Raw genomic sequence first — 288358 nt, forward strand, 5'->3', positions numbered from 1 at the left:
TCTTTTTTTCCCCTAAATTAGCTAGATCAAATATCCAAAAGCTATTATTGTTACACCAGATAATGATTTTTGAAAAAACTAAAGTCTCCTTAAGATTATAGCAATTCAGTATTTGGAATGGGTTTGAACCAGATAGTTTCTACTAAGTTAGCCCTGGTTTTAAACCTGTCAGACTGTCTTCAGTTATATTACTGGGTCTGCTACACAAACATGAGTAAAATTCTAAAACGCTTTTGGCAATGGAAGGGGTAGGGATCACAGAATCAAACACCAATATCCTGTTTACTAATATCTGTTCTAATTCAATGTAATAAAATGAAAAGGAGGATTGCTTTTAGTTGGATTATTTGGGATAGAGTGACATAAATATCTTTACAATCTACCTGGGTAATTCAGAACAGAACTTCTACATGCAGCATGTACTAACTCCAGACCACAGTGTCTGATGTGCAAGTTGTACACTTAAGAAAAAAATTCTAATTCATTTCATTTTTCAGCCTCCCTTGTCTGGGGCAGGAGCTAGTCAGTTTGGACTCCCTCCCTTTTCCAGGGTTGTATCTATGTTCCAGGGGGCATTAGAGAGGTACCTAGGTACAGGCATCTCTGCTAAGACATCCATCATCTCATCTGGTCTTCAGTCATTGGCCCACATGGGATAAGAATCATCATTTCTTTATGGTCTCATCTGCTTACACAAAACACACAGTCATCCTTTCTCTTCCTGAGACCCCCAAACTGGGGGGCTCAGAATGGAGGTGGAGGTACTGCGCTTCTCTCTGGGACACCACGGCCATCTCTGCTCAACTTGCTTCCTCCCATTCATCCTGTCTCCTTCCCCACCCAAATGAATCATTTTCCAGACTGTAGCAAAGCAGAGGTCAACTGTCTTATGACGTTCCTCCCATTCATTTTGTCCTTACACGGAGTCCTCACTGTTGCTCAAACACTGGGTTTCTCAACTTCAGTGATGGGTTTCTCAACTTCGGCACTATTGACCTTTGGGGCTGGATATTTTGTTGTGTAGGAGGCGGTGCTATTCTCTGCAGGGTGTTTAGCAGCATCCCTAGCCTCTGCTCACCAGATGCCAGTAGCAGCATCAGTTGTGAAAATTGAAAATTATCTCCAGACCTTCTCAAATGGCTCTGGTACATTTGCCCTCGGTAGAGAACTATTCCTTTAAGGGTATAAGTTTTTGGAAACCAAAGCCATTAAGATTCCCTGGAGACAATGAACAGTGAAGAGGAGAGCTGGCAGAAGGGGTGGCCAAAGGAGACGTGCGAAAGTGGGAGTTTATATTTGAAATTATTCATACACCCCCTACTTGACCTGAAGAAAAAGGAGACAGAAATGTCAGGATAGCTACACATAAACATTCTATACTAAACTTAGACAGGCAAGTGTTAGAAGAGTTACACCAGATAATGATTTTGTATTTTTTATGAAGTTATTGTTCTCTCCTTATCAGCACTGCCCTGACTTTTCTAAACGAAACTTCACGTCATTAATGCAAATAAAATAGATTTCGGAAGCATGGACATAGAAGTTGTACATGATTAGTTGTTCAAAATTGCATTCTTCTAAAATATAGGAATTTCTTTTAATATACATTAATCAGAGAATGTTATATAGAACATCATCATGACCTCTTACTAAATAGAAAAGTCCCACTAGGTATAGACACGTATGTGTAGCATTCACTATGCCATACTTCTTGAGGAAGAATAGCAAAAGTACTAAATTGTAAAGAATTCAGTTTCTGAGACATTTGAGTTTCTGAACTTAAGGGAAAGGAAGTCACTTACCTTGTATTTCCTCATGAGTAATCTATGACAGGCCAAATAGGAATGTCAGTCTGTTGACAGAACAAGAATAATGAGTATACATTTATGGCCTTTGTCAATAGCCCAGGAGATCACTTGCCCTGTTGACCAAGACCAAGTATTTCCTCCAAAAGATGAATCTTGAAAAAAAAGGTTTCCAGATGCAGTTCATATCCAGGTGTTGTGTTGGCCTTTTTGACACCTTTTCAATCACCCTTCCTCAGACAAAGGAAATCTGCAAACCTTCTAAGATCAACAAGCTTCCTTTCTTCTAGGCGATGTTTAGTAAGCAATGGACTGATAGATGCGTTCATTCTAGTGGTCAGTAGAGAGTTTGGGAAATGGTGGAGTGGTTATTTAGGACGTTTGCTACTGAACACTTAAGACCCTCTCCCACTTGTAGTTTGATCACATAAGGAAAGAACCTAAACCATTTGATGTTGATCATATTTCTTCCATTTGAGGAAAGTTTCAGTGTACTGGCATACAGTTATCTTAATGTGACAATTGTTTTACTTGGAAATTGTTTTTCTCAAATACAGTACTGATGTTCATCCTCCAAATATGAAAATTTGAATCTATGCGTTATTCTGTGTATGACAGCTGGTTCTCTAACACTAACCAAAGTGTTTCATATGTTTTCTGGTTTTATTTTAGTTTATTAATTCTCAAAATCTATACTCATATTTTTTCTTGAGTAAATAGGAATATTTGAATTGAAAGTTAACTGAATTGTCAATAGGAAATACATACAAGAAAAAATGTATCTTATTAGTAAACACGAAAAAATATTCAATTCATTAGTAAACAATGAAATGCAAATTTGAACAAAAACAATATGTAATTTTACTTATCAAATTGGCAGCAATAAAACATTTTAGAATACTTAATACTGGACATAGAGTATTGCTAGTGGGAAGGAGAAATGTTACAGCTTCTTTGGAAAATAATGACAATATGTAGGAAGGGAAATTTCCAAGCCTGAGACAAGTAATTCTAAATCTGGGAATCTATCCAGAGAAAATCATCTTAAATATAGAGAAAGTTTTACCTACAAAGGTCCTCACTGTCATACTATTTAGAATAGGGGAGAAAGGGGGAAACAAAGTGTTTGACAATAAAGGAAATTTAAGTAAATTGTGATAAATCTCCTCTATGAATATGTATGTGGACATTAAACCTGCTAATGGATTATTTGAAATAATGGAAAACACTTATAATATTTAGGAAAGGAGCACTGTAAAAATTATACATATATAAGTTATGCATCAAAATTATATAAATGTGGTGCTTAGAAAAAAGGCAAATATAGCAAAGTGCTTGTATTTTTACAGTGATGCTATAGGTAAAAACTTAAATTTTAGTCAAATTTTCAAAATTTTCCAAAAGTTCTATACTTATATTTTATTCTTTTGTATTTAGAACAAAAATATTTATTTTTAAAGTGTATAACATACATTTTTAAATGATTATTCTGCAATACTAATCTTTACATTTATAGTTCTTTTTTGTTCTGTTTATTATTTTCTTGAAGTCACATTGGTTTATGTGGATAGTTCTTGAACTAATTACTATGTTTTTTCTTTCAAATGAAAAACTTCAGAATCACAACATCAAAAAAATGAAAAAAATGACTCTAACTTAAATCCTAGTCAGTAGCTTTTCAGTCAGTCCACCTTCAACTGTCTTTGGTAAAATGGATCATCCTTAAAAGAATGATTAACTTATGTCTCACAGCTTGTTCCAATCCTTATATGTTATTAGTCAATTTTATTCCTAGGACTTCATATATATAATCTTCTCTGTTAGAGTCATGTGCTATTCTCTAAAACTATCAACAAACTAATTTTTGGTTATGGCTTGTCTTTCTTTCCTTATTTGCCTCCTAGTATAATACCTCTATGCTAGCTTGAATTTTAAGAAGCTTCCTCTGTTTAGTATACAGAAAATTGTCACACCTGTGGCCCTTCCTTCTCTGCTCTTCTAATGTCCTAAGTATACTGGGTAATTGGCGTGAGGGCTAACAGGCCCCATGTTATTCCTGCTGTCTTCAGCCATCAATAATGTCAGGATTCTTGAACAATGGAGCAATTTCTAGGTCTTGTGGTATGTGTGTATTTGTGTGTTTGTTGAGATATCTGGGGGAAAGTGGAAAATACAAAAAAAATGGTTGAACTTCAAAAATCTTAAAGAGTACTTAAGTGGTTTTCAATTCGTTGTGCTGAACTATCTATATTTCTAACCTGTTAAGAATGCAAATTCTCAGTCCCCTCCACAGACCTACTGAATCAGAAACTGTGCTTTTGTTCAAGCTTACCAGGAGATTCGATGCACGCTAAAATTTGAGAACCACTGCTTAAGAAGAGGCCCAAAGAAAACATCAAAGGAATATCCAAACTAATTTTGTAAACTACATTTGGAATAGGGTTGAGGCTAGCCAATGCACTTTTTGAAATGATGATTATTATTAATGAAGCCTAGCTGGTCTTTCTCTTTTACCTCATAAGTAGTTTCGAAGCCCTTGTGAACTCTGTGTTTCCCTTTTCCTCACTTTTAAAGCTGGTCTCTTGTGGTTAGATTCGGGGGGCCATGGTGTTGGGATGTGCTGGGGCAGCAGAAGTCCTTGGATTTCTTTTCCACATGACCTGCTGAGGACAGTATTCATGACAGTAACTGTGTGCTATTATTCCCTGTACTTCATGCTTAAAACACTTCAACCTGTGACAAACCAGGCTTATGTGTTCCTTTGAACAACATCTGTAGCAGGTGTGTAGCTTCTGCATGAACTCCTACAAATAAAAAAATACAAAAACTTTTATCCCCTCCCCCCACAGTTCAGCCTCACAAAAGCGTTTCCCACGTAAGAGTATAAATCTCTGTACAGATTTATTTGCTGCCTGTTTGCAGCTGTATCCAGGTTCTCCTTTGATCAGCATTCTGGGAATGTCCAGGGAAAGAACCTGTAATTGTTATTCTGGATCTGTAAAATAGCATGCCTTCCAGTCACTCTGTGTCTTCATTTCCATGTTTCAGAATCCACTATCATTTTCCCAAATTCTAAACTTACTCAAACTCTTTCATGCCTGGGCACTGCTCCCAATGAATTATTTATTATGCTTTCCTCATATAGTTTTTGCAGGATATTTTCTTATCTTTACCCATTTGTCTTGTTCTGGCAGCCAGGAGGCTGATAGATAAGAAAGGTAATATGATTTAGAGGATGGCGAAGGGCTTTCTTGCAAAATGTCTCCTTGACTAGGCATGATACGAGGCCTGAGTTTTCATTGGTCTGTCAAATTTCCCAGGCCTGATCTGTCTCCCACACTCCTGCCCCATATTTCTAACTCCTCGCTTGGTGTCATTGAGCCTTCCAGTGTGTTCTCTAACTCTTGAACAATGCTTCTCAAACTTTACTGTGCATCATAATCACCTGGTAAGCTTTTTAGAAAACAGACTACTGAGGCCCGACCTGACATTCTGATTCCGTAGGCCTGGAGTAGGGCTAGAGAATTGATTACTTCTAACAAGCTCACGGATAATGCTGATGCTGCAGGTTTGAAGACAACACTTTGAGATCCTTCATTTACTCAATTGTTTTGTAATTTACCTTTAATTGTTATATGTGAGGCAGACATTATTGATGTCTTAGCCACCCAACAGCCATTTCCCTTTTTCCTTAATAACACAAACTAACTGTATCTAGGAACTCACCCCAAAGCTTCTTGCGTCAGGAAAACCTGCCTTCAATTGCAGTGCTAGGATCAGAATTTTAATAAGTTTAAGATAATTAAGTTAATAAATTGAAATTCATAGTGATTTCATTTCCTTGTGAATGACTTAGTATGAGACACGAATAGGGCTGGCGGGCTTCTGAGAAAGGTTCCTTATGTCTCAAAAAGATACATGTGGAAGACATAAACCCTTTTTCTGGCTCTGGACTAGCCGAGTGTGATTGTAAGAGTGCTACATTCAGCTCGTGACCATCAAGAGAGCTTGTCAAATGCTGAGCACAGCAGAATGGAAAAAAGAAAATAATTAGGTTCTTAAAATGTTGGTGACCAACAAATTAACCAACCTGGAGCCACCTCGCCTCAAGACTTCTTATTATGTGAGATTTCTGTTTCTTGCAGCTAAAAGTATATTGATTGATGTTATCTATCTATCTATCTATCTATCCATCTACCCTCTACTTACCTATCTTTAACTTGTCTCGACAATTAGATGATATGTGTTAATAAATATGTGGTGATCAGAAAATTTAGTTACAGCACTGTTAGAATATAGCTATGTTACCTGGAAAGGTTAGCTTACCACCCATCATCATCAGATCAAGAAATAATCACATTTTCTTCTATCATGCAGAGATTTGGAAGGAATAGAATATGGGAAAGTTAGGTCTGATGGGATGTGCATAGAGGACAAAATTTCAGAATCTATTCAAGAGGGCAGGCGTAAGAAGGGCACCAGAATGGGCACCCTGGATTCCTGTTACACAGCAGGAAGGAACCAGAAGTCTCTGTTTTCAAAATATCGTTTCTGGTGTCCCTTCATGTACTCTCATACCTCAGTAATTCTTTCTCCACTGTGCATCCGGTGTGATTAAAAAATAATGTGATCAAGCCATTCTCATTAAAACTCTTTAAAGACTTCCCATTTTTCTTTTTCTTTTCTTTTTTATTTTTTTATTTTTGGGTGAAGAAGACTTGCCCTGAGCTAGCATCCATTGCCAATCTTCCTCTTTTTTTTGTTTGAGGAAGTTTAGCCCTGAGCTAACGTTCACGCTAATCTTCCTCTACTTTGTACATGGGATGACTCCACAGGATGGCCAATGAGTAGAGCAGATCTGAGCCTGGAATCTGAACCTGCAAACCTGGGCTGCTGAAGTGGAGCAAGCGGAACTTTAACCACTTGGCCACGGGGCCAGCCCCCACTTTTTCTTTTTTGAAAAAATTTTATGGTGGTGGTTAAGTTCACGTGCTCTGCTTCAGCGGCCCAGGGTTTCACTGGTTCAGATCCTGGGTGTGGACCACCACTTCTCAAGCCACGCTGAGGCAGCACCCCACATAGCACAACTAGAAGGACCTACAACCAAAATATACAACTATGTACTGGGGGGCTTTGGGGAGAAGAAGAAGAAAAAAAAGATTGGCAACAGATGTTAGCTCAGGGCCGATCTTTAAAAGAAAAAATTTATTGTGGTAAGAACACAACATGAAACCTACTCTGTGAATAGATTCTTAAGTGTAAAATACAGTATTGTTATCTATGTATGGCACAATGTCGTACAGCAGATCTCTAGAATTTATTCATCTTGCATTACTGAAACTTCGTACCCATTGAACAACAACTTCTCATTCCCCCTCCCTCCAGTCCTTAGCAACCGCTATTCTGCTTTCTACTCCCGTATGTTTAACTATTTTAGATTCCTCCTATAAGTGGAATCACACAGCATTGGCCCTTTGAAGAATGGCTTATTTCAGTTAGCATGATGTCCTCAAAGTTTATCTGTGATGCTGCATATTTCAGGATTTCCTTCTTTTATAAGGCTGAATATTCCATTGTGTGTATATATATATATGTACACATACACATAGATGTATATATATACACCACATTTTATTTATCCATGCAGCCAAAGATGGACATTTAGGTGGTTTCTGTATCTTGGCTATTGTGAATAGTGCTGCAATGAACGTGAGAGAGCTAATGTCTCTTCAAGATCCTTATTTCAATTCTTTTGATAAACACACAGAAATGGAATTGCTGGATCATACCGTAGTTCTACTTTTAATTTTTTGAGGAAACTTGTAGTGTTTTCCATAGCAGCTGCACTATTTTGCATCCCCACTGATAGGGTACAAAGGTACCAATTTCTATACATCCCTGCCAATACTTGTTGTCTTTTGTTTTTTGGTATTAGCCATCCTACCAGGTGTGAGGTGATATCTCATTGTGGTTTTGATTTGCATTTCCCCGATGATTAGTGACATTGAGAATCTTTTCCTATACCTGTTGGTTATCGTATCTTCTTTGGAGAAATGTCTATTCCAAGTCCTTAGTCTACTTATTAATTGAGTTATTAGATTTTTTTACTATTGAGTGGTAGGAGTTCCTTATATATTTTGGAAATTAACCCCTTATCAGGCATATGCTTTCCAAATATTTCCTTTGATTGGTAGGTCGTAAACCCTTCTCATTTTTCTAAAGATAAACATTCCAAATCCTTACGTTGACCAACAAGGCCCTGTCTGAGCTGGTTCCCACCTGTCTCTCAGCCTTATCTACCATCACTCCCCCATCCCTTGTTCTTTCTGTTCTAGTCCCAAAGGCCTGCTTTTGATTCTGTATTCCTGCCGTGTGCTTCCTTCCTCACAAACCTTTGCATACAGCACTTCCTCTTCCTAAAAAGCATCTCCCACATCTTTGCAACTTCACCCTTTCCCTTTCATCTTTCATAATTCAACTTAAATGTCACTCCCATACAGAACCCTTTCTGTAGACTAAATCTTGTTCTATTCTTAAACATTCTTTTAATACCATAATGTCTTTTGTGGTACTTATCACAATTTTAGTTATATAATTAAATGCGCAATTAATTATTTAGTGTCTGTCTCCTAAATTACCAGGTGAGCCCTTGAGGGTAAGAACACGTCTGTTTGCTACCATACCCCTAGCACCAGATGCTAACCATGGGTTAAATCATCTTTTTTTACTGCGGGCAACTTCTCTAATGACTGCCAGTATTTTCTCCCACTCTTCCTTCATCAAATATTCAATAAATAATAGTGAACCTGATTTTGCACATGACCTTTCCCGTCAGGCATGAATTTTCCTGCTTCACAGATGAGAAAATGAGGCCCAAAGAAGTTATCCCACCTGTTGGTGTTTAAAATCAGCAAGCCTGACTCCTACTCCCTGGCTTCTCCATGGACTAGTCACCTCCAGAACAGCATTACTCAGCCTGCTCAGAGGGAGCACACTCATGCTTAAGCAGACTACAGCTTTCTCTCATCCTCTGCACCAGAATTCTCTGCAGCTTACACTTGCCTGAATCACTCCTGGAAAGCAGCTAAGAACACATTGTGTGAAATATACCAACCCACCCAGGAATGTCCTTTCATCATTCCAGGCACAAAGGGTCAATGGAATGTTCTAGGAGTATCTTTGAAAGGGAAGAGAGAATTCAAGGCAGAAAATTGCTCCCCAGTCACTACCCTACTATTTGCTTGTAGACTATCTGTCATGTGCTTGAGTATAAAGACCTGGAAAACCTTGACAGCGAACAAAAGATTTTCAGTTCCTTCTGAGAGTAATTCAAGAGATACATTAATGCAGTCATGGAAATTAGGATCTCTGCTGTGGCCTTAAATCTCTGAAAGTAGCATTTGAACACCCAAAGGTTTCATACCTTGTACCAGGGCCATAGAAAAGACTTGCAGAATCATTGCTGGTATTTGTCTAAAAGATAAGGGACTTCTGAGAAGCTCCTATAGAGCTGTGGACTTGTCTCTTCCTCTTCTTTTTCCTCCTAACACTCCTCTGACAATAGCTCAGGAGTGGGATTCTTCAACACTGGGCACTGTTGGCTGCTTGAAATTTACAGGCTTTTGTTTTCATACAGGCAAGCAGGTTAGACCTGATTGAGGAAGTATAAAGGTGGGGAAATGGCAAGGGACCAAATTTAAGAGGGATAACTGGCCAGTTTAGAGGCTGTTGGAGTGTTTGGAAAATCGGTATTAAAAGTTTGGCATCAAAGTTATATGCTTCTCTTTATCAGTAAATAACTGTTGTTGAGTATCTGCTCTGAGTTCACTTTGTGATAGGAGCAGCCAGGAAATTTAAAAGAACAGTAAGAGAGTAGGAAGGCAGAGTAGAAAGAACAAAGGTCTTAGAGCCAGAAGAATGGATATAGCTTCGGATCTTCCGCTTACTGGACCAACTTCCTTTGGGCCTGTATTTTGTTTGCAAAGCACGAATAGCCTTAGCAACTTCGTAAGGCTGTGGTAAGACTTGGGGAAGAAAAATGTGTCAAAAAAAACCCTAGTTTAGCATTTTGTTAACTTTCATTTAACAAATATTTTTGAAGGCCCATAATATACATTAATAAACTTACCAGACAAAATTCAAATACTCATGGTAGATCCCTACTTATCCTTCAAGGTTCAAATCAACTATGACCTCTTCTAGTTATGATATTTCTTTAAATAAATCTTTTCCTCAATTAAATCTCAAATGCCTTTGCTATCTTGTGTTATTTTACACATTTGTTAACATATCCATATTCCATCTTAAACTGTGAGTTCCTCAAAGACAGAGACTGTACCTCATTCACCTTTCTGCTCCCATGATGCCCAGCGCAGCACCTGATATAAGATGTTTTCATTGGATGATAGACTGGATGGATATATGAAAAGATGAATGGGCATCAGGTATGGGACAGCCTGGGCTCTGAGGGGGAAATCAGCATGAACATAAGAAGGCTGACGGCACTGGAAAAGAAGATGGGTTTTGACTTGCTGGGGGAAGTAACGTGAACAAACTTTAGTTTGTGAGGTCCCATGGTGGGAGCCTGGAGGACTACATCATGGAATTTGGACACAATTTTGTAAAGTGTCAGAGTCTGTTAAGTCCTTTAGAAGAAACATGATATGATCAGACTATTATCCAGACAAGAAAAAAAGTTTATAACTGGAGAATTCTGACCATAATCAATGTCTTGCTGCACAGTTAGTAGAAAGTTCTCTGGAGTTAAAGAAGGTCTTGCCGTCTTGGGAGTTTCCTTCTGCTGATCTGGTGACATGACGTCATCAGAACACAACAGTACGTCTATTCAGAAACAAGGTCAATAATGAAAATCAATTATACAGGCAAAGGCTTGTTGAACAACAGTTTTATCAGAAGAGTTCAATGAAGGCTTCTTTAAAAATGTTCACCTGGGGGCCGACCTGGTGGTGTGGCAGTCAAGTTCGTGTGTTCCACTTTGGCAGCTTGGGGTTCGCTGGTTTGGATCCAGGGTGCTGACCTATGCATCACTTGTCAAGCCATGCTGTGGTAGACTTTATTTGTGGTAGGTCCCACATATAAAAATAGAGGAAGATGGGCACAGATGTTAGCGCAGGGCCAGTCTTCCTCAGCGAAAAAGAGGAGGATTGGTGGCAGATGTTAGCTAAGGGCTAATCTTCCTCAAAAAAAAAAAAGAGAGAGAGAAAAATAAATAAAAACGCTAGCCTGAATTTTTTTCAATCAGTTTCTTTTTTCAGTTTTCACTTGCAATAAGAATATTTTCTTGGGGCTGGTTCTGTGGCTGAGTGGTTAAGTTCATGCGCTCCGCTGCGGCGGCCCAGGGTTCACATCCTGGGCGCAGATATGGCACCGCTCGTCAGGCCATGTTGAGGCACCGTCCCACATCCCACAACTAGAAGGACCTGCAACTAAGATATACAACTATGTACAGGGGGTTTGGGAAGGTAAAGCAGAAAAAAAAAAAAAGAATATTTTCTTGAGCAAGAAATGACAAAAAGCATCTTTGGTATGGTTCTCCTTTAATGCCGTGTTTATTCCTTAGAGATAAATATGTGCAGAAGAAAAATATGACCTGAACAATGCTAATCCAAATGCTAAAGGGTATTTTATTACCAAAATTTTATTTAATATTTGCTTTTGTAATCCTAAAGCATTTACAGGAACTCAGAGATCAATGAAGTTTCCAAAATTAACCAACATTTCAAGAAATAATTTCAACAGCGAGATAATTTAATTTCCTGAATCCTTTGTCACAGCCACAGTCTTTCCAAGGTTGAGTAGAAATTCCTACCTTCCTTGATTTGAAGAATCTGAGTCCTCCAACAGTATATCAGATGTTTTTAGTTTACATTATACAAGTGTTCCTGGAAAATTTCAAGTTGAGCATTTTTAAGGGAATCCTTTAAAACATAAGGAGGAGCTTCAAATAAAATCACCAATAAATTCCTTATGATATGAACAAGCCTTTACATCACGTGTTTTACAGGATCGATATTTTTTGTGTCAGATTTTCATAAAGAGGGATGTAAATGGTGACAAGACTAGGCTTTTTTTTTCTTGATATTGAAAACAAGGTTACAAGATATTGTTCTCAAGTACCATATGTCTTCCTTTCAATTGTTAAGAACCATTTCTAAAGCTCTAACACAAGAGCAGATGAGCCACACTGGCTGGATTTGGGGATAATTGGATTTTCTTTTCTCTTCACAAAAATTATGCATGCCTGGAAAGAACGGCAAGAATAAACTTCAACCGATGCCTACTAATTACCATCAGCTAGTGCCTGGCTTTTGAAATCTGATTTAAAAAAAAAAAAAAATGAAATAAAACCGCAGGCTTGGCTGATAGAAAACTGTACAATGTTTAAGCAATGATGGGGGAAGCCCAATCTTAAGCAGGCTAGACTTTGGACCAAACCCAATTGATGTTTCTCATCCTTGTTTATTTTGTTACTTGACATGATTCAACTCATTAAGGATTTCAAAGGTCCAAGGGAAAGTATTTCTACTTTGCCAAGGAATCCTTAGTTGGAATTCCATTATCTCCCATGATCCGAGACAGGGATTTCCTCCTACTCAGTTCTGAGTAATTATGTGTAAGCAAACCCTTGGTGTTCTCGCAGAGTGACTGTACTGAGTTGATGGTTCACCGTGAATCATTCATGCGGCAGGCATCTTCAATGAGAGGGTAAGAAGGGATGACATTGATTTGCAGTGTTTAGATGAAGTATGGCTTTTTCGTTTGTTTCATTTGCTTCATCAGAGTTGATGCTTATCCCTATAAACCACGCCCTCTTCTAAAATGAGCACAGAAAAACGAGAGAGAACAAGCATATTCAATCAGTCCTTCCTGCTGTATTGAGTCTAATTTAAATGATGCCTTAGGAAATATTGCTTGCTCCCTTCCGAAATTGGGAATTAGAGCGCTCTCTCTCTTTCTCTCTCCCCTTCCTTTCTCCCTACTCTCCTATTCCCCCAACAGTAAAACAAAATGGATATAACCTAGGAAGTAGCACCTATTTTTTAATTCTGCATTTTGTACTTCAAATTATCAAAGCTTTCCTCTTTTTTGGGGGGTGGAGGCGAAATAGACTTCTCTAAGACTATGATAAATAAAAGTGCCCTTGCCAGAATAATTCCACGAACCACATATTCACAACTGACATACAACTTTAGGAGGGTTGGCATCTGAAGTCTATGGATCCCCCAACATGACTCCTCACTCCCTCCTTCCCACACCCGAGGACATCAGGTTAGACCCCTGCTCTAAACGTCCCAGGAGCATATCCTACCAGGATTTGAAGGTAATGGGACCTGAGGCCATTTTTTCCCCTTAATTTGTTGATAACATATCCTGCCTGGGAGTATTACAGGGTTCAAGAGAGACCAGCTCAAAGGAGAAGCTGCTAGGGTTCACGATTCTGGGCCATATTGATTCTTTCTGTTAGTGCCATCCAGTGGATTCTGACTCCTAGCGATCTGTGTACAGCAGAGCGGAACGCTACCTGGTCTTTTCAAGCCAGCCTCTCACCTTCCAACACTGTATCAGACAATGCTCCAATGTTACTCATAGGGTTTTTGTGGCCAATCTTTTTGGAAGCGGGTGATCAAGTTCTTGTTCCTAATCTGTCTTAGTCTGGAAGCTGTGCTGAAACCTATCCACCATGGGTGACCTTGCTGGTATTTGAAATTACTGGTGGCATAGCTTTCAGCATCACAGCAACACACAGCCACCACAGTATAACAACTGACAGACTGGCAGTGTGGTTCCCTGACTGGGAAAGAAACCTGGGCTGTGGTGGTGAGATCGCCGAATCTTGACCACCAGACTACCAGGGCTGGTTTGATCCTGATTCTTACATGACTCTAAAAGCTTTTTAAGAACTTCAAAGATAAAATAACAACACATCACAGCGATGGCCCTGGCAAGTCCTTGGTCTTTTTTATAACAGTTTTATTGAGATATAGTTCACATACCATACCATTTATCCATTTAAAGCGTTCAACTTAATGCTATTCAGAGCTGTGGAACCATCACCACAATTAATTTTCGAAAACTTTCATCATCCCAAAAAGAAACCCTTATCCATTAGCAGTCACTTCTCATTTCCTCCCAACCTCTTCCCCCTCTAGGCCATCGCTAGTCGACTTTTTGTCTCTATGAATTTGCCTACTCCAAATGAGACCTCACCTGGGATTTGCCCACTGTGTCACCCTTATATAGGCCTGTTGCCTCAGATGAAATGACCATAAAACTACACATTTGAATTAAACAGTTCATCATTTGATTGCCTAATGGGAGTGAAGCATTATGTTAGGCATGCAGAAGTTTCAAAGTTGAGTTTTCAACCTAGAGATGGGAATTATTCTAAAAAGAAGTGATAAATGCCATGGAACTGATACAAAGTGTTATGGCATTTCAAGGTGTTCCACCCAGCCTTGCTCTCTAAAGCCGGCAGGCCCTATCCCCACCTCTGAAAGCCAATGCTCACCAGGAATCACCCCAGATGTGGGTTCCCAATCATGGGCAACATCCTGAACCATTCACTGGAATCCCAAACAGTTCTGATTTCCTCAGATTCTGATCCCTGGAATTCTGTTTCCTTCATAGTCTCACAATATTCTTTTGGATCTTGGGACAGAGATGAAGAGTTGCTTCCTGCTTCCTGCTTCCTGCTTCCTGCTTCCTTCACTGCTTCCTGGTCATGCTGTCTTCTTTTTGTTCCTCTATCATGTCAAATTCTTTTTCAGCTGGGTGCCTTTGCATATGCTGTTCCCCCTATTTACTCTTCTCTGACTCTGATGATTTCCTAAGTTTCAACCAACAATCCTTCAAGTCTAGGCTTAAAATGGCACTTCCTAGTCAGACTAGGCCAGACTAGGCCAGACGCAGCCTTTAGGAAAACCTTATACTTATCTTTTATCTTTCTTACCATAGTTGTAATTTGAATTATTTCTATGATTGTTTGTTAAATATCTATTCCCCCTACTAAATCATGATGCCAGTAACTATATAATTTCACAATTGTATGTCTATAACCTAGAAGAGTACCTGGACCAGATTAAATTCTAATATTTATCTGTGAATAAGCCAAGGATAGGAATATGATCAGAACTCAGTTATATATATATATTAGAATAATACATCAGGATTAGAAGCAGACCATTCCCTAACCACAAAAGAAGTTTTCAACATGCTATTCTGAAATTATCTATTTGTTTCTATTTCCACCATTGGATAGCAAGTTTCTCAAGGGCAGGAATGTGTGTACTAAAATGGCTGGCACATGGTAGCCACTTATTTATTGCAATATACATAGCAGTTTGTGTCTCAAGAAGGTATATTGGCCCTTTGTCTTAATTTATTTGATCTCTAAATTCTCTGTCGTCTGTTGTTTTCACAGTTGATAGTACTCAGGCCGATTGACTTGAAGCCCACCTGTAGGCTGGTGACTAACAGACTGGAACTCTGTCCCTCGTTTCACCCCTCAGCACCTCTGAAAACATCTCAAATTTAAGAGAATTAATGGTTGTGTCTTGCCTCTATCCTTCCAAAGCTGTTGGCTTCATTTCAGAAAATGGTATCACCATCCCTCTAAGTGCTCAAAATAAAATCCTTGACACCTACCTTTCCACCTGTCCCGTGTCTAAACTACAAGTAAGCTCTTAGAAAAACGTACCTAGGATCCATTTAATTCGTTTTCTGTACTTTAAAAATATACTGCGGTCCATTTCATTCATTTTATCCTCACTGTCATTGCTCTCATCACAGCCTCATCACCCTTTATTACTCCGATCGCTTCGGCACTGCCTTCTCTGCGCTGTCTGTAGAGCCTGTAAGCCATTTTCACGCAGAGAACGGGTGATCTAAAATGGCGTGGTAGATCATCTCATTCCCCTGACTAAAACGCTTAAAGAGTTCCCATTGGATTCTGAAAAGAAAAATCCAAACTTTTTCTCATAGCTCACAATATTTTAGAGGATCTCCCCTCCCCATTTGTCTCAAGTCTCATCTAGAACCCTCTCTCATCATCTATTACGTTCCAGGTCTTTGTTCTAGCCTTCAAATACATTCAACTCCTTTTCTCCTTAAGGCTTTTGGTGTTGTTTACTCTTCCTGGGCTGATTTTTTCTTAGCCTCCTCAAAAGTAGATATAGCTCATATTTCTTGTGTTAATTTAAACGATTTCTTCTCAGAAAGACCTATCCTGAAAGTAGCCTCTGGTTACTTTCAAACTTATTAGCATATTTATTTGATTCATTTATCACTATCTGAAATTATCTTATTGTTTTCTCGTTTTTGACCATCCCCCTTATGAGATTGTCAGCTTCTTGAAGCAATGAATCTTGTTTTGTTTTCATTATTCGTACCTTAGCACTCAGAACAGGACGTGCACCTTAGCGAATAGTTGTTGAATGAATAAATGAATGGAAAATGAGCATTTGTGGGAGTAGGCTGAACTGAATGGGAGAAGCAATGACAGAGGAAAACGTAATAGCCCATCTTGGAAAAGAAATTGGTAAGGGAAAAAACCAAACAACAAAGGGTAAAAATGGAATAAGATGATTCTAGATGCTAAGTTTTAATAGGTTTGGGTCATGTGCCCCTTTGTGAATGTTACAATATTATTTGACATATAATTTAGGATATTCCCTGACACGTTGAATCTCATCTAGGATCCTCTCAGGAGGGGTCATGGACAGTGGAGAAAGGATTTCTAGAGGTTAATCAGTGACAGCCTTATCTTCCCAGTGAGCATTTCATTTTGAAGGTCAACTTCCATCTAACATTGCCACTTCAACCGTTATATCAAATTCCTCTTTTAGTAGGGCAAAAGTGGGAGTACATAGCTGGTATTGTTTTAACCTAGCAGAATTTTAGTTAGGCAAAGCTCTGCGGGACAAAATACGAAGCAAAAGAATTGCCCCAAGAATCTGTTTCTTGCAGTGGAGTTCCTCCAGACACAGTTGACTTCATCAGGTCTCACCTTAATCTTAATTAAAGCATCATTATTAAAATTTCTCAGGATCCACATTGTACTCATAGCTTCCAGAGAGAAGTAAATTATCGTCAACCTTTGTGTAGATACAGGGACTTTAAAACAGATTCACGGGTCAAGTATAATTTTTTCCATTGGATTAGTCCAAAGGATAAGGAAATGTGTGTCTTTAGAGCAACTCCTCTTGTGCTCTTCAAATATCCAGTGTGTTGAAGCCACTGGAGGCCATTGAACCTCCTACCTGCTAGATTATGCTGGAATAGTGTCACATTTTACTAGCACTCCCTAGAAAACTTTACTTGACTGTACTGCCTCGCTTTCATGGGACGGTGTCCAGGATAAGCAGGGAAACATTTTCCCCCCTATTTTATCTGAGTTTGTTCAAGGAACTGGAATCATCATGTCCTGAGCTACATGCCATGTGCAAGGCCTCCGACCAGCACACAGAAAATTCTAAGGAATCGTTATTCAGTGACTCTTGCCATCTGCAAGCCTGTGGAATTCAGGTGCCCACAGGAAGGAGTGGAGAGGGTTTTGCAGCCTGACAGTATCAGCTGTCTCACCACAAGAACCTTCTGTTTTGGCTGAAGTTGTTCTATCAGACTCAAGCTGCTCTTTATGGCTAAATGTGAGTTTAACGCGTCTGCTTTACATTCTTTAAATGTTTCTCTCATTCATAGGCTTCTCTTCTTATATCCAATGGCTTGATTTCTTTGTATTCATGTCCGTTTTTCAAGAGGAGGTAGGATGGTTGGACACTGGAGAACATAAACTCTTGAAGTTTAAATTCAGGGAGTCATGAAATTAATGATAATAAAGAGAACCACAGACACTGAGAGTGCAGCAGAGAAAATCAAACAAATAGGATCAATGCTATAAGGATGTGGGAGGCAACTTAAGAACAGTATGAGTATGGAGTGGTCAGTAATAGTAACAGAAATTTTTTGGTGAATCAGGCAAAGGTTTTCATGATTATTCCTTTCTCATATTTGTGAGGTGTGGTTTGCTTTAAGCAATAGGAGGGTGGCAAAGGACTTAGTGGAGAGGAAAACAGTTTTAAAATTTCTCTCAGAACCCAGCCCACTGGAATATGAAAGCAGCCTCAGTAAGTAAGATAGACTTGCATGCCTCCAGTTACAGAGGTGTAGGAAAAGAAATGACTTCGGTTACTGGAAACTAGTATTTGCATTGGACGACGTTATTATTTGAATTGGACAGCAGAGGGAAAGGTGCATCTTAACTTTATCAAACACATTACAGATGTAATTTTTAATTCATCCACTCAGGGCCATTTTGTTTGTGGATACAGGATGATTGTTGATATTTTTAGACACATTTAAAAAATTACCTTTAAGCTCGTTAAGTATTCTAAGAATATTTTTAAGCTCCTTAAGAATTCCAAGAATAATTTGTTTGCAAGTCAGAGACTACACCTGCTATATTTTATTGTTGATTATTTTTAAAAAGCAGTCTAAGTATTTGCTATGGAAGTGTGCCTTCCTATTATTTCTCTGTGTACATAAAAGAAGCAGAGATACCCGTTTAATAAAGTAGTTTTCCCCTCACAGAGAGTAAAACAGGCTGGGCTGTGCCCATCTAACACACAAGGTAGTTTGACCTTTAAGGTTACATTCTCTGGGATGTAAAAATTATTCAGTTTAGGTGACTTGAATGGTGATTTCTGAAAGTTATTTCTCAAAGGTAAATGAATCATCAGCCTCCACATAAACAAGCTGAGCATTCAAGGGGCTGCTTTTCTAAGTTCTTCTTGCCTTCCATTTTTACCAGCCAGATTGAGAGGGAGTCGTGCTCCCTGCTCACCACCAGGGACGGCTGACTCTTCCTTCCGCAGCTCGTTAACTTGCAGGAAGCGGTCACGGTTCACTCTCAGGCGCATCACGCTTCAATCCCGGGTAGGAGGGTGCGCTCGAGGTTTGAGCGTGGGGGTGGGAATGGAGGCGTTTCCGTTCTATTTTGGTTTCTCCTACTGACTGGCTGCTCAGCTGTTCATGAGTCACCTTAACCTCAAAATCTGTCATTAAAACAGAAATAATGGTACCTATTTTCTGTGCCTTATATGAATTGCATGAAGATGTTATTCATATTTCTGAAACACGTGAGAATTAGTCAAAGTTAGATGGAAGGAAAGGTCCAATGTAATTGTTCTTAAGTCGTGATAAATATGCTTTTATCAGTTAGATTGTGAGAATTCTCTGTAATGAAGAGTTAAGAATATGAAGAGATCTTAATAAGGATTAAATTTGAAAAATATTTATTTTTCAAACTGGGATCAGGAATATAAATGGTTTAAAAATATATGCCATTAGAACTTATTTATTTAAAGTTTCATTTAATAGAATTTTATTGAGCATCCTGGCACTGAATTAGACATGACACAGAACCTCTCCTAAAGAAGACCACATACCAGAAATAAGACAGTAAATGATTCTGGGTGACACCATATATAAGTTCGGTGGTATCTGGGAAATTTTCACTTTAATATCATCTATGCTAGTGGTTCTTAGAGCAGCATTTTGGTTTTTTTTTCCCCCTGCTTTTTCTCCCCAAATCCCCCCAGTACATAGTTGTATATTCTAGTTGTGGGTCCTTCTAGTTGTGGCATGTAGTATGCCGCCTCAACGTGTCCTGATGAGTGGGTGCCACGTCTGCGACCAGGACCCAAACCAGCGAAACCCTGGGCCCCTATGCAGAGCACGTGAACTTAACCACTTGGCCATGGGGTGGGCCCCAGAGCAGTGTTTAGGAGCTTCAGAGAGAAAGAATTCACCTTAAAAGGAAAAAAAGTTTCCCTTTATCTTAAATTTGCTTTTCTACAGTGTGACTTACCTTACTTGATTGTTCTTTTCCTACATTTGTGAGTTTAATGTTTATTTTATTTTTTATTCACTCGTGTTTAGAAATAAAAATATTTGAAAACATGAGTTTGTCTCTGGACAGCATTTTGTGCACAGCGCATATTTTGTTTTTACTATTTAGTGCTGTCCATATTCTGTAATAAATGCTCTATAATTATAGCTTTTATTAGGTGATCATATTAAACTTTTTCAGTGATAATCAGCCAATGCTTTAATTTTTGCTCTCCACATCCAGCTAGATTACAGAAGCAGATTCGTTTGCATAGCTGTTTCTTCGTCATAAAGTCCAAGTTCCTCATATAGATTGTTGAATACTTGACCTCTGAACCAGGAAGAGTATTTTACAGGTGTTCCATTTAATTCTTCCTGGTCCACCCACACACAGGCTTCTACCATATTAAACAGTCTTTACAACAGGCTCCTACAAACAGAATTCTGCCAAACTGAACAATCTTTATGACAGGCTGCTACAGTGAAAACAAAAAGAAATAGAACCAAATAAATATCAACCCGTCATTCTCTCATCCAAAGTCCAAGGGAAGATACTCTCAGAAATTGACCTTCTTCTCTGTGGGGTGGATGGGAGAATTCTGAATGTAATATTATTGGCCTCTCTTGGACCAGAGCTCGGTTATGTGGTCTCCCCTATTTCCTGTCCTGAGGAGAGATGAAAGAATAGCGTTGAGTCTCCATACAGCAGCATCCAAACACTGCAGCTGGAATCCCAAACTCTTAGCCTTAGTCTTTGGGCTGGGTTCAGACCTTTTATCATGTTCTCCTGCTCCTCCCACGTGGGGCTGGCTCATGGCTGCTCCCTCTCCCCTAACCTTGTCACATGAGATGTGGGGCTTCTCTCTTAGTGCTTTATTTTCTCCACCAAAGATCTACTTAGAGAGAAGTGAGATTCTAAATATTGCCACAACTGTTTTACCTCTTTTAGGAGAAATAAAATCAATAAATTGAATTGTTCTTCTAGCTAGATCTTGCTGACCAATATATAAAGTTATTTTTGATTCTTGTTATATTTTAAGCCAAAACATACCTGCCATCTGAACCCTGAACACTCAGTAGGATGTTTCCCTTTCTTCTGCGCAGGGAAAAATTTCATAATAATATTTTATGTAAAATCCTCCTATACAAGGGGACATTTTCTCTTTCTTTCTCATTCCCCAAATTAGGATAATGAAAAACTTTTAGAAATCCATACAAGAATATGTTTGAAATTAGATTTCTCAAAAATTACATAATTCCCTACATACTAATTCATGAGGTTGTGCATACTCATTTTAGCACTCTTTTTTCCACTCTACAGCTTCTGTGTTCCCATTATACAAAATGACCCTTACTAAAGTACCAGCATTGCTTCCTAATCCCTCATTCCTCGACTCTCCAATTAAATCTCATCAATAGGCTCAGCCGAATTCTAGATGTTGGGAACTTAAAAGAGCACTATTTTAGTACTTTAGATTAATCAACATCAAATTAACGTTGCTTAACCTTGTTCTGACCTAGCTAGGCTTCTGACCTGTCCACATGACCAAATGCCCACCTTTGTCACCAACAGCTGAATATCATACATATTGACCTATCCCTGAGTATTTACTTGATAACCTACTCATCCTTTCCATTATCTTCCTTTCTCTTCATTTCTCTTGTCCGTTCTCTTCTGTATTGGTTCTATCCACTACCTCTTCGTTAGATCAATGGTAGTTTCCCCCATCTACCTGGACTTCCTAAAGGCACCTGTCATCCTGCCCAAGTCTCAGTCTCTCACCTGCCTCCGTTTTCTCCATTATCAGGTTTTCACTGACTTTTTCCTGAGACATCACCTGTTACCTCCTTTGGGGTCTTCCTTATGTTGATGATCTGTCTGAGGGGTCATCTACCACCTGCCACCACACTATTTTAGTATTAGGGATGTTGGAAACTGTTCAGAATATTTATCAAATATTTTTAGCTATAATCCTAACTTTTAAGTACTACTTCTGAGAATCCATAAGCAGCAAATGCCAAACTACAGGGGAAAAAGTAAGTACACAAGGATGCCCAGTGTTACTGTTTCTAAGAGGAAAATAATGAGAAAATACCAGCAACAAAAGAATGTTTAAATAAAAAATAATAAAGCATCTGATGGACCTTAACGCAAACATTATAATTATGTCTTTAAAGACAGAGTGCTGTAATAATATGGAAACATCTTTATACTAAATTAAATTATCTAAATTAAATAAATAAATTTAACTTAGTGGTAAATTTTTTAAAAAACAGGATTTACTCTATAGAGTGTGATAATAACTAAGGATTTTTTGTTTGTCTGTTTTTAACTTATGTATAGAAGCCGAGACTGGATAGAAAAGAAGTAATATAAATGTGGGTGGTTGACTATCTGTCACACTGACAGCCTTCTTTTAATTTTTCTGCATCTTCTAAATTTTCCCTAATGGTTAGTGTGACAGGCAGCCTCTAAGATGGCCTCCGATGCTCCCCAACTCTTGGAGTACACACCTCTCTATAATCCCCTGTTCCTGAATATGGGCTGGACTTGCTTCTAACCAATAGAATACAGTCTAGATGACTGGATGTCACTTTCATAATTAGATTACAAAAGACTGTGACTTCTGTCTTGCTAGCAAACTTTCTCTATCACCTTCTTGATTTTCATGCTTTGATGAACAAGCTATCATGTGGGAGAAGCCCACCTGGCCAGGAACTGTGGGCAGCCTCCAGTCAACAGCCAGTGAGGAACAGGGGGCCTGAGGCCAATAACCTGTGAAAAAACAAATGCTACCACAACTATTGATCGAGCTTCGAAATGGATCCCTCCTCAGTCAAGTCTTCAGATGAGACTGCAGACCCTGAGCTGATACTTTGTTGGATCCTTTGTAGAGGACATGTAACAGAGGACCCAGCTGTATGTTCTAGTTGTGAGCGCCTCAGGTGGTTCTATGTGGGATGTTGAGTCAGCACGGCCTGACCAGTGGTGCCATGTCCACGCCTAGGATCCAAACCAGTGAAACCCCGGGCTGTTGAAGTGGAGGATGTGAACTTAACTACTTGTCCACAGGGCTGGCTCCTAAATGTGTGTTGTTTTAAGCTGCTAAGTTTTGGAGTAATTTGTTACACAGCATTAATTAACTAGCACATGAAGGTATTATTTCTATAACATGGCAACAAAGTTTTAAAAAGGACTTTCAAATTAAAAAAATTTGAAATGCTAACAGACTTTGTGAAAGTCTCTTGTACAATTACCCTTAGAAAATGACCCCTTGCCCTGGACAAGAGGAAAAGGAAAAGATTGCGGGTGTCATCACTGCACAGCACAGAATACTTGCATAAGCTCGCAGGAGTAAGGGATCATTGCGGATACTTCCGCATTTGGGTTTTTATCCTTCTGCTCTTCCAGAAGACTGAGTGATCTGGAAGGTAGAGCTCTCATGCTGGAATTAGAAACCTGTCTACAGGGGTAGTCCCCTTAAGTATATTTGTGAGAGATCTTCACTTTCCTGTAAGAGTCTGCCCCCTAAGAAAGGAAGAAAACGAAATACTGTGACACCAATGGTGTCTTTTCTCCATCCCCTAAGAGGTGATGGAATTAAAGGGCTCTAATGCTGACCATGTGATATTATCTGAGGAGCTGTGAAGAGAAGCCTGTCAGAGGGGAGTGGTGACTTTCCAGCCTCCACCTGTGGGGACTCACCTGTTAGTGCTCACCTGAGGATAGGCTTCAGGAACTGTGCACTGTGGTAGGTGGAACAAGGAAACCTTCATCCTTGACCACTGAATCCTTTAATCAGCCTTACTAGAAGGAAAGGAGCAACTATAGTTTGGGGAAGGGGTAAGAAATTGCATCCATGTGAGCTGTCTGTATGGCTTTGTATGTCAGAATTTTCCAAAGCTAGTCATTTTGAGTTTTTAAACTGTATGTGTATATACTTATGTATTTGGGTCAGGCAGGGGCTCAAGGATGAGGGAGGAAACTCAGATAAGTGGCTGAGTGGACCTAGACAAGGAAAGGGCGAGGGGGCTTTTGTCCCTTGTGTATTAATTCTCTTCCTTCTTTCTTCCACCTCTGCCCACCCCCCATATAAATTTCTCCATTCAGCCGAGCATTGACCCCTTCCTGGAGCTGTGTCCACCTCAATATCTGTTTCCACTATTCCTGTTCCTAGAGGAGAACCCAGCCTCATTCATACCATCATTTGAGCAATTCTAGGAACACAACCACATGGACCTTCTAGTAGAAGGGAAACAACAAATATAGCTCTTTCTAGAGACAGGATTTGCCTTCTGGAGACACAGTTTGTTCTAATATACAAGACAGATGGGAAATACACACTATTAGTGCCTGCCTGAGTCACCGACATTTAGATGTTTTCTTTCAACAGTTGTCACACTTTGGGAAAAACACATCACCACGCAGGAGTGTATGAAGGACGAACAGTCACAGATTAATAATCAGACACTCTCAGAGCCCAGTCATGAATTAAACCCAAAAGTCAGAGATACAATCTCATTACTACAAATACTTGCTTATAAAAGATGTCTGTTAATTTATTTTTTCCCCATCGGCTTTGTATTAGTAAGCTCAGGCTGCCATAGCAAAATACCATAGGCTGGGGAGTTTAAACAACAGATATTTATATTCTCACAGTTCTGGAGGCTGGAAGTTTGAGATCAGAGTGCCAGTGTGGCTGGTTTCTGTTGAGAGCGCTCTTCCTGGCCACATTTTTATTGTGTCCTCAACGTGGTGGAGAGAGAGATAGGCGGGGAGAGTGGGGGAAGCAAGCTCTCTGGTGTCTCTTCTTATAAAGGCGGTAATCCCATCATGAAGTGCCATCCTCATGATCTCACGGAACCCTAATTACCTCCCAAAGGCCTCATCTCCAAATGCCATCATATTAGGGGTTAGGGCTACAACATGTGAATTTTGGGAGAACACAAACATTCAGTCGCTAGCAGGCTTATTGTCCCATACGTATTTTTTCCACACCGAGTTTTAACTACATATTTTCTAGAGAGCAAAGTTCCAGCTATTCTTTGTAGAGTATCTTCTATGCATCACAAAATTTTACCATTTAAAGAATGATTTCTGGTAATTGTGATTATCTTCAAACTTTTAGCTGATCGGAACTTGGAACCCAAACCAATGTAACTTGTATTAGCATTACGTCTTTAAAATAATGTCTTTTAAAAATAATACTGATAAAAAATGCTGCAATGCAGGCATGGATCACATATGGTTTTAAGTGTAATAAAATGTATTTTGCACATAGCAACATCGAACTGTGATGCTACACTCACTTCCAAATCTCAGTTACCTTATATACAAAAACTTACGCTGAGTGGCCTGAAATAAGGTCATTATACCCTGAAGCTTTCACAACCTTCTCCTTTTCTTTCTAACAAGTGCTCACTATTATGGGAAGAATGCCTGCCTTTTCTTTGCAGCTTTGCAGAGTTTTAAGGAAACAGGGTTTTTAATCACACTCTTCTTTTCTTGCTTGCACTTCTGACTTCTCTAAGTTGGCAACAGAATTTTAAGTTCATCTCGGAGATAGCATCACTCTTTAACCTTGGACAGTTTAAAAGTCTCTCCCAGGGCATTTCTGGGCATTTGATTGCTTCATTCCTTTATTCTCATGTCAAGGCTAAGTGGACTTGAGCCAACAAACAAAATTAGAGCAGAGCCTTTACTCCATTTCCAGATCAGCTAAACCAATTAATACAATTTAATTAAAACTTATTTTCTTTCCTTTCTGCAGAAGGGGCTCAGAGTGCAGCTATTGCAACGGGGTTTTCAATATGTCATTCCAGCTTCATTTAACCCTTACAGGGACATTTTCAGAGAGAGACTCTACAGGCATGTGGTACAACACAATGACCTCACTTTTAATTTCTCGTGTGGTACCATGGCAAATTATCTTTTTAAATTGTATATTTCCTTAATCTGGAAGGGAGAAAGTTGATTTAATTCTTACTTTTTCCCTTGGGATTGAGTGCTTCAGTAATACTCATGCCTACAATGAATTATCCATATTTGGCAGGTCTGAACCAATTCATTTGAACAAACGTAAAGTACACCTGCTACAGTGGGAAATGTCCTCTAATCACATCCCGGAATGTGTTTTGACCTTGAATAGGAGTAAAAATTCACGACAGTAATCACCTCCACTTTTCCCCCTGTAATATTTACCTAAGCATTCCTATAAGTTATACATATTGGCAAAATAAACTGATTCATTGGAGTACAAGAAAAATCTAGCAAGAGCTTCTCTCTTCACTTGGATCCCCACATTTCTAGTGGGGTTTCTAGGGGTCCTCTTGGTATTTAGCCTGTTGTGGGGACAGAGTTCAAGTTCCTTTCTCAAAAGTACACTGTTATAACTTACCTTATTGCTTTCTCTTCCACTCATCTTTACCCTTCCCTAGTCCATGAAATCTTTATTGAGACTAGGGCAGAAAGAGTTGTTTTGACTTTGCATTGGTTAGAACGAGTTTGACTGCAAGTAACAGAAACTCCAACAGAGGTTCAAATAATTAAGTGGCTTGTTTTGCTCAGGTAGAAGTCTGGAGGGGAATAGATCAGGTTGATTCAGTAGCCAAGGGCACCATATGGGCCCAGGGTTTCCTTTTCTCTTTTCTGCCAAACTTAATAGATGGCCTTCAACCTGGTAGATACAGGGCCATTCTAGAGACTCCACACATCCATGTCTATGTTCCAAGAGGGGCAAGGGAAAGGGTAAAAGAGAAAAGCCTTATGCCAGTAGAGTCTGTCTTACTTTTAAAGATTTTTCTGGAAGCCCCATCGGTGATTTCTGTATAACTCTTTTGGGCTTCAGCTAAGTACAGAGGAATCTGGGGGGATGAGTATTTTATCTTAACACAGTGGTTCACCCAAATAAAAGTGAGGATTTTACAGTAAAAAAGAAGATAAAAATATACATTTGGTGGGTAACTAGTTAAATCTGCCAAAGCCTATCCCTTTGGCTACCCAACATCCATATACACGTTTATTGTAGTCTTCTCCCTCTTAGGGAGTATTGTAAAAGGTGTGGAGACATCTTTACTTGTCAAGATGACTGGGGAGAGGGAGTGCATGCAAGTGGTGTTTTGTGTCTAGGAGCTAGTGATGTTAATTGTCCTATAGCATGTGGAATATTCCTGAATAATAAAACATTATCTCACCTGGAATCCTAGTATTGACTCCCACTGGGAAACACTGTCAAACATAGGAATGGTACCTCCTGAAAGGGGATGATATTCTAAATTCGTAACCATTCGTCGTCCAGGTCAAATAAAGAATTTCTGGGACTGTGTAACTCTGCCAGATACAGTGTCTCATTATCCAGTCGTCTAACTGTCCACTTGCCAAACATTGAATATACAATGGAGGAGTATGAACCGTATTGGCTGAAACAAAAATTCATGTGTGGAAAAAAGTGAAGTCAGTGGTTTGTGGCATATATCGGATCCTGCTGATAGAAATAACTGCAACTCTCCATTGACTAAGCTGGTCGCCCCAGTTTGAGTGCCTGGGGAGATCTCTCTGGTCTGTTATCCCCTACCGCCACATTGAGCAGTGGGGAAGAGCACGTCTTCATGGTCACACTTGCTTTTAGTGCAGTTCAGAGTCCAAGGATTGCTTTGGAGGTTAAATAGTCACAAGCAGATGTTATCCTCTCTTGGGATGTTTGTTTGTTTAGACAATGTAGGTCCTCAGTAGGCTTTCAGGCTACTTGCTTCAACCAAATCTCTGAGTAACTGTAGCCAAAGATCCTGTGTGGACATAGTTTTAAGCATTAAACCTTTTTTCTACTGGCTTCTGTGACCTAACCATTTTTCTCAACTCCTACTTGTCAAAGCCTTGAGGTAATTACAAACAACCTCGGATGGGTATACAAACGTTTAGAGTAAAATTTTTTCCAATAATCGCTCCCTCTATTTGGCAGAGGACTTTTGTAGAAGGGATGTGGGAAAGGCCCAAGGTACCAATCTAAAACTGCCCCTTCTAAACTGTCCTCTGTTTAAGACAGAGAAGAATTTAGCTTGTTCAACTTTCCAAGACTCCATGAGAGTCTTACTCAACTTGGTTTCCAGGTCATTTGCAGGAAGCGTTTCTGTCAGCCAAGTTACTTTGTTAATCCATTTCTGCTTGCAGACTGTCTAATTGTAGTCTGAGCTCATTTATCTCTTGTAGGACTTGGCTCAAAAAGGAAAGAAGAAAGAACAGATCCCACCATTCCAACTGTTCCCACCATTTTCCCTAACACAACAGCCTTGGTTTGTACACGGTCAATGTGCAATGTAGTAGCAGTTGAACAAAATGTTTTGTTACAATCTTTTTGTGTGTGTGTGTGAGGAAGATTAGCCCTGAGCTAACATTTGCTGCCAATCCTCCTCTTTTTGCTGAGGAAGACTGGCCCTGAGCCAACATCTGTGCCCATCTTCCTCTACTTTATATGTGGGACGCCTGCCACAACATGGCCTGACAAGCACTGCACAAGTCCGCATCTGGGATCCAAACTGGCAAACCCTGGGCTGCCAAAGCAGAACGTGCGAACTTAACCACTGTGCCACCAGGCTGGCCCCTGTTACAATCATCTTGTAATAATTTTTATAGAAACTTCAAGAAAGTAATTCAGTCTTTCCTCCTACAGTGTTGATCAAAAAAATTTTTTTTATTATTCTCTCTTTAGAAAAATTTATTTCAGCTGCATAACCTGATATCAGTAATATCATTTGAATGTTTAAGTTTGTGTCAGTTTTGGAAACTGTCAAATTTCCGCCACGTAAGCACTGTAGGATTAGAGGACATTTTAAGTTTTCTTGTGTAGTGACTCGTTTAATTGGAGACACACATTAAGTGATAGGCTGTGAATGTCGTCACGTCGTTACTCCGGGTGAACTGGCACAGTAGGCAGTAGGAGTGTGCCTACAGCAGGACAGCTAGCAATGACTTCACTGTACACAGAAGTGACCGCAAACCGTAATACCATATCCCCAAGTTGTCCAACCCCCAAAATGCTACTGCTGCCCAGGAGAGGAGTGAAGGGGAAGTGCTTGGAGCTTGACAGAGGATGTTGGAATGAGAAAGGGCAGCCAAATGGGATTGAAATGTCTTACTTTTTCAAATTTTAGAAACCTTATGAGTATGGTGCATAGTTTGCAGTCATGACCAGGTACAGTTCAGTTATGCTAGCTGTCCTCCTGCAGGACCGCTCCTACTGCCTAGTGTGCTGGTTCACCCAGAGTAATAGCATCAGGACTTCCATGGTGTATCACCAAGTAAAACCAATCAGAAGGTCATACCTCTCGATTGTTCTGCAATCACTTTGCTTCTGACAGTCTAAATAAAGGAGGGTGAACAACTTGCACTCTTATGTACGTCTCATAAAATATCTTCATAAATTTGCTATTCTAGCTAAATTAGATGTTTGATTTTTAATTTTTTAAATTCTTTTTCTTTTCTTAAATTTTTATTTTCTTTATTATAGATGTAAGAGTAAACAAAAGGTAAACACCATGTCGGAGTAACACACGGAAGCAATCAGGAAAATACAAAGCTTAACAAACTAGCTGAACCTCAGGGTAGAGAAAGCTCTGTTACACCCAGAAGACAAGCCTTGGGGGAAGTTAATACTTCTTCAACAGTTGTACTAAGAACATTAAAAATACTTTTGCCAAGGGAGGGTATCAACATTTTAATCTACCTTACACTGATAAAAAGAAAAACACACAGCAGGGAGGAGGCAGGGCCAGGTTTTCATGGAGCCACAGACGGTAGAAACAAAATGTCCTTTGTTTGGAGAATATTGCACCTGCATTAAATTTACTGCTGACATCTCTTCATAGAAATTTGATTTTTCTCCCATTCCCCCACCTTTGATTGTTTTCAACACTGAAGAATGTGAGGTATGCCAGTTGTCCTCCTTGTCCTTGCGACATTTCTGTCTTCAGCTGTGAAGGGGAACAGAGCTTCCTCACCCCTGGCCATCAGCACGTCATCTCAGCAATGCACCTGCACCCGTAACACGACACTGCAATGTGCAGAGCTTCATACTTCTGTGACAGACACAAGAGATCAATTTCCTGCCTATCAGGCCTTGGAGTTGGGGCCCTGTTCTAACAAGGAAGGTCTCTTTCAAATAATCCTAACTACTAAGGGCACCTCAAATTCAGACGCAGAGCCTTTAAGGAGCTGTGAGATCAAGGCCATAAAGGCAGGCAGCATGGCCACAGGCACAGTGGTCATGGGGATTTTTCTGAGGGGAGGGGTATCTATAATCTCAATATCTGCATAGTGAGTTGACTCTGACATTTTATATGTTTTCTGAATATTCCACGTAGTTGCTGAAGGAGAGAAAGAGAGTGTGATGGATAGCACAATATGAATTTTGCTCAGAAATGATTTTACCCAGGAAAGCATTGTATATTATAGATTAGGTCAGCTTTGTTACGTAGTTCAGCTTTAGTCGTAGTGTAACAGAAAGTCCTGGCTTTCTGTAGCCAGTACAAAGGCAGAGTTTCTCGCATCTCCGAACCTTGTGCTTACCTCTGTGATTGCACCTGCAATTCTTCATGGCAGCCATTTGCTTAGCTATCATCTCGTCTCCAATCTGTCCTAGGACAGAGCTGGGATGTATTCCCTGGTTCCCAGTGCCTAAGTCCGCATCTCCATCTTGGCAAATCCCTACTAAACATTTATCTTTTAATGAATTAATAGATTGCCATTCAGATTAGTCACCTCCTAGGGGATCCTGGAGCTACAATCATACTTCTTGTTGAAACTATGTCAGTTTGGCTCTGACTTCGAACTCAGAAATTTATCTTGAATTGGGAAAGAAGAAAGAGGAGAAGGAGAGGAAGGAGCAGAAGAAGATGAAGCGCGTTATCTTACAGTCAGGAGACCTGGGTTCCAAACACGCTCTAACACATTGTGTGAGTTTGAGAGCTGATTTAATACCTGAGCATGATTCTCCTTACCGTAACATAGAAGATACTAATAGAAGCTGGGAGATTAAATGAGAATATGAATATAAAATGCTTAGAAGCACTTGCTCTAGAGAAAGAATTCAATAAAAACTAACAGTTAGTACTAGAAGAGCAAGAAAAAATTTTGGCTTCAGTTTTTCAAAGATGTTATCTGCATACCATAATTTAAAAGAAAATTCCAAAAAGGCAGAGGCACAATTAGGAAGCCTTAAATTAGAAAACATGCCTTAGGTCACCTGCTCCTCCTCTCTATTCAGAAATCAGCAGGCAGAGTCTGGTTTCTACACTATTATTTGCTTTAGGAATACCTACAAACCTCTCTCTGTAACTGCAAATGTGCCAGAGGTTGATTTATTTTTGGCAAAAGGGAAGAATTAAAATGGAAGTCTTTTAGATGTCCTCTCTCACACTGAGACTACACTGCTCATTCTTTAGTTTACCATTTAACCTTTTACATGAGAGTACTCAGATAATTTTAAGCATCATCCATGTACTTTGCGATAATCCTACAGTTTACAGTGGGCTGAAAAGATCAGATCTCTGTACATTCCATGACCATTTCCAAGTTGCCACCAAACTGTGAGATGCAAACCAGCTCATAAATAAGCTTCTCCATTATGAAAATTTCAATCTTTCTTCTATTTATCCCAGATTTTCTTGCTTAAGTGGAAGTCAGGAAAGAGAAACTAATACTTAATCCTAAAATTTTGTTTATTCTTATGCAACTTTTAGTCCTTATAAGTTTTACCTTAGCATGTCCCATTGCATTAGTCTATGAGGTCACTCTTCAATGTTCATATCACGGTGGTTGAGCCTGATCACACAGAGTCTTGGAAGTTCAGTCTTTTACCAGGTTTCCTCTTTTCTAATTCGCAAATGTTTCTGGCTTGGGAAGCCCAGAAGGCATGGGAAGGCATGGTCCCCATATCTGCCCTAATTGTTGACCACCTCAGTCAGATTTCTTTCCACTGTGGATTCAGGACCTTCCTCCTGCCATCTTGAGCATGGCTTCCCTCAATCTGTTGCTCCTCTCCCCTCTCCCAGCTCATCTCGACTTGGGGCACAGACCTTTTGCTCAAACCACCAGAATGATAGCTGAGACCTGACCATCACTTTTTAAAGTCTTAAGGATAACAAGAGGTCTTTAAACTGGTCATCAGATTTGGCTTTTCTCAGAGTCCACTGGCCTTGTCAGTCCACCAGCCATGTCTGTCCACTGGAACCATCTGTTGGACACTGCTGTCTAGATGTGGTCCTGCCACCATGTTGTAGAGATGGACTTATCCCCTATACCTCTGCCAATGGTAGTGCCTTGAACAAGTCTCCTTTCAACGTGCCAAGTACTCTGCTGAGGGTCATCTATTCCTCAACCCTGAAGGAAGAAAGGGGCATTTCTGCCTCCTACCAGTCCAGAGTCTGCCTACCATATCACTATTTTCTCTCAGATGAGAAATATTCTCTGACATATTTTACAGTGAAGCTATCCAACCCTCTCAAGGGAAGGGCATCCTTGGGAGCATCATCTTGCCTTTGAACTCTTTAAAACACAATTGCCTGTGATGCATATATTTTGAGTGTATCACACGTTATTCAAGTTCAACAGTTCAGTTTAGTTCAGTTTAACTCCCAGCCCCCACTAGCATGGGGGAAAGAGCTCGGTTCTATATCCTTCTACAGTCTGAGACTGATCTCAGTCTATTTGTCTCCTCTACACCAAGACTTAGACAAGAACAAAAGTACAAAACTTTCAAGAATAAGCAACTCGCTTCAGAGCCAGTGTATTGTAAATTCGTTTTTAGAAAAGATACATTTTCCTAAAAGAAATGATCTCCCAAGATTCAGCTTTGTCCACTTAGAAGACAGCTTTTCATAGGAATCAGAGTTATTTGATATTTGCAGCCACATTGTCATAAATCTACTCATTCCAGAATAAAGTTGTGTGTTACATTTCTGTAACGAAAAGATCCATGCAAATTTCTTTTCTAAAGTAAAGTAGTTTACTCCCAAAAGTTAATGTAAGAATCTACCTCTATAGAAACAAAACAAGAGAGAAACATTGTTTCACCTTTAAAATGAGGGGGTTTTTTTGTTTCTAGTGTGAAACAGAATGAAGGAAACCTGATAAAAATGAGGTCAATAGGCCAAAAGGATGAGCCCTCACACACTACTACTCAATGTCAATTACAGACCCCAACGAAGAATGGTCAATAACTACCCCAGCAGGAGGAAGATTTCTTACTTGCCCAGCAACTCAGCCAACAAGAAACCATCACCACCCTGAACTCTCCCTTTCCACCAGTGGATTTTCATTCAAAACAACCCCTACCAACCTCCTTCTTTTTCTCTGTAAAGTAACATTCCTCTCCTTTGCTTGCTGGACTTGTATGACTTTTGCTATCGCTTGCTTGTCCCAAATTGCAATTCCTCTGCATTCCTGAATAAACCCATTTTGCTGGTAAAATAACTGCCTGCTTTATTTGTTTAGATCAACACTAGCTATGTGTAAATCTCAAACATTTTAGGTGCTTTGTTTCAGCCAAAATACATGCACAACTGCATAACTGGATATTGTGTTAGCATCATTTTTGAGCTATTAATTTTGATTTTTCTTTGTATTCTCCAAAGTAGCAAGGCTCTTTGCATTCTTTACCTCTTTGATTCTTGCAGAGCAGAAGTACTTGGAAAGAAAGTTCAACCTCACATATTATTTCAGGTGTCTGGGAGGAGAAAGACAGACATATATCTTTGACAAGGAAAAATATAAACGGGAGAGATTTTTCCTTAGAGATATTGGTGGGTCCCCAGAGCAGTGGCAATCCTCATACCACCTCCACACAAGGCACCAGAAAAGTGAAAGCCATCAGAGGGAGTAACTTCTCCCAAGTACAGCAGCTCCCTGCTTCACCAGAGATGCCCAGGATTCAAGCAGAGGCCAGTGTGGCAGGGCCACCAAACCTGAAGGGAACCCTTGAGCTGGGAGAGCACATAACTCCAAGGTAACCAATGTGGACAAGTGACTGATGTGGCTGGCCCCTCGCCTGGGAGCTCTGTAGCACCCCGGGGCCTTTGCAGATTTATGTACATTTAAAGGATAAAAGGAAATGGAATTTTTCTCTACATCTCAGATTGTGAACTAAAATTCATGTTTCCTTTTGAAAAAGGTTTTTGTAGAACCCCCATTTCACAGTTGAAGAAACTGAGATCCAGAGTAAGATTCATTAATCTGTAATCTAATTTCTCACCGACAGGAGGTGACAGAGCTAGGGTTTGCATCCAGATCTGCTTAACTTCAAACCTATGCCCTTTCTGCCCGGACTTCCCGTGGATGTGCTTGGGGACAGGGTTGGAGCTCCAGCACCTAGCTCTGCGTTGACATCAGCTTCAAAAGAATCTTTTCAGACACCATAACCCCTCACATGAGGGAAACAATAGAAAGAATAAACAAATGGGACTTCATCAGACTAAAGAGCTTCTTCAAGGCGAGGGAAAACAGGATTGAACCAAAAAAACAGCCCACTAATTGGGGAAAAATATTCACAAGTTATTTATCCGACAAAGGGTTAATCTCCATAATATTCAAAGAACTCACATGACTCAACAATAAAAAATCAAACAACCCAATTACAAAATGGGCCGGGGACATGAACAGACATTTCTCCAAAGAAGATATACGGATGGCCAATAGACACATGAAAAGATGCTCATCATCACTAATCATCAGGGAAATGCAAATCAAAACTACACTAAGATATCACCTTACACCTGTTAGAATGGCAAAAATATCCAAAACCAAGAGTGACAAATGTTGGAGAGGCTGTGGAGAAAAGGGAACCCTCATACACTGTTGGTGGGAAAGCAAACTGGTGCAGCCACTATGGAAAACAGTATGGAGATTCCTCAAAAAGTTAAGAATAGAAATACCTTATGACCCAGCCATCCCACTACTGGGTATCTATCCTAAGAACCTGAAATCAGCAATTCCAAAAGTTCCATGCACTCCTATGTTCATCGCAGCATTATTCACCACAGCCAAGTCATGGAACCAACCTAAGTGCCCAGCAACTGATGATTGGATAAAGAAGATGTGGTGTATATATACAATGGAATACTACTCAGCCATAAGAAAGGACAAAGTCGTCCCATTCACAACAACATGGATGGACCTTGAGGGTATTATGTTGAGTGAAATAAGCCAGACAGAGAAAGAAGAACTCTGTATGACTCCACTCATAGGTGGTAGTTAACATATGGACAGAGAGAACTGATTGGTGGTTGCCAGGGGAAAGGGGGTGGGGGAAGGGCACTAGGGGTGAAGTGGTGTACCTACAACATGGCTAATAATGATGTACAATTGCAATTTCACAAGGATGTTAACTTTCATAACCTTAATAAAAAAAAAAAAAAAACCTATGCCCTTTCAACCAAACCACTCTGGCTTCCAGGTAGATCAAACACTGGGGACGAGAGTAACCATCCAGTGGAGAAAACTGGCAAACGCCAACGGTACCAAATGATCAAAGTAACACCACAGCATATCAACATCATGAACCCCTTGATATAATGTACTAGGAAGGATGCAACATAATGTTTTTTAATATTTTTGCCCAAAATGCATAACCTTTGTCCAAAAATGAGAACTCGTCAGACAAACCCAGTTCGAAGGACATTTTGTAAAATAAATGATCACTATTTCCAAATGAGAAGGTCATGAAAAACAAGGAAAGACTAAGAAACTACTGCAGACAGAAAGAGACTAAGGAGAAACACCAGCTACATGCAGTGGGAGATTCTGGATTGGATCTTGGAACAGAAAAAAGATGATAATTTCCTCCCCGTACCGCTTCCCTGTAGAGGAATTCTCTAATGGCCGCAAATAGGTCCTAAGGAACAGAGAAATATAGTTGTGACCAGAGGTGAGTCTGGAGAAAGTCCTTTGCCTTGTACTCAGAATTTCTCATTTAGTTTTATTGCTTTGATCTACACAAAGACCATTTGGGGTGGGAGAGTTAGCCAGTCTTGGGAGAGTGGGTGTTGCCTTTTTTTATCTAGCTGCAGTGCTAACTAAGTTAGGAGAGCTGATCTCATTCTGTAGTTATTCCTTAGCAGCTAGTTCCATGAAGAGTGCAGGCATAGTCCATTTTCTACGCACATTTACATAAGCATTGATTAACATTTTCTTCCCCTCAGTCTCTATTTTCTTTTGAGAAAGATTAGCCCTGAGCTAACATCTGCTGCCAGTCCTCCTTTTTTTTGCTGAGGAAGACTGGCCTTGAGCTAACATCCATGCCCATCTTCCTCTACTTTATATGTGGGACTCTTGCCACAGCATGGCTTGATGAGCAGTACATAGGTCCACACCCGGGATCTGAGCCGGCAAACCCCAGGCTGCTGAAGCAGAACGTGCAAACTTAACCACTGCGCCACCTGGCTGGCCCCCTTCAGTCTCTATTTTTTAAATTAGGCCCAAGAATTTAGAAAATTGCTCATGGAAGGAGCATTTAGGCACTTATGAAACTTAAAGCAATCTGTCTTTCATCAACAAAATCCCAGCTGAGATTGCCACAGTGGGATTTCTGGGCTAAATGGAAGCATCCTTATTTTATGTGTAGATGTATGAACGTACCTGGTATGGATGACATGTTTCTTTCATCCTCTTGAAAATGAACCACATATCTCAAAATAGTCTCTTCTTCTCTAATCATTTTCCCAAGCCACAGGGCTTTATTTAGTCAACGCACAGTTGCGTCCTGCTTATTATGTGCAAGGTACGATTTGAAGTGCTTTATAAATAAGAACTCAATTTCTCATTGTTACTGCCATAGGTGGTGGGTGCTGTTACCATCACACCCAGTTTTGTAGATGAAGCATAAAGCAATGAGGACCACAGTGATAAATGACAGAGCTGGATGTGAACCCATGGAGTTGGGCTCCAGGATTCACATTCTCAAACACTATGCTGTGTCGCCTCTATTCTCCCCTTAATGCCGCTATTTAAGCCTCCACATACCTCTATTTTAGGCTGGACCCACACAGTTACAATTATCGTACGCTCCCTGAGAACAGAATTTCTGGTTTATTCCTCTGTGTGTTCACCATATTTGGCATCATGCTTAACAAACAGAAAGCACTCAATAAATAGGTTTGCCTAAATGAACGAAACCAGGTTAATAAGAGGAGGTATAAGTGATTCTTAGACCTTCAGATCTGTCATTAAACAGGAGTGCATTATCCAACAATTATATTGTCTACAATGCATTTCATGTGCATTTTCATCACACTGGGATGAATTTATATATTTATCCCATTTCTATTCTTCTGTATGTTTAAGCGCTCGTATTTTACTGCTCTCTAAGAAGACTCATAGTAAGTCTTACAACTCAAATTTGATTCCAAGACAAAGGTTAATTGGCAAAGATTGCACAAGCATTAAATATTGTACATGAATCTGAAGGTCAGTTGGCATTTCTGAATCAGATAGCTTTTATCATAATGAAATTTTAAAAGAAATGACATCCCGCACAGTAACTAATGGTTTTTAGCCCTATTGGGAAATCATTTCTTTAACACTAGTAGGTTAATCGAGATTGATTTCTGTGAACTCTAAATTCCTAAGTACGCAATCTAATTGAGGGCATTGTTGAGTAAATGCCTATGTCATAGGCACTGAAAATACCTCACTTGCCAGTGTATCATAGACATCTGAAAATGTATGGGATTCAGCTAATATTGTTCATTTTATTCATTCTTTTTTTGGCTAACTTTTTATAGCGATGACAAATTTTAAGATAAAAAAATCATGCTTTAATCACTGAACTGCATACATTCAATTTTAAAACACTCCTCTTAACAAATAGAAAAGTTTAAAAGAGTTTTACTTTTCCCTGGGTAAGAGCGCAATTTTGTGAGAAATTCACAGCTATAATCTTGATTTCTCAAGTTTATTGACTTGAGTTCTTAATCAAGAAGAATACAGCCATTTCCTCTTCTGAAAGCAAGATACGCAGACATACAAAAATATATATGAATATATATATCTGAAATGCTTCCCATATTTCAAAAATATTTCCTCTAAAAATCCTTAGTTACAAATGTTCTGTTTTAAATCTTTTCTGAAAATGAATTTATTTAAAATATGAATCATTTTATACTGCAGGTTTGTGTATATAATATTTCTTGTCAAAAATGAAATGAATTTTTTTTTTTTTACAAAAGCCAAACTCAGAAACTCTGAAAAAAATAAACATAGGAAAAGACAGAAAGACAATTTCAATATTGTTTTAATAAAAGCATTCTTCTCTTATTAAAATTTTGGGATGGATTTAAGATGCGTAAAACACAAATCCGGGGTATTGTAACTGGGCCAGCATGCAATCTGGGGACCTGAGATAACTGCAGAGCTTGAGCCTCCGTCTGTTACAATGATGTTATCCGAATCTGTAAGTGTAGCTATGAGTCTGGCTTGTAAGCTGTCTGCATCCGACCAAGAAAAGGCTAATCTGTATTTCACTTCTCATTTTTAAATATATGTGGGGGGATTAGTGGCAGCACAGAATATACCAGATGAAACAGTATATTGTAGGAAAATAATTTTGTTATTTTGTCTTTTTCTTCGGCTAGGGGATAACCCCATCCGGGACGGAGGTTCTGACAGCCAGCCAAGGCAGATAAGATAGTGCTGAGTGAAGCTGCATAGTGAGACACTGAAAGCGGCAGTAACGGGCTGGAGGCCTGAGGATACACTGAGAAGTTAGCAGCCATATGTTTGACAACTGAAGTCCTCTAGGATAAAGATGACTTCTTACATGGCAATTGACAACTGAAAATGCACACCTTAAGGAAAAATCAGATACTTGTTTTCCTGTTATCTAACCCTGGGGTTTCCTGTTTCCAGGTTTGAGGCAAACTTGTGCCATGCCCAAGAGAAAGCTCAGCTCCTAATCATCTTATGTTCACTTTCAGTGACTTCCCCAAAGATGACAGACTGGGGATAGGGCTCATTTATGGAATAACAGACTGAAAGTGGTCTTAGAAATCATGAAATCAATCTCTCCTCCTTGTTTTTGAAATAAAGAAAAACTGAGGCCCAGAGCGGTTAAGTGAGTCCTCCAAGGCACATAGTCCTTTAAGGTCTAGTTCATACCAAAACCAGAGGGGAAGTCCCAAACTCCCAGTATAATCCTTTTTTTTTTTTTTTTTTTTGGTGAGGAAGATTGGCCTCAATCTGATGTCCATTGCCAATCATCTTCTTTTTGTTTGAGGAAGATTGACATTGAGCTAACATCTGTGTCAATCTTCCTTTATTTTGTATGTGGGGTGCCACCACAGCGCAGCTTGATGAGCGGTGTGCAGGTCCATGCCCAGAATCTGAAAATGCAAACCCCATGCCACAAAAGCAGAGCACGTGAATTTAATCACTAGATCACCAGGCAGGCCCCAGCTAACTCCTGGTATAATCTTTTACTATGCACACAGTAAAGTGATTGCTATAAAATTATCACAAAGGCAAGAAGAATGTTATTCATATATGAGGAAATGATCAAACAAGTTGAGTTGACCCCTCCAGCCACCTCCTCTTTTCAATAATAGTTATGTTATTAATATTTTCTCAGTGTTTGGCATTAGAATCCAGTCACTGTTTCTGTTAAATCACAGGCTATACCCTCTCACTTGAATAATTGAGTAAACTGAAGCTTCAGAAGGATGAATGACTTGCTCAAAGGCATGCACTTAGTGACAATCAGACACCAGGTAGCTGAATTCTCATCTGCGACTTTCTCCCTAAACACTGCATTTTGCTCAGAGCCTTCCTCTTAGACCGAAGAAATGCTGGCCTTCAGAGTTACGCAGGAAGGGATGACTGGACGTTGATGCTCTGACGTTCAGGGTCAGAATTGTGAGTATCTCTTTCTCTGCTAAGGTAGCTACCAGCGCTTCAAAAGTTTGGGAGAAGACAAACTCACGGAACCCCTTCCAGAGCTGGGGTTTTATCACTGTTGACAAGGCATTATTTAGGACGCTGCCTGGTGCCAGGGTGTTTTGCCAAAAGGCCATGTTGTCACACTGCACGAAGCCCAAAGGAAGTCCCTGTGCTTGCTGAATTTTAGGATAGGAGACAGTCTGTGTAAGGGGAATAAAATGGGATGAGCTTTCATCAAAGATCAAAATGCAAGGACTTGTTTATTCAAATATCCTCTGAACAAGAATCCATAAGCTCATTTCTCTGGTTTAAAGCAAAAACTACATTGGAACGTCTTTCAACCCAGTGCCAAAATTTGACATGAAATGGAAGAGTGAGTGCAGTAACTGCAGTAGAACGTGAGGAGTCACACAGGCATGTCACAACTACTCCACGCGCATGCTACTCTTGCAGAGGAGGGAGATAAAGGGACTTGGTTGCTATGCAGATTGGTGAACACAAATGAATTGGTCCACAAGAAGTTCAGGTTCCTGGATCAGAAGATTTCAGCCCTCCAAGAGCTGAAATAATAATACATGATGGGCCATACTAATCCATTATGGTTCTGGGGTCTGGATACTTTGTGGACATGGAATGTGGTGTCATAAACCCTGACAGTTTGCAGGATTCTGTCTCAAGTCAGTGCTTTAGGACATCTTGCCACCATTTACGTTGGCATGCACTGTTCTGTCTGAGACATTTGATGTCTGATTGATCAAATTCAGACCCTATAATCTGAATTCGAGCCAAGCCATAATCAAATCATAAAATTTCCAAAGCTGCCACCATCTTGGAAATGTCAAGTGTGGGATGGGGGAGCAGGAAATGACTATACAGGGAATAAATAGAGCCCGTTTTAATGACTTTTGCATGTGATCTTTATGTGAGGCTGTCAATCCATTAGATATAGTTTAAACATCTTGATTAACATTTCATTACCCTATATGACTGCTGGAAAAAAAATTTGCGTCTTCATGCACCATGCATACCAAAATATCCTAAACTCCTTTGAGTTTTAAGGTGCTAAATATAATACTCTCAGGTCATTTAGACAGCGTCTCAAGTCAGCTTGATATTAGGCATAAAAAATAAACCTAAGAAAACGGGATGTTTTCATATGCTCAGATATTAGGACCTGCTAGAAGCATGGCCTGCCTTGGCAGTCATTGTCAGACCTCCCCGGTGTCTGAGGAATCGTACACTCCTTTTTAAATCCTTTCGGAAATTGCCAGTTTGATAGAATAACATTGCAGGAAACCACTCAAATTGAACATATTTGTTGTTTTATGTTCTGCCAGGCAAATGTCAGAACAATGCCAGGAGACCAGAGAGGGTCAGAATTGGAGGAAGCAGGGGGAGGTGAAAGGAGGGAACTAGGAGCATAAAAGACAATAAGAATAGAATAAAAAGTTATTTTAATGGGAAATTTTAAACACATAAAACATACTCTTGCTTTTGAGAGTTAAAAGCAAAATAGATGGCATCTTCTCGATTGTCTTGTGGTCGGCAGCATGACGTCCAATCTGAGAATTTTTGTCGTAGAACTTAAATATTGTGGTCAACAGTTTTCTGGTAAATCTCTATTCACTGGTCAATATATTGCCAACAATAAAACTAAATTGAAGGCTTAGTTGGAGAACTCACTAATGGAGCCTTATTCTTCCAGTTTTATTCCATTTATCTTGAATATGAATCTCCTTTATTACTGGGACATTTTTTTTTCACTCAGCGTTTTTCAGTTACACAGCATGTCACATAAATCATTTTAATTAATTAGGAACAACGATTTGGCATAATCATTTCTTCAATCTCCTATTTGAAGTCCCAGTGAAACATTTTTTTCCTAAGTCTGACAGTAAGTACCAGTAACTTACTGGTAGTGATTCTGCATAGTCCTGCAAGGAATTTATTTTTCCAGAAAGATCAGCATAGGGAAAGGCTGTATGAACGACCGTGTCAGCTTTGCCTTTTTTTTTTAAGTGGCTGACTCATGAAGTAGGAACTTGATTCTCTCTCCCTGGCTTTGGATGGTTTCCTAATGAGCAGAAGGACTGCCTTATTTATTTATTTACTAACCGATGTGGATTCAAACCCTTGATAGCCCTTTAACACCTTAGTGACTGTGGCTATATTAGCATTGCAGGCACACCGTGTTGGTCTGGTTACCAGGAAAAACTTTTTGCCTCATCTCCATTCAAGCATTGAACCCAGGGCCAAACATATGCTCTGTATTTTTGCCAGATTATCATTACATTTTAGCACACTGAACAAATTTGATACTGATTAAAACTGAATGTTACTTGAAAGTAAATAAATTGACTTTATTTTCCACATCAGTTAAAAAAAAACAACCTGTAGCTTCCTTTCTAAAATATCTAAATACATTTGTTTTGGCAGCAGGCAAATAGGGAAAACTACCTCTTATTTCCAAATATATAACAACCCACCCAGTAAATTTTGTAAAAATCAGAATTTGGATTAACTAGTTAGTCTTTGGACAATAATAATGTTTGATCTTAGATACGCACTCATTTAATGGCTCTAAAATTGGGGATTTTCTTGTGATGTGCATGCCAAAATATTTTGTATGCTCTAAGGATAGCTACTGGAGGTTTGATGGTGGGTATTGTTTTTACTTACCAGGTACAAATGGATTGTAAAGGAGTTGAAATGAGTTGTCCACTGTCAAAAAGTTATATCAACAAGGAGCCAGCCCCATGGCTGAGTAGTTAAGTTCGTGCACTTCACTTCAGCGGCCCAGGGTTTTGCCAGTTCGAATCATGGGCAGGGACATGGCACCGCTCATCAAGCCATGCTGAGGCAGCATCCCACGTGCCACAACTAGAAGGACCCACAACTAAAAATATGCAACTATGTACCGGAGGGCTTTGGGAGAAAATGGAAAAATAAAATGTTTAAAAAAAAAAAAGTTGCATCAATGAAATTAAACACCTAGAACTTCTTGCCAAAGCATTGCTAACTAAACACACGCTTGTGATCTCATTTTTTCTGCACTGATATGATTGCTTTGCCAAAGTAGCAAAAGAATAAGAGAATCATTTTGCTTTCCCAGGCCTTCAGAAGGGAGTAAAGTACTAATCACACAGCTTCTATAAAGAGTCAATCCAGTCTTCCTGGTAGGCAGAGTAGGTGCTCAAATATGTTGTGTGATTTGGGAGAGAAAAACTTTCTCCTTGTTATATATCCCTGAGCTGCTTTTATTAACGTTAGACAGCTTCAACCAAGGGTGAACGCTCTTCATGCCATTTTTCCTATTACTCCTCAGTGCACATCAACTAATAGAGTGCTCCAGTCCCCCACCCAGTTTGCCTTGGTCTGCTTTTATTTGTCCTCAGCTCTCAGTTTAGATGCTCCTTCCTCACAAGGTCTTTCCTAATGCCCCAGCTGTGACCATCAGCAAAGAAGGAATTTTGTATTTTTAAATAGTTGGAAAAAATAAACATTTCATGAAGTATGAGAAGTATAAGAAATTCAAAGTTCACTGTCCATAAATAAAGTCTTAATGGAACATGCCATTTGCTTACACGTTGTCTAAGGCCACTTTTACTACGTAATGGCAGAGTCGAACAGTTGTGATATTCTGTGTGGCACCTAAGCCTAAAATATTTACTATCTGGCCCTTTAAAAAAGGAAAATTTTGCCAACCCCTGCCCTAGACTCTTTAATCAAGTAAAACAATGCCCTTAAGTGCCCACAGCACTGTGATGGCTAAATGTGTGTCTTCTCCACTGGTATTTAAGATTCATGGGGCAGTCTTATCTTGCTCAGTGTGAAATCGCCAGCACCTACAAGAGAATGCCAGAGTGTACTGTCAGTGCTCAATAATGAGATGTCAAATTATTAACCCTTCCTAAGAATGCTTTCTTTTATGATTAATTTTATAAATGACATGATTCATACTGAGTTGCTCCTTTATCAGTCACTTAAAAATTACTTTGCAAGTAGCTCTGTTCCTGGTTAAATAAAAAAAAAAAAACAAATGAACCACGGATAAGAAGGCAGGCTGTGATTAAGAAAGAGTCATTACCATGAGTGGATCTATTTTATTTCTCATCAATGATCAAGTAAAACAGGATTAATATGAGGTATAGGAATTTTTTTTCGTTTATTCCAATCACCCTTATTTGAAAATTAAAGGAAGAACTATAATTTAGCGTTAAAATTTACTTCTGGCTATCTGGGAATGTCTTTAAATAAAAATATTGTTTCAGTCCTTAATAACCATGGAGACTGCAACTTTTCTGGATTCATGAGATTGTTATTAAGACACACACAAGGGAAGATGCATGCAGTCTGTAACGAAGTTGTAGGGATGGTTAAGTGGCCACAAATGATGAAACCTACAGGTGATGGATATTAACTGTATTAGTTTGCTAGAACTGCCATGACAAAGTTACACAGGCCAGATGGCTTGAACAACAGAAATATACTTTCTCACAGTTCTGGAGACTCGAAATCTGAGATCAAGGTGTTGGCAGGGTCGATTTCTTCTGAGGCCTCTCTCCTTGCCTTGTAGATGACCATCTCCCTGCGTCTTCTCATGGTCTTCCCTCTGTGCATGTCTGTGTCCTAGTCCCCTCTTCTTATAAGGACACTGGTAATATTGGATTAGGGCCCACCCCAAAGACATTTAATCTTCATTACCACTTTAATGACCCTATCTCCAAATACAGTGACATTCTGATATACTAGGTGTTAGGACTTCAATGTTTGAATCTGACGGGGAACACAATTCAGCCCATAACACCAACCAAAACGTTCAAGAAGATATCCAACCACAGATTTTTAAGGCCCAAAAAAGAACACACAGTAAGCCATGCCCAAATTCCACCATTTGTGATAGCAACCTCTCTAGTAAAGAAGAAATATGTCTTAGATGTCTATGTAAAATACAAATCTCTTTTCACTAATGCAAGTTCATGGTTTTTGTCATATTTGTCCTCTTGGCTTGAATAATTGATTCTCCGATAAGTGGCATCCTAGTAAATGTAATGATATCTTAACAGCATGAACAATATCATATTTCCAAGTATCTAAGCAACTTTAGTGCCACAATGAGACATTTTGGTTCAGTTTATTCTCTCATTTATTTATCATAACATATTTAAATGAGATGGTTATGTGCGGTCTCTTTAGGGTGGTGATAGACAGATATTTTTTGAATATCTATGCTGGGACCTCATCCCTATTGGCATTAGCCCTTTGCAGTGTAGGTATTTTTTCTAGAGGGTGACTTCTGTCCTTTTCTCTCTGTTCTTCAGTCCCTGCCTGGGGACTGAGTCAAAATCAGACCCAAGCCCCTGAGCCTGAATACTGTAGCTTATAGTTTGTAGTTTGGGTGTATACTAACTCAAAACATTCTGAACAACTTTTGACTTAGCAGAATTGCTGCCATAAAGTTTACATTGATATCTAGAAGATAACCTTCCTGTTGAAGTTATTTTAAAAGAATAGCATAACTAAATTTCAAACTTGTGTCTCAATATTTTGCCCTCTCAAAACCTTGAAATTTTAAAGGTTTCGTCTGCTCACTTTCTTCCTCAAAACAAAACAAAAAAATGTATATTTTTTCTTTCTCTTTCAATCTCTTGTCTCAGTTAGAGACCCTGAAATAGTTTGTAGGGAGAGAAATTCTGAAATATAGATATTTCAGCTGCCTGTAAGATGGATATAATTTTAACTATACTTAGAAACTACCCACCCATGTGTCCGGGATCCAATTATCTTTTTCCTCCTTCATTCCTGTCCTCTTGTTCCTCATTCGTCTTTTAAGCAAGTTGTTTTTTTAAGAACCCATGTTTCTTATTTCAGACAATCATTATTTCATTTAGTGATTCTAATATGTAATTAAAATGCATGAAGAGGGCTGGCCCAGTGGCACAGCGGTTAAGTGTGCACGTTCCACTGCAGCGGCCTGGGGTTCGCTGGTTCGGATCCCGGGTACGGACATGGCACCGTTTGGCAAGCCATGCTGTGGCAGGCGTCCCACATAAAGTAGAGGAAGATGGGCACAGATGTTAGCTCAGGGCCAGTCTTCCTCAGCAAAAAGAGGAGAATTGGCAGCAGATGTTAGCTCAGGGCTAATCTCCCTCAAAAAAAAAAAAATAAAATAAAATACATGAAGAGAAAAATCAAAACCCTCACATGCATAGGTGGGATAAAGACCAATATTAGAATATTGGAAATTAACCGGAGTGAAGGGTTGGGGGTGGGGCTTGAACTCTGTAATTTCTATGTATTTTTAAATAAGAGAGACCCGACTCAAATATGCCAAAATATGATAGTTAAATTGAAGTGCCTCTTATAGTCTGCACTTTTCTCTAGATTTGAGTTCTTTAGGGCACGAGAGTTGAGTTGTGCTCTCCATTCTCTCTCCTTGACTTTGGGCCATTGCTAAAATCTCTCCATCCGTGTCAGTGACTAGAGCACCATTCAGTGTTGCTGCTGGACTGAATGAGTGGTCAGTCTGTTTGAGCTTTCCTGTGAGTTGTACTTTTTTTTCTTCTGGTCATCAATCATTCTGCCAATGATAACATTTTGTGTTTTAAATAGAGAGTGATGATTTTACCGGGAGGGACACCGTGGTGCTGGTGAAGGCGGATGAGGCGATTATGTCTCACAGAGTCAGGAGTCGCCACCAATAGTTATCTTCAGTTCTTAGGGTGAATCATGAAGGTTTTCTAATATTGACTCAAGAATAATCCCGCTTTGTTACACAATATTTGAGGTGGAAACTGTTAGCATGAAATTCGTTCCACAACAAACATTTCTCCCTCCAGTACCTACAGAAGCCCTTCCTTTGTGGCCTTAAATGGAGCCTTCCTTGCAGTCTGGTTCTTTGACATGCCACTCTTAACGGCCCTCCATGCCCTTCCTTCTCCTCTGACTGTTATGACTGTTCTTGCCTTCATATATGGTTGCAATATGATAGTAACTTATGGCCAGCACAAATAAAAGTCTGTGAATGGGATGCCAATGATTAGACAAGGAGAGGTATAGACTTTTTTTAAATAAATTAAACATTTTGTTGATTAGTAGTGGACCAAGTCTCCAGGCTTTACAACTTGGACTTGGCACGCTAAACTAACTGGCTGATATGTTTAGAGTTATAGCAAATATCTTTTATTATTATTTTTAATCTGGGGTAGATGGTAGGGACCCGTAAATATTTGTTAATTGATAGAATCAATTTCCCAAATGTATGTGTTCCTTCTTAAACAATTACCAATATTTACTTTGTTAACTTTGTGTCAAATATACTTCATCTTAGTATATTAATGTGTTTTATATATAAAATTTACTTTAAAATTTCCAAAGTTTCAAATAAGATTAAGACAGGAGTACTATTAGCAGACATAATCTAAAAATAGAATTTAAAATTTTGTTTGTGAATAAGTTTAAGTTATATAAATGCCATGTTAAGTGTTAGAAATCAATGAGTGATAAGGTGGTATAATTTATTTATCTGGAAGTTTCAATTATTATTCAGATGGTAATTCTAAAAGAAATGTATCTTTTTACTGGGAAATCGGAAGATAAAATATGAAGAAACTGTGTGCTTTTAAACAGTTTTTACAAAAAAGCATAAAATTAAAAAAACCTAACATACAGATTTCATGATTACATTTTAAAATATTGACTCACCTGGGGTTAAATCTTATTTTCTCTGAATCAGTCCCCTGGATATTCTGACATTAGAAATTGTAGCAAAGACTTCAAATTGTTTTGCTTTTAATGGATAGGAATTTGGAAACTGAAATAAAAGCTTTTCTTCAAAGCCCTTGAAGCATGAAGCTATAATAAATTCAATCTTACTTACAGGATGCTCTCTCAATGCTGATTTATAGGAAGTTACATTCACTCAGTTTATAAAATTATGATTTTAATGAGTTTGAGTTTTCCCAAGGACTTTTCAAAATCCATGTCCTTTTGGATGGAAAACTTGTCATGTGATTGGTATTTCACTTATGTGGTTTCTTAATGTTCTTAATAGTATGAGTGATTGACACACTGCTGTCCTACTTGTGATGTATTGCCCCCTCCAAGTAATGTTCCTACCTCAGGTATGCGAGATAGCTCATGTTTTCATATCTCATGTATCAAAAACATACTACTCAATGAACCAAAGTAAGGTCACCTTTATTTTGGTTTTTCCATTGCATTTTAAAATTATGAAATGCTGGAGCCAGCCCTGATGGCCTAGTGGTTAAAGTTTTGGCACTCTCACCAGTATGGCAGCCTGGGTTCATTTCCCGGTCTCAGAACCACGCCACCTGTATGTCAATTGCTGTGCTGTGGTAGAAGCTCACATAGGAAGAACTAGAAGGACTTGCAACCAGCATATACAACCATGCACTGGGGCTTTGGAGAGAAAAGAAAAAACAGAAGAAGATTGGCAACAGACGTTAGCTTAGGGCAAATCTTTCCCTGAAAAAAAAAAAGAAATACTAGGAAAAAATTAATTCTAGAAGTAAATATAACAAATACTTGTAAACTCAGCACTTAGTTTTAATAAATATTAGCATTTAAAAATATTTGCTTCAAACTCTGTTTCTGAATTTTCATGTTTGTTTTTGTGTTTTACTATGTATATATCTAAAAGCAATGTATTATACTTTCACAAGTTTTAAAATTTTATATAGATTCACACTATATGTATCTTACTGTGATCTGATTTTTTAAAAATGTCCATTTGATAGATATAGGGCTAGTTCATTTATTTCCATTTTGTAATATTACATTTATACATGAAGCACAAATTATTTAATGTATTTCTCTGCTTGTGGACATTTAGGTAATTTGTAATTTTGTGATTAAATCAATACAACACTGATTTGTACCTGTGTGCTTTGCACTTGTCAGGTTTTTTTTAAGGGGTTGCAGTGGCGGGTTCTGTTCCTAGAAGTGGAATTTGGGAAATACGTATATGCTGTCCCCTTCCTTCCAAAGTAATTGTAACAATTTCCATTCCAAGCAGCAGCCTTTGAAAATTATCGTTTCCAAATATTCTTGACAACATTTGATTCTGGCAGACTTAACATTTTGCCAATTTGAAGACTGGTATCCTTATATTGTTTTCATACACGTTAGCCTGATTACTTATAACTTTGAGAATATATATATATATATATACACACATTTATAGTGTCATCCAAGTTTTTATTTATCTAAATTATACCTATTCAAAACTTCATTCATTTTATGTTTCTTGTGAATGTTTTATATACTCCTTATATATTCAATATACAAATCCTTCGTCGTTTTTACACTTGCAATTATTTTTTTCACATTATTATTTTTTACTTCACTGGTAGTTTATTTTGCTCTTCAAAATATTTTTATTTCTATGCTATCAAAGTTATCAATATTTCCCTTAATCTTTGTTCTTTTGTAAGTTTTGTGTCTAAAAATCTTTCCCTGGGGGCTGACCTAGTTGCATAGTGGTTAAGTTCACGTGCTCTGCTTCGGCAGCCTGGGGTTCCTGGGCTTGGATCCTGGGCAAGGACGTAAACACTGCTCATCAAGCCATGCTGTGGTGGCATCCCACATATAAAATAGAGAAAGATTGGCACAGATGTTAGCTCAGGGCCAATCTTCTTCACCAAAAAAATAAAATAAAACAAAAAATCTTTCCCTGACCCAGTGTCATATTGTTATTATCCTATATTTTCTTTTAAAAGATTTAAAGTTTAGATTTTCACATTCATAAGTTAAATTGAGTTGGAACCAATTTTTTAATAATGTGTGAAGTAGTGTTTTAATTTATATTTTTCCACATAGAAACATATTGTCCCAGCACCATTTATTTAAAAGTTCCCAATGAGTATTAATGCTATGTCTGCCATATACCACGTCACCTATATGCCTGTCTGTATGGATCTGCTTCTGAGTCTTCAAAGGGTACTACCATCAGACTGTCAGCTTAGGTTCCTGATATGTCTGGGAATTAATAATTATTTTCAGATTGTTGACTTGTGGCTGGATTGCTTGGCACTGACTTCTTCAGGTGTTTCTCAGTTCCAGCTTGTTCTGTTTCTGGTTTATTTTTGTCCACTTTATTTTTGAGCTCAGTTAAATTTACTTCATTTTATTCTTTCATATTTTTGTTCATTAGCATGAATCAGAAATCTTATATTACTGCTAGAACCCAAATTATGATCACTTGAGGCTGACCCCAGATGAGTACTGTCATATATTAACCCCTGCTTGTTCTGTAAGAACATCTAAATAATGCACAGAAATGATCTTCCACCCAGCCCCCTTGTCTTACTTCTACACATTCCTCTTGTGGCATTCGTGCTTTGTTAGACATGCTGTTCTCTGCTAATGACTGCCATGGTCCTCACCACTCTCTGGGAGAAAGGACAAAACACACTGTGCTCTGTTTACTGAGCATGCTCAGTTTCTCACCGCACTGCCAAGACTAATCGGTCATGGTTAGTGATAATTCACTGAAGTTTCCAAGAGAAGGAAAGAGACCTTCACAAGTCTGTGATCATGACTTGGGGTTTCTTTTCAGGCCACTTCCCTGCCTCACTCTGGGTTTAACTCTGTGAGGGGAGGGCTGTCTTATTCTCCACCACAGAAGTGGTCAGCTTATCTCCATGCCAGGGAGTCCAAGACAGGAGCTCTGACTGCCGGAAAGAGGAGAGATTTGCAGTCTCAGGTTTGCCCCTTTAGTGCTATCTTCCTGCTCCTTAGCTGACTTTCCTCCGGGATGATTGGTCTTCGGTAATCCACTGCACTTGAAATTGTATATTTCCTATTGCTGGTGTAACAAATGACCACGAATCTAGTGTTTAAAACAACACAGATGTATTATGTTACAGTTCTGGAGGTCAGAAGTCCAAAAGTGGGTTTCAATGGGCTAAAATCAAGGTTTCATAGGGCTGCATTCCGTCTGGAGACTCTAGCAAAGAATCCATTTCCTTGCATTTTTTCAGCTTCTAGAAGCCACTTGCATCTCTTGGCTTTCAGTACCTTCCTCCATCTCCAGATTCAGCAATGGAGTCTTTCTGACACTCCTCCATTGGCACATCTCCTTCTTTGGTTTTTCTGCCTCTCTCCTCTACATTTAAAGGACCCCTGTGATTTCATTGGCTCTGCCCTGACAATCCAGAATAATTTCCTTGTTTTAAGGTCAGCCAATTAGCAACCTTAATGCCCCTCTGCCACGTGACATAACGTATCCATAGTTTCTGGGGATTCAGGCCTGGACGTGTTTGGGAGCCATTATTCTGCCTACCATAGAGACAAACCCTGCTATATGCCCAGGATTATCATGCCTTAAAAAGCCATCAGAATATAACAGTTTAGTATCAGTTCATTCACCAAATGCTATGTTATTTATCTTAAATATCTTTACATGTGAGACATCCCTTGCTCTGTTCAGGGTGGGCTGAATAAACTGCAGTCTACCTGCTATAGAATGTGGCCATAAGATGAAGGGAACTTCCGGTCATTATGTCTTTCAGATTTCAGAGTCTCCTCACCTATTGCCTGCAGGCAGCTGCTTGGTCAAGGGAACATCCTGTACACGCCTCCTGAGAGCAAGACACAACATACAGGTAAAAGCAATCTAGACCCACTTTTAGGAAGTAACTGTGTCTCTATCAGAAATAAGTTTTGCAGAGACTTAGAATTCCTAACAACACACCCAATTTAGGACTCTAAACTGAAGGACCAGCCATTATCTTGGTAGTATTTATGTTTGAGTTAATTACTTGCATCCAGCTCTTCCCTAAAGACATGAGTGCTTACTTGCTCTTTCTCTCTCTTTTCAAAGATAGATATTCTAAATTGTCCGTTTTACATGTTATTTCTTTTTATTTTTTACAGAACAATAGGAAAATCTGTTCCAGACTTAAATTTGTCTCCATTTTACTTTATTTTTTTTAAGATTGGCACCTGAGCTAACAACTGTTGCCAATCAATTTTTTTTTCCTTTCTGCTTTTTCTCCCCAAATCCCCCCAGTACATAGTTGTATATTTTAGTCTTGGGTCCTTCTAGTTGTGGCATGTGGGATGCCACCTCAGTGTGGCCTGAGGAGTGGTGCCATGTCCACGCCCAGGATCCAAACCAGCGAAACCCCCAGGGGCCGGCCTCTAAGTCTCCATTTTAGAAGACAGAAAACAACTTGCAACATTTAATGACGGTGTTTTGTGTTTAAAAATTATTGAAGTCTTTTTTACAGCGTACTCAATACATATCATACTCTCACTACCCATAGCTTTGATGTTTATATGTGATAGATTTTTCCAAGACTTCCTGAATTTTAAAATATTTGCTTTTTTGTCCAACTGTTTCCAGACTTTAGGCTCTGAAAATGTCGTCCACTTCTATCCTACCTTACATTTCTTTACCTTAAATATTACTAAAAATAACTTGCCAATGGGTTGACACAATTTTTGTCTTCCATCTCCTCTAAGCCCCTCTAATCTTTTCTGAAGTTTATGTAAGTTTCTCTCACATCATACAATGTTTCTCTCTCATTTTCAGCTTCTACTCAAGCAAATGCATTTCATTCATTTAATGCATTTTTTTTCCCTTAATGCCCAGCCCAAGCTATTACCTTTTGTCATATTAAAACCAATATTGGGAATACACACCAAGAATATATTTGATCTATTTGCTTTTCTCTTTTTTTCCTCCCACATATTATAAATTATAAAGAACAGTTTACCTTGTCTGAAAATATAAATCCCATGGGGACAAGAATGGCATCTTTTTTACATTCTGTAACCTTCAGACAATCGTGTATAGAAAATGTTGAAGTGCTCAATTAACAAATGAATCAAAGCACTACCATTTCTTTCTTAAATGTCACATATTTTTACCCAGCTAAAAATATTTTTCTGTGGTCTTGGCATTTCACATGTGACATGGCATCTGCTCTAAAAGCAACAATAGAGTTATAACAGACCTCTCAACTGCTATTTTCGGTAAACTATTTTGTCATCGTAAAATCTTTTGTTAAAATGCAAGAAAAGGTAATTATTCTTTTTTTCTTAACACTTTTGTGAATAAAAATGCAGTGTACTTATAATAGAAAAATTATCATTGAACTGTCTAATGAGGTTGAAGCAAAGGCATTTTAGTAATGTGTTAATCCTCTTGAGACCACTTTATACTTTTTTCACCCAGGTTATTTCTGCCTCAATAACTTAAACATTGCTGTTCTGACCATAATCTGTCCCTCAGGCTTTTCTTCTAAGGGGGACAAATACATAATCACTTCCTTTCCTGTTTAAATAGAAACTTGGCACTGCAGATGTATGTGAATAACAGATGACCTAAACTGCCACTGGGAAGCCTGGCATGATGGAATCAGACCTAGGAACAGGCAGTGACATTTGCCCAGAGAATTTACTAGATTAAAACCCAGGCCCCCCAAGTATTTCAGTCACAGATCATCACGGATCATCAAATTAAATAAAAATCAAACAATTAAAAGTGATCAACTTCATTTGTATATGATACCAGATAAATGCCTGGATTACTTTTCCTTCCATAAAATTAATGAGTTGGTTAATTAATTAGTTAGTTGTTTGCCAAACTGTAGGAACAGAATACAATTGATCTCAGAATTATGATTATAGAGATAAGAAAAGTGAAGAGGAAATAAATTGAAGTAATTAAACAGATAATTATCTGCAGAAAAGCAATCAGTTTCATACCTGAATCCTGAGGATGTGTCAATATCAATGTAGTTTGCCAAAGAAGTTCTCGGTTTATAGTTTACAAAATTATCATACTTGCTCTAATTTTTCTCTTTTTAAACAGCAAAACTAAAAATGAGGATCATTTTATAATAATCCATTTAATAATTTATAATAATCCATTTTAATAATAATTAAATCATTTTTAATAATTATTGATCCTCATTTTCTACATTTCAAAATTATAAAATCTTTCCTTTGATTTATGTGTAAGTTGCCTTCCTGAAGTGTTACACACACGAGCATGGGTATTTCTATTGTAACATTTTCTGGGTTTATTTCCTCTTTAAAATCCATGCAAATAGTTTACTCTACTCCATAATTTAGCTATATTTATGCTTCTATGAAAATACTGTTTTTCCCTCAAACTTTGAGTAAAATTGATTCTCAAGGAGCGTGCTCCTGGTTTACGCTGTGACCTTGCCTTCCACCTTCGCACAACCTAGGGCAGGTTTCTCAACTGGGCTCTTTCTCAGCAGAGCCCTCAACAAATGAGCCTGCTCTCTCACCCTAGGGGTCAGAGGACCAGGGCAATCAGCCTAAGTTTGACTGGCTTTGGAAAATGGAGCCAGACAGATGAGGAAGCTGCAGTTGGTTTTCTATTTAAAGGTTTGCTGCTTCCCTTTGGGATATCTAACAGATAATTAAAATGATCATTTATACACAAAACAAATTCTTGATTTACCTATCCTTTCAAAGATCTCCTCCTCTCCTGGATTTCTATAGCTGAGTCAGCAGAACCGCTCAAACAGGGTCTCTCTCTTCCCCTGACATCCACATCCAAGCCATCTGCAGATACCACATCCTGCATCTATCCACTTCTCTCCATTCCCCCTGTTACCACCTAATCCAGCAACCTGAAATACCCTTCCTCCCTCACTTTGCTCAGGTCCCTTCTCACATGTGGAGTCTCCCTCAGAGACGCTTCCCTGACCATCCTTTCTGGAGTAGCACCCCCACTCATCCTCTTCTATCTCCTTGCTTTTATTTCATGTTCTTGATAATAAACACCTTCCTAATTCATCTCATGGTTTCCACATTTGCCACCTTACAAAACATGGTCTTCTTAGCTTCCAGAGTGATCTTCCACTAAATAAAGAACAAAATCCCAAACTCTTGTTGTGGCCGTTACTGAGCTGGCTCTTTATCCTGGTTTTGATTTGCTGCTTTCTCAGAGATGTCTTCCTTAAGTCTTCCCTAAGAGCAGTGTCCCTAAGACACCCGTCTGTCTCTGCCCCAAGTTACAGTGTAAAACTTCACCATGCTTTATTTTCATTATAGCTCAAATCCTAATCTAAATACCTGGCATTTTGTTTTGTTTCATTATTTAATTTTGTAGTTTTTGGCTCTTCAAAGGGAATAAAAGCCTTGTTTGTCTCATTCAACACTGCAAATCCATTGCCTAGTACAGTATCTGGCTGGCAATAAGTGTTTAATAAATATCTGTTGAATAAATGTATGAACAATTTGACCATAATTCTAGGAAGCAGGTAGAGAATGTCCTTTAAAAGTGGTTCAGGAACACTACAAGACTCAACCATAAGAGTAGAAAACAAAGCAGAAAAATGGCTTATTACATTTTTTTTCACCTTGAAAATAGAGGAGTGGATTAAAAAACCACTAAACTCTGTTCGAGATTTATGCTCTAATCTCATGATATTAAAAATATATAAAGTACTTACATTCAAAGACTACCACATATGTAGGTTTTTCTTTTAAATGTTGGCAATTAGCCTTGTGTGAGACTCATAACCCATGTTACAGATGAGGAAACTGAGGCTCAGAGATTTGCCAAGGATACATAGCCAGTTGCAGAGCTGAAAACTGAACCAAACTCTTCTAAAAGCTATGTTCTTTCTATGACATCATACACTAACAAGATTTTGATTCCTGTAGCCATGAGAGACTCAGGATTGCTTTGGGCCACAGCTTCTTGCACAAGAAAGAGTGAAAACTCGCCTTGTTTTATAGGGTGGTACCGGTTCAATCAAGATGATGTGCCTGCTGCCCACAGGGTGTGTTTGCTCACCCAACAGGCACGATGGATACAGAACGTCTTTGAAATCCATAAAACACCACATAGAATATGATTACTTTCAAAATAATCAGGGTAAGTTAAAATTAAAAGTTCTATATTATCATCTAACTTAAAGCTGTAATTGAATTTATCGTAAAATCTAGAATAAGTGCAGATGTAACCAAACATTTTTATTTTAATGAATCAACTTATGGTATATGCATACAAAGGCGTTTTGGCCTTACAGAGGCTGTGGGTATCATAACTGCCATAACTCCACCACTGTATTCTGGGGTTGAATGGGAAGCACTAACCTTGGAGAGGTTTTTGGGTGACTTTGAAATATTTCTTGCTTAGGAATGTTTAGAATCCTTTTATAGCATTCTTTTTTTTTTTTTTTAAAGATTTTATTTTTTCCTTTTTCTCCCCAAAGCCCCCCGGTACATAGTTGTATATTCTTCATTGTGGGTCCTTCTACTTGTGGTATGTGGGACGCTACCTCAGCATGGTTTGATGAGCAGTGCCATGTCCGCGCCCAGGATTCGAACCAACGAAACACTGGGCCGCCTGCAGCGGAGCGCGCAAACTTAACCACTCAGCCACGGGGCCAGCCCCCCTTTTATAGCATTCTTAATAAGTTTGGTGGATATTATGATACTCCATTAATGTTACTTGACTCCCACAATAGCAACAGGGTATGCACTCTAGAATTTCACTTCATTCTTTGTGAAGAGGTACACAAAAATATACTGAGTCAGGGCCGGCCCGGTGGTGCAGCAGTTAAGTTTGCACGTTCTGCTTCTCAGCGGCATGGGGTTCATAGGTTTGAATCCTGGGTGCAGACATGGCACCACTTGGCAAAACCCATGCTGTCGTAGGCATCCCACATATAAAGTAGAGGAAGATGGGCACGAATGTTAGCTCAGGGCTGGTCTTCCTCAGCAAAAAGAGGAGGATTGGCAGATGTTAGCTTAGGGCTAATCTTCTTCTTCAAAAAAAAGAAGATATATACTCGGTCAGCAGTAAGGACATTGATCTCCATTAGTAATTTTATGTAAAGCCTTTAACTATAAAAGCAAGTGACATAATTATAGCACCATTTCTTGAGCACTTGGTATATGCCAGATATTTACATACACTATTGCCAACATTCCTACCAGCCATGCAAGATAGATATTTCTAAATGTTAAATGATTTGATTGAGGCCAAACAGCTAGCAAAATTGGAGAACTATAATTTTAACTCTGTCCTTTCTGATTCCAAAGTCCTACTTTTTCTCCCATTCCACATAATCTCATTCATCATTCATAATGCCTATCATATAGCAGTTACTATTTGAGGTATTGAATAAAATAAAGTCACCATTTTTATGGGGCTTATAGTTTAGCTGAGCAGAAAGGACATATGCCAATATATCACATAACATAATATAACATAACATTAGTATAATATTAGATATGTAGTTATATCGGCTATAAAATAAAAATAAAACAGGGGAATGAGCCAGGAAAGAGTGTTTGGCAATCACATCAGAGAATGTCATGAGGCTGGACTGTTTAGGACTTTGTTGGCCATAAGAAGGGTTCTGGATTTATCTATCAAAAGTTTCCTTTAAAAATAGGAACTAAGGGCCTGCCTTGTGGTGTAATGGTTAAGGTGAGTGCTCTGCTTAGGCAGCCTGGGGTTTGCAGCAGAGATCCAGGGCGCAGACCTACACACCACTGATCAAGACATGCTGTGACAGCATCCCACATGCAAAATAGAGGAAGATTGGCAACAGATGTTACCTCAGGGCCAAACTTCCTCACCAAAAAAAGAAAGAAAGAAACTAATAGACCACATAATCCAGGTAGAGTTATACAGACATCTCCAATAATATATTCTACTTTTGACAGAATTAATTAAATCATTAATTTACATATTCTTTCAGGAATAGTTTACAGAGAACATTCTACATATCAAACATGGAGTTGGTGCTGAGATTAAAAAGATGGCCAAGACATAATTCCTTCCCTCAAGAGGAAGGCAGAAAGGGAAACAGAGAAACTCATTCATAAATTTTATTTGAAACATGAAATTCATTCAAAAACGTTTAATGAGATCCTTGTATGCCCAGAATCCAACCACAGTGTGAGATACTGAAAATACATGAGAAGGTATGACCTCTCGAGAGGGGAGTCTGGAGAGAGCTACAGAGCTGTCTTCAGAGGAGACATATCATATTGCTCCTGAAGGGTGAGTGAGAGTTCACCACACAAAGACTAGAAAGATGGTCTAAGTCGAGAAGACGGCAAATAGGAATGCAGGGAATTGGTATGTTCGAGAACAGTGAGAAGACCCAGTTGCTGGAACGCAGGGTGTAAGAGAGGCAGGGGCAGGAGATAGAATAATGGGTGAGCCTCGACTCTGACAGATAAAGGTATTTAAAGCGTGGATTCAGTTGGTAGACTGTGATAAGGGACACGTTTAGTCTCCTTCTCTGTTGTTTTCATGAAGAACTTCCACTGTCCTCTCACCCCACCCCTTTCACACTTCTCTCCAGAAGAGGAAGACAAGCTCAAGGGAAGATGAATTTGGGGAGGGAACTGAACCTGAGAAGTTCAGACACACTGCTCCTCCACGGGAAACTCACAGAAGCACACTCCATCTGCTCCTGCTTCTTGGTCCCCGGGTCTGAAATCCTGTCTAATTCGGGGGTGAAGCTTTAGAAAGACTATTTGCCATGGATCTAAAGTCACATCCCTCAATCAGCTTTATCGCTAGTAAAGGTGACATTTCCATGCCCTGCAGTCTGTCTGACTTCCATACTTTCTCAATTGGTTTCTGATTTGGAAGAAGTGCAAATTTACTTATTGGCTTTCCTAAAACTCCAGCACACCTGTGGAAGGCAGAATCATGGTCCCTGTCCTACTCACCTGAACCTATGAATATGTTACCTCATGTGGCAAACGGCACTTTGCAGATGTGATTAAGGTTAAGGACCTTGAGATGGGGAGATTATCCTAGATTACTCCAGTCTAATCACATGAGTCCTTAAAAGCTGAAAGTCCTTCCAGCTGGGTCAGAGAGAGACGCGAGGATGGCAAGAACGATCAGAGAGATGCAGCATGAGACAGATCTGACCAGTCATTGCTGGCTTTGGAGATGCAGGAAAGGAGCCACAAACCGAAAAATGTGGGCAGCTTCTAGATGCTGAGAACAAAATCCCGGCCAACAGCCAGCGAGGAAATGAGGACTTTGGTCCTACAACCACACAGAACTGAATTCTGCCAACAATTCAATTGAGCAGGAAATCAGCTCTCCCCTAGAGTCTAAAGGAAGGAACATAGCTCAGCTAACACCTTGATTTTATCCCAGTGAGACCAGCGTCAGACTTCTGACCTACAAAACTGTAAGGGAATCGTTTGCATTTTTTAACCCACTCAGTTTGTGGTAATTTGTTATGGCGGCCGTAGAAAACTAATACAACATCACAAGGAGCCAATAGAGGGTTCTTTTGTTTGTTTGTTGTTTTTAAATTGAGATATAATTGGAATATAACATTGTGTAGGCTTGAACTGTACAATGTGTTGGTTTGATACATTTATATATTGCAGTATGATTGCAGTAGCTGACTCCTACATCGTGTCACAGAATTATCATTTCTTCTATTTTTTTTTTGAGGAAGATTAGCCCTGAGTTAACATCTGCTGCCAATCCTCCTCTTTTTGCTGAGGAAGATTAGCCCTGAGCTAACATCCATGCCCATCTTCCTCCACTGTGTATGTGGGACACCTACCACAGCATGGCTTGCCAAACAGTGCCATGTCTGCACCCGGGATTTGAACCAGCGAACTCTGGGCCACCAAAGCAGAATGTGTGCACTTAACTGCTGTGCCACCAGGCCGGCCCAGAATTATCATTTCTTGTTTGTGCTGATAACAATTAAGATCTGGTCTCTTAAGGAGCCAGTGGAGGTTTTAACACAAAAGTGATGACATGCTCAGATGGGAATGGCAATTCCGATGGCCAGCAGAGTCTAAGTTTGAAAACATTTGTAAGAGACCATTGGCAGCATTTGGTGATGGGATGCAGGGCAGTGAAGGAGAAAGGGTATTTCAACTTGGGAATTGGACGGATGTCCACACCATTAACCAAGATTGAGATGCCAGAAAGAGAAATGAGTTTGCAAGAAGAAATCATGAACTCAGCATTGATTTATTAAGATTGAGGTATATAAGGCCTCTAGGACATTCGGACAACAAATTTACAAGTTGTTGCAAACAAGTACCCAAAGCCGAGACAGTGAATGCCTTGGGAGTGGATAAGACGACGCAAAGTGAGAAACATTTTAAACTGTACTGATTTGGACCACGAAAAAATTATTTTAAACAATTTATGTATTTTTTTCACTACTAAACCGATCATCTACAAACATATGTAAAGAAAATACGGCCAAACTCAACTGTGGAAATATACAGATGACTTTCTACAGGTAACTTGAGAAGCCTGTTCAGTTTCAGGCCATATCCTGGACATGGCCTGACGTTTTTATTTTTTATCAGCATTGTAGTTTTAGCCCTTTAAATCATCTGTAAGAAGTTGAAAACTGTTCACAGAATTCCACAGATAATCCCCCCGTGCGCCACTCCCAGAATCACACACCTGACGCCGTTTTTGAATCACACAAGTGTTGAATCAAACCGTTGTCCACATTTGACGATTATCGTGTTTCGGCTTTTCCCTTATGCATTGCTACTGAGGAAAATATTAGTAAGTAATTCCCTCGTAGCTTAAAGGGTATTGTCCACAAGATTGCAGTTTAACCCTCACCTTCCCCTTTAAATTCCATTGTTCTTAGAAAGTGTGTTTGGATAACAGTTTTTTCTAAACTTAAAGTTGGAAATTATATTTATTTGATCTCTGTGAGGCCTATCTTAGCTTCATATAACCAAAAACACCAACATAAGTCTTATCTCTGAGTTTCACCATAGGGAATTATATTGAGGGCTAAATAACCAGCAGTTCTCAGGCAGAACCAGCACTTCAGATTGGTCAGATCATTTCTTTCACATAGTTGAACTTGTGTAAATGACCCAAGGCATAAACCTTCTTAAAAACAGATGAAATTTTTTTCTTTTTTTTTTAATTGAGGTATAATTGACACACAACATTTTGTTAGTTTCAAGTATACAACATAGTGATTCGATGTTTGTATATATTGTGAAATGATCACTACAATCAGTCTAGTTAACGTCAGTCACCGTACACAGTTAACAAAATTATTTTTCTTGTGATGAGGACTGTTTAGATCTACTCTCTTAGCAATTTTCAAATATGCAGTATAGTATTATTAACTATAGTCACTATGCTGTACATTCCAGCCCAGTAACTTACTTAGTTCATAACTGGAATTTTGTACCTTTTGACCCCCTTCACCCACTTCTCCCACCCCCTACCTCAAAAAACAGATGACATTTTGAAAAGTTTTTTTAAGCTTTTTATTTTTAAATAATTATAGACTCCAGGAAGTTGCAAAAATAGTATAGATAAGTCCCCTGTGCTCACCACTTAGCTTTCCCTAATGGTAACATCTTACATAACCATAATACATTTTGCAAAACCAAACAATTGACATCGACACAATACGATTAACTAGACTACAGGCTTTACTCAGATTTCAGAGGTTTTTGAATGTGCTCTTTTTGGACGGGGGGACATATGTGTCAATATAGTTGTACGAATTTTATTACATGTGTAGACTCACATGAGCCCCACCTTATTCAAGATACAGAACTCATCACAAAAGATCTCCCTTGTGGCACCCTTTATAGTTTCATCTCCTCCTTCACCAACACTTGGCAACCATTGATCTGTTCTCCATTCCCATAGTTTTGTCATTTCAAGAATGTTGTATATGTGGAATCATACAGTATGTCACATTTTGATGATGGCTTTTTTTATTCAATAATTACCTTGAGATTCATTCATGTTTCTGCATATAACAATAGTTTGTTCCTTTTTATTGCTGAATAGTATTCCATGGTGTGGATTACCACAGTGTGTTTATCCTTCACTCATTGAAGAACATTTGGGTTGTTTCCAGTTTTGGGCTTTGATAATTAAAACCACAGTAAGCCTTATCTATCAGTTTTTGGATGAGCATAATTTTTTATTTCTCTAGAATAAAAGTCCAGGAGTATGATTCTTGGGTCATATGGTAAGTGTATGTTTAATTTTATAAGTAACTGCCAAACTTCCAGAGTGGCTGTACCATTTCATTCCTATCAGCAATTTATGAGAGATCCAGTTTCTCCACATCCTTGCCAGCATCTGGTACTGTCAGTATTTTTTTATTTTTAGTCATTCTAATGGGTGTGTAGTAAAAAACAGATGGATTGTTAATGGTGCTTTTGGAACTCTATATAGACACTCTCTAAAGTGAACACAATTTCCTATTCCCGTATATGAACATAGTGCTTTAGTTAAGAGGTAAAAAGACAGGAGGCTGGATCTCAGCCCTCCATTTTCAAGTGAAAATGAGCACAAAAGCATTGGAAATGTAAGACCATCATCAAACACAAAAGCCTGGTTATTTATAACAGACTCCATTTTGGAATCCTTGTGGCCAGTTTCAGGGGAGAGCAGAATAGAAGTCATGGTTTGCTATCTGCCTTGATCTGATTATCAGTTTTCAAACAATAAGGAACCCTTAGAAGCCTTTTCCAAAGAGTTCAGCACGCTTGCACTAGAGAATGGTAAGATCTAGGGTGTCTTCTTGGTCCAAAAACTCATGGTTACCTTATTTACCAAGAGAAACAAAAATAGCCATTAAAAATGAAGTTAAATACCACCAGTTTTCTCTACTAAATGATGTTTAACTACATTATTGAAAAGTTAAAGGTCATGGATTTTTAGATATGCTGTCACTTTTAATCACATATATGTGTCATTTCTTTTGTCTATCTACAAAATTAATTAATGAACACTTTAGTTACTTAGAACATTACAGCCTGTAGAAATCTTTCCACTTGCAAATGATTATAGCAAATTCCCCAGTGTCTATTCTAAGAACCTGTAGTTCCACAGAATGTTAACAAGCCAAAGAAGAGTTCCATGACCAAAAAATGTTAAATAGCTTCTTTACAGCCAATCTTCTCAAAGTCAGTGTTAAACGGCTGAATGGATGTACAATATAAAACTCCAAGGGATCAACGGAATATGGAGAAATTACCTAAAACTTATTTGTCCAGAGAACCCTTTATTACACTGAACAGCTCAAAGACTATGTTAGAAAATCCGGGATGATATTGATTGAAAATGTGATTAATGCATAAATTATTTCCATATCTCTTAAATTGCTGTTGGAGAGGAAGCCATTAGAGATGCTTTTATTCTTATATGTTTTTTGGATGGTCAACCCCTAAAGAAGTCTAGCTCAGACTAGATGGTTCACATCTTTTATGATTCAATAATTATTCATTGATGTTGAGAAATATTGTTTATGAAAGCCATAATAAGAAAGGAAACAGTGCTATGTGATTTTTAGCTATTTTGTGGCAATTTTAAGGCAGGTCAAAGTTCTCAATGTTGTGCCTTTGAAAGAAGCAAACTTCTAGAAGAGAAAAGGCAGAAAAGCAGGAGTCAAAAGAGCCATGTTGGTGCTGGCCTCGTGGCCGAGTGGTTAAGTTCGCGTGCATCCGCTGCAGGCGGCCCAGTGTTTTGTTGGTTCAAATCCTGGGCGCGGACATGGCACTGCTCATCAAACCACGCTGAGGCAGAGTCCAACATGCCACAACTAGAAGGACCCACAACGAAGAATATACAACTATGTACTGGGGGGCTTTGGGGAGAAAAAGGAAAAAAATAAAATCTTTTAAAAAAAAAAGAAAGAAAAAAAAAAAGAGCCATGATGATGGATTCCTGGATACTTTACTCTTTACACACATCATAATTAAGAGAATAAAAAATTTAATCACAAAGTTGCACTCAAAAGCTCAAATGAGATAATGATTTAAGGAAAATATTAGAGATTTAAAATTATTATTAGCACACATAAAAATATCAACACTGGAAAATAGAAGCTTCATTTTATTAAAGGAGCATTAAAAAAAAAGAAAGAAAAAAAATCTGTGCTATTTCTTCCTCTATGCTCTTGAGTGGAAATTTCGAACTTGTAAGCAGTAATCCTGGGGAATCCTATCTCTCCCTAACAAACCATGTAGAATTACACAGGACTGTTGAAGTCCTTGGAGCAGTAGGGACTTTTGTAAGTCAAGATAAAAATATTGGTCTTTAAGAGGTCTAAAAGCCTCAATGAGAGTATAAATATAAATTTCACCTTCTTGTGTCAGATTATACAATATAGTGGAAAGAGCACGGGCTTTGGATCTATAAAGACCAGAGTTTGGGTAATTTGAACTTATTATGCCTTAGTTTACTCATCTATAAAATGGGTATAATAATATCTAGCCAAGAGGAAGTTTAGAAGATTAAATGATATAATAAAATAAATGCTATTAATGTAATGCCTAGACAATAGAGGGTATACAAAAAATGTTTGTTTCTTTTCTCTTTCTTCACGTGAGAGAATGGCTATTAAGCAATTGTCTGGATAATCATGACAGTGTATGTTTTCTCATTTGATAGAACCATCAGTCATATGAGTGGCCATAAGTTTGGTTGTCTATTCTAAAGTGTTGTACCAGAGGGGAAGGCGGGAGAGAAGAGGGTGAAAGGGGTCATAGGGTTCATGTGTACAGTGACGGACGGTAATTAGTCTTTGGGTGGTGAACATGATGTCGTCTATACCTAAATCAAAATATAATGATGTACACTTGAAATTTACATAATGTTATAAACCACTATTACCTTAATAAAACAAATAATAAAATGTTGTAATTTAAATATTATACCACAGCAGAGTTGAAGTAAAATTTGAGTTTAGGCAATAATCAAGAGGATTTTCAGTTAAACAAATACGTTTCACATCTTTTGTCTAAATCTATTACTTATTTGGAGACTCCTTCCAACCACTGAGAGTTGTAAGGTTAGTGCATCTATGGAGCACATAAAACTTAAGCCATCAATTAGAGTTTTGTGATGTGTTCAGATTACATCCATTTTTGGTTGTAGTTCTTGCTGGGCAGTGAGGAAGGAAAACAGCATGTGTGATATGCATATAGACAGAATCGATGCCCAGAGAAAAATGATAACAATGGCTTTATAAGATGGCATTAATCATTTTTAACATTAATCATAGACACAACAACAAAGATGCTTTTATGCTAGATTCATAGAGAGAGTAGAAGTGATTTGAAAGTATTCACATGAGCTTATACTCAACATATTCTGTTATGGACCATCAATATATAATTGTAAATATGCTTTCTTAAGTGAGTCTGACTGCTTACCCACAGTCAGTCATGAGCTTTGACTTGCTTCTAGTTATGGTGATGGATTAGAAATGATTCTTAACCTATATGGAGCCCAAATAACATGCTATGTCTCAAGATTAGTTTAGGGAAAGGAAGGGAGAAACATTCAATACTAGTTACTAGGGAATTTGCATTCAGTGTTTAGATTAGAAGGGAGATTGTATGCAGCTACTCTAAAGATAATTATGGAAAAGTCAATATGCGTCATCTAAGAAAGCCAAGGCTCTCCATCGAAGGCAACATTGGCTTGCACTACCCAAAGCCTTGGGAACTTGCCGGTTCTGATACGCCAGAAGCCAGCACATTGCCCTGCACATTCCAGACATTTTGCTTTATAAGCCGCCTGAAAGTATAGCTGGAACTCTTCTGTGAGAAGCTCTTACAGGTTAGGGAGCCAGCTCAAACCTTTGCGAGGTCTGTGTACAGTGACAGGCACATCTTTGCAAAGAACCCTTTTGAAATTGGCACGTAAGCCCCTTTTCTTCCAAATAAAATGGAATCACAAATTCAATATTATTTAAGAATTTTAATTCTTCACAGAAATTGCTTATCCTTTGCTTTTAATTTTTAACTCCTGTCTCACTATTTTTACTATTAAGAGAAAAAAATCATGCAAATATAGTTTGAATATATATGTATATATGAATATGTGTAATGAATAATATACAAATGTAGTAGAATATACATTTCTGGAATATATATTTTATAAATATAATTGAATAGATATCACCAGAAAAGAATAATGGAAGGATCCACAGATTGATTTGGAAATCTCAAGAGATTGAATTGATTCATAGCAGATTTATTTATGCAAACATTCCCAAGGACGCATTTGCTGCCTTGGACAAAAGCTATGATAAATTGGAGAATTTATCTTTATCTGGACATTCGTTATTGTGGACATTAAAAGCCATAGTGATATCAATGCTTTTGTCTTTTCTCAATCAAAAATTAAAGTAAGAGACATATAAAACTCTCCTTTCTTAAAATGGGCAGTGTTCGCCTTTTAATTTTCACTGCTTCTTAGCCATTTAGCCATGCCTCATCTGTATTTCTCAGTAATAGGAGTCTGACTCAAATTCAATAAAAAAGTGATTCTTTGAGGAAAAAATATGTACATGTTTTTCTTTTGTTTTATAACAGGATTTTGAGAATTAATCAAAGAAATGTTGCATTGGGTTAGTGAGGCACCATCTGCCCCAACCCCAGAAAAACCATCCCTTGGAGGCAGTCCTGGACCCAAAGTCCAATCTGGGTTTTTATGCTGTGGCATCTGGAAGTCTACAATGTGAATTTCTCAGGTTTCTTACTCAACGTCATCTATGCACTGTATCTTTTAAATAGTAAGCTAACTTCCCCTAAGTTTATCACAACCAGTCAGGAAATAAGAAGGTGCAGATACTTTGCACTGTGTTCTACTCTATTCATCAATATATCTTTGCTTTACCTGCAACAGGACGTTTCTTCTTCCATCAAAATGACAAATGTAAATACTGGTATATTAATACATTTGAACTTCATATACTTTTATATACAATAAGATTAAAATCATCCAAAGTTAGAAAAAGGCAATAACCTGCCTTTTTTCCAAGCAATATGTATACATATACGTAAACATTTTTTGAGAATAGATTAGAAAATATAATTATTTTAAAACATGTTGGAATTTTTTTTTCCGGCAAGGAAAGATTCACCCTGAGCTAACATCTGTTGCCAGTCTTACTCTTTTTTTTCCCTCCCCAAAGCCCCAGTGCATGGTTGTGTATTCTAGTCATAAGTCCTTCTAGTTCCTTCATGTGAGCCACTGCCACAACATGGCAACTGACAGACGGGAGGTGTGGTTCTGCCACCAGGAAGTGAACCTGAGTCACCGAAGCATAGTGCCAAACTTTAACCACTAGGCCATCAGGGCTGGCTCAGAATTTTTTTAAATTTGTCAACTAGTATTAAATTTCCTCAGAGCTGTAATTAGATGGGTCCAGTAAATATTCTCATGAAATGCTTTTATTAGTATTTAACTTTATATATATCTCTCAAATAAATAACCTAAAAGTACTCTAAGTTAATCATATTTGTTTTCCAAGACATATAGGTAAATGAACACTCAATCCTATGGCAACAAAGAGCATTTTACTTCGCATACATGCTATTACTCCTGAGCACCTTCAAACATATGGTGCTTAGGAAACGTTTTGCTAACTTTGTCCCTAAATCATCTCACAGTACTTATTTTTTTTAAGTATTACATTATTTTTTACAGAGGAAAGGGTTTGATCCAGTTTATAGCTCTTTTCCTTTTAATCCTTGGTCTTTTTCCACATTCAATTCTTTAATGCTTATAACACATTTTTCTTCTTTTTTAATCTGGGAAAATTTAGCTTTGGTGCACCATCTGTTTCATAGCGAAGCGCTTGTATTCAGCTTCCCAGATGGGTTGAATAAGAGAAAAAGGTTAAATGACTTAACTTGAATTCACATAGTGAGTCATCTGTCCTCAGCACAGTCATGACAAAGTGAGAGATTTTCAAGGTTTTTCCTTCTTCTTCATTACACTAACTTGGCAATCACACAACTTTCAGCACAGCTTTCTCAAAACAAAACTGAGTAGCAAATATAGTCAATATTGTTGGACAATAATATGGATTTCAAATTTATTTCTAACACACTACTTTTAAATAATGGAAAAAGTAAATGTTTCCTTTTCAAGAAATTAAAACTTAACTTTGTCAATATCATTGCTTCCTAGCTCGTATTCTAATCTCTCTTTTGTCTCCATCCCATCACATCTTTTAAGCTTCTCCCATATTAATCTTGTAACAATATCCCTTTTTTTCCCATCTCTACTGAAGAGTAGGAAGTTCCTTCCTACCAACGGTGCACAGACCGCCAGCTTTCCACAGAGTGCCCGAAATGCACATTCTTCAGTACTTTTCTAGTCTGAAGTGTTAGTACTTCAACACAGCACCAGAGTTTGCATCCCAAAAGAGCTCCCATTATAAGAGAGAGTTAGATCGCAGAAGATGCCTGTATGGATGAAAGAATGTATATTAATTAAATTTATTGCATTTTAATAGTATGAAAAGAGGGTCAAGTTTGATTTATTCACCCTTGACTAAGTTTCACTTGGTGCAGAGTTCTAGTCCAGAAATTGTGAGGAAGTTCAAAAGAAGTAGAGATGATGGTTGACCTTGAGGAATTTGATCTCTAGTAGAAGCCATAATTAAGGTGTCCCCATTTAGGGCAGAAACAGATTATTTTGTTAATGAACCGAATTCTGTGACATTCAATTTAACTGAAATCTGATAGACTGATTTTTTTAGTAAATTGTTCCTCTTAACAATTGATCTAGTTATACATTTCAACATGGTAAAAATATTGGAAGTCACCCTGCCTTAAATGTTTTGTGGCAAGACTGCTATAAAGTCATTAGTCCTACTCGATTAATATGCGGACATGTTTTAATGTCATATATTTGAATCTAAAATGATTCAATATAATACATCTGCTTATTAAGAATCTGAAAAAACTCCTACTTTTAGGGTTAATTTAACTTAAGTAAAGTTTCAAAGAATAAATTAACTTTGGCATAGGGGGCTCACAAACACACCATAAAATAATATATTTATAAAATTTAGCACTATGCTTAGCCCACAATTCAGTGACTCTTCATTACCTTCAGAAGGACTTCGCGGTAGTAATCCCTTCAATAACTCCATCAATCTAGAAAGTTAATCTAAATATTTGCATCATACAAAAGTTATTAATAACAGAAACAATATTAAAGAGACTTTGAACTTCCAAATTTATTTTTGTCTGCATGAGGTTTCAGATGCAGTTACCTCCTCACTGAGCATCACCTTTGAGTGTAATAACTTGCTCTGTTTCTCTCTTCCCAGTTAGATGGTAATCTCTTTAGGGCAAAACTGATCTTTGTTTATTCAGGACTATCTCTGCAGCCCCTAGACTAGTATCTGGAGTATCAAAATATTATTTTGTTGAATTGAGTTACATTGAAGACCATCTGCCTCCCATTTTAGGAGCTCACAGATTATAGCAGAGGCAACATTTAAAGAAATAACTTTAATCAAAGAGAGTAAGAGTTTTCATACCAGTTTGCATAGAGTTGTACAGCCAACACGGAACAAGGGTTACAGAAGAATTCACTAAGGAAAGAGCATGTGACCTGGGTCTTGATGGATGATTGGGTTCATCCAAGTGGAAGGGTGGCCAAGGTACTCAGGGCTGAAGGAACAGACTTGATTTTCAATACATGGAAATGAAAAAAGATTCCCTTTACCTTGTTATCTTCCTCATCTAGCCAAAGAATCGCAAAATGTTGAATGCATTTCTTTCAATCACATATAATTTAGAAAGATGCCAGCGTGACCAGATGGATGGTTTCAAGATTCACACTTTGGAAACACATGGTGCTTTTCTGAGGCAATTGTGTACTGTTTCTTTTAAAATAGCAGAAAGCATATGGGAATAGGATTGGATCTGTCAGCTACTATCCAAAGAATCATGAAGATTCTAAAGTAAATTAAATCAAACCTATAAAGTTGCAAAAATTTTCACAGTGTTTTGAAATTCTAAAATTTTACATTTGTAGATACACGGACATTTAAAAAGAAAAAAATCTACTTTTTTATAAAAACCACAATCCCTGCTAGAGCTGCCAAATTGACGCAAAAAAGAGAGAGACGAGGTCAGTGTAATGACAGAGCCTGGAAGAATTTCATTGATGAACCGTTAAGTATTTCCTCTCTCCACCATATTACAAATTTCTTTTCCTAAGGAAAAAACAGTAGAACAAACTTTGGAACAGTTTGTCTATTTTTCTCCAATATCTCTTTCTTTTCCTAACACAAAGACACAATCAAACAAAAAACATCAAACTTATCTGTATGAAAACACCTGCTTGAGTTTAAATAACTTGGGTGTTACGGTTGTCCATCGCTTTGTGTTGAGGCGTCTCTCCCTGTGCCTTTAAGCAAGCGTGGAGCTGAGTGACTTTACACCAATCCTAACCACAGTGCTTCCATGAATGAGTGTTATAACTATGCCAGACTTACAACTCTACCATATTCTATGTTTTCTATGGCAATTTATCTTTCTCTAAATTATTATTATGGGATTGGAGATGATTAAACTTCAAGGGAGTGACTTCATAGGGCTGAACCCAAGGAATTAAAGGAGCTTTAGATAGCAAACCTCTATTTTAAGAAAACGTTTTTTTTCAAAGAGGATGACTTCCCCTGCCTTTTATCCATGCAGAGTCCTTGATCCCAGATAAAGTAAATGATCTGCTGGTGGCTTTGAAGTCATCAGCTATCCTTCACTCATTCAGGAATGTGCATTACTCTTCTTGACCCCCACATGCATAGAACTTTGCTTCCAAAATCTGTTACATGCCAATATGAATTTGTCAACATTAATTCTAGAATGGTGATATCATCTGTTATTATTCATTATTTATCCAGTCATTCCTTAAACATTTATTGACTTCTGAGAGAGGTGTTATGGGGGCGTTCAAAGATAAATTAGGTAAATATCATGACTTCAGAGAGTTTACATAGTGTTGGGGGGAACTAAGATAAACAAATAGCTATAATGCAAGGAATAAAGTGGGAAATATTGAGATAAAGGTAAAAAGGAAGTGTTATGGGAGTTGAGAAGAGCAATAGGTGGTCATAGATGTTTAATATTTATAGACATTTGGATGATTTTTTTTTCAGGGTGTTCAAAAAAATCCCTTGGCATAGCCAGAATGTTTTAGTTGAAGTTAGCATATTAAATATGCACAACTAGCTCAGGATTTTACATTTCAACATGATACTAAGTCATCATCATTATCATCATCATCATCCCAACTTACTGGCAACTCCTTCCTACACTTTATCATAACTACAGGCACAACTAGAAAGTGATTAAAAGATAGCATGTACCTATAGTTTTTAAAATTTTTTTAATGCTTGCATTTCTAATCCTATTTTTATGTAGCTGAAACTCCAATAGAAGCTATTTTGGGGGGGGGGAGGTTTTGGGGTTTTTTTTTTTTTGGTGAGGAAGATTGGCCCTGAGCTAGCATCTGTTGCCAATCTTCTCTTTCTGCCAGAAGGAAGAATGGCCCTGAGCTAACATCTGTGCCAGTCTTCCTCTACTTTACATGGGATGCCACCACAGCATGGCTTGACGACAGGTATGTAGGTCTGCATCTGGGATCTGAACCTGTGAACCCCTGGCTGTGGAAGCAGAGTGTGTGAATTTAACCACTACACCACTGGGCTGGCCCCAATAAAAGCTATTTTTAAAATTAATTTTTGATATTGGTCTCAACTTTAGAGGCACAGTATTCTCAACATATGTGGTTTTAATGGTATTTGGTTATCAATAGATAAGCTCCATTTATGTTTTCAAATTTACTATTCTAAATTGCATCAGAAACTGGAAAGCTTGAAATTTGGTATTCTAAGAAGCTGCCAACTCTTATGTTAATATAACTTAAAAATATTGACAGGCCCGCCTGGTGGCACAGCAGTTAAGTTCGCATGTTCTGCTTTGGTGGCCCAGAATTTGTCAGTTTGGATCCCGGATGTGGACCCTACGCACCACTTGTCAAACCATGCTGTGGCAGGCGTCCCACATATAAGGTAGAGGAAGATGGGCACAGATGTTAGCTCAGGGCCAGTGTTCCTCAGCAAAAAGAGGAGGATTGGCGCTAGATATTAGCTCAGAGCTAATCTTCCTGAAAAAAAAAATTGAAAGCATATTTATTTGTTAATTTCTTTGTATTATGGCAAAATTGAGGTGTTTCCTAAAGTAGTATTGAGTAGGAAAGAAGAAGCAGAATTATCGCTAATGAAACTAAGATGATAGCTAGGGAAACGGACTTTGAGAGTGGACGACAAAGTAAGAGGTGGAGGAATAAAGCCTCAAAGTCAGTAGTCAAGAAGATGAGGAACAAAATCTTACTTGGTGACAGATTGAGAAGACAGTTCAGAAACAGGCAGTCTTCGAGTTTCTTCACATGCTGTCTGGTTTGTGTGGCTCAGGCAGTCATAGTAAATTGATTAAGCTTCAACTTTGGATCTATGTCCATTTAGTTTCTGAACAAATATACTCCAGGTAGTCCTACCACCAAGCATTTATATAATAATATTTGTCATCACTCATGCTATTTCGATTTCAAACTCTTCAGCGTATTTCAAGAAATAAAGAATGAGTACCAAGTATTGGAGCCAGGTTTAGCCAGTTACTATCCTCTTACCACGACTGTGTAAAGACATCACCTCCATTTCCCAAGTTTCCCAATCAAATTGTAGTGTGTGATTATGAATTTAGTGAATTTGCTAAGTCAGAGGCTCTCGCCAAAAAATAAAATTAGTGTTATATTAATGAAGACGTTATATCTAAATTCCAACATTAAATAAAACATACTCCACAGAAAGCAATAACTTCAAGCATATGCTTTGTCAGTAAAAAAAAGAGCATTTAAACTCCAAATTTCTAGTGGCTGTGCCAAAAACAGTTCAGCCGTGCATATTCAAATATAATATACGCAAAGTACAATATTGTAGAGTAAATACAAGCTAATAAATAAGCTTGTTTGCCATAAGTAATGCTTTACTTATCTGAGAAACGGAGGAACTCACATTTAATAAATTTACTTTAACATCAGTGATTTCTTCACTAACCATTCTGTTTTTGACCAGAGTGTGGTCACATTCCATAGGTTGAAGCTCCCATCCTAAAACACAACCAGGAAGCCAAGGCTCTTTGCTTCCAAGAATATTGGCGTCTAGGTATCAAAAATTGAAAATAAAATAAAGCTTTTTTTTATTTGAGGAAGATTAGCCCTGAGCTAACTGCTGCCAATCCTCCTCTTTTTGCTGAGGAAGACTGGCCCTGAGCTAACAGCCACGCCCATCTTCCTCTGCTTTATATGTGGGATGCCTACCACAGCATGGCATGCCAAGCGGTACCATGTCTGCACCCAGGATCCAAACCAGCGAAGCCCAGGCCACTGGAGAGGAACGTGCGCATTTAACCACTGTGCCACCAGGCTGGCCCCAAAATAAAGCTTTTTATTAATAGCAAAGTTAATATTAAGTTCCAGAGACATGATTAAATGATTTTCCTCCTTCCTCCCACTTGACCATGCCAAAGTCACTCATGGGCTTTGGTGGAAATTCGCTTGCCCTGCTCCCTGATGGTGAGGTTCCTGTGCTGAGACAGCCATGGACACCCCGCATTGGGCACCCTGCTGTGGGTTTGCTGGGCCTGCACATCTCTCTTGTCTACAAGTTTGACTCCTTCTGTGCTTCCAGGTAGTTGCTGTATCTCCAGTATAATATATTACATTGCATTGAGTAGTGGAAATCAATTTGGATTTCCCTTACTTCATGTGAGTCCCTTGAGGGCCAAGTCTGTTTCACTTTCGCATCCTCAAGATCCTTAAGACAGTGACTTACATACTATATAGTTAAAAGAGAAGGGAGGGGATTTATTAAATTCAATTAATTTGCTATTAACTCTGTTTTAAATAGTGGCCAACTGTAGTGTTGGAATATTATGTGGGAGAAAAGCTGGCTTTCCCTACCCCCAGCCTCACAGTGTGAACTTGCTGAATTTCCCACACCCCCTAGCAGGCTCAGGAAGCTTTTGTCTCGTGGACCCAGAGCTACATTAAACCAGCCCAAGAAACTAATGAGTATAATCAAATGTCAATGTGTTACTTTACACTGAGAAATGCGCTCACACTCTTCTCAGCTCACATTTCTGACTTGGAGCATCTTTCCATCAGATTTAGCCTATAGGAGAAGAGAAACGTACTCAAATTGTCTTTACCAGCAAGACTGGCATTAATAGGAAGAGGCAGCACATTACTATAATTTAAACTACATGGTTTCCAGTAACATAACTAGTCTCAGGATTGTTTCCAAGGAGACAGTATCAATTATGGTTTGAAGAAAAAGATATTTCCAAAGAAGAAAGAACTTTTATAGGAATTTAGAATTTACTCATTTGGTCTCTTTTTGCATAACTTTCTACCTAAATTAAGGACATTTGTATTTCCTTACTTGTTGCTTAACTGAGATTTCATGCTATTTGAAGAAAGGTTTCCTAATTTTAGCATAATGACCTGGAAAGTAGACATCTTTTCCAACATCATAATGACATGTAGGCTTTTATTTTCAGATAAATGAAAAATTATAAGATTTCTAAGCAGTGAAATAAAAAAAAAAAAAAGCCTGGGAGAGGAATATACCCTTGTGGGATGCATTTCTGTTATTGCATCTGCCCTGCAGCTTGGATCAGAGCATTTATGATATCAAGGACTAAAGCACTTAAACATCTTTAAATCTCTACAAATTAATTATATTAAAAATATATAGACATATAACCTCAATCACTAACCTAATCAATACGTATTTAAACAATATCAAATCGATGCCTTATACTCAACAACCATGGCTTCAGGAACAGCTCGATGAGGTAGTTATTAGAACTGCTCCATGTCATCGAGCTCTAAGTCACCTGCAAGAAGTAGCTTGAAGAGAAGAACTTTTACCCACTGCGCCACCACCTCCTAGTATTATAGTCATCAAAGGGTTTAAGGTTAAAGCTTAACTAGAAGCCAGACAAACCTGTTCTTCACCAGTTTCCAAGACAGGAACCTCGTAAAAATTCTCTCTCTAAGATAAATGTTATGCACTGGATTGTGTCCCCCCAGAATTCATAGGTTGAAACCCTAATCCCCAGATTGGCTATTTTTAGAGATAGGGCGTTTAGGAAGTAATTAAGATTAAAAGAGTTCATAAGGGTGGAGCTCTGGTGTCCTTATAAGAAGAGCAAGAGACATCAGGGATGCGCATGCATGGAGGAAAAGGTCATGCGAGGACACAGCAAAAAGACAGCCATCTGCAGGCCAAAGAGAGAAACCTCAGGAGAGACCAACCCTGCCAGCACCTTGATCTGGGACTTCTAGCCTCCAGAACCGCGATAAAATAAATTTCTGTTCTTTAAGCCACCAGTCTGTGATATTTTGTTATGGCGGCCCTAGCCAACTAACACAATAGTACAGCAGGAATTTTCTGAGGGGTCTGTTCAACTCATACCTCCTCTTTTGCTAAGAACTATCCCCGGACAAGGTGGATCTCTAACACTCCATATGCACTAAAGGACCTTGGCCTCATGGTTACAGAGGCTCAGATTTGTGGATGATACCAGCACAAGTTAGGGCCAATCGGATTTTCTCTCCTGGGAAATTGAGACTGAGAATCAAAGACCTGTCAATCTCTAGTAGGGCTTGAACTTGGATCATATAAAGTGGGGGTTGTGTTGGCCATGAACGTAGAATATTCCGCCTGATATACAATAGGAACTCTTTTTTTTTTTTTTTTTAGCAAGCTCTTACTAGGTGCTAGATACCACTATAAAAGTTTTATATATATTATCTCATTTACTATTACCAACAAACTTCTGAGAGAGAAGTTTTATAAATGAACAAACTCGGGCAGAGAGAAGTTAAATAATTTGCCTAAGATTAAACAGCTGGTAAGTGGTAGTGTGAGTTTCAACTCAGGCAGCTTGGCTCTGAAGTCCAGGTTCTTACCTACATCTATTCTGCCTCTCCCTTTAAAAAGGGAAGGGAGGAGAGAAGGGAAGTGAGGAGAGAAGGGAAGAAGAGAGAGAGGAGGGGGAGGAGGAACTCACCCAATTTTTTTCAGAAGTCCCTTTACATTCACAGATTTGACAATATAGAATTCCACTATTTGCAAACAAAACAGAAGGTCCATCATCTGCAGGATTCAGACCTTGCCAGGGCCAACTGAATCGTGTCATATGGCAGTACTGGCATGATGCAGCAAGTGAGTGACATGGCAGCCTCCCCTCGTTTCTACCTCAGAGCAGCTCTTTGTTCCTCCAGATCTCATTACTGTAACACTTTTTTCCTTTGTACAGTGGCCATCAACTCAGAGACAAAGTTGGGTGAATGCTAGAAAGAAGGCTGTGTTTGTGACGTGAGGGTAGACATGAGAAACGTGTTGCTGTGAATGAAAATATGAGTCAGCAGATATCCAGGAAGGAGCAGGCCCAAACATGTCAGAACTTGGGAATTTGGCAATTGTGATAGTTTCCAGACATTCTCCTGGAATGTCCAGAGTCTCGCTAAGGTTTATCTGATTAGTCAATTAGCTTCAAATGCTGGGTATTCAGAGTTCCTTCCTCCATAGGGCACTCACTGCTTTGAACCGAGAGTTTGGCAGACTTTATGTGTGGACAACCCAAAGTGCTTTCAGATTTACTCATTTTTTACTCTTTTTTTTTTTTTTTGCTTAATTTACATTCGAAGTGGTTTACTAAAAAGGAGAAAAAAATGATATAAAAATCAGATCCAAGTATCGTTTTAAGTTACATATGTAGAATGTAACTTTATAGACATGATAAAATTATATTAGGGTGAACTTCTTTGTTTAGATATTGTTTTATTGTACTCAGTAACTTCATGGCTTTATGGTGAGGCCCTAGACTAATGTTACAAAGGGATACTTACACAATACTTTTTTATAGCAATAAGTAGCAAATTTGTACACTGAGAAATTAACCATGAAAAATAGTAACTTTCAAACATGTACAAATGTCAACTTATTTAGAAAGTAAAAAAACCATGTTTGTGGGATACACTTGCCTAACCTAAGGGTCCCTGTGGGTCAGGACAAAAAGGAAGGATCTCTCACGCATTTCTTTAAAAACTTCTTAGGCCGTTCTCTGCCTAATATTGCGAAGAGGCCAAGTAAACCAACTCATGGGTCTCATAGTTCTTCAGGAGCCTGGTAGATGTTCATTTTCTTTATGGAGCTGGAAGGAGGTGGGCACACATTGAAAATGGAAGTGTCCTGCTATGATTCGAAGAAAGAAGAAGAAGAAAGGTAGGCTCAGGACCCAGAAAGTCAATTTAAATTATTTGTCAAGGTAGAGCAGTTCTCTGTTTGGCTTTCCTGTTGGAAAAAGCCTAGAGATTTCTTCAGACTTCTGGAAAAGAGCAGTTTTTTATTTGTCTGTTTGTTTCTCCCTAAAGCTTTGGAATATGCAAAACCAAATTCTGCACTAATGGCTTCTTCTTTTCACGTAACTACAAAGCTTCCTTGAGCTTTTTTCAGCCAGTGAGGGACATCCCATATGCCCCCAAGAATAGGGAGCAATTTTGAAATTAACAATGAGAATCATGGATCATACACCGTGGATGTGATTAGATCTTACTTGAACTGAATTTGGACTAGTTGACCTCTTAAAGTCTCCCCCAACCCATCTATGTTTCTGTGTGATATTACATGGCAGCTACTCTACAGAATATTTTATAAAAGACTGCCCCATTATATTTTCAATTTGTAATTTTAATATCCCAAGATGGAAGTAATGTGTACTGAAAAGGGATTGTCTTCATATCCAACATAATCATATACATTTTTATTACAAGATTTCACATAAACTGAGCTTAGTCACGTTAATTTCCTAAATGGAATACATCACTAATGATGAAATATATTTTGGAGTGTCACAGAGTTGACTAGTACCCGATAGGTTTTAATTATGCACATGCTTGTCATCTAAAAAGCGAGTTAAAAGGAGAGAGAAAAGAAGGCATGTGAAATTATGAAAAACTAAAGCTGTTGTTAATTCCACCACATCTTAGGGTCTTCCTTCCAGACCATACCTGGAGTTCTAAAGAGCCCCCAATTTGACACCTCATTTTCTTGAGTTACAGACAGTTGCATTCCTTAAAACCAGTGACTGTCACAATGAAAGAGAAAAGGTTCTCAAGAGGAAGTAGCTGTCAAGGATGGCTAGACTGGAAATTTTACTGCTCTTGACAGCGGTTTTGACTGTAATGGATTAACCCCCAGGATTAGGGTTTGCTTACTTTTGCCTCTTCCTACTTTTTCCTCTTTTAAGCAAACGTCTGGATCCCTGTGATGTAGTTCCATTGTCTGGAGATATTTTTGTTTGTTACAACTGTAAAGGGGTGCTGTTGGCATGTAGTGAATGAAAGTCAGGAGTGATACATAACATCTGACAATGAACAGGACAACCTCCCCCCAGAAAGAATTATCTGGCCCAACATGTCAATAGTGCCAGGTTGAGAGGCCCTGTTTCAGTCCTACCTTACAAATACCAGGGCGCGTGTATCAACTAAGAGCAGAACTTATTTTGCCTCAATTTGTGCTCTTGTGATAGTTTAGTTCCTTTTACATGACATAAATGAACAACATATCCTACTGTAAAGGAAATATCTTTCTGTTCCAGAAATAGTGTTATCTTCCTGAGTGATAACAAATAATATTAAGTGTAGCTGACTCAGGTATGCGGCCAATGAATGAAAATTACTCGTTGCTGTTGGATAATAGTAATCTGCAGCAAACTAAGTCATTCTCAGCCCTGGCTGCACAATTATGAGCACCTGGGGAGATTTTAAAACCTACTGGTGCCAGGGCCCCTCCCCCTGGAGATGCTGGTTTAATTGGTCTCAGTTTGGGCCTGGGCTTAGGTGGCTTGTGAAGCTCACCAGGGGGTTGTAAGGCACAGCCAGGGTGGAAAGCCATTGATTCTAGCCTGTGGGGCACCACTGCTATGCCAACAGGTTCAGAAATTCATTGCAGGATCCAGACTGGGACTCCTTTTGACAATGAACTAGGTACATAAAACACTCAGGAATTCACTTGACGTTCTAATCTTATCAGTTTTCTCTGGATGGCTGGGGATTAAAGAGTGAACCCCAAGATCTTCCTAAAGTCCCTCAGTACCTGCTAACACCCATCTGAAGAACTCCCAGAGACTTGAAACTCTCCAAATTTAAAAGCAACACAATTTCTGAGTACTAGGTGAGCACGTAGCCCTAACTCTCCACGTGTCTTTATCCTTTATTCCTATGTTTGTTTTCTATTTTTTGTAAAGAAGATAAGCCCTGAGCTAACATCTCTTGCCAATCTTTCTCTTTTTGCTTGAGGAAGATTGTGGTTGAACTAATATCTGTGCCAGTCTTCCTCTGTTTTATGTCGGATCCCACCACAGCGTGGCTTGATGAGCGAGTGCTAGGTCCACCACCCACCATCCGGGCCTGTGAACCCCGAAGTGTAGCTCACAAACTTAACTACTACACCACTGGGCAGGCCCCTACATGGTTCTTTTCATACCACATGAAGTAGGGGTGGAACCAGCTCAGCTCTTGCCTATTAACTGCTATCTTGAACAATACATTTTCAGCGGTGGGGATGGGATGCTATTTAAAACCAAAATATTAGGGAATGCAAATATATTTTCCAAGGCATTCGTTTCTTCTCCTCCTCTTCCCATAATCCCCTGGAATGAAAAGGATGGCTTTCCTCCTTTGCACTATTTCCCTCCTTCTAAATGCCAGCCTCTAGGCTAAGTCTTAACAGGAAAAGTGGATCTTCTCTCTACAAATTTGGAGGACCCCATGATGGAAGCCTTCCTGGCATTGTTGAAATATCAAGACTAGTGTGTGTGCATGTGCTGTAGAAGGAGTTAGATGAAGTGGAGTATGCTCAAGGAACTTAGCAATTCCTAGTCCTGCTCTCCACAAAGTCTGCCTTTCTAGCCCATTGCTTTGCTAGAGTCAAGTCTCTGTTCCATTCCGTTCTGAAGTGATAGGCTATGGCTCAGCCCTGAAACCACACAGAAGAAATGTTACTTGAAGGAAACAATTGAAACAAGTAGGCTTAATATTTGCAAAAATATTATTCCTGTGATAAAAACATGCATATATACTGAGGTTGAATCAGACAAATTCAAGAGCTGAAGGCAAGCCTAATTGTTCTGGATGAATTCTGGAAAGCACCAGAATATTTAATACTAGCTATTTTATTTGAAAGATGATTTATATCAAGTGCAAGGTATAGTGTATGCAAATCTGATATGAACAGCAGAGAAATATTCCTGACTCCTGACCACCCCAGGGAGTGTGGCTTGTCACTTAGGATACCATGTCAAGGCCATCAGGTCATCTCAGGATATATTGAGAGTTGAGGAAGATGACCAAACCAAACCGATGGGAGTATGCAGTTCTCCAATGGCCAGCTGACCCTCTTCCCATCATATCCTCTGCTAATTGTAAGGTAACTCTCATTAGGAACCTTAGGAGAAAAGGGATTGTGTGAAGAATTCTATATTAACTGTCATCAGGCACTTTACTCCTTCAAGTGGCTGTGCTAGTTACGCTTTATGGAAGATTCAGCTAGAAGTGGTAGTCAACACAGAACACAGAATCCCAGAGAACAAAGGGATCTGAGAAAGTGCTAATCAGTACCTCTCACTTAGCTCTCATAAACCCAAAAGAGAAAAATGATGTCTCAGCTCATTCTCAAGACATGGAGAATAAGGAACACACCTCCTTCTCTGATAACCCAGTCTCTTGACTAACTTTTAGACATAATGCATTTCGGTCCTTGGAGTTTTTTATTTGCCAGTATCTGCCTCTGAACTACAGTAGATGACAATACTAGAAAAATCACTCTGTCAGAGAATAATATGAGCAACTCTAAAAAGCAAAAGTTTTGGAGCCAGACAGATCTGAGTTTAAATAACGATTCTGGCATTTCCTAGCTATCTTTTTTTTTTTTTTTCTTGAGGAAGATTAGCCCTGAGCTAACTACTGCCAGTCTTCCTCTTTTTGCTGAGGAAGCCTGGCCCTGAGCTAACATCCGTGCCCATCTTCCTCTACTTTCTATGTGGAATGCCTACCACAGCATGGCTTTACCAAGAGGTGCCATGTCCACACCCAGGATTCGAACCAGTGAATCCCAGGCTGCCGAGAAGCGGAAGGTCCACACTTAGCTGCTGTGCCACCGGGCTGGCCCCCCAGCTGTTATTTTTGGCAATTTTTTTAACCTCTCTAAACCTCAAGCTTCTCAACTACAAATAAGAAGAATTGGACACTCAGCACCCAGCATTGCTGTGAGAATCACCGCATTGCACCTGCCACAAACGTGGCCACGAGAATGCCTTCAATAAATAGTAGCCACTGGTGTGATTCTCACTGTATTCTTCTCTCGCCCCCAAGTTTTATTTTTTTCCCTCCCTGTCAAGGCCTGTCAGGTTCTCTGCTCAAATAATGGAAGTGGGGTTTGGCCATGCAGATATAGAGTTGGGTCAAGAGACCAAGAAAGAGTGAGAACAACAATTGGGGAAACTGGAAAGTGAGTGTTCATTCATTAGGAGGAGGAGATAAGAGGGCTGATGGGAACATCAGATTGTGGTACTAAACTATATCCTCGCTTATTCCTTGGCTTTCTTTGCTCACTCTATGATAAGATGGAAATAATTCTTAAGTTATTAAATGAAATTTAATGGCAATAATTCTTGGGAACTAAAAAAAAATTCCAATTCTGAATTTTCAAGAGAATAAAACAATATTGTACCCTTAGATAAATTTACCTTTAGAATTGCTTTTAGAATTTTCCCTCTGGATGGATTTCACTTTCAGATTTTGTGGTTCAGTATTGTATGATGTGCTACAGGAGAGATCTTTGTTAAAAGTGAATAGTTTCCCTTTGGGATTGATCACATTTGAGATGACTGACCTTCCAGACTTTCCAAATTACATGTTTGGTTTGTTAATTAATAAAATTAGGATTACAATACCTACCCCAAAAGAATTGTTGTTGTAAGATTTAAATTAAATATTTAAGAGTATGTAAAGCCTGGCCCGCAGGACGTGCGCAGTAAATGCTCACTTACTTCCATCTTTATGCAGTGGTTACTCAACGTAACTTTTTTTACTAACTGCAAATGATCTGAAGAAAAAAAGATACAGAAGTATTAATAGTTCTTCAAATCCGTAGTCCGAATTGTTGATTTCTTTATCTTGCGGACTTCCCTATAACTTTGAGATGCCGTTAACTTAAAAGAACATCTCTAAGAGGGACACAAAACTAAAATTTGGTACTTTGCAAGTACCACATGCCTCAGAATTTGGGATTTGCTTTCCCAATAAGTTCTGACTGAGTAACTAAATGTATGGATGATGGTGAACCTTCAGTTTGGATTCTGCAAAAAGAAACAGCTTTCAAAACTACAGGAACTTTCCAAATTACATCTATTCTGGGGTAAGAAAAAAAATATAGGTAAGCCTGGATTTTATTCTAAAATGAATAAAACTTTTCTGTTCTTTAACATAAGTGTCAGAGGAATCAAAACTCATGTCACTTTAGAGGGACTGCATTTGGAAACAAGCTGACTGCCATGCTTGAGAGCAGGCAGTGGTCTCCCGGGCTCCCGCCCCTGTGACGGGGCTAGCACGGTGTTTAAACCCTTAGTGGGCATTGCTCTGGGATCAGGGAAAGGACCTATGCTATACCAGAAGGCATGCTTAATATTTTAAGTAATTCAGTGCCATATTTCCATGCAAACACTCACAATATCACTTTTATTCCGGGTTAAATAAGAGAAAGGCAGAGTCATTGTTGGTGATACACAGAGGAGTTACTGTTCCAAATGTATAATGGCTCCGGGGCTGATTGAGAGAAAATGTGTCCAGTTCCTGGACCCAGAAAAGATAATGGTCATCCAAAGTAGATCCAGATGTCCCATATAAACAAAATGCATCTAAATGCAGGTAGTGTAGGGAGTGGGGAGGAAGTGGGCAAACAGAAATGTCATTCCTTCCCTTTTTAATTCATCTTGACATCTCAAGGTGGTCAGTCAATGAGGGCTCATGCATTTGGAAAGAGCACTAGTGGGTACAGTGCATTATAAGGCTAGGGGATCGGGGCTGATTCTCCTCTAGTCCTGTGGAAAATTCAATTGCCAGAATATTTATTTTCAATATGAAGTTTAATGAGTTAACCATGGGAATAATAGCATCGACTTTTCCCTTCAATTTTTATTAGAAACAGGTTAAGTGTAATTTTAACAAGTAAGTATATCTCAAAAGTAGAGCAGTCAAATATTGCTTTCGGAAGGAACGTATACTTATTCCAAAACTGCCCTATGTTAATTAAAATTGCAAAATAAGTATTTTGCAGTTTTAAAATTATGGATAAGGAAAGATTGGATAACATGAGGAGGCCATAATTATGCTAAAATGTTGGCTGAAAATAGTAAGAAACAAAATTCTACATATGGTTAAGGTCTCAACAATCTATATTTAACGATATTGGAAAAGACTGGAAGAAAATATGCTCAAGTCTTCATCATGGTTGCTTCCAGTAGCAGTATCGTGGTTGAATTTTTTCAGCTTTATTTTTCTGTTTCCATATCTTGTATAATCTACATGTTTTAGTTTTACAATCCTCAAGGGGAATAAAACAAACTTTCTCTGACTTCATAATATAGAAATATCATAGGCGTGTTTCTGTTTCATTAGAGACGACATTCACATACCAAGGATCCGGCAGCTCTCTTTTTCTTTTTACTTGCTAAACTAATCAAATCATGCCAAGGTATTTTTTATTTCTTCTTAATCTCAATGAGAAGTTTACTTTGAAAAGAGAAGCTCTAATTTTTTTTTCTACCCTCACACAGTGTTTGTGCTTTTTCTGGAATCCAAATTAGATGCCTTCAGCAAACTAATTTGAAAGACATAGAAAAACGGCCTCCGTCAAGCCCGCAGCCAGCACAGTCGCTGTTACTTTAAGAGTAGCATCCCACCGCCTCCTCACACCCACATACTTGTCCTCTCTTTGCACAGCAAGTGCCAAGCGGTGACATCTACTATAGTTTCTAGGACACGATGGTCTCTGCTATACAGGGAAAAAAGGGAGAGCGGGCGAGAGAAAGAAGGCGGGTGGTGAGGGAGAGCGAGCACAAATCCAGCTATGTTCCCAGAGGATGAGTCACTTCCTCGCAATAATCCTGAGATGCTGTTTATGGCTGTGCTGCTGATAGGCAGCCCAGCTCCATTTCTCAGCAGAGCAGCAGGACCCAGCCTCCCCCCTGGCTGTCCATTAATCATGAGGGGCTGTTACCCAGTGTACACAGAGTGGGAGTTCTGCCTACGAGTGGCCTCTAGCTGTCTCCAGCTCAATGAAATGACCCTGTGTGAAAACTTGTTTTATGAGAGATTGGTTTATTTGTAACTAAACGACTTCCTCCGTTATTTGATAAGCTCAAATATTTGCTACTGATAGTCTGAGAGTGTCACATTTATTATCCTATTTCAGTGGTTGCCTAACTCCTTTGGAACTGACTCCATTAACCCTTTGAGGGATAGCAGTGGCTTTTCATGGACCGGCTTCTATTTCCTTTCAGCAAAGCCAATGCCATCTTTCAGGCAGTCAGCATTATTTTAGATCAACTATGACATGGGAATCAAAGAGAGGCCTTTCTGTTCCAAAAGAGAACACAGACAACTATAGAAGCAAGGGGCTCTGCAGAACTCCCTGGAGGTTCTGAAGTCACCACGAAAGGAAGGAAAGGCATTCTAACTCACTGACATAAATCCAAGACGCTCTGCACATACTAGTATTTCTGAAATCGCAAATTTTAAATATGCCACAATGCCTTTTTATAGTTTCTTGGACCCCCAAATATCACTTGTGCAGGGCATGCTGTCTCAAATCCTGTAGCGTTCTGCATTTTGAAACCTTGCCTTTTGGAGGCTGAGCTCATTTGCATTTGGCAAAACTTGATTTCCTGCTTCTACAGAAGGGGGGCGGTGGTGGAAGCCTTTACAGCCCTCCCTCAAAGGGCTCAAAGGGCTTTCTGAACATATTAAACTATGTTTCCAAGAGTTAAATGAACCAGAATGGGGCAGATTTTCATTTGAAATGAAAAAGAAATACAGGCTTTGTTACATGCCATACATTTGAAAACCCTAAATTGAAATCGCTCTCCTGACAAACCCATATTGGGACTGTTTTCCAGTTCTCTTGCTCTCTGATCAGCTACACAGAGCTCTCAGTGAATGTAGAAGAGGCTAAGGAAATAACCACTTATGTGTGGCAAAATGTTCCAGCCTTGCAGAGATTTTCCCAAAATCATTAGACCCACCAAAACACTTTCCATTGGCCAGGTCCACACCTTGTTCATCAGATTTTCCACACTTCTCCAAACTGCAAGTACTGTCCATCTGTGTTTCCTAAGAGAGCCAGTCATTTGGAGCCGAAAACGTAACTGAGTTTACTCTCATAAACCAGAGATTGCCTGTCAACCAAAAAAGAAAAAGGCAGTAAAAGAATTTACTCCTAACTCGTTTCAGGAAGGTCAGAATGTGAACATTCATACATACCCACCCCTCAGAAAAGGAGGTGAATTAAGGGCAGCTGGACTCTGAGGGCGTATAGAGATGAACATGAAGAGAGCCAGCCAAATCTGCTCCTCCATGATAGTGAATGGCGAGGGGGTTAAGGGTTAATTGCATGGATCCCACCTCTGGTCACTTTTCGGGCCAGTTCTCAGCAGGTGGCCTCCCCGTGTCACTGCCCCAACTGCCCATCAGTGGAACAAAGACTGGCCCTGAGTGATGGTCTGAATTGTCATCTGCAGTGGATTTGTATTCAGAAACAGTCAACCAATGTGTTGAATAGATTTTATACTTTAGTATAAAGTATTCCTGTCCTTTCCTTCATCTTGTTTTTTTTTTTTTATTGTGGTAAAAATCATAGAACATGAGATCTACTCTCTTCACAAATGTTTAAGTATACAGTACAATATTGTGAACTACAAGTGCAATGTTGTACAGCAGAACTTTTTCATCTTGATGACTGAAACTTTATACCCATTGAACAGCAACACCCTACTTCCCCTCCCCCCAGCCCTGGCAACCACCATTCTACTTTGTGCTTCAATGAGTCTGACAACTTTAGATTCCTCGTATTAGTGGAATCATGCGGTATTTGTCCTTCTGTGACTGGCTTATTTCACTTAGCATAACGTCCTCCAGGTTCATCCATGTTGTAGCATATGACAGGATTTCCTTCTCTTTCTATGCCTGATTTATATATCTGACATTTTATTTATTCATTCATCAGTTTATGCTATTTAGGTTGTTTTGCCTACTGTGGATAATACTGCAATGGACATGAGAGTGCAAATATCATATATTTGATAAGGGGTTAACATCCAAAGTAGACAAGGAACTCCTACAACTCGATAGCAAAAACACAAATAACCTGATTTAAAAAATGGGCAAAGGACTTGAATGGGCTTTTCTCCAAAGAAGACATACCAATGGTCAACTCTATAGGAAAAGATGCTCAACATCACTAATCATCAGGGGAATTCAAATCAAAGCCACATGAAATATCACCTCATACCTATTAGGATGGTCATTATTTAAAAAAAAAGAAAAACAAAGCCGCTAATAACAAGTGTTGGTAAGGATGTAGAGAAATTGAACCCTTGTGCACTGTTGGTGGGAATGTAAAATGGTGCAACCACTGTAGAGAATAGTTAAAAAAATTAAAAATAGAACTATTATACAATCCAGCAGTCCCATCTCTGGGCATTTATACAAAAGAATTAGAATTCAGATCTTGAAGAAAGATCTCCACTGCCAGTTCATTGCAGCATCTTGGCGTTTGGTGGTTTGTTTATTTATTTAGAAATCTATCCATGCAGACCTTACATTGTATCAAGAGCAGTGAAGTGATGATGGACTGGAAAAGGAATGGAATTTGCTTCAGACGTCTAGACTTTAGGTGTAATTTCAACCTTTACTGGCAATATGACCTCCGGTAGGTCGCCTAAATTCCCTGGGTGTTGATTTCCTTTTCTCTAAAAGGAGTGTGATCCCCTCTACCTTAAGGGCTGTTTTGAGCATTGAATGGGGTGACTCGGGTAAGAGTTTTAGAAACCGTAGAGCACTCCACCAATGTTTGCGGTTGTAACAGGAATGAACAAAACAAAATTCTGCTTATCCCTTCCCGCTTCACAAAATAGAAAAATCCCACTCTAGAGTTGGAGTTTTCTGGTCTTCATCAATTCTGGATTATTAACTGGATAATAACTAACTTTTCATGTCTCTTTTTGCCATGTAGATACACAAAATATTTTATTCTTTAAAAAAAAACCGTGAACAACAAAGGATTTATATGTGTGTGTGTATAATATATAAATATATCAAGATATCTTGGATGAATCTTTCAAAAACTGTGCACCATCCCTATTAAATTTATTTTCAAGGTAACTTAAAAATATATTTCTATGTGAAAAACATACCTGATAATTGCTATTACTTATCCTCAGTCCATGAGTCACAGATTCTAGGATAGAAGATTGATCAGAGTTCAAATAGCTATGAAATGGAACAAAAAGTTCTTCTAGCCAGCTCCTCCTGCCCTAACTTCCCATTGCTGGCACCTGCGCTGGGGAGGCGAGGGCAAAGTGGCATTTGGTCTCCCAGGATGGCGCCCTGTAATTTACCCTCTGCTTTCTGCAATTCTCTTGTGTTACCCATTCCACGACATTGTTCCTGTAACTCAACATACTAAGTCAGTTCACTGGCACAAAAATGCTTACTGGGATGTCAAGACCCCTTGGGAGCATAAACCATCTAAAGCTGAAGCGAATTTCCTGCACAAGGTCATATGACTCAGTTAGCTTGGTAGTTCCTCCAAGAGCTTCCGGTTTTCCCTCTCTTCCCTTTAGTTCACAGTGCCTGATGCATATTAGATCCTCCTATTGAAGAGGTTGTTTCTGTTGTTGTTATTCTTGACGCTATATTCCATTTCCTTTGATGAACCTGACATATGTATTAACACATTTGATTCTGATGCCTCGAGATCTAAGTCCTTTCTGGTCCGTGATATTATAATGACTCAGGACAGTAGTGAAGATTTGGCATTAAACTTGATCTGGACTTAAATACTGGCTTTTCAGTGTATAGCTCCGTGACCCTGAGTAAGTTCCTTAATCTCACTGAGCTTCAGGCTCCTCATATGTACAATGGGAATAGTAATACCAATTGCAAAATGTGTTTGTGAAATTTTGTATAATGAGGTATGTAGAACGCTTAGGCTGGTGCAGGGCACATGTAAATTTTTATTATTATTTTCTTTCTTTCTAAAGCATACATTCTTTTTCTTATCAAAAAACAAACAAACCTCTAAGATGTGATGAAGAATTATATAGATGGCAACTAGACTTTTGGTTGTGAACACAATGCAATCAATACAGAAGTCAAAAGTAGAATGATTTACACCTGAAATTTATATAATGTTATAAACCAATGTGACCTCAATTTAAAAAATTAAATAAATAAAGCACATACACCAAAAAAGAATTATACAATTTTTCTGTTGATTTTAAAATAAAATGGGAGATTTGAAAGAAGTTTTATGCATGCGTTGGGCTTCTCTAGGCTACACTTTCATGTTGTCACACATTCATTTTTATTTTCCTCTGCTATTTCAGGGGCAAATTTTGAGAAGCACTATTTATTTGTTGAGATTTTACCAATTGCAAGTGTTAGAAACATCAACTGATTGGCGTCAGTGAACAATGAGATTTAACGGTTCACATTGCTAAAATATACAGAGGTGGAATTCAGGGATAGCTGAATCCATGATTCAAACAATATTATATGGTAAGATTTTAATAAGCCCTTATTATCTTTACTTAAAGATTTTTTTTGTTACTTATTTCTCCAATCTGAATCAAATTATTTTCTCTTCCCCTCTCTGTCTCTCTCTTGTTCTTTTGAATCTACGTTCTCACTAAGAAAGTCCTCTAAGATTCCCAAGTGTCATCTTTTTCAAGTTTGGTTTACATCTAAACTTTCCCCTAAAGGGTCCTACTTGTTCTATTTTTATCATGCTAACACTAACAAAAGCACATGAGGATGTTGAAGAAAACCTTTATCTAACAATATAGTCACTGCAGTGCTAAGTGGCAAGGTTAAGTCTCAATCTTCAATGAAAAAATTAAGAAGGACCCAAGATTCCTGCTTTTCTCTTCTTTCAGATCTGTCCTTAACTGAGGTAATGAATAGAGAATAGACTTTAACAGAGAAGAAAGCAAAAAGTAAAAAAAAAAAAGCAAAAAAATAAGGTCACTATCTTAAAACATTGTCCCACCTGATCTAAAATATTTCACCCACATATATTTCTATATATTTACATTTTATTTCTATTTTGCCAGCGTTACTTGCTTGTTTCCCTGACTATAGAATGAGTTCCCTAAAGAGACAAAAAATGTCTTCTTTATTTTTACATTTATTTCTAAAACGTAGCACAGTTCCCAGCATATAATGAGAGGTCACAAAATGTGAATACATGCTACCCAATAATATCTTTGATCAAGTTTAATTATATATTTTCTAAAATGAGGCTCTTTTGATTGTGTAAAATATATAAATTAAAATGTGGAATGTAAAAAACTTTTTCTATAAAGAACACAGCAGTAAATACTTTCAGCTCTGCAGGCTAGATGGCTGTTGCAACTAATCATTGTAGTGGGAAAGCAACATTGAACGTACATAAGTCATGAGGTGCTGCTGGATTCCAGTAAAGGTTATTTACAAAAACAGGCTATAGGCTGGATTTGGTCCAAGGGCCATAGTTTGCTGACCGCTATTCTAAAACAAAGCAAAAGGTACGCAAGGTTAACTTGCATTTGCTAAAGTGACCCACCATTTAGGTTGCCAGGACCCAAGAGTTTCCCCAGGATGAGGGACTTTCAGTTTGAAAAGCAACACCATCCCAGGAAAATTGAGATGAGTTGGTCACCCTACTTTTCCTAGATCCTAGTATCAGCCAGTCAATCCTTCCTTTAACATTGAGTACCGACTAACATTAAATCAACACTCAAAGTTTCAAATTAAAACAACCACTTAATGATGTTCTGCGTTATCGGATGATCATATAACACGTAATTTTGAAACTAATTGTAAAAGGCGTTATGTTTACTTTACTATTATTAGTTTTTAATTTGGGCTACTTTAAAATAAACGTAGTGCAGTAAATAACATAAAATAATGGTTATTATCAAAGAAAAAGCACAATGTAACAATATAAATTTATTTCAACTTATATGCATTTCTTCACTTAATCTGTTTCACTAACGTATTTTATTCAGGCAATAAATGATGTCTTCCTGTAATAAAAATCCCAAATTAGACTTCTTTATAGGCAAGAAATTTGAGGAGGCTGCCAAACGTGCTTAGGAAAATCCCAGTGACCTCATGATTCATCATTTGTATTGAAAATTAGAAGGTGAGAAGATTGAGAGGGAAAAAAAAAATCTCACTAATAAGGATTAAAAACAAATGATTCATTTCTTCAACGTTTTTCAGAGAAGCAAATTATAGCCAAATTATAGGCCTGACAAACCATAATTAAGGCATATGAGGAATGATGCGAGATTGAGTGGTGAAGAAGGCCATGTTTCAACTTAAATATCATTTTGCATCATTAAAATTAGCTCTTTCTTGCTAGAAATTCTTTTAGTTTCTGAAGCCACTATTTAGTGAAAAGGAAAATGGAATATTAGAGCCTACATATATAAATTAAGTGGGATTAAACATGGGAAGGAATTTACATAAAGTTTAAATAATGTTCATATACAAACATGGATAATATTTTTTTCTGGAAATTAGAAGGGAGCCTTCGAGTCCAAGAGTCAAGAGACTAAAAAGTGAACACATTTTTTTTTCCTCCTTTGCAATAGGAGTTCTTCAAGAGCATTTCCGAGATTATCATTGACCCAGTATTTCTCTTTGGATGGTTTTACAATTTAGAGTAAAAAATGACACTGATTTTTAATCCAAGCCTTCATATAGTAAAAATATAATGTAAAAGCTCAATGTATTGGACTATCTTGAGAATAGATTGAATGTCGTTAAAATAAATGTTTGTGTAGCTGATTATCAATCCAGAGTGTTTCTTTTACTATTTTCCATTTTGCTGCATATTTTATTTAAATGACATGAGTGAACCATACTTTTCCTTCAATGATTCAGTAATAACCACAAAAGAACCTTTAAACTAACAGTGTTTTTATTTTATATCACTGCATATGTTAAATAGAAACTTTGTATGAAACTAGGCGCTTTAGGTGTGCATTAAATGAGAGCAAGAGGGTTTAATTTTATGCTTTAGAATTTTAATTGCATTCATTTGTAATCCGGTAGAGGAAGTAAACAGCATACTAGTAACATTCATCAATGAGAATGGGGTAAAAAGTGATTTCAATAGAGTCTGGCTGCGTGAGCCTAATCAAATGAGGCCAGCAGTGTTAATACTCTCTCCCATTCTCTGAGTAATAACAGTTCATTCATGAAAAACTTTATAATCATTTTATTAGCCATCCTTGTCAGAAGTCTAGTAACTTTAATTTAAGGGTCTTTGACTGGGGAAGAAATGGAAGTATAAAAATGTAAAGGGGGCACTTGTGGTCTGAATGTGGTCCATGCCGTTAGCATATCCCCCTTCTCCTGCTGGAGAACATCCAAAAGCAACACGAAGAATGGGAAATGAAAATGCAAACTCCATTTTCAGCAACACTAGGAGACAGCTCAAATCTCCAGAGCCCAAAATAGGTGCGAGAACTGCCAAAAGCGGTGGAGACTGAGCTGGGAAGAGCAGGGGGCTGTGTGGGAGGAAGCGAGAGAAAAGGCCACAGAGTGAATTCCCTAGCAGCAGGCAGAGGGCCAGCTCCTGCAGATATCAGAGAGCAAAATGCCAACTCTCAGAAGCGAGGGGTGTAGTCTGGGTGTTAAATCTAGATCCTTGTTTGCAACACAGGATTTGGGTGCATTAGCTGGCAGAAGAAGAAACTCTGGACCTGAGTTGATTTTGAGACACAGAAGAGGAAGATCTAAATAAAGAATCACTCATAAAACAGCCATATGTACAGAGAAGCAGTTTGTCTTGTGACAACAGGGTTCAAGATAGTCTTGGCACTGCCTTGCACCCGCCTATATCCATTGACTGGGGAGAAGCCCTAGCTACGTGAACCAACATGTAAAAATGCCCCAGCCTGGAACACAGCTCTGGCTCCTCCTCCACGTCCGAAACTCATGCCATAGTTGGTCCAGAAAAATGCGCCTTTGCCAATGATGAGTGCAACAAGAAAAACAAAAATGAGATACTACAAGGGAAAAAAGGAAGAAATAAACAATAAAATATAAATAATAAAAAGACTACTCATACAGGAGGCAGCATAGCCATGAATACCACGGAAGCAGACTGACTATTTACAAATCTCTGGAGTGAATTAGTTCCCATCTCAGTGTCTCATTTTCCTCAGTTTGTAAAATAGAGTTCCAGGTAATACCTACTGCACAGGGTAATTACCATGATTAAATGAACTAATATTTATAAAATACTTAGAGTAGTGCCTATGACAGATTAAGTTGTTTACAAATGTTCATTTTTTAAAAAGTGATAGCATGAAACACATGGAAACTTACCTTGATTTTTAAAAAGTAATTTAATGGTGTAATTACCACTATGAAACAAGACCACAAATCAAAAATACAAGAATTAAGGGAAATAATGGTGAAATACGAGGAGGAATTGAAAAATGAGTTAGTATTGTTCAAGAAAAGGATAGGAAAAATATCTTAAAAATAAAGGCAACGGTGGACAGATTGCAAGACAGAACAGACACTGCCAAAAGCACAGAAGGTACACAAAGTGAAGAAACTATTAAAGTGACAAAATAAAATCAAAATAAAGAATGGTAAAAATGTTCAAAAGAATTGGAGATAAAAAGATGACAATAAAAGACAGACATTGAAGTGGGGCTGGCCCCATGGCTGAGTGGTTAAGTTCACGCACTCCGCTTCGGCAGCCCAGGGATTCACCTGTTTGGATCCTGGCACAGACACGGCACCACTCATGATGCCATGTTGAAGCAGCATCCCATATAGCTCAACTAGAAGAACCTACAACTAGAATATACAACTATTTACTGGTGGGCTTTGAGGAGAAGAAGAAGGAGGAGGAGGAGGAGGAGAAGGAGGAGGAGAAGAAGAAAGAAGACTGGCAACAGATGTTAGCTCAGGTGCCAATCTTTAAAAAAAAGAGAAGAAGGGGCTGGCCCCGTAGCTGAGTGGTTAAGTTCGCGCGCTCCGCTGCAGGCGGTCCAGTGTTTCGTTGGTTCGGATCCTGGGCGCAGACATGGCACTGCTCATCAAACCACGCTGAGGCAGCGTCCCACATACCACAACTAGAAGGACCCACACCGAAGAATATACAACTATGTACCGGAGGGGCTTTGGTGAGAAAAAGGAAAAAATAAAATCTTTAAAAAAAAAAAAAGAGAAGAAAAAAAAAGACAGAAATTGAAGTCTTTTAATCAAAGCATAAACCTAAAACAGTGCAACAGAGTAAACATTTCAAAATATAATTGAAGAAAAATTCCTGAAATATAAAATGATTTGAATCTGTTATTTGGAAATATATATTGTATGTCAGGGAAAATTTACTCAGTATTGTCAACAGAGAGACATATCTTCATATATTAGCGAAATTTGAAGACAAAGATTTCTTCTTTGCATAGAAGGAAAAAGGATCAGATTACTTATGAGGGGAAAAACATAAGGCCGAGTACAGACTTCTCCATACCACCATTCAGTGTTGTAAGAATAATCCTGAAAAAAATCTTTAAGGCAAAAAAGTTTAACAAGGATTTTTATGCCCTGCTAACTTGCTATTGATGTCTAAAGGTAACAATTTATATTTCTCATACAATAATTCAGCAGTATTACAGATTTAGTAGAATCTACTAGAAGACCAAAAGATACCTGTGGAAAAAGGACTGGTGGTGGTAGTAATAATTGACTGCTTTTACCTGTACAACTAAGACCAAAACAAATCTAGACATTAGGGTGATGGAAGAGGGCTAAATTGTGTGTGTGTGTGTGTGTGTGTGTGTAGTTTGACTAGTAAAAATACAGAAAGAAAGAAAGCAGAAGATAAGGAATGTTATCTCATCTATATCAATCAGGAATCAAAGAATATTATTCATAGCTAACAAACCAAGTAATAGCAGTATAATCCTATTTAATATACAGAGGAAAACACTAAGAAAATAAATCTAATTGATTAAAATCGGATCGTGGAGGAGAAAGGAAGGAAGGGAAGGAAGATAACAAAATATGTTCTTTTCTTCACTCTCCATAGTAGGAAAGTAGTAAATACTGTCTATTGAAATAAAGGTCTAAGGGTATAATAGAGAGCAAAAATTATAAAAGTAACTACTACAAACAAATGTATCATGGTTAAAAAATATAAGAAAAACCTATATGCCCCCCAAAAAAACAGGGGAAACAAAAAACTCAAGTTCAAAAAATTTTTAAAAGCTAATAAAACAGAAATATGGCATAAAATTATGCTAAACAAAATCCAAGCACATTTTTATTGTATTAAACTAAATTGTTAGAATTGTAAAAAGGGTTTTATGTTGGATCATAAAACAAAACTCAAGAGATGCACCAAAAAAAGAGGACACTTTTCAGAAATATTGAGAACAAAAAAATACAAATGTTGAATAAAAGAAGTAAGGCACAGAGGAGGGCCGATAGCATATCTGCCTTTCTAAGGAGTTGAAGGTAAATAATACACAGTCCCAGGGCACCTACACTGTGGGAAATTTACACACAAGGGCAAGGGAACGATGATCAAGAAGACAGGAGAGATGTCTCTGAGAGAAGACAAGAGGGAATGAACTCTGGAAGGGCTGAAGAGTCTCAAAAGGCTGGCTTGTTCTGAATTATAATGTAAAAACGTGTAATTATTTTGGGAGGACTTTTTTGTGTGCAGAAAAATCTCTTTCCAAAATACAGACTTAGACTACAACGTACCTGGAAAAGTTAGTGCTTATTTTGGCAGGATGGCTGTGTGTATATGTGGGTGTGTGTGTGTGTGTTTCTCATTAAGTTATTCCCCACAAAAGATGAGAGGTGTGGAGACCTACAAGAATACAAAGGTAGATATGGAGGTGGCATCTTCAACTCATGTGAACACCCCAGGAGCTGAGACTCCTCTCTCTCCTTATGGAAAACCCGCCTGGATTGAATGATTAATGCCCGTGTACAACATCATTCAAGATGAAATAAACCAGACTTTAAAAAATCATACTCTCAGGTATTTTTTCAGATATATTTTATGAGCCAAAGTTCAGATCACGTCCCTGAGGGCAAACTTAGTTCTATAATTAGGAGATTGGGCTGTTAGGAGAAGTGGCTCCTGACAAAACAGATACCAACTTTGAGTGAAAGAAAATATTTGAAGTTTCTTGCCTCTCATATCAAATATGTAAAAAGTATTATTTTATGTGCAAGTGATGTATTAATCGCTTCCTTTGAGCTTAAAAGGATAGTTACTATTTTTATTAATAGAAAAATATTTGTGCCCACTAAATAAATGTTGGATGCTTACAAATATCAGTTGGAAGACCAAGCAAAGTTTTAGCTTGCCGGAGTCCTGTATGATCTCATTGGGCTTTGATAGGGGTGAAGTTTTCCTGCCCGAAAGAAATTAAAATGTCCTCTGTCAATCGTCCCAGGAAGAGTGAATTCCTGAGGGAGAGGGGCACCTCTAATAAGAGGTGTTATTCTGGAATGAGAGAAAAACTGCCTCCCCTCTCCAACCAACCCTCAGTGCGCTGGCTTCTCGGTTACACAGCCAGGTTCCTGAGGGCGGGTAAGCTGACTCCTTCCACACAGCGGTGGGTGCCAGAAAAGGACCTCTGTGGGGACTGAGGATGTGGACTCTAACGCTAACTGAAGCTCACATCCGGTTTTAGGATTCTTTTCAGTTTTTCAGTCAGTCAAGGAAAATGTGACATGACAGGCACGTGAGAAGAAAAACTGTCTCTGAGAAATTAAGTAACTGGCTCAAACCTGGGAGAATCAGAGGCCAGGCCTTCTGAACTCCAATTTCCATGCTCTTAATGATTATGACGCATAATATCTTCTCTGCCTCACAGTCTTGTTGTAAGGATCAGACAGGACCAATTTGTTCAAAGCACTTAAATGACTATAAAATGTGATACAAATAAATGTTGTATTATACAGCTACAGCACACTTGGTTTCAGAGGAGAGAAAGAAAAGAGACCTAAATCAAAATGGGTGTAGCTGGTCAAAATTTAATTAAATTTTTCTTCTTCCTGTCTTCTTGAGAACAGAAACAATTTCAGCCCAAAACCATACCCCAGACGTCAGTAAATGCATTCAAAGTCCGTGCCTTTGCTGATCCCTGCCTAAACAGCAACTGTGGCCCAAACCTCCTTGTCTCTCAAAATCCTATTTACATTATGAATCCTACTTTACATGTCACCTCCCCTGGGAATCTTTTCTTAACCCCTCCAGAGACTTAGCTGTGCTGCCACTCGACTGAATTCATACCTCTAACTTCGTGTGTTGTAAGGTGCCTTTTCCCCTCCCATTAGCCTGGTACTGCTGTGAGCACAGCCACCAAGTTTTAGTCTTCATTGAACAGCCAGGCCAGCACAATGCTAAAAAACCTATGAGGGGACCGGCCCCGTGGCCGAGCAGTTACATTCTCGCGCTCTGCTTCGGTGGCCCAGGGTTTTGCCTGTTGGGATCCTGGGCGCAGACATGGCACCACTCATCAGGCCATGCTGAGGCTGCGTCCCACATGCCACAACTAGAAGGGCCCACAACTAGAAGTGTGCAACTATGCACTGGGGGGCTTTGGGAAGAAAGAGGAAAAGATAAAATATTACAAAGAAAAACCTATTAGGATTTAATATGGTTGAACAGACAGAGTTTTACCTAACTATAATTTTACCTAAACTATAAAAGCATATGTAGCTCCCTGATGGTTACTTAAGTGGGTGAAACCATACACCGATCCTCTGAGTTTGTTTGTTTGTTTTTGAGGAAGATTAGCCCTGAGCTAACTGCTGCCAATCCTCTTCTTTTTGCTGAGGAAGACTGGCCCTGAGCTAGCACCCATGCCCATCTTCCTCTACTTTCTATGTGGGACGCTTACCACAGCATGGTTTGGCAAGCAGTGCCATGTCCAAACCCGGGATCCGAACCGCAAACCCCGGGCCACCGAAGCGGAACGTGCGAACTTAACCACCGAAGCCGAACGTGTGCACTTTAACCGCTGTGCCAACAGGCCGGCCTGATCCTCTGAGTTTTAAGATATATTAGTGAATATAGTGCCAAGTATTTGTTAAGAGTTTCTGTTTTATTCATATTTCAAATTTCATCTCTGTTCACGTCAACTATTATAAACTGTGGATTGACAGGGTTTTGCTTTTGTTTGGAGGAAGAATTGAGTAAAGTGATGGCAAATCAGAGGCTAGAATATGGGATAACAAGAAGAGAACGGCGGGGAGAAGAGAAAGGAGGGATATTTCAGGCAGGATTTCAGTGCTCTGAGTTGGAGGTGGGCTAAGGTTGGAGTGAGGATGCACTGACTAGGATCGGGGCTCCGGAGAGTGATGGGCAGTTGGTACCAGGCAGAAGGCCTGGCTGTGAAGTCAGTGATAAGGGGTCCTCTCTCCTGTCTTGCATTCTGCTACCACTTATAAAGGGTATGGCTGGTGTCAAATACTCATACAAATCTAATGCAATCCCCACTGAAGAATTTTACCAGCAGACAGATTAGAGTTTACAGGACATTGAAGAGACCAGTAATATGGTTTCTGAAAAAAAATACCATAAAAATAGTTGTTAAAAGAAAAACTGGATGTGCAGAATAATTCCAGGAATCATGAAAGCTGAGAGAAAGATGCCAAAAACTGAAATGTATCATTTATCAGACTTCATTCTTTGATCTTTAAACCCCAAATTCTATATCCACTGAGATGTTCCAGGAATATTTTAACCACGAATTCACAATGTTTTGTCAATATTTTCTCATGATATTTTATAAAAGCCCTTTGCAGGAAGGAGCATGATTTGCAGTCATGCCCATTTTGTAGTTGCGGAAATAAAGGTGAAAAGTCTCAGGGAGCTGGCCTGGGTCTCCGGGATACACGAGTTTGGGGCTATATTTACTTTCAGTGTAACTGACCCATCTGAGAGGGTTTTGTCAACCATGTGAGTTCTTTCTTCCAGGCAGCTTACTGACATTTCATAGGATCAGGGTGAGGTCTGACAAATGCACAGCACTGCAGACAGATTGTGGAGAACTCGTGATTAGAATAATTCTCTGTTACCTATAACAAAAAAGAAAGATGATGAGAATAGAAGCCTGTAAACCTAGAAAAACCCAGTAAACATTCTAACTATCCTTGAAGGCCATCCCACAGCACCTCCTCCATCGAGCCTTGCCACATTCTCACAATTATTTATGGTCTTTCTTCCTTTCTTTCTTTCTTTCTTTCCTTTTTTCTTTTGAGGAAGATTGGCCCTGAGCTAACATCTGCTGCCAATCCTCCTCTGTTTGCTGAGGAAGACTGGCCCTGAGCTAATATCCATGCCCATCTTCTTCTACTTTATACGTGGGATGCGTACCACAGCATGGTTTGCCAAGCAGTGCCATGTCTGCCCCCCGGGATCTGAACCGGCTAACCCATGGGATCTTAACCGCTGCGCCACAAGGCTGGCCCCAAGTCCTTCTTCCTTTTATTCTCCATAGCATTTAGTTTTAATGGGCTCACGGTGACTGACTTAAACATTTACGTTTCTTATATTATACTCACTGTAATTCCTACCTAAATAGAGTATATGCTTGCCGCGTATTTACTTATCTCTGTGCCCCATGTAGGGCTTAGTAAAATGCATCTTTATTAGGAAGTCCAAACATATTTTAATTATATCATAAATAAACATTAAAGGATTTATCCATCAATCATAAAACAATTCCCAATTATGTTAATTCATAATAATTTCCTTTTAAAGAGTTGAAAAATTAAAATAGTCCATAACTAATTCTGTTAATTTATTTGTTCATTCAGCAGATTTTATTAGCCATTTATTAGGTGCCAGTGGTGGAGATATTGCAGCGTACGAGAAATAAATGTCTTTGCACTCACAGTGCATAAAGAGAAGGGAGAATAAACAAGTAAATAGATAAATTCATATTATGATAAATCCTGTGAAGATAGTACTATAACACGATAATATCATTGAAAGTGATTAGGCAAGTAGCTACTTTAGATAAAATGATTAGGAAAGGCCTCTATAAGGAGGTGACATTTGAACTGAGATCTGAATGCGAAGAGAACCTTGCAAACACTGGTGAGAGGAGCACTATATGCATAGGGATTAGCAAGTGCAAAGGTCCTGAGGTGTAAAATAACTTGCGTTCAAGGTACAGAAAGAAAGTCAATGAGGATTGAGGTTATTGTACTCACCAAAGTTAACATAAAGTGATGTTGGAAGCAGAAGTAGAATTGAAATCATGTAAAGTTTTCTAGGCCACGATTAGATTAGATTTTCTAGTTATAACAGAAACCATATGCTTGTCTACAAAAGATTTGAGTGCAATGTTCAAAAGCATCTAGGTGGGCCCCAGTGACGGTACTCACCAATGGAATGTGAACAGAAGTGCTCTGTATCACTTCCAGGCCAAGGTAGTAAAAAAGGGTGCCTTCTCCACCTTCTCTCTTTGCTCACTCTGTTGCTGGAAATAGGGGACTCTGATGCCCTGAGAATGTCAGAGCTACAAGATGAAAGTAACCTGGAGGAAAACGTCTCATCAACCAGGAACACAGGCCCTGGACCCTTACATGAGCAAGAAATAAACTTCTATTGTCTTAAACTATTGCAATTATTGGGTTTATTTGTTATAACAAATTGCATAACCCAACTAACACAGATGTGATGCAACCAACATTTGTAGTGGATGACTCTGGTGGTGCGAGTGTAATGGAACAAAGGGCTCAAACCTAGAAGGAGCGAGGCCACAAGGAGGTTACTGCAGGTGTCTTGGTCAGCAATGATGCTCACTGGTTAGGGAGTAGACACGAGGAAAGAGAGAAGTCAACTGACTCAAGATATATTTTGAAACCTAATTTCAAAATGTACAAGCCTTTTCATCCACTGTTGGTTGAATCCAAGGATGTGATCTGTGGATACAGTGGGTCGACTGTATAGCTGCCTCATTTTGAGCCAATGGTTAAAATCTGTCTTTTTTCCATTGAACTACTTAGGAATAAGTTCGTCTACAAGTAAGAGAAACTCAACTACAAGTTCGTTTATTTATTTTTACTCTTTCATGAATAATTAGATCCCAAGGTGGTCAGCCCAGTACTATTCTAAGGAGCAAAGCCTTGCCTAATTCAAATGTATGAATCAATGTCTTAGTTAAATTTGTACTCATTCGTTAGATTGATAACTTGGAATGTCTTAAGCAGGAGACACAAAATTTAACAGTATATTAGCTATTGTGAGAAGAGGATTATGGATTTTTAATAGGGAATGGGTAACAATGATAGCCTCATAAATGGTTCCCAAGCAGGCAAAAAAATATGAATGAAAGACAAAGGGGAAAAAATGACATACACTAGTCTAGTCTAGTCTTTTGTTATGGGGAAAATAGCAGTTCTTGGAAGCTCCTCCCAGAAAAATTCCAGTCATATCTCACGGCCAAAAATGGTTCTTATGGCCTGAGGTCTGAGGAAGTAATGAATTTTAATTGAGCACATGATCATTCTGAACAAAATTGGTTAATTTTTAAGGAAAAAAAGAGAGTTTATGAGTTAGAGTACAGGCTAGGGTGCTATAATAAGAAGCTCCTGAACTACAATTGTTTAACAATCTAGAGTTAAAGGATATTCTAAAGCTGTTAGGTAGCTCTGCCATATTCTACAAGTCCCCACTTATAGACCTAAGATGACATTCCAATTGTACCATTTCCCAGGCATCTGGAAAGCAAGAAGAGCCCAGGAGGGTGCACATCCAGTTATTTTAAGGTAGATCCACAAATGGCACCCATTCATTCTATTCACAAATCATTGGCTAGGATTTAGTCACATGGCCATTTCTAGGGAGGCTGGAAAATGTAGCTGTTAGCAGTGCATCCATGTCTAGGTGAAACTGTATTAGTTTGGAAGAAGGAGAAATAGACATTGAATGGAGGGTGTGAGTAATACAACAAGAGGTTTTACCAAAGACATCTCTTTTCCTTTCAGGTTCGCAGGGACCACTCAGTCACTACCTAGGGGCAAAATTATTCAACAATCCAAAACATGCTAATTGTGTAGACACCTAGCTTATGGTTCTCCATCTCATGCAAATATATAATTAATGAGGAAAGAATAGGTTCATTCACTCCTATATCCAATCACTAAACAAATACTTACTGAACACCAAATCCCCAGCAGGAACTAAGATCCAAAGGGAAGAACTATGCAGAAAGATGAGCAGAAACAGTACACGAGGGCATGAAAGTTCAAATGAGCTCAGAGAAGGATAAGACTGGTTTGACGGGCTCTTATCACACAGGATAGCAACAAGAGACGAGGTTGAAAGGTACGTTGAAACCAGATGCCAGCCTATAGAGTTGGAATTTCTTTCTTTAAACAATGCAAAGCTATGAAAACACTGTAAATAAGAGAACAGCATTATCTGGGATGTGGTTTTGGAAGATTACCTTGGCAGCAGTGCGAGTATTAGTGGAACTGAAGTTGAGCAGGGATCCATAGCGTTGCAATAGTCCACGTGGGAGGCAATGAGTTCACGTGGGAGACAATGGTTCGCTTGGGAGGAGGGAGCAATGCAGCAAATGTGGGAGAAGCAGATGTGGCAACTCACTGTATCTGAGGAAACCGGGGAGAGGATGGAATGAATCAGACTGGCTAATCTGGATGACTAGGGGTCTGGTGCTGAAATTAGCTGGAAGGAGGAAACACAGAAAGAACATGTGTGGGGAAAAGATGGTGAGTTTAGTTTCGGACTTCAGTTTGAAATCTCATTCAGAGGGATGCAGTAACTATGATATGTGACTAATAAAAATAAGTATTTTGTGCTATGCAATAGTTTCTACTATGGATATTCCCATATTCCGGGAAACTCTCCCAACTCAACATTTGGCGGCAGTCGTCGTAAGCTCTTGAGAGTCATTCAGGAAATTCCGGGCACTTATGACTCTACTTTGAACGTGCACACCCAGGAAAAGACTCGAGTTGTGATGCACTTTGTAGAGTCAGGACTATACTATGCTGACAATAGACCTGAAGAAGCCTGGAGCCCTCTAGGGAGTTGCTTTAGGAAACACCAGATGTGAGGCTAGATTCCATGGGTGATAGAGATCTGGGGGCTGACTTGAAACTTGCACCCAACAGAACAAGATAGAGTGACAGGCAATTTTTAAAAAAGAGAAAAAAATCACACAAGAACAAGGAATCAAAAACGTCGGCTGAATCTCTGGGAACCCATTGGATAGTTTTGTAATAATACAGCATCAAATGTCATTAAGTTAAAGATTCACAAATTATTAATAACTCCATCATGAGATGCTGGCCATTTGAGACTCTGTCCCTAAAGGCAGGGACACATAACCTACACATAAAAGTGTACAACAATGGATGACTAACGTCAGGGAAATCAAACTCTATCTTCACTCCTAGGTCTTCCTATACCATATCGGACCCCAGCCACGTCCCTCCTTACATTCCCTCATGTATTCTTCTGGCCTCCCCTCGTTTCCTATTTCTAACTTAGGCATTTCTAGACTTCCATTTCAGCTCCTCCTGGGTCTCCTTTTGTCTGGCTTGCTGCATTTGGACGACCTTGCAGAAAATGACCTCTGACTGTGCGCTGAAACTGTTCCCTTAAAAAGCCCTCCCAAGGGCACCAGGGGCAGGGGCCTGCCAGCCGTGGCAATGCACCCTTCCCACTTGTGCTTCAGTGCCAGCCAAACTGGAAGACACACAGCAATGTGTGTTTGGATGGCTGTGCACTTCAACTTTTAAGAGTTGTCATCTCTAAGTTGGGAGCTAATTTTGTCAATAATGTATTAGAGTTATACCATATAGTTAGATTCATCACCAGTAAGTCTGGGGGCGGGTATCCTTGGTCTATCTTATTCAACAAATTTTGTAATAAACAAGGACCTGGGAATGGTGTTGGGCAACGATACTACATTGATGAAAAGACATAGCAGCAGCCCTGAAAGAGACTGTAACCCAGTAAGACGGTTTAAAGAGAAAAGTCTACTACCATATACTGTATTGAGTTCTGTGACAGTAGTTTGCCCAGAGAGGTGTTCTCATCTTGTCGTTTATATCTATATTTGTATCTGTATCTACAGGTTTGTGTATATACCTAGAGAGTCTCACCAAGGTGTCTAACAGTAGAGCCAATTGAAAAATCATAGTCGCCAATAGATTGGCTATATTAGTTATAATTGGTTGTGAAGACTTGATAAGTGAGAGAAGTCCACACGTGCTACTTTCCATTCACTGTATTTATATTGAACAAATATATTTGCTAATAAAACACTCATCATACTACAGCAGTGACAAGAACAGCAATTTTCAAAGTTTATCCAGGAAATTGGTGAGGGGGAGGCGGCGGGGAGAGGCGGTCTCCCAATATATTTTAGGGGTCTGCGGGGGTCAAAACTATTTTCCTAATCATGCTAAGACATTTTTTGGTGTTTTCATTCTCCTTGTCTCACCGGTGCGGACAGTAGTTTCCCAGAGGCTCCATGAGGGGTGATGTTGCTGCGGGTAGAATGCAGAAGCAGATACGAGGCACTATTAACTAGACATTAAAGAGATTTCGCAAAAATGTAAAACAAGGCCACTACATTTTCTCTCTGTATTTTTGCTTTAGGAAATATCATTATTTTCCTAGGAATACATTATTGACTTGAACATGTAATGAATTGTTTTAATGAATTAATAAATAGTTTCAATTTTTTCTCAGCTTTAATTTCTAATAGATTAGATATTGAGAGATATAACTCATATAGTCAAAGTTGCTTTGGGGTGCTCAATAATTTTTAAGAGTGTAAAGGGCCTTGAGAACAGTTTGAGAACTGCTGTCCGAGAGTGATTGATAGCTATTAGAACTGTATGGATCTGTAAAAACGAAAGAGGAGAGTCAGGAAGTTTGGAATAGGAAATAAGATATATACTCGAGAATTGCGTACAATGTTATGGAACAATGAAAGCATTGTCTTCACATAAGGAAAGAGGCAGAATAAAATTACATTTCTTGTTGACAATCTGGAAGAGCTTCAAGGAGGTGGTGAGGACTAGATTCATTTGAACCTTGGAAAATCAGCCACTATGTATTTCAATTTATATCTGCTTCCTTGGAAGCAACAGTAAAACATTATTTCGGAAGATTCCAAAATATGAAGCCAGAAACAAATGGATATTCCTTTAGTTTTGATAGTCAAAGAGCAAATAAGATGTCAGTGTTGACTTCCCAGGCAAGGCCCCCAAGGCAAGGCCCCCAGGCAAGGCAGTGAGATGCTTTTTGATCTGAACAATAACTCTATTGTAATTAACACAATTGCTGCGTATATTCTTTCCTCAATATATGGGCACAGATTCCGTGGAGTTAAAGGGACTGCAATGCATGTGTCAAGGGAGTAGCGTAGTCTGGAGTAGGAACACATAATGATCAAAACTTACTGTTTACAAAGGGTTCTATATTTTTAAAAAATTTATGTCACTTTGCCATTTTACATTTCAAATAAAAACTTTTATTCTCACGTCTACAATAAGAAATATTGCAAATTCTTTTGAAATGAGGCTGAATATTGACCACATTCAGAGAAACACTATATGCATTAACTCCATCTTTGTTCCCAAGAAATCAATAAACATGAGACAGAAATTTCCTGTAAAAGCCCGAATGATTTTAACATCTGAATAACGAAAATTCATAGTGAATGCCATTTCGCAGTTCAAGTCCACGCAAAAACTTGTACACAGATATTCATAGCAGGTATATTTGCAGTAGCCAAAAAAAGGGAATAATCTAAATGTCCATCAACAGTTAAATAGATAAGATGCGTATTCATACAATGGAATACTACTCAGCAATACAAAGAAATGAATCACTGTTACAATAAATGAATGAATCTCAAAATTGTCATGCTGCTGTGAAAGAAGCCAGATACAATAGTACGTGCTGTATGATTCCATTTACGTAAAATAGTAGAAAATACAAACTAATCTATAGTGACAGAAAGCAGATGGGTGGTTTAAGAGGGAGAGAGGGGCAGGAGGAACAGAGGACGGAGGGACTGCAAAGGAGTATGAGGAATCTTTTGGAGTGATGAAAGAATTCTATAATTTGACTGTGACAATGGTTTCACAGGTGCATAGCCTGTCAAAACTGCTTAAATTGTACACTTTAAATGGATTCAATTTATTGGACAGACATTCTACCTCAGTAAAGTTGGTTTTTAAAATGCACTGTAACGCAAATAACCTCATTTGATCATCCCAACCATCCTGTGACATAGTAGAGAAAATTGTGACCTTATTTTGAGGATGAGGAAACTGGAGACAGAGAAACACAATGACTTGCCTGGGGCCAGTAACTCTCAGAGCTTGAGCAAGACAGCTGCAAAGAGTAGTGACTTTCAGACTTTTTCCTGTGACTTTTTGTTATTTTTGTCGAGTGCAAGATTCTGAAGACGTCCATTGTATAAAACACTAAACGCTGGGATGCTGTGAGTGGAGCAGAGATGGGTGTGAGTGTGGGCTGAAAGAGGTGGGGAGGATTCAGGGCAAAAATGCCTACACGGGAGCACAGGGCTCTGATGCGGTCTGAACCCCCTAAGGTGACGACACAAACATGGACGCCAAATACAGAATATCTTGCTTCAGACCTCTGCTCTGTTGCTTATTAGCTGAAAGTCCATGTTTGCACATGAGGTTGAATATATTCACAGAATTAGTCACATAGAATTTTTCAATGCTTATGCCACTTCCTAAATGTTTTGTATAATTTGTTTGCTGTATTTTAGCTTTCTGTTAATTTACTTCTTAACAACGCAACAATACCTAGGGGTCTGGTATTTTAGGTACTCTCATGAGTGCCAAGGCTGAAGAAGATCCCACGTAGCAATGTTCCCTGAAACTAATTACTTAGGAGAATTCATGAAAGTTGGGCCAACGGTATCCCATTATATCAGTGACAGCAGGGAAATGACTAAGCAAAAACCTGAGCCTTATCTTTAACTCCTGTCTCTCTCACATCTAGTCAGTCTCTGCAACAGATCTACCCAACTGATTCTCACTTGAGTAGATCAACTTCTCTTTATCTCCGTGGTCACCACTGTAATTCAGCAACAACCAACATCCTTCTCGCTGTGATAGCAGAAGTCCAGTTTCAATCCCCATCTAGTTCTCTCCACACACTGCAGCCAAAATAATCATTCCAAAAATGCAATCAATTCCTACCATTCCTCTGTATAAAGTCCTCTCACGGCTCCCCATTTCCTTTAGGAAAACGTCCAAACTCCTTCTTATGGTTTATATGGTCCTAATGGATTCTGCTTCTCTCTCAGCAATACCTTTTACCACATGCAACCTTAAACTCCACCCTTCAGCTAAATAAAACTTTTCAAGTTCCTCAAACACGAGACTTCTGGGCTTTCAAATATGCTGCTACTTCCTCTCCCAGAACACTCTTTCTCCCTCTTTTTCATCTAACACCAGTCATGCCTCATTTTGGCTCTCACTTCTTTTAGAAGCCTTCCTTCATGTCCCCCCTCTTGCTTGAGTTCTTCTCCCATCATACTGTTTATCATAGTATGATAATGAACTATTTCTGTGCATATTATCTCCCTCAGAATTGTAAACGCCTGAACACACATACGTCTTGCTTTTTCACCATTTTCTCTCCGGTGTGTAGCATAGTGCTTGGCATAAAGTAAGCACTCAAATCTATTTCTTGAATGAATTGACTGAATAAGCCATCCTAACAAATAGCCAGAGCAGATGGTCGTAGACTGCTGGATGGCACCAGATTAAGATAATGGATTTACTGCAGATGGGACACATTACTTTCTTCCAAAATTAAAGTAGCAGAAAGTGAGTGTGGGTTCATGAGTCAACAGCACTTCCGGATGAACATTACATGGAATGGCTGGGTCTAGTTCAAGGCCAAAGGTTTTAATCTCTGTAGGAAGAATATACGGAAACACTACCATTTTCCAAGATATTATTCTTTCCTGGCAAGAAGGATCTCCTAGCATTTTAATCCATAAAGCACTTCCATGATTAGGTTTAAGATTTGCTGTGGATATAAGGGCCCTGTCCAATGAGACGAATGCACCAAGGTTAAAGAGGAAAAATACTGGAAAGCTTTAAGCATGTTAGGATAATTGGGCCCAACATGCGTAAATTGCTTTCAGATGAAAGGCTCTAAGCAATTGTTAAATTATAAACATTGAAAAAAAATTCTCCGCATCCAATCTGGAGAAGAAAAGGTTTCCATTTGTAAAGCAAATTAGATTCAGGTATTTCTGTAAGTCAGCAATTTTTTTTTTCAGGCGAGGGGAGCTCTCCTGGCGCTTGCTGCATCTGATTCAGGGATGGAAGGGGTTTGGGAACTGCGGAAGCCTTTTTTTGCCTTGCACTTGTCCCACAGCAATTACATTGGAAGGGGTCCTAGACTTGTGGGGTGTGGGATGTGGGATAAATTTGGAGAAAGACCACAGTATGTAAACAAAACCTGCCAGTTTTCCAAAATACCTAACCACAAGACTTCACATTTTGGCAGCTTCGAAAGAGTCAAATGTGCTTTATTCTGACAACAAATTTTATTCTCAGCAGGGAGAATTATGAATCCCGTTAAAGCCAGCAGCTACCAATAACCAAAGTTAAAGGAATTTTAAAATATAGTCCATGTAGTAAAACTTAGCAAGCCCATGTTCTGAGACAATATTAATCAAAAGCCAGTGGCATCAATGGAGTTTTTGAAGTGTGTGTGTTTTCAAAATCCTTTAGAGTAAGAAATCCTACAGAAGGAGAGTTATTTCTGAAGACATCATTAGCATTAAACTGCTTACTTTATGTTGATGAAGTCTTCTAACTTACAGCATCATCAACTGAAACATAGTGTTCGAGTCTTCAATCAGATTTTATGATGATTTTTAAGTTCACAAAGTACAAAAAGAGTTATATTTTATATCATTGTTATATGGCTTTACCTAACTAGCACACTCTTTAAGGCAATCAGAAAGTCAAAAATAGATAATCCATCTCAAAGCATTGTTATATTTCCACAGAATTTCAATATTGCTGTTGGTCCAAGAAAACAACTGGTTTGAATCTCAAATGGCTCTAAATTTGTACCATATCCATTGCCAACTCACATTTAAACATGGCCAAGGGAGCTGTTCATCTTCGCTGCCTTCTGGAAGGAAATGGCCCGCAGGCTCTCTCCCTCAGCCAGAGGTCTCCAGAGCTGGCTCTTATCAAGTCTGGAGATCCAAGGAAAGGCAAATAGCTTAGCCACCTTTAGGGATGCTGATGGCATTGCTTTGATCAGTTTCCAGTCAGGGGAAAGGATAAGCAAGGGCCGAGGGTTCTATGAAAGCTTTGCTAGTCTGAAGGTCAGAAACGAGGGCAGGAAGTGGGCCTGATAATCCCCATGAAACAAGCAGAGGGTGGGAGCAATTCCAGTTACTGTCTCAGAAGAGTTGGGGACTATAGATTAGGACCAAATAGTATAGATTTATTAAAATCCTGTGATTTTAAAGGTAAAATGCTTCTTCTAAAAGGCACATTCATTCACCTATTCTCCATTCATCCACGAAATATTTGCTGAGTACTTACCATCTACTCTTGTCTGGTATTAAGTCTGCCTGGCACTGAGGACACGACAGTCAACAGAAATGAGATGCTCTCTACTCTCAGGGAACTTCCTATCTGACAGGAGAGTAATATATGTGCACGTGTGTATGTGTATAGATAAAGATAAAGAGATAGGGAGATATAAAACTCAGAATTCGAGTACTGTCTGTTTTGGGTTTTTTTGACAGGAAACCCCAAAGAGTCGGAAGGGGAAAAGAGGGCATTGCTTCCACCTTCCCGCTGTGGAAGTTAATGGGAAATAATCACTCCTTTCCCATCTCCCAGCAGCCAGGAAAAGATATGCCCTCCCCTAGGAATCTAAGCTTTGAGGGCATGTGACAGGGGCTCAGAAACAATTAGAAATTCTTCAAGAATGTTGTACCAACAGAGTGCTGAATCTAGCAGTGTGGCAGCAGTCTGAGTGGTTAGGTTCAAAACAGAGTAACTCCAGTGTGATCTGGCTCACCGTTCGGTTGCCCAGCGTTGGGCTTCCTGCCAATTTCCCTTCTCTGATTTTTCAGAAATCTTGTCAATCTCCTATACCTTTTAGCGCTCCAGTTGAGCAGAGCTGGTGTCTGATGTTTGCCACCAAGAATAGCAACTAGCAGAAAGGAGACATTCAAGATTAGTGCTGGCATTATCGATTGATTATAATCATGGTAAGTGCTATGAAGAAAAGATGTCTTTGTCTTTTTGGGTAGCAAGCAAAGAAGATATTTGGGAAGCCTGAGACCTTTGCCACATCTAGGCTGGAGGGGAAAGTCCCTGCAAAGGACCAGCAGAATGCTAGAAGTTACTGAAGGAGAGGAAAGCAAGTCGAACCCCCGGACCCAAGGCAAAGGAAGAAAGAGCTGCAGTGAGATCCAATATGAGAAAATGGACAACTGAAAGATCTCTGCAGGATTTCAACATTCCTATTAGGGTAAACTTTACTATTCGTGAACAGCAATTCAAGAAACGCCTCAGAAAGATTTGTATTCCTCCCTGCACTTTTCACAATGCATGTATCCCAACGCTGACAGCTTTACGTCTCGTCCAGTCACACTACTACGGCCCAGCGCAAGTCCCCAGTGCCTCTCCCGTGGACTCACCTCCCAGGTCCTTGTGTTCCATCCTTCAAATCTTTCCGTCTCTTTGCCATTCACATGATCCCTCTAAAATGTTATGTGATTATGTCACTTCTCTTAGAATCCTTCTGGGCCATTCTATCACCCCATCACCCAAAGGATGGTGTGCATGCTCCTTAACAGACAGAAAAACCCTCTCTAATGTGGTCCTGACTATCTCCCCAGCCTCACTGCTACCTCTCACTACCTGCAGCTTTGCCTTCTAGCAACATGGCAGTGCTTGTAATTCTCCAAACATACCAGGTGGTTCCATGCCACTGTACCTTTGCTCATCTACGGGGTTCTCTGGGCCTCAAACACCCTTGCTCCTATCCCTTACTCCTCCCCCTTCGCCTAACTAATTCTAAGTCATGTTTAATGAATGAGCTCAGATGTCATCTTTTCCTTGAGAAGCTTTCTGGAACCCCTGTGCTGGATGAAGAGCTCCTGCAGCAATTTGTGTCTATCTCTAGCATAACACTTAACACATTTGATTGACATTGTCTTTTTATGTCTTGGTCTTACCCCTTGTCTCAGCTTGAGCTGCTTTGACAAATTACCACAGACTGGGTGGCTTAAACAACAGAAATTTATTTCTCACAGTTCCGGAGTCTTGGAAGTCTCAAATCAAAGTGCTAGCCAATTTGGTTCCTGGTGAAAGCCCTCTTTTTGGTTTGCACATGGCCATCTTCTCCTTGTGTCCTCAATGGCAGAGAGAGATCGGCTGTCTCCCGTCATTTCTTATAAAGGTAATAATACCATTCATGAGGGCTCCACCTCATGACCTTATTACTGCCCAAAGGCCCTATCTGCAACCTATGAATTTTGGGATGACACAAACATTCAGGCCTTAACACCCATTAAACTATTAATTCCTAAAGAAAAGGTTTGTGTCTTATTTGTTTTGATATCCTTAACACCTAGAATAGTTCCACCCAAAAATTAGACTCTAAAATAATCTGTTGTACTAATTTATGTATATAATGTTCTCGTTAACATCTGTTACTAAATTATAACCTCTGGCTTTACTGAGGACCTTGACTTATTATGAATTCATAATGTTGCTTCAAGAACTGTCTCTTCCACCTTACTCGTCAATCATTTTAATGAGCAATAGGACTTCCTAAAAAAGTTAAAAGACAGAGCTGGTGGAGAAAATAGCAAGACAAGAAAAAGGAATATGAGGGAGTAATGTTATTCCAAAAGATGAGTCACGGATGGAGACATTTGCAAAATGAAGGAAAGAGTAGGAAATGAGCAGGCTTAATTATGGTGCATGATTCAGCCACAGATTAGAATGCTGTATCTTACTTCCAGTTTTCTTCACTTCTATTTAAACTGTACAAATCTGACTTCCTGAAGTAATCTATTTCTAGTAACATATATTCCGCCCTGACATGTAATTCCTGTCACGAGCCACAGCGACCTGTGAAAGACAAAAACCAGCTTCCTGACAATGGTTGGCACCAGAGCCCCTGCCTTAATTTCCTGGGCCACTCAGGAAATAAATATGGTAGAGGAGCATGCCCCCAGCCATCACAAGTCCTTAAAAGTACCAGCCTTTTCCCTCTCTACACAAACTCCACTAATAGTCCTCTGTCTTTAATTGAGGATGCAAAAGGGTCGAAAAGCCAAGAGCAGAGAGTTTTGACGGTCCTGGATTAATCCCCAATTCTATCACTTCCCAGTTTGTATGACCTTGAGTACATTGACTAACTTCTCCAAGCTCAGTTTCGTCATCTCAGAAATGGGGACATAATAGTGCCTTCCTCACAGGGTTTTGGTGACAAGTAACTGCTATTTGTGATAGTCTTTGCACTATGCCAGGAATGCAGTGAGTGTATTCAATAAATAGTACACGCATTAATTCTTTCTGGGAGAAAGGAATACATATTGGCCCACGATGAGTCACTGGGTCATGTAACATGAGGCTGGACTGTATCCCCTCCTTCTGTGTAGCCTCTGCTGTGTCTTCCAGGTAACCAGGTGTGCAGCATCTCTTCACACAGGCCCCAGTCATATTCCTGGGAGGCAATGACTCTCTTACTCTCTGGGCCTCAGCGTTACTGCCACTCTGGAGCACTGGGACATATCATGGCAAATGCACTTTCAACCTTTGAGAGTTTAGCCGCATCTGCGTGTGATGCCACATGGCTTATGTGCAGAAGCAGGTTCTTAGCCAGTGAGGAAGTCTGACTGATTATTCAGCCTCTACATCTTAATTAGCATTTGTGAATTTAGGGATTCTGGAATGTCTCAAGATGCTTACTTTGCAAATGTCAAGGGTGAACCATATATGTACAGCCCAGGTTTCTGGGAAAAGCTCCATCTGTCAACTAGAAACAAATGTGTCTTAACTGAATGCAGCTTGGAGCGTCCTGTGAGAGACTTCCTCCGAGGGGTTGTAGACTCACATTTTGAGGTACACTTCAAATGTCACCTCCTCTGTGAAGTCCTCTCTGACTTTTCTCAAATAGCATTTGCTGTTTCTCCTGTGTTTTCATAGCACTGTGTGCATAACCCATTATAACAGTTGGCCTCCTTAACTAGCCATAATTACTTGAGAACAGAGACTCTATCCTTGTGTTTGTATCTCTAGTATTTACCTATTACAGTTTCTGACGTGTAGTTGTCTCTCAATAATCTTTTCCCATAAGAATGAGCCAGGGAAGGCAGTGCTTATTCTGTCTTGGCAGCTCTCCAAATCATACACCTGTAGAATTGGGTCATACCTGCTGGTTCCACTACCCTGAAGGGGGATAGATTGCTTTGCCCCTATTTAGCCTTAGAGTGTTTTCCTGAGCTCCTCTGCTGCCACAGAAGGGGATTTTATCTAGACTATCCTACTGCTCCCTAGGTTGACATCTCCTAAGGCCTTGGCTCCTCTGGTAAAGTTTGTCCCTGACTTGTGACCTCTCTATGCCTCCTACAGTTGTTAGATGTCATAGAAACCTATTCAACACCCAAGCAACATACTACCAAGACTGCCAAAGCAGGATTTATTAAAGAGAAATTTTCAAAGATAGGAGCAATAGTAAGTGAGCCATCCTCCCACTGCCTGTAGGGCAGTACACAGGGACTCCAGAAGGTCTATGTGTTACCCTCCAGAAGAGGAAACTCAGACCTTTGAACTGAGTGATTGGAAAATACCATCCTCTCCCCTGGCACAGCCAGGAGTTGAAATCCAATAGCAACACGATGGGGTGGAAACTTAGCTCCAGTCCTGGTTTGTCAGCCAAGTACTCACGGTTAGGGAGGCGAACGTTTTGGGGTCCAAGCTATGTGGTTGCAGCTACATAGTATGGCTGTTAGGTGGCATAGTTTATACCTTGGCGTTCATGGTTGGGCAGCACCAGCCCCTCCTCTGGCGTAATCAGGGGGATTGAGGTTGCAGCTTACCTAATGTGGTGGATGCATGACCTGTTTCACCACATTAGCCCTGTGTCAGGATCTATGGCCTGAACCACTCAGCTACAGATGCTTCAGGTAGCTTTGCAGGAGGAAAGCCTATAGGCAATTAGTGCCCGAAAAGTTAAACCCTCATCTTTCAATCAACTTAATTCTTGTATAGTCCTAACTCATTAGCATTTCCTAGACTTAAGTAAAATTAATGGATCAAATTCAACCAGATTGAATTACTTCTTATAGACAAAGTCACTAACACTCCTGCTAAAATAAAAATGACCATTAAGCCCATGAAGGCAGGAGCTCTGTCTCACACCTGAATGCATTCCTGGTGTCTGTACTTCTGCTTTGGTTGAGTGAATGAAAGAATGAATCTTTAGTTATGGGAATTAGATCTCATCCCTGTTCCACTTTGACATCAAAAGGAATTCAAATGCGTATAGTATTTCCTCAAAGCATGATCCTGACATAGCAATAAGAAGGACTAGTATTTAAAAGGGTCATCTCCTTTACAGTATACTTCTCTACCCCAGCTGTCACACAGTACCCTAAGATCTACTTTCTGCCATAGTTCCTTTAGAACAAATGGTCATCGATTTGGTGACAACATAAGAAAGAACAGGAGTAAGAAAGCCCTTTTTCACCAAAAACTTCATCTCCAAACATTCAAGACCTTATTTAAGGACAGAAATCTACAAGGGCCACTTTTCAGATGACATATTGTAGAAACAGCATTTCTTTATTCTAAAGCTGAACTTTAGAATCACCTGGAGATCTTGTTTAAAAAGAAAAAAAATGAAAGGTGATTCAGACCCCACTCCTAAATGTTCAGATTTCCCTGGCCTGGAGTGGGGCTTGGATGTGATTGTAACCTGAAGCAGCGTTAGAGACCTGCTGCTGACAGCAATGCCACCCAAAGCCAGCCTGTGACTTGATGCTTATTGTTGTTTGTTTATACAATAAGGTAAATACAGAAGTCAAGACGAAGTGTTTAGAAATTTTTACAGCAAGTTTACAGAGTAATTTGTCTGTTGATACTAATAATAAACACACCCAAGGTTGTATTTTCTGTGTCTTCTTTTTTGTGTTACTTCATTTTTCTAGTAGTTAAATTCATTGGCAACGTGTTTAAAACAATAGTAGTCCATAATGGATTAAATACAGGAAACAACAACAAACTGGCCCTTTACCTCAGCTTGTCTCTCTCTAATCTGTGTCTCTGTGTGTCTGTGTGTCTCTCTCTGTCTCTCTGTGTCTCTCTCATACAAACACACACACACACACACACACACACATACAGTAGGAAGAGCAGCTATGGGGACCCTAGGAGGCAAAGTGAATTTTCAAAGGTGAATGGTAACTCTTGCTCTGTCGCTGAGCCCCAATAAAAGCAAAACGAAATGATAATTGTGCCTGGCACTAGGCAAGTCCCTGATTATTTTCTGAGGGAATTTGCCTCTAGTAATGGGAGAGGCTGCACAGCTGAGCACTATCTTCCTGCGGAATTCTTCCCGGTACGATTACCTGTTGCTGTTTCGTAATCAGGTAAATCTAGCAGATCCTTGACCTCATGGCAGCCTAGGGGACACTATATTCTACCTTCTGTCAGCTCTAACCCTGATGGGAGATGTCACAGTATTTATAGACATCCACAATGCAGTTTAGCAAAGAGAGAAGAAAGAGAAGCAAGTAGGAGAGAAGAAAGAAAGAGGAAAAGAAGAAAGAAAAAGAAAGGAAAGGAAAAAAGAAAAAAGGAAGGAAGGAAGGAAAGAAGACAGCCATCTCACATGGACCATCCCAATGCCATGTACACTGATATGACGGCCTTTCTTTTCACAGGCAGGAGAAGGGTGCATCAATATCCAGACAGCATTTTTAGGATTCACGCCTTCCCTCGCCCTAGGTTCGCTTTCTGGTAATGTTACTAGTTATACTCCAAGATGGCGTTGGCCTGAACAGTTGACTCAGAGAAGAGGATTAGAGGAAAGCACATTGAACTGGGAACCAACAGCGTTGAGTTCCAGTCTTACTTCTGCCATTAACCAGCAGCGTGAAGGAGTGGGAAGGCAGCCAGGTCTTGTGAACTCCAATTTTCTCACCAGAAGATTAAAGAGTACAGCTTGATCCTTTCTATTTTGTTCCAAGCGTTCACCTACTTATATTCTTTCTTAAATTTACCTATTGTTTTAAAAATAAAAGAAGACTAAAATCTAAAATTTGTCTTTTGCTTTTGATTATTTAGAATGAGGCAGGAGTGAGGAGGTTTTCTTGTTGCTTTGTTTTGTTTTCTATGTATGATTTTGGCTTCTGGGGTCATAAACATGTTGCATCTCAAATCATACTTTTTTTAGCACATTATCAAATATGAGAATATGTATGTAAATCAGCTGGCAGAGTCAATAGTCTACTATAAATTAGAGCTATATTTATTACTTCAATAATTAAAACATTTATTCATCTAATAAAGATGGGTTTATATACGAAAACCATGTAATAGACGTCTTTTTTCCACATTTACTTTATTCTTTATTCCATTCAGGAACTAGGCTGAATGATGACTGGAAGATTGTAGTAATGTGGAAGAACCAGTTGTGGTTTGAATTTTCAAGAGTTGCTTGTTGATAAGAATATTTCAACAATGATTTTCCCATTAATCTTTTAAAGTTGTGCTAACACTAAATATTATTCCCATTGACTGTCTAACCAAACACCCATTAGTTCTCTGCCCACTGTTCATGAAGCAATCAGTCCTTTAGCCATCCTAAGAGCATTTAGCAGTAGAAAAAGCTATTCTTTCTTGCGCAAGACCACAAGACAGTTTAGCTCTTGAAAAGAAAATCTTCCAAAGGCAAAACTAGAATCTTTACAATGTTATAATAAAGACTGTTTTTCTTGGTTTCTAATACATTTCTCCAATAAAAGGGGCCACGGCTCATTGGAAAACTGATTCTAAGGCCTAGGTAGAAAATACACAAGGAGAGCCTTGTGGTACCAGATAGTAAGGAAGTGCTCAAACAGTGAAAGTTAGGGACATTTCAAAGAACACAGAAGCCAGCCTGGAAGAGCTCCCAATGGCCAAAGCTGTAACAATTAGAGAAACAAAATAAATAACATAGTATTGGATAGCGATCCTAAAGTATACAATCAATATACATTCGTCCATATAAGTAAACGGTTAAATAAATAAATGGAAGAGAAGAGACACATTTTCCTTACAGAAGATTCCGAATAATATATTTATGTACTTTCTCCTCTGGGAGATGGAGCTTAATTTACCCCCATCCCCACCCCTACCTCCACCCCACCCTTGAGTGTTGGCTGGATTTAGTGACTCAGTTAGTGAATAGAGTATGGAAAGGGAAAAATAGTAACTTCACAGTGGAGAATCCTGGCAAACATTACTGTAACCAAGTGATCAAGGTGTTAAAAGAAAAACTGAGGCATATTAAAATTTTAAGAGTTTATTTGAACAAAAATCAATTTGAATGAGGCAGTGCCAAACTGAAAGGGTTAGGAGTGCTCCACTGCCAGGAGCTCGGGGAAAGACTTATACAGAGAAAGTGCGGAAGCAAAGAAAGGAAATTATTTGATTGGCTATAGCTTCAAGCCTAGTTGGCTGTGATTGATTGTCCTTAGGTTTCAGTTTGGTAACCTTGAGGCATTTACAGTCTCAGATTTTGATTTGCTTATATAGGCCTCGAGGGCATTAGAGCCACCTTGGTCTAATGGCTTCCTTGTTTAATTAACTTAAAAAAGGTTAACATCAGCAGTGACACGGCACTTTGATAACACATACCCTCTGATATACTGTTATTAGAAGGGTAGTTCACCTCTGTGACCTTCTTCTCAAAACCTGTAACCCCAGTCTAACTATGACAAAAACATCACACAAGCTAAGACTGGAGGACTTTCTACAAAACCCTAACCAGTACTTTTCAAAAATGTCAAGGTCATTAAGAAGAAGGAAAGTCTGAGCAACTGTCGCAGCCAAGAGGAATCTGGGAAGACATGATGACTGAGTGTAACGTGGTGTCCTGAATGAGATCCTGAAACAGTGAGAAGGACATTAGGGAAAAAAAGTGACATCAAATAAAGTGTGGAGTTTAGTTAAGAGTAACGCACAAATATTGGGTCCTTATTGTAACAAATGCACCGTAGTAATGTCAGATGTTAGCACTGGGGACACTGAGTGAAGGGTAGACGGGAACTCTGACTCTCTTTTAACTTTTCCATAGGTCTAAAACTATTATAAAATAGAGTTTATTTACATGTATTTTTTAAAGTGAATGCTACCTGATATTTATGTAAAGGTGTTTATAGCCACTTGGCTAAAAGCAGGCAAGAACACAGCACCAAAAATAGGGCTTGGCACACAGCAAGAAGTCAATAATCTGTGTTCAATAAATTTAATGGCTTTAAAATAGTTATAGATCATATAAGCTATTTAGTTGCAGTTAAAAGAGTTTTAAAAATCCTTCAATTTTAAGGTTATGGAAGAAATTACTCAAAAGGAGGAAAAACAATGTTTTCATTTCCTAAAAGTTTCCAAAAGATATTCAAACCAGGAATAATTTAAGGAAAGTTACCGAGGAGGTGGCAGATGCAATCAGTTAGCCAGCTGCCCAGCCAAATGGAACATTGCTGTAAGGGAAAATGGAGAGGATCTGATTGAAAGGAGGTATGTTTTCTTATGTGCACTTCAAAAATTGATACCATTTCCTCTTCTGCCTTTTGTTTGCTGTGGTGAGCTCTAGTCTTCTTGCTTTCTCTTGTTTTCTTTTCTCTATATATACATGCATTTATAAATATATATAATTATGAATATATATATGTATATATCTTTTTTTCCCCTTCTGGCCTTTCTCACATTTCATTTTTCTTCTTTCTTATTCCTCTGATTATCTTGTCTTTCCTCTTCATGTCTCATGACCTGGCAGCCCCAGGCTAAAGGTTGATTCACATTCACGTGAATGACGTTCTTCCATTCTCAGGCACCTGGCTTTGGGTCTTCACGTTGCTTATTAGCTTTTTCTTTAAGGAACACTTGCATGCATTTATAAAGAACTCTGTGAGTCACTCTTCTTGTGTTGTCTATATCTAAAAACAGATTCATCTCATAAGGTTTGTTCATTTACAGATCTGGAAAACATGGCAGACTTCAGTGGCAGAACTTATTTTCCTATGAATAAAGTAATATAATAACAGTGTTATCCTCATTTAAAATATACTGATTTAAAATATCCTCATTTAAAAGCAGAATTATGTAAAAAAGAAAATACGTGGCCAAACATTTTTATCCTTTTTTGGAAATATATTTTTTAAACCCTCATCAATTTTGATATTATTTTATTGCCCAAGGAATCCACGGACCTAGTTGTAATATGAAAATAACCTATAACACTTTACATAACCGGAGAGACAGTCAATCCCAATGATGGCTAGAGGTCCTTCCAAATATAAAATCTTTGATTCTAAGTTTAATCAGTATTTGAGGGGCAACTTCTATGCACACTTTCCTTTGCAAGGCACTGAAGATAGAGATGCCAACTGAGAGTGAGAGAGTCCAAGAGGAGTATTTGACAGGCGAGGATGCTGAGGAGGAGAGGGGAGAGAGATGCTCCTGGTTTATGCTGTGCTGCCTCTAAGATCAAGCACACTAATAACGTACCCATTCAAATGGAGGTAGAGCTGTCCTGCCAGTTGCTCTCCGACAAATGTGATCATAACCTTCTGAATTACTAATGAGAAGTCCCCGATCATATCTCTATGTTGATTAGTAATTTATATATTTGAGCCAGATTTTTACAGAAGACCAAAGTATGTGTTCAAATGGCAAGTACAAATTCAGTTTTGGTCTTGTAATTTATATTACTACTAGAGTATAAGACTAAACAAAATATTCATAGAATCATTTACTGATACATTATTTTTTGTACAATAAACTGGTAACCCTTCTCTTCTCTTCTCATTCTCCCACCCTAAGCAGCTCTGAGACTGAATGGATGGTAGTTACAATTTTACAGTCTGTGGTTATCCTTTTTTTTTGTAAACCAACTATATAATCAGCCAGTGTTTATGGCAATTTGACTGTCTCATTTTTAAATGAAATGAGAATTTCTTAACGTATCTTTATCTTATGTAGTAAAGCAGAGAGTTCACCCAGTGATAGAGTAGAACATTAGAGAACATTCACAATGTCTTTATTTCATTTATGTGCACAAAGTGACCATTTCATTTTCCTACTGTCTTGGCATATTTCCTTCCTCAAAGGAAAAAATGATAATAATACATTGCTTTGCCTCAGTGAACTTAACCTTAAGTATTATTTTACTCAGTCTTCATACTAACCCTATGATGACTAGAACAATGCTATTATCCCCATTTAACATAAGAGGGAATGGAATGAGAATTTTCTATAGAAGTAAGTGATTGGTGAAAAACTGGAAGCAACGTGAATATTTATTTTTTTTTCACATTGTAATTCTATTTTTTTTATTGAGTTATTGATAGGTTACAATCTTGTGAAATTTCAGTTGTACATTAATGTTTGTCAGTCATGTTGTAGGTGCACCACTTCACCCTTTGTGCCCACCCCCCACCCCACCTTTCCCCTGGTATCCACTAAACTGTTCTTAGTCCGTAATTTTAAATTCCTCATATGAGTGGAGTTATACACAGATTATCCTTCTCTCGCTGGCTTATTTCACTTAACATAATTCTCTCAAGGCCATCCATGTTATTGCAAATGGAATGATTTTGTTCTGTTTTGCAGCTGAGTAGTATTCCATTGTATATATGTACCACATCTTCTTTATCCATTCGTCTGTTGCTGGACACTTAGGTTGCTTCCACGTCTTGGCTATTGTAAACAGTGCTGCAATAAACATTGGGGTGCATAGGACTTTTGGGATTGCTGACTTCAAGCTCTTTGGATAAATACCCAGTAGTGGGATGACTGGATCGTATGGTAGTTCTATTTTTAATTTTTTGAGGAATCTCCATACTGTTTTCCATAGTGGCTGCACCAGTTTGCATTCCCACCAGCAGTGTATGAGGGTTCCTTTTTCTCCGCAACCTCTCCAACATTTGTTGCTATTAGTTTTAGATATTTTTGTCATTCTAACGGGTGTAAGGTGATATCTTAGTGTCGTTTTGATTTGCATTTCCCTGATGATCAGCGATGATGAGCATCTTTTCATGTGCCTATTGGCCATCAGTATATCTTCTTTGGAGAAATGTCTGTTCATGTCTCCAGCCCATTTTTTGATTGGGTTGTTTGATGTTTTGTTGTTGAGTTGCGAGAGTTCTTTATATATTATGGATATTAAGCCTTTGTCAGATATATGACTTGCAAATATTTTTTCCCAGTTAGTGGGTTGTTTTTTTGTTTCAATCCTGTTTTCATTTGCCTTGAAGAAGCTCTTTAATCTGATGAAGTCCCATTTGTTTATTCTTTCTATTGTTTCCCTTCTCTGAGAAGGCATGGTGTCCAAAAAGATCCTTTTAATACTGATGTCAAAGAGTGTACTGCCTACATTTAATTCCAGAAGCCTTATGGTTTCAGGTCTCACCTTTAGGTCTTTGATCCATTTTGAGTTTATTTTGGTGAATGGTGAAAAAGAATGGTCAATTTTCATTCTTTTACATGTGGCTTTCTAGTTTTCCCAGCACCATTTGTTGAAAAGAGTTTCTTTTCTCCATTGTATGCCCTCAGCTCCTTTGTCAAAGATAAGCTGTCCATAGACGTGTGGTTTTATTTCTGGGCTTTCAATTCTGTTCCATTGATCTGTGCACCTGTTTTTGTACCAGTACCATGCTGTTTGGATTACTGTAGCTTTGTAGTATGTTTTGAAGTCAGGGATTGTGATGCCTCCCGTTTTGTTCTTTTTTCTCAGGATTGCTTTAGAAATTCGAGGTCTTTTGTTGCCCCATATGAATTTTAGGATTCTTTGCTCTAATTCTGTAAAGAATGTTATTGGGATTCTGATTGGGATGGCAATGTGAATATTGAAACTTAAAGTAATCCACAAATCATGATTGTCCATTTATTGGAATACTACACAGCCATTAAAAAGTAGTCCATAGAAATATATTTGTGACTAATATGTATATTGATATGAAAAGTTTCAATATATGTTATAAAATTATGTGTCCTGTATGCTTTATTTTTAAATGTGCGTTTATGTATAGATATTTATATGTAGAAATAAATATTTGGAAAGGTGTATTGTGAAATGAGTCAATATAACAAACTAATTAAGAGCATGAATTTGCAGTGAAAGAGACTGAATTATAATTTCTGGATTTACCACATAATCATTGCCTATATAATTTCAAATCAACTACTTGTTCACCCTAAGCCTATGTCCTACTCTGTAAAGTAGGGATAAAAGTAGGATTCCCTCCTAGGCTAATATTGTGAGGATCAAATGAGATGATGCATGTAAAATCCTAAATCTAGTTTTCTGCAGATAGCAGTCGTCCAATAAACTTTGCAATGTTTGCATATATCCCTGGGACACTAGTTATGGGTGATTTTGATATTATTTTCCCTCTATGCATTTTCTAATTCCTTAAAATGACTTTAAAACTTTTATTTTGTCTTGTTTTGACTTTGAAGAGCACAGCCAAAATGAGAACATTGTCTCTTGGCTCTAAATGTAGTCTTATTTCCACGCATTCTGTGTCATTCAACTGCAAATGTGACTAGAGATCTGGGAAGTGAGTAAGCACTTGGGCTCTGGAGGCAGCCTGCCTGGGCTCCACCCATTCTATCTGTGCAACCTTGGGCATCTTACTTAACCCCTCTAAGCCCCAGCTTGCTCATCGTTAAAATAGGGATAATAGTAATTATATAATATAATTATTGTGAGGATTGAATGAGATAAGGCATATAAAGTGCTCGGTTGACTATTTGACATATAGTACATATTCAATCAATGTTACTATTATTATATTATTTGTCTTGGTCCGTGGATGGACTATGGGAGTTTGTGAGCCTTCTGAAACTCTAGGCAGAATTTTGTGTGTGTGCAATCACATTTATACGTGTATCGCGCATTCAGAGGTCAAGATTCAATGATTTCTCAAAATTCTCCATGCACTCAAAATTGGTTAAGAACCGTTGCTCTAAACAGTGATATCCACAGAGCAATGGAGATGATTTCGTCTTCATTTTGGGATATTCAAGTATCATCACACAGGATATTGTGCAAATACACAGACTCCAGTGGAAATTGAGTCAAAGGGAAATAGAAGAACCCTCATTATTCAATCTTTGTATCATCCCAGTTACTCAAAGGGCCTGGACAGACGTGTCTGTAAACTTGTGCGCCTCCTTCCAGGACTCCTCAGCAATTGCTGCAGCATGAACAGAGGTCTTAAGGGTTTCTAGAACCTCTGCCTGGGGAAGTTTTCTGTAATTTCAAATGTTATGTAATTCAGGATTAAAATAGCTTACATTATGATTCCAAAATCTTTCTCAAGATTTGAGTAACATTATTTTAGCCATTGGTGGAAAAAACCAAAAACCTGTGGCTTATGTAGCTCTTCATCTATGAACTGGATGCTTCCTATGTGTGAAGCTTCCTGCTGTGAAGCTTGTGTTGATTTTCACAAGGATACGCTTAAAAACAGAGGTTAGGAGGCATCTCAGATATTTAGGTAATCTGGACATGATTAAATATACATATTCATGAGTATTTCTATTTTCACTTTTTTTAGAATAAAGTCCAAATTCCATAGCAATTATTAGAAAACTTCTCCACCTTATCCCTCGCAAAGTGACACATCAGTCCCCCACTGACCCCTCACTTGTAAACCCTCAATCTGCAATTCCTTCATATTCCCCATGCTCGTTCCTGCTTCTGAGTTTTTATACATATTTCCTCTGCCTAGAACTCTTTTTGTTCCTTTCTCCCTCCCTTATTCCAACACAAAGCAATGGCTCCTATTCATTCACGGTCTCGATCTAGATGGCACTCCCTCCGGAAGTCTTCCTCACCCTCAAGCACGGATTCCATGACTCTCCTATGTTTTCCCACAGCACAGGATACCTCCCAGCCCTCCTCATGCTGTATCAAAGCGTCCCCTCTCCTTGTCTGGATCCACACTGGCCTGCAAATAATGACAGTGGGGTCTGCGTCTGGGCCACAGCTGGATCTGCACCTATCACATCTCCCTGTGCCACACGAGACGTCTGAGAAATAGTTATCAAATGCATGTTACTTAGCTATTCGTTCTCCACTGGTTCTGTGCTGGATAACAGCATTTCTGGTGGAGAAAGAAAGAAAAAGAGAGCGAGAGAAAGACGGGAGAGAGAGGAATGAAGCAAAGAAGGGAGGGAGAGAGGGAGGAAGGAAGATTGGCTATGTATGGGATTGTTTTGCCATCAGGATGATTCCTTTTTGGAATATTAGGCATGAATTCCATTAAATTGCACTGAAATTGCTTCAGTGGAAGAATTAAGTACTGTTATTCATCTTTGTTTGTTATATAGAGAAGCATACTTCTATAATTAGATATACTGGCTATATTGAATATAAGAGACTCAAAATAAAAATGATCAGATAAATTACATGGATGAATTATAATATATATATCAGACTATTGTATAATGTCTTTGAGGAACAGATTGATATTAAGAATTCTTTTGAAGAATTTGTACTGTACATAACTGTATACATGCATACAATTTTTTACAGCTGCCTCACATTTGAAACTGAAGCCATTTCCTTTCAAAATTAAACATCTATTCAATACAGACAACTGTTTTTAACGGTAACAGATTTTGGAGTTATTCTAAAGCACTATTAATGCATTATTGATGCATGACTTGTGAGAGACTATACAAGACTGTTGAAAACATTAAATATCCTTTCTCAAGCATAGGTTTTCACAGAACATAGCACTTCTTTTGTTACTGATGACACTTACATTCATCACGGAGACTTTTAAGAAAGTACCTTTCGAGAAGATCTATGGGGCTTGGCAGTGTATTCCTTTATTAGAGGTTTATAAATGGAGGACTTAATAAGCCAGTTAATAGTTCTAGAACTAGGGATATGTCTTTGGCAAAATTGTGAAGCAGTGTAATTTGCCTTTGGTGCTCTCGCATCCTTCTTTGGCAGACTTTTAGCATCTCTCCCAAGTGCTCAGGGCCTCTCACTGCCCACGCCAGCCCTGTACCTGAGGCCACCTCCCCTGGTCATCCTATAATGCTTCCCCTCTACACTCACTTTCCACAGTCCATCTGCTCAGCATCAAGGCTGGTGCTGGAAAAAGCTGCCACTCCCACCTCCCACTCTTGGCTTCTATGGTGAAATGTACCAGAAACACAGAGAGTGTCCAAGAGAGTCATATTCTCATTGGTTCCTGCCACAACAAGAAAGCATAGAGAGACTATGGGAATGAGACTGAAACTAGCCTTACTTATTGAGATCTAGGTTCTGGCACCCCAGATTTGTTCTCTGAACTGTGTTTTCTTGCTTCTTCAGTCCTGCATTTTATCTAGGTTCCATACTGTCCCCTTGGACTTTAAGCTACCAGTGTTTGTGTCATCTGTTTCTTGTCTGCTTCCTTTATCTCTGACCATACTAGATGTTTTCTTTTGTCCCTTCTCTGCTTCTCTTTCCATTCCTGTCCCATGGCCTTAATCAAACATCTGGACTTTACATTGCAACTCTGGAGTTACACCTTGACTATCAGTATCTGAGCCTTGCCTTGGGCTTGACAACTTCCACTTCTAATTTGTATTCCCTATTACTAGCATTATAAGGATTGGCTCCTTGCCTTATAATCCACACAGTTCACATTAGGCCAGCTAAATCAATGACCTGATTTTTCTAATGTTTTTATGTGATAATGCTTCAATGTTAACCTCCAACATAATGTCATGCATATTTCCAGGAAATCAACAGCGTTTTGCCGTAAAGGAGTGACTGGTATGAAATTTTTTTCTTGTCTATTTCTACTCTGTATGCAGGGTCGAAGAGCCATTGCTGGAAAGACAGTGTTTACAGTGGAGGAAAGTGTGGCTCAGAGGCAGGGCAAAGACTTGACCTGTAGTTCCTTTGCTTCAGGGCAAGGCATCAAGATATAGAAATGTGAGTGACATTGTTCCATTTTTCCCACATCCCAGTGACAGCATTCAAGTGACTATTTACTCACTGTTGGTTATGTTCAGAGTTGCAGCACCTTTGCCCTCATCTGCAGCTTGTTTTGTTTTATATCTATAAAAATTCATGAATTGAATGTTTTGTAAGTAGAAATATTTCTCCATTGAAACTCTATTTCTATTAACCAAGGAAATATTGTTTTAGACACAGTCCTAAGATGTGTGGCTATCTGAATCCACTGCTCATAACAGCTTAGAAGTAACAAATAAAAAGTGGAAATAGTACATCGCATAATCAAGTTGAAATATGGAACCAGACAGCTAAAACAGCCTGGCTTGGGGAAGGGATGCAGAAAAAAGTGAATAGAGGTTTGGGGTATTTTATATAAAGAGAAAAAAATCTGTTATGTGTCTCAAAGGATGATGAGGGCATCAAAGCATTGTAGCACAATTCAATAACTGATAGTAAATTAGGTTCATGCTCCCTTTGAGGAGACAGACAAGCTTGCAATATACTTAAGACTGTCTCCAGCCTCTCTCCTTCCAAACCCCTCCTCCACTCTGTAACCAAAGCCCTATTTCTAAGACACAAATGTCATCCTGTCATCCCCCTTGTTAGAACCCTTCAATGGTTCCCTCCCCTTTGCCTACAGGATAATAAGCTAAACTTCTTTAGCCTGATGTACAAAGTTCTTCACAATCGGACTGTAATTTATATTTCTTAGCTGGGCTCCTACTAGTTCTCCATAGGGCATAGCCTACTATGCACCAGGTTTAAGACCTAGAGAAGGCCCTGGAAATAATGATCATGATACTTACATTCGTTGACTGTTTGCTATGTATAAGGCTAAGAACTTTTTTAACACTCTCTCATTTAAATAGTATAAAAAAAGATGAGTATTATTGTTTTATAGATGAGGGAACTGAAGCTCAAGTTAAGGTTAACTAACACAGCCAAGATTTTACAGCTAGTTAGGTAGCTGAGGTCAATGTTAAGCCCAGGCATCAGATTCCTAGTAGGTATTGGCCTCAGGCCTTTGCCTGGGAATCCCATGGGTACCTATGGTCATCCTCCTATGAGAGGATAGCCCCCACCTTGCCATCCATGTAAGTCAAGATTTCCCGCAAAGACCCAAAATATTTCAATAGGAGAGATTAAGATGATTTCTAGGTATTGCTCAATAAAATTTTAAATTCAAAGAGGCGTGGGGTAAATATATAACAAAGTGTGTCATCTTTCTGATGGGATAGACAGAAAACAGAGGTCCTGATCCGCTGCAAGTAATTGAAGAGTCTGTAACTCTTCTTGAAAGTAAAGAAGCATGAATTCCAGTGCCCTGGCCAAATTCCAAACCACATAATTATACCTTCCCTTTTCTGCCTAAAAATTTTACTCAAAGTTTCAGCTAAAAAATAAATTCTTCGCTTCCCCTACTAAAAGTAACCACTGTGGCTTGTGAGACGTCATTATGCTTCTTTAAGCAGACTCTTCCTATATTTCATTGACAAATCAAGTTTCCCTTGCAAGGTGGCTCAGAATAAAAGATGTGTTTTTACATATCTTTTCATACTTTCTTGGATAAATATGCTAAGCATGGCCAACTTAATCCTAGGAAGGAGGTGGATAGATAAATAGGTAGGTAGGTAGGTAGATAGATAGATAGATAGATAGACAGACATTAAAAATATACTAAACTCAAGGTAGTAGAAAATTATAAATATTGGATTTCTTTGACTTATTATATGAATGCTTCATTTAAACTACAGCTCACCTCTTGCACAGCTGGTAGTTCTGACCCCTTAGGATGGTTGTCAACGTGATGAAATAAAAGGAATTATTTTCACTGTAACTAATCAAAATAAAGATCAAGGGTCACTTGCAAGTGTCTTTCTGAACTGGATTACACTTTAACTTTTAAGTGTATTTGAAATTTGTCTCAAACAATTATACTAGAGGTGTTGTAACAAACGGTAATTAAAGTAGATGTCTCTTTATTAAAACTGATTGCATCATTTTTACACTCTGTAAATGTTAGTAGAAATCCTTGCTTAACATTTATAGGGATGAAGTACAGAAACAGAAAAAAAGAAATCAGTCTGATCATACTTTCATTTGAAATGAACCGCTAATCAAATTTGTTAGAATCGCATTCTTTATTAAATTAGTGAACTGCTAACATTTATTGGATAACGTCCTCGGCACTCTGCTAAGTCCTTTATACGCATCATTCTGAGAAGAGGCTGTGGGCTTTCCCGAACCACCAAAGGGGGAAAACGGGTCTAGAGCATCTACTAATTTTACTGTTGAGGAAGAGGAATTAAGTAATTCCAACATTATTTTAATTTCAAAATAAACAAATTGTATAATGAAATGACTTCAAATTTTAAATTAGTTTTTGGATGAAGCAACATTTCAAAGGAATGTTGCACTTGTAATGAGGCTGCTGAGTAGATGAGGAAGGAAAACAGATGGTCATAATAACCACCAGTTGAATGAATGGTCTGTGAATAATAATTGCTTCAATACTACAAAGGCATATTTCATTCTGGGTCAAGAAATCTCTAGGTTTTTGATTTTTTTTAAATCTAAAATTTTAAAGTGTTCGAATCCACTCTTAGCAGATTACCCTCTCAACCAAAGTAAGACTTCTGGTCACTACCACTCCTAACGTATCCATCATTATGCAAAACATGCAAAATGATCTGTAAGGTTTAGGTGCAGAAGGAATGCTGTGCATGTTTGATCTGGTTTGTATGTGTGCATGTCCCTACACTCAAACACTACTCTTTTTTCCAAAGAAGCAAAAAAACAATATTAAGCAGTTTCCCTTTGTAAGCTGAGATTTTGATTTAAAAAATCATTCTTTTAGGATTTCATTGTTTCGTTTCTTTCAGTTCACAATTATCTTTACATGACACACCTTGTTAATTGTTGTTTTCTTCTTAATACTAATTACAGCTTTGTGAAATGGTCAATGCTACTCACAAAATACTGTCAAACTGTGAATTACAGAAGCTTTTGATGGAGATAATAAAGATCAAATAACATTGCCTTTCCTTTTCCAGACTGTTCTTTCCAAGATTGAGTTTCAATCAATACTGTTATTGTTATCCATGCATTTTTGTTATTCCTACAAAAAGTAAAATTCTTCTTTGTCTTTCTAACTTGTTAGATAACTGTTGTAGCTATTAGAATCCTTTTCGTAATTTCTACTTTTTAGAGGAAAGGTATTAATATTCTAACCACTGTGCTTTGCCCAAGAGACTCTTTGTTCTCAGGTGTAAAGATGGTGTGTTGTACAAATATTTTGCAGTATTACTAAGGTAGAAGCAAAACACCAAAACTTTAAAAGAGAATTAATTGTTCCACTTCTTCAGCACAGCTTTCTTTCTATACAGCATCCCAATAGCATGAACCATTTTAGAAATGATCTGTGGTTAACTGTAAGCCCAAATCATAACCAGGGCCAACCCAAGGCAGTCCTGGGAAACCTAGAGGCTCCATTTACATTCTTCAGGAATTGTCCATGATGCCTCATCATGTTGGATCACCAGATTCACACTGTCAAGCACTTCACTTTTAGCATAATACGAACAGCGTCTATCATTATTTACATGATGTCTGTCTTTCCCTGTAGGTTGTAAGGCCCTGGAGAGCAAGGACGGCAGCTTATTCAAGTCTATCTCCCTAGGGCTTAGCAGACTACCTGGCATATACTAGGTGTTTAATTAATAGGTGTTGAGTGGATACATGAGCAAAGACAGGGCTTGCCTTCACAGTTTAGGTCACTATTTTCATTTCTCTAGAACAGGCCTATGTGGCTACAGACAGCTGCCATGGTGGGGAAGGGAGAGCTGTGGAACAAACTGAAATATCTACAGAAGCCAGACAGGACTGGTCATAGAGGTCCATGGGGAGCCCTGACAAAAGAGGGCTACACAGTGCAGCTAACTGTAGCCCTGTGGCCATGCCAGATCTGCTTTTTTAAGAGAAGTTAGATCTTGTATTCTTACATGAAAAAACCAGAAATGGCAACATTTTATGATTTTTTCAAATACAGTATAGGCCATCAGAATATGTCTGCTGCCCATCTTCAGCATACAGATAGCAAATTTGCAATCTCCGATCTGTCTTCTGTTTTTCCCTAGTGTATGAATTTGTAAAGGAATGTTTCTTCGTAATTACTACCTCCGTTTGCTAAGACGTCTAGTATCCATATTAAATTCAAGATTATAACCAAATTTTGCTATGTTTCTTTCCACGTTTTCTGGTTCTTTGGTTCAATTTTAACTTCTGTCTCTCCTCCACCAATGTTGTTCTTCTGATAATAAAATGTTGCTATAGTTCAGCCCCAAATGGAATCATGTTTTGAATGTCTTCAGTTGTCTTGAGATCGGCCTGAATAGCTAGTTTCTGTTGCTTTGACCCACACTGTGGTGGCTAAAGGCAGGTGCAAAACTGACTTAACCTTGGGGGTCTTCCTCTCCAAGGTTAGTATATTCCCCATCATCTTATAAGTCCTATCAATAAGATTATGGTTAATTTTGATCAAAGCCACGCTACTTTTATTTCTGCCCCCATCGCTTAATTTCAAGGGTATTCATGTGGACTTTAAATGATTTCTAGTCTACCTCTTGAACCCTCAATCTTTCCGTATGAGAAAAAAAAAATCTTTGGTTACCCCCAGTCAATTTTGTTCTAACTCCGGCATCAGCATTTGGAAACAAGATCTTCCTTCCTTTCATAGATTCTTCATAATTGGCATCAGTTATAAACCCAAGGTCCCAAGTCTACTTTCTATTAGGCCTCACTCCAGAATAACAGCTGCATCTCCGCCTGAGACATACCCGCTGCGAACCCTGTGGCGGGGGGTCTCCGTTCTTCAGGCCTGGCTCTGAAGAGAAAAATGGCCTCTTGCAGGAAATCATGTGCTCCTGCTGACCACAGGTAAAGTAGTTACTGTCGTCTTTGTTCACTTACAAGTCCCTTCAAACTCTGGCTGCGTTTATATCTCCCTTTTCCCAGCCCTCTTGAAATGATTTCTTTTTTTCTCTCTTCTGGGACAAGTCATGTGCTACATTTTTTGTCAATGATATCCCAGGCATCGTTCATTCCGTTGTAAATCAGTTAGCTTTGCTTTTGATTGCTTGAGAATGATTGTTTTGATCCTTTATTCTCTGATACCCAAAGATACCTGTAACGGTGCTGTTGACTAAGCTCATTCTAATCTACTTGTTTTCCCCTTATATCTGCTTTGATTTTCCTTATCATCTATTCTAATGTCCAAATATTTTAGCTACAAACTATAATGGACTACCCATTTGCTGTGCAAAGAAATCTGAAATTGAACTAAATATTTTACATTTAAGAAAATTAGAAGGAGCACTGATCTGAAGTCAGAAACTCTAGTGCAGCAACATAGAAGCTGCATGATCTTTGGCAAGTTAATTAACTCTCTATGGTATAATTTCCTTATTCATGACTTGGGTATGCTGGCTGTATAATTTTTGTGGTGTTGCTGTGGGGATTAAATGAGATAATATTTCTGAAAGTGCCTTAAAACCTCAAAGGTACTACACATATATACAATATTATTAAATAATGCAATTGTATATTGTACATTTATTACTGCCTTAAAGGAGAAAGTCATAGACAGCTGTGACTGTCTTGGTACACAGATGATACATATTTAATGCCGTATCTTCCCAGTTATATGCCAGCTCCTCAAGGAGACCACAATACATTTGTGCTTTTGGCTATAATCTGGAGAGTGGGTTGTAGTCTGGAGGGTAGGTTGGGAGGGGAATGAAGAGGGCAAGGAGATTTACTTTTCTTGGTTGCTTGCTTTTGGTTTGTCCTTTTCTGGTATTAGCTGCTTTTCTGATTGAACGATTTCTCTTGCTTTATGTCAACTGTTTATGGTGTTTGGTCAGTGCCTGGCACCTGGCTTCTGCCCATCAGGCATACATATGTGCCTAGACTTGGGGTGCAGTCCTACCCTTACTCTGACTGTATCTCTGCCCTAATCAAGGACCCTGGCCTCATAAGATATTATTCACTCCCTATGATGTACAATTCCCATGCCTTTTAATGCAATTCCTCAGCTATCAAGTCTCACCTACACACCCTGGTACTTGGACACTCTGTACCTGGATCTCAGCTCTTATATCTCTGTCCCCAGGGATTCTGACTCAGTCTGCCTATTTGGACCGCAGCCCCACCAGGTATCAACTTGCTTAAACTGATGGTCTGACCCTTTATAATTTTTCTTATTCTTCTTAGTGATGTTTATCACCTGCTTCTCAAACTTTCCCCTCTAGACTGTGAGTTCCTTGAGGACCAGTTCCATTACTGATGCACCACCTCATCCCCAACACCTTGCCTAGAGTCCTTAGCGCACAGCAGTTTGACCAAAGCCGTGTGTAGCTAACGCCTTGCTGGTGACTGCCTTGCTGCTTGATGCTCCACGCTTTCAGGTGTGTACGCTTTGGACTGTCCTAACTCTCAGAATCCTAGAAACTTATAGCTGATCTGTGTCCAACTGGAGCACTGACTGGCTTGCTTAGTCTGCTTCCTGCGGACTTGCTGCGTATCCCAACCCAATTTGGCTGGCTCTGTTTCTCCACTCTCACAACCTGGAGGTAGCTCAGATATAGAGACTGGACAGTGTAGATGAAGATAATTGAGAAAGTCAGGTATAACCTCACATAAAGCCTCACAATATTGGCATCTCCTGGGAGATGGTTAGAAATGTAGAATCCCCCACTGGAGTAGGCCCCACTGCAGAATACAGGCCCCAACTACTCAGTATCTGTATTTTAATAAGGCCCCTGGTGAAACAATTCATATGCAAATTAAAGCATGAGAGGCACTGACTTAAAGCACACACACACAGAGCATATGTGTTATATTTTAAGATACACATATAAACTATATGAATACTATATTTTATAAACTGAAAATAGGCTTAAAATACTATAATACCAACTGTTTTATTTAATTTTCTTTATAAAACTTATAAATTACACAAAATAGAAAAATGTCTATAAAGTAGCAACAGCCAACATTAAAGGCAGTGGGAAGTAGTAAAATATCAGGGAATTCAGTTTTATAAGACCTGGTTTCTAGTACAGCTTTGCTGTAGCTTAAGCAATCAACTCTTGTAGCCCTTGTTTGTTTATTTGGAAAGCTGTAAAGGAAAACTAGGCAAACTGGAAAATGCTGTCTTCCTCTAACATTTATGGTTTTTGTAACATTATTCTCTATGACTCCTTCAAACTCACACTTTGTAGTTATATAATTATTGAATATTTAATCTTATCAATTTTAACTTTTGTCAACATCTCTACTTACTGGCTTTTATCTTTCTTCTATAAGTGGAATTTGCTCTAGTCAGGGTTCTTCTGGTTGCAAGAAATAGAGAGTCTGACAGGATGACAGTCTCTATCCCAGTTTGCTGAGGATTGAGATGTTTCCTGATAAAACCAGGATGGCGCCATGCAAATTGGGATGGTTGGTCACCCTACTCTGTCCAGACCATGCCAGAGAAAGGAGTTTGTTGAGAAAACATACTAGCATTGAATGCAGGGAAAACTTAATAAAGCCTCAAAGGAACCACCACCAGCCAGTTTTATGGCCCAGCCACCCATCCTCTCTCTGTCTTTCTTTCATGGTGTCTTTCTTTTCTCCATATATCATCTCCATTCCCCTCTGTCCCCTGGCTAGCTTCCTTTACTTAGTATCTGTTTCTGCACAACTTCAATCTGTACTGAAATGTAAACTTTGTGATTACATCCTATCTTTAGATCAAGGACATAGATTTTAATTCCAGGTATACCCTAAACAGGCTATCCTTAGATCCAACTTGGCTGTGGCCAGAGGTGGACACAGAAATAATGTCATGTGTGACCAAACACTGGGATTTTGGAGAGCAGAGCCTGTGAGTTTGGACCTATCCCTTCAATGGGAACATGTGTAGGGCAACTTTTCCAATCTGAATCTAGTCTACCATTCTTGTTACTACTCACTCTTGCCTCCATCAATCCAATTTTATTCTCAGAAGCAAGTTCATAACAACTGTGAAATACAAGCATAGAACTTCTCACTGTGTAGCCAAATGCCCTTAAATGATCTCAGCTTTTCACTGCACAGCCTATTTTTCCAGTAGCTCAGTTTGAAGCATCTGCACCCTTCCTCAGGTATCTAGCCATCTGGTTCCAAACTTATGATCTGCTCTTAGAGGCTTCTCAACTGCCCTTTTAGAGGAGAAATGTAGCATTGTAGCCTGTCCCAGATTTTCCTAATTCATTCACAAGGCTTACTCCTTCATCAATAGAGTGATATTATCTGATTTATTTGTATATTTTAACATTCTGATTTTATAAAGTAGGAGGCTTTTTTCTCAAATACTTTGCAAAAAAATGCAGCATGACTGTCAACAGCTAAGCTTAAAGCCTCATGATGCTTAACAAATATCTACGGATATTTGGTAAAAATAAAAAAATACACACACAGTTGAAACTCCTGATTTGGTAGTCCCTTCTGTACATGAACTATGCATGGAAACCAGATGACAATTTTTCTTCCCACTGGAGAACTCTCTCTTTTGCTATCTTTGTTTGTGTAACGTGATTATTGATCCATTTCTACCTCTCCTCTCAGGGCTTCAATTTGCTTTGACTATTATTTAGATTAATATAGTAGAATAAAATTTTAAGAAATGCATTTCAATAGAGGTTTATTTCTATTACATACAGGAGACTATCTAGAAAACGAAAGCATTTTCTGTAATTATAATTAATATATTTTATCCTTTATAATTGTAAAAATCAATAACATCTGTCATCCAAAGAAATCCTTCAGGTAAATTTTCAATTTACATTTATCAAGAAAATCTACTTTTATAGAATAAGCTGGTGCTCATACATTATGTGTAAGCGATAATTTACTGGATTTCTACTGCTGTTCTAAAATAGTCATCAAAACCTTAATAAAGTGTATGACTTATACTCTGGCATCCAGTTGGAATTTATTAGGCTAAAAGAGCTGAGGTGACTCGTTGATTCACAGAAAATACCCTCTGAAATACTTATTTTATAATCAGCTAGGTACACTGAACCTTCAGACATACACGCCATCAATCACTCAGATGAAATAAAGAAAGAAAAACTTTTTACTTATTGGGTGAATATAAACATTCATCTGTAAGTTTATGATGCAGTTTCATAAGCTCAAATCCACAATCCACGGGCAATTTAGAAATTTTCCTGAGTTGGTAAATGAAAATTCCCTACCGGTCATATTGACTTTACCACACATTTATTCTATTCAGTTAAAAATTTGTTTGTGGAGCCAGCCCAGTGGCATAGTGGTTAAGTTCACGTGCTCTGGTTTGACTGCCCGAGATTCCCAGATTCCGATCTTCGGCACAGACCTACACACCACTCATCAAGTCATGCTGTGGTGGTGTCTTACATACAAAATAGAGGAAGATTGGCACAGGCGTTTGCTCAGTGACAATCTTCCTAAAGCAAAAAGAGGAAGATTGGCAACAGACGTTAGCTCAGGGCCAATCTTCCTTGCCCCTTCCAAAAACATTGGTTTGCCTTATAATCAATATGTACATGTTTCTCATATTTTCTCTTCTTCATCCTTCCTACAAACACCCTACTACAGGCTTTCATCACTCTCAGATTATTTTCCTCCTAAGCAGTAAAATTCTCTAAGTCTCTTCCCTCCACCATCCACATAGCATATCCTGCCCTATTGATCTTAAGATCCTGATTTTAAAAGGTAACTCCTTTACCTATAGCCTCTAATTTTGTGTCAAAAAATCATCTTGAAATACTAAAATTATAAAACCATAAACATCTTGATTGGAAAGAATCTTAAAGATATCTAGTCCACCCTCCCAAAGCATCGCTAGTATATGCTTTATTTATCCATTCCACAATTATTTATTGTGTGCTTATTATGTTTCACACGTGGGTGTAGACCATAACAATATGGTGGTACAGAACAGATTATATTTGCTCAATTGGAATTTACATTCTAGGTAAGAGAGAAAAAAATAATGAAGGAAACAAGAAAAATAATCAAGTAATGATAAGAGCAATGAAAAACACAGTGACGGTGACTGCATAGCTGCTGTAGATTGGATGTTCAGAAAAGGTACATTAGTTTCCTGAAGCTACCATAACAAATTTCCACATATACGGTGGCTTAAAACAACATAAATTTATCCTCTCACAGTTTGAGAGGCCAGAAGCACAAAATCAAGGGTCAGCAAACTTAGGCTCCCTCTGCACTTCTAGGAGAGAATACTTCCTTGCCTTTTCCAGCTTCTGAAGACTTAAGACATTCCTTGACTTGTGGCTGTGTAACTCTAATCTCTGCCTCAGTTTTCACATGGGCTTCTCCTCTTTATGTTTCCTCTGTGTGTCTTTTAGGAAGACACTTGTCATTGGATTTGGGGCTGTAGGGGAGGAAGACATTTCCTCGAGCCACTGTGGGTTCTTCTGGCCAGAGAACAAATTAAATTCACATGAGACAGAATAACAGGAGAAAATTAAACAAAGCTTTATAACATGTATACACAGGAGAGACTCAGGCAAGCTGAGTAACTCACCAAAATGGCTGAAGCCCCCCACCTTAAATATCATCTTCAGCTAACAACAAAGGAGGATGTTGGGGGTGGAGAGGGAGTTGATCATGGGAGATAACCACACAAGTACAGTAAACAAATGCAGATTTAAGTCCTTGCCTTTGGCATTGATTAAGAGTTTCTAGAGATAAGGTCATCCCCCCTTCTTCCTGGTACAGAGAGGGAGACACCTTTACAGATGGAGATTTCCTTTACAATGTAAATGTCTCCTAACAAAGGGCAAGCAAGTTCCACTTCTCAGAGCCTCCTTCCCATCTGCAGTTTATTAAAAGTAACCAGCCCCAAATAATCCTCATGCCAAAGAGACATATCTTGGGGTGGCCAATTCCCAGACCCCACAGGGCCCACTTGAGTAATCTAGCGTTATCTCATCTCAAGATCCTTAATTACATCTGCAAAGACCTTTTTGCAAAATAAGGTTACCCTCACAGTTTCCAGGGGTTAGGACATGGACCACCATTCAACTCACTACAAAAGACTTCTCTAAGGAGGTGGTATTTAAGTTGAAACCTAAATCACAAGAAGAAACCAGACACATGAAGTTCAGGGAAGGAGATCTCGAGAAGAGAGACTAGCCAGGACAAAGGCCTCAAAGCAGAACCATGCTTGACATGTTTGAGAAAGCAAAAGAAAATCAGTGTGGCTGGAGTTTCATAGTGGAGAGAAAATCATATAAAATGAGTTCAGAGTTCTAGGCTGATTATAGATATCTTGGTAGATATTTAAAGGGTTCCCCTAATTTACCGCCAAGATTAGGAGTATGAATTTTATGTTTTAGTGAAAAGGAAGTCACTGAAGAGTTGTAAGCAGAACAGTGGTATGATGCAATTTAAGTTTCAAAAATTTCACTCTGGGTCCTGTGTAGAGGATAGATTCTAAAAAGCCAGGAGGGAAAGCAAAGAGACAAGTCAGGAAGATGTTGGAGTAAATAATTCAGGCAAGAGAGAAATGGGGCAGTGGGTAAGTTTAGAGGAGAGAAAAGCATATAGATGCAAGATATATTTTGCCATTATAGTTGATAGGATTCGCTGGTTGATTGCATAGGAAGATGAGAGAAAGAGATGAATCAAGGATGGCCTCTAGGTTTTTGTAGACGGTATTTACTTGAACAGAGAAAGACTGTGAGAAGAGCATGTCTGAGGGGGAAATTAAGGGTTTGGCTTTGACCATTATTCATGTGGAAATGTTAAATAGTTTGATATAGGAATCCAGTGCTAGAATAAAACGTCAGAGCTGAACATACAGCTCTAGGAGTTGCCTTACCTCTATTTAGACAGTAGTGAGGATCACTTAATTTCTAGTTTGTTGTTGCACTTGTAATTAAAGCTGGTTTATAAGCCATGCAAGCTCACTACTCTCTTTAAAGTCTGTATGCCCTCTGGCTATGCTGTCCTCTGATCAATAAGCATAACAAAAAGAGATTTACCTAATTTATTTACTCTGTTCTCCAACTCAAGTTTTCACTGAAATTTCACCAATTCTCAAAGAGATTCCAAAAATCGAATTCTAAAAAGTTGGAATTACAGCATTACAGTCCTCATGATTTATAGGGCTTCCCAGAGGATCACATTGCTCTGCAGAGAGCAGCACTCAACTGGATTTGTAAATCCTGGAGGATGTAACTGACTCTTTACAGTCAAATCTCACATAGATTTATATCTATATATATTTATATGTATACGTATGCAAAAATATATACACACATCTGTAAGACGTGATCTAAATGTGGTGTGTGTGTGTGTGTGAGACAGAGATAGATAATAAATCTAGGAGGAAGAAGAAATGAATCGCTGCTTTAAATAAGAATGCCGTAGTAATGATGTGAAAAGCTTACAACCTTACTGCAAGAGTAACAAATGGCTCTTAAGGTTTCCTAATGACTGAAAAGTATGCACATAAGCAAACTCAGAAAACTCAGTGCAAGTTGTGTGTTCTGTTACATGCTGCCTCACCTGCTACTCATTTTTCCCAGCTTAATGATCCAGAAATCAGTTGAAAACTCTGTTCTGAGTAGCATGAGGTAGCTCTTAGGAGCCCGAGTGCTAAAGCCCTTTTGTTTTACTCTCCCAGCTGAGGAGCAGCCAGCCTCAGTCCAGTACCCCTTGACTTAAAGTTGAGAATAAAATTAAGTTTAGTGGTTAAGCCATCTCAGTTATCTGATTTCGTCTGAGACCCTTCAGTTTTCCTTCTGTCTCAGCAACAATGAAGCAAGGCTGTTTCCAGCATGGGCAAACTGATAACATAAAAATGCACAAAAAACTATGAAGTACCAGCATGGAGAGCATGTTGATATAGAAACAAACATCCTCGTGTAATTTAACTGTCCCCAGGGTCATCCCTGGAGGGTGGCGACTGCAATCTTCAGATCTGCTTGTCTGTCTGAGACACCATGTGACATTTGGGTTTTGAAGCAAAACACCTGCCGGGGTTTGAATCTGGCTCTGCCACTTAGTAATGTGACTTTATAAAATTTGTTTAATTTCTCTGAAACTTAGTTTTGTTTTCATCTATAAAATTTTAACAGTGTCACTTCCTTCATAGGGAGACAGCAAAGTGACTTGAAATATGTTTGTATTGATTTTTGTCAATTATCACCAATTGAAAACCCACTTTTTTAAGTTCTCAGGTAATTTAAGTCAACTGACATCAGTTTTAGAACACTGGTTAAAAATAAAAACCGTGGGGGGCTGGCCTGGTGGCGTAGTGGTTAAGGTCACACACTCCATGTCAGCAGCCCAGAGTTTGCAGGTTTGGATCTGGGTTGTGGAGCTAGCACCGTTCATCAAGCCATGCTGTGGCGGCATCGCACATAAAATAGAGGAAGATTGGCACAGATGTTAGGTCAGGGCCAATCTTCCTCACACACACAAAATTGTTTTTAATAAATAAAAAAAGTTAAAACTGTGGAAAATGATCCAGAGAAAGGTGTTGGATCACAAAGGAAGATTATAAAGTGTTCTCTCCCCCAACCCCCAGAGAGGAAGAGATGGGAAGACATGTATAGAAACTCCAGGAGAGGGAAAGAGCAGACCTTGAGAAGAGAAAGACCTCAAAAAACCTTACTGAGCGTGGCTGCTCTAGAGTGAATTGGGTCACTAAAGAGGCTGTCCATTGAAAAGTGATGAAATACAGCCAAAGAAGACTGGAGGAAGGTTGTCTGCTTAGAATTCAAAGAATATCTGTCCACAAAATTAGCTTAGCTTTGGTCTGTATGTGGAAATGAAAAATAAACTAGTTAAGAAAAAGGTAATATCAAAGCTCAGCTTGAAAAATGGTTAATGTGGACTTCTCTAGAGTGATTAATACTTTAGGCATCATCGTCTATTTCAGTCAGTTAAGATGTATACCTTAAACTTACTTCAAGTACCTCCGACAAGTGCTGCAAGATTTTCTCTACTATAAATATAGACTAGCTGTGGATTTTTCAGTGGCTAATTCTGTAGCCTATAATAAGATAACACCATGGGTCAAAGGTACTTCAGAAAAAATCAACCAGAAAATGGTGCAAATTAAAGATGCTTGTGGAGAAGTCATTGCCCTGATCCTTCAAAGAAAAGGAACCCACCAAACAACCATAGACCCTAACTTGAGAGTCTTCTCTTGGAGAGACCACCCAAAGAAGGGTGAGGGAGGTATTTATTTGCAGGAAGGAAAATAAAGTTAAGGTATGGAGAAGGCATCAAATTTTTGATGCCCAGATCTTTCTTCGATCCTTTGCTCTGTTATCTAACACAGTGCCATTAGCTAAATTCAGAGCTAAAGAAGGAAATAGTATTGGATAAACTTAAAATTTTAGTGCAACAGGACTCCAAATCCACTAAATAAAGTGGAACCAGTCGTGTCTCAGAGACAGTTCAGTAATTTGAAAAGGCCAGATAAATTTCCAACTGAAATAATGATCACCGAGGAAGGAGAATGAAACAGCTTGTGGCCCACAGACATACAAATAGCTTTGTTGGTTCTTAATATCATCAATGAATTCAGGCTGCATATGTATCTGCATTTGAATCAGCTGCCTCTTTTCCGACTAATACTCCCTAAACTCTTAAAAGAAGTACTAGTATTTCCTGTGGTGGTGTTCAGCGTGCTAACTCATCTTCCCACCAGGGCTCTCACACTGGTCCAACATCCAAAAGCAACATGGATTTTCCATTAATTATCATTTAACTTTGATTATATGGCAAGAAGCTGGGCTGTAGAGTAATTTCCAACTGGACTGGATATCATTTGTATCCCTTATTGGCTGTGTGGTTTGGGTTAAGTAGTTTCTCCTTCTTTAGGTCTAAGTGGACCTTTGGTAGGTGGGCTCTATTGCTGTGAGTGATTGTTGCTTTCCTGGGTGGCTCCCAATGGAGCAAATTAGAAAGAAGACGAACATTGCCCCTGAGGAGAAATCATGAGTTAAAGTTTGCATATGCTGGCCTTGAATAGCTATGAATGTGACAGCCAGGTGAACCCATTGTTGTTTCCTGTCACACCTGAGGCTTAGTTGAGGATCTACAGCTGAACCCACCCCCTCCCCTCCAGAGTGGTACGTACGTTACCTGACCTTGTTCTATGCAGAGTGCTTTAAAACCTTCCATGGACCTTGCCTCCTTCAAACTCAAACCCAAATATGACACGCAGTGTAAAGCCATCTGTGTGCCCCACTCCTCTGTCCAGGTATGATGATGCTCTGAACATGCAGGGTCTGACATGGACTCTGCCTTGCTAGAGGTTACAGTGCAAAGCAGACAACACTCACCTGGGTACACACGCACACAGACCAGAGATTAAGTGTTCTTAGGAATCAAGGAAAGCAACTCGAGGGGTCACCCAATCGTAGTTTTGAAGAGGAGAAAAACCTCTCAGGTTATCCTCTTAAAACAAAGATCAACGTATCCTTTGTAGTCAACGTCTTTGGCGACGAATCCTCTATATGCCATGTATGTAACTCATTGTTTTTAATCCTTCCAAGGGGAATGATTTTCTAGCATCTGATTTAAACCTCTTACTAGAACATAAGCCTCTTTCCTGCTATACTCAGTGAGATGAGCAGTCCGCTTAGATAACATTCCTTCGTATACGTTTACATGATTTGAAATCATCTTTTTCAATCTTCTCTTCCACAAGCAAAATCTACAAAGCCTATTCCTTTAGGTTCTCTTAGTAATGTAATATTTTAAAAACTTTCTAGTGAAAGTGTTTCTTTTTATCTGAAGTCTTCATCAAAAGCCAAGTTCTATTTTATTAAAAGTAGACTTCACATGTTACAGGTAAAACAAAGACATATGAAAACATGACTTTGTTTAAATAACAGAATGGACATGTTCCATTATACAAACAACATTCTAGGGGAGATTCATGATCCATGCGGAGCCGGTATTTCTGGTCTATGTAGAACCCTGCGGCCACTCTATGTCTATTTCAGTCCTGCCTTTCCGTAGAGTGCTAAACTTTCACATTTGTCTTTTCTTAACCTAATTCTTACACATTTCAAGAAAGCGTTACTCAACTTTATCTTAAAATCTTGCTCTTTGCCTCATTCATGTGTTGGTATAGATGACATATGGGTTCTACAATAATCTCATTGTGGTTATCTTTATTATTTAAATCCAAATTATTTTTAAATCCATACTGTAATCTTTAAGTACAGGCTGAGAAAAGAAAAGTAGTCGTCTCTGAAAAAGATCATTTTGATTTTCTCCATTAATAACGGAAGCCTTAAAGATTTATCCAGGTCATTTGGGGTATGTGTGTGTGTATACTTCATGATTCTACTTGACATTACAGAGTCTTTATTTGCTTTTTAAAATATTGACCCTAAATTTATTTTGAACTGTCTTATATTCACAGCACACCCATCAATATTTTTCACCTGTTCTAGTATTTCAGATAAATTCTTTACCCTGACATCAATCAATAATGAAATGCAGTTTACTTAAGGCTTCCATTGGGCCTGATTTTCTTAGGGATGAGATGTGATATAGTAGTAAACATCTTGCTTTTGCTTATGTGGTACTTCTGGGAGCTGAACAGTCTGCCCTCAGGCAAATGCATCCCAAGCCAAGGAGGGATGCACCCTTATATTCTGTTAATTGATTGAAAGGGCAAATGATCTATAGGAAAAGTTGCATCATTAACTTAATTGAGGGCAAAGCCTAATTAGAGGGGAAATGGAGTAGACAGAGCCAGAGACACAGCAGGCCTTCATCTGTGATGTCAACAAACAGACCTGTAACTCGAACCAGACAGAGACTGCAGGCCTGCATTTACGTCTTCAGTTTCAATGAGAAAACATTCACTCTGTGTGAGTGTGTGTGTGTGTGTGTGTGTGTGTGTATGCGCCCGCGCGCGCATGTGTGTGTGTGTGTGTGTGTTTGGCCAGAGGAAAAGCAAAAGTTTACGTTCTCAGATAGAAACCAGTTCCTCCCAGGTAGAGCAACCTAGTGGGAATCAATATGTTTTAAACAAGTTAACTGAATTGTGTATATTTGAGAGGATAATCTGAAACACATTTGAACTTTAAATTTGGGAGAGGGGAAGAGCCTATTCTCATTTATAGAGGGGCCTTCGAAGTAAACTAAGTATCAAGATCTATTTTTCCCACTTGAATGTGGGCAGATTACAGTGGGGATTTATTTTGGACTTGATTATATTACTGTAGGAACAAATATGAAGTATTTGAACACATTTTGGTCCACACCAATTTATCCCATAGTAAACAGCCTTCCCAAAATAGGTACAAAACGACACCGCATTACAAAAGATAAAAGGTATTGATTCCACAGCAAGACAAGTTGGAAGTGAAGATTTCCAGCTTCCCCTTTACTCTATAACGGAACTTTCTAGCAACTCCTGGGTCCTTGGGTGTCTTTTTAGCATCAGAAGCTGCTGCATCATAAACAGCAATATTAAATTTTAGACGCTTCTTAAGTGTTTTAAGTTTGGGGTTCAAATCTGAGCTGAGACAGATGGTGACGGTCAGAGCACGTGCTTTGTCTTCTTTCAGAAAACTTTCCATGTCCAACTTGCCGTTGATTGCACTTTTCCTGACTGTAGCAATACAAACAAAACCTTTCACAAGAAATGCCACTTAAGTGAAATAAAGAACGCAAGCAGACATGTTTTAGGTAGAGCTTTAGTTGTTAAAATACGTGGTATTATTTCTCAATTCAACTGTAGTCCTTGACTTTGAAAAAACTGGACCCCATTTCTTATTGCTCACACATGCACAGATTTCTATATTTAAATAAGAAAATCATAGCAATGTTAATAAATAGGATGGCTAATAAAGTGTTTCATCTAAGAAAAAGAAAAGACATACATTAATTAACTAAAATTTTATTTAGCTGAGCATACCAACTAGGCGCTATATTTGAGCAATAAAATCCGACCTTTTGTATATAAAGAAAAATCCTAATGACATTGGACAGGAAACTAGTAATGATTTGCACCAAGAACTTAAAATTGTATTACAATACATTGTCTTATCAGAAATCTGGATCAATGATAGTATTTTCAGAGTTGGTTAGGAAATTCTCTATTTCTTCTGTCGTTTATCTCTCTGAACATTTATAGTTCAGCTTTTCAAGTTTGATTCACGTGCAAACTGCTAAAGATTTTCAAGTTGTCAAAATCATATTAAGAGAAGGAATTAATCACACACAAAGTTTGTTCTTAGTGGTCATGTGGCCATAAAGAACAAATCTAGTTGCAGCTACTAATCATCAGAAGAAACAGGGCATGCTTTATCTTCCAGAATCTTTTCTTTGTAAATGCTAAACTCACAAATTTCATCCCAAAAGTACCAAAGGAATCAGCAGCCCAGGGTTGGATGATTTCCCTCAACCATAGGACTGAGGGCAGCTGGACTCACTTTAACAATTGAATGTTGATTTTGGGTTAAATACAGAGATAATCTCATTTTCCTCTCAGATTGCGTTTTCTGAGAAATTGTGAAGCAATACAAAATATAATTTTTAGAATAATAATAACACCGTATTCATTATTTCAAATCTAAATCCAAGGAGTTATTGTCTTGTTATTTTTGTTATATATATTTGCTATAATATATATTTGCTAGTGCCGTCCACTGGATTCCGACTCCTAGTGATCCTGTGGACAGCAGAGCGGAACCCTGCCTGGTTTTTGTGCCATCTCTCACCTTCCTGCGCTGTATCAGACAATGCTCCACTGCTGTTCATAGGATTTTCATGGCCAATTTTGTCAGAAGTGAGTGGCCAGGTTCTCCTTCCTAGTCTGTCATAGTCTGAAAGCTCCACTGAAACCTGTCCACCATCAGGAACCCTGCTGGTACTTGAAATATCTATGACATAGCTTTCAGCATCACAACAAAAGGCAGCCACCATAGTATGACAACGACCGGATGGGTGGTGTGGTTCCCTGACCAGGAAATGAACCCAGGCCTCAGCGGTGACGGCACTGAACGTTTGCTATGTTTAGTAGTAACGTTTTCACTACAAATCCATAAAAATCTTGACAGATTGTTAACATCTGATGTGTTGAAAGAAAAAAATGTGCATCTGAGATAATCATTCAGACCTCTGTTGAAGTGGGAGTTTTGCATTGATCAACTAACTTCGGCTCTACATCATACTGCATTTGCTTCTGGAGAAACAAGCTGGAGGTTTTGCCACCAAAAGGGCCTTTGAGAGGAATGGAAAGTCTAGATCTCCTTGTGGCTTAGATTCTACTGCCTGAGCTGGTAGCAAACACTGGCTGGGACTGGGCAATATATGACATGTATCGGGAATACACAACATAGGTCTTCAAATCATGAGACTCAAAATCCTCCCAGAGTCTTGGATTTCGGAATTATAGAATACAAAAATCATCACCAGCACTATGTAAAAAATCCACACCTTAAAATTTAAAAAATTCATGTAATAATCCTAGTAATTTACCTACATAAATGTTAAAATCTGTATAATTAAGATCTTTATTTTCTTCTAAGTGTTTGATGTTAAGTAGTCATAATGTTTATCCTCATATTGGGTCCCCATTGGATTTTATAAAAAAGGATTTGGGATTTTTTCATTCGGGAGAACTGGATTTGAATCCGGACACTATCACTCACTGGTTACGTGTTCTTGACACCTCTAAAACTTCTTCAATTTTCATATGCAAAATTAGAATAATAATAAGTACTTCATTATATAACTGTAAAAGTTAATGAAAATTAAATGAGACAGGAGTGGGGAGATGTGGATATCAACGTTTTATTCTAAACGCAAAATAATGTCTCTCATGACTCATGACCCTTGCCTTTGGACCGCAGTGAATGACTCTTAGGAAGTGGAAAAGAGAATAAACTGATAACAATAAAGAGAAGATAGGCAGTGGGTGTAGTCAATAGCAGATAAGAGATTTCAACAAATTCCGGGAAGATAGGAGCAGCTGGAAGCTGGGGAACGGAGAACAAAAGGGAGGAATCCGCATTCCAGAGAGTGCCCATGAGAAAGCTTGGTAGGCGCCAATCTTCTGGCAGTAGTGCTGTGGGCTCAGAGTTGACAGCGCAAAGAGTGGGAGTGAGGAATGAAGCTAAAATAGGGGGATTAAAAGACTTCCTCCTACAGCTCGCTCCACCTCTCCAGCTCCGCTCCCTCATCCCTCCTGCAGGCTGGAAAAACTGGAATTGCAGCCCAGCCTTTACATCCAGGCTAAAGAGGGTAGGGCTTTATGGGAAAAAAAGTGAAGAAGCTTCCAGTTTAAAGCTTAGACTTCCAGTATGAATGAGGAGCATAATCTGGCCTTTGAGGGCCCAGCTGACCTCTGGCTTTCTGCCTGTGCACCTATTTATGTGAAGTCTGCCAACAGAGCTGAAGTACTTCATTTGCATCCTGAGTCATTTTCCCATTTGGAGGAGAAGCCATTATGGAAACTGAACAATGTACAGTACAGCTACCTATTTCCACACTGCCCACCTATAAGAAAGTAGGCCTTCATTTTTCAATAAAATGGAAAACCATGGATCATCACACCAATGTGGAGAACCAATAATTACAGCTTATGACTTATTAGTATTTACTATATAACAGATACCATTCAATGTCTTTACATTTTTCATTTACTTAATCCTTTTAGGATTAAAATTTCTTTTAGGCCAGTACTGTTACAATCTCTATTTTACAATTGGGGAAACTAAACCATATGAAAATTTAATCTTACTTTTGCAAAGCCACATAGTTAATAAGTGGTAGAGCTGAGATTGACAGTCAGAAGTCTGGCTCCCAGAACCTACAAAAGATATCAAGCACTACCTAGCATTTGTTTGTTTTCTTTTCTTAAAAGGAGCAAGATAAAGAAATAGAAATAAATCAGAGAATAGAAAAAAAAATTCATCTTTAATTATCATGCTCAGGAGATTTGAGAGCTTATTTCATGAAAGCAGAAACAGCCAGAAGGGGAAAAAAATGAGTTCTTAGAAATTAAAAATATCATTGCCAAACTCAAAAGCAAAATATCAATATTATGAGTGGAAGCTAGAGTCAAGGAAATCTTGCAGAATGTAAAGCAACAGTATGAAATAAAACATTGAAAGAAAAGATAAGCAACATAGAGAATCATTCTAGAAAATCCAATTAACAGTAGTTCCAAAAAGATAAGAAATAGAAAATGGATAGGAGAAAATTATATGAGATTTATTAGAACAGAATTTCCTAGTAGTGATAGGCATCTTCAGGTTGAAAAAGTCCATCATGCTTTGAGGGAAATGAATGAAACAAGATCCATAGGGGCCGACCCCATGGCCGAGTGGTTAAGTTTGCCTGTTCTGCTTCAGCGGCCCAGGGTTTCACTGGTTCGGATCCTGGGTACGGACATGGTGCTACTCGTCAGGACAAGCTGAGGTGGCATCCCACATGCCACAACTAGAAGGACTCACAACTAAAATATACAACTATGTACTGGGGGGATTTGGGGAGAAAAAGAAGAAAAAGAAAAAAAAAAGAAGACTAGCAACAGTTGTTAGCTCATGTGCCAATCTTTGGAAAAAAAGAAAAATGGTCCATACCTAAAATATATCTTTGGGAAATTTCCAATACATTAAGGTTAAAGAGAAATGTTGAAAACTTCTAGAGAGAAGGGAAAAATATTTGCTTATAATGGAAGGAACACCACCACACTGCAGACTGATAAGAGATTTTTCATCAGCTATACCAGATGCTAGAAAGTCTTTGGAGCCAACCCTTTCAGGTGCTGACAGGAAACTTCCTTGAGACTGGAATACAGTACCAATTCAATTATAAAACAAAACTGGGCAAAAATGAGGACATTCTCACAGGAAAATTGATAAAACAAGATATAGTGGTTTAAGCATATTAGTTATATTTATGTATGTAGCCACCAGAAAAACTAAAAATACAATTAGTCGAAAGTATATAATTCTGAGAAGTAAGTTTGTGAATGAGAAAGTATGAGTAAGAAAACTATTAATTTTTATGGCATGCCATTTTATACTCTGATTTTTCAATTTTTTGTTTTACCATTTTCAAGTATTAATTTAATTTGACATTCTTTATTCAAATTGAAAAGTGTATCTAAAGCACCTAGTCAATGTCTCATACAGGTAGTCATTAATGCTGGTGACCTACTCTACACGAAGTTTCCATTTACTAACCATAGGTCCACCACGCATTTGCTATAAGAACTTAAGTGAATTACTTAACTTCCCTCTGCCTCAGTTGTGCCTTCTGTAAAATCTTTTAAAAGTAGTGATCATTGTACTTACACGTGCTTAAAATATACTCCTCCTTCAATAAATATCAGCAATTATGAGCTATATGCCAAACTGGCTCTGTTCTTTATGATTTTATAGCAATCTACATTAATTCATTGCTTCAAAACTGAATTTTAAAAATCCTTATTAGTTGTGCAGTGGGGTTCCAACCAATTCTGAGAAACAAAATTTTAAAATGCTAAAGACAACCTGCTCATAATTTTAAACAATTTGACGTCATTTAATTTAAAATTTGAGTTAGCCCCAGTTACTTAAAATTTTATACTCATACTAACAGAGAGATTCTATATATTCATTTTATATTTATAGTATGTCATTATTAAACACTTTTCAAAATTAACGCATTTGCTGTATAATTTTTCTAAGGATTATCTTACAGGATATGACTATTCAAACGTAAGAGTTGACACACTGTGGTTTTTTAATTGTATTCATAAGTACTTGCCAACCTTGGAAGAATGCGTTATTATGGGAAGCATATTGAATTTGGCTCTGCTAGATCACTGCTCTGAAGATGATGGTTTAAATATCACACAGACAACATCCCTGGTCTGAAAGAGTTACAAACCACTAATCTGCAACAAAGTACAGGCTATCGGAGAAGTTCGGTGCTGTTACTTCCTGAAGTTCCTATTTGAAATAAGACTCTCAAAAATTATCAAGGCCATCACCACAAACACATTATTTCTTTTGGAGATGACCACATACTAGCTACAATATCTTTGTAAAAAGCCACTTAGTGAAATTTAGTTGTAAGAGGATATGCCGAAGTATTAGTTTCCTTTTGCTGCAGTAACAAATTACCACAAATTAGTGGTTTACAATGACACTAATTCATTGTTTTATAGTGCTGAAAGTCAGAAATCTGCAATGGGTTTCACTGGGCCAAAAACAAGGTGTTGGCAGGGCCACACTCCCTCGAGGGGCTCTGGGAGAGTCGTTTTCCTTGCTTTTCCTGCTCCTAGAGGCCAACTGCATTTGTTGGCTTGTGGCCTCTCCCTCTATCTGCAAATATATCACTTCAACTTCTGCTTCCATTGTCACAACTTTTCTCTGACTCTTGCCCTCCCACCTCCCTCTTATAAGGATTCTTTTGATTATGTTGGGACCAAGCAGATAATCCAGGATGGTCTCCCCATCTCAAGATCCTTAATTTACAAAGGAAATTTGCAAAGTCCCTTTTGCCATGTAAGGTAACATATTTGCAGGTTCCAAGGATTAGGATGTGGGTATCTTTGGGGAACTTTAATTCTGTCTACCTCACCGAAGTATGAAATTAATCTCAATAATAGAATCTAACGATAACAATCATCTTGAAAGAAAGCAATAAATTTAGTCAAAAAGAATAAACCAATGAAACACATAGAACCAACCTTATTCTATGACTAACGCCAAGAAAAGAAAACACTACTTGACATATAATTATTATATTTGATTGGCATAGTGACTCAGGAGTTCATATTTTTAAAAAATACTTTACCTTCATGGATGCAATGTCTTAATGAATATGTGGGAGGTAGGAGGAGGACGGGGAAGTTAGGGAGGGAGGGAGTAAAGCATGACTCATTTATCACTTTATATCAAAATGACTCATGAAAGTCATAAAATGGAAACTTTATCCACTAAAATAATTAAATTTGACAAATGCAATCCAAGGTAATGGTCAAGAAAGCAAATTTTTAGCCACATATAGTGGAAAGAGGAGCTTTGGATCCAAGCCCCATCTCTTAGACATGACCTTGAACAAGTAACCTAACCTCCCTAAGCTGTTTCTCTATCAAATGGGGCGTTAATACCTACTTTATAGATAGGTTGTGAGAGTTCAATGTAATCCTGCCAGTCTCATAGTGAACAATGAGTTATATATAGTCTTCTCAATCTCTACTGGTATATTAACCTTTGGTATATTGTATAACCATCCAAGTTTCTCTCTCATAAATTGTCTCTCGTCAGGTAACTACATCAGACTACTCTAGTTTAGGAGTCACTAAGCTGGAGACTTATCTCTATTATTTTTTATGGTGTCATTGATTCTCGACAGGCATTTCTGAGGTTAATTCTCACCAATCACCCAAAATTAATGTAAAAGGCTGCTGTCTGATTCAGACATATATGTAACTTTATTATATTTCTGTTTGTACTAGTTGCATCGAAATTTAGGGCTAAATGATTTTAAATAGCTGAATGACATGATCTTTCCTTCTGTGAAGTACTGTTCACCATCATTTCTAGGACTCCCTCCAACTCTCTAGCTTACTCTAATACTTACTTCAATATAATACGATACATCCTATAGCTAATGTAGTTTGAACGACACAGTCTCTATCTTTTATCTCTTTAAATTTTGCAGACAAATGAGTATTATTCTTTCTATGTGCATGATTGAAAATGACTTGGCCTATATCATTGGTTTTGACCCTAGGATCTCAAGTAGATATTCAAGAAAAATAAATGCACATGAAATCATAAATTTTCAGCATTTATTTCAATTTCTTAGCAATGTTTCTATTCTCCACGGGTACAAATGAGTATCCATTTCTTAATAAAATGTGTGATAATTAATTGGAGACAAAGCCTTCTGATATTGTCATCTAACACAGAAAATTATGTGACATTTTAGAACTTTTCAAATCATATCCAACATATGGCATACTATCTCACTGTAATTTGAAATAAAGAAAAAACAAATTTGCAATTAGGGTTTGACTCATCCATCTCACAATATCTGAAATGGCTCCCCATTTCATAAACCTGTAGTTGTGGAAAGTCAACACATAAAGTTTGGTAAATCATCCTTAATTGGGGGTGAGAACTTTGCAAGTGCTTGCCCAGGCCCAAAGGAGGCTGATGAACTATCAAATTTGAAGGATTTTTGCCATTACCTCTTCTTATTTTTAAATTTTCTTTTGTTACCCATTGATAGTTACCTTCATTTAGTCCTGTGACATTTATATACCCCCCCCTCAGAAGGTAATTAATTCAAAGATTAGGGTGGATTCTTCAAAATTGAAAAATGTTTAAGGTGCTACAATGTTTTTCTTGAGGATTAATTAAAATGTAGTTAAGGAGGAAAATTATCAGAGCGGTTTTAAAGAGAATTCTTGGTCAGAGTTGAGGACAATGAGAGCAGCATTACTAGCCAATTAAAATACAAGGCAAATGATTTTGAACAGTTTTCCCTGGCTCTTGATGAATTGACACATGTTAAAGATGCTGCTCAGCTGTTGTTTGTTTGAGCAAGGAATGCTGAGTTTGAAGCGACTGAAGAATTAACCGCTATGAACAGCCTGCATATAACCACCATAGGCAAGGACATTTTCAAAGATGCTGACAAAACGCTAGTTCAGTACAACCTGAAGTGGAATCTGCTAAGATGTATTAAAACTAATAGTGGTAAAAATGTGAACAGAGTAGAAAAAGGCTTAGTTGGAAAAATTTACAAAGTTTGTGGCAATATGAAGTGTTTAAAGCCTATGATTATTCATCAGCAGGGCCTTGCAGAAAACATTTTACTCTACCATGTTCCTTTGAACCAATAGTGTCAATAGCAAACTTCATTCACTCTTGTGAGCCAAACAACATCAGTCCATGAATTTTTGTCAGAAATAGAAGCGGAATATTCCAACTTGCCCTACCACACAGCAGTTTGATGGCTTAAAGTGAAGAAGTTTTATTGTGATTTTTTTTAGCTCAGGGCCAAGATTAAAATTTTTCTGAATGAGAAGAATTACCCTCAACCACTACTATCAGATACTGAATGACCTTGGAAGTTAGCTTTTGCTGTAGATTTGATGTTATTTCTTTATGAACTTAACCTAAAATTATAAGGTCAAACAGCACTGTATGAGAAACTTATACTGAAACAAAAGTCATTTCAAGAAAAATTAACATTATTTGAATTACAAGTAATGTCAAGCTACTTTATACACTTCCCATTCTGTCAAAGGTTAAAGTAAGGAGTAAGATCTTCATTCCTACACGAGTATGTGGTGGCTATATCTTCTAACCTCCAGTAACATTTTCCAAACATGATGTAAGTGTGAAGGAAATTTCCATATTTCAAAAATCCTTTTAAATGTGCAATTGAGCAGTTTCTATCTAACATTCAACTGGAAGTTAATAATCTGCAATGTAATCACATGCTAAAATGCAAATAGGAAGAGAAGAATCTAATAGAATTCTGTAAACGCATTCTAAATAATGAGTATGTTCCATTTAAGTCAGATGCTAATGAATATCTATCTGTCTGAAACGACACTTTCAAAGATGAAATGTGTAAAATCTCAGACACATTTTACAAATCAGCATTAACGACACTTTCAAAGATGAAATGTGTAAAATCTCAGACATATTTTACAAATCAGCATTAACAGATAAACATTTGTGATCAATTCTGGTGATAGAGAACTAATTTTGAACCCCAATTAAGTGAAACGTTATCATCTCCCAAAAAAGAATTGTATTCTTCTCGTTAGTAGACTTGTATTACAAAAATTATACTTTATTATTATTTTAAATTTCATCAATACAAAATTTGTAGAAAATTTTACTTTTATATAATATCCTTGATTTTGTTTCTCTGTTCACAAAGCCTAAAATATTTACTATCTAGTCCTTCACAGAAAAAGTTTTCTGACCTCTTTTCTAAATCCCCAACTGATTATAGTTTCTTTGCAGGAAAGGACTGGGCCCTAGACGTTTTTGCTTCTTCCTCGGGGACCAAAACAATTGTCAGTATTCAATGAATGATAGTGACATCTTGTAATTAGGCAGAGTTTTGCAGTGAGATGAGAAAGGACTCTTTCGGTTGTTATGATGATGATTATTATGATTTAATGTTATGAAGATGTTGCTCTCTTTTATATTCATTTGTAAATAAATTCAAGATAGATTCATGATTAATCAAAGTAATTACAAGCAATTTCTAACACAGTCGTTCTGTCAACTTCTCCAAAAAGATTCAGTGGATACAAGGGACTTATGGCTGGTACACAGAATCGAATTTTGTTAGTTTGTTTTGTACAAAGGAAAATGATTTTCATGAAACATAACTTTAACTTTGCATTTTAAAGGCGCTTATCTTCTGGTACATGTTTATACTTCTAATAGAAGATTGTATTCTAAAAATCAAAGTAATTAAATCACATTTCTAAGAATAACATCATTTCCATGCATTAAATTTACACAATTGCACAGACACAATGAGGATATTTGAAGCAAATTATCTGTTTTCTTCCTCTATCTTATGCTCATCTATCTCTCTATTTTGTAGCTGCCTCTCCATCCATCCCTACTTCCACTGCCTTTTTTTTTCTCATTATTTTCCCCTGAAATTGGTCTCTGAATCATTGATTGTACTCAATAAATATTTATTAAATGTTCAATGACCAAACCAGAACTGGGTCACTGTTGGAAACACAACTAGGAGGCTGGTCTCCCTTCACTCCATGAGCTCAACTCTCTCCCGTCCATCCACCATACCTAAAATGATCTTTCTAAGAGTCAAAACACATCTTGTCACTCCCTGGCATAATGATCTCCCTCAATGCCTCCAGTTTAAAACCCTGAGGCCTTAACATGATATATAAGACCCTTCATAATATGACACAAGTATCCCTCAACCTAATTTCCAACCTCATCCTCGTGCAGGTTTCCTCTGTACCTCTTTTCAAAGCACCAGAATTTTCTTGTTTTTTCATTTGGTGCCTCTGCTCATGTCATTCACTCTGTTTTCACTCTGACCCTTTCTTTTTCTTTTCACTTTCTAGACAGTTGTTTATTTTCAAAAGTCTTGTCCTCCGAATATATTTCCCTCAGTTTATGCTCTCTGCCCCCAAATTATGTGCTTGCCCTTAGCTCCTATTACCCTGATGCATAAATATATGTTTATACATCTGGCTCTCCTACCAAACCATAAGTTCCTAGAATGCATCCAGCCATTCCCTAATCTATTCACTTATAAGTGTTGCATTCTCATACTTATTATAATGTTTGGAATATAATTGGTTCTTAAGTACATATGTTCTGAATCAAAGCCTGGCCACTCTAGGAAGCAAGGCACTGGGCTCAATGGGACAAAAAAAGGAACAAATATTTACCAAGTGCCTTCTATGTCAACAACAACAGAAAAATCCTTTCACATTTTATTCTGACAGCAACATTATTAGGTTGGTATCATTGCTCCCTTTTCACAAATTAAGGAACTGAGACTAAATTACGGACTCAAGACCATTTAGCAAGGGGGTGTTGCCGCCAGGTTCCAATTACACCTCTGTGCTCTACAAATCCACCTCCTGGGCAATGGACTTTGACAAATTTGTTACTTTTTCCCTTGGTTTCTATCTTGCTAAATCTAGTTAATCTCATGAACTAACTCCTACCATGATGTTAATGGGTTCATATGCTGCCACTCATTATCACTTTCCAGAGAAAATATTTTAACATCAAGGAAATATTCTAGGGAAGTTATTTTGAGCCAAACTAGGGAGACATTTGGGGATCATTATCATCTTTCTAAGGTTCAAGGTGTTAGGAAAGATGCTGTCTGGTTCAGTTAGTGTGATTCAAGTGTGTGACTCTACATAAAAATTTCCTGTAAGAGCACATGTTGACATTGTCACTTATAAATAATAATAGATGTAACATGCAATCCTCAGGCATAGTATATAATCTGCACAATTGGCCCCAGAAACAGAAAAAGAAAGTACCAGATCCTCAGAGCTCTTTGCTAAAAATCCAGAAAAACTTGTATATTTCAGCAAAAAAACTAATGATAGCTGCCATTTGTAATATTAACATTTGTTTCATTCTTCATTTATTGAGCACCATGTGCTAAGCAATGTGATACGCATTTATTTTTTGCATAAACCTATATGAGAGGCAACTTACTTTGAACCCTGGCGTAGGGAAGTTTCAGTTTTAAAATGTATAAAATTTGTATAATAATACCTCTCTTTTAGAGTTGTATAAAAAAGAAAGTGCCAAGGTTCGGAGTCAATGCTGAGTTCTTTCCAACACTCCGTGCTCTAGCATGCTAGACTCCTTAGAAAATGAGGCACTGTCCGTCTCAAGACACAGGGGTCTGATCAGGGATTTGCATCATTGGAAGAGGAACAGAAGGAAGATGAGTGTGTGCATGTGTGTGTAGAAGTGGAGGGGTGCCTGTACAATAAAGGAGTTCTGGAAGTAACGGAGTGTGATGGGGCCATGGAGGTGGAGCACTTGTACGTTTGTTTATCCAAACTTCCTCCAGACCTCCATTCTGAGTGTGGAGGAGACACACTCCCTCAGAAGTTCAGGGTTATTTGCTGCTGTGGAAGGCAGCCAGCATTCTCAATACCCTTTTCCTGTTTTTATTAGAGGGAAATAGAGAGTGAAGGAGGACTCAGGCCATTGGATGCCCATTTCCACTGACTACCTCAGAGAGAATGCACCCTCAGAAAGCACCTCCTCATGGGTTTCTAATACAACAGAATTAAATATTATTAAAGAATTGAAAGATTTGCTGACACTGACCAGAGACACACATCAAAGAAATTTGGGCCTAGATCACATTTTCTTTCCATTTTTATTGTAGTACTTTGCCTTTAATTATTATTATTTTTTAAAATTACTAAATGAGGGCTGGCCCGGTGGTGCAGCAGTTAAGTGAGCATGTTCCACTTCGGCAGCCCGGGGTTCGCCAGTTCGGATCCCAGGTGTGGACATGGTACTGCTTGGCACGCCATGCTGTGGTAGGCATCCCACATATAAAGTAGGGGAAGATGGGCATGCACGTTAGCTCAGGGCCAGTCTTCCTCAGCAAAAAGAGGAGGATTGGGCATGCATGTTAGCTCAGGGCTAATCTTCCTCAAAAATAAAATAAAATAAAATAAAATAACTAAATGAGCAGTGCTTTTTGAAAAAAAGTAACTACTATCAAGTTATACATGGCAAATAATGAAAACCGCTCCCTCCCCTCCTTCTTCCCAGCAACTCCAGGAATGACCTGTTCCTGTGCTGGTTCCTAACTCTCCAGAACTCTTTGTGTGTACACGCACTCGTATAGTTTTTTTGTTTTGGGTTTGATGACATTGTTCTATAGGTATCATGTGCTACTTGCTCTTTTCATTCAAAAATGAGCAAGGATCTCTTTTCATACATTTAGATCCACCCCTCTCTTTCTCTCTCTTCTGTTTTTCTTTCTTTCTTTCTCGTTTAATGGCAATGTAGTATCCCATCGTTTGGATATGGTGTAATTTATTTAATTCTCCCCACTGATGTTCATTTTGGTTGCCTACAGTTCTTTATAATTAAAAGAAAAATCTAGGCAGAAAATATTTGAGGACATATCCATGTGCCTCTAGACGAAATTTTCTAACAGGATTGATTCCTAAAAACAAAATTTTGGAGACAAAGGGTATTTGCAATTAAGATAAGATTTTAAAAGTTTGTAATATCAACTATCTACAATGAATATCAGAGAAAGATCTGTTAGAAAGTTTTAAAGTCAACAAGGATTATTCCTGTGAATATTTGTAGACTTTTTTTTTTTTTTTTTTTGGTGAAGAAGAGTGCCCCTAAGATAACATCTGTTGCCAATCTTCCTCTTTTTGGTACTTGAGATGCTGTCACAGCATGACTTGATGAATGGTATGTAGGTCCATGCCCAAGATACGAATCATTGAACACTGGGTCCCCCCAAGCGGAGTACGTGAACTTAACCACTATGCCACCAGGCAAGCCCTGTGGATATAATTTTGATTACAAAAGTTTTAAGACTGCGTGAATAACAGAGATGTGTATTCAGCCATTAAAAACTGAAAAAATGGAGTAAATATCTTGAAAGTCAAGCCCTTATCATTCTAGCTTTTTTAATTCTCACAATCTATTTTTCTCTTAAAAACCTATAGTTCTCACAAATCTTTAACATTTGATTTGTAAATCTAAGAATAGTTTTTTAATATAGTGGTTATGTTCTTTTTGTTTTGAGGAAGATTAGCCCTGAACTAACATCTGCCGCCAATCCTCCTCTTTTTGCTGAGGAAGACTGGCCCTGAGCTAACATCTGTGCCCATCTTTCTCTACTTTATATGTGGGACGCCTACCACAGCATGGCTTTGCCAAGCAGTGCCATGTCCGTTCCCGGGATCCAGACTGGCGAACCCTGGGTCCCCGAAGCAGAATGTGCGCACTTAACCGCTGAGTCACCGGGCCGGCCCCCTATAGTGGTTATGTTCTTGAATACAGTGATACCACAGATTAAGAATGCCATATTTGTATTTTGGAGATTTAGATTAATATAAACTACATTTTAGAAGACTTCTTTTAGATAGTTCACAATATTTATATTAATCGTATCTGAAGAAAAAATTGTATTTAAGGCGTCATCAAATCTGCTTAAAATGCACAAAATATCAAGCATTCTAGAAAATGTTTAGTTGGATTTCTACAGAAAGTATTGCTGTTACTATGATAGTTTGCACATTACATTTATTTAAGATTATATTCTTGCTTAAACGTAAACTGTTTTTATGATTTTTTAATCTTGTTTATTTTTACCGCTTCCAATTTCAACAACTGAACTAAATCAAATCATCAAAAACTGGTTTCTTTTTTTTTTTTTGAGCAAGAACTGTATAAATTGCGTATGACGAAAAGATTTTAACCGTCGTCAAAGAGAAAAAGAAATTTTGTGGTTTATTTTTAAAGTGTGCACTGGCGCACACACACACACAAAGTAGCAGAGTTGAAAGGGGAGAAAAAAGAGTAAAAGTTCATTGGAACTGGGTGATTTATAGGGAAACGCTCAGCGAGCTCACATAAAAACCAAAGGGGGGAAGTGGTCGGACATTGGGTCAAATCTCCATTCACATGTTGTGTAATAAAAGGCTGACTGTAGCCTTTCAGCCTTGCTTCTAGTCATAGACAATGGCAATTGCAGAGCAAGACTAATAACAGGATTTAGCATAAATCCACCACAGGAAGTGAACAGTTGTACTGGCAAATAATTAGCCAGGAAACTTTCTAGCAGCATCAGGATGCGTCCGTGAGCTTTCAAACTCTCAATGCATTTGTGATCATGAAAACATAATTAGTTCTCAGTGATTGTGATTTTTGTGTGTGTTTGTTGTAGGATGGTTCTTTTCCCCTCCTTTCATTTCACAAGAAGGCCTTATTTTTCCTGTCCTAATTTAGCAGTCCCAGCGAGGGTTTTGAAGTCTCAAGGGAGGGGTTTAGAATGTTCTCTTTTTTTGCCTGCTGATGCTTTTTTATTGCAAGGTGGATGGTGTTTATTTTGCACGGCTAACAAGTGAGTTCAAAGCAACACGTTGCTCTTGAACTCCTGCCAGATTCCCAAAGCTGAAAGCCCCCCTGCCTGGCAGAGCCGACCTGTACTATCAAAGCCTGACTAATTTGCAAAGGAATGTCAAAATGACTGGCGCACCGCATTTTCCACCACCCGCTTCATTTGACACTTAAAGGAAAGCTAAGTGGGAGTGTAAAAGGAAGAAAATTCATTCAAGGCAGCACACTCTATAATGTGAATTAATTTCACAAGAAAGTGGGAGCTCTTTGCTGAGTACTTCCCATTTTCATCTTCTTTGCTCTTTCTTTTGGCTACTGTTTTGGTAAGGGCTGCGAATAAACATTATGTTTCTGCTTGCACGTCATCCATATTGAGAGTAAACGCTGTCATTAGACTTAGCTCTGAAATTCTTTGTGTCAAAGTGTCCACATGAGGCTGCTTCATCTGATTTAGTCATACCAGTCAGAGAGCAGCACCATGAAGACAAAACATTTGGTCTAGGCCAAGATTTTTCTCTGTTAAACACTCTAAAAAATCATTTCAATCAGAACCAAGAGGCCTATGTTTACAACAAATACAAATTGTTGTTGGAGGAGGCAAGACTGATAAAACAAAGTCCTAGATCGGATTTTTGAAAGTATAATTCAGAGATGATGTTCGAAAATTCTATTCAACTTTCATATAAAGTATTAACACTAAAACAAAGGTCACAGAGTCAGTAAAAACCAAATACAAGACTTTAATTCAATTTAGTGTGATTCTAATCTCTGAGTTCTGATCACACTTTATAATCTCAAATCTTATTTAAAACTTAAAGTGAAAATATGACATTGCCATATTCTCCCCAAATAAGAGCATCCACAGATCATTTCCCTAGGCATTGACCCTAGAACTTCATTAATATTCTCCCAGTGAGTTTGCATGATTTATATAAATTGCCATCACCATTATCTAGGTGAATAGTAATCTCACCTTCAAAGATTGTCCCCCTTGAGTTTTTACCATGCATTTCTTTATTTACCCTCCACCTGACACTAAACTCTGCATTTCAGCATGCTATTAGCCATTCAAAGTGTACCTTATCTCTGTTATCAGAATGGGAGAAGATCTGGAGGTAAAGCCTCTGGCAATGCCTCAGTTGCTCGGAAGTGAGTTACCGAGGTCTGGTCATGCTGTAGTTGTCTAGAAAGTGAGTTAATGTCAAACGGAGTGTCATGCTGCTGAACGATGAAGGCTGGAGTCAGACCCATGTTTGGATTACAACTGAAGCACTGACTAGTTGTGTGGCCAAGACCAAAGAAAGAACCTTATGAAGCCTTAGCTTCCTCATGTGTGCAATGAGGCTAATAATAGTGGTTTATTGCAGTCAGTACTGCAAATGTCAAATAGTAGGCACTCAATAAATGATAGGTACTGCAAAATCATGGCAGTTTGGAAATGATATGCTGCAAGAATCAGGAATTCCCTCAAGTGGGCTTAAAAATAGGAAATGCCTTATCTTATGGAACAGGAATCTAGAGGTAAGGCAGAGTCCGTATTTGCTATGCTCCAGCCTCCAGTGTTGTCTTGGTAATGCTCTGGGCCCTCTTCTCTGAGTTAGTTTTGTCTTCAGGCTGACTCTCTTCACAGTTGCAAAATAGCTGCCAGCAACAACTAGGATAACCAACTTCTTTATTCAAGTCCAGTGGACGAGAGTAGAGGGGAAAGTGTTTCCTCAACCGTGAAATAAAACTTCTCTCTGCAGTATGGCTGGGGACACCTTAAGCTCTGTGCCAATCACATGTGGCGTGATGGCATTCCCCAGGTACCCTGAATATCTTAAACCTGGTTTTCTGGGCCTGTTTCTAGTAAGGGGAAAGAGACTTCCATGATTGGCCTATACTAATGAGGATTTCACCCAAGAGCTAAGATGGAGCTCATCTTCCCCTGAGTCCCATGGACTGAAGGCAGAAGGATGGCTGCATAGACCAGATTGGAGTTCTGTTAAGAAAAGTGAAAGGAATGATGTGGTTTATCAGTCAGAGTCCCAGAAGGACATAAATGGTACACTAAACAGAAATTTAATAAAGCTCTAATTACAAAGGAAAGAGCAGTGTGTTCTTCTAGTTAGCAACAGCCAAGAGCTGTTACCATCCCTAAACCTGAAGGAGGGAAAGAAGCAGTACTGTGACCTTTCTCAAGGGACTCAGCCCGCCCTCACCCATCCTGAACAACCTTGCAGAAGGTACTTGCAGGAATCACTGTGGTGTCACTCTCCTTCTACCCTCTAATTCCGTGCCAGGGCCTCCTATTGGTGGACCCAACCAGGAGCCAGGGGTCATGGGACCCTCTTGACACCGTTCACAGTGGTCAGCCTGCTGGGGCACAGAGCCAGAGGAGAGACCAATGACAGATATCTAGGACAGGAGGATAGGGCTTGCAACTTCAGGGTAGGCAACAAGCAGCAAATGGCTTAATTTTTCAGTAAGACAGAATGAAAATGGAAAAGAAAGAGGAAGAAAAAGAAAAATCAAAGTGTTAAAGAAAGATGCCAGCCCCATAGCCTAGTAGTTAAGTTTGGTGCACTCCACTTCGGCAGTCTGGGTTCGGTTCCTGGGCACAGACCTACAACATTCATTGGCAGCCATACCGTGGTGGTGACCCACATGCAAAATAGAGGAAGACTGGGACAGATGTTAGCTCAGGGCAAATCTTCCTCAGCAAAGCAGGAAAAAACAAAGCTATTAAAGAAGGGTAGAGACCTGGGAAGGAAGAGAGAAAACTTCCTTGTAAACAAAACAGAAACAGATTGGAAACCCAAAACTTAAACATAACGTTAAAGGATTGCCCATTTTGCTAAGCAGAAGTGCAAGAATATTTTCAATGATTAGAGAAAGGAATCAAAGACACTCTACTTGAATGAAATGTGTTAATTTGTTTTGCAAGTATTTTTAAGTGTGCGCTCTGAAAGGCAGTACAGGAAAGTACTTAAAAGCTGGAATTTGAGGCTAGTTTCTCTGATTTCAAATCTTGAAGGTGCCATTTACGAACTGTGCAACCTCGGGCAAATTACTTCTGTTCTCTGTGTTCCCATTTCCTCATCTATTAATGATAACTTTCTCTTAGGACTGTTGAAAGTTAAATGAGCTAAAGCATGTAAAGTACTTCAAACCATCTGATACTTCCTGAGAGTAGAATAGATGTTAGCTTTTCTTATTCCCCCGTACTGGGCACTGTGCTAGGTGTTCTTTTAAATCTTATCATTGTGCAGCTGCTTTCTAGTAGAGGAACAGAGGGCCTGTAAATAAATAAGCATAATAAAATATTACAGACAGTATGATAAAAATTTAGCCATGTACAAATGGGTCAGAGGAAAAAGTGGCCAACTGGTTTAGATTAGAGGTTTATACAGGAGATAATCTTTGAGTTGAGTCTTGAATGATGTTAAGTATTTGCTGGGCAGGCTGGGGCTCGGGAAAAAGAGCATTCCAAGCAGAGGATCTTACACGGACAAAAACATAAAGACTTGAAAGAGGATGGGATCTTAGGGCAACAGAGTACTGAAGTTGGGGGAAGAGGGAGGAAGACGGGAAAGTGTTGTAAAAGGTGTAATTTGAAAGACGCTCTGAGGGAGGATGTCTTATGCGTCATGCTAAAGAGATTGTCATCCCTCACCACCCCCATTTTATTTATTTAAAGCATCAGGAAGCCAGGGAAATTTTCAAAGCAGGAGCATGACCCAATCAGATTCATATATAGAAAAAAATTCACTGTGGATGGATGGTGGGAAAAACATTGTGACTACTTTTAGGGGGCGGGGCCGGGAGCTCCTAAATTCTCAGGTAAGAGATGCTGGTAGTTTGGACCAGGATGCTGGTGATGAAATTATGTGGATTCAAGCATTATTCAGCAGGTAAAATCAATGTCTTGAGGACAGATTGGATGAGGATGGGGAGAAGGTGTTAAAGACGATGCCCAGGCATTACTGAAAGAGGATTAGGACAGGGAAGAAGGTCAGAATGTTGTTGTTCAGCCATGTTGAATTTTTTGGTGCCTTTGAGAACTAAAGAGGAGATGTCGAGTAGACAGTCAAATGATAGCAAATACACCCCTGTCAAATAGGAGTCTGAGACTCAGAGGAGAGGTTTGGACTAGAAATAAATGTCTGTGAATCACTTTTGCACGGTTGATCGTTGGATTCTTAATGCCTGGACGAAATAGCAGGGGAGAGAGAGGAAAGTAAGAAGAAGATGTTTACGCTGAGGAACTACAACACTTAACGGAGAGCAGAGGGCGAGCCTTCAGAAAAGAAGCAGCTGGAGAAATATGAGAAATGCTAGTCATCTGTGGGCAGTCAGTCGAATGAAGCTAGAAGTGGGTTCACAGGAGACTCTTGAAGACTGTCAACAGAAAGAAGCAGACAAAGTACTATCAGTGCGATAGAAGCCGAGATAGGAGAGAATTTCAAAAAGAATTAGCTGGTCAAGAGTTAAAAAAATCATACCCAGCACTTACTGTGTGCTTACTGCATACCAGACATTTCTCCAAGCTCTTTAGATATATAACTCATCTAATTCTACTGCAATCCTATGAAAATCACAAGTGTAAAAATAAGCTCCATTTTACAGATGAGAAAACTGAACCATAGAGAATTAAATAACTTTCTCATGACCACACAGAAGTTTGATAAAGACAGAATTTGAACCCAGATGCAACTGATTCTAGAGTCTGCAGTCATTGTTTCTCTGTCACTGCAAACAATTCTACGATTTGGGTCATTATAAAGTTATTGGTGACTTTTGCCATAATAGTTTCTTCGGTAAGTTACAAACAGAAACTCAGACTATAATGTGTTAAAAAGAGTGCAGGCAGGCATCCGGCCCAGTGGCATAGTGGTTAAGTGTGGCACGTTCTGCTTTGGTGGCCCAGGGTTCACAGATTCAGATCCAGGGTGCAGACCTACACCACTCACCAAGTCATTCTATGGTGGTAACCCATATGCAAAACAGAGGAAGATTGGCACAGATGTTAGCTCAGGGCCACTCTTCCTCAAGCAAAAAGAGGAAGATTGGCAACAGGTGTTAGCTCAGGGCCAATCTTCCTCACCAAAGAAAAAAAAGAGAGAGCGCAGGCAGTGAAGAAGCAAAGACAGGAACTGATTTTAGTAACTAACAAATGGAAGCATTACAAATGCTTGGAATTGGGGAATGATTAAATACACCAAGAAATGACAGTGTAATGAAATATTGAAAGCTGTTAAATTTAGTTTTTTTGAAGGATATTTATTGATATCACAGACTTCTTTTGTAATACCAAATTTAAAAAGTGGAATAAAAAATTACAAACGTGGGGGTTGGCCCTGTGGCATAGTGGTTATGTTTGGTGTGCTCCACTTCAGCCACCTGGGTTTACATGTTCAGATCCCAGGTGCAGACCTACACCACTCGTCACCCATGCTGTAGTGGTGACTCACATATGAGATAGAGGAAGATTGGCACAGATGTTAGCTCAGGGACAATCTTCCTCAGGGGGGAAAAGAATGACATATATGATGTGACCCCAGTTATTTAAAATCATATGAACATTTTCTTGTAAGAGAAGTTCCAAGATGTGTTAAAAATGATCATTTAGGGACTGGCCTGGTGGTGTAGCAGTTAAGTTCACACACTCTGCTTTGACGGTCTGGGGTTCTCAGGTTTGATCACGGGCACAGACCTACGTACTGCTCATCAAGCCATGCCGTGGTGGTGTCCCACATACAAAATAGAGGAAGATTGGCATAGATGTTAGCTCAGTGACAATCTTCCTCAAGCAAAAAGAGGAAGATTGGCAATAGATATTAGCTCAGGGCCAATCTTACTCACCAAAAAAAAAAAAAAAAAAAAAATCATTTACTTTGGATAGTATAATTTTGAGTTATTTTAATTTTTTTAAATGCACACATAGTTTCTAATTTTTTATGGTGAATATATACAATGTTTATAACTAGAGAAGGTGATAAAAGTTATTCTGTAAAGATTATTTCTATTTATTGAATTTCTCTCTTCATTTTCTACAAAATTACGTGTTCATTATGTACATATATATAAACTTATTCCATGCAATATATATAATCCTTGTAAAGATCTCCCTGAGATAATTAGGAAATCATTTTTTTTCTATTCAGTTTATGAAGAATGAAAAGGGCCTAAGGCTTTTTCAAAGGGACGCATTTCAGGGAATAGTTAACGTTATTTAAAATTGTCAGTTACAACTTAAGCTTCAACTGTGTTTAAAGCTCACGTAGGTGCAATAGCTCATCTTTACTGTGCGTGATAAAGTGTGACGTCACTGTGGATAACAGGTAAAGCATAATTTCACAGTCTTGAATGAATCAATTTCACTTGACCCAAGTTCACTCAATGGTAATGTTGTATATACAGATATTGTTTGCCCAGCCTCCTTTCTGGTTTACCCCTATTTTTTCTTTCTTTCTTTTTTTTTTCTGAGGAAGACTCACCCAGAGCTAACATCTGCCAATCCTCCTCTTTTTGCTGAGGAAGACTGGCCCTGAGTTAACATTTGTACCCATCTTCCTCTACTTTATACGTGGGACGCCTACCACAGCATGGATTGCCAAGCGGTGCCGTGTCGCACCAGGGATCCGGACCTCAAACCCCGGGCCACTGAAGCAGAACGTGCGCACTTAACTGCTGTGCCACCGGGCTGGCCCCGTACCCCTACTTTTCTTTTTAGACCATTGGAGGGGCTATTTCTCTCAAGATTCTTGAGAAAAGATTAATGTTTCTGTGTTTACTTCTAATAATCAACCCCTGGTCTACGTTGGTCTCCTCACAGCAATCAAATGCCTAATTCAGTGATTTCTTTCATAATTCATTCACAGAATTTTATTGGATTCATCTCTATCACATTCAATTCACTAAGCAATTATTGGGTGACTTTTATGTGCTGGCAATGGGATAGCAAGATGAAAAAGACAATGCAATTATCTTTAAAGGGCTCACAAGCACATGAACAAATGTGAGCACGTATGTAAATATGCACACACACACACGCAGCAGAATTGGGAACGCGATGAGAACTCAGGAGTCAGGGAAAAGTTCAGAACACAGAATGGCATCGGAGTGGGACTTGAAGGCTGAACAGTAGCTCACTGTGCAACGGAGGTAGAAAGGGATATGTTAGTACCAAGCGCTTGAGCAAAGACCTAGAAGCTTAAAAGTACACGATGTGTGCAGGAGCTGGTGGTAAATTTGGTAAGGATTTGGGCACATGGGAAGGTGTAACATTATATGAGCCTGCCTTGTATTTTCATGTTTCAAAGTGGGGCTTATACACTGTACACGGAGAAGAGGCATAACCAATCCTACTTTCCAGATCAAATTAGTCCCAATCAGATTTCTGCTGCAGAAAGAAAATTCTGGTGGCACCAGAGGGAAAAACTGTGGGCAGAAGGAGTTTTCAGGAGGCTGTCTGAGAGAGAGAGAGAGTAAGGGCCTGAATTAGGATCTTAGCATGGAAGAATGTAATAAATGGGACCCATTTGGGAGATATTTCTTGGTGAATAAACAGGTTTGACAAATAAGGGCAAGGGAGAATTTGAGGACGGCCCTGCTTTCTGTCTCAATCCATGCTTCCTAAGAGATGTTCTCTACTCATGGGGTCAGCTGTCCCATATCTATTTATATCTCCCAGACATACATCTTCAAGACAGATGCACATCACCTGGCGTTATAACCACCTGGACGTCCCATAGGCAATTCAAAGTCAACTGATCGGATTGAAGCAGGAACTATAAACTTCTCCTCTAAATATATTTTTCAGCTACACTCTTTTGCTCAAAAGGTGGCCCCTCTCTGGAGTCTCTGTAAGTCCTTTCACTTACCGCTACCAATGCACTTAATCACCAAGTATGGTTGATTTTTACCTCGAGATATGTGTTTTCAAATCTGTCCTTGCCTTTCTATCACTGCCTCCGAGTCATCCATTTCTTTAAATAGTACTCCTACCTTACTCCATCCAGTTCATCAAGACCCCTTGCCAACTTTACCTCCTAAAGATTCATTTTAATTCTGCCTTGGTTCAGTCCATCACCATTCCTCAGTTTTATTATTTTATCACTTTGTAATCTCTTCATCTCTTCAGTTTCTCGGCAATTATCACCCAGCCTATTGAGGCATCCATAACTGGTTTCTCTGTTTCCCCTTCAGTCCATCTTTCACCCCTTCCCCAAGGCAAGCCATCTAAATGACAGGCCTGCCCTCATCACACCTCTGCTTGTAAGCTTTCATTGTCTCTCTGCCACAGAACTTGTGAAGGCCTAGATCTTTAGCAGGCCTGGCAATGTCCTCCAGGCCCCCACCTCCTTCTCCCCGCCATCAACTCTCACCACTCTTGGTTTCACTAAGTAGTTTCTAATCACATACATTAGCATAACCATAAATACAAGTTACTCAAATCAAGGCTGTTTAGTTATTTCCTGTTCTTTTGTGAGCAACCTGTGGTTCTTCAATACTTCTCATTATTGAATTAGAATATATTACAACGTTCTCTAAAGAGCACACAGTAGTCAAGTATTCTTGGATAATGATAATTACAAATGTAGTTCTAAGGTTCTGTATTAAGATACTGAAACTTTAATAGCATTTCCACAATTGAATTACAGAACAATTAGTATGGCTCAAGGTAATCTGGTTTGTTTTCAACACTGGCAAAGAATAACAATAATAATGATGATAATGATGATGACAGCAACTGTGTTGAGGACCAACAATGCCCCAGCTGTCGGTAATACTTCATGTACATTATCTCAACATCTCTCAAAGTAGGTATCATTGTCCCCATTTGATGGATGAATAAACTGTCTCAGTGAAACTAAGTTTCTTTCCAAAAACAGTAATACCAAAGTGAAGATTCAACCCCAAATCTCTCTGATTCCAAGCCTCATTCTCCTGCCACCATGAGACAATATTTAATAAAAGTTTATTAAATATATGAATCAACACATTAATTACAATAACAAAACATATCAAGTTATCTTTAATTCTATTCTTAAATTCATGCTTTATTTTCATATATTTTGTGTGAAATAGTTGGCCAATGCTCAAACATTTACAGTAATGTTCAAAGGAAAGCAACATAATATGTGTAACTTTGTATTTGGCTGTAGAAACTCCCACTTAAATTAATTGCATACCAAAAAACAATCTTAAATATACCCGAGTGTCTGCCTCTGTCAAGCCCCACATAAGTCTCAGACTATTAAAAATTTCCTCATGGAAGACTTTGTCAACTTCCGTCCCCTATCGTACACATTGTCAGACCCTCTCCTGTACAATATTGCAACTCTCAGTCCCCGTTCATTATACCATTTGTAATAATTACAATTTAATAAGTTTTTCTATAGTTATTCGTTCAGGAATATCTCCCACAGAAAGATTAAGAAGCCCATGAGAGGAGGGAACTAGCCTGCCTTCTCCAGATTGTCTCCTGTCACCCAGCAGTATGCCTGGCCTGGTACATGTTCTCGGCATCTATCAGATGAATGAACGTTTGCACTAAAGCAGTGAGGAATACAGATATGTGAAAATACTTTCCATGTTAGGAATCATCAAATATGGATCAAAGGAATTGAGGAAAAGGAGCTATTGAGAAAGGTAGCTACCCAATTCCCAAAGACCACGGGTACCATACTAAGGAGCTATAAACAATAATCTGCAGAAAGTACAATGACTAACACAGTGCGTTGAGTGTAACAATCTTGTGATGGGAAATAGTAAATGATCGATTTGATTACTGTAAGTTCCTAGTTGTATGAGCTTTTTTTAAATTGCTTGACTGAACAATCTAGAAAACTCTCCTAATAATTACCACATATTTTTTTCACTTACTGCTTTGTAGATAAAAACCTTAACCCCATTTAAGCTCTCTCTAAGACACCATTCACCTTGCTCTCTCATATAACCTTTCCAAATCCCACACTCACGACGTAAAGGGCCTTCACAGTCACAGCTCTCCATCTTACAATTCCTCGTTTGGCTGATGTATAAGATGAAACTAAGGGAAAAAGTGTGATAAAAAATCAGACAGGTGGCATAGCGGTGAAGTTCACATGCTCTGCCTCAGTAGCCCAGGGTTCACCGGTTCAGATCCCAGGCCGGCAGCTATGCATCGCTTATCAAACTGTGCTGTGGCAGGCCTCCCAGATATAAAATAGAGGAAGATGGGCACACATGTTAGCTCGGGGCCAATCTTCCCCAGCAAAAAAGAGGAGGATTGGCAGTGGATGTTAGCTCAGGGCTAATCTTCTTCCCAAAAACCACAACAAATCATACAGGGGATATTACATTCTCTATCTAAGTGGTACCCTAGTCCAGTGTTTGGCTCATGGGAATGGTTCATACGCAGCAGGCTTCACTGTCTTTGCTTGAAAAACTAGCCAGTCGTGAATTGAAAAATATCTAGTAGAATCCAGTAACTTAATTTTTAACTTGTTCATTTCTATCATAATGTAGGAACCAATGATTACAGAAAAAAGTTGTGAACAGCATGAGATTCTCATGCAGAAAATTTACTGCCACATTCAAAGCCATAAAGTTCTGAGTATGGTCTACAGCAAGTCCATTGTTTCCAAAGGCCTCTGTTGACATATCCTTGTAAAGTCTGACTGCCTATTGCAACAGCAGCCTCACAAATGACCCTCAGCAATCTTCACCTGTTGGTGTTCACACCATATGTAGTCCTCTCTCACACCACCAGGGTAGGTCTGTGACCAATAGCACACAGCAGAAGTAACGGTACCTCGCTTCCGAGATTGCGTTATAAAAAAAGACTGGCTTCTGTCTTGAACCCTTCCCTCCTTCTCCTCCTCTCCCTTCTTGTCCCCCTCCTCTTCTTTCTCTTTTTCTTTCCTTCTCTCTCTCTCTCTCTTCTTTTCTTTCTTTCTTTCTCCTCCTCCTCCTCCTTCTTCTTTTCTCTGTCTGTCTCTCTTTCTCTCATTTGGGGCAAACCAGTTGCCATTAACATTGAATCAGCATACAGGGAGGCCCATATGGCAAGAAACTGAAGTCTCTGACCAAGAGACAGTGAGGAAGTGACTCCTGCCAAGAACCATGTGAGCGAACTTGGAAGTAGATCCTTCAGCCCAGTCACGTCTTGAGTCTTGAGATGACTACAGCCCTGGCTGACACCAGGTAAGCTGCTTCCAGATTCCAGACGCTCAGATATTGTGAGATAATAAACGTTTTAAGCTGCTAAGGTTAAGGATAATTTCTTACACAGCACCTATATCAGAAAATTTTTATGAGGGTAAAATAAGAGAAAATGCTCAGGAAAAATGGTAATAAAAGTACTCTCCAAAGGTCAACATAGCATCATGGATAATTCCATCTCCCACTGATTCTGCCAGTAGACAGAATGTCTCAAGTGTCTAAGGAGAGATTTCAGCATGAGGAATTCACCTGTGAAAATGTTCTCCTGGAATCTCCGTGAAACAAAAGATGTCTGAGTAATTAGAAGCTACGTTCACTATTATGGACATCTAAAATTCACTTTGTTCTGCCTTCACTATGAAAATTGAACAAGAGCAATTTGTCTTCATAAGAAATAAAAAAAGAAATGTTTACTTTTCCTCACTAAGGAGATATTACTCTTCAGCACTAAGAAGATAATAATCCTGCTGAGATAAAAATATCAACATTACCTTCATAATTTCAGTACTCACCTTAAAATAAGTTCAGTGTGTGACCATCACATATGCATAGCCGGAAATATCGCCCAAGAAATATTTATCTTTTAAAGAAGCTAATATTTTGGTATAGTTCTTCCAAACTGAAACTGGTAACATCTCTAATAATCAGTCTGTAGGAAAAAAGAAGAAAAAAATCACACCATTATCTAAAGTAACTTTAAGAGGAAAAATTACAACAGCCGTTAATGCTCTATGGCTTTAAATTCCAGGATTAATGTATTTCAGAAACGATTTAAACTCCAGGATCAATATCATTCTGCAAGTGGTTAAAAGAAAACTATTTCTGGCCATAGACGGTCTACGGCAATATATGCTTCATTTGTGACATCTTCCACATGAAAAAAGTTTTGACAAATACGTTTAGAAGAGGCAAAATTGTAATAAATAAACTAAAGAAATGAAAGTGCTTTATAAAGCTGTAAAACACTATATAAATAACAGTTATTACAATATTGGAAATATTATTATGAAAGCAAACTATAAAACAGCATTTGGGGAAGAACGTGGACAATGAGAAAATAAAACCTACATAAAAGAATGAGGGAGGAAATTTAGACTCAGTTATGTCAAGAGCAATGTCCTTCTTAACCACTGAAAAAAAGCATTTCCATTAGGACAGATTTCAGTGGTTTAACATTGGAAGACCATAATCTTCTGAAGGATGGAAATTTATGAAGAGATCTGTGAGTAATAAAGGAATTGAAAATAGAATAAAGGGAGGAGGGAAGACACGAAAGAAAAAACATGAGTAAAAGGATGCATCTTAACAATATGACTTGAATTTAAAATGCAGAACATCTGCTTTTTATAAAAAAATCTGAGTGTATTTAGCCCATAATAAAGGAACATGTTGACTTGCATCTTCAGTTGCAAAAAAGAAATAAAAGGACTATTAGAAAAAGAAACAAAACATCATCTCAAGCACAATAAAGTTTCCTCTGATTCAGTCGGGGAGTTCCAAGAGACTCGCAGCAGCTAGCTGTATGTACATCTTTCAAAGGGCACTCTTCTGCAAGGATTTAAATCGCGGTCACTCATTTTTGGTAATAAAAAATTGTCTGTATCTGTGAAACAATGTTGGTTCTATATTTGATCCTCTTTTCCAATTCTGCCATCATTTAAGAAGTTTTCACAATAAAAAGAAAGATCTCTTACGTTTAAAAAGTTAATTTTTTTAATATGATAGGCTCTCCAAACGGGTTGTTAGAAATCCTTAATCCTTCTTTGTCAGCTGAAAAAGAAAAACCTAGATTCCAAAGTCTTTTGATCTTCTCACTCAAGGCAATAAATTCTTCTTTGGGAAATAATTGTTCATAGAGTATCTCCTTCCTGTAAAGACAACTTTTAAACTATATTTTCTGGGAATTGTGTGATTTGTTTTTATTAATTTCTGGGGATAAACTACATTACTATCAACTTCTTTAGGTTCTGGGGAAAACATAGCTAATATAATGTTTACTTCCTGAGAATATGGTTTTTCCCCTCTTGATGTAGCAAAATCCTATTACCCTCAGGTTCTTACTGGTTTTCTACATCTGGTTATATTTATCTTTGATTTTACATCTAGTAAAATTATTACTTTCTAACCTAGTTTTTACAAATTGCTATGTTTATAATATATCTGAATCCCCTTCCATATCTCATATGGCTTAGAAAAACAGTAAGCTTTACTAGGATTTGAATATTTTGTAACCACATTATTTTTCATGTGCATCAGGTTAGCATCACCTGGCAAAAAAGGATCTGACTAGACGGAGATTGCGGGAGAAGAGCGTCCAGACGGAGCAGTCTAACCCATCACTTGCAGGTACACAGGTGCTTTGAGGTTCTTCACTGTCATCATCCCAGCCAGGCCTACACATTCCCAGCTGTCTCAAGTGCTGCAATAGGTTGAATTGTCTGCTTTACTGTCCAAATGATCGGCTACTTGCCAAACCACAACTTTGCTTTAGAAAGAACTCCTTAAGTAAAGTGGAGACTTAAAGACAATTATTGAGATAATCCAGTCCAAAAGAAATGCTTTGAGGAAAACCTGCCTTTTTTGACTTGATCAAGATTGGTATTGTCTACATGGATGAAACTTCTTGCACAATTGTTGTATTTTGCCTCCACAGGCACTTTCCTTGTGGAGACTAAGACCTGACTTTATCCTGCTATCTAATACTGACAAATTCTGAGTTTAATTGCCTCCTACCAAAGTTTTTCAGACGCATATCTATGTTAACACACGACAGAGATGGCTTTTCTGTTGTCTACATAATTCATTGTGAAGTATTTCATAAAATGGTTTTTTTTAAACTTGGTTTCCCATGGCACAGACCAGTTATTTCATTTACATTGTATAAGGATCATGTACATTTCTTTTCAAGAGGATTTAACATTCCAGCTAAACAGTATATGATAAGGAAATATATTCTGAATTTTTGTGTGTATGTTTTCAGAGTGAAAATTGATGTTTCTCCTCCAAGCTCTATTTTCATCAATGAAAGGAAGTCAATCATTATTTAAACATGAAAATTGTCTAAATATACAAATGATTTTGTAAATATGGAAATGAACTGGAAATAGAATGATGTAAATAAAATATAAAGATTCAACATAAGTCCCCCAGAGAATATATTAACCAATCATGGTCTCTATATAAATTGTTAGTTGTCTAAAAATATTTAATATATAAATTAGTTTTTAAATTTTAATTCGTGTAATAGAAATTACTGTATGGTTAAGAGTGATATAAATCCTCATGGTAATCTATGAGGTAAGAGCTATTATGATTGTCCCACTTCTTCATCAAATATTAGTGGTAGTTGCTAGGATGCCCACAAATATTCTACTGCTCCTCCTTCTAGGCACATGGTAAGTTAGGAACAGACTAAAGACTTGTTTGGTCAGAGAAATGTGCGCAGAAGTAGTCTCTGTCATTTCCACAAAAAAAACGTACGTGTTCATGTGTGATTCTCAACGTCGCTTCCCCACTGCTTTGATGATAATGGAAGCTCTTAACAAGATGGCATTTTCATCAGCCTGTGTCCCAGAGTGAATACCAAGAGAAAAGCCCCCCTGCAGAACAACTTGAACATGTAGAAGAATTGTGAAAAAAATGTTGTTGAGTTACTGAGATTTTGGACTTTGTTGCTGCAGCATAACCTAGTTTTTCCTGACCGATATACCAATCGTTTCTTCCAACTTACTACTATTAGTCTGGAACACATAAAGCTAATTTTTTTGTTTGTTTTAAAAAAGAGAGGAAGGAAGGGATGAACAAGGGAGGGAGAAAAATGGAGAGAAAGATGCCTTTATGCTGCTGCTGCTGCTTCTCATCTCTTTCTTCTTTCATTTCCCATCTTCCTGTGATAAATCTTGAGCCCTAAAATGGAAATTTATAGAATCAGGGGCAGGAGTAAGGGGAGTTTTTTTTCCGGATACAGAAAATAAACATGGAAGCTTCCCATTTAGGACTCAGTAGAAACATTGTTATTTGCTATGTGAAGAATATGGTGGAAAAAACCAGCTGACTCTGGGATATCAAATATCTTCTTTTTCTTACTATGGAAAACTCCCAAGAATTAGTCAGAATCATGCGAAATTATCATTTTTATTGGTCAAAATGGCTAAGTAATGGCAAAATATTTTCAAGAAAGTCACCTCTGTGCCCTTCATATAACATTGGAAAGAATACTAATTTCACTGATACACTTAAGAGTCACCTTGTCTGAGAAGCTGGGCCAAGGAGATCCTTTTACTACTGTTATTTCCATAAACATCTCCTCTTTCTATAATATCCATGTCTCCATAGAAGCCTGTTATCTTACTTCATTGTCACAATAACTCTGTGATCTAGGTAGAATAGGGAGCAATTTTTCCTGCTATGAGTGAAGAAATTGAGGCAGGTAGTGAGATCAAGATCACACAGTAGAATTCAAGAGAGATCCGATGTTATTAGTGCTAAAATACCATATAACACCCAATAATAAACGGTATATTTGCTGATGGGACAAATATGTCTTATTTTAAGTTATGCATGATGCCAAAATAATTATTTAATACAAGCAGTCTCTTTAAGAAGGAGAATGAACTCAAACCAATAATTTACCAAAGTCTAGCCGTATCAGTGAATTCAGTGCAAATGATACGGATGCTTGGATACTATGTCAGCCTTATAAAACATGTAGTCCCTCCTTCCAAAACTGTCCCTGGAACAGCTTCAAGGCTCAAAATTTCAATTTCACTTGAAAATGCTCCAAATTTAATTTAAATGTATGGGGGCATCCTAGATCTGAGCCTGATGATGTGATATTTGTTAGTTTCATCATTGTCTTGCTGATTTCACTTTCTTCACTGTTTTCCGGGACACACACTATCTTGGTTCTCCTTCTAATTCAGGGCTGCACCTTCTCAGTTTCCCTTGCTAGTTTATCTTCATCTTTCTAACTTATAAATGTTGGATGGCCCCAAGGCTCAGTCCTAGAATCTTTTTTTATTTCTATCTGCACTCATTCTTTAACTGACCTCCATTCTCATGGCATTAAATGTTACATAGACTCATAAACTTCAGCTGCAATCTCAACCACTCCCCTGAACTTTAGACTCACGTAACCAATCACCTACTCTATCTTCATCATTTGCATGTTTAATAGTCATCTCAAAATTAAGATGCCAAAAATCAAATTTCTGATTTGCTGCCAAAACTTGTTCCTCCTACATGCTTCTCCATCCCTCCAGTTGTCTTAAAGGCAAAAACTTTGCAATGAGTTTTGACTCATCTTCTCTCATACCCTAAATCCAAAACATCAGAGAATCCTCTTAGTTACATTCTTTAAATAAACCCAACATCCCACCATTTCTTACAACCTCGCTACTTTCCACCTCTAGCACTTTGAGTCACATTATTTATCACTTGGATATCTATAATAATCTCTTAACTCCTTGCGAAATAAGTTTTGTTCTGCACACCATGGGCATGAGCATCACCCGGGAGCTTGTCAGAAATGCAGAATCTCTGTCCCCATCTTGATCTACTGAAACAGAATCTGCATTTTAGCAAGATTCCCTGTGATTTGTACATGTGGTGGAGTGAGAAGCTTCATGCTAACTGGTCTCTCTGTTCCTGCTCCAGAACCTCCACAGTCCATTTTCAACATGGCAGCAGCGGGAGTAATCCTGTTAAAATGAAAGTGATATTAAGTCCTTTCTCTGCTTAAAACCCTCAGATCTTCCTATCTTGCTACAAGTAAGAGCCAAAGTCCTTACAGGGGCCGAGGGAAGCACCTGCATCACCTGGAGGCTGCCACCTTTTGGTCCCCAATGCCTACAACTCTCATTCATTAAGAACATGTTGATTGGGTATGGGACGTTTCTAAATCTTCTGGGAAACTCCTTAGCAAACATCTCTCCATGTATCTTACTTCTACAGACAGGTAACTTCATTCTTAATGTTGAGTTTGTACTGATTTCAGTTTTTCACTTAGAGAATGAACTCTACTTTTGCTTGCCTCTAATTTCTAGAAAACACCAACAAAATTTCCCAAACACTGAAAATATTCCTTTAAATGTTTTAAAGTGTGTAATTTTTTGAGTTGTTGCCTTTTATAGAGATACACTGAAACACAGATGTAACTATATAATGGCTGAAATTTGCATCAAAATAATAGGAGAGGAAGGGAAGCAGATATGGGTATAGATGAAACAAAATTGGCCATAAAGGAAGCTGGTTGCAAGTTATAGGAAGATTGCTTATGTTCTCCTATCAATTTTTGTATATGTTTGAAATTTGTCCTAACAGTATTTTCAATGTGTATACGAATTTGTTAAAATTTATTCTTTTCCTGATACCAGAATAAAATTATATGATGTCCAAGTTTCTCTTTGGTGGTAACAATGAACAAATATGCCAAAATAATACTCCAATAATTGCTATCCTCTGAGCTTATGATTTCATATCTCCCTAAACCGGTCTAGATTATTTCTCCTTGATAAAGGCTGTTCCTATTAGCTTTCTAAAAGCACATTGTTTTAATGGAAAATTTTGTTCTCTGTGGAATTAGGAGAAATAAATAACTGCAACTACTTTGGTAGAATTAAACTTTGAGGAAAATTTCTGTTTATAATTTGTGGAAGGGTACCACTATCCTATTATTTAGTAGGTGGTATTGGACTTTCTAATTTATTTATTTGACTGTTTTCCTGGCACAGAGTCTGGCACATAGTAGGCAGTCAACAAGTATTAACTGAATAAATGAGTAAAAGAATAAACAAATAAGTGAATAAATTAATGATGATGGCTGGGTTAAAAATAAAATCTAATCTAATCTTGCTGTCGAACTGGAATTATGGCAAAATTGCACTTTCTCAAATGATTGAATCACAAAAGGAATGCATATTTTTCACCTGGCCGGGATGGTAACCCAATATTTGTTTTAGGTTGTATTCCCAGGATAATGGATTCCAAGGTGTAGAGCTGCATGCAGGAGGTTTGCTGGAAAGTACATGAGAGACCACCTCTAAGAGTGAGGGAAGCAGGAATGGGCAAAAGAGAAATGGAACTGGGAGACAGTTGTGACAGAGGCCTCAGCCTATCCCTCCTGGAGTTTTGTAGCTCGTGCCCCATCATTTGCCCCAGTTCAAGACAAGGGAGCCAGGCCCTTGTACCCCTTGCACAGAACAGTAATTACATGTGGACTGCTCGTGGGGCTATCTCCCAAGGGAAATGCCTGAGAAGGGGTTAGCTGTGAGTCATCAGCAGTCAAGCCACAAAGCCTATTATAATAATTCATTTTCACACCCAAGAGTGAAAATTTCACCCAAAAAAGTATTCTACAATTTTTTTTCTTTCCACTCATTTCTCGGTGTGACCTCTGTCCATATCATATACTGAATCATTTCTGTGTGAAAGAATATAGAATGCTTTCTTAAAATTTTACCCTTCTCCTAAACCTATGAAATCTGTTTTTCCTTCAGGCCTCTTGTTCCTTCACCCTCTCTATTATTTTTATTTTATTTTAGAACTTTTTTTTAAGGTAGTTAAATATACATAATATTTATCATTTTAACTATCTGTAAGTGTACAATTCAGTAGCATTAAAAGCATTCACAATATTGTGTAACCATCACTGCTATCTATACCCAAAACATTTTCATCATCCTAAACAAAAATCTGTACCCATGAAACAATAACTCCTCCTTCCTGCCCTCTCTCAGCCCCCTGGTAACCTCTATTCTACTTTCTGACTCTATAAATTTGCGTCTCCTAAATACCTCATATAAGTAGAATCATATAAGATTTGTCCTTCTGTCTCTGGTTCATTTCACTAAGATAATGCCATCAAGGTCTATCCATGTTGTAGCATATATCAAAATTTCATTCTTTTTTAAGGCTAAATAATGTTCCATTAAATGTATATACAACATTTTGTTTATCCATTCTTTTGTTGCTGGACACTTGGGTTATTTCCACCTTTTGGCTATTATGAATAATACTGCTATGAACTTGAGTGTACAAATATCTGAGATCCTGCTGTCAATTCTTTTGGGTATATACCTAGGAGTGGAATTACTGCATCATATGGCAACTCTGTGCTTAACCCTTTGAGAAACCACGAAACTGTTTGCCATAGAGGCTACACAATTTTAAATTCCCACCAGAAATACATGGGAGTTCGTATTTCTCCACATCCTCATCAACACTTTTTGTTTTCCATTTTGGTTTTCCTGTTTATTTATTTTTTGTTATCACCATCCAAGTAGGTATAAAGTGGTATCTCATTGTGGTTTTGTTTTGTATTTCCCTAATGACTAATGATGTTGAGCATTTTTCATGTGCTTATTGGCTATTTGTATACCTTCTTTGGTGAAACCCTATCTATTCTTCCAATATATCCCTTTCTGGTTCACATGTCCTTACTACACCTCGTTGCCTTGGTCTCCAGTCTCTACGTCTCTTGATGCTCCACAATTCTGTCATATCAGTTCAAAATCTTTTATTACTCCCATAATTCACTTTCTCCACATTCCATTCCATGCTAAGAAGCACAATTAGAGAAAGCAGGAAACTCTGTTGACTGTATCCATGTCAAATCCACGCTATTGAACTTCAGCCTAGTCCTCAGTGATACTTTGAAATCCTTTTTATCATATAGGTAACACTTGGAAGACATGAATGAACTTATCACTTCTTCAATATGGAAATTATTTGTGCTCACATCTAATTATGTCTGATTTTTAAGTACCGTAAGAAAATAATTAAGTTTTAGGCATATTTGTCTCCTATTAATAATTATTGTGGCGATCTCCTCAAGATGGAGGCATATGTGGACTCTGAACTCACCTCCTCCCATGAACACAACCAGGTTACAACTATTCTTGGAAAAATTACCCCTGAGAGAGAACTGAAAACTGGATAAAAAGAACCCCCACAACAAGAGACAGTCCTGACTGAGGCACAAGAGGCAGAAATTCTTCTCTGGAGAGAAAAAAGCTGCCTTTGTGAGCCACAGAGCTTCACAGCCAGCCAGGTGAGAGCAACCCTAAGGTATGTATGTAGCCTTCCCTGGAGGAGTGGGGATCTGAGTGAGGGTGTGTTACTGCTATAAGCATACTTCAGACTCAGCATAACTGAGACAAGTTTCATAATATCTGGCTTTTCTGGCTATTAACTGCAATGGGGAATATCCCCAGAAAAGCTATCAACATAAGTGAGAGAATCTCTCTATGAAAGGGTCCATGCACAAATTTTCCCCATCTCAGAAAGTGACCTAAAATCACCAGAATAAAGGTGCACAGTCCTTTGGTGAAAAGAGACTCACCTGATAGGCTTGGGATGCATCTCAGTGACAGGTGAGACCTCTCCAGAGAATAAGACCTTGATGGCAATCATTGTTGTGACCTAGTACAGGCATGCTGACACAGACGAACACAGACAACATTGAAGTTCTTCCCCTGGCCTGTTAGCCCAGGGTCTGCCCTACCAACTAGAGCACTGATTTAATCCAGCTCAGTGAGGGCAGGCAGTCTGCCCTAGGGACTGGCCCAACCCAACAGCAAGCCCTCAGGCTAATTGTCAACCTGCATAGTCTGGGTGCCTCAATCCTCTGTAGGCAGGTGAGTGTGTCCACCTCTGTAGGGCAGGGACCAGATGAGGAACATGTGGAGTGTGGGGGGTGTTGGTGGAGAGGTGGGGGCCTCTGCAATGAAGCAACTGGGTATGCTCCGGGGGTCGGGGTGTGTGCATGGGCCAGGACTGTGTTGAAAGTGTGTGCAGACCTGTGGGCAGTGAGCTTATCAGTGGCAGAAGACCTGTGCTTCACAAACAGCTACATAGGGGATCAGCCGGGCCTGCCAAAGCCTGAAACAATTGGTTGCTCCTGTGCCTGGGGCCAGCCTCACTCAGCTGAAATCCTGAGACAGCTAACAACAGCCTTGCAGGCCTGAGGCCTACACCAATTGTAAGCCCCTGAGCCTAGCAACCACCCATGCTGGGGACCTACTCAACAGAAAAACTGCAACAGGAGTATGCTATTAAACCCTGAAGTCAACTGTGCTGGGGCTCTGCAAGGCTGATTGACAAACAGTTGGCTGGGGGGGGGGGGGGCGGGGGGGGCCTAGATTCCCTAGGTACCTGTAGTAAGAGTAAACCTGCCACAACAGAAAGACACATGTAGCCCACACAGGGGTCATTCCTAGAACATTTGGTCTGCTGAAGGGAGGGAAGCACTTTACTGGGCCTCAAAAGATGTCTCTTACATAAGACCACTTCTCCAAGATCAGGAGACATAACTGACTCACCTAATATGTAGATATAAGCACAGAGAAACAGGCAAAATGAGGAGGCAAAGGAATAAGTTCCAAATAAGGGTACAGGACAAAACTCTAGGAAAAGAACTAACTAAAACAGAAATAAACAATCTACCTGACAAAGAGTTCAAACGAAAACTCATAAGGATGCTCACAGATGTTGGGCGAAGACTGGATGAACACAGTGCAAATGTCAACAAAGGACTGAGAAATGTAAAAAAGAACCAATCAGAAATGAAGAATACAATATTGGAAATAAATTCACTAGAGGGACTCAAAAGCAGAGTAGATAATACATAAGAATGGATCAGCGAGCTGGAAGAAAGACTACAGGAAATCACCCAAGCTGAACAGATAAGAGAAAAAAGAATTAAAAAGAATGAGAACAGTCTAAGAGAACTCTGGGACAATATCAAGTGCAGTAAGATTCATGTTATAGATGTCCCAGAAGGAGAAGAGAGAGATGAAGGGGCAGAGAATCTATTTGAAGAAATAATAGTTGAAAATTTTCCTAACCTAAGGAAGGAAATAGACATCCAAGTACAGGAAGCATAGAGAGCACCAAACAAGATAAACCCAAAGAGGCCCACACCAAGACACATTATATTAAAATGTCCAAAATTAAAGACAAAGAGAGACTCCTAAAAGCTACAAGAGAAAGGCAACAAGTGACATACAATGGAAAGCCCATAAGGCTATCAACTGACTTCTCAGCCAAAACCCTACAGGCTAGAAGAGAGTGGCATGATATATTTAAAGTGCTGAAAGGAAAAAACCTAAAGCCAAGAATACTCTACCTGGCAAGGCTATCATTCAGAACGGAAGGAAAGATAAAGAGTCCCCCAGACAATCAAAAATTAGAGGACTGGGGCCGGCTCCGTGGCCGAGTGGTTAAGTTCACGTGCTCCGCTGTGGCGGCCCAGGATTCGGATGCTGGGTGCAGACATGGCACCACTCATCAGGCCACGTTGAGGTGGTGTCCCACATCACACAACTAGAAGGACCTGCAACTAAGATATACAACTATGTATGGGGGGTTTGGGGAGATAAAGCAGAAAAAAAAAAATTAGAGGAGTTTATCACCAAGAAACCAGTTCTACAAGAAATGTTAAAGGGATTTATTTAAGTGAGAAATAGAAGACAACAAATAGGAATTAGAAAATTATCAAAAAATAAACAAGCAATAAAATCACTGGTAAAGGCAAAAACACAGTAAAGGTAGCAGATCAACCACCTGTGAAGATAACATGAAGGTTAAAAGACAAAAGTACTAAAATTACCTATTTCAATGATAAGAGGGTAATGGATAGACACATACAAAATAAGAGATTAGATATGATTTCAAAAACATAAAATGTGGGGAGGTGGGGAGTAAAAGAGTAGAGCTTTTAGAAAGAGGTCTAACTAGAGACTATCAATTCAGTATAGATTGCTATATACATAGAATATTATCTATGAACGTCATGGTAATCACAAACCAGAAACCTATAATAAATACAGAAATAAGTAAGAGAAAGGAAATCAAACACCTTACTGAAGAAAGCCATCAACCCACAAGGGAAAAGAGCAAGAGAAGAAGAAAGGAATAGAGAAGAACTACTAAAACACCCAGAAAAAAAGTAACAAAAAGGCAATAAATACATATTTATCAATCGCTACTTTAAATGTCAATGGACTAAATGCTCCAATCGAAAGGCATAGGGTGGCTGATTGGATCAAAAAACAAGACCCATATATATGCTGCTTACAAGAGACAAACTTCAGACCTAAAGACATTCGCAAACTGAAAGTGAAGGGATGGAAAAAGATACTCCATGCAAATGGCAAAGAAAAGAAAGCTGGGGTGGCAATACTTATATCAGACAAAATAGACTTTGAAACAAAAACTGTAACAAGAGACAAAGAAGGGCACTACATAATGATAAAGGGAACAATGCAACAAGAGAATATAACACTTGTAAATATCTATGCACCCAATATAAGAGCACATAAACATATAAAGCAATTATTAACAGAGAAATAGACTAGAGAATAGACAATAACACAATAATAGTAGGGTACTTTAACACTCCATTTACACCAATGGATAGATCATTCAAACAGAAGATCAATAAGGAAACATTGGCCTTAAAAAACACGTGAGACTACATGGATTTAGTAGAGACATATAGACCATTCTATCCAAAAACCACAGAATACACATTCCTTTCAAATGCTCATGGAACTTTTCCCCAGGATTGATCACATATTATGCCACAAAACAAGTCTTAATAAATTTAAGAAGATCAAAATAATACCAAGCATCTTTTCTGACCACAAAGGTGTGAAAGTAGAAATCAACTACAGGAGGAAAATCAGAAAAGCCACAAATATATGGATTACACAAAATGCTGCTGAACAACGATTGGGTCAATGAAGAAATCAAAGGAGAAATGAAAAAATATCTTGAGACAAATGAAAATGAAAATACAACATGCCAAAATCTATCAGATACAGCAAAAGCATTTCTAAGAGGGACGTTTATAGCAATCCAGGTCTACCTCAACAAACAAGAAAAATCCCAAATAAACAATCAAACAGTGCACCTAAAGGAACTGGACAAAGGAGAACAAACATAGCCCAAAATCAGCAGGAGGAAGGAAATAATAAAAGTCAGAGCAGAAATAATGAAATAGATAGAGACTAAAAAAAATAGAAAAAATTAATGAAACCAAGAGCTCCTTCTTTGAAAAGATAAACAAAATTGACAAACTTTTAGCTAGACTCACCAAGAAAAACAGAGAGAAGGCTCAAATAAATAAAATCGGAAATGAAAGAGGAGAAATAACAGACATCTCAGAAATACAAAAAGTTATAAGAGCAAACGATGAACAGCTATACGCCAACAAATTGGATAATCTAGAAGAAATGGATAACTTCTCAAAATCATACAACCTTCCAAAACTGAATCAAGAAGAAATACAGAATTCAAATAGACCAATCACCAGTAAGGATATTGAAACAGTAATGAAAAGCCTCACAAAAAATAAAAGTCCAGGATCGAGTGGCTTCCCTAATGAATTCTACCAAACATTCAAAGACGAATTAATACCTATCCTTCTCAAACTGTTCCAAAAGATTGAAGAGGAGTGGAAGCTTCCCAATTCATTCTACAAAGCCAACAATAGCCTGATACCAAAACCAGACAAGGACAACACAAAAAAAGAAAATTACAGGCCAATATCATAGATGAACATCAATGCAAAAATCCTCAACAAAATACTAGCAAATCGAATACAATACATTAAAAAAATCATAGACTATGATCAAGTGGGATTTATTCCAGGGATGCAGGGATGGTTCAACATTTGCAAATCAGTCAACGTGATACATCACATTAACAAAATGAAGAATAAAAATCACGTGATCATCTCAATAGATGCACAGAAAGCATTTGACAAGATACAGCATCCATTTATGATAAAAACTCTAAATAAAATGGGTATAGAAGGAAAATACCTCAACATAATAAAGGCCATATATGACAAACCCACAGCTAATATCATTCTCAATGGAGAAACACTGAAAGCTTTCCCACTAAGAACATGAACCAGACAAGGATGCCCACTTTCACCATTCTTATTTAACATAGTATTCCAGTCCTAGCCAGAGCAATCAGGGAAGAAAAAGAAATAAAAGGGATCCAAATTGGAAAGGAAGAAGTGAAATTGTCACTATCTGTAAATGACATGATTTTATATATGGAAAACTCTAAAGAATCCACTTAAAAACTTTTAGAAATAATAAATGAAAACAATCAAGTTTCAGGATACAAAATTAACATACAAAAGTCAGTTGCATTTCTATACACTAACAACAAATTAGCAGAAAGAGAAATTAAGAATACAATCCCATTTACAATTGCAACAAAAAGAATAAAATACCTAGGAATGAACTTAACCAAAGAGGTGAAAGATCTGTACACTGAAAACTATAAAGCACTGTTGAAAGAAATTCAAGAAGACACAAAGAAATGGAAAGATATTCTGTGCACTTGGATTGGAAGAATTAGCATAGTTAAAATGTCCATACTTCCTAAAACAATCTATAGATTCAATGCAATCCCTATTAAAGTTCCAACAACATTTTTCACTGAAATAGAACAATGAATCCTAAAATTTATATGGAATAACAAAAGACCCCGAATAGCCAAAGGAATCCTGAGGAAAAAGAACAAAGCTGGAGGTATCACACTCCCTGATTTCAAAATATACTACAAAGCTATAGTAACCAAAACAGCATGGTACAGGCACAAAAAACAGACACACAGATCAACGGAAGAGAATTGAGAGCCCAGAAATAAACCCACATATACATGGAAAATTAATTTTCAACAAGGGAGCCAAGAACATACAATGGAGAAAGGAGCGTCTCTTCAATAAATGGTGTTGGGAAAACTGGACAGCACATGCAAAAGAATGAAAGTAGACCATTATCTTACACCATGCACAACAATCAATTCAAAATGGACTAAAGACTTGTATGTAAGATCTGAAACCATTAAACTTCTACAAGAAAACAGGCAGTACGCTCTTCGACATTGGTCTTAGAAGCAATTTTTCAAATATCATGTCTGATCAGGCAAGGGAAACAATAGAAAAAATAAACAAATGGGATCACATCAAACTAAAAAGCTTCTGGACAGTAAAGGAAACCATCAACAAAACTAAAAGACAATCTAACAATTGGGAGAAGATATTTGCAAACCATATATCCAATAGGGGGTTAATATCTAAAATATACAAAGAGCTCATACATCTCAACAACAACAAAACTAACAACCCAATTAAAAAATTGGAAAAAGATCTGAACAGAGATTTCCCCAAAGAAGATACACAGATGGCCAACAGGCACATGAAATGACGTTCAACATCATTAACTATCAGGAAAATGCAAATCAAAACGACAATGAGATATCACCTCACTCTAGTCAGAATGGCTATAATTAACAAGACAGGAAACAACAAGTGTTGGAGAGGGTGTAGAGAGAAGGGAACCCTTGTTCACTGCTGCTGGGAGTGCAAACTGGTGCAGCCAATATGGGAAGCAGTATGGAGTATCCTCAGAAAATTCAGAATAGATCTACCATATGATCCCACTATTCCACTATGGGGTATTTATCCCAAGAACTTGAAAACACAAATGCATAAAGATACATGCACTATGTTCATTGCAGCATTATTCACAATAGCCAAGACTTGGAAGCAACCTAGGTGCCCAATAAGGGACAAATGGATAAAGATGGTGTGGTAGATATACACAATGGAATACTACTCAGTCATAAGAAATGATGAAATCTGGCCATTTGTGACAACATGGGTGGACCCAAAAGGTATTATGCTAAGTGAAATAAGTCAGAGAGACAGAGTCAAATACCATATGATCTCACTCATAAGCAGAAGACAAAAACAATAACAAACACAGAGCAACAGAGATTGGATTAGTGGTTACCATGGAGGAAGAGGGGCGGGAGGAAGGCAAAAGGCGTGATTAGGAATATGTGTGAGGTGATGGATTATAATTAGTCTTTGGGTGGTGAACATGATACAATCTACACAGAATTTGATATATATTACAATGTACACTTGAAATTTATATAATGTTATAAACCAATATTACCACAATAAAAAAATAAATAAATTTAAAAAAAAATAATAATAATTATTGCAACTCCTTGACATAGAAGGCACTTAATAAATATTTGTTAATAAATGAAAGCGTGAATATAGGGTAAGAAGTACCAAACATGAAAACTATCTTATGCTAAAAAATTAAAATGTACAGAAAAGGTCACACATTCACATATATGGTCTTCTGTGGCTTGTGTGTCCCATGTAGAATTCTCCTGGAGACCATAAAATACCTCATAATGGTGTTGTTCTAGTGGAGAGGATAGAATCAGTTGAACATACACTGCAAAAGCAAATAAACAGAGAAATATCATGTGTATGTACACATTGTGGGTGATCCTGCTGGGTGAGCGTTTGAGAGGAAGGGTAGAAAAATTATGATTATCTCATTATTTAGTATGAACATTCAGTACATTGGCAGATTAGAAGCAGGAAAAGGAAAAGCTACAGAACAGAATTTGAAAATCTAAAGAATTTGCAAGCTAAAGGAACAGAACTTGGAAATTTTGGGAATATCAGAAACAGGCACCAATTACACATGTTCAGTGACAGCCAACTGGGTGAAGAACAGGATTGGGAACTAAAAGCTTATAGAAGAGGTGGAAAACAAGAAAACTGTAGTCATGGAATGGAAACTATAAATGGAAGGTTTTTAGGAGAAGAAGAAGAATTTTGACAGTTCAGTCCACACTTTCTCATAACTTTCCAGCATTGATCTGCAGTATGGAGGCCAGAGCACAGAAGTTGGTTGTTGAAAGTTGCTAGAGATGGGAATAGAGGAAAGGAACATAGTAAAAAGTCACTTGATGAGGGATGTTGGAGTGTCAGTGAAGAGATTATTGAAGTCACTACTGGAGATGAAAGGATGTTTATGTAATTTCATGGAACAGAGGAGTCAATTCCCCTGAACTATCCACCATCTTGAGATTTTATGTGAGATAGGCAACTGGCTTTGGAGACTTTTTCTTTTTGGTTTATCTCTGTTAAAGCAGCCAATCCAATATTTCAATTTAATTTGTTTTAATTTAATTTATTCTTCCCCCCAGGCAAGAGGGTTGCGTGGGAGAGATGACGTAAAACTAACTGATGAGAAGAAAAGCTAAAAGTATTCAAATATTTTTTTTCTATTTTGAAACAGAAATAGAAGATGAAAGCAATTCATATTAAGAGTTTTATAAGATGAAAACAGGCTTCCTATGAATCATGTGCATAGTAGCTGCAAATAAAGCAATTTGATGGAAATGGGCTTGCCAAGTCATAAGAGATTCAGAAACTGCTGTCAATTGGGCTGCTGAATTGATCTGTGGCCTCCACATCCAAGGAGGAGGATGTGTCCTGTTCTTCGCACAATAGAACAGTCTTATCCGAATCACTGCATTCAGTGCTTGATGCATTCTTTTAATGGGCTGTTGACATTTTGTGCATCCAGGGGGAACTAATGGGAGGATACAGATGAGAAAACTAGAGGTTTGCAGCTTTAACAGAACATCTCTTGAAATATTTCAACCAGCTCTCACATGGGAGAAAGAGATTTGACTCAGTGCTGCAAACAGAGTACTATGCATATTTCATCTGACTTTAAAAATCATGTTGTGGGGCTGGCCCAGTGGCGTAGTGGTTAAGTTTGCACGCTCTGCTTTGGTGGCCTGGAGTTCACAGGTTTGGATCCTGGGCACAGACCTACACACTGTTCATCAAGTCATGCTGTGGCAGCATCCCACAAACAAAATAGTGGAAGATGGGCACCGATGTTAGCTCAGGGCCAATCTTCCTCTTTTGCTTGAGGAAGATTGTCCCTGAACTAACATCGGTGCCCACCTTCCTCACCAAAAATAAATAAGGAGGAGGTACCATTTGGGGGGGGGAGTCATGTTAGGTAGCAATTTTAATAATATGTAGTAAAAAAAAAAATCAAACAATGTAAAGTAGCATCTAATAAACTCAATCTCCCTCCTTTCTCTGAGCCTGGTTAGATTTCTGCTTCTGCCTTTCTGCTCTGGTAGATTGTAACTCTGTATCTGCCTGTCTGTCTTTCCAATTTTGGGGGCAGCAGTCTGTCCTGAGACCTCATTTCTCTAATGGATCTAAGACAAGTTGTTGACTTTTCAGTTTGTTCAGCTTTTCACTTGTTGTCAGGAAGGAGTGGCAACTTCCAAGCTCCTTACATGAGGAACTGGAAACCAGAAGTCCTTGTGCTTCATTTTCTAGAGTTCTATTTTTTTTTTTTTTTTTTTGGTTGGATGCTGGACATTGTGAATTTTACATTGTTGGGTGCTGGATTTTTTTTCTTTAAATAATATTGTACTTTGTTCTGTTATGCAGTTAAGTAACTTAGAATCAGTTTGCTCCTTTCTAGGTGTGTTTTAATACCTTATTAGTGTGGATCTAGAACAGCCTTTACTCTACAGCTAATAAACGAAAGTCCTACTAGAATAGTGTGGTCCTTCTGATTTTCCCATTTATCCAGTGTGGCGCCACTTCACTGTGGCAAGGCGAAACTGTAAGAGTTCTAACCCATATACATAGCTTTATGCTTTAGCCTACTTTCTTCACATATCGGATAAAGAAGAGAAAATTTAGAGACGCACTTTCACCTCTGCAATTATGGGGGAAAGTTTGCAGTGGCAGTAGTCTAGTAGCATATTGAATAAATAATGTTTAACTGTCATCACCACCTTTGACGGGAGTAGGTTAGAGAACTATTTTTACTGTGGTTAAGAAGAAGAGAGAAGAAGGCTCATTTTCATATTTTTAAGTCTTTTCAAACAGTGTAGATCCTGAATTCTATTGGAAATATCACTACACTAGAAAGCAGTAATGCAGCTCTTTCAACCTATAGCCAGTAAGCAGCATCTAAATGTCCCATCTCAAAGCAATCATAGGCAGACAGAAGAATGTCGCTATCAGATGTATACCAGATGTATCAATTCTGCCAAATGTCTTCTCCTAAACGTGATATATTCCTTGAATATGGCATCATAAATTTTTTTTTTTTGCAAGCCACCATCAGGTTGTAAGCTTCCCACTAAGAAAGAATTAAATAGCAGCATATCTTTCATAGGTACATCCTCTATCTACCTAGGAAAATGGAATTGTGTAGTGGTTAAGGACTCTAGAAACACCTAGACTGCCCTCATTCACATTATGGTTCTACTTATTACTTGAAGGTAGTTTTGAGCAAACACTTAAACTTTCCATGCCTCAATTTTCTTATCTGTTAAATGGAAATAATCATAGTATCTTCCTCATGGAATAGTTGTGAGAATTAAATGTATTTTTAATATAATGCAGTTAGAACATATCTACCTTGTAGTAATCACTGTGTAAGCATTAGCTACCATTATTACTGTTACTTACCTATCTTTCTCTTAATTTTATTTTATGACAAGTATATGCCTGACCCGGTAAATTTCAGAGAAAGTTTAGTTCTGTGGGGTGGATAAGAAATTTTGCTGATCTAGAGACTGTAGGAGACTCTCCTCTACAGCCTTGGTTTGAATTTTCTGAGGAGAAATTTGCTCAGTTGAAGATCCACTTTGCATTTCATTTTGTCTTCCTTCAGAGCTGAGGATTGCAGATGCAGTGTAGATTTATCTGGAGTAAATTAGTGAATTAAGTCCATGTCTCATTGGTGTGTCTACAATGGCAAGGACATGGTGCTAGACAGAGAAGAGGTTCCAGCTCTTCCCGGAGCAGATTCTCAGAGATGGCATCTGCGGCTCTTCCAGTTAGGACTGTGTGCATCAAGACAGTGTGTCATTTCTTCTTCTCTGTCATAGAAGGAACTGGATAAGTTGGCCTTGGCTTTGAACAAATATATGTAAGTAGGTCTGCTAATCATACAACCAAGGAACCAGAGAATATCAGATCACGCAGCAATACGAAAAAGCATTTGGTCCAAGGCTCTCATTTAACAGAGGAGGAAATTGCACTGAGAATTTGAATTACATGCCTCAGGTCGCTATTTGGTGGAAATGCAGGAGCTTTGTCTGAGCTCTCTAGATTCTCAGTCTAATCACCTTTCTTCTCTATTTTTCCCACCTAAAATTTCAGGGAATACAGCTTTAGATGAGAGACCATAGACAAAAATGTAAAAGAAGAAAGATCTCGTTTTCAGCACCCCTCGCCTCTCTCCCGTGACTTTCCTCCCTTTTCAGCACAACTGTATTTCATTACTCTGTGCAGCTCTGGTGTTTCATATTGATCCACCTCTAAGAAGAGAGCCTGGGAAACAGATTCATTCCAAAAAAGAAGAGACCTTAACCCAAAAGAATGACTTAACCCAGAGGAATACCTCATAACTCCAAAGTTTTGACACTGGGTTAACTGGGTAGATGGGTTTTCAAGGGCTGAGTTCTCTCCAAGCCCCCTTATACACCATAGCATGGGGAATATCTAAGCCTAGCCCACATTTGAGCAATTACTGGTCTCTTGTAATGCCTAGACTTCTCTCGGCTTTTGAGAGCTCCCATCACGGTTCTGACAGCCCTACCTTTATAACCCGGATATCCTTAAGGAGCTGGATGAAACAGATTTGCCACTCAAGGGTCCTCAATCTTTTCCTAACGAAGAATTGCTTTTGACTTCTACCCGGGAAAATTACACTGACGATGCCAAATACTGAATTGCTGTTGAGAAGAATAGTGGGCACGGCCAAGAAGAAGTGCCTGGCATTGTTACCCAGCTTCTTAAAGTGGCAAATCAAAGAGGGAAGGCTCCAAAATCAGCAGATGGTATCTCAATATGCCCCTCTGAGCTCTACTCTAGACCCTAGGAATCTAGATTAACAAGCTAGTCGTAGGTGTCCCCTGACATTGGGTCCCTAGAAAGGAAAAATCCATTCAGACCAAGTGAAAATATTTCCTTGACTGTGTTCCTTAGAGAACATTATCCAGCCCTGATGACTGCCTCACTCTTCAAAAGCTACTGCCATTCTCTACACTTAAACGTTGAAAAGTTATTACTTATTGAAAATTACGGCATAGTTTCCTCAGAGACTATCAGAAAGTCCCCAAATAACCCAGGGTAATTTAAACTCCTGGCGACTTCTGAATTTTATAAAATATAACTGTAGGGGCTGGCCCCGTGGCCGAGTGGTTAAGTTCGCGTGCTCCGCCGCAGGCGGCCCAGTGTTTCGTTGGTTTGAATCCTGGGCACGGACATGGCACTGCTGTCAAGCCACGCTGAGGCAGCGTTCCACATGCCACAACTAGAAGGACCCACAATGCAGAATATACAACTATGTACCAGGGGGTTTTGGGGAGAAAAAGGAAAAAAATAAAATCTTTAAAAAGAAAAAAATATATAACGGTAATCGTTATAGTTTCTTAGGAATCATAAAAAAAAAGTTAATTTAAAGCTCATTTTAATGAAGGCACCATTTCCCCCACAAAATTTCACTATAATTACTCTTCAAATTTGATTTGATTTTTAAATTTTCATTTCCCCTAAAATTCATATTAAAAGAATAATAATCACATGAGGTTTTGGTTTTTTAATGTGTGTTTTAAAACTGCACTTAGAAATTGAGAATTATGCTTAGAAAAAAAATTGTCACACCCTACTAGTATTTTGCTGCCAAGTTTAGATTTCTACTAACTGGTTCCCAGAACTATAGTTTTTTGGAGGAAATTTTCAGACTTTGAAGGTAACCATCAACAATTTAGAAACAGATATGTCAATGACAGAATTTATTATTTTTATTGAGTAACTCTTAGCTTTTATTGTTTTCTTTCTCATTTTGGTTACTTATTTTAATTGGTGGCATTTTTCCCTTAGGAAAATTCTAATGTTATATGTTAGGGTAACGCAATACTTTTCTAAGTAGTTCTTCACACATTTGATTATTATACTAAACTTGTGAAATAAGCAAGTTGGGTCATTATCCTTATTCTACTAATTAAAAAGGAAAGCAAGGGGCCGGCCCGGTGGCGCGGTGGTTAAGTTCACACGTTCCGCTTCTTGGTTGCCCTGGGTTCGCTGGTTCGGATCCTGGGTGCAGACATGGCACCGCTTGGTACGCCATGCTGTGGTAGGCGTCCCACATGTAAAAAAGTAGAGGAAGATGGGCATGAATATTAGCTCAGGGCCAGACTTCCTCAGCAAAAAGAGGAGGACTGGCAGTAGTTAGCTCAGGGATAATCTTCCTCAAAAAAAAAAAAAAAAAAGAAAGTAAAATTGAAGTGCAGAGAGGCTAAATGACTTGTCCAAAAACAGAGGTTACAGGCACATTAAACATTATCACTCAAAAAAGATAACTAATTTCAAAATTTATTAGTGATATAAAATGTTTACTTCTTCCTATTTTCACAATACATCCATAGAGAAAGGCCAATATATAGCAAATCCTCTTCCAAAATGTGTATATTCTCACCACTCTGACCCTCCCTTCACTTTGCTGTTGGAAAATGGGTGCCTGAGAGTAAGTCATGAAAAGACGCCATCAGACTGTATCAAAAATAAGTGAAAACCTCAAAGAGCCAGTTTCCAGCCAACCCTGCCCCCTTCCCCAGTGCCCACCAGGGGAAAAAAAAAAAAAAAAAAACAGACAGGCTTGTAAGCACCCAGCTATGGCCACAGAGCTGTTTGATTGCTTAAACCGGGTGGTCAGACAATAGGACCAGAAAGAATGGCCGCTTCCTTCCTTCCTGTTGAGTGTTCTGCCTGAGTGAGCAAATTCAATAGCACTTTGCTTCACAGCCACACTAGGCTCTAGCAGAGGGAAAATCAACAAAGAGCCATTCTAGGGCATTTCCAACCCCACCTAAGCCAAGCCTCTGAGCTATAGAACCATGGGGGAAGGGGTGCCCAGATTCAGGCACTCCTGGGGGGAGGGGTGTGCATGAAAGCCCTAGACTTGCAGGTTATTGTTTATATTGAGGACCGTTTTTGTGCTGCTCCATGCATCTGTAATTGCCCGCTTTAGTTGCTATCAGTTTTTCACTTTCTAATCTACAATTCTCTGAAATGTTTCAAAACTTTCTTCATCGTGGCAACAAAGACAAAATTGGTATGGAAAACCATGATGATGGTAACTCCAGAATCACCTTAAATGCTTCTCCAGTAAGCCATCGGTCTTTTCTCCCACCGACTTCTAGATCTATATAAAGTAGGCATAATATTTTGGCCAATTTGGCAATTAAGAATGGGAAGCAGAGAGGGTGTGAAAGAAAGACGTTCAATATTTAATACTATAAAGTTCCTGTTTTAACTAAACCTAAATTTCTAAGTTAAAATTGAAATAACTTGTATTGTCCGTAGAAGCATATATATATATGTAGTATATAATTTCAAATGCCTTAAAATTACCTCTGCTGCATTTATACACAAGAAAAGTAACATTGAGGATGTTTCTCTTCATAGTGGTTCAATGTTTCTTTCTGAACTTACAATTTGTATATATATATATACCTATGCTGCCACCATTTCAAGGAAATATGCCTCTAAATTGAGTGTCAAAAATTAAATATTATTTTACAGAATAAGACATTACTTGTGTTCCCCACTCTATGTGAACCATACTCAGAATAAATTATGTCAGTAGGCTGAATTTCTAGGTATGGTCCCCAAGATTCCACACTCTAGTCGCTGGAACCTATGAATGTGATGAGATGTCATGCTCATGATTTTGTTATGTTACTGGTACAACAGGCTTTAAAAAAGGGAGATTATCTAAGTGGGCCTGACCTAATCATACAAACCCTTAAAAAGCAAAGGATTTTCTCTAGATGTGGCAGAAGAGGAAGTAAGAGAAATTCGAAGTTTGAAAAGGACTTGACCTACCACTGTTGGTTTGAAGATGGAGGGAGCTACAGGAGAAGGAATGAGGGTGGTCTCAAGGAACTGAGGGTAACCTGCAGACAACAGCCCTCAAGGAAACAGGAACCTCAGTCCCAGCCGTGCTAGGAACTGGATTCTGCAAACAACCTGAACGAGCTTAGAAGGGGATTCTCGCAGAGAACCTCCAAATAAGGGTCCAACCCAGGAGATAAACTTGACTTCAGCCTTGTGAGACCTTGAAGAAGGAGCTGAGCACACCCAGATCTGTATCCACAGAACCGTGAGTAATAAATAGATTTGGGTTTAAGCCAAGTTTGCGGTAATTTGTCGGGGGCAGCAATAAAAAACTAAAACGTCTTTCCTCCTCATTGTGCTGAATTTTCTCAATTGCAGCTGCAATCTTACGAATGTGAAAATTTATTTTGTCATCTTTTGTTGTTAATTTGGACATAGTTTCTGCCACTGTGACATCCATAATGTTTGGGTATTTCTGACAGTAAAAGCATACGTGTATTTATACACGGACATTTCCACCACTGGAACGTGGTGGCATCCAACAGTGTCATTATAGAGGCATTTAGAATACATGAAACCACAACATGGTTAAACTAAATTATATTATTTATCAGTTAGATTTGAACGGAAACATATCTTGGATTCAAAATTGAACATGAGAGAAGATTCTTTATTAAGTGATTAAAGAAGGTATAATACTTCGTCTTTCAATATGAAAAATTGCACTCGACATGCATTCTAATTTATAGACATTTACACATGAGGTAATTAAGCCCTTTATTATAATCCATAAAAATGAATAAGGAAAAAATAACCTCTAATGAAGAATAATAAAATTTCCTAAGAGCCAGAGACAGTGTGAAAACTTTTTTCATTTAAACTTTAAGGCAATCCCTTTAAGAAGTTACTATTGTTACAACCCTTTCACAGAGAAGCAACAGCAGCTCAGAGAGGTTACAGGATTTACCCAAGCTCACACAGCTGGAGCTGAGATTTGAGCCAAGACAACTTCAAAACAGGGTCCAAGATTTTCTTATTTTTAGCAATATAAAATATGATTTCATTTTGAAGGAATTTCAAACATATATAAAAGTTTGAACGAAAAACTTTTTTTTCCTGAACCATTTGAAAGGAAGTAGCTGATCTGATGCCCCCTCACCACCAAATACTTAGGTGTATATTTTGTGCAAATAAGGACAGTCTCTTGCTTAAGCGCAATACATTCATCAAAATTAGGAAGTAAACGTTGATACATTACCACCATCTAATCCTCAGACCCCATTCAACATTTGCCAATCAACCCAATAATATCCTGTATGAGAAATGGATCCAGTTCAGAATCACACATTTCATTTAGATGTGATATCTCTTTAATTTCCATCCAGGAACACTTCCTCAATCTTGGCTTAATTTTCAAGACTTTTGAAAATTATAGGCCAGTTGTTTTGTAGAATATCCCTCAATTTCCATTTTTCTGTTGTTTTCTCTTTATTAGATTCAAGTTATGCATCTTTGACAGGCATATCACAAAAGTAATGCTTTTGTGTTCTTCTCATTGCACCATATCCGGTAGCACAGGATGATGTTCATTTTAATCTCTTGATTAAGGTGGTGTCTGACAGATTTTCCTGCAATGAAGTTATTTTTGTTGCTTTATAATTAAAAGTATTTTGTAGGAGAGATTTGAAATATCCTATTCCTCACTGAACTTTCATTTTATTCATTTATTAATTTCAATCAGTATCATCTCATAGAGTTCTATTTTATTCAAGGATTTATAATCCATTACTACCATTATTTATTTTTTATCTTTGTTTCGGCTAGTGGGAGCCCATTTAACCTGGCTGCTATGCCCGTTTGATACGTTAACTTCATTTTTCAATCACTACCTCCTGGTACAGTTGCTTTCTGGATCAAAGGCCCTAGAATCAGCCGTTTCTTCAAGGTTCTCTGGTTCCTTTGTGTAGAGAATGATATTTAGAAGCCCAGATTTGGGTGCTAGATGTACTCATTGCTGTTGGAGCGTTGTTCCCAGGTCATTGCAGAGAGCTAGAGAATTTATGTATGCGTATACGTACACATTAACATCAATTTTTATTTCTCTCTCTCTACATTGAAATCCATGAGTTCACACCAATACCCCCTGTTCCAATCCGACATCATAGAGTTAACTGTAATTTTCTCCCTTCCCTTATTTGTAACTTCTTTGTCAGAAAGTAAGAGCCTATTTCATGTTCTCCATATGTTTATATATTTGATCAATCACACAGAATGTAACCGAGCTCCCATCACTGCTATAACCACCCTTTCACTCTTATCAGGATAAAGTACTCCTCTCTGGGACATCAACACATCTAGAAGCCCTCCTCATCTGCTTCAGCTCCAAAACCCCCTCAGGCCTTTTCTCCACATGGACAATTTCATCACTTTGCTTGGACTCTACACCCTACACCAAGCTGACTGACTCCCTCCCACCACGACCTTGTACATGCTGTCATCACCCCATTGGGCTAAAAAAGCTGGCTGGCCCTGAGTGAATACTCTTCCTGGGCACTGACACCCCAAGCCACCCCACAAATGAATACCTTCCTCACCCTGCCTGGGCTCCCACATCCTTGTCAGGTCTTTCTCTTGCAGGAAGCCTTCCACACACTAGGGTCTGGTTCTTATGCACTCACATGGGCAAGGAGAAGAATGAACCTATTACACTTAACCACATAATGATTTCATTTATAAGTATTTGCTCCTGGCCTGATGAGTAACAGCTACTACTGAACTTACCTGCCCAGGAAAAGAGAGAGAGGATTAAGTAATTCATTTCCCCCTGATTTCTGAGATACCCTAATCAAAATAAATCCAGTTGGAGAATTCTGTTCCCGGTGATTCTGCCCTGCCCAGTCACCTCTCTTTTCCAGGACATGAGACCTTTCTCTTTGAGTAGATTCTATAAGGCATCAAGCAGATTCATGCTTAATGAGCAGGACAAATTCTATTTTATTCTTTATAGAAAATGCTGAAGCATTCACCCTTTTAGTCTCATAAATAGCTCAGGCTCTGCCTACATAAAGGATGGATTCCTTTGCTGTCAAGCTCTGCTCCACACATAGAAAGGCACCACTTCTAAGTTGGCCTCCAATACTATCATATTAACTAATTATTTCATTTATGCCACTTTGTGTTCCCAACTAATTTAGAAGTTTCAAGGACCACATTGTATTCATCTTTGTATCCCTACTGCCTGAAGCACAATAGGCTTTTAATAAATTTTTAATGAATGATTGAATAATTGAGTAAATGAGCAAACAGCAGGAGCTATGAAATTAAACTTCTTTCAATCTTTATCAAAATGCAAAACAAATAATGAGAACTTCATAACCAAACTACTGGTTTACATGTAAATATATATATATCTATATATATCCTATTTTGTCCTTTAACACATACTGCTATGAGGGACAAGAATTCTCATATTGCCTGTGAAGGAACCAGGGATGACATGGGAGTCATTATAATTTTAAAGCCACTATTTTCTCACTTGCTGAGACACCTGAGCCCAATCCTATTTAGGGTTATAAGAGAGTTTCCCTTCATATCTCTCTCTGTTCCTTCCACATCACACATTAGAGCATGTAAGATCACCCCCAAGGTACGAAGTTACAAAAAAGTCAAACATTGCCATATTTTTGCTTTAACAGACACATACAAACAGTACTAATAAAGATTTGTTAACTCTGGTCCCCAATCTATCAAAATCTGTCATATGCTTTCAATACACATATATAGCTTCAAACCAAATAAATCTGCTCATAGCTATCTAGAATTTAATAAATCTAGTATTCAATACAAAATTTCCACTGATATCTGACACGATTTGCATAGCTAATGAATGCTAAACAGGAAATCTTTTAACCTGTATCAGCAATAAGATTGAAATATATTTTAATCTCATTAATGTTTTGACTGATTCAAACCACAGTATAAGCAAACAAAAATGGTAACAAAGCTTGTTGTTTCTATTTATGAAGAAAGATTTATAAAAGGAAATAATCCATATTATTCAGTTAAAATAGCACTTTTAATAATGGTTAGGAAAATTACTTTAATAATCTTAGAGTTTATAAGAAGAATTTATTTTTACTTTTATTAAAACTTAGCAGAGTTGAAGATTCTCAGATGAATTGGTCTATAAAAAGTGTTGGAAATTAAAATGGTCAGGTATTTGGGGAAATACACACACACACACAAACACACACAATGTACCTCAATTAAAACAAATTTACTCACCCTAAGATTATAGTAAAAAGCACATTTTAGATGCTATACATTGAGCAATGGTCATAGAAAATGTGAGAGCAGGAAGCTCCAGGGGTCAGTCTCTTCACCAAAAGAATGATTAAGCTGGAACAAAAACTATCAGAATCACTTATTTTGGAACTTATGAACATGACCAGACACTTACAACAACCAGAGGAATACTTGATAGAGGGAGAGGCTGCTGAACTTTGTTAAGAGAGTGACCTGTGTGAATCAGCTACCATACCCCATTCCTCAGGCCCTCTTGGCCTTGGGGATGGCAGCCGATACTCTTCAAGCAAGTGGCTGGTGCCAGGATGGGCAGTAAGGACCTTGTCCTCCATGAATTTAGGTTTGTGTCTTTTGGATGATCTGGCAGTTCCCTGAGGGACTGACCTTTGCCTTTGTTTTGACCCCCTCAGATTGCAGCAGTGTCCCCAGCAACAACTTCTACTGGAAGATTGAGACATACACACTTTTTAAAAAAATTCAGATACTTAAGGAAATAGGCCACAGACTGACTGTAGAGATAATGGAACTGAATGTTTTGTCAACACATATGTTAATAAATACAGACCTTGTGAAAACAGTTAAGAAAAGTCACTGTATAAATGGGCAACAGTAGCTCTCAACAGGGAACAAAAGCAACCTCTGAGGAGGGAGAAAATCTGATTTCCAGAATTAACACATTAATTTGACAGAAACTATCCTTGAGGAGGCCCAGAGATTGGAATTACAATTGGAATTAGTCAAAAACTTGTTGACTATCTCAAGTATGTTTAGTTTAGTTAAGTAAAACTGCAGAAAAAGAATGAAAGGAAATTGGGAAAACAATACATAAACAAATGGGGAATGTCAATAAAGAGACAGAAATTATAAGAAGGAATTAATTAGATATTCTGGAGCAGAAAAATACAATAGCTAAAATAAAAAATCCACTAGAGGAGTTTAACAGTAGATTTGAACAAGCAGGAGAAAGAATCAGCAAACTTGAAGATAAGAAATTGAAATTACCCAGTCTGAGGAACAGAAGGAATGAAGGAAAATGAACAATCATGAGAGACCTGTAGGAAACAATCAAATGTACCAACATATATATCATGGGACTCCTAGAAGAAGAATTGAGAAAGGGGCTGAAAAAATATTTGAAGAAATAAACACTAGAACTTCCCAAATGTGATGAAAGACATTAATATTCCAAGAAACTGAACAAACTTCCAGCAGGATAAACTCAAAAAGATCTACATCAAGACTTCAATTATAGTCAAATTGTTAAAAAGATGAAAACAAAGAATATCTTGAAAGCAGCAAGAGAGAAGTGATTCATCATGTAAAAGGGATATTCAATAAAATTAACAGCTGATTTCCCATCAGAACTCACGGAGGCCAGAAGGCAGTGGAAGGACATATTTAAAGTGCTGAAACAACATAAACTGTCGACCAAGAATTCTATATCTGGCAATACTGTGCTTCAGGAAGAAAGGAGAAATGAAGACATTCTTAGAGAGACAAATTAAAGGAGCTTGTTACTAGTAGACCTGTCCTGCAAGAAATGCTAAAGATAATTCTTCAGGTTGAAATCAAAGGATGCCAGACAGTAACTCAAAGCCATATGACAATATATGGAACACTGGTAAAAGTAACTACCTAGGTAAATATAAAAGCCTGTATTATTTTACTTTTGGTTTGTAACTTCTCTTTCTTTTCTTTATGACTTAAAAGACAAATGCATAAAACAATAATTATAAGTCTATGTTAATAGCCACACAACATATTAGCATATAATCCATGACAATAACAACATAAAGGGAGGGGCAGAGATAAGGAAGGTCAGAGTGTTACGTACTATTGAAAGTAAGTTGGTATTATTCAAAATAGGTTGTTATAAGTTTAAGATGTTAATTATAATCCTCAAGGTAATCACTAAGAAAATAACTTCAAAAATATACCTAAAAAGGAAGGAAGGAAATCAAAATGACACATTACAAAAAATCAACTAAACATTAAAAAAGTCAGTAATAGAGGAACTAAGCAAAAAATATATGTAAGATGTACAGAAAAAAACTAAATGGCAGATGTAAACACTTCCTTATCAGCAATTATTTTAAATGTACATAGATTAAACTATCCAATTAAAAGAGAGAAATTGGCAGAATGCATATTAAAAATATATATATAGTCTATACACTGCTGTCCTATATACTATTTATAAGAGACTCACTTTGGATACAAAAACACAAAGAGATTGAAAGTAAAAGAATGGAAAATAATGTTCCATGCATATAGTAACCAAAATAGAGTGGATGTGTCTACGTTATTATCAGACAAAATAGATTTTAAACCAAAAAATATTAAGAGACAGGGAATGAAATTATGTATTGATAATAGGTACAATCCGTCAATGAGATTTGACAATTATTTTTTAAAGTACACACCTACCAGAGGAACTAGTCAAGAAAAATAAACAAAAGATTTGGAAATTGGAAAGGAAGTAAAACTGTGCCTGTTTGTAGATGATTTGATCTTATGTGTAGAAAACGCAAAGAATCTACCAAAAAAAGTGAGAGCTAATAAACAAATTCAGCAAAGTTTTGAAGGATATAAAATCAACATGCAAAAATCAGCATTTAGCACACTAGCAATGAAGAATCAAAAAAAGGAAATTTTTTTAAAAATTCCGTATTCAATAGCATCAATAAGAATAAAATACTCAGGAGTAAATTTAGCTAAGAAGGATCAAGACAAATACACTGAAAACTATAAAACATTTCTGAAAGAAATTAAAGAAGACCTAGATAAATGGAAAGACATCCCATGTTTACGGATAGGAAGACTTAATATCGTTAACATGATACCCAAATAGATATACAGATTCAATGCCATGCCTATCAAAATCCCAATACTGTTTTTGCAGAAATGAAAAAACGCATCCTAAAATTCATATGGAACTTCAAGAGACCAGAATAAGCAAAAGAATCTTGAAAAAGAAGGACAAAGCTGGAGGACTCACTCCTCCCAATTTCAAAACTTACTACAAAGCTGTAATAATCAAAACAGTATGGTAAAGGAATAAAGATAGACATATAGACCAATGGAATAGAATTGAGAGTCCAGAAATCAAACTATATATCAGCTATCAATTGATCCTAAACGGTAGTGCCAAGACCACTTAATGGTGAAAGAATAGTCTCTTCAACAAATGGTGCTGGAAAAACTGGATATCCACATGAAAAGTAAAACAAAGTTGGATCCTTATACCATATGAAAAATTAACTCAAAATGAATCAGAGACAAATTTAAGAACTAAAACTGTAAAACTGTTAGAAGAAAACATTGGGACAAATCTTCATGGTCTTGGGTTTGGTAATGGTTTCTTAAACATGACGCCAAATGTACAGATGACAAGAGAGTGAAAACATCACCCAGAGAATGGGAGAAAACATTTGCAAATCATATATCTGATAAGGGTTTAATATCTAGACAATATAAAGAACTCCTACAACTCAACAACAACAAAAAAACCCCAATTTTAAAATGGGTAAACAATTTGAATAGACAATTTCCAAAGAAGATATACAAATGGCTAATGAGTGCATGAAAAGGCGGTCAATGTCACTAATCTTTAGGGAAATGCAGATCAAAACCACAACGAGATACCTTTTCATACCTGCTAGGATGACTATAATAAAAAAAAGTGTTGTCAAGGATATAGAGAAATTGGAACCCTAGTACGCTGTTGGTGGGACTGTGAAACAGTGCAGCCGCTGTAGTAAACAGTGCGGCAATAGCATGCCACTCACCCGGCATCCAAGCTTTCACCAAGCAGGAAGTTCTACTGAGTTTGATTACTCAAAGTTTCATTAAGTAGGTATGATTGAACTCAAACCCCAGTTCCACTTCCCTCCCAGAAGTTTGAGGGTAAGGCTGAAAGCTCTAACCCTCTAATGACATGCTTGGTGTTACTGGTATGGCCAGAAACTCCCTTGAAGTGATCTAAAGGCCCACCTTGAGTCACCTCATTGGCGTAAATTCAGCTCTGATGAAAGGGGCTCCTTATGAATAACAGAAGTCACTCCTATCACTCAGGAAATTCCCAGGGCTTTTAAATCTCTGTGCCTGGAAACTGGACAAAGACCAGATATATTTTTTCATTATCCCACACATGTAAGCAAGTACTTGCAACACTATAAACTAATTCTCTGATAGAATTGTGTTCAAAGTACGTGCAAACTTGAAGAAAATGCAACCAGCAAGGATGAGGGGGTTGAGGAAAGCCTCATAGAAGTGATGCGGTAGAGGGAAAAATGTGGGGGCTGCATTTCCAATGAGAAAAAGCACCTGTTTAAAGTCATGAGTCCTGAAAGAAAAGGGATTATAACGAGCACAGGAGTTGAGCTTTAAGGAGGTGGTGAGGTTCAGGAGCTGAGGCTGGGGATAGGCAGACTGAGGGTGGGAAGGCCTCCTTGGTGCAAAGGGATTATGGATTGATTTTATTGGCTGCAGGGATCCTGCTGAGGTTTGTGAAGAGGGGAGTGTTGTTGTGTTTGTTATTTTTAAAGATAATGCAGGCAGCAGTGAGAAGGGTACACTGCAGTGGGAAAGAGAAAGGAAGTGGGAGTGTATTTGAAAGGCTATTATAATCTGTAAACAAAAGTTAATGTAAGACTGAACCTTGCTATGGGGATAGAAAGGTCGGCTAAAAAACACTGGACATGGTTGTTCTGTTTATTCAAATACACTGAATTGCAATTAAAAATATTCATGTTGTTAAGTGTTTTTCTCCTTGTTAAAGGACAGTAAATTCAACCCGTAGTTTGACCACACCATTTACCATAAGCACTCTTTGATAGCTGCATTCTCTCGTGGATGAGGCCTGAGAGGTACATATAAACCACCTTTGTTGTTAGTTCAACCCTGACCAAGGGTTGTGTTAGGAAAGCGAAATAGCTCGTTTTCATGAAAGCGCTTCAAATAATATAAACTGTCTCTAAGATGGTTACTAACAATTATTTTAATGAAAAAAGCTATTCTCTATCTTTGCTATTTCCTCTAATATTTTTGTTCTTGGGGTGAGATTGTATATTACCAAGAATCAGAATTGACATACTGGAATGTCTGGCTGCAAGCATCAGAATGTTCTTTGTCAAACTTTCTCTGTCATCTTCAGAGTTCTGATTTGTTTTATTTTTGTTCTTTCATGATCTATCCTCTAAACTTCCTCTTAATTTCTTGTGCACACACCTAATGTTTTGCTTATTACTTACTCTGTAATGGTATTACAAATGTGTCTCCTCTACTTGATTGCAATGCCACAAAGATATAGATCTTTCTGACATAGTACCTGGCACAAAATGTGTTAACAAGTATTTACAAAATGAATAATGGAATAAATAAATGAACAGAATGGTTCAGTTTTCAGGTCTTTCAATGGAGGAAAGGACCAAATGCCAGACTCTTGGCTTGATCTGATAGGGAAAATCCATTTCAGAGTATTGCCTAGACTCGTTCCAGAGCAGACTGGGACAATCAGATAAGAAGCACATTTCTTTCTGGTGTTCTTGAAGACCATGTTTGTTAGGTCAACCAGAGATTTTAGACCTAAGCATTATCTGTTTTCATTTACCGTGAATTCCTGCATTGGTCGTCTACAGTTCACTGGTATCGCAAGATGAGTCCATTAGCATGTTTCTAGGATGAAAATAAACACAGCAAGGCAGGGCAGATATTATATTAAATTAGTAAAACTGCAGAGAAAATGGGAGTAAATCAACCAACAACTATTTGCACTATTAGTAGGAAGACAATATTCCCCTTTTTGATATTTTTAAAGTTATTTAAATCTTTTTTTTTCACATTTTTGTTATTCTGTCTTTTAGAAGTAGCCTAGTTTTAGAAATAAAAGAAGTGAGACATAGAGTTCAAGGACCCGCCAAGTCACAGAGTCTACGTTTATTTGAGGGGTCTGTCCTAGATGCAAAGTTTGAACATTGATCTCTGATTTCTGATCTTTCACTTCACCACTCTGTTTGCTAATTTGCAATATCCTGAACAAATGCGTTTCTCCCAAGATTCATTTGCATTCTCCCTCAGAAAATGTTACCAAGATGGCATCTTAAATTCTTTTTTTGTTTAATAATATGATTTACTCTCATTTTTTGAAAGGGCTACACAACAACCTCTAACGACTAGTGATCAAGCAAAGCCAGTGGCATTCTATGACTTCATTAGAATTTTGAGTTTGGATAAAGCTGGAAGAAAAATAAAATTTTCCCATAGCTTGCTGGTTAATAAGTACACCTCCACTGTGGGTCACAGACGCTCCTTCCAGGGGGCATTTTGGCACCCTCTTTGGCTTAATTAAAAGCTACACTACACGTACTAATTATTCATTATGGAGCTGTCTTCTTTGCACTGCTGTTTACTCCTTTATAAATATGAGATTACACTGTTATTTTGTTTTACAAATAGCAGAAGTGTTTCATTCATTTATCCTGACTGAATTTTGCCCTTAGAAACAGAATGAAACACGGAGTCAAACCAAATCAGGTCATTAATATTGTAATCTACAAAAATGTCTGATATGATTATTTTAATTAAAATGATTTTCTGTGAACGTTTTGTTTCCCATATTCTACTAATAACAGAGGAAAAGCAACTCTTCCTTTATTTTGGAAAAACATTTAACATTTTCCTTTTCTCCTTCTTTCCTCCACCCCCACCCCAAAGCAGTAAATCTATCCCTTTCATGACTTATAAGAGCTTTCCTGAGGCATTCATATGCTTTGAAGGTCTCGAACATTATTATTCTTTAGTTATTATTATAATAACTAAATAATTTCCCTAAATCCACATTTCGCTTTTGGCTAACCCATTTGGTTCAAATGTATGTATACACAGGAGTTTTAACAGGGTGTCTTATTTCTGCAAATCAGGAAGGCTTTGTTAGAAGCCCTGTAAGAGGCATTCAAGGTTAAAATTCAGCATGACTCTCTCGGCAAACCCAGCACCTTCCCTCCCACCCCCACTCCAGCTCTGTGGCTTCCTCCTCTCCCCTCCCCTCCCCCAGAGAAGGAAGCTCATCAACATTAACACACAAATGCAAAATAACCAGCCAGGCCTCTCCCTAGGAATACAAATTAGGGGCAGGTAGCTGAAGAGCTTAGAAAGCTGAAATCGTTCACATTGAAAAGGATGAATAGATGAGAGACTGAGAGTGGGGTAAAGTGTTTAGCTTTTGTCATTTAAAGTGACGTCTTTAACTCTTTGCCTTCTAGAGACTACCCCTCACCAAATAACAGAGCTTTGCAATCAAGAGTTCCCCCGTATAAAAAAAAAAATGGTATTGAATTTCCTTTTATAAGGTATAATGATAAAATTAGATATTGGTTTCACTAAGGCCTATGTCTGACAAAAGAACGGTAGAGAGCTTGTGACATTGAATAATTTGCTAGTAGACTTTTATTTTTTTAAAAAAAAGGTCCACATTAGCTGACTAGGGCATTTCCTTTTTCTCTTTTGGTCACTACTTTCAGCTCAGTGCAAATCATGTTTTACTGCATTGACACTTGGCTGAGTTTTGACTTGGGAGGTGAGTTTGGCTGGAAGCTTGAATCTTATTTTCTAATTAGCTCTACCTTATCTAGTAATTAACAGCAGAGCCTTGCCATAGCTTTTTGTAAAGATTATGAGATCAATGGCCAAGCAAGTCTTTTCCTAGATTGCTGAAGCTTTTGATATCCAGAAACGTGGGCACCCTAAAAGCAATAATGTAGGCGGAGCCACCAGCAATGTGCAACATTCTCCAACTAAAATCTGAATGTGTAAGCATGATGCTACCTCAGTGGTTAGAAACAGAACTACAGACTAGGAAGATGCCTTCTGTCCTATTGTAAGACAATCAAGGGACACAGAAGGAAGTCCACCACTTCACAAATGAAACTCAGGGCTCCTACTACCATAGCAGATTTTGACTTAGAGCTAAAATTTTTTGTTTGAATTGAGTGCGTTATCTAATTTGGAGAGACCAAGCCTTGCTTTAATGCTGATACAGATCATAAGTCAGGTACTATAATTATTTGTTAAATGCCTTCTTTGTACCCTGCAACCAAACTCGTGCTCATCTCGTCCTTAAATTTTTGATAAGTCTAGTCTAGACAAACAAGTTATAACTGCTGAAGAAAATACACATCGCTGAAGCAGAGAGAGGGTTTGTAAACCCAAAATGGTCATTGATATGATAGTATTGAGGGGGTGGCTTGGAGGTGAACACATTTTGTGGGGGTTGTTGTGGGTGATGCGGGCTCGGTGAGCTGAGGAGTCAAAAGAAAGATTCCTTGGACTCTCAAGGTCTGGTAATAGTGCTCCTTTATTTAGAGAATAGCATGGGGACAGGACCCTTGGGCAGAGAAGAGCTGCAGCATGGGGACAGGACCCATGGGCAGCGAAGAGCTGCAGCATGGGGACAGGACCCTTGGGCAGAGAAGAGCTGCAGCATGGGGACAGGACGGATGGTCAGTGAAGAGCTGCAATGGGTTGAGGGTAGGGCTAAATTTATAAAGCATAGGTATATGAGTTATTTCTTTACAAGACAAAGGAAAGATCATGAAAAAAATCATTAAAATGGTATCAATGCAGGTCAGGTCTGGTTATCGGGTGGTCCTATAACTTTGGATATGAATCAGATTGAATCAGGTCAAGACGTCCTATGCTTCCCACCTCCCCCCACCCTCCACATCACCCTGCCCCAGGATGATATCAATCCGTATGTAGGTCAGGATGCCTTGGGCTTCTCTTCCTGGGGCAGCCTTGATCCTCATCAGTGGGCATGCATGTAACGAGTTTTTACATCTATTATGGCATTGTATTCACGATATTTTCATTGCACAGGAGGGGAAGCAGGACCACAGAAAGTTTTGAGGTTTTGTTTGTTTTGTTTTATAAAGACATTCCTAACTAAAGACAATGCATTATCTTGTTCCCCTTTTCCTCTTATTTCTCCAGATAGATGTAATTTTTTGAGGACAAACATGCTCTTTCCTTTCTCAGTGTCTTGAATAGTACTGTTTACAGTATTAGTGCTTAAAAAAATACTTAACAATTTAAGAGTACTACACCAGACATCTGTGTGCCCCGTAGATAATAGGGGTTCTTATTCATCATCTTTGATTTCACACACAGGTAATGCTGGTAAGTTTCTGCTCTGAAATCTATCAATAGTAAAATCCACATATAAAATCTAGGAGACAATCATTAATATCAGATAAACAGCTCTAAGAAAGACATCATCTGAAAGTTATCATTTTTGTCAAGGGATTTTCCTAGAAAGTTCCATGGAAGTCCTTCTCTTTAGGTTGACATTGGGGATGGAGAATAGAAGCTTCCCCTACCCCCTTGTTTTTTTTCTTGTTTGTTTGATTATTTTTGTACATTTTTAAAGGAATCCTGTAAAATCATGGTGAATACCAAGGCAACAAGGTGGAAGTTAGTCAATAATGATGCAAACTTAGAATGTGATAAAATTTCAATGGAGGAGTCTCTGCCATTTATCATTAGTTTGACATTTTGAGCTTTAGCATCTTATCTGCAAGGATAGATCATATCTACCTCACAACAGGTTGTAAGGATTAAATGGAATCCTGTTTGTAAGAAGCCTAGCCTAGTGCCTGCATTTAGTAGCTGCTCAGCTCATGCTAAGTCACTTTCTTTCAGAGAATGAGCAGAATTTGCTTATTTTGTAGCTGAGTTATTCACAGGGAGGAAGGGTGAGTTGAGAAGCTTAGTCTAGTATCAATATGAAGTTCAACTGGGCTCTAAGAAGGGATCTGATGGAGGATGAGCAACAAGGAGTGAAACCCAGGAAAGGCCAGATTAGATGGGCTTGACTCTATTTTGATTCAATCTAAAAAATTAGATCAAGTAAGAAGATCTCTGCCGTCACCCCATCCCTCCGCCCCAACCCCTAGGCCTCCTTTTTAGTAGGCAACAAGCTCACAGAGGACCCCATCTCAACCCTGGAGCCTGAATCTATATATGTAGGAGCTCCTGGACTCTTCCTGGATGTTCCACATGCATGTCTAAACTCTCACATCAAAAACAAAATACGTGAACCTCTCCATTCAGTCTACTCTGCATCTTGCATTCCTTACCTTTATGATTGGTCTTATTATGTAACCGGCAAAACTGGGTTACATCATTAACTTTATCTTTGTCGAGGACATTCAATTGGTCACCAGATCCTGTAGACTCTTTTTCCCAAAGTCGTTTCTTCTTCTTCATGTTTATCACCAAGGGTTTTCCTTAAACCCATGCTTTGATCCACCCCTGAGCCTTGATACACCTAATTCTCTTTGCTGAAATGCCTTTGCCCTCCCTTCTGTCTGCTCCCTCTCTGTGATCCAGTAGGATCCATCGAAAAGATGAAATCTAGAACACACCTCCATTTTATTGTTTATTCTTAAGTTTTCCACTTCTAATAAAAATATCTGCATTTTTAAATTATAGCACTAGCAGGAAAAACATAAAAGCCTTCACAGTAAATGATTCAGCATTGTATAAAATATAAAGTGAAAGTCCTGCATATTTCATTCCCAGACAAAATCACCACTGTTAACAATTTGGTGTATGTTGTTCCACCCTAAATAAACAGAGACACACACACACACACAGGTACACGCGTGTGCTCATGCGTGAACACAAATACACATATCTTTCCAAGAATGAGATTTTAAACACAGACTACTCTGTAGTCTGCTTTTTGACCTTAATATACTTTGGATATTTTTTTATGCCTGACAATGAATATAGACATGTGGTATCTTTTTTAAATGGTGCATGATATGGAATATTTTTCATTACATAATTGTTTCATAATTTATTTAACAAGTTTATGTCAATACCCATTTATTTATTTATTTATTTATTTACTGCTGAGGAAGATTTGCCCTGAGCTAACGTCTGTTGCCAATCTTCCTCTTTTTTTGCTTGAGGAAGATTCACCCTGAGCTGACACATGTGCCAGTCTTTCTCTATTTTGTTTACGGGTCGCTGTCACAGTGTGGCTGACGAGTGGTATAGGTCCACACCCAGGATCTGAACCCGTGAACCCAGGCCCCTGAAGCAGAGCGTGCCAAGCTTAACCACTATGCCATGGGCCGGCCCCTCAATAACCACTAGATTGTTTGATAGTAGCTGTTATAAACATGTGCTTGGACATCCTTAGACACAAAACTTAGGATATTGGTCTAATCATTCCTGAAGATAATTTTCTTCAAATCTATTTATAGTATTAGCATATGCATATTTTTGATACTATTAGTACTATACATTTGTTCTCTTGAAAGTTTGTACCAGTTTTCACTTCCTCAGTTGTGAATTTTCTGCCGTTTCACCAACAATGCATATCATCTTATTTTTAATCTTTGCCAGTTTTTTAGCTGGCAAATGATATCTCATTTTTCTTCCTTTTACTGTTATTGAGTTTGAATATCTTTCCATATTTCACTTGCACAATTATTTTTTTTACGTGTCTCTTTCTATTGTTTGCCTACTTTGTATTATTTGGCTCATCTTTTTCCTATTTACTTGAAAGAACTCTCTCTCTGTAAGTAGGTAGGTAAGTAAGTGGAGATAGACGGTGATAGACGATAGATAGATAGACTGATAGATTGATGATAGATTGATCCAAACTTTGTCTTTCAACTTTCTTAATGCCTTTGCCATTTAGACATTTAAAAAATCTATGTAGCTATCTACTACCATTTTACATTCGAGTTCCTGGTTTTGGTGTCATGTTAAGAAAGTTCTTTTTTTAATTAAAAGAAAAAGCTCGAGGCTGGCCCCATGGGCCTGTGGTTACGTTCCCATGCTCCGCTTCGGCGGCCCGGGGTTTCACTGGTTGGGATCCCGGGCACGGACATGGCACTGCTCACAGGGCCATGCTGAGGTGGTGTCCCACATAGCACAAACAGAGGGGCCTACAACTAGAATATACAACTATGTTCCGGGGAGAAGAAGAAGAAGAAAAAAAAAGAAGATTGGCAACAGATGTTAGCTCAGGTGCCAATCTTTAAAAAAAATTTTAAAATAAATAAAAAACCCATGTATCTTCTTTTCATTTTCACTGTTTTTGTTTTTACTAGTCTTGTTTTTATTATTTATGCATTTGGCTATTAATTCCATTTGAATGTATTTGTTCTTTAAAGGGAGTGAACTTGTTTTTTTCCCAAACACTTGGCAGTAAACCCCAAATCATTTATTAAACAAATCATTTCATTTTGATTTTTAAATGCCACTTTTGTTAAGTAAAGGGGATCGGAATATGCCATTTCAAAATATGCCATTTTGGCATGAGGATTGTTCTGAGCTGAAGGCAATTAAAAAGCAGGGAACATAGAAGGGACTCTCTGCCCTCCCCCATCTGCAAGGCATACATTTCCCTTTTTGAAGGTTTGTCCCCTTCCATTTCCCATACCAGGAGGAGGAAACACAACCATTATCACTGGAGTCAGGAAGTAGGCACAGAGGTGGGTCTGCACGAGCAACCCTTACTAAGATAACTCCTATCTTCCATTAGTTTTCCCCATAAATTTACCTTCCCATTACTTACCACCCCTGGGAGCCCAAACACCCTTTCTTTGTCTTATCATTTCTCCACAAATGTATCACCATTTGTTAAAACGGTGTATAGGCCCCTGTGTCTCACTGCCTCTTTGGGTCTTGACTTCTTTCTTATGAAGGCCTGTGCAAGTAATAATTAAATATTAATATCAAATAAAATTTGTACAGCTTTTCTCATATTCATCTTTGTCGGCTTAATTTGCAGGCCTCAGTTACTGACATGTCAGTCCTGCTGATCTAGTCGTTAAGATTTGGCACTTTCACCCTGTGGCCCAGGTTTGTTTCCCAGTCAGGGAACCACACCACCCATTTGTCAGTTGTCACACAGCGGCAGCTGCGTGTTGCTGTGATGCTGAAAGCTATGCCACTGGTATTTGAAATACCAGCAGGGTCACCCATGGTGGACGGTTTTCAGTGGAACTTCCAGACTAAGACTAGGAAGAAGGAACTGGCCCCCTACTTCCAAAAGAATTGGCCATGAAAACCCAATAAATAGCAGCAGAGCATTACTGATGGTAAGCCTTGTCCAGAAGGTGAGAGGATGGGTCAAAAAAGATGAGCAGGGTTCTGCTCTGCCGAACACAAGGTTGCTAGGAGTCAGAAGTGACTGGACGGCCCTAATGACAAAGCTAGTGACATCAGAGGGTAAAGGAAAAAGGTATTTTTCCTCTCCTGTATGTAGTATAATCTGCATGATCTATCTCTGTAGTCTATTTCGTTGACCTTTTCCTTTATTATCAGAGTTAGTTTCATCAGAGTTAATTACCTTACTTATATAGCATAAATTTATATGTGGTAGGGCAAGTCTCTTTCATTACACACTGTTCCAAAACATTTTTGCAAATTTTCTGTAGTTAATGAACAAAGGTCTAACAAATGGACATTTGTATTAGAGTGGAAAGAAATAGACAAATATTTCATGAACAAAAGATATCTTTAAAAATATTTAGGCTTCTCATTCATAAATGTAGTACTTTTTTTCCATCTCCTAAAAATCTACTTTATAATATTTTTATATACTGTTAAAGTTTCTTTGTAGAGATTTTATATCTGTTATTAAATTAATGCACAATTTTTTTGTTGTTGACGTTGTGAAGAGGATACTTCTTCTCTCGCATTTTTTGACAGGTTTTCCTTTCCTAAGGAGGATTATTAATCCTTATATTTCTTATATCAGTAGACCTTAATTGAACTCTATTATTAAGTCTAAGAGTTTTTTATAAAATTTCTCTCCAATTGTCTTAGTAAACAGGGATACCACCTGCAAATAAATGATAGTGTCTCACGCTTCTTATTGATTTTTCTTAGCGAAGTACATTGGATAGGATCTCTAGAACAATCCTGAATAACAATGGCATTGGCAAGGTTCAAGAGGGTGCCTATCTGCTCCCTGTAAGACATGTCAATGCTGGCCTTAAGGCCTCTATGGACCGATCCAAAAGGAAACAAGTATCAAGGAAAGCTCTGGGGCACTATGTGGTCCCAGCAAGACCTCTGTTCCATGTTCCTGCCAACATTCTCAATACAGCCACTTGCCTCGGAACCATGAGGAAGAATCTCATCATGTTCTTAATCCCTCTTCTTGTCCCCATCACCCGATGCTGAAGACTTCCAGCTCACTCTTCTTCCCCAGATTCCAATCCCCGAAGAATTCTGTAACACACTTTTTCTAACCCCATCTCTTACCACCCCTCATCTCCCGACCCCTTTACACCACACCCTTTGGAACTTCTCAACCTCTTTTGTGAACTCTTTGCCTTCTTGCTCCAGCTAAAACCTGGCCTTGTCCTGAAGCCGTCAGTTTTCTGAGGTCCTGGCAAGCAGTGGCCGTTGTCTCTCCTACTCTATTGTCACTGCGCCGGGTGGTTGATTAGGTAGCCTTGCTTCCTCTCATTGTGCTTTAAGGCAATCTTCTTCCCCTTCCAACCTCCCTTAAACACTCTGTTTTGAATCTCAGTTCATCAGATTATACCCCTATCATTCTTTGTTAAGTTATCCTATTGCACCCTCAGGTTATTTTGTCTTGTTTCTTGAAAATTTGAGCTTTAGTCTCCGTTCCAGTTTCCCCAGCATTCCTCCTTTCATAATTGTTGGTTAGCCCAGTCCAGCGTCCCGTCTTTTCAGTTGTTTGATAAACTCTCTTTAGCCATCTCCTCCTCGAGATCTTATTCTAGACCTGCACTGTCCAGTACTGTAGCCACTAGCACTTGTGGCTATTGAGCACTTGATATGTGACTAGTCCAAATTAAGGTGTGCTATAAGAGTAAATACACACCAGGTTTCAAAGACTTACTATCAAAAAAGAACGTACACTATCTTATCAATAACTTTTAAATTTTGGTTACATATCAAAATGATATCTTCAATATATTAAATTAAATTAAATATATTATTAAAATTAATTCCACTGTTTTCAGTTTCTTTTTACTTTTTTAATGTGGCTACTAGAAAATTTTAAATTTCATATGTGGCTGACATTACATTTCTAATGTTGTTGCTGCTCCAGACCTTGTCATTACCAATAACTAAAACCCTCCATAACCTTGTTTTCCTATATCCAACTGTCAGGCCACCATCTTTCCAATTTGCTCCCTCTAGTATTCCAACTTCAGCAATCCTTGCACCTCCACAGGGATAATCAACGCATTGATTCCACAACCTTCTCACTATACCTATATAATTTTTGTGGCTTGAAACAAGAATTTACTCTCTCTCATGATTCTTTGGTTTGATTTGGCTCAGTGAGGCAGTTCTCACTTGGATGAGCTGGTCTTGGATGCAGTTGCAGACATAGGTAGACTGGGGCTGCAGAAATCTTAGGACTCAACTGGGTTGGACATCCAAGTCAGTTGTTGCTGACTATAGATTGGAAATTCACCAGGGATTGTCAGAAGTCCTATGATTCCACTTCTACCAAATTTTGCTCATTAAACAACTTTCTCACACCAGCCTAGGTTCAATTTAGTGGAGAGAATGGGTTAAACTCTGCCTTTCAATGAACACACTAGCAAAGAATTTATGGCCAACTTTAATTTACCACGTTGATGTCCCTCTAGTATTCACCTTCCTCCTTATTTGGCTTAAATTCCTTGTCAATCATTATAATCACTCCCATGCATATGCCTTTAATTCCTTTGCCCCCTCTCAATTTTTGTGCTCATCTAACTAAACCACAACCATGGTTAAATGCAGCCCTCCACCTACTCTTTTTTTGCACCAGCACCTCTGGACAGAGCTGGAGAAGAACACATATCCTTGCTAACTAGTCTCACAAAATGCATGATCACTAACCTGCAATGGACCGTTAGTGCTGCCCAGTGATGTTAGCTCCATCTTACGTACTCTCCTAGATGATTCTTTCATGGCTTTTCCTTCTCTTCGAACAGCCTGCTTCCTCATTCTCACTCTCAGCTAGTAATTTGTTTCATATTTCATTGAAAAAAGAGAATTAATCAGAGGAGAACTTCCACAAATTTCCATAAAATACACACTTACCTGTGTTTGGCTCCCTTACTCTTTATCTTTTCTCCCAATTCTATGAATGTTCATGCTCCCAGGTCTGGTCAACATCTTTTCTTGTTTTCTAAGTCCCTCTCACTGCTTGTAGGCCATGATCTAGAAATCCTTTGTCCAGCCTCCACAGTTTCTCCTCTCTACTGGTTCATTTTCAGTGGCATTTCTCCTATATTAAAACAAAAAATTTCTGGACCCTAATTCTCCCTCAAGTTACTAACCCATTTCTTTCCTTCCCTTTACAGCAAACCTCTTTTATGTGTGCCCACTGTTTCCAATTTCTTTATTCATATTCTCTGTTTAACTCCAATACTCCACCAAACACTGCTCCAACCAACATCATTAGTAACCAACACATTGTTGAATCCAATGGTCAGTTCCCAGACTCGTCTTATTTGTCCCATCTGCAGCATTTGACTCAACAGATTATTCCCTTTTTCTTGAAATAATTTCTTTCCATGGTTTCCAAGACATCACACTGGCCTAATTTTCCTCCTACGTCTCTGGTTGGTCCTTCTCAATCTCTTTTGCTAATTCCTTCTTCTCATCTCCACCAGTTAACAGTGGAATGCCCAGGACTATTTACTCTCAGTCATTCACCCAGTCTCTTGACTTTAATTACATTCTCTGTGCCAATGACCCCAATGTATATCTCTACCATAGACTTTTCCTCTGAACCACATAATCTTATATCCAACTGCCTTCTCAATACCCACCTCCTTGGAATCTAATAGATATCTCAATCTTAACATGTCCAAAATTAAACTTCAGATATTCCTCTCAACCCTGGTTCTCTCACAGTCTCTTCTATCTCAGGGTACCTCTATTCTTTCAGTTACTAATGCCAAAAATCTGGAAGAGGCTCTTCACTCACTTCTCTTTTTTTTTTTTAAGGTTTTTTTAATTTTTTTCCTTTTTCTCCCCAAAGCCCCCCGGTACATAGTCGTATATTCTTCGTTGTGGGTCCTTCCAGTTGTGGCATGTGGGACGCTGCCTCAGCGTGGTTTGATGAGCAGTGCCCTGTCCGCGTCCAGGATTCGAACCAACGAAACACTGGGCCGCCTGCAGCGGAGCGCGTAAACTTAGCCACTCAGCCACGGGGCCAGCCCCTCACTTCTTTTTCTCATACCACACATCCATTCCATCAGGAAATCCTGTCAGTTCAACCTCTAAATGGAATTGGATCACTTCTTATACTTCCACTGCCACCACCCTAGTTCAAACTACCTCCATCTCTTCCCTGCCTTATTGCAATAGCCTTCCAACTGGTCTCTTTGCTTCTTTCACCTTATGTGGTCTGTGCTCAACACTCTTCATATCCTGTCACTCATCTGCTCAAAACTCTGCGAAGGCTCCCCTCAAAGTCCACTCCATGGCTTACAAGGCACTGTATAATCTGTCCTCATTGTCTCTCGGGCCTGGTCTCTTTCAGTTCTTCCTATTGTTCACCCTGCTCTAGCCTCTTTGATCCTCTTCATGGCCCTTCATTTCTTCACTCTACCTGGGGGTTCTTCCTCCAAATATCTACATGATTTTTTCCCCTCAATTCCTATAGGTCTTAAATTCAATTCTACCTTCTCTGTGAGGCCTTCCCTATCTCCCCTCTCTAAAACTGCGACCACTATACCCTCCAGCGCTTCCTGGACCTCTTCACTGCTTTATTTTTCTCCTGAGTACTTATCTAGCATACATTTAAGTTATCTAATTTGTCATCTTCCCTTCTTGAATGTAAGCTCCATAAAAGCAGGGGTTTTCAGTTCACCATGAGTCTCTAGAGCTAACCACATGGCAGGTACTCAACAAATAGTCATGGAAAGAGTAAATGGATGTAGAAGGTATTTTTGATATGTTTTTGGTTCTGTGGGAATTTTTCCAAGGTTTCACTTTTTCATTCTGATATTTTTTTACTATTCATTTAGGTAGATACTCATTATTAAGGAAATTTCTTTTGGCTCTTGGTTAGCTTAAATTTGTTATTATAAATGGATATTTAATTTTACCAAATGCCTTTTTCATAAACTTCAAAATGATCACATGCTTTGTCCCTTTTAAATATGTTGAATTAATCTTGAATTCTGGACAGAAAACCTGCATGGTAATGATTTATTTGTTTTAGTTAATCATCTCATTTAATTCTCTAATATTATTTTGAAGACTTTTACATTTACATCTATAAATGAGTTTGATTTGTGTTTTTCTTTTACAAGACATTTTTGTCAAGCTGAGTATTACTATTTTGCAAGCTTCATAAAATAATTGGGAAACTTGCTTCCCTCACCCCTCAGTGTTCCTGTGTTCTGGAATAGTTTGAATACATAGGAATTATAATTTCTTGTAATTATGGTATAGATAGAATAGCCTATAAGTCTACGGTACCCGACACTATTTTAGGTGTAAGTTTTTAACAGCCTTTCCAATTACATCTATGATTGCTCATCTATTCATAATCCACTATCCTTGAATGAACCTCGCTAATTCATGTTTTCTTAGAAAAGCATTACTTTTATCCAGATTTTCAGAATCTTTAATGAATAACCCCAACTCAGTAAAAATTATGTTCTTTGCTTGCAGCATCATTGTTTCCCCCATACCTATATTAAATTGAATGAAATCCGCTGTATATCCCCTTATATCATAAATAAATATAAATCCCCTTTATATCGTAAAATTGAATTTTTAACTTATATATCTGGTGAAGAAACAGAAGTGCTAAGGTCTTTGAAGGCATATTCCTTGGGGAAGAGGGGAGAAAAGATTATGCCTGTTTCCTCTACTAGGCCTAGCACATGTTATATGTGTTGAACACTTAAAAAGGGAATACACTGATTGTCAGATGGGGCCAAGAGTTTCCTCATTCTCTGCACAGGTTAGTAGACTGTGAAACCAGGTACTTCATTTATCTCCTTTTCCACTACCTACTTTGGGTATACCCATATATCTTTCAAATCTTGGGCAATCCAATATCCCCAAAATGTCAAAACAGGAGTACTTAGATTTACTATTAATCCACTAATCCAATTAAATTGAGTCCCTACGGTGGTCAAAATGCTATAATAGGCACTTTGAGAGATATAAAGAAGAATCAGACATGGTCTTCTCCAACCAGCAACTGTCAATCCAATCAACTGTTGGGAAAAGATATTTAGAAGCAGCTCCAATAAGTCAGTTTATAAAAGAGATACTAAACATCACTATAGTATCATTCTGTTCAACAAAGACCCAGTCAGTATCTACAAACAAGTTACTATACTAAAGACTATTTGTACAAAGATTAGTGATCCTCAAGAAGCTAATGATCTAACCAGGGGAGACTCAAATATATAAAGTTAGCTACATTGTGACATGATTTATTCATCTGCGTGATGAATAAAATGCTGCGTGGGAGTCCAAAAGAAAGTGTGGGTGGGTAGGGGTATCAGTCATGGGGATGGCTTTTTGTAGGACTAACATTTAAGATGGACCTAGGAAAATAAGATCATATGTCACTAAGCAGAACAAGAGAAGATTCTGGGCCCATAAGGCTCATAAGACAAGATATTAAGTTAAGAAAACATAGGCTCTTACAGATATAGCTGACATGTAAAAGTATGTTTGCATTGGAGAGGAGAATTGGGGTAGTGGAAAGAGATAAATCTGGAAACAGGCATTGACGCCAAATCATGAAGTGTCTTAAAGCTTTGAATACAGTAGTAAAGAACTTCAATTTTTAAAGCAATAGACTATTTAATAAACATTAAGTGCTCCGAGTGCCCTTTATCTCCTCAGAGCAAAAGAGTTGGATTTATTTCATCAAATTTGAAATTTACATTTGAATTGATGAACCCCAAAACATAAAGTTCTTGACATATGTTGAATTTACTTTGGGGGCCATAGGAGGAGCCATCCTCCAGTAGAGCTGAAAGAAGCTTATGTGACAGCCCATTGGGAGAGATCTAACAAAAAATTAAAACTCTATGGACCAGGGCCAGCCCCATGGCCAAGTGGTTAAGTTCAGCACTCTGCTTAGGTGACCCAGGGTTTCGCTGGTTTGGATCCTGGGCGTGAACATAGCACTGCTCATCAAGCCATGCTGAGGTGGCATACCATATAGTGCAACTACAGGCGCTCACAATTAGAATATACAACTATGCACTCGGGGGCTTTGGGGAGAAGAAAAAGAAGAAAAAATAACAAAACAAAACACTATAGACAAAGGAATACATAGTGGTTTCAACTATGAGCCCTAAAGCAAACGTTCTAAATTGCAGACATTGATTTGCAATCAACCTGCTTCTCAGTAGAGTTTATTTATTTAATAAAGACCATTTTTACTTAATGATGATTAATAATTCACCCTTTCAACACCAAGGAGTCTAGCCAATATGAGAAGGAGGAGGAGGATGATAATAATATATAATAGGAGATCATATTTGAAGCTTTTTTTTTTTAAGATTTTATTTTTTCCTTTTTCTCCCCAAAGCCCCCCAGTACATAGTTGTATATTCTTCGTTGTGGGTCCTTCTAGTTGTGGCATATGGGACGCTGCCTCAGTGTGGTTTGATGAGCAGTGCCATGTCCGCACCCAGGATTCGAACCAACGAAACACTGGGCCACCTGCAGCGGAGCGCGCGAACTCAACCACTCGGCCACGGGGCCAGCCCCATATTTGAAGCTTTTTGATAGGGCATTTTTGTAGAATGAATTTTGTCCTGAATGCTTTATATGCATTACACTGTTTAGTTATCACAAAAATCCTATGAGGGAGGTACAGTTTTTATTCCATTGACCCTTGAAGAAACTGAAGCTTAAAGATGCCGTATCTCTCTCAAGTTCATACACTTAGTTGCAAATCCAGGTCTTGAATTGCATCTGACTTTGGAAATGACATTCCCAATGACATTGTTGTTTTACAAAAATAATTCCAGCAATAAGTGAAAGGCAAAATAGACACACGCTAACCAGAATGAGAAAACAAGGCAGGAGCCTAGTACAATAGCATGAAATGAACAAAGTCTGGCGCGGGGCACTGATTGTGGGAATGAAGTAAAGGAACAGATGCTGGAGCCATTTGCGAGATTAAATTGATGAGACTTGAACGGCCATTGGATGTGAAGGATAAGGAAGAGACGTGAATTAAAGGTGATTATGGAATATAGCTTGAGTGACTAGGTAGATGATAATATCATTCAAAACAGGGCATGCAGGCCAAGAAGCAGCTTTTAATGGGATACTCAGAGTAGTGGTTGGAGCTGAAGTTATAAATTTTGGAACCAGTTTCATTTCAATAAAAGATAATATCATGGGGATAGATGACCTGACCCAGGGAGAGAATCTGTAGTAAGATGAGTTAAGGAAACGGGCTAGAATCCTGGAAAAATCCAAAGTATACCAGAGGTAAGAACAGGTGCTGTGCGAGTCTAAGGAAGGCGGAGTTTCATTCCGACCAAGGGCAGCGGGAGAGGCCTTTTGGAGGAGGTGGAATTTAAAGGTACAGATGAGGAGAGTGGTAGAAGATGGGAATTCCAGGCCCGGAAAACATTTGAATAATAGCTGATGAAAGTCACTTTAGAAGCTCAGAGTGTCCACGGGAAGGAGAAAGTTGGGGTGGGAAGGAGAGAAATTGTGCAGCAGTTGGGGAAGCTGGATGGATGATGGGGTCAATTTGTAGAGGATGTGTACTGGTATGGAAAAATTTTGAGCAAGAGAGTTATGTGATCAGTTCTGAGCTTCAGGAGGAAAGCTTGTAGAAAGCTCTCCATGAGAAAACAAGGGGCTCTGACCTTTTCCAGGCCAGATCTCCAAATGACCGCGGCGTTAGGGAACCAGGGAGGGGTGTCTTAGGCCTTCTTCAGCAGAAAAGGAGGTGGAAGGATATATTTTCTTTTTCTTAAACCCTAGGAAATCTTTAACTCAGACCCCTATCTGACCCATGAACTAAAGAAACAGACTCATTAATCATCTAATTATGAAATATCTGGCTTTTAACTTGAGCAAATTTATAAACTAGTTATGACAGCATTTCAGAAGAAAAATATCTTTCATCATCCGTGTAACTTAAAGAACAGGGTCTTAAATTATATATTATTTACAGTGCTAAAAATTTGGAAGTTGTTCAAAAGTTTGCCACTTTGAAGAATAAATTATTTGTGACTTTATAATTATTTATACTTCAGATATGTTTGTTTTTACAAGTAGATAAATCAAATTTTTTAAAAAAGATTATTTTTTTCTGATCCAGGAAGTTACATAGCTTCCTTTATTTACACATCTCAGTGATTTATGAAACATATTTTTACGCTCTATTTTATTTTTAAAAAAGGAGAAAATATGCTCTAAGAAGTGTTGTTATTCCTGGAAATTGTTCTGTTTATTCAAGGCTATTAAGTTTTCTTAAAGCAATTTAAAGAGGTTTTTCCATTATATTTTGCTTTTCATTTCATATATTCCACATACTTTTTCACAGACACTAATATTGAAATTTTGGTTCTGAATTTCCAGGGGAATATCAGGATGGTATTATCGAAAAAGCACAAAAAAAGAATAAAAAGAACCGGGAGAGATTTCAAAGACATTTTAAATGAGGATGTTCGAAAGCTTCTCCATGTCCTTCGCTACTGGCAAGAAGGGTTAGACGTTATGCTAGCTAATGTCGACAGTTGTTTAGAAAAGTTTTTACAGGAGATTGGAAGGAAATATGACTTTCCCATGAGGGAAGGGGAGCAGGAATTCTGCTGGGCCGACTTTAACCTTAAGCACCAGAGACGGAAATGGAAACTCATTCTTCGGAGAGAGTTAACAGCGGTGTACTGTACTTTGCAAACTCTCCCTGGAAAGTCTGTTGCCAAATTTGTGCTCAGCAATGTTCATAGCTGATTTATGCCCTATAAAATAGAGGTCAAGGGATGTTTAAGTTCGCTTATTTTAACAGCCTAAGAATTTGAGTCCCATGGGATTAGAATCCCGCCTCACCTCCCTAATGAAGCCCCTATGCAATTATTGTTGAGTAAATTGTCCTGGTATCTTTTTGATTTCTGTGAAGCACTACAATAAGGAAAGATGTTATGATCAGAATCCAGACTTACTTAAGCATGAGTTTTCTCTGGGCATGGACCTAGGCATGGAGAGTTTTTATCAATCAACTTGAACTTTTATATTCAAGATATAGGGAGCAGAACAAACTTAAGACAAGACATATAATCAGAATGGGTGGTTTTCCCAAACTGTGTTGTAGATCTATTCATATGTGTTCCTTAAAAAAAAAAAAAAAAAGGCTTCTGGGATTAAATATTTCTGAGAAATGAAGAATTAAATAAAATTAAACAGATTCCTTTACCTTAGAATTCTCAGAACCATTAACATAGTAATTTGTTTTGCAAATCTCCAAGAAAACAGGAGTATGCAGCATGTTTAAATTTATACAGATATTTTTCCAGAAAAGTATACGTATTGGAACAAAGTGTGGAAAGTGCTACAGTAATAACATGAATGAATGAATGAATGAGTGAAGGAATAGCTAACACACTAGCATCTTGCATTCTGTTTGCTAAGCACTTTTTAAAAGACACACATACACACACATGCATTTAATTTTTACAAAAGTCGTATGTATTAGGTACTATTTTTATCCCCATCGTACAAATGAGAAACCTGAAGTACTTTCCCAAAGTCCCATAGACGGTAAAGAAGGCCTCTTCCCAGTCATGTTCTAAATTTTTCTCTAACTCAGTGATACCCAAACATAAGTGTTCATGAACCCATCAGTAAAAGTTGAGAGGGTACTATGTCATAACTTATAAGTATACAAGATAGCTATATTAATGTATTATGTCTATAATAAAATATAGCAAAAACAAAAATTTAAAGAGGATTTGATAAAAATAAAATGATGAATACTTTCAAATAATTCTTTTTAATATTATTAACAGTATAAAAATAAATTTTCTGTTGCTAGAAATAATAAAACCACCATCAATGAATATGCTTAGTTTCAAAGTTAATTTAATATTTTGTTACAGTGGTTTAAAGATCTGAATCTAGGTTAAGTTTCCTTAATATTGATAATTGATTTGAGAGTTGGAAATGTTGGAAAAAAGACAGGTCATGAACTGCTGTTATATAAAATAAACACTTAAGGTGGATTTCATTGCTAATGCTAGTGAATATAAGTCCGTATTTTACGTACTTCTTTTTTCTTCCGATTTTCTTTCAGACTATCCTTGTTTCTTTCCTATATCTTGACGAATGAAAAATTTGGACTTGGAGTACAATCAGCTCTGTTGTTTTCTTTCTGCTTACGTGTGCTTGCATTATTGGAATTAAATTTTTAAGCCTCTGTTTAGGTTTTGAGTATTAGGTTAAGTTACTTTAGGAGTTTCATGCTCTGCCAACTGAGCTGGCTGGGCATATATTGGTTAGGTTAGTTTAAACCAGATAATACAATGGGCAAATGCACTTAACCCAGAACACCTAAGTGTCAAATGTTAGTATATGCTGAAACCAAAGTACTAGTGAAGAGCCATATTAACCTCTCCATTCTTCCTCAGGATCCTGCTCACCACACATGGGATGAATGTCTGACTCTTGGATGAGACCTTGAAGTCACTAGTGTGTATCCCTATATGAAATATTAAGAAAGATTTATTATTATTATTATTATTTTTGCTGAGGAAGATTTGCCATGAGCTAACATCTGTGCCAACCTTCCTCTATTTTTTAGTATGTGGGCTGCCAGCACAGCATGGCCACCAACAGAGTGATGTAGGTGTGTGCCCAGGAAGCTAACCTGGGCTGCCGAAGTGCAGCGCACTGAACTTAACCACTAGGCCACTGAGGCTGGCCCAATTTTTATTATTTTAAAAGTAAAAAATAGGTATGTGCTTTCTACCCTCCAGTAATTCATTGTATGTACCCCTGGGGAGCCCTCACTCCACTTGTGAGACCACTCCACGAGACCATTCAGGCTAAAGGGAGAAAACTTGGTCAGAAATATTGGTTTCAATAAAAGCAAAACAAACAAATAAACAAAACCACTTACTGATGAGAAAAACAATTTTGTTACCTGTTGAAAATTAACACTTTTGAACAGTAGAGTAGCATTTTATTCAAGATAAATTTCTACTCTAAGCAAGAACTCTTCACTTTAAAAAATGTCCTTTAAATTGACAATCAGCCTGCCTTTACCTTTGTTTTAATGGGTACACATAAATCCAGGCTAACGGCCTCCGAAGGATCTCAGTTCATCTGTCTGAGGGTTTAGTCTACTGTGTTCCCGGAGAGCATGGAGGGTTGAGCGTGCACTTTGGGGATGAGAGGAGTGGTTCAGGAAAGCGGAGGATTGTTTCTTGGTGACTAGGCAGGAAAATGATGCAAGAGTTTAGCCATTGCCTAGTTCTATTTTTCCCTTTACTAATATCAGAACCCATTAGTCCCGTAAAGGATTTTAGTGACCATAGTACTAATTCAATTCTCCAATTTCACTGGAGACAAACATGGATTAAATGACTTGCCTGCTGTTACCCAGTTAGTGACAGAATCAGGATCAGAATCCAGTTCTGCTCACTGTTGCTCCATGTGCTCCACGTTTTCTCACTTATGAAGAATCCCCCCAAGTGCCCTTTGTAGAGTGACAGCCCCACAACCAATATGCAAAGCCCTGGAGCAGATTATTCACTGCCAATAATTTACTGTATTAAACAGATGAACAAAGAATTTCTCTGATCAATCCAGCAATTAAGAAATAGTTCTGTTTTATAAGGCACCCCTTCTTCACATGGCATTTGTTGTCCTGGAATTTTTTCTTTGTAAGATTTGTCTCTGCCAAGCTGCTTCACAGAACTCCACATTTGCCTGACACCCAACATCCTTCTCTTTGACTTCCAATCAGCAGTTTATACTCACAAGTTGCAAACTCCTACAGGTGAGAGAGAGAGAGAAAGAGAGTGAGGGGTGAAGAATCTGGAATAATATAAGCAATATATTGACCTTGGGATAGGACATACTCTAGGAAGCATTGTCATCTAGTTACTCCCTTGGCTCACATTGTTTGAGTAGACGGCACTAATGGCAGCAGGAGCAAAGGATGTGGGAGCAGGGAAGGAAACAGAGAAAGCCAGTTTTGGGTTGGCTGTAGCGTGAATGCATGCCCACTTGGTGGTTCAGGACCCCATGCTGCCATTGCTTCCATTCACAGCAGGTCTGATTGATTATACTAGATCCCTGGTGCTCCTCTTGACAGTATAAGGCAGGGTCTGTCCCCTGGTGTAGGAGGACGTGCTATCAAGGGGCTATATTTGTTCTTTCAGACTATTACTCTAATTACATCACAGAAAAGGAAGGGCTCCCATCAACTGGATTTTGCAGAGACTCAGCAACAGGACATTAGGGTTGCTTGAGATTGGAGAGCCCTTACCACAGTAATTATGCCACAGGTACTGCCTGTGTCCCAGCATCTTAAAAATAGCATCCAGGGGTCCCTTCAGAGTTTAGTAAGACTTCTTCCCTGACATTTCACCAGCTTGGGAAAATGCTGGTCACCCTGGGAAAGAGAGAGACAATGTCACTCCTCAAAAGGGGAATTGACTTTCGTTGCAATCCTTCCTCAAGAGCAGGATGAGAGGGGCACTAAGGTAGGTGGAGAATTAAAAGACAACTGTTCAGCCCGTTATGTCTTGCTTAACTACAAATATAAAGCTGAAACACCAAAACCATGGATATCAGGAGAGACACAGGCTAGCACATTAGAGATGGATATGGTTGGGAGATGTAAAGAGAGTTGGGGGTAAAAAGGAACTAACACTTCTCAGCTACCTACCCTGAGCTAGCTGCTGTGCTTGGAAATGCACATGGCTTATCTTATTATAAATTCTTATAAAATTTGAGAGGTAAGTATTCCTTTCTCCTTCACTAAGGATGAAGAAACTCAGACAGGTTAAGATACTTCACACAAGGTCCCATGGTTTTCATCTGGTAGAGCAGGATAGAGCCGCTAAATTAGGTTATGGCAGACTTCAAAGCTCGTGTTCTTTCTGGGACACTGACCAGTGAATAAGTAGAATAAATAAATAAATTGGATTATTTATTTTTGTAGGAAATTACTCCCTTAATAAAATAAGCAAATAAACTAATAAATAAAATGACTCAGAGGAGTCTTAGTTATAGGTGTGCTCCCTACCAGCACGTATATTCCCTGCAAAGGATCAACCTACACTGATGCTGTTGACGTAAGCCATGACAACACCACAGCATAATTTGTTCTTGTTCCACATGGAGAATCAGGAGTGGCGAGAAACTGAGTGGAGAGGAGAGGGAGATAGAACTGGGTACCTGGCCCTTCCTTCTGGCTGAGGTCCCTGGGAGGTTCATTACCTCATGCTCAGAGCAGCCACTGCCACTGGGGTAATTCCTGTATTTTCCTCTCTAAGAGCAATGCCCCAGAAATTTATTTTGACAATTTGAAAGTGATTTTTTTCCTTTCTTAATGTCTAAGTTTTTCTTTTCAACTATGATGATTATACTACATTAAAAAATGAATAATCTCTAGTCTCTCCTGTATTAAATGCTTCCATATGTTTAATACCTGCAGAACAAACAGGTCAAAGAATGAAGACCATGGCTAGAGAACTAGCGCTCACTTATATTAGTAGAGAAAAGGACAAAACAAGGACAAAGTTTTCTTCTACAAATGTTCATAGTTTAGCTTACCACAAAACTCGGTCATCCACTTTTTTAACTTAATGAATTATGCAATTAAACTTTCAATTGATAAAACTGAGCAGCAGGCAGACCAGTTCTGTTACTTAAGGACTGTACTCCCATTTTCTTCTCCACTTCTCTTTATGAATTATACCTAGTGGGCTGCAAGTTGTGTGACTCTGGGTACAGAAGGCGAGGTGAAGAAGGAGGTGAGTCAGCCTGACACCTGCTCCCCCAAGCGCTATCTAAGAACCACTGCAAGGGAAGAATCTGTGAATTCTTCCATTCTGCTACTGTGGCTGAAGTCAGCCTTTTTTGGCGTCTAAATGGGAGATAAATTATTGTTAACTTAAAATAGAACATGGTGATTTAGCATGGTTTTAATTGGATTTGGGCAATAAAAATACTCTTTGCTACTGAAAAAGAAAGGCAAAATTTGAAAATGACGGTTATACAACCTCTTTATGAGAAAAGAGCAGTCTTTTGAAAGGTTGTCCTTCTCACAAGAGAAGCTGATTTTACATTCCTAATGAGGCATAGGAGACAAAATCTACTCTTGAAACGTTTCAACTCTCTTCAGTGCTCTCTATTTAATTAGAATTACTTCCTATACTAATCTCCCTAGCTAGCAATCTAACAGCCATTAGCAGAATTTATTTACTGTTTAAATTGCTGCTTAAAGTTCAGGCTTGGTTCCAAGGATTTAGTCAGGTAGCTACGAGAAGGTTTGGCCTTTTAAGTTAAATCCTTGCCTCATCCCTCCCTTCGATGTAAGTATAAGAACCTTCCTTGTAAAAAAAACAACTCAATGTCCTGGGAAGGGGGTGTATTTTGGGAGGAATGAGGGCTGATGGGATAAGCAGACAATTATATCTATCTGAATGTACCCACAAATCTATTGAAGTTGGAAAAATTTAAGTAGATTCTGTTTTCGTTTTTGGGAAGTACATTTGCTGATGTGGATTTTAGAGTTTAATAATACGTGAGCCAGACAAATTAAAACAATAAAAACAGATCTGCCACACTCAGTAGGTCAACTTTTTTTCCTTTCCTATAGGGAGAAAAGAAAGCTGTAGTAGTAACCATGTTGGAATTGGAGAAGGTCACAATTAGAACTTCAGTACATTCCTTGGGCAACCTTTATTTAGCAGTTCTATCAAATTGAAATAGAATATGAAATTTAATGTTTTAGTTTTTAAATTCATAACTTTTTTCATTGTTTAGATTAGTCTGATTAGAACAATCACAAAATAATTGCATTCTATAGTTAATAGGATTAGGAAAGTCAATGAAAATAAAATGGTATGTTTCCAAATGATAACTGACCAGGGAATTGAATGGCAATTTTGGGGTAAATCATTACATAAATTGTTCTTAAATTGAAGCACCATGAGAGAACTCTTTTATATTGTTCAACTACTTTCTCAACTATGGTTCATTAAAATGTAACACACAGGGGCCAGCCTGGTGGTGTAGTGGTTAAGTTCGCATGTTCTGCTTTGGAGGCCCGTGGTTCTCTGGTTCATATCCCGGGTGCAGACATGGCACTGCTTGTCAAGCCATCCTGTGGCAGCATCCCACATATAAAGTAGAGGAAGATGGGCACAGATGCTAGCTAAGGGCCAGTCTTCCTCAGCAAAAAGAGGAGGATTGGCAGCAGATGTTAGCTCAGGACTAATCTTCCTCAAAAAAACAAAAAAAGTAACACACAGAGAGGATAGAAAACATATTTTCATGGCTTTCTCTTTAGATATGTTTCCAAATTAAGTAATTTATATATCGAGAATATATATCAAAATATATGTATGCTTTCATTATTTTCTGGGATTAGAATTGCTGGGAAGTAGTTGGATGAGCTCTATTACTAATCACTGATTTGAAGGAATAGCAGCAATGATAATGACAATTACAACAACAAAAATAGTATTAGATCTCATATCCTCATATAAGAAGATAGTTTGGAATAGCCTAATTTTAAGTAATAATTTGTTGTTCATGTATGAAGATGCCAGAGCAAAAATATCATCAGTGCAGAATGCATTTAAGAGATGCTTCTCTGCAAGCATTGATAGAAAGAAATAACTATGATGTTCACAACACAGAACTTAAAATCAGAAATCTGAGCTGGAAGATATTTTCACTTGCTCATTACGTGATTTGGAGCCATTCTCTCATCTGCAGAAACTGCAATTCCTCTTAGGTACAATAGACATATTAATATCTGTCCTACAAGCATCTCAGGGATAGCTGTGAGGATCCAAAGTCAAAATGAGATACCGTATGTGAAAGCAACACATCAACAGTAGGGTTTTGTAGCATAAAATGTAATGAATTACTATGATTCGCACAGATGTGGCCCCAATTTCCATATTAGGTTCTGAGTCTAGAACTCGGGGTAGAAAACAGAGATAGGGTACATTGGTACCTAATGATATTTAATCTAAAAGGCTTTTATTTCTCTCCTGCTTCACCCACAAAGGAAGTGAAGTGGCTGCCTAACAACCAAAGCTGCCGTTATTAAGTGCTTTGTTGTATTGCAAATCCAAGGCGTGTGCTAGACACTGGGGATCAAATATCCCTTGCTCTGGTCAAGGATTATACAAACCAATTTAAAGAAGTGGAAATATAGCATAGTTTTAATTATGAAACGATTTACAAAAAGAAAAGTTTTAATCCCTCTTTTATATGTGAGTTAATTGATGCTCAGAGATGTTAAGTAGCTACCCCAAGGCCATTCCGTCAGCAAGTGATGGCACCAACATGAGCTGCCATCTAGCAAGTTCCAAAGTCAGTGATTTTGACGGTTATGTTTGTACCGTACCAAAATAAATTTTTTGGTGCTCTCCTAGACACCCGCTAAAGCTCTAATACATAATTTAGATGTTAAATAGTTCTTTTACAAAGTTATTTACATAAGTGGTGAAATTTTAAATATATCAGTTTTGAGAAGAGAAATGTATCTTATATTCTTTAACACGGCTTTCTGTTTAATACTGGAGGCTTAGTGTCCATTTTTTTTGGGGGGGGATGAGGAAGATTGGCCCTGGGCTAACATTTGTTGCCAATCTTCCTCTTTTTTTAATTCTCACCAAAGCCCCAGTACATAGTTATATATCCTAGTTGTACATCCTTCTAGTTCTTCTATGTGGGACACCACCTCAGCATGGCTTGATGAGCAGTGTGTCAGTCTGTGCCCAGGATCCAAACTGGCAAACCCTGGGCCACCAAGGCAGAGCATATGAACTTAAACACTATTCCACCAGGCCAGCATTTGTGTCTCATTTTTTAAAGTCCCATCCCTGTCACTAGGCAGTGAATTTGTGATGCATTGATAAAGGTTTAAAGGCAAAGCAAATCAGACATAACTATTTTAATTAAGAACCAAGTGTTTCCCTAGATCATCGTTGTTTGTGACAGTTAATTTTATGTGTCAGCTTGACTGGGCCATGGTACCCAGAGAGCTGGTCAAACATTATTCTGGCTGTTCCTGTGAGGGTGCGTTTTGGATGAGATTAAGATTTAAGTCAGTGGACTTTGAGTAAAGCAGATTGCTCTCCATAATGTGGGGGGGCCTCATCCAATCAGTTGAAGGCCTTAATAGAACAAAGACTGAGCTCCTCCACGAAAGAAAGAATTCTAGCTGCAGATACCTTTGGACTTGAACTGAAACATTGGCTCTCTTGTGGGTCTCCAGCCTGCTGGCCCACCCTGCAGATTTTGGACTTGCTAGCCTCCATAATCACAGGAGTGAATTCCTTAAAATAAATCTCTCTGTATACATATGTATGTATATATACACCCACATCCTATTGGTTCTGTTTCTCTGGAGAACCCTGACTAATACAAAGATCTGCAGGATCTGTATAACCAGCATCACTGGGAGCTTGTTAGACGTGCAGCATCTCAGACCCCTGCCTTGACCTATTGTTCAGAACTGCATTTCAGTAGGATCTCCAGGTGATTAGTACGCACAGTGAAGTTAGAGAAGTCCTACCCAGGATGACTAGAAACTCAAGGCGTTTTTTTCCTTTTTCTTTTACATTTCTATACATGTCTGCTAGATTTGGTGTCTGTCTCCAGGGCATTCGAGGGGCCTCTTATTTCAGGCCAGTTAAATGCCTTAGGGCAGTGAAGGAGTTCGTGAGGGAAATTGTTGCTGATTCTATTTGATTACTACAAAAGGTTCAAAAAAATTGATAAAATTCTTTCCGGTTCCGTGATCTAATTCATTGCCACCAGGAAAGCCGAGTCCATATTTTTGTTTGGATTGATGAAGGAGATGCAGAGCTTGCTTAGCTAAGAAAAATATATATATTCTTTTAAACCGTTATGAGTACCTAAGATAAGAAATGTATACATATAAAATCATAATAGACCTATCTGTACAGTGGTTGGATTGTGGTTAATAAAAACCCATTCATTCAAATGACATTTAGAGAGCATCTACTTTATGCCGGGCATTGTGATAAGCGCTGGAAACAAAAAGAAGGTCTCATTCATGTCTTTAAAAACCTTACCATCAGTTCAGTAGAGGATAGATGTGTAAGGAAGAGCAATAACATGATGCAGCTGGCCCCCGCAAATCTCCATGAATGGAGGAAAAGGTAGATTTTTCTTTAAATTCTTACTCTTCTAATTCATTCCACATAAAATAATCAGCTGAGTTTTCCAAAATGGCTACTTCTCCATACCTTTTCTTTCTTAGACACCACCAGTATATCTTTACTCTTTATTGAATTCATTTATTCATTTATTCATCAAATACTTCTTAGTGAGCAACTCCTATGTACCAGGTGCTGGGCTCAGGCCTGGAAATCGAACTGTAAATCAAATAATAAAGTCTAATAGAGAGAAAGATTAAACAAATAATCATACATATAATTATATAGCTGCATTGGTAATATGTGCTATGAAAGAAAAAGACTGAATAATATGACAGCAAACGACAAGGGCCATTTTCTAGACTAGGGGTTAGAAGGAGCTTCCCTGGGAGATGACATTTTCACCAAATCTTAAAGTAAGAGCAAGTTTCTCATGTGAATGGATTGGGATGAGGGTTAAAGAAGAAGATTCCTTATAAAAGCAATAGTATTTGTGAAGGACGTGTAGAGGCAAGGAATGAAACTGACCTCAGAAGAAGAGAGAAGGTGGACCCTTGTGGCTAGAGTGTAAAGCAGCAAAGAGATCAGTTTTGGAGTGGAGAAGAAACAGATCATTCAGGAGCTTGAGAGAACTGGAACTTTGTTCAAAGAGCAAAAGGAAGTCATCAAATCTGTTTAAAAAGGGAGCAAATTGTTTAGAATACACTTTTGAAGGATCACTCTTACTGTCAATTGGAAAATGTTATGGAATGGCCAAAATGGATTTGGGGAGACATGTTAGGATAAACTCCAGGTTCATTAGTTTGACCTTCAGATTCCTCAGGGTTGAGGCCAAATCTATCTTTCTAGTCTTCATTTTCATTTCTCCCTTCCATGAACGTGCATTTCAGCCAGACTGGTCTATTTACTCTCTCCTGTACAGGACTTGGCTCAATCCTGATTTTTGGCTTTCTAGAACACCTCTTCATTACCTGTTTTTCAAAAGCCAAGCAAAATTTCGTCTGTCCTCAGTACGCTGGTTGAATATTGCCCATTTCTCTAAGTATCCCATATGACTACCATATTTTTGAAAGTTTAAGACATCATGGATTGTAAAAGGCACCAATACTTTTGAACCACGAAGAAACTGAAGTATTGCTGATAAATTCATGACAAAATCTTAATGTTAGCCTGTTGAGACACATAAATTGGTCATATCAGCTTAGCATTGTTTTGAAATTTTCTCATCTATTCATCTGCTTGTGGGTTTCTCCCTTTCTTGGGTCCCATACAGCACTTATTTGTCTTTTTGCAAGAAAAGTTAGATTGCAATAATTTCTCCAATAACAAATTTTTTTCCTTACTATTAAATTTAAACCCAATAACACAATATTTAATATCCTTGCTTTTTGCATACATGATAACTTTTCATTTCTATGCTGTTTCATGAAGACATTTTAAACAACAATTAAACTTAAAATGTTTGGAACCAACATGAATAGCCATGATCAAGTTTAAGCACTGTAAACAATGACAAATATGCCATGACTGCTGCCTAGCCAATAGCAATTGTAAAGCACCATTGATTGTAAGATACATCTTAATTCCAGAGACGCATAATTGAGAATACAAATGATTGTCTTAGAATTGAAGAATTATACTCTATCTATACCACTTAATTGAAATTATATTTTTGCCATTATTATTCTTACCTTTTCTTTCTAAGACACCTCCAGTATAACTTTATTTTCTATCGAATTTATTGACTGATTCATTCATTCATCAAATGCTCATTGAATATCTCCTATATGCCAGTATTGGACCCTACCCAAATGGACAACTCCCGCTAGCCGCCACCTCCCCTACCAAAAAAACCCCACTTAAATTGCTAGCATTGGCACAAATCCAATTGGGAAATTATCAATATACAGTTGTAGTATGTGGGACTATGAACGAATTCCTGAAGTTCTTCTTTCCGACAGTGCTTTCAGAGTAAATTAACATTGGATTAAACTAAAGTATATAAATCCATTGACATAGCTTTTTTTTAGTAGAAATATTGCAAAAATCTATATGTGCATACAAACACACAGGCACAAGCATATATACAAGTATATATTCTCTATGGAGAAATTGTAGAAAATTGAATATATAATTATATTATTAACAATATCCGTTTAACAGTTCCCCTATTAACAAGGTATTTTTTTTTTAGGGCAGTATCTCATTTAATTGTCAGACCACTCATAAAGTATGTATTATTATCCACTATTTTCTTCCCTAATAAACTGAACCACAGAGAGATTAAATAACCTGTCCAAGAAGATAATGGTTTATGATTCCACAGCCAATGTTCCTCCTATTAAGCTATAAAAATTTTTCTAAAAATTTTATTTTTAAATTTTTTATTAAGGTAACTCTGATTTATAACATTGTATAAATTTCAGGTGTACATCATTACATTTCACCTTCTTTATAGACTACATCATGTTTCCCACCAAAAGTCTAGTTGCCATCAGTCACCATACACATATCCCCCTTTACCTCTTACACTCTTTCCCTCCTCCCCCTTCTGCCCTGTTAACCACCAATCTGTTCTCTGTATCTATGTGTTTGTTTCTTGTTTAACTTCCACATATGAGTGAAATCATATGGTATTTCTCTTTCTGTCTGACTTATTTTGCTTAGCATAATACCCTCAAGGTCCATTCATGTTGTCACAAGTGGCAAGATTTCATCTTTTTTTATGAAAGCCATGTGAATTTTACACCTTTAATATCTTAGAGGTAGTTAATATCAAGAAGAATAGTTTCACATGCTTTCTTTTTCAGACTTCTCTCTTAATCATGGATAGTCGGATTTAGAGTTATTGTCATATGAAAATTTTCATTGCTTTGCAAAGGGATTTATCTGTGTCTTTCAATAGAAGTTTATTTTAAAAGGATGGTTCAATTTGTCTTACATAAATGGGAAGAAAATAACATGGTAATACCTATCAACAATCAAAGATAAGTCTAGAAAGAAGAAAAGGAGTTTCTGAACAGATCTTTAATCTTAACAACCCAACATTTTTTTTAACTAGAGTATTATTCACAATAATTTATACTCTACTTTTTCTCTAAGAGCTTTAAAATAGCTTAATATAAAAGATAGTATACATAGCACAAATTAAATAAACCTAGAGTAAGCTAGCTAATGGTTTCATTTGCAGAATCATCCTAAAGTAGGCTTTTCATTTGGTGTGTCTTTTTAGGCAACAAAGGGATCTTGTGAATTTTATGGGACAGTTGACTAAATTTTGCTACTGGAAACAAATTTGTGACCATTAAGAAATATCAGAAACAACTGCAACATCAATAAATTCTAAAGATGCACATTTCTTGAGTGTGTGTGTATATATACAAACACATACACATACACACACACACGTGTTTATTAGGAGCCAGTTTTCAGGAACTAAAATCTCTTGTAAAGAAACGTTTGTCTGAAATTTATCAGTTCTTTTGGTTTCATGTCAATTTTTTTTTCTTCTTTTACATTCAAGAATGAATCCCTTTCTCTTTCACACCTGGCTGGCTGTGGACTCCTACCCCCCACCTCAGTTTTAGGGAATCATCGAAGTCCCTTTGCAGACATTACGCTCTCTGAGAAACTTTCCTGATCCCACATACCACACCCAACATAGAGTTAATCATTTCCTCTTCACATGTATCTAAGTCTATTATCACATGTATTATCCTCTATAGTAAATATTTGTTTAGTTGTCATACAGACAAGTTATAGGAGGGTAGGAGATTTGATCTCCAGTATTTAACATTGTGCCTGAGGTAAAAGAAAAAAAAATTCAACTGAAATACAAAATAATAGCAAATATTTCTTTAGTACCTACTTTGTACCATTCAAAAGGGTTAATATTTCACACATATGTTTTCAACCTTCACAACAACCTTTGAGTCAAGAATTACTATCTCTCAGACTAAGACGTTGGGCTTAGAGAAGCTAAATAAGTTGCCTGTGGCTACACAGCTAATAAGTAACAGAGGAGGGCATTTGCACAGCAGCTTGTCTCCGAAGCTCGTGAACTTAAAGGACTACAGAAAAGTAGGTGTATTGGACACAATAGATATTTACAAATGTAGGGCATTTTTCCGCTAGAAGAATTTCAGAGGCTTAGCACTCAGAATGAAAATTATGGTCACTGCCGTCTCCCCATGTCCTTTGACCTCACTCCCCCTCACGCAGCTGACAGCCTTCCTTGCCATATGTCAGGACATAGTACATCCTGCCCACTACTCCCTCAGCTTCCTCTGTAGCAGGGTTTCTCAAACTCAGCATTATTGGCATTTTGGGCTGAATAATTATTTGTTATGGGGCACTAACCTGGTCATTGTAGGATGTTTGGCAGCATCTCTGGTCTCTACCTACAAAAATGCTTATAGTTCCTCCTTCCCATCCCTGTAGAGAAAACCGGAAATGTCTCCAGACTTTGCCAAATGTCCCCTGAGGGATCAAATTGCCCAGGGCAGGAAGTGGGTACCGCTACCAGTCATTTGCTATAACTTTGAATCTAAATCCTAGATTATTAGCTTCCAAAGGGCTATGAGCAACATTCTTAATTTACTAGTGCACAATCACAGATCTAGTGAATGCTTTTTTTCTCCCACTTACTGCAATGTCTTTTACACTGAAGAGATACAATAAATATTAAGTCAGTGACAAGTACTTGCACCCTGGGCCTCTAGTTGGATTGTTTGAGTGGCAGGGCAAAAACCCAGAAGACACATTATTGGATTCTTATCTTGTGACTTCCCACAGATTAGAATCAGACCAATAGTCTATAAAAGAATCCATTTCCAAAGTTTAAGCTTAAAGATATAGTGTTAATGAATGCTTGAAACTAAATCACTTAGGCTCTATCCTAATTGTGTAGGTCAGAATCCAGGTGCCATCTAGCCCTAAATGCAAATGCTGATTGTGTGATTGCTCATGCTTCTGGAGTCACTTCCTCACTAGCAGAGTGATAGAGACAAACATCTCTTGGGACATCCTAGCCATTAGCTTGCCAGCATAGCGGGTACTAAATGGATCCCAATGCTGTGTGTGTGCTTGATGCACACGGGGCCATTTGGCCACTAGGCTTTATAAAATGTTCTGCAACCATTAGATATGCGTCCTTCAGTGGTGTTCTGGACTTACAAAGATGGCTTTCTAACAGGAAGCTTGGGAACAATTTTCTGGTATGACCAGCCAGATATTACGGCTACTTTATGCCTACTTTGGAGCAGGAAAGCCAGGCTTGGGAGTACAAAGGGTGCACTGAGTCTATTAAAAACTTGGAGAAATGAGAGATGATGCAAGTATGGTATTTACCAGAACACTGCTTGACTGTAAACTCTATTGATGCAAGTCAATAACCCAGATGTTATTTGGAGCACAAAATCATTTAAAAAATGGAAGATGTATTAACTCAGGAGCCAGAGATAGTCATCTAAGCTTTGAGAGCGATGTGAACTCGAGTAGCCAGGTGTCAGGCATTGTTTTTTGGCAAGGGCGGAATTGCTCCAAAGCTCACACTATCATGGACACATTTCTTTTTTTCTCTCCACTTAATTATCGCCAACTCATTCTTCACAAGTATTCATCCTTCTTTAGGTACAGAAGCAAGCTAAAATTATGGGTTGATGACAGGTAAATTCCAACAAAAACTGGAAAAGCAAGAACAGATGGATCTTTCCAACTTATTTCTTAAATATCTTAAAAATGTATTTTTTCAGTCTATATTTGTTAGAAAAAAGATTTTAGTGAATCATGAAACTTAAAAATCAACATACCAAAATATAGCTATCCAAATATTAATCAAAAATCTCTACCTTTCATTTAGGATTTAGGATATGAGCATGGTGAACATAGTTTTATTTAATGAGTAATGCTAATTCTGTGACATCTTCCTTAGCAAAACTCTTGGGCCATTTAAATAGCTGTAACCCTTGCAAAGACCTGGAGACCACAACCACCGTTGAGAATGCATCAGCGCTTTCCCCAACTTCTGGACTCTCACAGCGCCTTGCTTGCGTCTTTGCTGTGAAAGTCCTGTCTTGCATTAGAGGTACTAACCCTTTCCCTTTGCATTACATCCACTACTCCTGTGATTTGTAAGGAGTAGGTATTCAAAATATATTTGTTAAATTGAAATGCCAAATTATTTTTGCCCAAATTCCGTTCCAAGTGGGTCCCTGTATTAAGCCAAATTATTTATTCTTCTGTGTGTATCAGAACTGTTTTGAGAAATAAACTTTCAAGTATGAAGCCTTACATGCTCATCTAGCAAAGCCAGAGGCCAAGGCAACAGGCTTCATTGTAATCTCCTTTAATAGTTTATTTTTAAAAGCCTGAGTTAGTTGCCAAGTAAGACTGGCTTTTAAAAATTCTTTAGGTCAATCAAAATGCAGTTTTAAATAAAAATGTGAAACATTTGCTAGCTATGGATAAAAGTTTAAGTGCTAATCGTTTTTTCTTATTTGCTATATTTCTACCTCCCCTTTTTCTTTTTTGACTGTAAGTTAAATGAGTATTTTAATTTTGACTACAAGTGTGCTAACATTAGTGGTATTCCCATTTTGTCTCTTATTGTCCACATGGTTGTCTTTCGTGATGTAAGGAGGGCGGTGGTGTGGCATCCAAATAAAATTCAAGTATAGGATGTTATAGTCTGACAGCTCTCTCCTCCCATGAAAGGCCAAAAAGTGATTAAATATTCCAAATGTATATAGCTTCACTCTGATGATCAGTTAGGCCAAATCAGATAGGCCTTATTTTACAATTCTGCTCTGGCCTTCAATCAATGGAGACCCAACCTTGGTATGTTACAGAGAAATGAGGCAATTGTCCTAATTAAAATAGAAATTAATGGAACTTTTGCCTTAATGAATATTGAAAACCAAAGAATGGATACTGATATAATATTGACGAAACTAGTTAATGTCCTGTTTTTATTTTTCTTGCTACACAGTTGAACCAATTTTCAAAGTTGAGACTTTTGCACCTACATCCTGGTGGTTTTGCACATTTAAGAGAGGAAAGCAAATGGCCAATTGTGGATATAACCACAAGTGAAATTCTAAACCCACTAAACCTTGGAAAATTTTGACTTATATGCTCAAAAGTTAATAAATTACATCAAACCCATCAACTGCCTATTAAATACATATTTCACAGCACCGTGCAAAGAGCAAATTCATTTATCTGACATCATCGATATCTTAACTTATATATCCTGGAGGCAAGCAGTCTTTGAGACAAAGTGTACTGGAGAAAAAGTTATGCAAAGTTTGGTTGGGAGTACCTGCACTTAGTTTTGGCTCTCTTCTCCACAGACAATCCCCACAGCATGCTCCAACATGGCAGAAATTTGGCAGGGCCTTAAATTCTCCTCCTCAAAACACATAAATGAGTTTTAAGTAACAACGATCAAGTTGTCATTCTTAAATGAATCTCAATATAGAGAATGCATAGTTTTCTAAAAAAACTAAAAGGCAAGAAACCAGAAAAAAATATAGTCAAGATTTCCCTAAATGCTTAGCAGTCAGCTGACATGTTTGCTGTATCTTTATAATCTATCACAATACCAAAATAATGGTCATTGGATTATAAAATCATTTTATGTATAATGTGAATTTTCAGGAACTTTAGAGGTTAAGAACTTGAGGTGGTTATTCCTGGTATCTCAGAGAGATGTCTTGCAACATTTAAAAACTCTTAACACACTGCTCACTCTTAACACCAGCTGTTTTCAATCTGGTTAGATATAAACATTTCATTTTCCATATTCTGAAAATAAATTCTATATTGGCTTATAGATAAACTCAACGTTTAATAGGTTAGTTGGAAGCTTCTTGAGAAATCCTCTTTTCCTATATACATTTAAATGATTTTCATCAGGACTTCATATATACTTACATTAAACCTCTTCTAATTTCAGTTGGTTATCATTACGTTCTACATTCAAACAGTGAATTGTGCTTTACCCGGGACTCCATTAAAAAAAAAAGCTAAATTAGAAAGCAATTCCTAGGCCAGTTCTCAAACTGTACATAATCACTCGTGGAACGATTAAAAATGTAAATTCCTAGGCCACGCCTTCAGAGACTCTGACCCCATATCGCGGGGCAGGGTTTCTTCATCCACCTCAATAAATACCCAATTGCACTGGATACAATTTGTCTATACAACACTTTAAAGCTGCTTATGTGAAGACTCTGACTCTCACAATTTCTATACCAAAGTTCTGTCTGTATATAGCAATTTTTGATGAATAAAGCTAATTGTCAAAATTTTTGTGCTTTACAAATCTTGAGAACTATGCCATGAATAATAACCCTGTCTTGTTTTTCAACATTCTAATTCCTTTCAGACTGTTAGGGTTCAATTGAAGAGTATTAGAATCACAACATTCAGTATCCCAAAGTTGAAACTTAGAGGAAAAAATTTCTAAATTCATTTAACCTTGTGTTTTTTTGGAGAAAGTGTAGAGGAAACTAAAAGTCCTTCTAACAATGTCTTGGTTTAGGAGGCTGTACAGTTCCTTGAAAGCCAATTTTAAAAAATAAAAGAGAAGACAAGCTGTACTGAAACCTCTTAACCTAAGAGAAGCCTCAGAACAGGAAACGGGAGATTAAACAATAATGACAGGTAAATCATTTCCTAGACTTCCGGTGATTCTTGGCAGCAAAAGGTTGTGCTTTTGGAAGAAAAAATCATCAGCCACAAAGTGACTAATTAATCAAGTGACTTATTACAAAAGAAAACCTAATATTTGTCAAGATGGGCTTGCAGCAGCTTGCTCTGTGTTTGTTCCCAAAAGACAATTGCAAGCACACTGACTTTTGGCCATACTGCCTCTTTTTCCCAGAATAAAATTTAACAATTTTCTGGATAATCTGATTAAATAAGAAAAGGCCTCTCAAATTGGCCTGCTTGGTCTTGAAATATTAGGCCAATAGAGGATGAAATTTCATGATACCCAATACCTGAATCCAAACAAATTATATTTTCCATGTCTTTTCTAACATAAGAAATTTGGTATCATGGTGATAAACTTGAGAGTCTAAAAACAAATAGACTAGGAAAAACATAGCCACGATGAGCCAAGTCTAGAAACATTCTTGCCTCAATTCTAAGCATGGATCCGTATGGATACACTGCATGCCTGACACACAGGGGCCATTCAAAAACTGTTTGTTGAACTAAACTCGTTTCTCTGGTCTTGAATTAGCCTCATGGCATTCATTCTTAATACTAAGAAAAAGTCTAATTGTTAATCTTTTAGGGAAGTCTTCTGAATGAATTAGTTCAGGATTTTTATTTAGAAACTTTCAAAACAAGGCAAGTCAGCATACCTGCACGAGGAAGAAGAGGAGCGATGATATAACCAAAGCAGGCTCTCATGATTAACAGACGAGTGGGCCAAACGCTCAATGATTTCTCTCCTGATTGCTTTCTTCTCTCCGAAAACCACCAAATCGCCACTTTACCTTACGGCAGCCACGGTAAGATAAATCTTATAGATAAGTGAAACTATTTCCCTAACATGCTAGCCTTAACATAAAATGTGGTTTCTTCCACTTCAAAAGAAAAACAAAAAAGGTAAAAGAAGACAAAACAGCTCAGTTTAATTTCAAACGTTAATATATTTTCTATTTTATATTGGACATATGCATCTGTAACCCCTCATCTGCAGCAACCATCACATCCTCATAAAAGGGGCCAAATTTGTAAGATGCCTCTTAAAATAAATATTCTTTTTTATAAAATAATAAAACTTCAAATAAATATTCTTTACACTAAACAATATGTTGAAAAAATTAGAAAATAAAGGTTGAATTTTACCGTAACTGTACAATATACACGAAGCCCAAAGGGAAATCAGAGTCTTACAATAAAGGCTTTCTGTAAGGCAAAATACATCTAAAAACATACTGATTGATTCACATTCTTCCGAATGTACAACATATTAGTATAATATTTTGTGACCGTGCCAAATAGCATGGCACAACTTGTTTTTCACAGTTGCAAATATTATTGTATATACAAAAATATAGCACATTATCTCTGGAGAAAACAATGGAAAAAAAGTCATTTGCTAATTTACAAATTTTGCAAGTACTATTCACAAACAAAAACTTTGCCTAGGAGTGTCTGTTGCTTTAGCTTATGGAACATGTGGGTCGCCAAGTTCTGTCTCCCATCCTTTGAGCTCCATTAGCTGAGTTCTAACAAGCATGTCAGTTAAAATGGCACATGGACAAAAAGCGTTTCACTGCAAACAGCAAAGACTATCCCAACCCTCTATTAACAGTGCCAAGATTATAACTTTTTAGTTGGTTGCATATGTGTGTTAAGAAAAGAGAAAAGAACAATTCTTATTACTGTAATATTCCTGATTAATGATGCTATGTTGGTTTTTCAAAGTTCCTGGGTGGGACAGTGGGAACTTTGCAGCAAACTGTGTTTGAGTTTTTACAACGGCATCCAGGCCTGTTAACCCGGTCATAACACCCCTGGCACAATTTAAGGCAACCCTTGGCTGGAAGGTAACACCATAAACAAGGCAAAAAGAGGGACATGACGCCCATGGCCGACCAACGTGTACAACAGTGAGACTGGCTGCAAGAACACGGGTTGTCAGCACAGTTGTCCTCATCATCATTAGAACAGTGATAGAAGAGACCTTTCACACAGCACACGCAAGTCCCATAGTCAATCACGTTCTGGGCTGAGCAAAGGCACTGCTTGTCGCAGATCCAGTCTGATGGCAGAGGCCTTGGGTAGGTGCACTCCTTACACTTGCACTTGCCACAGTCCTCACACCGGTAGGCGTGCAGGCCCAAATCTTCCTTGCTCAGTGGCTTAAGCTCACCTGGCTTGAGCTCCGATTTGGGCTGCACCCGGATTATCCCATCAGCAACAGGCCCCGAGGAGAAGGATGATCCCAACAGTCTCTGTTCGGAGGAACTGCTGCTGGTACTTGTCCTCGTGCTGCTCCGAGACCCCGAGCTGACTGTGCTGATGGACCTGGACAGCGGGGCTCGTGCAGAAGCATGGACCTGCGAGTGCTGGAGCCTGGGAGGCTGGCGGTGCTCGGGCAGACCATGGAGTCTCTCATGTTTGTGCTGAGCAGAGGGGCGGGGAGCAGGCTTGAGCCCAGGTCTCGGGACCACAGTAGGCCCTTCTGTGTACTCATTGGTGTTTCGGATGGCTCTGATCTGATCCAGAGACAACACGTGTACCTGCTGGGTGAGGACGTCTCTGGGGTCAGGCTCCCCGCGCTGCCTGCCACTGTCACGGGGTGCCTGCAGCAAGGGCTGTGACCCACTGCCACTCTGAGCTCTGGCCTCCATCAGGTCTTGGAAGTGTGGTCACTCCAGCAGGCTTAGAACACATCTGAATTCCTGCGGAAACCCAGAGGAAAGAGATGGTTTACACTCCAGGAGACTTCCCACTCTCCACCCACCTGAGTTAACTCTTTATCTCCCACTTCCCCTACAGTAACAGGATTTGAAATCTGAACAGCCATCTGATCAATGCCTGTACCAAAAAGTAAAAATTACAGCCGGGGACTGACAACCCTTTAATCCCAGGATGTGTAGTGACACAAAGCTGATCCTTGTTTCAATCACAGATGTAACAATTCCTTATTCAAATAAATGTAAAATTGGCAAGGTTCAGGTTCAACGTAAAAATGGCAAGAAAGTAACATTTGAACATAACATTGCTACCAACGTTTTCAAAAGTTGAATACCTTTTCAAAATGTGAAACAGGTTTAAGTTTATCGTGGTCATTTTTGCCTTAAACACCAGTAAATACAGCCTAGAAATTCTTTCTTGGTTCTTACTTTGTCTGCTTTTACATCAAATACCCTGAACTACAATTTATCTAGTATTCTGCACTTTATAAAATCCCATGGGATGAATATGGCACGCAAAAAAGTAAATCACCCCGAAAAGTTACAAATTTTACAAGTGATACATTATCAATAACTACACAGTAGCTCACGGTTATATAGTATTAGACACCAATCAATTCAAATCCTGTTAGGTGCCAGGAACACAATGAAGCAAATTCACACGACCAGCAACAAGACAGGAACTGATTTTCAACAACTTTTGAGAATCAAATATTTCACAACCTGATAGTCTAGGAGACTCTCTTAAATTCTGTAGCTAAAAGACTCTTCTCCCTGTTTTGGAAATAAATTATGTCAAAATCTTAACTGCTTTGCTCGTTTCCAAAATCTTAACAGTTGAGAACATAAACCGATTGGTGGTAACAGGAAGTTTTTAAAAAATTTAAGTGTCATCTCAAAGCTATCATTCTGACAAGCGATCGCTTAAACTGCAAGCCCTCTGTAAATTTCAAAATTATCATCCCCTTTGCCAAGTCTACAATGAATGAAAAGGGGCGAAAGTGGACCTTTATCCAATCTCCGCCTTTTAGGAGAGACACAGGCAGGTGACACACGCCTCCCAACTCGAAGCAAGGCAGAGCTGGAAACAGGATCTCACTTCCAAGAGAAAAGCAGGCAAAACTACGTCGCTCTTTGCTTTCACTCCGTTTATCGGTTCTATCTGCGCCCCAACACCGTCCCCAGCAGGTGGGACACAGTCGGAGCCCAGAGCGACTTTTCTCTGGGCGGACTGACGCAGCCCAGAGGCCAAGCTGGCCCCCCCGCGCACAATCCTGAGACCGACAGACAGGCGGGGGGCGCGGGCGCCTCCGAAGGGGACATGTCCTGCAACGCTAGAGTACTCTTCCCACTCCCTCCCTTCCCAGCTAAAATCTCCCTCACGCCGGAGAATTGCCTTCCAGCTCCAGGAGGGAACCACTGCACTCCCAGGCAAAGGTCACGCAGCCCACTGCGGGGCGTTCCGCCAAAGGCCCTGGAACATCGGGCACAGGTCTCCAGCCCGACGCCGCGAGGAAGAAAGCCGGTGTCTTATTAGACACAGTCCGGTGCAGAGGTCTAAGCCACGCACACTGGGCAACTCCACCATGTGCGGACCGAAAGGGCATTGCCTGCAATCTGCACACGCCTACATATTAATATATGTACATATATATTTCTTAAAGTGAAAGAAAAATTGCTTTTTAAAGAAAGGACATTTTCCAGGGCCCCACTGTACACGCCGGGCACGCAGAAGCCAGATCCCTGGGGTGGAAACTTTCCGTGAAGGTTTGCTTGCAGTGGAAAGGAGCATCTTTGCGGGAGAGGGGACCTTTCTCTAACCAAAATGATTTCTGTGGCTCCCTAGCCTCCTTCGCAACCGCCCCCCCGCCGTCCCCGCACTCCCTCATTTCCCCCCGCTTTGCAAGTGCTTTGAAACCCCCATTAAGAACAGTGTGTGATCAGACTAAGGATTAGGGGGAAAGGACTTCAGCACAAGGGTGGGGCAAACCGACACAGAACTGCTTTGTAAAAACGCACAAGATTCCGAATTAAAAAACAGCAGCAACTAAAAAGTAGATCAGGTCATCAAAGGAAATTAAAAAACTAGCCTTTTTTGCCACCGACTTTCAGGTAATGGAAAACGATCGCTACCGCTGATGACTTTCTTCCTGTGTTGGGTCAGCCCAATCTTCCAAAACTAAAAAAAGCGTGACCCAGTCCGACCACAGAGAACGGAAAAAAGAGAAAGCTGCACTTCCGAACCGCAGAGACCCGGCGCCAGGCAGGGCGACGCTCCCACCCGTACCGGGCTGCCTCTGTCCACACTGGCCAGAGGCGGGGGGCTCCCTCCACCCGGCACCCTGTCCTTTTTCCCCCGCGGGGTCTCGCTGCCCCCGTGAGGCGAGCGACCCGCGCGCCCTCGGTCCCGCCGGCGCCCCTGCCTCGGGACAGCCTCTCCCAGGACTTGTCTTCCCCGGAGAGGAACAGGTTAGAAGCGCGGGCGCCTGCAAAGGCGACCTGGGAAACACAAAAGTGTTCTCCCTCCCTCTCCCGTTCTCAGCGCCGAATTCGCGGCCACTGTAGGGCAGGGAGTAGACTCACCGCGAGCCTTCCGCCACCCCAACCCCCCGGAGCGCGGGCGCGTGGGGTCGTGGGCCCGGGGACACTGCACCGGGAGCGCACCACAGTCCCCACCGAGGGAGGCCAAGCCCGAAGCGAGGCAGATGCGCGGGCAGCTCCCGGGATCCCCGAGGGGAACCTGCAGGGTTGGAGAAGGGGAGGCCCGAGGAGAGGCAGACCCCACTCCCGGTCCGGCTGCACCTACTCCATGTTGCCCACAACGCGCCGGCCACGGCGCCAGGAGGGGAAGAGCCAAACGCGCCTCACCGTGTTCGCGGCTTTGCACCAACCCCTCTCTGTTGGATTCTGTTCTCCCTGCGATGTGCAAATAAATCCAGCCTCGATGCAAACTTTTTCCCCCTTCTTTCCAAACTCTGCTTCAGTCCAACTTCCGAGCAATCGGCGAGAGGAAAAAAGGAGAGGAAAATCCGGAGCCAAGTCCCCAGCCGATGAACACGCCGGAGTTCGGGGCTGGACGCCACCCCCCTTCAAGAAGCGCACGCGGAGTATTTCCTCTTTTTTCTCAATGAACTGGAGGCCGAAGCGCCAACGGCGAGTCTCTTTTGCTGGCGGATGAGCGAATGAGAAAAGAAAGCGGCCTTACAGAGACACTACGGCCAGATGGCTAAGTCGCGCGGCCGCGGCCGCGTCCGAGCGGTGGCGGCGCGGGGGCGCGGGCGGCGGGCCGGGCCGGGCCGGGCGGGCGCGGGGGCCTGGGCGCTGCGCGCTCCGCCGGCCCCTCTCCTCCGCTCGCGCTGCGGCGCGCAGCTCTCGGCGGTGCAGACTGGGCGTTGCGGAGGCGCGGCGGTGAGGCCGAGGCGGGGGCGGTGGGTGCGGAGGAGGAGGAGGAGGAGAAGGAGGAGGAGGAGGAGGGTCTGGGGCCCGGCCGGGGGGGCTCGCAGATGGCCTGCGCCCTCGCCTTTCCGGAGGAGGCAGGGAGCTCTGCGGCGGCCGCGGCAGCAGTAAATGGCGTCATGTGGATCCGAGGCGGAACAGAGCAGTTGTTGTCCCAGAGGATATATCGCATCCGGTCCCAGCTCATTGGCTCCGCGGGGCTACATTCACTCGCACTCCAGCGCCCGCCAGCGCTCCGAGCCGCAGGAGGCATTCAAAAGGGCAACCGCGCCGCCCCGCGCGTCCCCGGGCCGCTCCTGCAGCCCGGGCGCCGTCACGCGGGGCGCCCGCAGGGCCAGGCTGGGCACGGCCGGGTCAGTTTATCTAGTTTCAAGGAAACACTGACCTTAAGGTTTCCCCAGAGACCATGAGGACAAGCCCTACGCTCCAGTTGATTTAGGCAACTTTCTCCTCGGCACTAGCAAAAGGGAATGAACATTTGAAACTAATCCAGGCCGTGCAGTGTTCGCAGTAAAAGAAGTTGCAGGTTTTAAGACTTTATTTGGAATCCATTGCAAGCGCACCTCTCCCCTTTTCTGTTCCCCCTCGAGGGGGCGACGAGGAGAGAAGGAGGGGGAGGGGAAGGTGAGCGGGAAGTGAGGTGGGAGGGCTATTGGTTTATTCTTTGTCTACTGGATTAACCCGATTATACACCAGGCACCAGCACAAACCGCCTCCCCCGACTCCGAGCCGTGTACTAGAGGAACGGAATGCAGATTTGAGTTTCAAGTACCTTCTGCTCTGGCCGGGATTTGCTTTGATTGTGTCGATTTGCAGTTTTTTGGTTTAATATTAGATTTTGTTTTTAAAAGTGGAATTAGTTATAGATGGAGGGTTTTTGAAGATCTGTTTGACGCTATAACTGAAGGAGATCCTGCAATTTAAGCCTTTTTAAAAGTAGTTAATTCAATAATACACATGCACGATTACTAAGGGCGACATCACGGGCTTCTGAAATAGGGAGAGGGGAGCTCACTGCTCCCCTGCAGATTTCCTCCTCCGCTTAACCAGAAGAGTCATCGTTCTTTTCCTACTCTCCTTGTCACCTAGAACATTTCTCAAGAAGATCCTATTGTCCATTTTGAAAGTGGACTGTATTTTGCCACTTAAAAAATAGAACTATAAAGCTGGAAAGTGCATACATATGCACTGCTCTAATTGCCGTTCGTCTACTGAGAAACGTGCTTGCACGTGAGAGCACCAGTGGGAAATTAAAACACTCCCGCGCGCGCGCGCTCGCGCGCACACACACACACACTCGTAATATTGGATTCTAACGATTGACAGAACGTTTTTACTTTACAGGGAAGTACGGGCAAAACTCCCGAGTAGCACCTGCGATCTCGCCCCGTGCGAGGTTAGAGTTCTTGAAACAGGGCTAGGAAAACGTGGTGCTGGATTCCCGGGTCCAGCCCACGTCGTTCGCAGCTCCCCTGGCACGCGCCGCCTTTTCCCGAGCAGCTCCCGCTCTAGAACGCCACGGGCGCCGTTCCCGGGCGCGCTGCGCTCTCGCCTTGCCTTCTCCACGTTTCTCTCGGGCTCTCCCACCTCGCCCGTGCTTTGGAACTAGAGATGGCAGGGGAAGTGGCTTGCGTTATTTCCGGGCGCTGGCCTATGTCCTACACTCCTCGGGTGAGACTAGACCAGGCTACGTCGGCCTGCTCCACCGCGTCCCCGGGCACGCGACAACCGGCCTCCCCGGCCCGACGCCCGGCCTTCGAGCCTCCGAGTGAACGCAGGCTCGGCTGCGTTTACGGAGCGTCCGGCCACCAGGGGGCGCCCGCCCAGCGCGGGGCTGAGGTGCCTTCTTCCCCAGGACTCAACCAGGGCAGGAAAGGTTGCTTCCAAAATGTGCATTAGGCCGGCTGGTTCCAAATGAATAAAAAGACATTTATAATATAAATGCCACAGTAGGTGGCTTTCCCTCCCATCTTCTCGGACACATTCTGTTTAGAGATGAGGTACCTAGGTTCGGAACAACTCCAACTTTTACCAAGGGGAAGGAGCTGGGGGCCAAAGTCAAGTGGTGCAAAGCTCTTGCGGAACCCTCTGCCACGGTCCAGGCAGCCAGTCTCGGGCAGAAGAGGGGAAAAAAACGCCTTCTCCTCAAACCCTTGCACCAGATGGCTGCTTCTTGGGGACACTTGGGGCCATGCTGTTCTCCCAGCGCTGCAGGAACTCTGGGAAGAAACGCTGTTCTGAATCAAAGCATAAAATGCAATTTAGATTAGGAGCTTCCGGCTGGTTAGAGCACCTTACATTTTTATTGGGTCAATAGGGAAGAATCTAGGAATTCATGTTTATCTTTCATGAACTAGAAGGAACTTCGTCTAATCTAGCTCTCCCCACCTTCCCCCACAGCCTCTAGCTTACTGGCTGGGAAAACATTTAACTGATGCCTTAAGCACAAGGTGAAAACAAGAATCTCTTAGATTCTTTCTAATTTACTCCTTACAATTTATTTTATTTAGTGCAATTGTTGATTTTCAGCTGTGGTGCATAAAGCACTATATATTGTGCCTCCAAAGTTTCCTTAGTGAGTTATAATCCTGAAGAGGATTTACGTGTGTGTATGGTGTGCACTGGCGCAGCTCTTGTTCTGAAATCGATTCTCATGTTGCATTCCAAAATCATAACTGGGATTAATTTTGGAAGATACTTCAGAATTATGAAAGAATGTTATGTAAAACTTCACCATGAAGCCCATTTTCAAACGTGTTGTGGAGCGTTCTAGACAGGCAACCCTGAAGCAACAGCAGGTGTTGCCATTTGCCTAAAGTTGAATAGTACTGAATCCGTAGAAACCGGCGCCGCGCCAGTACTCACCTCCAGCTTCTTGGGGACTCACCCAGTTAATGCCTTCTTAGTCCTAGACACTGAACAGGACTGTGTGTCATGCATTTGGGATCTCATCTCCGCCTTCGTTTTATTTTCTGTATTCATTTGTTTGGATTTACTTCATTTTATACTTATCCTCAATTTCTGATTTTAAATGAGGCAGTGTATAAACCTCTGTGAATTTTGCCTCCTCTAATCTTTGGTTGAAGGCATCGGTAGGGACAGAGGAGATGTGCTTCTTTGCCAGCAGGTACGTTGGCCACATATTTTCAAGGTTGCACTTGCTGACTCATCTAAGCTTCTGATTTATGTTGTAGTAAAGGAAGAATGGAGCTTTAAATAACTCTCGTTCCAGTTTCTTTGTGAGATTGACCAAACCCCATGGCCTTGCTGGATTCACACCCAGTTTTGATAACCAAAGAGAAATCTTGCAGTGATATGATGCATTCTTATGACAAAGAAGAATTAGTAGCTATTGCTTATTTGGTTATTTTGTTAGTTTTATAACCAAGGCAATTTATTTATGTATTCGCATTTAAAGCTGGCCCAGAACACAACAATGTATACTGCTTCCAAGAGTAACAATTTAGGTCTTTCAGCCATTATTTCTCCTCACACCCTAATTGCAATAGTAAACTTAATTTATGCATGGATTCTTCTGGGAGGGGCTTTCCTGAATTAAAGGGCTTTACAATAATGGACCTTTTGATATGGCAGCCATGACTGTAGTCATTTCACTTTTTGAACTGCTTTGATTTTCCAGATTCTATTGATATTGCCTCTAGGAGGGAATTGGGAGGGCTGCACTAAAAGATACAAAGGAATTCAAAATAGACCACTTGAGTTCTTATCTATATAGCTTGGAGAACCAGAAACAGTTTATATCTTCATCCAACCTTCTTTGGTAGTGTCCTTTATCCCTAACTAAACTGGAGGAAAGATCTGGAGTCCTCTCAGGGTAAGAGGCCTGGTCCTCATAAGTTGACCTTGACCTGGAGGCTCCTGGGGGTCTCGTCTTTTTTAGAAATCTTATATTCAACCTGAATCCACCCTGTGTTTTCTACTGGTTAATCTATCTTCCTGCTATACCCAAGCACATTATTACTTCAATTTATGCAAAGTCAGATGTGTACTGAAGTTTTGTAACAAGGCGAAACAGAATTTCTGTGCTGGCCGACATGATTTTTCTTATTATATCTCCAACGTATTTGTCCCTTGATTTGAAAATTAAGCCTCTTCCTTTGTAGGACTGGTATGTGCAGAGAAGTCTAATGAGAGAAAATCCTGTATTGTTGCTTTGCATTTCCCTGAAGTGCCCTAGATTTATTTTTGTTTGTTTTTGACATTGGATCCCCTTTGTTCTGGAATCTTTTTGATCCAGATGCTAAAGCTTCATATAAGTGAAAATCATAAATTGAAACGAATATTTAGATATTACTGGGCAAGCATAGTAGCAGTAGGAAGATTTTAGCCTCTGAATTAAATAGGAGGTTTTGGTTTTATACTTATCATGTGGACACTTGATCAAAAGGGCACAGGAAGTTCAACATGTTCTCTAAGGAAGATGTAGTCAAACACATTCCACTAAAGCCATTCTTATGGTCCAGATGCCACAATATCGAGGCTGCCAGCCAGCCCTGAATTAACCTCAGTTAACAGGTCAAATCTAAAAATGTTTAATTTGGTAAATGGAATAAGAGTGCATGAGATTTAATTTGTTTGTTCCTTTGGACAGGAAGTGTTTTGAAGTTACAGTGAATTGTGAATCATTTGAGAATGTTGTAGGGTTATATAAAACAGCTTTTCTATACATAACTCTGTGTTGCTTGTGACTCTTCAAAAGGATAGAGGGTTCCAAGGATCTGGGGAGTCTGTATCAAGACTGCCTTGGACTTCTTTGTTAGGGGCCTGGAACTGAAATAAAAAGATTCTTCACCATCTCATTCTTAGAAAACAGAAAACGCTAACTCTGCTCTCCATAAACTTTAGACACTCGATGAGTGCTTTTCAATGAGTGAATGAAATTAATGAATGTAATTAAAATAAGTAACTATTTTTCATCCGAAGTTTCTAACAGCAAATAAAGAGTTTTTGAATTTTTTAATGACAGAATTGAGGAGTCATTCCACTAGCCTGGAAATTACCACTGTGTTTTGCATAATTATCAGGAAGTGACTGAAACAAGTTTGTTAAGGCCATGATTTTTAATCTCTGAAATAGTAAATATTATAAAGTTAAAAAATAAATCTTTACGGAAATTTTGTGTAATAGGAAGGAAGCCTGTGGGAAACACCTATTCTTAAACTATGTATAAAGAAATTAACAAACAGGCTGGGGATAGGTGGCTAGGGAATAAAGGTGAAAAGCAAACTTTTATGAATTTCTTACTTTGAAAAGTGCAATTAACAAAAGTATGACTATATTAATAGTTAAAACTAAGCACTGATCTGTAATTTCAAATTAAGAAGTTAGCACTTTGCTAACTTTCAAGAACATATTTTAAAAATAGCTGCGAGAAAACCACCAGATAGTGAACGATTTTGCTTTTCATTTCTATGTGAAAATCTCCTTGCCATTTTGAGAAATATTCTTCTCACCCTGATGTGACAATGCAGACACATACTTGCATTATACCCTAAAAAATGTTAAATCATGCACTTGCAAAATTAGAAATTCTGTCTTCAAAATTCTTCTTCTCTCTCTCTTTTTTTTAACTGTTATTCCTAAAAGAAAATGATACTGAAGGTTGAACTCTTAAATATCCTACTAGGTTCTTGAGCCTTTGAGAGTTCAAGAGAACTGGATTTGGATTCAATCTAGGCCTCTTTGGGCAAATCTGATCAGGATCCCCTGATCTTGAAGTCCCCTCTGATTTCTCGTTGCTCCTGGCTTAAAGATCCAAGTTCTTATCCCAAGTTCAAGGTCCTACATCCTGCCCCTTTCCCTGGCCAGCCTCCTGTTAGATCACGTCCCCGGCTTTCTGCCCTACAGCTATGATTACTACTTTTTTGTTGCTCAAAATTGCCTCTGTCCTGCAACAGGGCATCTGTACAGACAGTCTCTGACTTTGATGGTTCAACTTATGATTTTTCGGTTTTAAGATGGTGTGAAAGCCGTATGCATTCAGTAGAAATTGCACTTTGAATTTCGAATTTTGATCTTTTCCTGGGCTGTACTCTTTTATGATGCTGGGCAGCAGCAAGCCGCAGCTTCCTGTCAGTGATGCGACCACGAGGGTAAACAGCCGATACACTTAGGACCACTTTGTACCCGTACAACCGTTCTGTTTTTCACTTTCAGTACAGTATTCAATAGATTACGTGAGATATCCAACACTTTATTATAAAATAGGCTTTGTGTTAGACGTTTTTGCCCTACTGTAGGCTAATGTAAGTGTTCTGAGCACGTTTAACGTAGGTTAGGCTAAGCTATGATGTTCGATAGGTTAGGTGTATTAAATGCACTTTCACCCTATGTTGTTTTCAATTTACAATGGATTCATTGGGACGAAACCCTGTGGTAAGTCGAGGAAGATCTGTATATGCCATTTCCTCCATTTGCTTTTCTGGCCTTTTGCCATATTGACTCCTACTTATCTTTCAAATCTCTGTTGTCCTTTTCTCAAGAGAGCTGTTTCTTACCTCCCTTACTAGGTCAGATCTCCCTTTTTTCCTCTTCTGACCTTCTCTGCTTCAAACATACATGTAATTAAGTGACCATTTGATTAATAACTGTCTCCTTCACTGTATTCTGAGCTTCATGAAGTCTGGAATCCAAGTCAGATTTTGGCCGCCATTTTATTTTCAGCACTGAAGGGCCTGGCACAGACAAGGAGTTGAAATATTTGAATTTCGCTAAAGAATCTTCTAAGCATATTCAAGACATCATGGGAATATTTCAACCCCCGGCAGGGCTGGGGTTTGTGGCAACAGACAAATGATTGTTTTCACGTATTTGGTATTCTGTTCACAAGAAGGTCATACAATTGTTAAGGTAAGGTGTTTTTATGTCCCACCTTCTTAACTACTTTTCAAGTTGTTGTTGGATCATGATACCTCTGAAATCTAAGATATTACCAAATATTCTGGGCCCATGGTACCTAAGGGGCCAAAGGCATCTTCCAGTGTCAGTCATTAGCATTATGACTCAGCAGGTGTTATAAGTCAAATCAGCTGAGATTGGGAGGGACTTAGCATGCGTTCGGTAATAGAGTGGGGATTTTACCAAAAATCACAATTATATTTTGAGGACCACTTTCCATCAATTTATGTTGAGTACTTTAGGTTGCAGAATTATCTAGAGATAACTGATATTACTTTTTTCCCTATCACTGCTTCTCAAATGACAAATGGATTACTTTTATTTTTTTCTGAATTACATACTCACTGTAAGAAAAAAAATCAAACAATTCAGAAAACTGTAAAGAAGTGAAAATCCCATTCATGGTTAGTATTTGGTGAATATTTATTTAAAAAATCCTTCATTGTTGGGGCCAGCCCTGTGGCATAGTGGTTAAGTTCAGTGCGCTCTGATTCAGCAGCCCAGGTTTGGTTTCCAGGCATGGACCTACACCCCTCATTGGCAGCCATGTTGTGGTGGTGACCCACATACAAAATAGAGGAAGATTGGCACAGATGTTAGCTCATGCTGAATCTTGCTCAGCAAAAAAACACACCAAAAAACAAAAAACTTTCATTACTAGTTGTCAGATTCCCCATTTTTGAGGGCTTGGGGACAGGTCATTTGCTGGAATAAAAAATGCCGTGATAAGCATTTTTGTTCATATATATTTGCAGGTTTGTCTTACATTCTAAGGACAATGTCAAATCATAAAACTAAAATAATTTAATAATGAGCTTGATATCCTTTATGCAAGGGGAAACAATCCATGAACTGGGGAAGTACAGTGGCCCATAAACAGTGGAGCACTCTTCCTGAGGGATTTTGGGCCATAGCGAGTTTTATAGAGCGTTAGAAGAAGCAACTTAGAAACAAGGCATGCTTGGCTAGCAGGTCCTGTTTTCCAGGGTCAGGCAAGCTAGCCAAAGCCGAGTTGGAGGATTGTGATTGGTACATGTTAGATTCCCATGTTGGATGTTTCCTGTAAGTGCAGGCTGACTTAGGTTTAGATTTGTGACATGGGCCAGGACTCTGGGGCCACCTCCATTTTGTGGGTCCTGATATTTGTGAATTAACTTTATCAGATATATTTGTGGAAATAGAATTTGAGGGAAATTTGTATACATATTGAAATTCTGATAATATTGCTAAAAGCTCACTAAAAGATCACCCCAGTTTACATATCTATTCCCAGTTTATGAGAGGGACTGTTTCTTTAAAACTCTTACCAATAGTGAGTTTTGTCAAAATTTTCAATCTGTGCTTATCTGATAGTTGAATCATGATATCTCAGTATTTCATTTTGCATTTCTTTGTTTACTTCTGAAGTTAAGCATATTTTCTTATGTTTACTAGACATCAGCATTTTTTTTCCTGTGAATTGAATTTTATATCCTTTGTGCATGTTTTAATTGGGGGGCTTGTCTTTTGTTTATTTTTATCTATCTTATTTTAACATGTAAATGTTTCCCCCATTTTCCACTTATTTTTCAAACTTACTTTTAGTATTTGTTTATTTTGTTTTGTCTTTTGCCATATAAGACATTTTCAATTTGCATGTAAATGCATGCCTACCAATCTTTTCATTTAAGTTTCTGGCTGTGTTCACTTGCTTAAAACAGCTTCTTGGCATCAAAATTATAAAAATATTGGCCCTTGCAGTAAATTTACACTTTAACATTAAGTACCAAAATCATTGGGAATTAACTTGGTATAAATAGGAAAGCCATGTTGCTTATTGGCATAATAATTGGCCAAGTTTGGAGGATGGATAAGTTTGGATGGTGAGAGGCAATGAAGGAAGATGATCCTTTGAGTTTTGATTCAAAGCGTGAAAATTCTGGCCCCAAATTATGCTAGGGTTGCCAAATTTAACAAATAAAAATATAGGATGCTCAGTCATATTTGCATTTCAGATAAACAATAAATAGTTTTTTGTAGGTGTGTCCCATATTTTATTTTATCTGGTGACCTCAAATTAAGCAAAATAAGTAAATAACCATATAGTAATATTTGAAATAAAAGCTAGATGATAATTTCAAAATTTATTGCCAGCTTACTTATTAAGATATTTAGGTTACACAGAATATTTTTGCGTGTGTGAGGAAGATTGGCCCTGAGCTAACTTCTGTTGCCAATCTTCTTCTTTTTTTTTCTCCCCAAGGCCCCAGTACATAGTTGTATACCCTAATTGTAAGTCCTTCTACTCTTCTATATGGGATGCCACCACAGCATGGCTTGATGAGCAGCGTGTAGGTCGCACCCAAGATCGGAACCAGCGAACCCCAGGCTGCCAAAGCGGAGCACGCAAACCCAACCACTATGCCACTTGGCCAGACCCTATGCAGAATATTCTTTGGCAAAATGTATCACATCCTAGAGATGACCCGTATTCTCGCTTTATTCAGCTCTGCAGAGATTTCTTTCATGTATGGTATATGTCTACACAATCAAATAGAAGTGTGAATTGAGCTTTATCTAAGACCTAACATATAGTTAGCCACATTCAATTGGGAAGTTGTTATATTTTTTTCAGGTAGCAAGGGTTCTTGCTTTGTTTTCTAGATCACTGGTTCTTAACTCTGGCTGCACACTAGAATTACATGGAGAGATTTAAAAAATCACATGACAAGCTCCTTCCCGTAGAGTCTGATTTAGGTTGGTCCAGGTTGGGGCCTTATATAAATTTCTCAATCTCCAACTGCCTTAGTTTCCTCACCCATAAAGTGGGGATAAAAATATTTCCTCTGTCTGAGCGTCATTGTGACGATTAAGTGAATAATGCATGTGGCATTTTAGAAGAGGTCTGACCTGTCGTAACTCTTCAATAAATGAGTCATATATTATTATAATGAAACCAGAATAGAGATTCATAGCTCACCAAGAACAAGAATAGAAAATGGAGTAGACACCAAACAAAGTTTGGAGGGATGAAGATGCTAGAACATGCTCATACCTTCTTGCAAGAGCTGATTATGGATATCTCTTCACATCTCCCCATTTAGTGATGTTAAGTTTGAAAATCAGTCATGATGAGTTTATTTACAAAACAAAAATCACCAAGTGCTGAAATCAAGGGTTTTTTGTACACCAGAGAGCCAGTTATTAACAGTTATCACCACACTAGGATAGAGACAGCTGATAGGGAAGTCTGGGGTGAAAGACAAGATACACTTAATTCATGGTTTGGCCTGGCCAGTCATGGCATCTGTTTGCCATTCATGGAACTGAGGCCTGAACTTTGGGTCCCAAAGGGTGGTAGATGGAAGAGCATGGTGATCTTCACCTGATTTTGAATCTAGAATCACCAAGATGTGATTGAATTCTCAACCAATCAATTCTAAGTCTTGGGCAAAGCTATTTAATGCTCTTCTCAAAAGCCTAAGGATTTGGGGGCCAGCCCAGTGGTATAGTGGTTAAAACCGCTCTGCTTCACCAGCTTGGAGTTTGCCAGTTTGAATCCCCGGCATGGACCTACTCATTGCTCATCAAGCCATGCTGTCGCAGGCGTCCCACATATGAAATAGAGGAAGATGTGCACAGATGTTAGCTCAGGGCTAATCTTTCTCACCAAAAAAACCCCCAAACACCTAAGGGTTTGAACTCATAAAAAGAGAGAGTAGAATGGTGGTTGGCAGAGTCTAGGGGGTGGGGGAAATGGAGAGCAAGGTCAAAGAGTACAAACTTTCAGCTATAGGATGAATAAGTTCTGAGTATCTAATGCACAGCATGGTGACTAAAGTTGGTAATACTGTATTGTATACTTGAAATTTGCTAAGAGAGCAGGTCTTAAGTGTTATCAAAAACAAAGTAATTATGTGAGGTGATAGATGTTGTTAATTAACTTGGTTGTGAGAATTATTTCAGTGTAACTGTGTATCAAATCATCACGTTGTACATTCGAAATATGCACAATTTTATTTGTCAATTATACCTTAATAAATCTGGGAGGAAAAAAGCAGCTAAGGATCTGTGGGGATATACCAGGGTGTACAGAAAGCCCCAAGATAAACATGGTCCACCTAACTATTTCAATTCACAGACATTCTGAAAACACAAGCCCAAAATAATAATAATGATGATGGTGATGATGATGATAAAATCCCCCTTGAGGCCACTTGAGGTTAGTTTTGGAACATTCCAGGAGCGTGTTCACTGTCCTTTGCCTTTGTCAGGTACTCAGGTAGAAATAGATGGAAAGCACTGGAGTGTCTCCACGCCTCAGTTTCCTCATTGGTCAGAACAGGGTGGTTGTCAGAATGATATGAGATGATGGATTTTAACTGCATAGTGGTCATAGTTAGCTCCTCAGTTTTTAAGAATGTTTGCTGCATCAGTTTATGACTTAGGAAATTTGAGCTAAGTAAACACCCAGCCCAGAGTCTGAACTTTGACCTCAGGCCTCAGTAGCCCTAACCGCTCCCTGAGACCAATAGCCCTAATAGACTCAACCAAGATAGAGCTAGCGTCCCATTGCCTGACAATTTGTCTTCTACATAAATCAGCACCTGTTATTGTTCAGTTTAACTTTTATTTGTCTTGCCTTAACAAGAGACATAGTAAACATTTTCTAATAATGATGGAAACATTCTTCACTTATGGAATTACATTGATTTTAAAAAAAGCAGCTTGTATCATTCTGCTAATTGCAGTAGATTAAAAATGTGCAGCATCGTTATTTTGGATTATTTTCTATGAATCTATATATAAAATCATGCATTTAAAAAATTTCAATATGGTATTTTAATTTCTTAATTAAAAAAACCCAAACCACAATTTTATTATTTTAGCAAGAAAAATAAATCTCATCATACTTTGCTATGTAGTTAAATGCAACCAGAAATTTACATTTTTACAAATTCTCCCCCTTGGAAGCAGCAGGCATGTAAAATTATTATATATTGTGTTTATGCTGTTTGCATATAAAATTGACTAGAGACCCCAAAAGTAAGCTCTTTGGAACCCAGACTTGATTGCCAAGCTGAATACCCCTGGAAAACAAACTCTCTTTGTCTGAGTATATGAAACGTACCAATAGAGAGTGAAAACCAGTTTTACTTTTTTTTTTTTTTAAACTTTTTTGTTTTCGTAGGAGAAACAGCCCTGGAAGAAAAGATCACTTCCTCTGCAGACACTTTACGGGTGTCGGATTCTGTAAACGCTGCCATGTAACTTGACCCCAAAGCTAATGAAATCCTGTTAGACTTTCCCTGCCCTCCTTCCTGCTTCCATCTTTTTGATTGTCTCACCTTTTTAAAACTCGATTTGTATTTGTATACATGTGTGATCCTCGTGTCATTGTTTGGCTTTTTACCCGGGTGCTTTTCACCTACATCCTCTCCTTCCCTCATTTGGCAGCCAGTTGGGCTTCTTCCTGCCTTGAATACCACATTCCCTAGTTATTCAAGCTCAGTCATTAGCACCCTGTCCCCCTACTAAAATTATGAATGAAAAGCCTTGTTGTTCTTTACAAATAACTCAGGCTTCCTCAGTCAGTCAAATTCGAATGGAAGTGACTGCCGGACAAAGGGGCAGGATGATGGACAGTCCTCACAGCAAGTCATCAATGCCCACAGGAAGTTTTTTAAGCCACAATATAGGTAGAGAGGGTTGGGCGTTCCCGGAGGACAAGCCTACAGAAGGGGGCTGGGAGCGGGGTGCTCTTTGTGTCCCTTTGAATCTTAGAAAAAACATCCACGAAGCCCAAACATAACAATATACAGAGTTCATTTTGCCCTAGCAAGACCTTAAAAATCCTTCCATGGAGACATCTACCTTGCGGTAATTCTGGTTTGAGCTGACACACACAGACAAAAGTGAAGGCACCAACCATTTACTCGGTTTTGAATGCTGAACGGTGCAAGAGTGGGTTACATACTCGGAGCTGCACAGCTCCCTGCTGAGAAGTGGCATTGTCTTGGGCCCCTTTTTCACAACAGGGGAAAAGGTAATTGACAGCCCGATTGTTTGCCCCGGACCCCCGCTGTTTTAAAATCCTGGAAGGCCCCAGTCACACGTTGTCAATAATAGCAGTCGGAGGTGCGGAGTGAAGAAGGACTGTTCAGGAAACAGTTTGAGCCCTTCAAGTGGACAGGCCTCAGTGACTTTTCTTGCACCCTGGCTGCCACAAGCAGCTCATTCAAAAATAACCTTAAAGTAATAAATCAAACTTGTTTCCTGAACTATACAAGGAACAGCTGGTTATTTTCCTTACTTTTTTTTTTTTTCCAAAGACAAAAAAAAAAAGAGATTTTTACTACAGGAAATCAAGCATGTCAAAATTTGGCAAAGCAATTTGGATGATTTAACAGCTAAACACTTCTCTTTTGAATGTTATGCTTTCATCGGCCTTTTTTCTTTAGGCTTTTTATTTTTGCATTCTCTTTGCTGCAGTGAGTGTCCCTTATCTGTTCTCTCCCCACTTTTGAAAGGAAAAATGAGTTTAGTATCCTGTCCGGAAGACTATTTTCAGTGTGATTTCTAATGTATTGGTCAAGTAGCTCAACTTATCGTATAGCTAAAATTTGTTTTCTTCCACAGAGAGAGTTTGGATTTAGATCTACAGCTCCACAAGTTTATTTCTTGTGAGATCCATATATTTTGGAGTTCTGATGACAAGGCGGTTTTTCTTCAGTCTGTTGATTTAGGAACCCCAGGCTAGTGCATATGTCGTAACTGAAGCAGTCTGGTATTTCAAGAAAGCACCTTTTGGACATTCTCTGTCTCTTTGTGCCTGTCTTTGTGTTTTTCTGTGTGTGTCTTTCCCTCCTTGAATATGTTAGCCCACCAGATTCTGGAAAAATCTGCCAATCTCTGATTGACCTTACCAATTATTAGAAATATAAGTATAAATAAATAACATAAAACAATTCCCTCTGTGATGACTACTGTTCATGTTTATTTTATAGATGCCTGATATTCCAAACATAAATCCATTCTAAGAGGAAATATTTTATGATTTATCAGAGTGTGTATCTTAGAGATTAGCTCTTCACAACTTGTGAACATGTAGAATTAAAAAAGAAATGTATTTGAGGATCTGTCAGATTTTAACGCACTATGTCTATTTCAATTAACTTAAATATAATTAAATAGTCGGTGTTAAGATTAAATATTAAGATTACATAAAACTTCTCTCACAGGATATTTTGATCACTATTTAGTCAATTAGAAAAAGAATCGTTGATCACAATTTAGCATTATGTAAAAGATTATAAATTTATACTTTAGGATATTGTCCTATACGTATGATGTTTATTTTTCTCCTTCATTTTGTTAGAGAGTTGATTCATTTGTAATAAAACACTTGTAATGAAAGGTATGTTTATAGGAAGATAATAATGAAATTCAATTTACATAGAATTAGGTCACTGCGGGCTTCTTTTTCTATTTCTTTTCCTTTGTATTTGCAGCACATGACAAAGTCGTAATAGCACAAATAAATCCATGTTTATGCTATATGGCTGTACTAACACATTTTGTATATATACTATGTCTTGGCTGATACAACTGTGAATTCAGCAGTGGGTGTGGCTTCCATATAAATGTTTCTTCCATATATGGTTGATATTCATACTGAACCTGTTTGATGTAACATTTCTTTACTTTCAGCATTTAAGCTTCAAACATGATATGTGACTGGATGGACTTCCTTGAGAGCGGTATTAACATGTTTCAAAGAGTTGAATTCTGAGGTTAGCACCATGTCGGAAAACAGTGTTCCTTAAAAATTTGCACAGTAATTGTATGTACACTTCATGAATGATTATATAATATCATTCATAAGTAAATTATAATACAGATATTCTATTTAGAATAATATAAAATACCCAGCTCTGCAGATGGTTTGTTTCTTCCTCATTAAGTCACAGCCTTTTGTTTTGCTAAGAGATGTTCAGGAATTGATGAGTTAAGTGGACTTTGAACCTGCTAGTGTCCTTCTGCAGCCTAACAACTCCTCCCCTTGGCCCTGTAGACTCTGGCCACAGTAGGGGCGAGATAGCGAGTGTAGACTAAAAGGGCTCTGTACAGACTTGCTTTCTGGCCTCCCCTTCAGCTGCCAGTCTCACAGCTTGCCCTGAGAATGGACTTCCTGTGCTGTCATTTACACTCAGTATCACACTAAGCACTCTTTGTCACTCAGCCTTTGAGACAGAAGGGGGCGAGATAACAAATCTAGACTGCTTGTGTTGACTTTGTGGATAAAGTAAAGGGCTGGAGTCAAGAACCCTGGGTCTTATCCTAACTTTGCAACTGCCTTTCCTGTGACATTGAGCCAGGCTTTTGACCTCTCCATTCCTCAGTGTTCCTCATCTATCAAATGAGGATCTGTATGCTGTATTCTTATTTATCAGTATTCTTATTTTATCACGAAGGTGTGGTTATTGAAAGATTTTCTAAATGCTTAAAGCCCTTAGCAAAAGGAAAAAGAAATCAGATAAAATGGCCTTTTTCTGCTTTTGGAGAGATGGAAAGGAAACCACAGCTGACTAATTACTCTCCACTCCCAGAAATGATTCTCTCTAAAATCCCAGAAGTAGGGAATTTCCCCTCCTACCCTTGTCAGTTTTTTCCTCATCTTTTTCTTTGGCTCTTCTCTCTCTCTCTTTCTCTCTCTCTCTCTGTCTCTCTCTCTCTCACTGTGTCTCTGTCTCTCTCTCCCTTTCCCTCTACCCCTGCATTGCTTCCTTCGTGGCAACATACTATGAGATCAAGGTGCATAGAAATTGGCAAAGATGAACCCCTCTAATAGATTGTGTCCTCTAACAGGTATGCCAACAACACAGAGAAAACAAGGAGGCACTTTGAATTGACTGGATGGGGGGTGTCAATAAGGACTCTGGAAACTTCTGCAAATTTATTGGGCTCAGAAATATAAACCTTTAGAGACAGCTACCAGCTGGCTAGATGGGTCCCTGGGCCCTGGGACCACTTATTTAGAAGGTTCTCTTTGTGAAGAGGTGGGGTTGGATAGGGTAGGAATCTGCAGGGGAAGTCAGGGATTCTCGCAGTGGGATGGGGTGAAGGGTCTCTTCTGGCCACATCTACGGCTGCATCGTTTTCCTTTTTCGGTTAAATTATGCCACTCAATGGAGTGTAGCTTTGAGTGGAAAGAGATTTGATCTCCTACTTCAGTTAGTATATGTGAAATATTGTGAATTTTAAAGAATACATTTTGGTACATTTCACTTTGTAAAAAACATTGAGTATTGAGTTTTATTGCGGTTGTTTTTTTTTTTCATTTTGTTTTATGAAGAGATCGGTAATATAAATTGCAAACCAGAAATTAATTCACTTAGTATTCCTCATGGCATTTTAAGAAGTGTTGGATATTCTGACTTGCTTGTTTATTATTCTAGATCCACACATCCATTCATATGTATTTAGATTTTGTTCATTCGGAAGGCAGCGATATTATTTCGGTGTTGCACGTTTTTGATCTCCTGTACATACATGGTTTTTATATGGCCTGACGTTGTGTTTATTTGATATTTTCTATTGAATCCACTGTATATTCCTAGATGTTTCATGCTATTTTACTACCTATATATAAGCTTTTTTTAGTATGACTTCATTGACCCAAGCAAGTAAAAAACTCCTGCATGGGGGAGATATATATTTTTAAAAACATTTTTTTTCTTGTTTTAATAAGAAGGATATGAAAAGATACATACCAGTCTGTTTATAATACACAAGCACTGAAGGGGAGGCAGGAGATTACTAACTTTTTAAACTTTTTTTTTCTGATTTGTTTCCCTTTGTAGAACAAACAGGTATTACTTTCTTAATTAAAAATTAATGAAGAAAATGTCTCAATACTGATTTAATATAAACAGTTAAAGAGAAAATATAGCAGTCACAAATAATATTTATATTTTACAAGAGTTTTGTCAACCTTAATAAAACGTCTAAAAATCCATAAGGAAAAGACAGTGTTTTTTTTGTTTTTAGAGCACATGTACAAAAACCCACAATGGTTGGTGCTCCCTCTGCTGGTTTGCCTGCAGCAATTAGCTGGTCAACTTGGGAGGATGCAAAGATGGCAAAGAAAATTAGGATGATTCTTTGATCTTTACACACCCTTTCTACATACAAGTTTTATCCCTGATTGGCAGCAAGTGTCAATGTAGTTTGTGAAAATAAATTCTTTCCTAACATTTAATAGTGATACTGAAGTTGGACTAGATAATTATAATCCTTTTTAAAACAAGTTTCTCCTCTCTCATATCCTAAAGTAGGACACAAAACACAGCTATTGGTAATTTATTGAGAATTTTTGGGTGGGGATTAGTGTTATTTACTAGCGATCAGTAATTGAATCTAGTAGTCAGTTGGCTATTGGCACATCTGCACACCAGAAAGCAAAACTGATGGGGGGAGTGACATTATCTCTGGACAATTACATTAACACCTTGTTTTATCATCATTGTAATATATCATCCTACATAAAAGACACTTGGAAATTGCTTAATTTAATTAATGTTGACATCTAAACTATAACTAAATATTCTTAGAATTCCTTGAATTCATCAGTTCATTTTCTGGGAATCCTGACTTTCTTGGATCAGAGTATGTTGAGCCATATACACTATTTACTTATCAAATAATTACATTAAGTTATTCCCAAATCTTTATTATTTTCTGTAATATAGTACTATATCCTGTGTCTTAAAGGTGTATCATGTGTAGTTTCTGTCTGTACTTATTCAACTCTTTCTGTGGGCTTTTGCCTTTAGCTAGATGTCAGTGATGGTATTAGCTGATAGAATGTACAAAACTATTTCCTCTAGGGATATTTGCATTTAATAGGGAGCTCTAGGGAATCTACAAGCTTTCAAAGGAAGCATTTTTAATAGTAGGTTTCAGGGAGAGGGCCTCTAGTACGATAAAGTAGATAGGAGAAGGTTCACCTCTAGAAAACGGACAGGCCCATGTGAATGGAGGAGAGAATTCAGAGAGCTCCAAGCAAGAGGCACAAAGAATGGGAGAGGAGCTGTTTAGCAGGGAAGAACAGGAACTGTATTTCCTTGATAGAGAACTGCTCTCCTCTCAAAAAGTCATCTTTGCAAGGGGTGCTCAGAGAGTGGTAAAGGAGAAAGGAAGTAACAGGGTAGAGAGCCAGATCTCATAAATCAACTTTACCCATCAGCAATGAGCCAGATACCATAGTCAGATCACCCCAGTAGCCTGGACAATACCAGGTAGAGATTTAGGCAAATAACAGCATTAGGGAGAGGCAGTTTCAAATACTAGAGATCTAGCCACAGCTACTAAAGTTTAGGTGTGGGATTTCTAGGCTCTGGAAAGAGTGGGGAGAGTGATGAATGTTGAGGGTGTGGGCATATAGAAGGTGCACAAATTCTAGGACTCCATGCTAGAGGACCTGGAGGAATAGACAATGGATCAGAGTAAAGACAAGACTCAGTTCCTGTGGCTGGGCTCTGAGGTCAGGAGGATCCATGGCAGGGTCCCTGTTCTGGATCGTGGGATATGAACAATCAGGGTGGAGGCTGACCCCAATGTAATGCAAAATTCCTTCTTTCTGAGTCTGGAGAGAGTTTGCACACATGAATGCATGTTCACTTAGGACCTACAAGTCACACTGCCCCAACGTGGGAATTTTAGGAGATATTATTGGATGAGAGGTCATGCCCCTTGCCTCTCAAACAGTGATATATGGGCTAATGCTTACTTAGCCTACTTAGAAAGTCACTCTGTATGAGAAGCTAGGGATTAAAGAGACCAGAACACCCCTTCTTCAAACAACCTCTACATTTACCATCAGTCCCACATAATTGTTCTCTAATTTTTATGTATTTGTTTTCAGTTCTGTCTCTTCAGATGACATATTTTAAGTTTCTTAAATGCAGGGCTGTTTTCTTTTTAGACCTTTTGCATTTTTCTGAGTGCTTAACTTAATTTTCTACCCAAATTATTCTAAATGACAGAGCTGTTGGGGGTGTTTTTTCCAATCATGTTCCAGAAAGCTATGGCAAATCCACTGAGTTACCACACAAGGGTGAGGAAGTGGAGGGAGCTTGGATTTTACATATTCGGCTTTTGTATGGTATTTCCCTTGAAGAAAGAATTGCCCAAAAACATTTCAGAAAACCATGAGAGTGTTTTGCTGCTGCTGATCAAATTGATGCTTGAAAGCAATTGAACGGAGGGAAGTTTTCACTGAAGGCCTACATTTCTAGGATGAGTTCTTAAGGGTTGATTTCTTTATGAATAAATTCTTCATGAATGTTTTGGTCCTATATGAACCAACTTAAAATTAAATATGTTTCTTTTTCTTGCCTTGTTCAAGAAAGCTATTTTTAAAACTATGCTTCTTATCGTTAGAAGAACTGTTAGTCAAAAGAGCGCTCATATATTCTTAAGCCTCATAGTCCAGGTGAAGCAGTTGGGAAAGAGAAAATTGCCTCTCTAGTCCCCAGGAGTTCCACTTGGAATAGATGATGTGTTTAGATGGATGCACTTTTCCCTACCCTTGGACCACACCAAATCTGACACTAAGCAAGGCATTAGTCTAAGCCAGGTTAGGAAGTGTGTAAGGGCTGGTGGATTTATTTCAGCTCCTCTTTAACCAAAGCTACCTTTTCCTTTATTTATATTATCTGAGAAATAAAATGTGAATTTGGTATCTTCTTCCCTGCCCTCCCTCCTTTTCTGGTCAGAGGGATAGAATCCTTTAGATCTACACTGTTAATGGTAGCCATTAGCACATGTGGCTATGGAGCACTTGAAATGTGCTCAATACACCAAATTTTAAAGATTTAGTAAAAAAAGAAAAGACTGTGCAATATCTCATTTTTGGGGGTGTTGATTTATGCTGAAATGACAATAGTTGGGTTAAATATAACATTATTAAAATTAATTTCTTTTAATTAATTTCGGTTTCTTTTTACTTTTTTATTACTTAAAAATATTGTTACATATGTGGTTCACATTTCTATTGGACAGAACTCTCCCAGACCAATAGTTCTTAAACTTTTTTGAGTGACAATGATTCCTCTGAGACTCTGATAAAAGCTCAATACATCGTAGAGACAGATAGATGCTGTCAGTTGTGCTATGGCTAACGTGTTCCTAAGACACATCCTGCTATGCAAAATCTTGCAATAGAAACTGCAGGGCTGGCATTGGGGTCAACAGTCAAAAATTCCTCAGTGATACATAAGAAAGATAGGAACATGGTAAAAATGGTAGCACAGTTTTATCCACGGTGAACGGTGAAAACATCTATCAATATCACAATAAATATGGCACTTGACCTTGAAAAATGTCTTATTTGTCTGTGGGAGTGGACGCTCCTACAATTGCTCTCCACACACGGCTGGCTTGTTCCAATGCCGCCACCCTGAGTGCCAGAGGAAGGGAACAATAGGAAGAGTGAGGGAAAGGGAAGAAAGAGAGAAAAAGAACAGAGAACAGAGAGGAAAAATACAAAATAGACTGAGAGGAACAGGGAAAAGAATAAAAGAGAAGGGAGGATGTGGGGCCAAGTGGCCAGTCGGCAGGGTTGTGGCTTGCAAATTATTGGAAGGAGGTTACCTGAAATAGGATGGAAAGTTGGAACAGCAGATAGAAAGTTGGAACAATAAATGGAACAGCAAATGTAGAACTCATTGTCCTCGAGAGTTGTGTGCATGCACGTGTTTGTTGATTCGTGCAGCTCAGTTCAGCCCGGTGCAGTTTTCTGTGTTGACCTGGTGATGAAATTGGCACAAGCAAATGTGAAATTAGCATTGTGCTAAAATTTTCCCTAATTTATCAGTCATGTTGGAACAAATTCTCATTTTCAAAATAAGTGTTATAACAGAAGTGACTGTAGATACACATACCACAATAGATCGTCATGCTCAGTCCACATCGGCAACCTCCAGACCAGATGGGTGTCAGAGCGCGCCAAGAATTAGGAATCAAAGCTGGAATTCCACCGTTAGGTTTTTTTCAAGGTGGTGTATAGTCCCAAGGGATGATGAAAAGGGGAGCCTGATGAGGAATTTGCGGAGCCTTGAGTGGAGCGTGGGGAGTTAATGTGTTATTGGGGTGGATCCATGGGGATAGAGGAGGCAGAGAAGGTAAATTCCCTCTAGATACCAACCAAGAATGACCTATCCCCACAAGCCTTTTCTAATCTATGCCAAAATTGTCCAGGAAAGCCCATATGTGAACAGGGCTATCAAATTTGTTCCCAGTGATATTAAATGATTGCTTGGTAAATAGGAAAATTCCAACAGGTAGAAGAGCAAAAGAGCAGATATTGTCTTAATTTTCTGTTCCTACTCGTTTTGGGGTTTGGTTATAATTTACAGAATTTGCTTCCTGTGAATTCACAGAATAAGCCTTAGTGTCTGTCAAAGGGAAGTGAATTGAGAGGATCTTCAAGTCACTAAGAGTGAAGTACCTTGGAAAACTAAATCAAACCATTGAAGGTCATTGCCCATTAAACATAATGATAATGATGATGATGATAAGCTAGTATTTATTGGGCTTTAGTATATGCTGGGAACTATACTATGTGTTTTATGTGGATTATTTTATTTAATATTCACTACATTTTGAGGTAAGTTTTATTGTTATTTCTTTTTAAGGATAGAAATAACTTAGCCGATATCACACTGGTAGCAAGTAGCTGATTGAGACTTAAATGCGGACAGTCTAAACCCAGTGTTTGCATGGAAACTACCAGACTCTTTGGCCTTATGAGTGGTATTGCTGGGGCCTTTCATCATCTACCGTTGTATATTCCGGTACTGTTTAAGTTTGTGTCATGAAATTCTATTAGTTATGTTATTTTTAACACAGGAGAAAAATGCACAAAAAAAGAATTTAAAAGAAGAAGACTACAAAAAAATAAATGCAATTTTAAGAAGTGAAAATCACCTTTTCAATTCTGCATCCAACATTTTATGATACATGTATTTGGGTAGCATGACTTGAAAATACTTTTATTTAATTAATGTGGAGGGAGTCGTCCATCCATGTCTATGTTTATCATTTGCCATCAAATGTATACAGAATTGTCAACCGTAAATTATAGTAACAGTGAGCAATATAATCAATTTTAAATTGTTACTCACTTTTACAGAAGAAATATTTAGTATTAGGCTGTTAAAATGTTAACAAATGCCATTCACTATTTTTCAGAAATGGGTAAAATTAACGTTTTTTCACATGTCCAGTTAAATTTTCTTGTATCTCTGATAAAAGTGTGTTATGCTGCATCAAAGGTAACACGTTATTCTAAACCCTAAGTTACATGTTTGTTAAAATTATTTTCCATTGATTATCTTTGCTCTAGATTCTCAATTATAAGAAGTATATAGCAAGACATATCATTTTTAAGCTAAATCTATTTTTAAGTGAAATTTTTTCTGCAAGTAACAATGAGTAATACCTCACTTTATTCCGTTTGTTCAGATTTCTCTAGAGAAGAACCATATACCTGGTTTGCTCTCCACATGCATCTCCTGCCTGGCTCCCTAAACGTTCTTGGCTGCGCCTCCCGGGGAGATGGAATGTCTGGGACCGCTCAGGGGAAGCTGTTAGGTGCAGCTGTGCTCCCTCCAGGACTGGCCACCACTCAGCTCCTCTGAAGGAAATATTCGTACGTGGCTTCTCAAGGTGTAACTATGCACTTCTGCCAGCAGCCTCAGCCCGGCCGGGGGGCTAAAGGAGAGAAAGCAGGCTGGGGAGAGTTTCCTTTACTACCCCAGAGATGCCTTCCTGCCATGAGGGCTTAAAGAGAACTTGCTTCCTTCCCTAGGGTTGTAGATGACTAATGAGAGTGCTGGACGGGAGCTGCTCTTTAATAAAGGAACAGGCTTTTCTGAAAGATGTGATGCAGATAATTTGTGACAAAGGTTTGAGTTCTGGTGAAATAAAGTTGATATAGTAAATAAAGCTCAGGTGTTTGTGGTATCAGGCAAGTGGACATTAGGTTTGCAATTTCTCTTTGAGTCTGGGAAAGTGCTAGCATTTCTCTCAGAGGCTGAGTCATGTTTCAGGCCTTCATCATGAATTGAGGCATTTATTGGCTGCCCTGGCATTGCCATTAAATTTATCTAAGGGACCAGGAAAATGGCACTTTACCAAACTCTTACCTTGACAAGGGAAAAGAAGTTGATAATTGCAGTGGAGGACTGATTTTCATCTCTGACCTCCCTTTTCATCCCCCTCCTGTACTTTCTGCCTTTCCTACAGGCTCCAGTCTACGCTCACACTTAGGCTGAGTGCCCTGGGCCATGGGCAGACAGGGAGAATCACGCTTGTGCGGTAGCGTGAAGCCCTACAAATCCCAGCATGCATTCTGGCACGTCAACTCGCCCCCATAACAAACCACTGGGGAGGGGATTGGGGCTTAGAATTTCCTCAATGTCTAAATAATGTTTTGCCCTACTCCACTTTGTGGAAAATTTTAAAACCACAGTTATAAGTTATAACTCTAGTACCATCCTCCCACCACCGCAGAGGACTGGAATGGTTGAATGAGGCGGGAAATAGTTTTCCAAGTCAACTTCTGTGTGCACTGGAGAAAATAAAAAGCTGACATGCTAATTGAAAGTCATCAGGCACATCAGGATATGAAATGTAGAAGAAAGCAATGAGTCTTGGGGTACTTATTAAATACTTCGTACCAGAGCTTAACTGGTAGACAAAGCTGGCAGACGAGGCAGAAGAATGTGAGCATCTGAGGCTCAACATTGTGAGGCTGTACATTGTGGCAAGTGCAGCCTGTGGCAGGACTCTTGTTACTTTCCTCTGTCCCTGGATAGACCTTCTTCTTTGAGAGTGTGACTGTATCTTGGAAGAATGCCTGGGCACCTCGCTCAGCTGTAGGTCATTCCCTTTCTACAGGGCAGTGGGAGGACAATGAAGTTCGGAGGCCAACCCGAAGTTAAGGGACTTTTTCAGGTAGTATAAGAGGAAACTTATTTTTTCTCCTCTATTCTCAATAATTCTGACACCAGATGGGTGGCTTTTTCCCACACCAAGTAATTCTCCAGTTCTCAGTGGACACCAATTGAGTGTCCTACAAATTTAACCCAATTCTGACACTGTCTACTTAGACATAGCATCAGATCCCACAGGTCAAGGACTCAGTCCCACAAGACCGCCCCTACTTCAGATGCTGGTTGTAAGCCCAGATTGCCACATTTCTGACTGATCGGGGTTCCCATGACCCCCTTCTCAAGTTCAGTCATTTGCTAGAGTGGCTTGCAGAACCCAGGGAAATATTTACTTGCATATACTGATTTATTATAAAAGATTACAACTCAGGAGCAATCAGATGGAAGAAATGCACATGGCAAGGTATAGGGGAAGGGGCACCAAGCTTCCGTGTCCTCTTCGGGCTTGCCAACCTTCCAGTACCTCTGCGTGTTTACCAATCCAGAGGTTTATCAAATCTTGTTGTTCACGAGTGTTTATAGAGCTTAATCTCCAGCCTATCCCACCCCCACATTTAGGGAGCTAATCTGAGTTTTCCCCCAGACCAGAAGGGTGTCAATCATCACAGGTATGTTGTACACATCTCGGTCATGTTTATTTAATATCTCTATCTCCAATCCCATACATTGATGTGTTCTCCTGTGCCTAAAGAAAATACTTGAAGACCTAGTAGAAATTAGACTCATTTGGTTCATATAGAAAGCTCTCTAGAAATCAGACCCCTCAAGCCTAGAAGAAAGAAGTGCAACATTCACAATGGCCTCAAGATAACTCATCCCACTTGGAAGGGTAGAAGATCAAGGACTCCTTACGGTGGGAATTGAATTAGTTTGCTAGGGCTGCCATAGCAAAATGCCACAGACTGTGTAGGTTAAACAACAGAAATTTTCTTCTCACATTTCTGGAGGCTGGAAGTCCAAGAGCAAGGTCTTGACAAGATTGATTTCCTCTGAGGCCTCCTGTTCTCCTAAGGCCTGCAGATGGTCTCCTTCTAGCTGTGTTCTCACGTGATCTTTCTTCTGTGAGTGTGCACATGTGCTTCCCTGGTGTCTCTCTGCATATCCTCATCTCCTCTTATAAGGACACCTGTCAGATTGCATTAGAGCCTGCCTAATGGTCTCCTTTTATCTTAGTCACCTCTTCAAAGGCCCTGTCTCCAAATACAGTAACATTCTGAGGTACTGGGTTTAGAGCGTCAGCATATGAATTTGAGGGGAACACAATTCAGCTCATAAGAGGAATAATTTCTCTTTGTTCCTCTTTTAGCACACCCAAGCAGGGATTGACTTAGGCCTCAGTCTTTTCTTTTGAAAGTCAGGACGATGTTCTTGGAAGGAGCATGAACGATGATTGGCCCGTAAATCCAGGTTTGATCCCTTACTCCGTTTTTCACTTTGGGGGCAGCCCTCTGGCCTCAGTTTCTCCATTTGTAAAATCTTTGTAATATCTACTTGGGGATTAGATGGGATAGGCTGTGTGAAGTGCTTGGGGCAACAATGTAGGCAATAAGGTTAGTTTCTTTCCTCCCTTCAAGGATAAGTAAAGATTTCCTTACCATCAAGGGAAGACATTCTTCCCCGACTCCTCTAGTGGGATTCAATACATTTCCCAAAGGGAAAGAAAATGGCAAAGGAGGTAGTTGGAAGTAGTTGAAATACTATTTCAGGTGTACCATGGATTACTCAGACTTCTGTGGGTTGGACTGGGGTTTCATCATCATTTAGAGCCCTTAATTTTAGGGAATGGTATTCAGTTTGGGAATAGGAAATAAGTTGTCAAAGGCTAGTGCTTGCTCTCAGGAGATACAAGAGTTGGGTAAGAATTTAAGGATCCAACTAAACAGTTACTGAATAAACTAACAACGAAGAGCTAGTCACTAGGATGGAGCAAGCATAGTAGGAGTTTGAGAAACAGCTACAGCTCAGTGGGTTTCAAAGAAAACCACATCTGGGGCCACAAGACCACTCTCAACTTGAACCTCTTGGTGGATCCAGGGCTTGTGATATATATTGCTAAGCAGAACTGCGGGATGTTCATTAGCAATTGTAAGCCTTTGGAATTTGTCATCAGAGTAAGGACAGGAAGGGTAGGATCTGGCTAGTGGTCTGCCATTTGAGGGCAGCTAATGAGCATTTTCTGAGCATAATGATTGCTCATACCCTTTGCTCATTTATCTCATCATAGAAATAACAGTCTAGATAACGTACGATTTATAGTTTATCACTATGTTTCTTTGACTCTCAGATCATTTCTAGATAACATATGTGATGATACCTTGTTTATTTTTTTTGCTATCATAATGATTTGCAATGGAGCTGCGTGAAGAAAGAAGAAAGAAAAAAAGTTAGAGAATTCAAAAACGCTGTCTACTGGTAATTTTCCACTACTTAAGAGAAAATGTCACTTTTCTCCCAAACAATCCAATCCTTACTCTTATCACCAGTGTACATAACATGATTGATATTGCATATCTCCTACGTAAACATTGCTTTAATATTTTTCATTACTTTTGCCCAAATGACCCTGAGTAAATGTAGTATCTGGCACCAAGTGCTAGAGTCATGGCACTGTTTCAAAGCCAGTGGCTTTGTTGCACAACATGGAACTCTCAGAACTCTGGCATAGTTGGAGTCTTTTTTCCTTCAAAAAAATTTTATTGGAGATTTCACCTTTATTATCCATGAAGCTCTATTTCCTAGTAACCAGATATTAAAGGCTAAAGAGAACCAAACAAATATTTTTAATTTGCTAATGGGGCAATGATAAAAAAATATTTTACATGTAAATAGTGCCCAGTAGTTGGCAAAATATTTTCATTAACAAACACACACGCACACTCTATTTTGAGTAGAAATAGGAATTCATTTTAGCAAGAATAAAGCTTACCTTCTAACAAAAAAAGAAATGTTTTCTTCTCATTATTTTTCTATAAATGTCCTCATTTTCACTGATATTAATATTTGGAGAGAATTTTTAAACCCTCTGAGTCACAGCTATATTTTTATTCAATGAGAGCAAGCTGTCTGCACTCAGTTACTAAGTCAAGAAAATTTCAAGGATGTTTAGATTTCCATGTGATACCACAGGGAGCCGAAGTACACAATTTTTTTTGTTATAGTGGAAAATTAAATGGAGGAAGCTGTTTTGACACAATCTTTAACAGTTCTATTTTAAAATAACTGCTACTTCACCTTCTCCATGACAAAAAGAGATGAGTGTGTATGGTGAATGATCCTGGCTCACATAAACCAGTGAATGGAGTCTTCCTATGCCTGCAAATGATTCTATTATAATTTTTTTCAAAGAATTAACTTTTTAAAATAAAAGCCTAGTGGATAATTTAAAGATATCTCTCAAATGTTGACCCATAATGCTCACAATGCAGTCATCAGTTCTGTGAAAAAAATTTTTAAAAACCCACACTAACAATATCTTAAACAGATTGGGCATACATCCTCACAATTGAAAGCTAAACCAAATTGCACAAATGCATTGGAAATAATTGACATTTATTTTTATCTCCATCATCATCTTCATCATCATCATTTATCGTCCTAGGTCATGTTGAGCAGAACTCTGCAACAGAAGCTTTCTCCTTCTAAAAATATCCCCAAATTCTCATAAAATCTAAAGTAGTCCAGTTTTCTTTATGCAAGAACTGGTTATCACCAATTTAATTAGATAGACTGAGAAAGAATTAGAATGAGAGGCAATGTACAGGCCAATATAGTGTTGCTGGAATATGATGTGATAAGGAGTCCCAATGCCCGGCTTCTGGATCTCACTTTGCCGCTTGCAAGTTGTTTGATCTTAGATAAATCATTTAACCCCACCCCCACCCCAGGGCCTTGGTTTTTACATCTGTAAAATGGAGGCTCAATACTTTGTTCTGCCTACTTCATAGCATACTTTTTGGAACACATGAGATCATACATGTAAAATGCTTTCAAGATTTGAAAATGTTATGGAAATATAAGTGGTGGTTATTATTTTTTGAGTAGAGTTGAAAAGCTTGCTGGACTTGCCCAGAAAACCTGAGTCTACATTCCCATTCTTCCACTTACTGGCTAGGAGGACGTGAGCAGGTTAGTAGACCTGTTTCATACCTTTAAAAAAAGGGAGAAAATTACCTACTTCACTTATAGAATATATGAAGTCTTTAAAAAATCCAAAGTAGTCTAGTTTTCTTCCTGTATGGAAGATTGTCACAAACATTGTCAAAAATGCAATTAGATAAAGCAAGAAAGGATTTGTGTAAGAGGTAATATACAAGCTGCTATAGTGTTTTTTAAACTGTAAAAACAGTAAAAAAAAATAAAGTGTTTTAAACTGTAAAGCTCCTTTCAAATGCTAAATCCACTTGCTGACAGCGCCAGAATTTTTCTATAGGATGAACTAGCGGTGAGATCGGGCTTGAAATAGCATCTACATAGGCTAGCTGGAGTGAGCAAATGCCCACAGTCCTTAAGGGACATAGTCCCAAGGGGCAGCAGGGTGAGACCTCCTAACTGGAAAGTCACCAACCCCCTTTGGTGCTGCTGCTAGATCCCTCTATTGAAAGTCAGGCAGAAGAATCTAGAATTTCTTCATATGAAAGACTCAAATCTAGCTCATTAAGAGATGATTTAAATGACAATGAGCACGTAAGTGAAAATCTTTAACTTTCTTTTTTTATTTTTTACTGAAACAGACTTTAGGAACTCAAAGATGACATATGAAATAGAATATGCAGTCATTGAAAATAAAAATTAACATAGTAGTTTCTCAATCTAATTATTAGTGTATCATTGCTAATACCCCATGTTGATTTTTGATATTAGTAAATCATTGCTAATATTGCTAATATTGCCTCTGATACAGGAACATTCTAAGGGAATGTGTCTCAGATACATCAGAGCAGCTCCCTACATTTGCGTTGGTTTCAAACAGAGTTGCGAAAGCTCCAGCTCTTTGCTGGCTGTTTAGTTTTTCTCAGAAAGTAGTTCTCATAGCTCTCCAGTTCTGTAATCTTCCCACTTCAGCTCTTTAAATTAACTTTGCTGCCAACAGCCAGCCTATTTGGCTTTTGGTATGTTTTAATAAATGTTGTGCTGTTTGGCAATAGAAAGCAGGCAAAGAGTCAGAGACCTTCAACCAGATAGCCTTTTATGGTCGTGAAAATACTACTGCTCTTGCCTTTTCCCCATTTTCTCTCTCTGTGCTATTTCTGATAAAAATTACTGAAATGAGAGCACAATTAGCAAGAACCCAAAAGATTCAAAGAAGTCCTATGCCTGAAGCTCAGTGTGGAAGAGGTCGTGAGGTGCCTGGGAGCTAGTCATAGCCTATTTCCCTACCTGCTGGCCATAATCAGCCAAGACAGTGTTCGGTGCACTTGCAAGGTGCCCAGCAGAGGAGTGCCCCATCTGAGGTTCTGTGTCACCTCTTCTGCAGATTAACACGACCACACATCAACAATTGTAATATCCAGAGAAGAACAAATACTCCATTTTCTGGTGTATTGAGCTCCCCCAAGAAAAGTGACATACGTAGATGAATAAATGAATGAATGAGTGAACAAAACATAACAATCAATGCCAGAGAGCATTGCTACTTCTGCCTGGGAAAGATACTTCCAAATCAGCCACTAGTTAAGGAGACTTTCTTTCGCTGTTAAGCTTCCTCAACAAGCATCATGCCATCTTTTGGTAATAGCATTTTAACGTTTATAATTTAAGAGCATGATCCATTCTGAGCACTTTTTTTGTGTGTGTGTAAGATGGGCCCTGTGCTAACACCTGTTGCCAATCTTCCTCTTTTTGCTTGAGGAAAATGGTCGTTGAGCTAACTTCCCAGCTAATCTTCCCCTACCTTGTATATGGGACACCGCCACAGCATGGTTTGATGAGCGGTGTGCAGGTCCAAGCCCTGGATCTGAACCTACTGACCCTGGGCTGCTGGAGTGGAGCACATGAACTTAACCACCACGCCACCAGGCCGGCCCTCATTCTTAGTAAAGTCTTGTATAAGGTGTAAAGTTTACGTCGTTTCAATTTTTTTACCTATCAATATAAAATTGCTCCAGTACCATTTGTTGAAAAGGCCACATCCTTCATAGAATTTCTTCATGAGTAGAAGTGGAATTCATAGTGCTCTGTTTTAATATCATATTTTCTTTTTCCTTCAATGCAGGGAATTTTTTTCCATTATGCCTTTGAATAGTTTTCTTATTCCATTTGTTGACTTTAGGGAGAAATACATAATTTCCAATTTCTGATATCTCCAATATCTCTACCTCTATCAATATAGAGAGAGCTCGATGAGTGTGGTTTCTCTCCTTTACTTAATCTGTCCCAGAGTGCAATCAGTGTTGTATCTGAGCTCTGCGTTTTGGATAAATAAATGAAACCCATTTGGCTTGGTTTCCACTCTTTTTCTTGCAGAGATAAAAGCCTTAGGGAAGCAAGAACCAGTAAGCAGGTTGATTTCTGCTTTCCATGCAGTAATTCTTACTGGAGCAGACCACCTACCTCCCATGATGCGTTCTATAGCTCTCATCAATACTGCCTATGTGTGAGTAAATAAGTCTGCGTAACTCTGAAATTCAGTTAGCAGTCGCATTTGGCTATCACACTAAATTATGTCCTCTAGCTTTGCATTTATCAACCATAAAGGTAATATTTTGGTTGCCCATCTACTGATACTTCTTCTCTTTCAATTTTTTAATAATGTCAGCAGGAGAGAAGGGTGCTATTTTTTAAGGTCCTTTAAATGTCCTAGCATTTGGTGTATAGATCAGATACATTACTAGATATAACAGAGAATAGTATTTGCAGATAAAATTACCCATGAAGAAGCTTTTGGTATGGCTTTGGATGTTTGATTTTGATGTGTGTGTAGACTGCTTTGACCTTGGCACTTTGCAGAAGTTTATATTATACTAACTTTCTGCTGCTACTGTTTTTAGGCACATGAAGTTTGACTTTGGACTGTAAATTAGTCAGCTCTGTCTGCTATAATGAAATGCCATAGCCTGGGGGCTTAACCAACAGACATTTATTTATCACAGTTCTGGAGGGTAGGGAGTCCATGATCAAGGTGCCGGCAGATTCAGTTCTTGGTGGCTTGTGGATTCTTCCTGGCTTGTGGATGGCTGTCTTCTCTCTGTATTCTCACAAGGCAGAGAAAGGAAGCGCTGCTGGTGTCTTTTCCTTTCCTTATAAGGGCACTAATCCCCTCATGAGCACTCCACCTTCGTGACATCACCTAAACCTAATCACCTCCCAAAGGCCCCACCTCCTAATACCGTCGCTTTGGGGGTTAGGGCTTCAGAAGATGAATTTGGGGGGACGCAAACATTCAGTCCATGACAGTCTGTAATTGTAGCTTATCTGGGCCTGATGCACAGGTACGTGACAGTTTCTGTCGATTCAGGGAACATTTCAGAATTTAAAAAAACCTGCCCATGGGCTATTTGCTTCCTTATCAAGAATGGACAGAGACATCTTAGATACCAAGTGTGTGCAGGGCTATGGGACCATTGAAAAGAGCTTGTGGGACCCCAGAGTTTCTTGGCAAGAACACAGAGAGGCAAAGAGGGCCTGGACCAAGGTGCACAGATCCTGGTAGGTGGGCCGTGAACTGTCATCATCACATAACAACCACGCAGAAGGGGCCAGAACCACACCTGCGAGCAGGTTTCAGGAATGGTCTTAAAGTACAGACAGATATAGATTTTTATAAAAACTTAGCTTTTCCTAAGCACATTAGTTGAGGTCTGACACAATGACTGCACTAATGGTCCCTATTTTTCATTCCACCTGTATCCACGCCCTTTGATACTATTCTCCCACACTGATTCTGGGCTTGCTTGCATGACTTTCTTCAGCCAATGGAATAGTAGCAGACGTGATACAAGCAGAGGTTTGTAAAAGTGCTTGAGTGATTCTGCTTACTCTCTTAGGATCCTGCCATTGTCATGAAAACAAACCTGTGTGTCATTTGCTGAAGGATAAGAGACCACATGAAGCAGAAATGAGTCATCTCAATGATGCTAGCTTAGAAACCCTGGCCCCTGGCCTACTCCTTCAGCTGACCACAAACCTATGGAGGAGCCCAAGTGAGAGCAGCTAAACCCAGCCCAGGCCAACAGAACAGTTCCACTGATATGTAGACTCTTAAATAATAAATAGTGTTGTCTTAAGCCTCTAAGTTTTAGGAAGATTTGTTACACAGCAATAACTAACTGATACATGAATCAAAGTTCTAAAAATATAGAAAAGAGGTTCTTTAGAGGCCTTTTAAGCATTTTTGTCCATCTTTCTACCCCTGCAATTGTTTCTCATGAATTGTGAGGCATCTGAGATTTGGCTTTATATTCTTAGTCTCAGGCCCAAGTAGTCAGTGCTGGAGAGACTGATACAAATTCAGCTCAATCTTCCTGAGAGGACTAGAGGGGAAAAAATATACTTGAGAAAAAGATATTGGAGACAGAAATGCTTCTCAAGACCTGGAACACTGCATGGATACTGTTCTTTGCTAGGACCCTGAGGGTTTAGTCCTAAGAAATATCAATAGCTGCTTCAGATTAGGAATTTGTTAAGGAAGATTTTTCCAGTTAAGTATGGAGACAAGATAAAAACTTAATTAGGAGGCTTTTTAAAAAATGCCTAAGCCATTCTATAACAAAGACAAGACCCAGTAAGGGATAAGGCTGAAAATGCCTGGTCACAAAATATGTGGATGTTATCTCACCAAATAGAATCCATACTAAGTTCCACAGGGGGTGAACAAAAATCAATAGATTTTGAGTGTACTTGAAGGGAAAAAAAGGCACCATGAATAAGACCAGATGACTTGGGCTGCCTCCACTGCAAATTTCTGATCTTTGTGAGAAAGCAGCATAGACGTCAGGATGTGCTAGATTATGTCGCAGTAACAAACAACCCCCAAATCTCAGTGGCTCTTGCACAGCACACACAGTTTTATTTCCTTCACCTGCTACATGTCCTAGAGGGTGTAGGGCCTCTGCTCATTGCAATCTTTCAGGGACATAGGCTAATATATACTTCATTTCAACACATGCTTCCATAATCACCAAGGCAAAAAAATAAATGGGGGAATGTGGTAAATTGCATACTGGCTTTTAAAGCTGCCACATGGAGGAAACATATGGCACTTCCGTTCTCATTTTACTGGTCTAAGCAAGTCACATTGGAGAAGGAAATACAATCCGTCTGTTTGCCTGGAAGGAGAGGGGAAGCAGAACATATTCTAATATCTTCCACAGTTGTTCTATGAGACAAAATATTTGATTTAGTTTCCTTTTTATGTGCAAAATACACTTACTCTCACCCCAAGGAAAACAACCAAAAAGCCGCATAAGGTAATGACACCAAATGCAAAGTCTAGAATATCGAGTGATGTGTCATAGTCTCTACAGCAGGTCTAGAAATGGTGATTTTTGGTTCAGAGATTTTAAGGTTAAAGTAATAAATTTTCTCTTCTTTACATGTCCAATATACAATGCTGGTATTGGGATAGGGTAACTGCAATAAACTTCCCCACTCAGAAAGGGGACCACTGGAAGACACACAGTAGAGGAATTCTCAAATCCCACTAGATAGACATTTTGAGAGCCCTTTCTCTGAGAGTGGGCCCCAGCCCTCTTATAAAGTGTGTTCAATTAGTGTAACTCATAGTCTCTGTCCACCTCTTCACTCACTCTATCCCGAGAACTTAGCATGATTTATCATTGATACTTTTGGAAAAATAAATTGTGGATGCTGAAGTTAGTGCTACCCCTCTTCCTCATGGGAGTGTGCAGCCTTCAGGGAGCAGTCCGTTCACCTCTGCTTCGCCGTGCTCCACTTGCTTAGGTACCCTACCTTCTCATCTCTCAGGTGAAAAGGTCTGCCCTGATCAGCATTGCCTAATGGATAAGGTAAGCATCCAAATACTGTGATTCAGATAGCAGGTCTATTTAGCTGCACAAATAAGCTACATACTTAGCCTTTATCAACAATCTTGGTCATGTTTTGATTCTTTCTCACTGACCTACATTATTTCTGAATTTTTTCAGATGGGAATGATTAAACAGGTTTCTCTCCAAAAATTCAACAGCTGGGTTTTCTATTACAGAAATTCCAGTTAGCCTGATGTTGGAAGGTCTTTATCATTAGTATTTATGTTCTTTTCTCTAATTGCTTTGATCTGTTTGTTTTATTGTATTCATTCATGATTGTTTTTTCAGAACTTTCCTTAATGTTGGAAATTATATTTTAGTATGCTTATTCTATTTCTGTTTCTAATTATTTTAGCTCTGTAATAGTGTTATTTTAGTACTAAATTTTTCTGCAGACTCCTCTTTTATGTTATTTTGCTGATATTTGAGTATAGTTCAGGTATAAAAGAGAGATTAGTTAATTTCTGTAGATCTTGACCAATTGCATAAGAGAGATGAGGGAGCTGGAAGAGCAAAGATAAGTCCTAGATGTCTGGCCGGAATAAATGAGTGGTACCCTTCATTGATGTAGAGATTTCGGCAGGTGGAAAGTATTTTGATGTGAAATAAATTTATTTTGCATATCGGACCTGATTGCTTTCCCAGTAACAACTCAGACCTGAAAAATTAGGAATTTTCAGAGGGCAGACTTGAGTGGGTGGCTTCAGTGGTAGGGAGGGAGACATAAGCGACAAGTAAACAGTGAGTTTCTAAAGAGATGATCTCCAGAATGTTAAAGGAGAGTACTAAAAACTGACTGGAAAAGTTCCAGAAGTTTACCTTAGTTTTTAAGATCCTGAACTTCAGCAAAAAAGAAATACTCTCTCTTTTTCTTGTGGTTTCTAATGTGTATATAATATGACTCCAAACTACCAGAATCCAGCACTCTCTATAAAACTATAATTTATTCACCTGTAAGGTTTGTAGGCTAATATGAGATTCTAAGAGCTATTTATGAAATAGAGAAAATGAGTTTTAATTTCCAAAAAGATGACAGTATATAAAAACGTGCTAATTAAAGATGATGTAGGAATTCATAAAAGAGTCAGACCAAGGTAATAAGGAAAAAAAAGACCAAGGCACACAGAGAGGAGAGAAGAGGGTATTTCAGGCAAGGACAAGGGTAAAAAGACAGAGTAAAAATTGAGTGTAAGTGTGTGTGTGTGTGTGTGTGTGTGTGTGTAAGAGAGATCATCAGGAGTTGAAGTAGAGTTCATTAAGAAGACAAACCTAACTAGAGAGAAGTTTTCATGGTCAGGGTTGGAAAATACTGACAGGCTTTATGGAATGTTGGTCTTCTATGAAAAGACTTGATGGAAAAGTTCAGACCTAACTTAGTGGGTAAATGGGAGACATTTTAAAGTGTTTTGGCAGGAAGTAATAATGAAGATTGCTTTTGGACAATAAAACTGGTGGTAATATGCAGAGCAAAGATGGGGAACGATCAAAGACGTGGAGATAGGTGGAGAGGCAACTGTCCTAATTCAGAGCTAAGGAGATAAGGACCTAGAAGAAGCGTAGTAATCAGAGAAAGGGGTAAAGACAAGAGGCATTATTATTGGAGAACCATGAACCCGATATTTAGGTTGGGAGCATTTATGGTAATCAATTGCTTGGAGGCAAGGCACAGAAAGTAGCTTAAGGACAAATATGGACAATTTACTGGCATGCACATGCAAACCATAGGTAGAGAAATATTAGGACTGCCCTCAGGGATAGTAAGAACAAGGGGCGGGTCTCTGTCTCCCACCTCCACATCTTCCCATCCTCAATCCGTCTCCACCAGGTAGAGATCCTGACTATCATCAGCTAGGGGGATGGCTTTCTATTCAGTATTACCAAAAATCATGTAACAGTAGCAAAGAAATTTAAAGGAAGAAGAAAACAATCACCAATAATCCCATCACCTTAATGCAGTTATTGGAATATTTTAATCATTTCCTCTTATCATTTTTTGTACATTTATATTTTTTATGTGGCTGCAATTTTAAATTAGCTGTTTTTCATTTCATCAGTAACATAAGCATTTTTAAAATATTGCTACATAGTCCCCATACTCATCTTTCTAAAATGGCTTTCAAGTATTCTTTTGAGGGGATATAAGATTGGACACTAAGTAGTTTTTAATATTTTACCATTTTTGCATAATACTACTATGAGTATATCAATACAGATAGGTCCTTTTTTCTCTCGATTTTTTACATAGAACGAAATTCCCACAAGGAGGAGTTATTTGGTAGAATAATGAATATAATTGTTTTTACTGTGTATTGGCAAATTGCTCTCCAAAGGATTATATAATTTATGCTGCCAACAACACTGTGTGTGTATATTTTGTCAGCATTGCATTACCTAATTTTAAAGGTGATAATTAATAATTATTACTAATCAAAACCTATTATATAATTTTAAAGGTAAAAATTATTATTAGTTATAACATGATATCTTATTGTTTTAAAATATTGCATTTTTTGTCACTGGTGAAGACTTTAATATTTTATTTACTTACTCATTATATTTCCTTTTATGTTAATTGCTCATCCATATTTTTGGTCAATTAACTGCCTTTTCATTTTAGTTTTGGTTGTTCCCTAAAAAGTTTAAGTTTCTGTGTAGTTGTCTGTTATTTTATTTTGTTGTTTCTATTACATTTTAACCTTTAAAAGTCATCACTTTTCCGGGTGGGCCCAGTGGTGCAGCGGTTAAGTGCGCACGTTCCACTTCGGCAGCCTGGGGTTTGCTGGTTCAGATCCCGGATGAGGACATGGCACCACTTGTCAAGCCATGCTGTGGTAGGCGTCCCACATATAAAGCAGAGGAAGATGGGCACGGATGTTAGCTCAGGGCCAGCCTTCCTCAGTAAAAAGAGGAGGATTGGCAGCACATGTTAGCTCAGGGCTAAGCTTCCTCCAAAAAAAAAAAAAAGTCATCACTTTTCCTAAGACCCAGTAAATATCAATTTCTCTTTTAGTTTTCTATTATTTTATTAGATTTATAAAAGGCAATATACGCATTGATCCAACAGAAAATATTTTTGTGCATAATGTGAGGTATATCTCTACATTTTGTTTTTTTGCCAAATTTTTAACTATTAATGGTGTGAAAGATTTTTATAACAATCAGAGCTGTCCAGAAATGAAATGGTTTGCTATTTCTAGAGGAAGGACCATATACTGGGCACTTGCCTTATTGTGGGGGTCGAGTTTCAAATGGGTTGAATTGGAAGATATTTTAAGAATTCTTTTGAATTTGAGGTTCAGGAGAAAGACGAGTTTAGCAGAAAAATTAAATATGTTTATTTCTTATTTAGGGAGATTTCCTAAGAAGAATAACTCTTCATTGCTGTCCAAATGTCCAATAGCAGAAGATTGCGATGAAAGGTAATTTTTAAAAAACTAAACCAATGATTTCTTTTATTAGAAAGCAATTTTCTTTCAAAAGGAAGTCATCTGCCTGAAGTCACAAACCCCACTCCTCACACTTGATCTGATGTTAGTGTCTATAAGAGATTCTCTTTGAAATGCTCTTCATTGTCCCCTCTGCTTGATTTGCCAGAGGAGAGGCTAATGATGTATCTTCCGGGCATTTAGAGAGAAAGCTTCTTTGGTCTTCCAACGAAGTTTTTCTTTTAGTCAGGTACAAACCTCCCTTCAGTGGGAAGTAGTACTCAACTGTCCACAGTCTGAAGCAGTTCCTGATAGGATTTTGTTACAACCACTTTAAATTCCACATTGAGTGCCATTGCTTCATGCCCGTATTTCCTGTATTTAGAAGCAGGATGGGGCAAAGGACAAGATAATTAACTCAGTGGAGACGTCTATGATGTAAGAAACACCAGTTATTATCTCTCTTTTTTTTTTTTTACAAACAAACTGAACCTTGAAAGGCTAAGATTTGGTCTTTGTTGTCAGTGACAGAATAATTTATTTTATTGAACAAACAACTGTATAGTGGTTATTATGTGCCAGATACGTTACAACCCTATGAGGTGAGTATTATTGTTTATCCTGATGTTAAGATGAGGAAGCTGAGCCTCAGAGGGGTGAAGTAAATGGCCCAAGTCACACAGCTGCTAAGTGGCAGAGCCAGGATTCAAAGCCGGGTGGTCTGGCTCTGGAGACTGTGTTGTTCACCACTTGATAAGGTCAGAACTAGGGACAAAATCTCCTGACTTGTTGATTTAGTCCTCTTTGCCTTAGATAGCTAAATAAGTGCACATTCAGTTCTCTGCTGAGTAACCAAAGCCAGATCCACGTCTGTCTGACGAACCTCCTCTATCAAGTTTTCATCAAGCATTCCTACCAATCAGACCCCTTGCATTTGATCTGCTGCTAGTCTTTATAAGTGACGCCACCACAACAGAAAAACAAAATCAGTTCCCTTCTATAAGAAGCGGAACTGGTGGTACATGAAGTCATAAAATATTGAAAAATTGTGCCAGAGTCATATTCTTTAAAGGGTATGGGTGTTAAAGGAGGATGTCTTGCTTGGCTGCTTCAAAGAGATAAATAAGGAAACCAAACACAAACATAGTTAAGCTAAAAGGGATCCCTAGACTTTCTTACAGAAAGTTGAAGGACCATGCCAACTCGATCCTCATCAGTGTACTTGTCCACAAATGATACAAGGGCAAGGTTAACTCCTGGAGAACCAAGAGAGATACGAAGAGTTCTTAACATTACAGTATTTAATACGCTAGGCAATAGGGTTCAGATAATCAGTGCAGTGATTTTTCCCACTCCCACTTTAATCTGGATTTGATTGCTGCAGCTATAAAATATCAACTAGCTTTGCTACAACTATCTGCGAGAAAGGGAGCTGTGAGCTTGGGAATATTATCCTGTACTTTGAGTCCATTGGATTCCTCACTTTCTTCTTAAAAGAACTGCAAATCTTAAAGCATTATTGCTGCAATGTATCATCAGTTCAAGTTTCTTTGAAATATCTAATTTTTAGGTTTTGCCGATATAAAAACTAGGAGAAAATGGAGCATTACTTAAATTGTCAGTGTTTGTAGCATTCAGAGTCATCAGTGTTGCTATTAGCATACCCTCTTCTCATAGCAAAAGATTTCCTTTTCTGTATAATGAGCTCAAGCATTTCCTTAACCAGAACTTTAAGCAGCTCGCTTAGGAGAGCTGCAACATATGGTTTTCCTCTTCCACTTTTTAATATTTTGGTCTCCGGTGAATCCGCATACAAAAGCTTCCTTCCTTTAGCTGGAGTCCACAAATGAAAGGCTTTTCTTTTTCTGATTGTAGATTAGCCTGCCAAGAAACAAACACGAGCTGGAGAACATCACTTTAATTTATTGATGGGATACAGATGACAAGGAAGTCTGTCCTCTTCCAGGCTTTTGGGAATGCTTCAGGCTGACCCAGCACAGCCGAGTTCATACAGCACAGACAGACTTTGCCAAAAACCGAAGCCAATAGTCATTGCAAACCTCTGAACCAAAACATTCCTTTAGTGCTTGAATTTCCCTATAATTTGTGTAGATTCCCTTTTTGTCAATGAAGCTAGCAGTGGATAACTAGCTTGGTGCAATCAGACAAAACAACTGTGCCATTCATGCAGTAATTAGATGATAGCCCTGCTGCATGCTTTATGGTTTCCGTTCTTCATTCTTTCCTTTCTTTTCAAGTCCTTGGAGACAAACTCTGGGATGTTTGGCAAAGCAGCGGCCCTTGTTGAAAAATATCCTGTCTTTTTTACTTTAGGGTTGCTAATAAGTTCTATTCTCAGAGGCAAAACACTAGATGCACACAGCAGGGAGGGTCAGCCAAGTTAAAAAAAAAAAGTTTGGTTCTTATGTATATTACATTTTGCCTCACTTTACAGTTTTGTCTTACTCAAGGCTGGAGAAGGTTTTACTCTCTTATATCTAATGGTGCCTAAATGAATTAGATACTCAAGCTAAATGTTTATAGTAGGTCTTATGTAAATTACTTTTTAAAATTTTGGACATAAAAATTTTATGAGAAGTGAAGCAGAGACAGAAAGAATAGGAAAAGTAAATGCGGAGAAGGGCTGTGTGATAGTCAACCAGCTTGGAAGAGTGCATAGTGGATTAAATTACCGCATGGCCCATTGGGCTAAGAATTGTTGTTGTGCTAATATTTTTCCTCCTTTTTTCCAAACTTTTTTTTTGTTTTCTAAACCACTAGAAAGGAAGAGAGGGAAAGCTACAATAAAACAGGGTTGCTATTTCAAATTTTGTTGTCATTGCTGCCCTTAAGATGTAGCGGTATCGATATCCACCACATTGGTGGCGTTGGCTGCCTTCCCTGGAGACTGTCTGGCCCTGTCAGTCAGGAGTCTTGGTTGCAAGTGATACAGCTTGCGCTGCTTGAAGGGAAAGACGGACGTTTCTTGGCTGTTCTATCTCAATTATAGGAAGGGCAGGAGTGAGGTGTCTTTAGGGGTGACTGGAATCAAGCACCTAGGGCCTTGTCGGGATTCTCTTTCTCATTCTCTTCTCTCCTTCCCCTTTGGCTTGATTTTTTTTCTGGGCCACTTGGAACCACAGCTGGAAATATGCTATTGAAAGATAACCTGAGGCATATTAAAAATATTAAGAGTTTATTTGAGCAAAAGTCGATTTGAATTGGGCAATGCCAAACCGTGGTTAGGAGTGCTCCTTCAGTGGGAGCTAGGGAAGAGAATTTTTAGAGAACAGGAAAGAGCAAAGTAAGACAATTATTGGTTGACTATAGCTTAAAGCCTAGTTGGCTGTCTGTGATTGGTTGTCCTTAGGTTTCCATTTGGTAAACTTGAGGCATTTATAGGCTTAGATTTTGAATTACTTATGTTGGCTGCTGGGCACTGCAGCCACCTTGGTCTAATGGCCACCTTGTTTAATTAATTTAATAATGGCTAATGAAATTTTCAGCTTCAATTATAGTTCTGAGATCAAAAAGTTGAAAAAACTACTTCCTTCTCAAATTCCAGATTATGCAGGAAAAAACTGTGATTTGTCTGGCTTAGGGCATTTCCTTCCTCTTGGACTAATTACTTTGGACATCAGTCCAACCTAAGTCACAATCCCATTCCTGACCCTGAGGCAATGGGAGTGGGCTACGTATCAAGAAGAAGATAACGAGGGCTGAGCAGACCAAAACAAGAGCCACGGGAAATTTCTGTCTCTGTTGCTCGGTTTATCCACTTGAAAAGGGTATTTGATATTCGCGAGTACCATCGTGTGAGATTCTCCCCTGAAAATGTAATAGAAGTGAATATACCAAGTAGAAATATACCAGGTAGATCTTAGCTGTAACATTGGTGGTTGGGGTGGGGTGGGAAGGCAATTGAATTGCAAGGAAGTGGTGTTTATAGTCCTTGGTCTGACTTGTGAACACAGGGAAATTTTATAACCGCATTGAGGTTAAGCTCCCCTTCTACTCTAAGGAACATTTGAGGGTTTTTTTCTAAGTATTACCCCGTGGGGAAATAGTACATTACTATTAAGTGAAAGTCTAATTTTTCTCATTTTTTAAGTGGAAAACAAGTTGGCATGAAGGTGAGCCGTAGTGTGTAGGGTGCAAAGGGGAGCATCAAACTGTCACCTTGTCAGCAAACTTTTCCTGTAAATGGCTACATAATAAATATTTTTGGTTTTGCAGGGCATACGGTTTCTAGTTCATCTACACAACTCTGCTCTTGAAGTGGGAAAGCAGACATAGACAATATGTAAATAAATAGGCGTGGTTGTGTTCCAATAAAACTTTATTTACAAATACAGGCTGTAGGCAGAAGTAGTTTGTTGGCTCTGACATTTATAATATATGCCTAAGAGATGAGTAAAGTAAAATATTAAAAAAGTCCTATGCATTACTAGCATTGAGAAGTGTTCTTGAGTGTCCTAACAGTAGATTTATAGAGATAGCTTGATCAGAAGATTGGTTACTAAATATCATAAATATAAGTTTAAAATAGTATTTCTTGGGTAAAACTATTTCCATTATTGAAAAGTGCTTGCAGATTCACTGTTTATTTTATCCTGTTAAAAAGTTTTTCAAGAATGAATATATCATTGATGGAAATTCAAATCTGATATAAAGCTTTGGAATCAAATGTCTTTTCACAGGATGTGGGCATACCTAACATTTCGCCTGTTTTACTTCTGGGACAAAATTGTTACTGGCAACATATGTTGTGAGCAAATTTGTTCCTTTATTTGTAATGCTTACAGTCATGTGAGCATGCCATTATTACTTGACATTTGAAATATGTCTCAGTTGAAACACGAAACTTCTTATGAACTGAAAAACTTGGCAATCCTTCAGGCAGAGGATTGTATTTAGGACATAACTTTCATTATTTCCGTTATATTCCTTTATTTTAAAGCATTCGTTAGATAGCTATAAAAATATCACTTCGGGACCAATTTTGATGTGTTTCCTATATGTGATGATTGTACCAAATAAGAAAATGTGTTTTCCATATTTCACCAATTCTAAGATACAGATTTTTTTTACATTTTAACATCTCTGAAGTTGGGGTTCTTCTAACAGGGGAAGACATCTTACAAATTGTTGCAAACATAAAGCAGTTATAATTACCTACATAAAATTGGTCTGAAACCCCTCTCTTGGAAACTTATGCTAAGGTCTTGAAAGTTAGCATGAAAATTTACAGTATAAGGGTCAGTATCATGGAAGAAAATTCTTGAGAAAATGGCAGAGTGTTCTTTTAAGGAATGTGCATGCCACCAGTCTTCATGTGGTCAAGGAGTCTTGTGTGGAAAATTGTAGATATCAAAGAGATGCAAGCAAAATGTGATTTAGAAGAGCAGCCTCTGAATGTAAAGTAGTTTGGAAATACCTTTACTGTTGTATTTTGCTGACATATTCCTTTTTATATATGCACGAGAGTAACATGCAATAAAAGTCTGTATCTAGATAAATCTAAGGAGATCTTCCAATAAGTATAAAAAATCCTAAGGGATAAAAAAGCGTGTCATAATTTGATTGGAAGCATTTTTTTCTTAGTGTTATATAATATAATAGTGCTTCTTAGAATCAATTATGTGTTAGATGCAATCATATAATGTAATATATATAGTTAAATTAATAAATTACGACTTTATTCAACTTGAAATGATAATAATAAAAATCTTTACTGTTCCTATTAAAGAAAAAACAAAATGTAACTGAAACAGCCTGGCAGCTTCACCATCCACTTCCTCATTTAACTCCAAGTCTTCTAAAATACAGCTTGAAAAGATCCAGCATGAATGCTTAATACAGTACGTGGAATTCGAGCCAAACACACATTTTACAAGGATCAAGGCTAGATCTTGATCATTATCAGCATTGCCAACCTCAATATCACCTTCATGTTTTCTTTTTAATGTTTTTGATGATGTGTTAGAAGGATTTTATGATGACCTCGTTTTAGTAGCAATATGAATAGTTTGGACCTAATTAATGATGGATTAACTGGAACATTTTGAATGGCAGGTCTGACAACACTGATGAATTTATAGTTTTAAGCTACTGTCTTAATTGTACTCGGAAGGATATATTTTGAAAATAGTTGTTGTTAGAATTTACTACTTTAGTTGAAACAGTTGTGCATTATGGGGTTGGTGTGCTTCGGCTGGGAGTACTAGCTCTGCTAGAAACCGAACCTATGGTTAATTTAACGAACTGTTATTCATTCCTCAGAAGTAGCTGACTTTTGGTAAGGATTTAAATATATAGATTAGTGCAGTTAAGCACTATCTGTCACATGGCAATCTAAGTCGTGAACATGGCTTAATTAATGCCAAATAGGTTTGATTTTTTTTCACTTATTTTATTGAGGTTGTAGTGGTTTATAACACCGTATAATTTCAAGTGTACATTATTATTTATCAGTTTCTGTACTGACTGCATTGTGCTCACCACCAATAGTCTAATTTTCTTCTGTCACCAGAAGTATGTAATAAATAATCATTTGGGAGGAGAGGTGAAAGTTTGGCCAAAGTCACAATGGATTGATTGCCGATTACACATTATCAACATTATCAGTACTTTTTAAAGTGATGCTTGG

At 38.7% G+C, this 288358-nt stretch overlaps 2 protein-coding genes across 2 annotated transcripts; one reads left to right on the forward strand and one right to left on the reverse strand.

The window, feature by feature from the left end:
* Positions 1–10234: 10234 nt before the first annotated feature.
* On the forward strand, positions 10235–175402 carry LOC138918460 (uncharacterized). Its single transcript, XM_070240053.1, has 7 exons — positions 10235–10345; positions 12466–12530; positions 15615–15678; positions 18576–18755; positions 51162–51254; positions 55378–55516; positions 171263–175402. The coding sequence occupies exons 1-7, from the start codon at positions 10235–10237 to the stop codon at positions 171265–171267; spliced, it is 657 nt and encodes a 218-aa protein (XP_070096154.1). The 3' UTR covers positions 171268–175402.
* A 63732-nt stretch (positions 175403–239134) lies between these two features.
* On the reverse strand, positions 239135–243938 carry SPRY2 (sprouty RTK signaling antagonist 2). Its single transcript, XM_023621715.2, has 2 exons — positions 243799–243938; positions 239135–240915 (listed from the first exon to the last, which is right to left on the reverse strand). The coding sequence occupies exon 2, from the start codon at positions 240862–240864 to the stop codon at positions 239917–239919; it is 948 nt and encodes a 315-aa protein (XP_023477483.1). The 5' UTR covers positions 240865–240915; positions 243799–243938; the 3' UTR covers positions 239135–239916.
* Positions 243939–288358: the final 44420 nt, after the last annotated feature.

This window comes from Equus caballus, chromosome 17 (assembly GCF_041296265.1).
Source record: "Equus caballus isolate H_3958 breed thoroughbred chromosome 17, TB-T2T, whole genome shotgun sequence".
In the NCBI taxonomy this organism is placed as follows: Eukaryota; Metazoa; Chordata; class Mammalia; order Perissodactyla; family Equidae; genus Equus; species Equus caballus.

Bases quoted from the DNA above. Each gene is read 5' to 3' on its own strand.
- LOC138918460 (XM_070240053.1), top strand. From the start codon at position 10,235: ATGAATGGGCATCAGGTATGGGACAGCCTGGGCTCTGAGGGGGAAATC. The intron at 10,346-12,465 runs GTAACGTGAACA...GTGTTCTCGCAG, and splicing joins GTTTTGACTTGCTGGGGGAA to AGTGACTGTACTGAGTTGAT. The intron at 12,531-15,614 runs GTAAGAAGGGAT...CTCTCATCACAG, and splicing joins CAGGCATCTTCAATGAGAGG to CCTCATCACCCTTTATTACT.
- SPRY2 (XM_023621715.2), bottom strand. From the start codon at position 240,864: ATGGAGGCCAGAGCTCAGAGTGGCAGTGGGTCACAGCCCTTGCTGCAG.